The following is a 243073-nucleotide window of genomic DNA, read 5'->3' on the forward strand; positions in this document are numbered from 1 at the left end:
GTGAGGCGGTGAGGCGGTGAGGGTTAGGGTGAGGCGGTGAGGCGGTGGAACTCCTTCAGGGCTCGTGTTCATCGCGCGGCTCGCTCTGGAAGCTCCCTTTCCTCAGAATAATTGTCTCGGCTCAGCAGTTGCTACTGAACCGATTCCAGCAGCTCAGCACTGAGAGAGAATCTAGTGAACTTGACAGAGATCTTGGGAGCGACTTGGGAATCCACCGTGCGGACCTGGGCACCGAGCGGGCTGGGCCCGTTCGGGGGTCGTGGGCCGAAATCTCAGGGGAGACCCTCAGCTTCCGCCCCAGCCCTGCACTGGGAGGGTCCGAGCCGGTCGCTTATCCTACAGGTTACCCAGCCACTGTGCGTTCCTTTCCGGATTCTCCCCACGCCGTGTAATCTTGTCAGCTAGTCTGGGTAAATCCCGAGTCTTTCCCAGAACCCCCTCTTTTACCTCAGGGATAATCAATGGTAGGAAAAAATCTATTCGCTCAACACATCTTGTGAAGTTCCTGGCTACTAGTGATTTGAGTTTCCGTTATCAAACTGAGAGTACTGCATCTTTCTTTCCTTCCTTCAGATGCTCCAGGAAGGCAGGGAATTCTGTCTGTGGTTCATCACTTATTTGTGGAATAAATTAATGCCCACTTTGTCCGAGTTGCTGTCTTTGTGCTAAGAATGCAGCAGTGAACAGAACTGGCACATCCCTGGCCTCAGGGACTTCACAGTCCTTCAGGAGAGCAAGAGAACTAAGAAATAAAACAAACCCAAACTGTGGTAAGAGGTAAGAGGGAGGGAAACTGTGGGGCGGAAACAGCCTCAATAATAATGGGGTGGTCAGGGTCAGGGGACCTTCTCTGAGGAAATGCTCGTTAAGCTGAGACAGGAAGAGGAACTGGCCTGAAAGCATTTTCAAGGGACCACACACATATACACATGCACACATGTGCATCTGCACCCACACACATGCACGCATAAATACACGTGCATACGTGCAGTCACACACACACACGTGTGAATGCACACACCACATACATACACACAGATACGCATGCAACATGCAGATATGCGTGCGCACCACACACATGCATGCACACATAAATATGCGTGCACATACATGTGCACAATACACAGGCCCGCCATATGTATATGCATGCACACATGCAGAAACACGTACTACATGTGTACACGTGTGCACACACCACGCAGGAACGCCACATACATAAACACATAAATACACATGCACACACAGATGTGCACACATGGGCGCGTGCGCGCGCACACACACACACACACACCCTTCGCCTCAAGGGAACATTTCAGGGCTGAGGGAAAAGACTATAGTACAAAGACCCTGAGGCTTAGTTCTCTGTATTACTTAGTAAAAAGGATAGAAGACACTCTGTTTTCCATAACAATTACCACAACATTGGATGAGATATATAGATATCTCATCAGATAGATGCATACAGACAGATGCAACAGGAAGCCAATCCCAGCATATATATATATATGCTGAAGACATATGAAGACCTTGACTTAGTGGTGCTGAGGGTGATAGGAAAAGAGAAGCCTTTATTCCTAGGCCTAACCCTGGACTTACTCCAAGATATATAGATTTTATTTTTAAAAGATTTTACTTACTTATTTAGAGAGCGTGAGCAGGGGGAGAGGAAGAGAGAATCTCAAGCAGACTACATGCTGAGTGTGGAGCCCAACCCAGGGCTCAATCTCATGACCCTGAGATCGTGACCTGAGCCAAAGTCAAAAGTTGGACACTTAGCCAACTGAGCCACTCAGACCCCCAAATTATATAGATTTTAGGACTATGGGCTTAAGATTTTACTTATGAGGGAGGGAGGGGGAGAGAGAAGCAGACTCCCTGCTGAGCAGGGAGCCCGCAACTTGGGGCTCGATCCCAGGACCCAGAGATTACAACCTGAGCCGAAGGCAGATGCTTAACTGACTGAGCCACCCAGGCGCCCCAGACTATGGGTTTAGAAGTAGTTTTTATTTAGGAAGAAAAAACTTTCATTAAAACACCAGTCAGAAAAGTAACTCTATTATTGTTTATCATTCTATATGTGAAACTATCCACCCCAACTCCCCCTTTCCCAATAAAACAATCTTCTTTTTGAAAGATTTTATTTATTTAGTTTGGGGGTGGACAGAGGGAAAGGGAGAAAGTCTTAAGCAAGGGCTCGATCTCACGACCCTGAGACTACCACCTGAGCCGAAACCAAGAGTCAGATGCTTAACTGCACCATGCAGGCGCCCCAACAATTACTTTTATAATGTGAAACTTTGTATTTATATATCACATTATAAATACATTATAAGCACAATCAGGTGTGTGTTAAACTCAAGGTTTCTTATACAAGGTACTGTCTATAGCAGTACTGATGGGCATAATAAATCACATCTGTGTTCTTACCTGTATTTAGTGCTGTCTTTAGTATTTAAAAATAATTTTCTGTATGTAAATCAAGCCCTACTTCACCGGCCAATTAACACCAGCTCATTTATTGCTGCTTGCTGAGGACCCACCGGGTGCCAGGCACTGAGGTGGAGACAGACAGATGCAACAGGAAGCCAATCCCAGCAGATCTGCCCTCGGGGAGATTATAGTCCCGTCCTGGAGCCGGGCAATCAGTAGGTTTTTACAGGGAAGTACTGTCACACAGTGTAAAATCACTAGACGGCGTGAAACCCAGTCTGAGAGGTCAGGACATGACATGCTCAGTACATGGGGTGTACCGAGCATGTCATGTCCTGAGAGGGGTGGAGTGGGGGAGGGCATCCCAGGCGGAGAGGGCTGCACAGGGGATGTCCCTCCTGATGCGGGGACAGGTGGCACATTCGAGGAGCCACAGGAGGCAGCAGGGGAGGAAGGTAGCTCCCAACGGGCTGGAGAGATGGGCAGAGGCGGATCTGGTAGGGTCCTGTAAGCCTTGCTGAGGAGTCTGGGCTTCGTTCTGCGGGAATCGGAAGCCCCTGCCCAGCCTTAAGGGGAGGCTTTGATGCCACAAGGAGGCATTGTGGCCAACAGGTGGGAAATGGGTAGCTGAGGGCTGGTAAGGGCACAGTGGATAGCAAAGCTGATGAAGAGCAGAGATGAAGTGGTCAGTGCCCTTCTGAAGCCTCAAGATCACAACCCTCTGTGCCTTGAGCAATGGGGGGCTGTGAGCACGGAGCCCTCGGGAAACCTCCCAGGAACCAGTCACTGTCAGCAGCAGGCCTGCCTCCCCCATCTCTCGCTTTAAACCGCGGCCTTCTTACACTGTTCTCCTTTTCCGAGACTTCTCACCACCTTCAGTTCTTGGCTGAACTGAGCCTTGAACATCTCCTACCTGTCCCTTAGATCGACCAGTACAGAGCCCTCCGGGGTCACAGGGATCATGTGATGCATTTTATATATTCACAGACACCTGTGGTCTGATGAGGATGTGGTCTTTCCAGCGGCTTTGTGAAGACGGTCACATGGACCTAGGAAATGCCATCGAATCTGCAGGCTGTCCCTTTGCCAGGGACAATCACCGGGGTGGGTCAATACACTAATCATGGTAATGGTTAATCCATAACCCTCCGTGCTTCCCAAGGGACATTTTATTCACTTTAAACCCAATACAAAGGCATGAAAAGTGAGGGCAGGACAAACCCTGAAAATACTGTAATTATAATCTTCTGTTCTCTCCATTATTTTTATTTTTTAAATTTATTCTGCTTATTTCCATCTCCATCTTTCATACAAAAGGCCCTTCTCAACTCTATGGTTATCCTCAGCTACCTGCTCATATTTAGGGGCTGGTATTTAAGTACCGAGTGAAGGGGCGCCTGGGTGACTCAGTCAGTTAAGCGTCTGCCTTCGGCTTAGGTCATGATCCCAGCCAGGGTTCTGGGATCAAGTCCCGCATCAGGCTCCCTGCTCAGCGGGGAGTCTGCTTCTCCCTCTCCCTCTGCCTGCCGCTCCCCCTGCTTGTGCTCTGTCACATAAAAAAAATCTTAAAAAATAAAAAGTGCCAAGTGGAAGTTCTGTGACGGCAGTTTGTCAGCTGATGGGACCCTCACTCCAGGAAGAGAACCTACCATCCTCGCTCTGGTGGAATTATACACTTCATGAGATAGAGTCCTAGCTTTCCTGTTAGCCACAAGATTCCCTGCATCTAGAACATAGTGGGTGCTCGATAAATATTTGATGTTATTACAAAACCTCTTGGAGCCTCGGTTTTCTCATCTGAAAATTGGGGATAAAAAATATCTATCTGAGGAGCACCTGGGTGGCTCAGTCAGTTGAGCGTCCAACTCTTCATTTCAGCTCAGGGCATGATCTCAGAGTCCTGGGATCGAAGCCCTGTGTCGGGCTCCACACTCAGTGGCGAGTCTGTTTCTCTCTCTGTCCCTCTGCCCCTCCCCGCTGGTCATTCTCTCTCTCAAATAAATAAATCTTGAAAAAATGTATTTCTGGCAGGTGTTCTGAGAAGAGATGGTAGATGGAAAGCACCTGGCACAGTGCTTAGTATTCAGCAGACTGGTTACAAATAATAACAGGTAGCAATCATTGTTCTCGTTATTTCTAAGGCAACAGGGCAGCGGCTTCATGACCATCTGTGGTCACCAGTAGCCAGGCTAAATATAGAGGCAAAGTATAGTACTTGTTGAGAGGCTAGTTATTATAGTACAAATCAACAAAGCAAGGAGAAGGCTCAAGATAACAGCCTCTGACAGTCAATGCGTAGAAAGTCCAAGGACGTTCAGTCTTCAGCTGTAACTGAGAAAGGTGGGTAGTGGCGCTACCTCACTGGAGAGCTCTGGAATCGCCATCTCGTGGAACGCTCTTCTCCTGCTCTGCTCAGGCTGTTAGGAGCAACTGAACAGTAAAGGCACTGGAGGAAGGTGAAGAGTATGCCAAGCCTCCCCCCAAACCCCGGCACTCCATCCATATAGCAGGCAGGCTGATGGATTGTCTCTTTTGGAATAGGTTTAAAATATAGGTCTATAGTTTAAAAAAGAAAAAACAGACAGCACAAGAGGGTACTTGCAGAAAGATGGAAAGGTCAGGATTCCTATCACCCCCAACCCTTCAGGCAGATTCCCCAGAGATAATCACTGTTATGTCTCAGCGATCTTTTTATGCATACACAATATATGCATTTTTTCACAGATGGGCTCATAAAAAACTTCTGAAACGTGCCTCCCCCCACTTCATTTATCCTGAATATCTTTGCGTATCAGTATACATAGACTTACCTCCTTATTTTTATCAAATGCTCTATTCACTAAGATAATGCAATAGATACACTCCCAGATCTGGATGGCTTAACAAAAGTGAGGTTTATTTCTCATTTATCTAAATCCAACTGGTGGTAGGGAATGTGTGTGTAGGGAGGCGGGGAAGCACTTATTCAGGGATCCAGGATGACCAAGACCCTGCCAACTTCAACATGTGACTTCTACACGGTGGCTTCTAAGGTCACCCTTGGTGTTGATATCCAGCAAGCAGATAGGGAAAAAGAGTGTGCAGGAAGGCAAGGTTTTATATGAGCCAGGCCTAGAAGAGACATGTATCACTTCTGCCCACATTCCACTGCCCAGAATTAGACTCTCTGCCCGAGCCCAGTACGAGGCCCTGTCCTGGCTGGACAGCTGCTTCCTACAGCGGGACACTGTGGAGGAAAAGCACAAATCTTAGGTTGGCAATTAACTGTTCTCTGCCACAGACGCATCCTCATTTATTTAAGCTTCAGGAGGCCGGCTTTCCTCTTCTCTCTCTTCTGCTTTTCTACTTGTCTTTTGTCAAAGGCAAATTGTAAACTATGGAAAACTATTACCTGGGAAGTGTAGGTACACTGGTTCAGATGTGGTGGGGGTAGGGAGGAACACTCTCAAGGAAAAGCCTTTAAAAGATGCGTATCTTTGACCCAAGAACACATCTAAAGGACCTGTCCTAAGGAAATTAGTGGATGACTGCTCACACTGCATGTATGAGGATGACTGTAAGCCAGCTAGGTGCCCGACATTAGAGACCTGTATGCACTTACGATGCCTCCGTATAATGGAATACAGTTGGTTAAAATAATTGTGTAGATACCTACAAACACAAAAATATGTCCGCACGTTATGACAAAAGACTCCTAAACAGTGTTAAGTAAATTTTTAAAAACACATTGGTTACTTGTGGCAAAAAGGCTAGAGGACATACATTAAAATGTTTACAGTCTTTATCCCTGGTAAGAGGGCTATTTTCTTGTTACACATTTATATAATGTCTGAATGTTTTATCATTGGAAAAAACAGTGAAGCTATTTTCAGCTTGAAACAAACAAACAAAAAATGTAGATAAAGGCAACGGGAGCTTAGGTGACTGAAAGCAAGTCTGCGAATCAGACCTGGCCTCCCAGACCCTGTCACCCGACACTCAAGTGGCTATCGTGAGCACTTTTCTCTGTTGAAGTGACTGGCTTTTGTCAGGCCGATGGCAGGTTATGACGGGAGAGAATGGGCCTCCGGGCAGTCGGCAGCAGCCCCCGCCCCCGGGGCGCCCCGTCGGCGACTCAGCGGGCCGGGGCTCACTGTGCCTCCGGCCTCGGCATGGGGAACGCCATCAGGGCCCTGGTGGCCTTCGTCCCCGCTGACTGCTGCCAGAGCTACGTGGTCAAAGACCTCTGGGAGATGCCGACGGACAAGATGGTGGACCTGAGTGGGAAGCAGCTCCGCCGCTTCCCTGCGCACGTGTGCTCCTTCCAGGAGCTGGTCAAGCTCTACCTGAGTGACAACCACCTCAACAGCCTGCCTCCTGAGCTGGGGCAGCTCCAGAATCTGCAGATCTTGGCCCTGGATTTCAACAACTTCAAGGCTCTGCCTCAGGTGGTGTGTACTTTGAAACAGCTCTGCATCCTCTACCTGGGTAACAACAAACTTTGCGACCTCCCCAGTGAGCTGAGCCTGCTCCAGAATCTCCGGACCCTGTGGCTGGAGGCCAACTGCCTCACCCGGCTGCCAGACGTGGTCTGTGAGCTGAGGCTCCTTAAGACGCTGCACGCCGGCTCCAACGCCCTGCGTCTGCTACCAGGCCAGCTCCAGCGCCTCCGGGGGCTGCGGACCATCTGGCTCTCAGGCAACCTGCTGGCTGACTTCCCTGCTGTGCTGCTGCACATGCCCTTCCTGGAGGTGATTGATGTGGACAGGAACAGCATCCGCGACTTCCCCAGCCTGGCCCACCTGTCAGGTCTGAAGCTGGTCACCTATGACCATAATCCTTGCAGGAATGCACCCAAGGTGGCCAAAGGTGTGCGCCGCGTGGGAAGGTGGGCCGAGGAGACGCCAGAGCCCGACCCCAGGAAAGCCAGACGCTATGCCTTGACCCAGGAGGAAAGCCAGGACGGAGAGGCACCTGCCCTGCCTCCTCTACTTCTTCCTCCCAACTCCTGAAAAGCTTCAGCTGTCAGTCAAGGCCAAGGACACAACCCCAGTGTCTTCTGCACACCCATCCTTTAGAGTGCAAAGGATTGCTCTGGGATATGTGCGGTGCCTCTGCCAGCGGGGGCTGATCCAGTGAGAAGAAATGCCTCAATCACACCAAGAAGAAAAACTTTCTGGCCAACATCTCTCCCAAAGCGGAGCTGTGTGCTCTGCGTAGCACGAGGATTCTTTGCAAGAAAACCCGCTTCTCCAGCTATTCTGGAATACTGAAGAGTCAGAAGGGCCAGGACATTTTGTCCTTCTCCACTCTCCAGAAGTGGCTGTTCACGATGCTCATGAACTCCTCAAATAAGGTATTTATTAAAGAATTCGCCTGGCTCCAGCGCTTTACAGGATATATTGTGTTACTATGAATGACCAGAAGTGGTATGAAAATACCACTAATTCAGGCCGCTTATAAAAGACATTTTTACCTACTCAGTCAGACTCACAGACTGTGCTGTCGCAAAGGCTCAGATGAAGCTTCTTCCCTGCAGCTCAGTGCAGGCTGGGAGAAGACCCGGTGGAAAACGCCTCCTGGTGGAGTCCGGCTGCCATTTTACACTTGGCGGAGGTTCATGCTGACTTAGCTCGTTTTCCCTAAAGGGTATGACCCAAGATCTGCTCTCCACTGCTTCCTGTTACCACAATGCTAGAAGTCATCTAGAAAGTACCACCTCTTGTTGGCCATGTGGTCTTATTAAAATCAAGTAGTTGTAATCCTGCCTGCCTCTGTAGGGCAGAGTCCCTGTTTATTCACATTAATGAAGCAGAGCTGAACTGAATCCCCTTCTGTCGAGGGCAACATTTCCAGAGCCGTATTAGGATACAGGCAGTAGGTGAAAAATGTTTACTTGAAACAAGCATCTGGAAATCTGAGTTGCAGGTTGTGGTATACATAGGACGCTTCTGCCTCTAGCCGCAGCTTCTCAGCCTTTGCTCTGATTTGTTGATTTTCGTAGATACAGTCTTTTGATGGTCAGTGTAGAGCTTAGATATTTTGGCCGTTTTTTAAAATGTAAATTGTGACCTTTTCTTCTTCCCACAAGTACATCAACCTTAAAGATACTGCTGTCAGTGGGTGATTTAATATAATATAGTCCTTTATGTTTTTGAACCCTTCCAGCACAGACACAGAAAGTGTCCCCTTTACTAAAACTTTCATGTGTTTAGCTTTTGAAGAGTTACTTTTGCCATAAAAGCAACTTTACCCAGCAATGTTTGATTCTAAAATGACACTGCACAGATTATTTTCAAGTGTTTTCCTACTATAAATATTTCTTGCTAAACCAGAGGAAGAAAACGTTTCATATCACAATCTCTTCCTATTGCTACCTCCCAATCTGTAGAATATTTGCAACCCACTGATTAGACTGCCAACAGATCCCTTTAATCATTCAATATAATAGGCTGTCAAATATTTAACTGCTTTAGTAACCAGTCCAGATTTCCATTAGGCAACTAGGATTTACAGTTTATTTTCTCATGTCTGACTGACTGAAACGCAACTATACTCAGTTGATGCTAGAAACGTTATGCCAACAGAACTGCCTTCTGAGCTGTATCTACAGCCAGCCTTATAGACGGCTCTCATTTCTTTTGACCCTGGCTTCCTCCTCCTAAGATGAATGGGCCCACCTTTTCCACAGCTGTAGGCTACAGCCATAAAACAGAGTGATGCCAACTGACCTGTACAGAGTTCTTGTGTAAAGAGCTAACTGGTCTGAATCAAATGTCAAATTATAAACATTTGGCACGTAGTCCAGTGGTTTTCTTCTAAAATAACATACAACAAACATTTCTCAAACAATATGGTTAAGGGTTCACCACTGCTTTTGCTACCCAAAAATGTTTTCACTACAGGATTTCAATCAATTTTATAAAGTAACCATGTAAATGCATAGTAACATTTCTGTAACCCTCTGATGTTTTTTTGAAATTCTGACATAATTAAAAAGTTAAAAAGGGGAAAATGAAGCACCAAATGTAACTTTTTACTCATAATTTTAAAAGCCCTGAAACCCAAAATGTTATGCATCAGAGAAAAATCTTTTTTTAAAAAAGATTTATTTGAGAGAGAGCATGCGAGTGCACACATGGGGTGGGAGGGGCAGAAGGAGAGCAAATCCTAAGGACCTATTACTAGGCAAGATTCGGGGTGTGGGGGATCAATATAGTACTGAGACAACCAGATAGGAGTGTTAGAAGTCACCACCCATGAGGCTAGATGAACAGTGAACAGCAGTGTTACCCTAATCAAGTAAGAGCTAAAAGGCATGAAGAAAGGGGCTACCAGCGAAACTGTAGTTGATAGGTCTCACAGGGATGCAGCCATTTCCAGAGACAAAGAGCAAGAGCCGGAAGAAAGTATCAATTCCCTATCCCCATATCTTGCCAGTACCTCCTGAGTTAAACCACAGAAGTGGTGAGGCAGTCAGCAAGGAAAAGTGGGTGGGCCCGTGGCCTCCAAGCAGGCAAAGAATGGATCGTGGCTTGAAGACAGTAAAAGGAGAATAAAGAGTATACATATTACCCTTCAAAGAAAAACTGAAAGCTACTTAGAATAGATTTAAAAATCCTAAGCACTTAAGACAATTTTTCATGTGCTTACTATTAACATACATTCCAAATCTCTATTTCCATGTCACAAAAGTTTTGTGAAAAACTGCTTCCGTATTTACTGTTTCTGAGTTACAAGAAACTCCATCCTAAAACTGTTATAGGAATAGTGGGGCCTAGGTTGGTATTTAAGTTCTGACTGGAAAGACATTAAAATTTGTGAACCTGAGATAGTCTAGGTCTATGACAACAATGTAAGGTCTTCAAAGGATATGAATTCAAAGAGGAAAAAAGGCATGGGTGTATTTTTGGATGTAACAATGAAGCTCCCATGTTTCTACCTCTTTTTAGATTAATACTTAACAGGTGTATTCTTTTTAAGACCTCTGGAGAAAACATGCCCAAGTATCCTTTTAAGATCTTACTCCAGGCTATCTAGTACTCTCAGACAGATGTTTAAACCCACTTCTACTGAAACCTCTGTAGGTTTTCTTGGTCATGATATGCTCACCTGTTGCACCCGAGGTATGGAGGTGAAAACAGATGTTATGATGTGATAAAGTACTTAAAAAAAAAAAAATCAGTGCAATTCTCTTTGATAATCTCAGGAAAAGCTTCTCCTTCATGTTAATGTTGGAGGATACACACTAGGACCACAAAGGAAAACACCAGTTTTCCCAGTTTTAATTGCTTCTACAAAAGTAATACTAAAATGTTGAGACAAACTTTTTAGACAAAACCAAAACAGACTGGGGGCACTTGGCCAGTTCAGTCAGTAGAGCATGTGACTCTTGATCTCAGGGTCATGGGCTCAAGCTCCACGTGGAGCCTACTTTAGAAAAACAAACACAATAAAACAGGTTGTTTTATCAGCATTTCTTTGAAAACCCTTTTGCTCCTCTATGGGAATAAAATGTCTCTCCATTAGGGTAGCAGAGATACCCTGTAAAAACTCAACCTACTGCTAGGCTTTCTCTCCTTTCTGCTATACATCGAGGCATTAATAACCTCCAAATCTAAATTCACTTTAAACCAGTAACTCAGTACATACCTATCCCTATTCCCACTCTTTCTCAAATCCATTTGCCAAAAACAAAAAATCCTAACTGGTCAACAATGCCTAAATCTAACCACATCCATCTTTTTTAAGATATTACCCATTAAAGCATCAAAGGTGCTTGAGAAACAGCTTGTAACAAATGACTTTTAAAACAGGACTCTTTCAAACTTGAAGTAACAGAAACCACGATCATTTTGCCCTGTGTAAGAGACAGTACTTAGACAACACAAAATTAAACTGAGTACTAAACTTTAAGATACTTTCACTAAATAAAATTAAACAGCTAATAAAGGTTACATATGATTACAAACCAAGAGATTAACCTATGTTTATCACATCTGACTTTGACTTGACAAGATCATTATTTCATAAACGTGTACGGTCCATCATCAGTTAAGCCAAACAACTCCATACTGAGAGTATAATCATTTGCTCCCATTAAATTAAAAAAAAAAAGTACAAGCCACCACTAAGACAGATAAGAAAATTTAATTGTTCAAATTTTTATTTTGATGCACAGTATGAGAAATGAACTTTTAAATCAACTAAATTTTATGGATAATGAAACAGCAAATAAATTAGACCCATGTTAAAATAGAAGGTCAGTTAAATGTCCAAACTTAAGGATATAAGAGCCACAGATAAACTTCGATTCCACAGTCTTCCTCAAAAGGTCGAAGTCTTTCAAACACAACTTTGCTATGAACTAACTGGTCCAGAGCTCAACAGCACATGGGAATGTTTAACAGGGGTGGTGATCAGGGACACGTTTCCTGCAAATATTACAAAACAAACACTTAAGAAAACGCAATGGTAAAATTGAAAAACATGACTGTAACCAAGGGTTTATATTAAATACAAACACAGCTGAAATCCTAATTTTATCAAAACCATTATAACCAATTCCTTATAACAAGGATGTTTCTACCTCATTACTAACATCCCTCAATTATTACTGTATTAGTAAGAAGACAGTACAAAATCGGTGGAATGTGAAGACCCATAGGTATTTGGCAATTCCCAACTTCTCATCCAAACAACCTATTTAACAAATACATTCTCCAAAAAAAAAAGGTTAATTCATGTTTTCAACTAATGTGTGAGGGCATTTTACCAAATCAAAGACAAAGAGTTTACTCTTAACCAGAAGTTGTTAAATGACAAGGCTTGGGGCGCCTGGGTGGCTCAGTCGTTAAGCGTCTGCCTTCGGCTCAGGTCATGATCCCAGGGTCCTGGGATCGAGTCCTGCATCAGGCTCTCTGCTCAGCGGGGAGTCTGCTTCTCCCTCTCCCACTCCCCCTGCTTGTGTTCCTGCTCTCACTATGTCTCTCTCTCTCAAATAAATAAATAAAATCTTTAAAAAAAAAAAAAAAAAGACAAGGCTTTGGGGCCTCTAGATGAAAATCTCTGGATCATTATTCTAAATAATGAAAATGAATGCCAGTAGATACGCTATTGACAGGGTCAGGTAACTCACCAAAGTATGTAAACAGTGCCTTTCAATACATCTTAGGTGTTAAACTTTTACTCTCTGGTGAGAAAATAGTGAATCTCTCAAGGAGGAGGCATGGCAGGGTATTAGAGAATTTTTTTACTTAAGCACTGCTTTTTTTACTTTACTTTTTTACTTTACTTAAGCACTGCTTCTAGAGTCAAGTATAGCAATCATTCTAGAGAAGCAGAGAAAGTATAAAAACAGATCCAAAGAGTACAGCATACTGGGGCAATATAAAGAAAGATCTTCCAACCCTGGAAGCTTATGGGAATATGATTAAGGATGCTGAAAGATATCAATACAGAAAAATTTCTCCAGCAGCTGTCACGGGGCAACTAATCTGGAAAACGAGTCCCCTGGAGGTTAAGTATAAAAAAGTTCCAAGGTTGAGGTAAACACAATTACTCATGCTTCTTTACTACAAATTACTGAGTATGTCTACTAAATTTAATAGACACTTAAACCACTAAAACAGTGGTATCAGATCAAATGAGGTATTTTAGTGTATTTCAAATGTGGTTGAGGGTGCCAAGTCATTGCAAAGATTTCTGAGGGTGACCTTATGTGACCTTGCCGTCAAGCCAGAAAACTTTATAGACCTGTTTCCTTTTGCTATCATTCTGCTTAAAAAGACAGGAGAAAACAGAACCACACTCAACCATCTTTGCTGACACAGCTTCCAAGAAACTTTCTCTCAACTCCTTCCCTCACCAATGCTCCATTCCAAAATAGGACCATTCCTCATTACCCTAACCAGTACCAGAGAAAGAATCTTCAGATTTTTCAGCCCAGTCCTCCTTCCACTACACCACAGATTTAAATACCACTCCCCTTTTCTCTCCACATCCAAATCACTATTTTCTCCTCTTTCCTTCTTCCAATAATAAGAGGATGACAGCTGCCATTTACAGAAGCAAGCCACTGAAGGGGTGCTACTGGGTTCCACACAGAGATTCCTCATAACAGAGTCCACTTGAGGTGCAATCTCCTGATAGTGCTCCCCCTTCCCTCCTGTTCCCAGGGACGAACTCGCCTGTGGTCCCCGTGCTCCATCTAAAACCAAGCCCTTCTCTCGTTCTCTCATTCCTCTTCACAGCTACTCAGTGGGCTGCTTCCTCTACCGCATCCATCACCCCGCTAGCAGATCACTTCCACGTACAGCACTGACTGTTCACAGTAGAGACCCACGTCCTCTAGCTCCCATCCCACTTCCCTGCTTCCATTCACAAGAGACTCCCCGAAAGCAGTCTATATACACTTCCGCCGATTCTTCCTTTCCTGACTCTGTCAAACCTACTTCAGATTTTTGACCCCTCTACTCCACAAAACTGCTTGTCAAGAATACCAATGACCTCTGTTGCTAAATCTAATCTTTAAGGTCAATTTTCAGTTTTTATCTTACTGGACCAATATATTTTATCACTGCGGCAATTGATCATTCCCCAACCCTAAATACTTCCTTTGTTTAGCTTCTGAGGAAAACCCCATCCCTGGTTTTCCTCCTACCTCAGTGGCACCCAGGCCCCCAACCTTTAAAATTTTGTATTATGGAAAATTTCAAATGTACAGAAAAGCAGAGATTAATATAAAGAAGCCCCACGTATCCATCACCCAGTTAATAATTATCCTTTACCTATACTTCACGTTCCTTTTTAGTGTCCTCTGCCAGTTGCTCTGCATCTTTCCAAACTTATTACTGGAATTCTCAAGTGTCCAGTGCCTAAAACCCCTTCCTTCCTTTAGCTACATTCCCTCTCTTGGGGACACAACCGGTCTCATGGCTTTAAATACCACATGTAGGCTAACAACTCCTAAACTTACAATTACAGCTCAAGCTTCTCTACTTCAGCTTCAATTACCCAACTGCTTCCTCAGTGGAAAGCTCAAATGTCCAAGTCTGACAACCCCACCCTCCTTTCCCAAAGTCTTCTGCTTCTGAGATAAGAAAAACTCATTTATCCCAACAAAAACCTTGGCTTATCCTTCATTCCCTTTCCTCTCACAGCTTATATCCAAACCATAATCAAATTCTGCTGGCTCTACCTTCAAAACCTTTTATCAACCCCTTCTCACCACCCTTACCTCTATTTCCTGGTGCAAGCAATCATTGTCTCCCATCTACCTGAACCACCACCGTAACAGGCAAAATTACATTTTAGTAACTACTAATAAGAACAATTAAAATTGTTAAACTGAATCTTCAAAAGTTAAGATTTTCTGGCTACTTAACTATTTTTTGTGTGAATGAGTTTCTGTAAGAATTTGACATCTTAGAAAAACTGATGAGGGGCTGCAGGGTGGCAAAGCTGGATAAGCGTCTGACTCCCGATTTCAGCTCAGGTCATGATCTCAGGGTTGTGAGATCGAGCCCCGCACAGGACTCCGAGCTCAGCAAGGAGTCTGCTAGTTTCTCTTTCCCTCTCCCTCTGCCTCTCCCTGTGCTCGTGCGCTCTCTAAAATATATAAATCTTTAAAACAAAACAAAACTGCTGAAATAGGAACATGTAAGGAACTCTGCACATTACGAGCTTAAGATAATCTATATGAAAAACTGTACAGGACAGAAAATGACTGGAGCAAACTCAGCCTAGTGAAAAGACATTCGTTCTTAACACTACAGCCCTCGCTCCCATGTAATCTGGTTCTTGATCTTTCTGAGCCTGGCTCTTCATGGACCTTTCAATCCTGAGAGCTCCGCTGTGTCACCCATACCTCTCTCCCTCTAAGCTTTTCTGACTTAAAGAGTTGTGACTACATATTTTAAATAATGTGCATAATACCTTTAGCTAGGCAGAAATGCCTTTTTCTTTCAACTACAATTACCAGATACACACATTTACCTATTTGGTGCTTTCTAAAAAATGTTCAAGGGCTACGATACCTTGGTGCTGCTTTGATAATGTTGTCCACACGAAGAATCACCTCTGCTGCTTCAGCTGCACTCAAAAGAACTTGTCGCTTTACTTGGAAACTTTCTGTTATACCCAGTACTGCCATATCTCCAATGGTACCTTCCTTCATATCTAAAAAGAGAGAGTATTTACTAAATAAACAACATTAGTTTTAACAACTAAATTATCAAAATCTCTCTAATGACTTACAACAAATGAAGTTAATCCTGTTATAAAAAATGAGATTACAAGACTCAACTACTCAATTTATTTAGAGCATTCTCATCAGCCTAAAACTCAAGGGAAGACTTTTAGAAAATGAAAAGGTCAACTACTGATCATCTGTACTAACGGACAACTAGCTTAGGTAACGGAAAATTTACACAGAACACTCAATCGCCTATCTTTATTACATAAATGTGTATGTATATACGTGTACATATATATATGTAAAATTACTGCAGAAAATGTGCTCATCACTAATTACCATGGATTCTTAAGAACTGAAAGAATTCAAAACTCATCTACTTTTCCTCTTGTGAGAATCATACTTCACCTCCTGACAGATCATTATTCATTAGCTCTCTCTTCTCCAGCGATGGGATTATCTACCCTCTATGACTATTCCTGTAATGTCTTGGGACAGTTCATTGGGAAATTTTTCAATTTGAATTAAATTTGCCCTTTTGGCCACTTTTATCTATGTAAAGACCTGCACTCAAGAATGCCTCATAATAAGTTTCCTATGAGAGTAGGATTTAATACTATAAGAAATTTAATAAGGTTTATACTTATTTCAGAATATTAGTACTATTTATGTATTTAAATCCTACAGTCAACACATAATAAACTAATTACAAGTCTTCTAACTAATTTTATACCCCTTATGGAAGAACAGTTCTGACAGTGTTGAGAATACGAAGTTAAACATTCTCCTAGGACATATAATGGTTACGGAGGCAAGCACCATAGAAATCTTCTCTATGCTTATCCTAAGAATTCATCTTAAAGAGAGAGAGAGAATTTGGTAAGGAGTTATTTCTTAATTACTATAGTCGTTTTCTTACCCAGTCCAGCAGTTGTATTGCCTTCACTATGGGCAGCTCGGAGCTGTGCCACCAGATCCGCACTGTCATAGCCTGCATTATCAGCTATGATAGTTGGCAGCTATAAAGTGAAAAAAACAAATGGTAACTATTCTACAATAAGAGAGGTGACTTAGTCCTAACTAGGACAGCTTTTTAAAATTACGCATTTAGAAACAATGTAGTATTGTTCCTTTTAATTACTGCTCATAAAAAAGATAAGCTCCCGAATCAAATTTAAGTGGTGTGAACCAGTTCTTTTTCTTAAAGCCAAAAATTAGCAAACATGTCCAAGAGAGAAAAATGTATTCATTTAAAAAACCATCAATACTCACAAAATGTGTAAGTTCAGATGTCTTTATCAACTTACCATTCTTAGGGCTTTAGCATAAGACTCCATTGCAACAGCTTCTTTGCCTGGTGTTCTACTGGCAAGCTGTGTCACAGCATGAGCCATCAGCATCTCAGAACAACCTGCAGATGAAAATGAAATTCCAATAAATTATGATGTTTATTTATCTCCAACACACTGACTTACTGATTTCCCTTAAGACACATCAAGCATTTTAAAATTAAGTGCAAACGCATTATATACAAACTTTCTAAAAATCATTAAAGCCAAAACCATTACTGTACTTTCATAGAACATGTTTAATATTTTTAAAACGCTTACCTCCTCCATAAACTGTTCTAGAATCCTTCACAGTTTGGGCAAGAACACAAAGAGCATCATGCAAAGATCTTTCTGCTTCATCTATAATTTGTTGAGTGGCACCACGAAGAACAATGGTACAAGCTTCACCTAAAGTTAAAAAATAATATTTTTAGGTCACAGTGAATACAAAAAATAAGAGTTTGCCTTCTATTATTTATGCAGATACTGGTTATGATTATTATTTGGTTTTTAAAAGCTAACATGTCCTCTGCTGTTATACACTCTTTTTGATAATTATCCATGTTCACAATAGTTCTAAGTTATCTAAGAAACAATCATGTTGAATATACACTGTTCACATAGGCAAGGTTAACATGAGTTTGACCTCAAGAGACTGAAATAAACATGCATCCTATGCTTCTCACTAATTAAGACACATCATACTCTAGTAAACACAGTACTTCTTTTAACTGCAACAGAGCCTATCAAATATTTAGGAACCTAAATCAGGATCTACATAATCACTCACCAAGGGCCACCCCAGAAAAGTGGATGAGTTTATCTTCTCCAATCATGACTTCCTCAATAAGCTTGCAACTTCCGAGCTTCACTAGTTCTGGGTGGTCAAAGGTAGAGGCAATTTCACCACCTATGAACATAAACATATGTTAATTAAATGCACAACACGTTTAAAATTGGTTTCCTAACAAGAACTAATGAACAGACATTTTTTAAGTTCACTTTTAAGTTCATTTTAAGAAGCACTTCACTTGGGCGCCTGGGTGGCTCAGTTGGTTAAGCGACTGCCTTCGGCTCAGGTCATGATCCTGGAGTCCCGGGATCGAGTCCCACATCGGGCTCCCTGCTCAGCGGGGAGTCTGCTTCTCCCTCTGACCCTCCCCCTCTCATGCTTTCTCTCTCTCTCAAATAAATAAATAAAATCTTAAAAAAAAAAAAAAAAGAAGCACTTTACATTTAAACTAATCTTTACAATCACCCTCATGAGAGATGCTCTATTATCTGACATAAAACTAGTAAAACTGAGGTAAAGAGATACTTAAGAGTTTCTTCCAAGGTTACATAGCTCAAACAAATAATACAGTGAAGCTGGGATTCAAATCCACATAATCTGTCTTTAGACTTGTATGTACACACTGTATAATACTATTTCCTAAAGCTTATTTTTTCCCCCCAAAGGTTAAATTGGGACTTTAACATTACTTTTAAGTCTGAATTTAAACTCCGATTCTCTTTTGAATCTAGTCTACAAGACCAGTAGCCTTATGATCCAACTTCCCAAAACATGAAAGTATTTGACTAGTTCTATTATGTCTACAAGATGACACTAGAAACTGCTTACAGGGCACCTGATATCTGCTAATCATCATGATAACTGAAATCTCAGAATGCCCCTATAAGGCCCAGAAAAAGGGGAAATGTATACTGAGAATTTCCCAGAGCAAACCAAATGAGGTACCAAAGTAAATTATTCTGGGGCGCCTGGGTGGCTCAGTCGGTTAAGCATCCAACTCTTGGTTTTCACTCAGGTCATGAGATCCAGTGGTGCAGCCTCGCACTCAGCGTGGAGTCGGCTTGTCCCTCTCCCTCCCCCTCTGCTGCTCCCCTCCCATGCACTCTCTCAAATAAAATAGTTTAAAACAAAAAGCAAATTTATTTTTATATCTTATTTCTATTCCTATTTTCCCTACATCTCCCATGGTGTAAGCTGAAAGATTCAGCCATTTCCTTCCCTGGTTCTTAATTGCAAAACTTCGGTTTCCATTTTAAAATCCTTTTCTCTCGTTCTTCACTCTTTTAATAAAGTAGATTCCCTCTACCATCATCAACCAACCCTCTTTTCCTACTCCTTACTGTTAAGTCTGAATAATTAATACTTTGTATCTATTTTACAAAAAATTTATTAGAAAGAACTCTGGTCTTTCCAACTCTACTGATTTATGATGATCTATTTAGCTGACTTTTTGACTTCCGATTGGCCTGAGCCTGAGACTGCTGTATGTTCTAGGTGTGAGACACAACAGATACTTGGGACACCCCATATCCCCAAAATGAGACTAATTTGGCTTACGAGAATTTTCATGTATCCTCAATTCACTCACTTACCTACATTTGCTAACAAAATATTTCTATAGACATTTACAAGTACCAATTTCATGCATCCTGACACCACATAAGCTAAGGATGGGAGGCACCACAGGGCCAACTTTGCAGTGGGTTGTGCTTGGTGCAGTCAATATTCTTCTGAGTATATGTGGCAATTTCATGTATCAAGTCCTTAAGATATCAACTTATCCCATGAATGTTCTATCATCCACATTTATTTCTTATGTTATTATCTTTAATTTTGTTGCCTTAAAGGAGGAATTACACCATAAATTTTATCACCTTAAGCATCAAATACGTATGGCTCTTAAGGAACTTTAATTAAAGCAAGTAAACCCACTTCAAACTAATTAATGAAAGAAAAATCTCTCTTTTTAGGTCAGAAGACCACGCTTCTCAAAATATTAAAAATGGGTTAAGAAGTTATTCTGAGATGAAACCAATTCTACCCTTTACAATAATTACTATACTTTATTTTTAATACTCATGGCACTTGAAAACTAAATTCAACATTCCTAGTGGCTTTATATCTCAAATCCCTCTCCGTAATTCTCATTTCAAGATCTCAAACCAACTTTCCAACCCATTCATTCATTTTCAAGGGCCTGAAAATTAGAGAGTAAGGGCTGCAAAACTTAGTTTTTCAAGGGCTACTTAACAGTTACTTTAAAAACTATTGCTACAACAAAGTCAACAAGTTGCAACGCTATGTCATTTTGACAGACACATTATCTTACTTATAAACATTTCTATTCCACACAATTGGGAGTATGAAACTCATACCTCTGTTGACTGGTATTACAGTATACCAACTTTTCATTATTCATCGCTGGATTGTTTCACACATATTTCAACATTACTTCCACAATTTTTTTAAAAAGATATATTTATTTGACAGTGGCGGGGGCGGGAGTGCAAGCACACAAGGAGGAGCGGCAGGCAGAGGGGGCAGGCAGAGGGAGAAGCAGGCCTCCCGCTGAGCAGGGAGCCCGATGCGGGGCTTGATCCCAGGACCCTGGGATCCTGATCTGAGCCGAAGGCAGACACTTAACCGACTGAGCCACCCAGGTGACCCATTACTTCCACAAATTTAAAAAAATTAACAAACACAATGTTTAAAAACACTTGACCCACTCTCTGACATATAATTAAATGTTCACTAAAGGTTACTCTTATAACTTACTATCACAAAGGACGCAAAGCATTGGACTACTCAGCACTAGAAATAAACAAAGGAATAAACTAGATAAAACTTAGTCTTTTTTTAAACTTTAGTTTCTTTAGAGGAGGGGTAGATCACTGGTCCTGTGGGTTTGTGAGAAAAGATCTAGTACCTTTAAAACAATGTAACAAAGATGGGGCTCCTGGGTGGCTCAGTACTTGAGCATCTGCCTTGGGCTCAGGTCATGATCCCAGGGTCCTGGGATCAAGCCCTGCATTGGGCTCCCTGCTTGGTGGGAAGCCTGCTTCTCCCTCTCCCACTCACCCTGCTTGTGTTCCTGCTCTCGCTCTGTCAAATAAATAAAATCTTTAAAAAAACAAAACAATGTAACAAAGGTATCTATAACCTATGGCAAACATGGCAGAAAATTCAGTCTCTAAGGATGTCAAAAAACTGTAAATCAGATTTCAGAATATTTATACTCTAAGCCCTTTAGAGTATTTCTTTGTACCCTCAAAAGTTACATTTACTAACATTCAATAAATCCAAGAGTGATTAGTGTTAGAAATTAATGCCTTTTTTCTCATACCTGTGACAAGAGCTAGGCGTTCCACACCTGCAAAATCTGCATGTTCAATTGCCATAACACCAGCAGCACCAAAGAGCTGTTCAGGGTAATTATAAATTAACTGCCTATAAATAAAATAAAAATGTTAAAAATTGCTATTTCGCAAGACTAAAATACATTAGACTAAAAAACATGGAACCATTTTTACCTTACCAATAAAGAAATACAAATTAGAAATACCATATACAAGAATTCATAAGCCACACAACTTAGTGCATCCATGCTAGCACTGCAAACAAGTTGTTTTTTATGTTGCTATTGACAGGATAAAGTGGACCATAACTCTGAAAAGCAACGTAGCAGAAATGCATCAAAAACCGTATCAATGTTCAAATGCTTTAATTCCACTCCTGAGGCTCTACATCAAGAAAATGAATTCAGATATTAAAAATCTTTAATGGAGGTATGTATAAAAATTTTTACAGAGAACAGCAAAACCTGCCAATATCCTCAGTGTCCACTACGAGTGTTTGTGTACATCACAATTTACCAATTATAAAAACTGTAATGTTAAGTAAAAATTTACATTGTTAGGTTAAAAAAAAGGCAAGTTACAAAAGTTTATAGCATGTGTTCACAGCTAACTGAAAAACTGAAACTTGAACACCATACACATACATACACAAGTTGGCTTAATAATAAAAGAATGAATTTCAGGAAGGTTAGACCTCAGATTCTGTTCCTTCTTTATACTTTTCTGTTTTCCAAAATGAGGAGATGTTATTTTTTAATAGGAGTACAAAAGGACAGGTTTAAGTCTGGAACTTAAAAAAAGGCCAAAAAATTTTTTTAATTAGGTGTAAGGGACCCCTGCGTGGGCTCAGTCAGTTTAGTTTCCAACTCTTGATTTCAGCTCAGGTCATGATCTCAGGGTCGTGGGACTGAGTCCCACGTCAGGCTCTGCGCTGGGCATGCAGCCTGCTTAGGATTCTCTCTTTGCCCCTTCCCGCAAATATTTGATTTTTCATCAACTATTAACTGTCTGTCAAAGTTAACCACTGCCATTTCATTGCTAGAAATGTGCTGTTCCTCTTCATATTTTCACCATTTAAAAAAATCCAAGAGATCTAAGCAGAGGTAAAATTAGACACAAAGGCCCTGAGGTGGGAATGAGCAAACAGTTCAAAGCAGTGGGTTCAAGGCCCCTGATCCTGGAGGGGAAGAGAGGACTTCTTGCCAGAACTCTAGCCTGGGCTTCTGGGGCAAAGGCGGACATGGTGAGTGTCAGACTCCTCCACTGCCCACTCAAGACACTGCAATGAGGTGGCACACACTACCACTGGATCCTAGATACTTGACCCTATAATATCAGCGTAGAAGCTGGCCAGAGAGCCATGGAAGAAAGCTGTGAGCCCAGAGTGCCTGCCACCTGACACGGATTCCATGTTACGCTGCCTCAGACCACTGGAGTGGATGTAGTCATGACTTTTTATAGCCTTTTCTAGTTTTACTGAAAAAAATTTTCCATTGCCTTTGGAAAAAAATCCGTAAACACCTTAGATACTAAAAATTAAGAAAGAAAACATGGGAAAAGTTTACATATACTTCATACAGATTAAAGCCCTAAAACTCTGTTACTTTTCATTTATTTTATTCCTTTGCTATTAGCTTTCTGCTACTTCAAAGTCCCATCATTTAATATGAAACTGAAGCTCTCCACCAAATATATGTATATGATAGCCCAAAATTAAGATGCAACTGCCAGATCAGAAAACTATTACTGTTAATATGAAAAGGTTTATTAGTCAAGTATATTAACATAAAACATCACCAAAATGGTGACACAAATGCTTTGCTGTAAAATTCTATTTGGAAAAAACACCAGTTCCTAAATAACAAGTCACTAATTCAGTATGAAGTATTTTCATACATCTTTGTACACATAAATCATTAGATTATTACAACTATTGTTAGCAAAAGCACATACAGACCTGTTAATAAAGCAATTTATCCCATGCTTAAGAATACGTTCAACTTTCTCCTTCATTTTTTCCTTTTCAGCATGTTCTATTTCAGCAACCTTTGCTGTAGAATCAACTCTTACCCTGGAACCAAATATCTAAGACAAAGGAAAGCATAAAAATAGTATCACTTTCATTACTCCTGAGTCGCACAGCTTAATTTTTATGTAAATACACTAAAATTACATATTTGAATACATTCATATGTATTCTAGGTTTTTTTAGTGCAAGTGACTCCCAGCCTGAATTTATAAAGCAGCTAACAATTAGAATTCTAAGAAATGTAGTTAACATACCTTTATTTTGTCTGTATCCATACCAGTATTTGCAATGAGAATTTTAGCATTTTCAATTCTCTTCGGTTGATTTACTCCAATTTTTTTATCCAACAGAAAGCCTACAACACATTGAATATTTTAGTAAGTACTTCAAAGCTATATTGATAAATCTTTATGTCTGCTTTATCAAATTACTTTTTCAAACAACACGCATTTAAGTCCAACTCACCAAGCTCCTAGAACCTGTAAAGCATTCCACTAAAGCAAGTGATCATAAAATCAATTTAGCAGGTGGAAATCTAAAGACACAGCACAAACCTTAAGAATAAACAGTATTTTGAAACTTCTGTTTCACATATATACAAAATATGCAGGTGTGGATTGTAATATAAAGCTAGTAAGTCCACTTTCATTAGCTTAAAACCAATGCAACAGAAAAACTAGGTATTGCTAGAGATTACTGAACTTTTTAAAGAACTGAGGCTGGTGATAAATGAAAAACAAAAAAACAAAAAACCATGTACAATGGAGTCAAAAAAACCTAACCCCAACCATGCTCATGCTGCTTACAGGCTATGTGTACAACCTTGGACAAATTAACCTTAGCTATTCTTCTGTAAAACAAGAGTTTACCACAGTGCTAGTTTCTAGCCTATGGGCCTGTAATTTGGAACTCTCTCTCCAGGCTTCTTTTAGATACATGCATAACTTTTCCTTTTTAAGACATTATCATCTTGGGTTTTCTGCTCCATTCAGATGAACCTAATTCTCAATCACTAGTTCAACATCATGAGGAATAAATGAGATTTTAAGTAAAATTCCTATTAGGATGCTTGCACAGAACATTCAAGAATGGTAGCTATCCTTGTTTTCATTATCTTTCCCTACCACTAGGCCCTATTAGAAATGCTACACAGCCCTTGCATACAAAATCAACAAAGAATATTTTTAGAATTGTTACTCCTTTGAAATAGAGACAAATGGGGCGCCTGTGTGGCTCAGTCGGTTAAGCGTCTGCCTCTGGCTCAGGTCATGATCCCAGGGTCCTGGGATGGAGCCCTGCATTGGGCTCCCTGCTCAGCAGGGAGTCTGCTTCTCCTTCTCCCTCTGCCCCTCCCTCCTGCTTGTGCTCTCTCTTCTCTCTCTTTTCTCTCAAATAAATAAAATCCTTAAAAAAGAAATAAATAGAAATGACATACAGCAAAACCTGGAGTACGAATCAATGGTAAAACACAACTTGTTCCTGTTTCTCCTCTGTAAGAGAACGTTTACACATTCCACTCCATAAGCCATTTTGTAAATACAATATAAAGATGTTCTGAAAAATTCTTACTCTAAGAACAAAATACATTATTACTAAGGAAAGAGCAGTTGCTAAGATTTATTTACTACTTTTTAAGAACACCAAGAACTATAACCTTAATACCCACCAATTAAATGATACACGAACTCTTCCTGGAAAAAATGCCATTTGAGAATAGCTGACTTTTACTAAAACTACAATTTCTCTTTATTAGAGACTGCAAGAACTTCAAGGTATAGAGTAAAACCTAGAGATTATCAAAGAAATTCTGGGACGGTGTGAAATGAAGCACACAGGAAGTATAATAAATGGATCAAAAAACCAAAAATGGTTGCAATGATTTCTATTCTTAAATACAAATTTTCTGGCTTTGTAAAGTGTTACCAGTCCTGACTAGATAAAATGAGGATTCACTATGTAGCCCTCAACGTCTGATCAAAGCTTGTTTTCCCACATTCAACATACTCATACCTTCGTCTAAATAGGAATCTGCCAGACTTCCTCCTAGCTTCTTGATGACGTGAATTGCCTCCAGATTACCAGAGCCTTTCAGTCTGAGAACAGCTTCTACAGCTAACTGAGTAAAATGGTCTTTGTGATGAGTAAGAAGTTTTGAGGATAATGTTGTTCCCGCAATGTTCATTAAATCTTCACGGAATTTAACTTCGTCAGAACTAAAAAAAAAAAAAAAAAAAAGACTCACGCCTGTTTTTAAAATGCTTCTTCAAAGCTATCAATCCTATTTTTCTTTTCAAAATTTATCCAAATACTTGTCAATAGATAATTTCACCCCAGTCAGGGCTCTAAGCCATAGCAGAAGTAAGTTCACAGTAACCAAGAAATGCAAAATTAAAGGATACTATTTTCCCCACCATCTGGCAAAATACCAAAAGAAACACAAGCAAACTAAATACCAAATGCTTCAAGAACATGGATAAATAGGTATTGCTATACAGATATTAAGAGTGAAAATTAATAAACGTTTTCTAGAGGATTACGTGTAAATAAAAATGCCTTAAAATACACATACATCTGGACCCAGCAATTATCCCTCTTCAAGCATTTTTTTGGGTTTGTCACAACTACTATTAGAAATCTCAAACTTACCAAAACAGATCTCCAGCTATAGATAGATAAATTACACTACTAATAAATTATTGCAGAAAATTGATTGCAGAAAATTACAGTAACAATATTACACTATTGCAGAAAATATAGACACCCAAAAATATGCTTTTTAATCACCTAAGTTAGAATGATTACGCAATGATTCTATTTGTTTTGTTTTTCTTGATTTTTACATGCAAAAAACTGGAAACCCAAACTATATCTCGAGTGTAATGTGGGGGTCTGTTTTGTTATCGGGGCAGGATGAGGCAATAGGGTCATGTTTGTGTATACTTTTCACTGTTTTCCAGACTTCCTGCATTGAGCCTATTTTGAAAAGAATGTTAAATGTTTCCAACAGTATTATTTTGGTATACCAACCCATGATCAACTGCAGAATTCAACAGAGCCTGTCTTGCCGCCTTTGTGGCTTCTCTCCAACCCGCAATGATGGTCTGCGGGTGAATCTTTCTTGCAATCAAAGATTCTGCTTCCTATTAATAAATAATGGAAAACACTCTTCAGTAGAAAACACACAGAAAGGACCTGACTACTTCTGATACAAGAGCAAAAAAAAACCCAATAAAATGAGGTTAAAGTTGCTCAGATACTCTCACCCTTAGTAATTCTGCTGCTAAGACAGTAACAGAGGTAGTGCCATCACCAACTTCATCATCTTGAACCCGTGACATATCTAGAAATAAGAAGCTAGTTAGTAACTCATTTGTATTCGATATAAATGCATCCTAAATTACTTCTCCGTAGCTTACGTAACTCTCCAAACATACCCACAACCAACCTGAATCTCACTTATCTAGGTCTCCCCACCTGACAAACTCTTTGGAACTTCTCAGTCTGAAACGTTTTATTATTAATAACTACATGGCACTCCAGAAGCTTATATTTTAATAATGATAATAATTAAAAAGGGGACATCAATTAATTGAAAGTAGTCAACAAAGCCTATTTAAAAATGTGTTTCAAACTATTAATGAAACCTTATCATTTTCAGACTCACCAACTAAAACTTTAGCTGCTGGATTGTCCACACCGATGTTTTTTAGAATAGTTGCACCATCATTGGTTACCATAAGAGAGGCATCTCGTCCACTGCTTAACAGAATTTTATCCTAAAAGGAACATACTTGATTCAAGTTAAGATATAAATACATCTGAAGAATGCATGGGTCAATCTGTACTCTCATTTACTGCTAATGTGTAAATACTCTGGATGGCAATTTGGTAGTATCCATTCAGATTTTTTTTTTTTTTAAATGCATACACTCCATAAGCAAACCTTGGTGTCTGCCCCTAAAAACACTAGAACAGGGAGACATTAACAAGGTTGTTACAGCACTGTAATAGCGAAAACAATGAATAAATATAAAATATAAAGATCTACACCAAAAGGGATTTTAAAAAGCAACCTACAGAAAAAGTACACAAATACCTATGATAAAAATATATATATATAACACATAATACATAATATGCACATAAATCTACATAAAAACAAGTATCAGGAAAACTTACATCCAAAGAGAACTATGGTTGTCACAGAGGACTTCAGCTGTGGGAGTACTGTTTTGATTTTTAGGAAGGAGAACATATCCATGTCTTACATATACAAGAGTTAACTTTCAAAGTTTAAAAAGCATCCCTAAGAAAGTGAGCTATTAACTAGATTTCCAAATATGGCTCTAAAGCAGAATCAAAACATAACGATTCCTTGTTTTTCTTACCATGCCCTTAGGTCCTAATGTGCTCTTTACCAAGTCTCCAATAGCGATGGCACCAATAAAAGAAGACTGCAGCAAAAAATCAAAGATTGAAAGTAAAAATCAATTTTACAGTCTTAAAATTCCTCAAGTACAACTGTATCTTTAAAAGTATGGGAGAACAAGGCTCACCAGCCGAGCAGTCTCTGCTCTCTCTTCATCAGCTCCAGCCCTGAAGATGTTAACAGGTGCGAGGGAAAGGGACGCCTAAAAGGGAAAATCAACAATCAGTTTGAATACCAATATTAACACGTATACATAGATGCGTTCCGCCAGAAATACATGTATATATTTAAGAGAAAATTAATTTACAGCATAGCGTACTTTTTCAAACAAACGACGATCTCCGTCATTGGGGCGGTCACTTACTTAGGGGGAGTGAGGGACTTGTACAACCTGTATAAGCAAGGAGTTTGCCTTTGGGGTCTACAAGTGCTCTACGAGTAAAAATTATACACCAAAAATGACTGCTAAATATGGCAAGACTTAAGATGACTTTAAGGATAAAGCAGGCAGGGGTTGCAGGCCACTCGCGGAGGCCACTCGCGCAACAACCGCCAGGCGGACGAGGCAACGCGGCATTCGCCTCCATCTTCACCCTCCAGCCCTTCCAGCCCGGCCGCTCCAGGCTCCGCCCCGAGAGGGAGGGCGGGGCCTGTAGCGCCAACCCGCTGGGGCACTAGAAATTTCTTCGCTCGGGTTGATCCCCGGGCCTCGGGTTCCGCGACTATGGAGAGGCCGAGTCAGCAAAAAACGCTGGCATGGAGGCCCACACCTCCCCGTTAGGTATGGAGGGCTTCGCCGGCGGGCCCGGCGCAAGCCACACGCCGAGGCCCGCGCCACGTGCGGCGGTCTCCGGGGACAGACATGAGGAGCCCCCGGCCACGGAAGGGCAGAAGAGGCAGCGGGCGGGGGGCGCGGCGGGGCGCGGCGGGACGCGGCAGGGTTTGGGCAGGGCCAGTGGGGCCAAGCTCACCATGGTTCCGAGGAGTTCGGCACACACGCTAATCCCTCAGCTCACGCCCGGTACCAGAGGGAAGAGAAGCCGGAAATGACGGCACACGCTCTCCTGCAGGGGCGGAGCCCCGGCGGGCTCGCAGCTCCGGCCTGGCACCGCCCTCTGGGGAAGGGAGGGTGTGCCGGTTTTGAGTGAAGGACCGCGGTCAGAAAAGCGGCGAGTCACGCTGGGGGGCGGGGCTTTGATTCGCGCTCCGCCCCCTGCGGCACCACCCGCTCGGGGCCGGGGAGGGGAGGATCTGACGTATTGGGTGGAGCCGGGCAGACTGGGAGGAGAACCCCCGAAGAACAAAAGGGACGCCGCCACGCGGGGTTGCCATAGCAACGGAGTTCCTGCGTGCGTGTTTAATTTTCCTTAAATTTCCTTAAGTTTAATCTTTAAAAAAATTTGCCCTAAAGTATACTAATAACGAAACGATTCACCAACCTCACCACTTCTTTCCCCAGAAGCAAGCACATTCAGCTTTTTCAGTTTGTGGAGCTTTTGGGGATATCATTATCTTACTAAATATTTTTATTGCTATTTTAATTTTAAACGTTATTTATTGAGTTACGAGGAACACTTACATTCCTTTCATTGAATTTTTTTTTTTTTTAAGATTTTATTTATTCATTTGACAGAGACACAACGAGGGAGGGAACACAAGCAGGGAGAGTGGGAGAGAAAAAAGCAGGCTCCCCGCCCGAGCAGGGAGCCCAACGCGGGGCTCGATCCCAGGACCCCGGGATCATGATCTCAGCGGAAGGCAGGCGCCCAACCGACTGAGCCACCCAGGCGTCCCCTTTCATTGAATTTTTAAAAAGCTGTTTTTAATTGGACGTTGACTGTCTAGGACAAAGTCTTGTGAACTCTGATGGAGACATTTACTTTATCTTTGCCCTGCTTGCTCATTTTCATGTCTCACATTTCACTCGTTCTTTTCCCCTCCACTAGTAGAGATGACTAATATACTTCTACATAATGTGTTGGTAGAGACCAAAATTGATTACAAATATTTGTTTATAAAAACAAAATTTTCTACTTAACTCTGAGTTGACCGCCTAGGACGGTTACAGTAAAATGTGCTTTTAAAAAGTCTATTAGTTTTCTATCATCTACTGATACCCTTTTCTTCCTCTGAGTAACTGATCACTTAGCAAGTGCTTGGACTTACTGGCAATCGTTATTAACATTGGTAGATGTTCTCAATTTTTAACTGTTTTTACCCTTCAGATATACTTTAAGAGGGTTAGTTTACGTCAGGGGTTGACAAACTATGGGGAGGGAACCAAATCCAACCTCCCACCTATTTTTTTATGGCTAGAGAGTTAAGAATGTGTTTTACATTTTTAAATGATTGAGGCAAGAAAAAAGACGACTATTTCGTGATACATTAAAATTATATGAAACTTGTATTTTGGTGTCCATAAAGCTTAGTTGGAACACAAGCATACCCATTTTGTTTAATATGTATATATATATATATATTTTTTTTTAAGGGGTTTTTTTTGTTGTTTTGTTTTGTTTTTAGTACTTTCTACACCCAGTGTGGGGCTCGAACTCATGATCCTGAGATCAGGAGTCACATGCTCTTCCAACTGAGCCAGCCAGCTGCCCCTACCCATTCATTTTTATACTGTGCAGTGATACAGAATTATACAGTAGCAGTGGTTGTGACAAACTGTCTAGCCCATAAAGCTTAAAATAGTTATTATCTGATCCTTTACAGAAAAAAAATTGCTGACCCTGGTTTACACTATTCTCAAGGTCCATCATGAAAAGGGGTGTTCAGATTAGACAAATTGTTATTTTAAATCTACCAAGATTTTGAAAACTTGGCTCTTCTTGCAGGAAATGCACTTTAATGGGCAGATTCCCCAATCACACACTGAGAAAAGTCACAATGAGAAGCTGAGATGCCTGCACGATATTAAAAAGGGCTGTTTCCATTGTGGGCCAAATCACTTACCTGGAAACATTATCTCCTCTGGCAGGCCTGAGGCTTACCTAAGCCTGAGACTGTGCGTGATGGAAAAACCGCTTAGAGAAGTTGGGGGGATAGCCAGGGGCATTTGGATGGGGACTGGGAGGCAGGCCTTGCCACCTGTGGAGCTAGGCCAGAAACAACCAGGAGATCCCCTATTTGGGGACTCCCAGGCAATTTGTCCTTTCCCCTTTACATGTGTTTTTGACTCCTCCTCCTTCCTTTGGAGTCACCCTTGTACCCGAGGGGTTGAACACTCAACTTCTGGAACCAGGCTGCATGGGTTTGGATTTCAGCTCTTCTATTTACTAGCTTTATAACTTTGGATGGGTTCCATAGGTCTGCCCACCCTGATCTACAGCAATGGGAGAAATAATAGGATTTGGTGCTTTAAGCCACTACATTTTAGGGTGGTTTGTTGCACAGCGGTAACTAACCTAAATACTCTTTCAACAATGCCTTTGAAGTGGCATTTATCCAGTTTAACTTCCATTTTTATAAGAGCCTAAATCAGTCTCCCTGCTTCATTAAAATGTCACATCCTCCAGTGTTCCTCCATGTTGATGTCAGAGTATCTATTGTTTTTCCAGTGTTTAAAATCCTCCAAATTCTCACCTCATTTAGATTAAAACAGAAATTCCTTCATGTTCTACACCTATGTGCTCTCATTTCTTCCTCCTTCTCTATCCCCTACCCTGCCTTTGCAATCTATGCTCCAGTCATACGGAACCCCTGGCCATTCAACAATCATGATCTATGTATAGTTATATACAACTGTGCCTTTGTACCTTATTCCTTCTCCCTAAGATAATCTTTCCTCCCCTCCTCTAAATCTATGAAGACTCTCATCAAACACCTTAGGGATTACCTCCTCTAGGTTTTTCTCCAAAATCTCCATTCTTAGACGGAGTTTGATGCCCTTCCTTTATGTGTGTATCATACCACTTATATTAAGAATTGGAGTAACAATTTTTTCAATTCTCCTAAGGTATACAGCTAGTACCATTCTAGAGGTATCAGAAGAATTTATTACATACAATTTGTCTCAGGGCTTAGTTCTCTGGGGGGGGGGGGGCAGGGCGGGGCAGAAGGGCATTGCCCCCATTAGAAAACTACAAATCCTTTTGAGCACAAGGACTGCTATCTTTATTAGTAGCACAGGACCAGTTCATGTTCATCCATTAAATAAGAATAACATGTGAATAGCTACTGTCTTCAAAGGACCTCAAAAGAAAAATACAGAAATAATCCAAAAAAGTTTTTAATTTCTGAGAACAAATGCCCAAATTTCCCAAGATGCGGTCTCTGCCACATCGTAACCAACTATGGGTTCCATGGTGTCTGGCACATAGTAAGCAGCCAATCATGTGTGGACTTGTCTACCCCTTCATTGTTTAAATGATCTCCATCTTGAGCTGTACCCAAATAGGCTTTGCAGTGTCACACTGTGACTTAAAAACAGGTTTGGAGTCCCAAAGCTGAGAACTACTAGTTTGAATGACCACATAGATAAAACTGTGAGAGAGTCTATCAAATATTTATAACTTCATTTCGCTTTGATGAAACATGATCTTTAACCCATTCATTATATGATCACTTTGAAAATGGAGGCAATGATATGAGACTAAGAAATAAAACCTCTTATCATAAAGTTTTAAGAAATGTATGAAATATAAATACAGGAAAACTTTATATAGGTATCCAACCAAACTTTTATTGGGGTTTTATTGCAATCTACTTTCGGTAATAAGGGGAAAGTAACCATAAGAACTCCGATCAGATTTTATTCAACAAAGCAGTTTTTCATGAATGCTTAAGGTCAGTGTATAGTCAGCTCAGCTTCCAGTATCAACTTGAGTACCTCATTATGGAAATTTATGCCAGAATGACAACAGTAAGGCATTGCAAGATCCTAAATCATCTAAGATTAAACCATATTTTACATATAATTTTTAGGACAGTATACTAATACTCTACAATAAATAAGGATTTTAAAAATGTGTTGCTTAGCCCTTGTTGAACTAAATTCAATTATTAGCTTATTCTTTAAGTACTCCAGTTAATAAAGGTTTGATTGTACTCCAAGAACTCTGACTTTTCCAAAGATAAAAAAATTAGTTCTTATTTGCTATGACAGAAATTAAGCTTAAAAGCACATTCACACTTGTCCTTAAAAGCATGTTTACATCATATATGAGATAACTTCTCATGCCTGGTGATACGGTTTATATGGCAAAAAGTCATAAGCAAAGAACGACTAGAGGGCAATCCTCCCAGCTCCACGTCCTCCAAAAAGCCACACTTGGCCTCAGTGTAAAAGTTATATTTTATTGCCATGCTACAAAATGTATGAAGTTGGCACTGATAGGGAGAAACAGAGAACAAAGGGTGGGAAGGGATAGAGGGCAAAAGATGTTGTTACATATACAACAAGGTTTTAATCAACAGTGGTAAATTTTGCCAATATTAAAAATGCAAACCAAAATTTAAAATGCTGATATGAAACAGCATTAATATACAATTTATGCATAGTACAGTATCACTTATGTCTTTTATTAGAGAAATGTGGAATGTTTATAAAAGAAATTAACCATAGGGGATAAAATTCCTATTTCATATACAATTTGGCAATGGTAGTCCCACTGTTAGACAATTTTTTATAAAAGAAAAAATTAAAAATCTTAACACGCTACCTTTATACAAAGTTGCTATATTTATGCCTTTATGTAGGAAAAAAACATTTATAATGCAAATTAGGACATACAATAATATTACAGTATTATACAATGTAATGAAAATAAAAACGTAACACGAAGTTTTTCCTTTATAAAATGTATATTTTGCATTTACTAATGCAAATGTGGCACACCGGTGACTACTGTACTATTAATACCAGTCCGTTTCCATGCTATTATTGTCCAATTGTCATAGAATTGCAATTGTATTGATGCTACAGAAGAATCGTGTTATACCCCCCAAAAAATGAGGAAGTAGGAATGGGGAATAGGGATGTAAAGAACAGGATAGACAGGGTGCTGGTTTGGGCAGAATATATTGTGGTATGTCCTAAAATATCTGTTAGTTTTTCAAGCCAAAAACATTTTCTATACATTCTATAATTTCGTACCAATGCCTTTATTCAAATTTGGCAAACATCAGGGAAAAGGTAATTAGTACCATATACCTCACATATCAGAAATATGAATGTGATGCCAATACATCAGTTACTTCTGAATGTTGTCTCTGATGGTATGTCTATTTCAAGGAGATATTTATATATATATATATGTATATACACATATACATATATATATATTTACACACACACTACACATTGCACAAAACACTTGGGCATTATGGGTTAGGAACAGCACAGGGGGAAGTGGGAAGTACTTTTTAGCTTGTTAAAACCTTTACCTTGAGGCAAAAATATGGTGGCACATTACTGGGAAATTATGAAAACATAAGGCCCCTGTCCCATTTTTAATAGAACATTACTGAGGTACATTTTTATATGTTGTGCCACAGATCTTTTTGAGGGGGGGGAATAAACAAACACTAGCTTGACTTGTAACATTGAACCGTGGGGTCAACATTAATATCTATAAAAACAAAGATTGCTTGGCAAATTTTCATAAGTCCCAAATGTGATCTATTCTGGATATACTGGGAAGTGAAAAGCTTTTTGCTGAGTCTTCAAGAGTAAAGTGCATATCTCATCACTCCACAGCAGCAGTAAATAAAAGGAACGATTTGCCAATCTTCCTGGAGGGAGGGAAGGCACCATATTTTCATTTTTAAAGGAAGATGAAACTGGGAAAGAAAACACATGAAGAAAAAACACAGGTAATACCCATATCAGTTTCCAACCCCTGGTCTGGGATTAAAAGCTGTTATCACCTGTATGGATAAAAGAGGACTCTATTGGGGGGAAAGCATATGAACGATGATTATATTTCCAAAACCAAAAAGTGGGATCCCATGGTCTATCAACGGAACAGAGTATCTAAAATTAGGTCCGTCCCAGAAAATCTGAAACATATGGCCACAATTATATCCCAATAAAATATCTCATTCTAAGATGCACCTAGTAACAGGTACATTCTTCCAGGACAGAGCTTAATGCCCACGACTAGACTACTGCAAAGGACAAGTAGTGTTCTACATTACTTTTTATTAAATAGGAACACAGGTGCTTTCCAGAGACATCTAGAAATAAACACCAGTTGTATACATCTTCCTAATACTCAGAGTACCTAAAATCAAATTCATAGCAGACAAATTGGTCCCATTTTCATTTTTAAAGCACACAGTATTTAAAGCATACACTGCAATGATTATATTGGAGCTACCTAAAATATATAAAAACTAAGTAGAACCTGGAAGGAGAATGAAAATGATGAGGAAAAGAAAGAAAATAAAGTATCCAACCTCCAAAATGAATCAATAGGTCAGCCCTTTCATTTGGAGGTTCTGTCTTGACTGCTTGTTTTGGAGAAAACCACGTGTACTGCTTCCATTATAATTCTTATTCCACGTTACAAAAACCATCACATAAATTTGGCACGATTAGCAATCTACTCAGAAGAAAGCATAAATGGGACAATATATTAAAAATGGAAACTGCACACCTATACCACTGTTCTCTTTTTAGAGAACAGTGAACACTTTAGTAAGCACCAAGTTCACAGAAAAAAAAAAAGAAGAAGAAAGAAAATTCTGCTATGCACATAAACCAATGGCACTGAAAATAATAAAGACACCTTTAATAATTTATTTTCTTTATAATGGTCCCACTCTATTATTCTGCTAATCCATCCACTGTCCTATAATTAGGTTATTTACTGATCAGGTTGGGTGCTACATTACTGAAACCTTTTCATGCTAAATTAACCTTCATTACATCTGGTGGATAGATCCAAATCATGATCTCAAACTTCCTCATATTTAGAGAAAACAGCAACCTAACCTTTCCACTCTACCGTCTCTTGTCTTCCTAGTGTTTGAGAAACCGGAACATTCTTGATTTTCCAAGAGTTAGACATATGGAATCTCTTCAGTTTACATAAACTTCAATTCATTTTAAATCTTAAATTATGACACAATCTCATTGCTCTAAGACTTCCTCTGTACCTGCTATGCTGGCAACAATCCTAACGTTCTAATGAAATCAAGGGTTCATCAAAGCTCCAGCTATGAGTGAAAGGACAGCAGAGCTGAGGAGCACTACTGTGGGCAAAGTACAATTGCAGCCGTGGGACGAGGGAATCACTGCTAAAGTGCTGGGGAGAGTGCCCACAGAGAAAACACAGTACCTTTAGGGAACTTTGCATGTTAAAAGTAGCTTCCTTTTTTCTCGGCTGTTAAAGAGATCACCTATGGACACAAGTGAAGTTTCAAATTGAGCGAACATTTTTATCAGCTTGAACAGTAAACAGCATATAAATAAATACTGGACAAGGGCAACCCTGTTATAGAATAACAGTAAGTTCCAAATGAACCTTCAAAACCACAATTTGACAAAAATGCAAACTAAACAACAACGAACACATAATCCAATTTCAAAACTATGTACAGACTCAAACATTTTAAATGGAAAAAAGACATGAAGCAACAAAATAAGCCATCCCAAACGCCAAAGGAAAAAACTGAAGGTAAACGGCAACCCAATGGCACAAATGCCTCCAGAAAACAATGTCACTGTTACTAATCTACAGGAGAGAAACTTCCAAGAGACCGTGGTTCAGATTTCCAAATGTTTTTGGGTAAAGTGACCTGAGACTGATTTCTTGCGTCTAGTGTAATTCTGATGAAGATATGTGGGCATGCCCTTCAAATGACATGAGATGAGTAAACAGAAAATCTTGTCTCCTTCCTGCCTTTCAACACACCAAGAGCGAACCACATTCACGGGCACAGGACTCTTTCTAGTAACGCAGAAGGCAAAGGAACTGACTGGTATATAAGGAGGTGTGGTACTTCTATTTCCTTTACATATGTTTTGGCTCAAGTCAAAAAGCCTACAATTAATGAAATAAAGGATTCCTCATGTTACATGCTGGAGGCCATATACCATGAATAGTGAATCTACAAAGAGTACTTTCAAAGCCTAGAGTTATCTGTTAGCAATGCACATTATCAAGAGGCTTTATAAAATGTTTTAAATGCCAACCATGACTTAGACATGAATGATATGCGTCAGTCCAGAATATTGATAAAAATCAACCAGCATGTCACTCACTTCAACTCTCATTTTAAATAGGCACTGTGAAAATGGGAATGCTGCTGTACAGTAATGAGTAGTATATACTGAAATTAGTGTTCTTTAATGAGTACCTGCTCTACTTTAATTCCCTTTAGTTAAAGAAGCACAGGAAATATTCAGAAAAAAATCTTATCAGTCTATAAAAGGAGTTAGTGTTTAGAAATGAAAATGAAGCACTTGCATCTTCATTTTTGAAAACTTCACAAAGGTGCAAACGATGTACCGCTTTCCAGGCTCACATGGGCAGGTCAGTACTATTATGTCTGGTCTTCCTAGAGGTGCCGTCATCTCGGGGCAGTGCTTTCTGCAAATTGGACATAGCAGCAGTTCTCTCGATGTCTATCACAGCATACAGCTCCGTGCGCCTCGTAGGCGTTTGCGGAAGGGGAGTGGTAGGCGTTTTCGGAGTCTGAGGGTTGTCAGAGTCACTGCCGCCTTCCAAGTCAACCTGTATGTAATTGAGCTGCCTGTGTTCTAAACTTGGGCGTCTGATATCAAAGTTGAAGACTGTCGGAGTGCAGTCCCGACGCCTCGAATAGTCTATCTTGTGAGCACTTGCTGGCACTGTTACATTCTCTGTATTCACATAGTTATGCATTGGATCTAGATTATTATGGTAGCCATTTAGAGATGGGGTCTTTGGTCCTAAATTGTCATCTTCATCCCTACTTAGCTTGCGGGCTTCCCAAACAGGAGGCAAAGCTGGTAAATTTTCATAGTTTAATAATGCAGTTCTTCTCTGAGCTGAGTTGTTGATATTCTGGGTATCTGAGGTACTGCTAGATGTCAGACGACCTCTCCTGACCCCTGAGGCACTAGGGATAGATAACCCATTTATATTTTCATACACCAGTTTGTTAACAGAGGGTGCATCTCTTCGCTCATCACTGTCATATCCAGTGTCCCATTCTGTGCTATTGGCACCACTTCCGCTGACTTGGTCTCTTCCAAGTTGCTCCAGTTTCTCCTTTTCCATTAACTGCTTTTGAACAGGGGTTGGTCCTAAGACAAATTTCACTCCTTCGGGTTCAAGAAGAATCTGAGGGTCCCTGTCCTCAACACTACTTGGTTCTTCTTTTGGTGTGTTGCTTTCAGCATTCGAAATCCTCGCCTCCAATGGGACATGCACACTTGTGCGGTTCTTCCGCTCTTCTTGCACTCCTGTAGTGTTGACATAGGTATGTACCTAAAACAGAACAGAAGAGTGGATCAAGAACTTGCTTAAAACAAAAACAAAGAAAGGCTGACCGTATCAGTTAAATTTTTTTTTTTTTAAGATTTTATTTATTTATTTTGCAGAGAGAGAGGGAACACAAGCGGGGGGAGTGGGAGAGGGAGAAGCAGGCTTCCCGCCGAGCAGGGAGGCCAATGCGGGGCTCGATCCCAGGACCCTGGGATCATGACCTGAGCCGAAGGCAGACGCTTAACGACTGAGCCACCCAGGCGCCCCCGTATCAGTTAAATTCTAATCGATTAGCTTTCTCCCTACCCTATACTCTTCCTTCAAAGCTTCTGTCCTTGTTCTTCACTAATAAAAAGGTGGACAGAGGAGAGGATTGTGGAAATACATTCTTTACTTGATAGAAGAATAACTACTCTAGGGGCGCCTGGGTGGTTCAGTCAGTTAACGGCCTGCCTTCGGCTCAGGTCAGGATCTCAGGGTCCTGGGACTGAGCCCCATGTCAGGCTCGCTGCTCAGCGGGGAGTCTGCTTCTCCCTCTCGGTTTCAAATAAATAAATAAAAATCTTTAAAAAAAAAACAAAAACCAGAATAACTACTCTAAAATAGCACATAACATTGTACTTGGTAATGAAAAGCATTCTGTTAAAAAAAATTCAGGAACTAATTGGGATTACCATTTTGATGTTGTTTTAGAAAAGCTCATCAATGCATTAAAACATGATTCAGAAATAAGGAATAACAAGTATTAAAAAAAAAAAGACAAATTTATCATGATTTGCAGATAATGTGACCAAATAAAGAGATAAACCCTACTAGATTTAATAAGAGTTCTACAAAATGCATTGATATAAAATAAATACCACCTACTAAGAAATCATCACTATTTAAAGAAAAGGTCAATAGTATTTTGGGGGAACACTATAAAAATGTTTGGAAGAGTAGGGGCACCTGGGTGGCTCAGTCAATTAAGTATCAACTCTTGATTTTGGCTCAGGTCATGATCTCAGGGTGATGGGACTGAGCCCTGCATCAGGCTTCGCGCTGGGGGAGGGGAGGTGCGGGGGGCGGCGTCTGCTTAGGATTCCCTCCCTCTCCCTCTGCCCCTCCCCCCCCACAAGCGAGCGAGGTCTCTCTCTCTCTCTCTCTCTCTCTAAAATAAATAAATCTTTAAAAAAAAGTTTGGAAGACTATACAAAAAATTTGAAAAAATTCAAAAATAAAATGTAAAAACTGAGGGAAGTGTAATTATAGTAAATAAGAACTCATTTACTATGTAAAGAACACAGAGAAACAGATTTTAAAACAGTAAAAATTTCTTAATGATATGTGACCATTTGGTTTACAAAAGATAAGAATAACTAATTAATATATAGACAATGTTCAACCAAATACTTCATTCCTCAAATGAAAAACAGAATAGTTAGAAACGTTAAATAGCTTCATAAAGACACTGACAACAAAATCTACCTTCCTGCTAGTAATCCACTGATATAAAGAGCAGTATAAATTCCAAATCCATCAGCGGTTATTACAGCAAGAACTGACCATTAGTTATATCTGTTTTTACCTATAGATGCACCTCTGCTGTGAGCCCACAGGCTACTGTAATGCTATGTTTCCCTCCACACCTTTACGTATTTGGCATATGTTAGAAAATATAAGCTGTTTCCTCTGATTCTTCACTACGAAAGTCATAAACAAACAGTGAAAGCTAAAATTCAGACTAAAATTTCCACGTATCAGCGCAGTAATGCTTTCACTCCACACTTTAATCCATTATCCCGTCAGACAATAGTACATGCTTACTTGCTCCTCAGCCACAAGCAAAGGATGTGTAGATTCTTCACCTACTGAAGGCAGGCGTGCACTTCCCACAGAAGGATGTCTGCTTGAGGGGTGGGATGAGGCATCTCCAAATGAGGGATATCGGGGATATCCATTAGGTAAATTCTGAGCAGCAAACCCTGGAGCTGAGTTTTTTAGTGGTTTAAGAAGAAAAGCAGGATATCGGGGCAGGACAGAGAGATAAAAGTGAATGAGAATGGAATCTGCACTGAGAAAATTAAGCAAGGTGTTTCTGGCAAGACACAACAGAAACCAGAGCACAAACAACACCCTCCTTCCACTCCAACTTCCCATTCACATTTTAGGTAACATAGAACTTTTAACGTTTTCTTACTTAAAATATTAAAAATGTTTATAATTATAGCTCTAACAGTTTAAAAAAAAAAACTGACAACCATTACACTTACGTTATTAGCCAATGGTGATTTCTAAGGCGTTACAGATTAAATATCCATAATCCAAAGTTTATAAATGTCTATTATTCAAAATACAAGAGGGAGCTTTGCGCAGTGGCAGTATCGGGTAAACCAATGAGGTTTATCCGAGGCGCGATTCTTGCTAATTGAAAACTTCCCAAAATACAAGAGGGAAAATTGGTACTTACTTGTAGGTGTTCGAGGTGTTCTGGGGACTTCCAATTCTGTCTGATGATTATTCCTTTCTACAACTGGCTCTTCCACCACATTTATACTATTATTTTGCATAATCTCTTGCAACATGTTAAATAATTCTTCTGCACGGGCACACTTAAAGGCAAAGATTCCTACAAATATAAAAGAGAAGGGGAAAATGGTAGCTATAGCTTTAAAAAAGATACAGGAACACCTGTCAAAGAACAAAACTGTGAAGTAAGCATTCTATGCACTGACAGGAAGAAAGGCCCTTTAAGTAGATGTCTGATAAATAATGATATTCTCTGTTTCAAAACATAAACCCAAAAGGAAATTTACAGACTAATTTTCCTATGTCTAAGTGAGAGAGCCCAAAACAAGGCAGACAAAAACAAGATTTGAACACTTGCTTTGGTCTGCTTTTTAACAGCAGGGGGCACCCAAGTCACCATTACCAAGGTGATCCTTTACCATTTGACAGTCCCTTGCTGGACAGTTTACTTACAATCCTTACCTTGTTTAATTATTACAACAGTTCTATAAAGTAGGGATTAGCATTCCTCTCCGAGAGAGAAGAAACCTGATGTTCTACAGAGATCATGTAACTTGCCCAAGACCTTTCAAGCAGTAGGTAGCAAAAAAATCAAACCGTGTTCTCTTTGACTCTAAAGTTTAGGTTCTTTTCCCAAAAAGTTGTAACAGTAAAGATACACAGTCAATTTACTGGAACTAATCATCTACTGAAAATCTTAAATAATATGAGTCAAAATTCTGTACAAAGAGAATGTGCTTAATAAATTCCTGATAAATGAAGACACAGTTTACTCTATCTCTTTTCTTAACAATCCACTTAGTTGGGGAATTTTTTTTCTATCAGGAAAAAAGTATTCATTTAAACAGTGTAAATAGAATAACTGAAAACAATTTTCAAATGTGTTACTGTTTGGGGAACAAAAAAATTAAAGGATCTACCTACCTTGTCCAGTTTGACACCTTCGGCCACTTTCAAAAGAAAAGAGATTTGAATCATAGCCATAGCGCCGCAGGCAGAGGTAGTGCCATTTTACCGAGTCACGTTTGCGAGTGTATAAAATCAGTTCTGTGTCTGTAAGTTCCATTATGCCAGAACCTAACTCATTCCCATCATCATCCACATTAATGACCTAAAAAAGAACGTTTAATTAGTGCCAACCTAATGTGGTCATTTGACGGTCACACACGTATTTCACCAGTCTATCAGTAAAACGCACTGTTGCTGATTGGTTCACTTATTCACTCATTTGTTAGTTCATTCATCAACCAATGTGTGTGCAGGGCATGGACTATGTAGCAGTGAAATATCTGGTTCTATCCACAAGAAGCTCACATGCCCAGTGAGCATAGAAGATACACAAACATGAAGTCAACACAAAGCTGTATATGAGCAATGGACAAATGGGTGCAACAGAGGCTGCAAAAGGCAGTAACTGTGGCCTAGGGTGGCTGGGGAAGCCTTCACGTGAGAAGAGGAGGGACTTCGGCTGGGCCTCAGGAGAGAACCAGTGGGTCAGCGTTTGTGGGGCATATCCTGAAGATGCAGTGCTATAGCAGAGACAAAGAAGGTATGTTTCAGAGAGACCAAGACAAGACTGGCACAGAGTTCACGGAACGGGAGGCCTTACACTGCTGAGTTTCTGAAAATGGCCAGAGACTATGAGGAGTAGGTAACACTTGGAGAAAACTGTCTATATTCCTGGGACTGGCAGAGCGCTTTCCACATATTTTTTCCATTTAATCCTTATAACAATCCTAAACTGCAGGTAATGCTATTTTTTTCCACTGTACTGTACAAAACTGGAACAAACACACAGTGATAATGTAACCTGCCCAAGGTCACAAAGCTACAAATCAACACGGTTTCGACTTACACCTGGGTCTGTGTGATCCAGAGGCCATGATGTATGACAACCTGAGGTCAGGCTATGGGAGACACTAAATGGCTGTGGAGAGGTAAGAAATGGAGCATCTGTGCTCTAGGTAACAGAACACCAGAAGTTTTAGAATGATGAAAGAGGAAGATGAGTATGATGTCAACTGCAGGACGGATCACAAAGGTGACTGACTCAAGGCAGAGTTCTGCTAAGAAATTATCCAGACATGAAGCAATGACTGGGAGGTGGTGACCAGACTGAAGAGGCACCTATAAAATGGCATTAAAAAATTTTTTTTACTAGAACTGTATGGCTCTAATTGGATATAGAGGACCAAATGGAAAGTAAAAGAGGATTCCACACTGTCAGTAAGAACATATTGTCATCATTTGTTAAAACAAGAAAAGGCAGAAGAGACACAAAGAGAAATAGAAGAGTCTAGAGATAAAAATGAGGAAGTATGATATATAATGTGAAGAAAAAGAAGAACATCCGAGTAGGCAGAGAGATATAACTCAACCAGTTTTACTAACCTTAAACTTGTTCCGATGGTTATCTGGGACAGTGTCTTTATCTGGACAGCTACAACAGCTACCCATGGCTTCTTCAGAAGACCATGTGAGCACTACATGAAAGATAATTTGGAAAAAATTATTAAATGTAGGATACAAAACACATAAAACAGAAAAAGACTTTAGAAATCATCTATCACAAGTCCTGCATTATTTTGATGAGGAAATTTAAGCCCAAGAAGGTACAGGGCTGAGCTAGATTTCAAACATTCAGCTGGTAAATTTTGCTCAGTGACAAGGAAAATAATTTTGTGAGGTAGACTTCATAGAAATCTCAAATTTCCAGTTTAATTTGCAAAGGTCTGCCTATTTTAAAATTATCTTTAAAAAAACAAACAAACCAATTAAGGTCTCATCTCATATGTAACACTATTTAAATAAAGTCATTCATGGAATTAACCCTCAATGGTTTATCAGAAATTTCATGTCCCTCTTTTAATAAAATGCCAAAGGGATGTTGGACTTTAAGGTTGGAAAGTATTTTGATTCTTATTACTCACTGTAGTATATCCTTTATGTACCTCACCAGGCAAAAGTTGACTGGTAAATAAGACACAAAAACAAATTTGGAATATTCATTAAGAGAGAAAACCCAACAATCAAGGAGTAACTCAACATAGAGAATTTTGGCAAAACTGACAGAGCATGTCTGTCTAATCCTTCTTTCCCACACAAGGTTAGAGATAACAGGTTATAGGTGACACTAAGTGTTCAAGAAAACTCCAAATGAACAAAGGAAAAATCCAAAACATCACTTAAAAAAAGGGGAAGAATCAGAATGAACGTGACAATATTTGGAAAAGGGGGAGGGAAGAAAGCACAAGAAGCTATTTAATATTTAAAAACATAAATTTGATAAAACTGGCTTAAAATTATTCAGGGGCTCTTCACACTACATTTAGAAAAACATTCGGAGCTTGTCAGCATGACACGAGGTTCTTCACCATCTCGTCCTTGGCTACAGATCTAGTCTAAACTCCCTTTGTCTCTGCTTCAAGCCCTCCCAAGTCATACTCAGCAGTCCCCCCAGAGCAATTTGTCCTGCCACATCCTTCCACGCTGCTCCCTTCCCTTCAAGATCCTACTGTGCAGTTCCTTCAGGGAGCCTTCTCTGATTCCAAGCAACTGGGAGAGTTACACCCCCAAGGCACCCTGGGCTTCCCAGTATCATATAGCATTCTTCACATTGCTTACTTAGCAGAAATTGTGATAGATCATCTGTTTACTTAACTATCGCTCCCCCTCCACTGTAAGCTCCTTCCCAAGAACTAATTTGCATTCCCCACGCCTAACACATTACCTAGCCCACAGTAGTGCTCTGTCTCTTGTGAGCTGAATGAACTGAACTGTATGTACTTAACAAAGGTAAAGAATGCTGGCAGGTATAAGTATTAAGCAGATGAAAAAGTGTACCAGTGCACAAACCAAAAGAAGTGATAAGTAAAATAGTAAAGTTAATTAAGACTCATATTCGGTAGTTTGCTCTAAGTAATATGCCAGCTAAATAGCATGGCATAAAGATGATTAAGTCACAGTACGTACTTCTGAAGAGTCATGAGTCTAGAGGGAGAGAGAGAGATGTAAACAGATAATGCATTATGATTAAATGTTATATGAAAATATGAGAAGAGTTCTGTGGGCACAAAAAAGGGAGCAAATAACTTTCTGGGTTAGCAGGGCAGGAAGCACCATTTGAGCTGGTACTCAAAAGGGTGAACAGAAACAATGCGCTGGGCAAAAAACAGAAATAGGTACTTGAGACAGTTAAGAGTACAAAGAATACAAAGACAAAGGTCATGAAAGATCATGAAAGGTGGTACTGCATTCAGAAAAAAAGTGAGGTGTCCAAGACGACTGGCGTACAGGGTCGGCTGTAACACAAGCAGGGCCCAAACCGCATAAAGGTCCTGAACAACGAGGTAGGGATCTGGGACTCCAAGTAACTTGAAGCTAGATGGCATCCAGTGTCTTCCTAGTCAAATGGATATGACTCTATCATGGCATTTATCACATTCTACTGTAATGTTTATCTGTCTCAACATTCACTTCACTGTGATTTCCCTGAAGATGGGAACCTTTTCTTCTTAATTTTCTAGGGCACTAAGCATATCAAACTCACAACCCCGAGATCAAGAGCCACATGCTTCACTGACTGAGCCGGTCCGGGGCCCCTAGAAAATCATTCTTCTACCTGCCACCTTCACGGGCTACCTGTTAAAGGCAGCACCTCCTGTGTTGTCAAGGATATGTGGGTGGTGGTACAATCTAGTTGAAAACTCTATCCACAGGAACTGTGTCAATTCAGTACGACAACAATTAATGAAAAGCCTAACATGTGACCCAAAAGCCTTGTATGCCATACTACGGAGAACGGATTCTATCCTACACATGATGGAAAGCCAGCGAAGAGTTTGAAGCAGGAAAGTGAGGTGCTCAGGACTTCATTTTAAATATATCCACCTGCAGAATAAATTTAAGTGGCAGTTCAGTTCAGAGAAGAAAAACCAGTTGGAGAATATTGAAAAATGAAATATGCTACAGACCTAACACCAGAACAGCAATACTAGGAATAAAGACAAAAAAAGAGGAATTTTTAAACTATTCAGGGAGACCCGTCAGCAGCAGGGAGCAGTTGGCTAGGCAGACAGGAAGGAAGAGGCGGTTTCCAGTGTGGCAGATGGTGGGTGCTGGTTCTATTACCTGAGACAGAAAACACCACGGTGGTCTTCAAGTGGAAGTGATGGTGGTTAGTTCAGTTTTAAACATGTTAAGTGGAGATTCTAGAGAACAACCAAATGGAGATATGCAACAGAGAGTTAAACACATGAGTACGGATTTGAGGAAGGAGGTAAAATACTGATACACACATAGTATTTGAAGTCATAAAACAGAAAACACTGCCCAAGGACAGTATAAAGAGGGGTCTACAGTTGGAATTCTGGGGAATTTCAATTCTAATTCTGGGAAATGTGGAAGTATTGAAGGAGAGGGAAGAAGTGAAGGAGAAAAAAAAAAATCAAAATAGTACCAACTGAAAAAAGAAAGTGTCAAGAAGGAGGGTTCCACTCATGGTAGACTGGTAGAGGCAGAAATGAAACTGAAGCGAACAAATGGAAGATAAGGAAGTAGCCCCCCAGGAATGGAAACTGCTCTTTCAAGAACAGGTTCAGAGAGGAAAGGGCAAAGTGCTTCAGTGCAGACAGACATGGTTTCAAAAGAAAATATGTTGCCTGAGCTATTTGTTTTCAGATGACATAGACTGGTGCAGGTTTGTGATCAGTAGGTCAAGAAAGGTTAAAATTTTTAGGACAAAAAGCAAAGGAAAAAACTGTGCTACACGATGGATCAAGACAAAAGGGGAGACTGAAGAAGAGGGGTTGCAGGACCCAGAGAAGTCTGCCACTCGAAGTAGGAATGCCTTGTCCTCCGAGGAGAGAGGGAAGACAATAAGGATGGCTGGAGCATAGTAGAGGAGCTGAAGTAGGTAACACCTATCATCCTGCATGTCCTTTGTGAAACAGAAGGCAAGTCTGCAGGATGAGGGACTTGCAGAGAAGGCAGGATTATTCACAGTGGGGCTGCCCCGGAAAGGTGGCAGGATGATTAAGCAGGCTGCCCTGAGCGCTCAGCGAAGGCTGGAGAGGAGGCTTATGCGGTGCTTGCAGCAGCACTCAGCAGTTCAGAGGGCAGACTGTTCAGGTGACCCAGGGTCAGAGGGTTAAGAGGACAAGGAAATTAAAGGATATTGGCAATAACGGGGGTTTGAAAGGATGGATCACCAGGTCTGGTCAGGACAGAAGTATAGGAAGAAGAGGCCTGATGAAATGGGGACAAAATGGAGGCAAACAGGAACAGGAGGCCTCAGTAAATTTGAAGAACAGGCTCAGGAGGAGCGGGAGACTGAAATAACTGAAATAACTGAAACAACGGGAAGTTGTGGTCAATCTTCCAACACAGAAGGAGACTTTTTAAGGTGGAGTCTCATCCACATCTCTGAGTCCTCCTCCTGAACCACAAACTCCAAGGCAAGGGAAAAGGCAAAATCCTAGATATTCTGCATTTATGACCACCAGATTAATATTTGGAGACCACATCTGAGTTGTGTAAGACCTAATAATGTGCATTAATACTGTAAACACTTGATAAAAAACCACATGATTTCACCATCTTACCCAACCAAATTTGTAACTCAGCAAAAACATAACTATGCTCTGAATTATATGTTAAAAAAAAAAAAGAAGCTAGCAGGAAGGGAAAAATGAAGGGGGGGAAATTGGAGGGGGAGACGAACCATGAGAGACTATGGACTCTGAGAAACAAACTGAGGGTTCTAGAGGGGAGGGGGGTGGGGGGATGAATTAGCCTGGTGATGGGTATTAAAGAGGGCATGTTCTGCATGGAGCACTGGGTGTTATACGCAAACAATGAATCACAGAACACTACATCAAAAACTAATGATGTAATGTATGGTGGTTAACATAACATAATAAAATAAAATAACACTAAAAAAAATAAAAACTGTCCTCAAGGGGAAAAAAAAACATAACTATGCTCTCTCAAGAAAGCAACATGGGAAAGTAACCAAGGGTACATTCAAGAACAAAAGGTAGCTACCGTTTGGGAAGATCAATACTGCAGCAAGTTGGCTGAATATTTTAAATTCATAAACACTGCCTTAGTTTAATTAAAGCCATTTGTCCTTATTTGTTGGAGGTGAGAGCAAGTCAGGAGGCAACATGATTGCATTCAAGAAAACATAACTAAAATCTCTTGTTTAAAAGAATGTAATGTGAACTTAAAAGTTTTTTCTTTTTTTTCCTACGGTAAACCTCAACTTACCTAGATCTGGCCATTAATATTCTTAGCCTCTTCTGCAGCATCAGGGGTTTAATCATACTTCAAAATACCATGTTTTCTTTGTTTGCTGACTTAATCTAGAAACAGAAAAAAGTCAGGAATTTCTTACTTCTTTTAAAACAATGATTTTCCTTATGAGACTTCTGGTAGCACTGTTCAATTAATCTATTTCAATAAACTCAAGTATAAAAATATAAGATTTATTTTTAAAGTGCAAATGACACGTATAGGTTATCATTCACACAGTCAAGTAAAAACACTATCGTCTAAGTTCTAGAATGTTTGGGTATCAGAAGCTTTAGAAGCTGCTGACTCTGATTCTCCACTACAGCTATGACACTGGACAAATTACTTCTCTACAGTCTCCTTGGCCATAAAACGAGAGGTCAGAATAAACCACCTCCGAAGTTCCTTTCCAGTTCTAATTTCACTGAGTGGCAGGCTAATTCTCTACTTCCAGTCACTTTTCTTAAACCTCACCGTCACTCCTCCTAAGAACAGACTCTTTAGAGTCCACCCACTGTACTTTTTTCATCTACAAGAGCCCTCCAGAACCAATCAGAGGACTCAGTCATCAGGGGACAGTCTAATACGAACAAGCATGCCACACAGTCACAGGATCATGATACACCTTATAGTAATAAATTACAATCTAGAGTTTCAAGAGATTGCAATGTGCTTTTGGGAAATTCCTGGTCAATCTAGTCCCTTTTTATAACACAGAAAAAAATCAAACTCAAACATGGGGGCTAACATTTACTGAATAACTACACTGTATCAGGCATTAGGGGTTTTGCAAGTAGTCTCATTTTAATCTATATATTAACTAGAGTTAACAAACGATTGATATCCAAAATGAACATTTCCAAATCATGAACCCACATGCCCACAAAATTTTCAATTCTGGACTTCAAACCAATATACAAAATAAGCAGTTTGGCCAGGTGTTTGCTTGTGCCCCTCATAAGCTACAGCAACACACCTGTTAGAGTGGGCAGCAACCCCGTGCTTCTGCCTTAACACACCCTTCTTTTCTCCAGAAGCTTAATATATATTATGCTTTGTCTTAGGCTTGTAAAATTATCTAGCTAATTCCAACAGAAATCATTTCTCTTAAATGAATACATATTGTCGGTTCATCTCTCTCTTCTGGGAGATGTTAGCCAGCCAATTAACTCAGAAAAATCTCTCTTCCTCTTTTTATTCATTCCATTTATAAGCATCTCACAACTCCCATCCTAAAATAAGTTTAATCATAGTAAATATTATTAAAAGAAGTGAGCGTGATCCTCCCATAATCCTAAATCAAGGAAAAGTCTTAAGTTTTGAAATGAAACATATTAAAGAATCAGTGTACCAAACCTACATGTTGGTTCTTGAAAATATTAAAAAGCATCCAACAAAATGTCTGAACACTGATTCTGTCCCACATTTAGACTTTTTTCTTTCCCTAATTTTGAGTAAAATACACATAAAATTTACCATCCTATCTATTTTTAAGTGCACAGTTTAGTCATGTTAAATATATTCAATACTGTTGTGCAACCACTATCCAGAACTTCTTCCTCTTACAAAATTGAAACTCTGTACCCATTAAACAGCTCATTTCCCCTCCCAACTAATCCTGGCAACTACCATTCTGCTTTCTGTTTTTATGAGTTTGACTACTCTAGGTACCTCATATAAATGAGATCATACAGTATTCATCTTTTTGTGCCTGCCTTATTTCACTAAGCAAAATGACCTTTTTTTTAAAAAAAAAAGATTTTATTTATTTATTTGAGACAGAGAGAATGAGAGAGAGCACACAAGACGAGGGAGGGTCAGAGGGAGAAGCAGACTCCCTGCCGAGCAAGGAGCCCGATGCGGGACTCGAACCAGGGACTCCAGGATCACGACCTGAGCCAAAGGCAGTCGCTTAACCAACTGAGCCACCCAGGCGCCCTAGGCAAAATGTCCTTAAAGTTCATCCATGTGGTAACAGGTGTCAGAATGTCCTCTTAAAGGTTAAACAATATTCCATTTACACACACACACACACACACCAAATTTTGCTTATCCATTCATCTACTGATAAGACATTCATCCACCTTTTGGCTACTGTGAATAATGATGCAGCTGCGAACATGAATGTACAAATATCTCTTTGAAACCATGCTTTCAATTCTCTTAATTTAGACCCGGAAGTGATATTGCTGACTACATGGTTATTTTATTTCTTATTTTTTGAGCAACTGCCATACTGTTTTCCATAGCAGCTGCATCATTTACTTTCCCAATGGCAGTGGGCACATGAGTTCCAATTTCTCCACATTCTCACGAACATGTTTTCTGTTTTTGCTTGTTGGTATCAGCCATCATAATGGGTGTGAGGTGGTATCTCAATATAGTTTTGATTTGTCTTTCCTTAATAATTAATGATCTTGGGCATCTTTTCATGTGCTTATTAATCCTTCATGTATCCTCTTTGGAGAAATGTCTATTCAAGTTCTTGGCCTATTTTTGAGTTGGAATGTTCTTTTGTTTTGGACTTTAAGAAGTTCTCTATATATTCTGGGTATTAATCCCTTATCGAGTATATGGTTCGCAAATATTTTCTCCCATTCTATGGGTTGCCATTTTAGTCTGTTGAATAACTGTGAAGTCCAATTTGTCTATTTTTGCTTTTGTTGCCTCTGCTTCTGGTGTCATAACCCAAGAAAGCATTGCCAAATCCAATGTCATGAAGCTTTTGTTTAATGTTTTCTTCTAAGAACTGTATTGTTTTATGTGTTATATTTAGGTCTTTGATCCATTTTGAGTTAATTTTTATATGTGGTGTTAGGTGAAGGTCCAAATTCATTGTTTCACATATGGAAATCCAGTTTTCCCAGAACGATTTGTGGAAAAGATTGTCCTTTCACCATTGAATGGTAGTGGCACTTTTGTGAAACTTTAGTTGACCATATACGTGAGGTTTTGTTTCTGGGTTCTCTATTCTATTCCATTGGTCTTGTAAGTCTATCTTCATGCGAGTACCATACTGTTTTGATTACTGTAGCTCTGTAGTAAGTGAAATCTGAAGTGTGAGTCATCCAGTTTTGCTATTCCTTTTCAAAAAATGGTTTGGCTATTTGGGGTCCCATGAGATTCTATATAAATTTTAGGATGGGTTTTTCTATTTTTGGGAAAAAAAATCACTGGAATTTTGATAGGGGTTGCACTGAATCTGCAGATCTCTGAATAGCACTGACATTTTAACAATATTACATCTTCTAATCCATGAACATGGGGTGTGTTTAGTTATGTATTCTTTAATTTCTTTCAGCAATGTTTTGTAGATTTTATTGTACGAGTCTTTTACCCCTTTGGTTAACTTAATTCCTAAGTATTTTTTTTAATGGCACTGTTCCAGTAAATGGAACTGTTTTTGTAATTTTCTTTCAGGTTGTTCATTGTTAGTGTAGAGAAGCATAACAAATTTTTGCATATGGACTTCGTATGCTACTACTTTGTCGAATTTGTTTATTAGTCCTAAAATTTTTTTGCATGGAATCTTTCAATATTTTGTATGTCTGTTAGCTCTAGTTGGTTATGCCCTCTATTTCCTTACTTATAGTCTATCTATTATTATGAGTAGGGTACTGAAGTCTCCAACTACTATTGTAAAACTATTTCTGCCTTCAATTCTGTCAGTTTTTACCTTGTGTATTTTGATGGTCTATTAGGTACATAAGTGTTTATAATTGTTATACCTTCTTGCTCTGTTGAATATTTTATTAATATATAATACCCTTCTTTGTCTCTTACAACTTTTTAATTTTATTATTTTTTAAAGATTTTATTATTTGACACAGAGAAAGCACATGTAGGGGGAGCGGCAGGCAGAGGGAGAGGGAGAAGCAGACTCCCCTCTGAGCAGGAAGCCCGATGCGGGGCTCAATCCCAGGACCCTGGGATCATGACCTGAGGAGAAGGCAGATGCTTAACCAGACTGAGCCACCCAGGCGTCCCTCTTATTACCTTTTTAAATTTAAAGTCTATTTTATCTGATATTAGTATAGCCACTCCTGCCTTCTTTTGGTTACTATTTGCATGTAATATATTCTTCCACCTTTTTCCTTCCAATCTATTTGTCTTTGGATCTCAAGGGAGTCTCTTGTAGATAGGATATCATTGGATCATGTGTTTTTATCCATTCTGCCAATATGTCTTTTGACTGGAGAGCTTAGTGCATTTACAATTAATTACAGATAAGGAGGGACTTCTGTCATTTTGCTGTTTGTTTACTATATGCCTTAAGCTTTTTTTGTCCCTCATTTCCTATATTGCTGTCTTCTTTGGTGTTTAGCAGATTTGTTTTATAGTGAAATGTTTAAATTCCTTTCTAATTTTTTCTGTGTATATTCTATAGCTATTTTCTTTGTAGTTACCATGGGGATTAGATTTCACATCCTAAAGTTATAACGGTCCAATGTGAATTTATCCTAGCTTAACATCAATAACATACAAAACCTCTGCTCCTTTACAGCTCCATCCCCACTCCTTTCAGTTACTGATGTCCCAAACCTATCTTTATATATACACTGTGTGCCCAAATACATAAACTAATCATTCTTTTAAAGGTATTCGTCTCTTTTTAAAAAATTTTTATTTATTTATTTGAGAGAAGAGAGAAAGAGAGCACGAGCTGGGGAGGGGGATGGGTAGAGGGAGAGAGAGAAGCAGACTCCTAGCTGACCAGGGAGCCTGATGTGGGACTCGATCCCAGGATCCTGGGATCATGACCTGAGCTGAAGGTAGACACTGTATTAGTCTCTTATATAGAAAACAAAAGAATTACAAGCCAAAATTACAATACTAGCTTTTTCTCCCCTTTAAAATGTATTAGTTTCTTAATCATGTAGAAAACAAAAAGTACAGTTATAAATCTTTGTTACAATAGTACTAGCTTTTCTAACTCCCCTGTATTTATCTTTAGTGCGATCTTCATTTCTCCGTATGGCTTCAAGTTACTGTCTAGTGTCCTTTTGTTTCACCCTGCAGGACTCCCTTGCACATTTCTTACAGGGCAGGTCTAGTGGTAATGAACTTCCTCAGCTTTTGTTTATCTGGGAATGTTTTAATTTCCCCCATCACTTTTGAAGGACAGTTTTGCCAGATACAGAATTCTTGGCTGACAGTTTTTTTCTTTTAGCACTTTGAATATATAAGCCCACTGCAACCTGGCCTCCAAAGTTTCCAATGAGCAATTTGCTAATTGCTATTGATTTTATTGACAATCCCTTGTATGTGATGATTTGCTTCTCTCTTGCTGTTTCCAAGATTCCTTGTCTTTGGGGTGTGCCAGGGTGGCTCAGTTGGTTAAGCATCTGCCTTCAGCTCGGGTCATGATCTCAGGGTCTTGGGATCGAGCCCCAGGTTGAGCTCCCTGCTCAGCGGGGAGCCTGCTTCTCCCTCTCTCTCTGCCCCTCCCCCCCACTCGTGCTCTCTCTGTCTGTCTCTCTCTCTCTCAAATAAATGAAATCTTAAAAAAGAAAAGATCCCTTGTCTTTGGCTTTAGGAAGTTTAATTATAATGCATCTTGGTGTGTGTCTCTTTGATCTAATGTTCTTTAGAGTGCAAAGAGCTCCCTGGATGTTTATATTCATGTCTTTCATCAAATTTGGGAAGTTTTCAGCCCTATTTCTTCAAATATTCTCTCCCCCCCTTTCCCTCATCTCCTCTAGCACTCCCATAATATGTATGTTGCTCCACTTGACTGTGTCCCACAGCTCTCTCAGACTCCGTTCATTTTTCTTCAATCCATTTTCTTTCCATTCCTCAGACTTGATAATTTCCATTGTCCCATCTTCATGTTTGCTGACTTTTTGTTCTGCCTACTCACAGCTGCCTTTGAATCTACTGAATTTTTCATTTTAGTTATTGTAATTTTCAGCTCTAGAATTTCTATTTGATTTTTGTTTTCTCTTTATTTAAAGGTATTTTTTTGTTTTCTACATTTTCCTTTAGTTCTCCAAGCATCTTTAAGACTGTTGTTTTCATCTTTCTGTAATATGTCTGTCATCAGGACTTTTTCAGGGACAATTTCTGTTGATTTATTTTTTTCCTTTAGATGGACCATACTTTCTTATTTCTTTGTATGCCTTGTGATTTTTGCTGAAAACTGGACATTTTAATCTAAAAATACGGTAATTCTTGAAATGAGATTCTCCCCTTTGCTGTTTTTTGTGATTGTTTTTATTTTATTGATTGTTGTCAGCTGGCTCTGTGCCAACAGTCAGCCTGACATGTGAACTTAAGGTCTTGTCTTCTCAGATCTTTTCTGGGCCTTTTTCTGGACATGTGAGGTCACCTTCAAATTTTCCCTGTATATGCAGTTGTTTTTGAATGTTGTAGTCTTTAATGTCTGTTTCCCAAAAGGGAAAAAAGAGAAAAATGAATGGGGCAAAAGAAGGTGCTAGTCCTTTAAAATCCTAGAAGTCACTTTAGCTGGAGGGGAGGGGCTTGCAACAATGGGGTAAGGTGCAACAACAATGGTTGGTTGCTCACTTCTTTGTGTGAACCTCTGTGATCAGAAGCAGCAATCAGTGACCCAAGCACAGATCTCTGACATTTGGAAAAGAGGATCTTTTCTGCCTATCTTGGCTCTCACAAGCTGGGTATAAGCTGCACAGGGCTGGGAGGAAAAGATGGGTAGCTGTGCTAAGAGCTGAAACTGACTGAAATTAATCGCAATTTATGTCCAAGCCTTCTGGCACATGCAAGTCTTCAATAACTTCAATAATTTGGAAGTACCAAAGCAGCTATAAAGGATTCTACCAGTGCAACTGCTGCCTAGGTGGGGAGATAGATTACTGATGCTTCCTGTTCCACCATACTTTTTGAGTATCAATATATATTTAGTTTTATCATTTTATTTCCTTGATTAGTAGCACTGCCAAAGTATTGTCAAGTTTTTACTTGCTTTTACTGCTTTTCCAATGCAAATATTCAGCATGTCAGTTGTATCAGGGATTAAAAGACTTTATGGGTTTCATTCAAAAGGATACTTTCTATACCAAAACACATTCTGAGTTCCAAATAACTGATATACCACAGCACTCCTGGAATGAACATAACCCAAATGGATCACAGGTGTCCTGCATTTGACTCTGAAACATGAATGCTTTAGAGACTATCCAAGACTTGTTAACTGTCTTTGGTTTCCTCCCACTAGCAAAAGGCTTAGAACCAAAAGGTGATTTGGAGGTAGTGAGAGGAAAGAGGTAGCTATAGACATTATATGGAGCTATAATCTTGCTGTAACATGGATGTTACTTTGTAAAATAGGTATATCAGATCAACTATGACTCCATACTCAAGAAGAATACAATGATTTTACACAAAAATTATCAAGAAGCTAAAAATTATACTAAATATTATCTATTAACACCTTATTTTTCTATAGCAAACTGATTTTAAAGCCTTCACTGTACACTAGACATAGATTCATTTGGATTATCTCAATCTATACAACCACCCTATGAGGTAGGTACTATCATTATATTTGTGTTCCAAATGAGGAAACCAAGGCTTGAATAAGTTAGGTAGCTTTCCCAAGGTATCAACAGCTGATAAGAGAAAGAGCCAAATTAAATCCAAATCTGACTCCAAAGCCCAAGCTCTTATTAATTAATACGTATAAAAAGCTTAAACCAGTGCACGGTATATAGCAAGCAATTAGTAAATGCTAGCCACTGAAATAATAACAATAATTTATTTTAAAACAATGTTTTAGATGGCAGTCAGTCAACCTTTCTGTGCCTAAATTTCCTCATTTATAAGATTAGGATACCTATTTCACAGAGTTATTGTGAAAACCAAATAAATTCTAGCTATCAAAACATTAAGAAAATATATAGTGTTTAAAAAGACAAGGAATTATTATATCACCACTACAGGTAAAATCCTGTCTCTTGTATTACAAAGGAGCCTTTTGCACTATAAGCACAGAAGCCTACAAGTTAAGCACTATCCTCATAACAAGAGTTACATTAATAAATTTAGTAAAGCTGTCTTAAATTATTCCAATATGATTCTTGCAGAATGACAAGCAAAGAGAACACTGAACTCTATTCATGAGTGTGATTATAAATTTGGTGCTTAGGAAGGTATATTTGCTCTTTCAGTTCACTAGCACTGAGGGTGAATTTGGCTTATTCTACAGTAGTTCTGTTCAAATGTAGCCACGACAGAATATCTATAGTTAGAAGCATAGCAATATAACTCTAAATTTGGGGCACAGCTAACTGCCACATTTAATTACATTAAAACAATCAAGAGAATGACATTCAAAAACCGTGTTCTTTATGTCAGTGGTCTGACTGGTTATCGGTTATGTATTCATTTCCTGCTTATTCTTAACACTGCTAAGGATTTTTTATTCTTTATATTATTCTGAAGAAGAGTTAAGAAACAAACAAACAAACAAACAAAAAACAAGCTAAGGGGAGAGATTTCTCAGTATATTCTGCTAGTCACCAAAACCAGAGCCATTCTGAGAAAGGTAAGGACACCTGCAACATAGTTTCCTTGTTAGCTGAAAACTGAAGTACACACAAACACACAAAACCAAAAAAGTACCCAACTATTTTTTAAGCATCTATCCATGAATATAGTTGTATCTGCATATTGCTAAGTCCATACAAGGAGATTTTTCTTCCTTTAGGTTTTTTATTTTACTAGGGACTATGTTGGTGAACTACTTTGCAATTCATAAACATCTAACCACACCACCCTCCTTTTTAAATTCTTCAAAAAATCAATTACATTACTTACACACTTCAATATCTGGTACTTTATTTTCTGGAAACTCTTTATGTCTAATCTAAATTCCTGGTACTGCAATTTAAACCAGATTCCTCTCATTTCTGTTTTCTCTGTAAGAGATAAGTAAAACCAGCATGATCAAGAAAACTTAAGCACATACTTATATATATTTAAACTGTTAGCAATTCATTTTCCTGTGGATAAATCTAAAATATTAACAAAGTAACATTTCCTTATTTCATATATAGTTGTTTGTCTAAAGCTAGCAAAAAATTACTTAGTAGGTAATAATAATTTGTAAATAATTATCAATATTAAGGAGAGAATAAAAGAATAAAAAATTGAGCACATTAATTTTTCCATCCTCACATTGAAGCATTCAACAAGTATTTCCTAAGCACCAATTCTCTTTGCCAGGCACTGAGTTAAATGCTAGAAATAAGATACAGACATATTCCCTGATTTCAAGGAGTTTACTGTTTAGTGAGGGAGACAGACAAGAAAATGAAAACAATAAGTTACAAGCCCATAGGCCAGTGCCATCAGAACATCTCACAGCAGAAGGAAAGACAAGTGACAAGAGGCCTCCTGAGAAAGGTAACCTCTAAGTCAAGTCCTGAAAGATTGAGGGGAGTTTGCTAGGGGAAGGGGAATCCAGACCAAGAAGAGTGCAGGCAAAAGCACAGAAGCATAAAAGGATATGGCCTGCTCCAGACACAGCAAATAATTCCTTACAGCTGGAATGCAGGGTATGCATGGGAAAATATTAAGAGATAGGTAGGAAGACAGGCTCGTGTCATTTCATGAAGGACCAGTTTGCTCTTCCATAGTTCACATTCTCCCTTATAATCTTAAAGATGCCACTAATGTCTTACCAAAATACTGTCCTATAGAAGCTGAAAATCTAGAGTCTGTAACAAGGAGAACTTCTAATTCCTAAGAATTAATTCCTAAGAATACAATTAATAGTGTTTTACTGTTGTCTGTGATGCCCAAAGTCTAACCTATCAATCACAGCATCCATCTATAAACATAAGCATTCTCCCAACAACATCTAGACCTGCCTACAGTGAATGTCACTATACGATGACCTAAACCTCAGCTACTCCTTCAAGACCCTAAAAAAGTTACCCACTTTAACCTCGTATTTCACACTGAATTGAAAAAGTCATTTTCAATCATACATTCTGACTTTTTTTTTTTTAAAGATTTTATTTATTTATTTGACAGAGAGAGAGATAGCGAGAGCAGGAACACAAGCAGGGGGAGAGGGAGAGGGAGAAGCAGGCTTCCCGCCGAGCAGGGAGCCCGATGTGGGACTCGATCCCAGGACCCTGGAATCATGACCTGAGCCGAAGGCAGACGCTTAACGACTGAGCCACCCAGGCGCCCCATACATTCTGACTTTTAAGAATGAAATGAAAGAATCTATAGCTGTATCTTTACCATTTTTATCTACCTATCAAAAATTGTATGTGTGCACTTAGCAAATAGTCACAAAATGGTACTAAAATAGCTTGATAGAAATAAAACAAGAAATATTAAAATGGAAGATGATATAAAACACCACTTTGCCTTTAATTATACTGCTCATAATTCAATCCTGGAGTGATCTATAACCTTGGAATATACTTATACCTAGAAACCCTGGTGATGAAATTTATACAATTAAGTCTGAGTGTCCATAATACCTGACCTAAAATATAAAAACACAACTACAGATGTGCAAACCGAGCAGATGAGTCACTCTGCCTTAGCTAACTCAATAATGTAATCAGTACCAATGGCAACAATCCCAGCACCTTCAATCATAGGAAAAAGTATCATCAACCTTGGGAACTCTCAAAAAAATTCTTAGTTTAGTACTTTATGTTGTGACATAAAAATATGTACAAGGAAATCAAATACCATCCTCCAGTAACATCAAAGTGATGAACATTCTATATAACAGATTGCATAGCTCTCTCCACTAAAAATCCACAGACTGCACCACAGAAAGAAGACATATAATTGTAAGATAGCAGTAAGAAAGTCTAGGCATTCTCCAGAAAAGATTTATCACTAACTCTGAAAATTGGAATAAATATATTTGACCTTACAGAGCTAGTGCATTCAATTTTCTCTAAGTACTGTATATCAGAATTCCATGTTCATATTCTTCAACGCAGTCATTTCTATATATTAATTCATACAATTGTGTCAAATTAACAAACGACTGCTTAACCCTCATAATAAACCTCTAGTTTATAAATTTCCCAATAGAGAGTAGTTTACTAGCCCAGATTGAACTCTAGCATAATAAATATTTAACCTATAAGGTTTCACTAAACAGAGCAACAATAAGAGGTAAAACCTAAATATGAATTTTACAGTATTTTGCCTAGTAGGGTACACCAAACAGTTCTTAAAAAGCATCTGGCTTAATTCTGTAAAACAACAAAACACTAAATGCAAGCCACTCTACCTTCAAACCTCATGTTAAATATGAAACTTATTCAGTATCAATCAAGTTGTAAATATCTACAAAATAATACAAGACATGCAAGAAAATCTCTAGGTATCTTTGCTTTTTCTATTATATGCTTAACCTAGAACTAAATAAATATTAATGAAGGATATCAGAAAAGGAAATAAAGTGGTAATTTTCAAAACTGAATATTTAAGTGTATAGGGAGAATATACCCTAAATCTGTATTTCCAAACAGGTGGGTATCATGCTAGTACTAGACTCATATTAAAAGGCTAAATATCGGTTTGTGTATATAAAATGTACACATACAATCTGCCTAAAGTAAGGCTAGGCAAATGCCACGCAACTCTAAATAACCTTTAAAACAAATTGCTTCATGAATAATTCATCAATTTCTGCATTTAACTCAACCTAAAATGCTCTTAAACAAATATTCTCAAAGGAAAATAAGCTTGATTATTTTCTACTTTTAGAGCAATGTATTCAAAATTACTGTTATAATCTAGCATTAAAATTACCCGATTCAAGTACACCACTAAAAAAAATGGCTGATGTGTGTGTGTTTTCTAACACTCCTCAACCTCACAAAATGCCACCCAACACACAAGGCTAACCAGAAATATTTACATCAGAGCACATCTATCCATTTGATGAGCTCTTATAGGGCCACTAACAAGCATTGTTTAAAGAACACTTAATGACAAAAAAAAAAAGTTCATGGTATAAAGTTAAGCAGAAAATAAGAAAAAAACTGTTCTTTTAAAATACAATATGGTAGCCAGTGTTAATTTCTTAGTTTTGAAGTATGTACCATAATTTGGTAAGGTTAACATTAGGGAAGGCCAGGTAAAGGGCATATGAGAATTTCTGTACTATCTTTCCAACTTTTCTGTGATTCTAAAATTGTTCTGTAAAAATAAAGTTTATGTTAAAAATTACTCTTTGTGCCCAGTAGCAAATGTAAGAGGCTTCTTGTTTTAAAAAATAACATTCACTTATTTTTTTCTCTCCCACCCCTACACACAACACATAAACCCAGAAAAAAAGACTAGACTAAAACACACTAAAATATTAACATTTGTTCACTGGTAGTAGGATGAAAAGCAAATTTTTCTCTTTATATTTTCTACAGTGAATTGCTTTTATAATCAACAATAAATTATTAACTAAAAAATATACAAATCAATACTTTATTAAAAACTTCTTTTGAAAGAAAAGTTATAAATGTCTAAGCAGAGCCCAAAGGCAGACTGCATACAAAACAGGTTAGGGCAGAGTGTGAAAGATGCAGTGGCCAAGGGAAATTGCCAGGAGTATTTAAGTAGGCATAACCTAATTAGTAAATGCTGGAAACCTGCCAATACACAGAACTTAACATCCACTCTGAGGCTAAAGGTGCTCACAGCCAGCAAAGTTGTGCTCAGAATTCACATGTTTTAGAGGAATGTCCTGAAAGGCCCCCGTAATACTAAGGATTTGTGGAGATATATAGCTTGCGTTTATTTCAAACAAAAATAATGCAGTTGGGGATGCCTGGCTAGCTCAGTTGGTGAAGCATGTGACTCTTGATCTCAGGGTTGTGAGTTCCAGCCCCACATTGGGTGCACAGATTATTTAAACAAATAAAATCTTAAAAAAATAAATAATAACAGGGCTCCTGGGTGGCTCAGTTGGTTAAGCGACTGCCTTCGGCTCAGGTCATGATCCTGGAGTCCCAGGATCGAGTCCCACATCGGGCTCCCTGCTCAGCAGGGAGTCTGCTTCTCCCTCTGACCCTCCCCCCCTCATGCTCTCTCTCATTCTCTCTCTCAAATAAATAAAATCTCAAAAAAATAAATAATAACAATGCATTTGGACATCTGGTGCACAACTGCCCACTGAGAGCTTCTAGAAACATTCTTCAGTACCATGATGTGCTCTTTAGGTATTTCTCCTCTACTTTTTTCCTTCTCTAGCACCTTCCTACAACCTATGCCCAACCCTTAGCCCTAAGGCCTACAAATGTAACTCCAGAATGATCAGGATCTAGAGACCAGTGGGATTACACAATCTAATCCTATTTCAGATGTCTGAAAGGTATCATAAAAGTTATTATTCTGATACTTCAGGGCAAAATATGTTCTAGAACTCCATTAGGCAATAAGAGGGGAAACTAAGTCAATAACAAATGTTTCCCACTCAAAAATGAAAAAATAAAATACATTTTGTCCCTTAGAGGAGGTGCCAGTAGAATCAAACAGACTGCATTTTGATAGAGTTTCTTCCAAGCTGTAATCAGGCTGATTTACCTGTAGCAGGCTGGCTGTCCCTACTAAACTAGCACAATGCGGCCAGTTCCGGGTTTTGTGTCATTTTTTAAAAAGTTTTTTAATTCTTTGTTTATGGTCACCCTCATTCTCAGCTGATAGTACAGCAGGTCCTAGAACTGTCACTTAATCATGCATGTGCATTTTTTTTACTCTTGAATCCTTGTGGACTCTATAATCGGATAACTAAGCCTATTAAGAACAGGTGCAAAATACAGCCCTGTACTCAGAGCAAAGGAATATTTTATGTTAAAATACATGGTATTTACTTCATGAGCTTTATTACAACAATTTTAAGCATTAGAAGCCTTTTTTGCTTACTTTCTAGTCGTAGTTAGGTTTAAGAAAATAGAGGCGACCAAAAAAAGATCCTCAGGTATGGAGGCCACAATAACAATGTTATTACTGCTGTTGTTATTATTTTGAATACCAATGGAGATACATACTGTTTTTCATCAAAGCTAAGACACAACTAAGTTTAAGGCTGATATTTTATACACCACTAAGAAAAAAAGTTGCCAACTGAACTATGACATGCCACTGATTGTAAGAGACACCTAAATTTCTATTAATAAAATTGGAAAAAGTCTCTTAGAATCAATGAAGTAGGGGCGCCTGGGTGGCTCAGTCGTTAAGCGTGTGCCTTCTGCTCAGGTCATGATCCCAGAGTCCTGGGATCGAGCCCCACGTTGGGCTCCCTGCTCCATGGGAAGCCTGCTTCTTCCTCTCCCACTGCCCCTGCTTGTGTTCCCTCTCTCGCTGTGTCTCTCTCTGTCAAATAAATAAATAAAATCTTAAAAAAAAAAAAGAATCAATGAAGTATAGGATACAGTCAATGAAAACTATCAACTCATTACAAATGACACTAGGGAAGTATGTTAAAAATCTTTTCTTTGCTCCCTCCCAGATGCTAGAAGATCATTAGAATCAAGTGACAGGATTTCAGAGTGTCCAAAACCCAATGTTCTTTTAAGCCTAGATAAATATTTGTCTAGATTACAATCTTTCAGTGCAGACTGCTGGGTACTCTTTTCTTCATTCTTCAAATGGGGAAATGAAGTGAAAAAATGAATCAAAATTTTACTAAAAGCCAAATTTAGAATTTTTAGCTTCCCTGTCTACCACTTTAATTAACAAAGACAATATGCACTCTTTCCCTAAAGGTTTCATTGGTTTGTTCTCCTTCAGTTTTACCTTGATCTTAAACTCAGGATATCAATCATCCAAGGTCAAGGTAATTCTGAAGAGCTATCTTCAAAAGTACAGTTAAGATCACTGGGGATATTCCTTTTGAGCACAACTTATGATAAAATATAATTTTAAAGTAATGGTGAGAATATTTCTTTCTTTTTTAAAGGCAAATGTGGAGGAAACAAATGTCTACAGAAAACAGTGAGAATTTCTAAGATGTTTTACTCTGTCTCACTTTCCCAATATTTTTTCACCAGTTCTGGCTGAAAATCTATCACTTTAACTCCTTTTTTAAAAAGAAATCTGTGAACTTAATTAATTCAACGGTTAGCTACAAAGAATATTAGTCTCATATAATTAGGTACATGTAACATTCTTGTCAAAGCCTTGAAAGTTTTCTACATGCAAACTGCAAATGTGAATTCTCTGAAACTATGAGCCCTGCTAAATAAGGCAGAATGCAGCTAAGGCAAGATTTTAATTCTCATATAATTGATAAATGGCCTAAGACAGCTCTGCTATCTTAATATATTTTAATATACCACATCAGAATCTAAAATAAAAGGCTTTGGGGGCGCCTGGGTGGCTCAGTTGGTTAAGCGACTGCCTTCGGCTCGGGTCATGATCCTGAAGTCCCTGGATCGAGTCCCGCATCGGGCTCCCTGCTCGGCGGGGAGTCTGCTTCTCCCTCTGACCCTCCCCCCTCTCATGTGCTTGCTCTCTCTCATTCTCTCTCTCTCAAATAAATAAATAAAATCTTTAATAAATAAATAAATTAATTAAATTAAATTAAATTAAAGGCTTTGTTTCTAGCATTCTCAATTCCTCCAGCAGAAGGCAGTATCAATCTCTGATAAGGCCAGCAAGGCAGCATGACAGAATGAAAATATCCTGGGCTTTAGGGCAACAGGAATCTGAATACTTATCTAACCTCTCTGAATCTATGTTTCCTCATAGGTAAGTTAAAAACACCACCACCACCTACCTCATAAGGTTGTTACAGGTTTGGAGGCTGTGGCAGTAATAACAATTGGGGACAGGATCTGAATTAGGGTAGTGAACAATGAAAATGGAAAAAGATGGATTAGAGCAAAATATAAAAGTTAGCATCAATAACACCTGATGACTGATTAAACTGGGAAGGAAAGCAAGACTCAAGGAATGTACATTCACTGACCTGGGCTGGGGAACACAGGAAAGACACAAGGTTTGGAGAAGCAGGTAAGCTCAGTTTTGAACACACTGCGATGCCCATGAGACATCTAAGTGGGAACAGGCAATAGGCAAACAGAAATACAACCACGGAGGTGGGAAAAAAGATCTGAGATGGAGATATAAATCTAGGTCGTCAACTTATGGATGCAAGGCATGGGACAAGATGAGACTGCCTAGTGAGAAGAAAAGACCCACAGAAACTCAGAAACACCAATATTTAAGGGAACTGCAGAGGAAGGGAAGTCCACAAAACAGATTGGACACGCACTGTCCAAGAACACAAAAGAAAATCTCGAAGAGGGTGCTATCATAAAAGCCTAAGGAACAGAATGATTTGAGGCGAGATGGGATAAGAAGCAGTGTCTCATCAGTAAGATTGCAGAAACCATGGAAAGTTCATTTGAACAAAAGAATATTTAGCAGTAAAGAAAAGCAGAGCAGAAACAGTCAGCTGTCATCAAATTTCTTTCTGCTTCATGGAATAACAGACTTCACTTGCTCCTGAAACAGAAATTGGACCAAAACACAGAAGTCTGTGAGAATAAAACAGACTTCATCTTCTAAAAAGAACGGAGTTCCCAGTCACTAGCAAGGTTCAGTAGATTCCACTACTGGTCAAGAAGTTGATGAGATGACTTTGACCTTTTTTTCAACTGAAGTAATTTTCAAGGACTAAAGTACATCTGAAACACCTGCATTAAAAGGACAAAGGTAAAGATACAACAAAAAAGCTCTTAAATATTTAGAAATATAAAGTAATGGCTCTATGAAGTTTTAAAAATCATTTTCAATTAATTCTAAGAAAAACATAAAAAAGAGAAAGGCTTTTTTTTATTTATTTAATTTAGAGAGAGAGAGAGAGTGTGTGTGTGTGTGTGTGTGTGCACATGAGCAGGCAGGAGGGATAGAGGGAGAGGGAGAAAGAGAAGCTCAAGCACTCTACTGAGTACAGAGCCTGACATGGCGTTCAATCTCACAACCCAGAGATCATGACCTAAGCCAAAATCAAAAGTCAGACGCTTACCCAACTAAGCTACCCAGGCACCCCAAGAAAGGCATTTTTAACCTTCTGAGTCCAAAATAAAACATTTAATATGATATAAAAACTTGTAGAAAGTCATCCAAGATGGTGGCATAGGAAGAGCCTGAACTTACTTCCTCCTGTGGACACACCAAATCTACAGCTACATATGAAAAAATTCCCATTAAAAAAGAACTGAAAACTAGCCCTCTGAACAGCTCCCTCCAAAAGGGATAAAAGGGCCACATCAAGTTAGGTAAGTGCGGCAGAGACATGGTCTCACCAACTATCCTACCTCCTCACCCCCCACCACAACCACCCACAGTAAGAAGTAATCTCACAGTCTGGAGCCTCTCCCCAAGGAGTGAAAAGTCTGTACACCACTTCAGGCACCCCAACCCTTGGGACTCATACCAGAGAGACAAGTCCCCAAAAACATCTGGCTCTGGAAACCAATAGGGTTTATGTCCAGGGGCCCTGGGGAGCTGTGGGGATCCTGAGATACTCCTTTTGAGGGGCCTGTGTGTGGACTCACTTAACCCTGGATCCCGTGCAAAAGCAGCAGTTTGACAGGTAACTGAATTATGTGTGAAGGAGACGTATTTACTAGTCTTAAAGTATCTGCTAGAGGAGCAAGAACCACTTGGGAGTTTCTCTGGGGAGAAGAGGTATGAGCAAGTGCCATTTTTGTACTCTCCCTCTACCTTACCATTGCAGGCAGGCACATGCGGACACTGCCTTGCCAAAGCCACGGGCATGCCCCACCCCAAAGTTCTTTCCTTGCCTTGCTAAAACTGCAGGCTTGTTCTATCCTTGGCACTCTCTAGCAGTCTCATAAAGGCCACGGGTGAACACAGTCCACACAGGGGATGCCCCTTGACCACCTGGCCCTGGAAGCCAAAGGGCTTGCATTTCTGGACTCCACAGGACTATAAACATCAGAAAGACAGTTCTAGGCAGGTTAATACACCCAAGGCACTGCACAAACAGCAAACAGAAACACACCCTCAGTACCAGGAGGTACAGGCTTCAGGTGTGCCACACACCTAGAGGTTACAGAGGTGCTCTCAGGGAACGTAAGCAGGGAGGCACCATCCGTGTGCCCTCCCTGGCCTGCACCACAGATCACTCGTACTTCCCAGAAACGAGCTTACCGACTCCTCTGAAGCCCGGATTTTTGCAACTGTGGCCCAGGGGACACCTCCAGATCTGCTGATCTGGAAGTCAGCAGGGTTTATGAACTGCAGTCCCTCGGTACTGTATACATTTGCATACTTTAATAAAAGCCTGAGGATCTGGCTTCCAATTGGCCTGAAACCAGGTACTGATGGAGATCACTCCCTCTGGAACACTGGCAGGTCTGGGCACATCCTCATCAACTAGGACCTGCTGAGAGTAAATCAGGCTACCCAGACAATCACAAAGGTTTGAGAAACAACCAAGAGCTAGAGCAAGGTTGAACAATAGGTTCACCTAGGTTCATCATCTACACAAGGCCACTCCTTCAAGACTAGGAGAGATAGGTGATTTATTACCTACTACATAGAAACAAATACAGAAAGACAAGCAAAATGAGGAAACAAAGGAATATGTTCCAAATGAAAGAACAAGATAAAACCCCAGGAAAGACCTTAATGAAACAGAGATAAGTAAGATAATTTACCTGATAAAGAGTTCAAAGTAATGGTCATAAAGAAGCTCACCAATCAGGAGAAGAATGAATGAACACAGAGAGAACTTCAACAAAGGGATGGAAAATATAAGAAAGTACCACAAAGAAGTCACCAACCTGAAGAATATACTACGAACTGAAAAACACACTAGATGAGTTCACCAGCAGATGAGATGAAGTAGAAGAAAGGATCAGTAACCTGGAAGACAGAGCAGTGGAACTCACCCAAAGAGAGCAGCAATCAATCAATCAATTAAAAGTGAGGATAGCTTAAGAGACCAGTAAGACAAAACCAAGCAAACCAACATTCATATTATAAAGGTCCCAGAAGGAGAGGAGAGAAAGAGAAAGGGGCAGAAAACTTACTTGAGGAAATAATGGCTGAAAGCTTCTCTAGCCTGGAGAAGGAAACAGACATCCAGGTATAGGAGGCACAGAGAGTTCCAAATAAGATGAACCCAAAGGGATCCACACAAAGACACATTATAATTAAAATGTCAAAAGTTAAAGATATGGAATCCTAAAAGCAGTAAGAGAAAAACAACTTGTTACAAACAAGGGGAACCCTAATAAGATTGAATTTTCAGCAGAAACTCTACAGGCCAGAAGAAAGTGGCATAATATATTCAAAGTGCTGAAAGGAAAAAAGTTCCAACAAAGAATATTCTACCCAGGCAAGGATATCATTCAGAATTGAAGGAGAGATAACAAGTTTCCCAGACAGGCGAAAGCTAAACTGACCTTACAAGAAATGTTAATGGGACTTATTTTAGCTGAAAAGAATAACTAATAAGAAAACACAAAGTAAAAATCTCACTGGTAAAGGTGAAAATACACAAAAGTAGTAAAATTAATTATAACTATGATAATTTGTTAAGGGATACACAAAATAAAAAGATGAAATATGACATCAAAAAACTATAATATTAGAAAAATTAGAAAAGCCACAAAAGATAATGAAAAAAAAATTTAAACACAACACTAAAGAAAGGCATCAAAACACAGGGAAGAGAAGAAGAAAGGATGAGAGAAGAACTATAAAAACAGCCAGAAAACAATTAATAAAATGGCAATAAATACATATCTACCAATAACTATTTTAAATGTAAGTTAACTAAATTCTCCAATCATAAGACAACAGAATGGCTGAACAGATTTTTTTTTTTTTAAAAAACTCATCTATATGTTGCCTACAAGAGACTCACTTCAGATCTAAAGACATACACAGACTAAAAGTGAAGGGACGGAAAAAGACATTCCATGCACTTGGAAAGAAGGCTGGTGTAGCCATACTCCTATCAGACAAAACAGACTTTAAAAAGTGTAATAAAAGACAAGGTTATTACATAATAATAAAGGGATCAATCCAACAAGAGATATAACATTTATAGATATTTATGCACTAGCATAGAGCACCTAAATAGAGACAGAAAATATTAACAGGCCTAAAGACAGAAATTGACAGCAATACAATAGCAGGGGATTTTAATATCCCACTTGTATCAATGGATAGATCTGCCAGGCAGAAAATAAAGGAAACATTTATTTAAATGACACATTAGACCAGATGGACTTAACAGATACATACAGAACATTCTACCCAAAAGCAGCAGAATACACATTCTTCTCAAGTGCACAGGGAACATTCTCCAGGATAAATCATATCTTGAGCCACAAAACAAATCTTAACAAATTTAAGAGGACTGAGGGGAGCCTGGGTAGCTCAGTGGGCTAAGTGTCTGCCTTCACTCAGGTCATGATCTCTGGGTCCTGTTGAGCCTCCCTGCTCAGCAGGGAGTCTGCTTCTCCCTCTCCCTCTGCCCCTCCCCTCAGCTTATGTTTTTTTTTTCTCTCTCTCTCTCTATCAAATAAATAAATAAAATCTTTAAAAAAAATTTAAGAGGACTGAAATAATAAGCTTTTTCAACCACAATGGTATGAAACTAGAAATCAGTTAAGAAGAAAATTAGAAAAGTCGCAAATGTGTGAAAATTAAACAATATGCTACTGAGCAACCAAGGGTCAATGAAGATACCAAAGAGAAAATCTAAAAAATATCTTGAGACAAATGAAAATGGAAATTCAACTATCTAAAATCTCAGATGCAGCAAAAGCAGTTCTAAGAGGCAAGTTCACAATGATACAGGCCTGCCTGAAGAAACAAGAGAAATTTCTATCTAATTTTATACCTAAAGGAACTAGGAAAAAAAAAAAAAAAAAAAAGAACAAAGCTCAAAGTTAATAGAAGGAAGGAAATAACAAACATCAGAGTGGAAATAAATGAAAGAGAGACTAAAAAGAAACAATAGATAAGATCAATGAAACTAAAAGCTAGTTCTTTGAAAATATAAATAAACCTTTACCTAAACTCACCAAGAAAAAGACTCAATAACATCAAAAATGAAAGAGAAGTCACAACTGATACCACAGAAATACAAAGGATCATAAGAGACAATTATAATCCAACAAATTGGACAAAGAAGAAATGGGTAAGTTTAGAAACACAACTTCCAAGACTAAATCAAAAAGAAATAGGAAATCTGAATAGACCAATTACTACTAAGAAGATTGAGTCAGTAATGGAAAACCTCCCAACAAACAAAAGTACAGGACCAGACTTCATTGGTAAACTCTACCAAACATTCAAAGAAGACATTAATTATGTCTCATTTTCAAACTCTTCCAAAAAGCTGAAGAGGAGGGAATGCTTTCAACTCATTTACAAGGCCAGCATTAGGATGTACTAAAACCAAAACCACCACAAAAAAAGGAAGTGAAGGGCCAATATCCATAATGAACATAGATGCGAAAATCCTCAACAAAATATCAGCAAACCAAATTCAACAATACATTAAAAGGATCATGCATCATGATCAAGTGGGATTCATTCTAAGGATGCAACGATGGTTAAAATCTGCAAATCAATCAATACGATATACCACAATAACACGGTGACAGATGGAAACTAGACTCATGTGGTAACTTTGTGGTGTATACAAATACCAAATTATGCTGTATACCTGAAACTAACATATCCTATACCAATTTTACCGCAATTAAAAACAAAAAAACAAAAAACTTTGGGGGCACACCTGGCTGGCTCAGTCGGTGGATCATGCAACTCTTGATCTTGAAATTGTGAGTTCAAGCCCCATGCTGAGTGTAGAGATTATTTTTAAAAATAAAATCTTAAAAAAACAAACAACTTTTTAAGTCTTAACCAAATTTTATGGTTGATTTTTAGTTGTAATAATCCTGTTTAGTTTAATGTCATTAAGACCTACCCCACTGAGTTTTTCCAACTTCTACTACTAAAAAAGTAATTCTTTCTTTTCTTTTTAAAGCCCATCAGTTTGTTTGCTTACTTGTTTTTATGACAGAATTTAAAAGTTATCTGCAATTCTATTTTCCATTTGACCCTCCAGAGCCACTCTGCTCTGTTCTCTATAAGACTGACCTGCATGGAATGCCAACAGATCAGGTTGGCTGCGGCTCCATTCCCCACTAAAGCTTTTCTGATGGCTCCTATAAGGCAACCCCCCTCCTGTAAGTATGGCTCTTGCTGGTTCGGGTGCTCATTCGTTCCCCTGTCCCTTTTAGATCTAGAAGTAGTTAAGAGCTTCTTGCTATTGCTAACTAGCCTGTCATCATTCCTTGCTGGTTTCCTTTAACCTGTCTAACTTTGCAAATAATCCCATCATTGAATTCTTCTCTATTACCCTTGTCAGTGTCCTGTTTCCTGCCAGAACCCTGATTGATACAAGTTGCTACTGATGGTTTCAATACAGTAATTATATAGTGCCCTCTAACCACTGGAGAAAACTACCTTATGAGAAAAAAGCCATGGTCACCAGCTTTTACATTTCTTATTCAAAACAACAAAATATCTAAGAAAGTAAAATAAAAATTACCAACCTAAAAATAAAAGGGAAAAGGATTTTTTACTAATTTTTAGGGAAAAAAATCTCTTTAACTTCACTAAATTTTATTATGATTAATACCCCCAAATCTTGTAGTCATCCTTGACACCTCACTCTCTCACGTTCCAATCTATTAATCCTTTCAGATCTATCTTCAAAATATATCCCAATTTCAACCACTGCCTACCATCCCTACCACTAATTCTCTGGCTCGTTACCATCATTTGTCTGAATTTTTGCAAAAGGCTTCTAATTAATCTCTGCCTCTGCTCTTGTCCTGCTCCAGTCTTTTCTCAACAGAGCAACCAGATTAATCCTATCAAAAAGTGTTACTGAATTTTTTTAATGATAAAAAATCATGACTCATACACAAAGTAAAATAAATACATGTCCAAGATATTATTTAAGTCATTCACTAATAAGGGAGTCATTAAAATGTCACAACTGGTTCAAAGAAAAATTCCAAGACCCACACACACACAAAGAATAGGGAATTCCGGTGTGAATTTACAAACAGATGTAAAATGGGTATATTCACAGGGCAATAATCAACTGTATTCCGCTGGACACAATTGACTTGCACTCCTATGAATGAGAATTGTTTACGTTTTTAGCAGTTTTCTACAGATTACAGAATTGTAAAGTAACTCAAAGGAAATGAGACAGAGATAAAACCCGATGGATAAGCAAGATAAAAACATGCTCATCATTTTTTGCCCATCTCAAAGTTGTTCACAACTTTTCCCGACAAAACCTTGCATGTCTCCTTCTATTCCCCTATAAGTAAAAAATTAAAGACTTTTTAATGGCCTGGACTACAAGATCCCACATATTTTAGTATTATTTCCTGCCCTTCCTTCCCGCTCCACTACTGATCTCATGTACTCATTCTCCCCCCGACCCCAATCTGTTCAACCACACTGGCCTCCTGGCTGTTTCTGAAAGACACTAAGCATGTTCCTACTTCAGGCCTTTACAACTGCTGTCCTATCTGAAACTGTCTTCCTACAGTTACCCTTGCTCCCTCACTTGCTTCTGGTCTTTACTCACAGATCAATTTATGAGAGGACTTTCCTGAGCACCTTATATGAAGTAGGTAAACCCCTGTGTCACAATGGTACTCCCTTTTTTCCCTTATACTGCTATATTATTCTCAAATGACTTCTTATTACCAACTAGCATGCTACATATTGACTCGTTTTTGGATTCCCTGTTGCTATCCTTCATAGACACCACAAAATATAAACTCCATAGGAGGGCAAAGACTTTGTTTTCTTCACTGCTATATCCCCAGTGTCCAAACAGTGCCAGACTGACATACTAAATGCTCATTAAGTTTCAGTTGAATGAATAAATAGGTACTAGGTAATGTTTCACAATCACAACATACTTACCGATAAATTTTGCCCCTGAATTTCTTCAATATAAAAACATATCAATAAAACTACAACCAAATAATCATATATTTTTACTAATTAACATGTTACTTAATCGTTATTTATTAAGATTACATTTTAAAATGGAGCTCAAAATTTATTACTTAGAGTGGTCTGAACCCTGACAGTTATTTCATGGAAAATGCTTTAAAATTTAGCATACGGTGTCACAAAATTTCTCAGAAGCCGTGTTATCCCTGGGCTGTCAAAGTGAGCAAGTATACTCACAAGACTTAGGTGGCACCAGATGTCCTCCTTCTCATACTACATAGATTCAAAGACTCATTTGGATTGCAGCTGTAGCAGATGTGATGATACCTGAAGAGTCTAACTGGGCAACTCAATTGCCTCAAAAATCATTATCCAAGCTGTACTATTTCCACCAAGCTATGTCACTCTTTGAAGTTCTACAGTCTTGGCACAGACCTAGGTGAAGATGAACAGACTTCTGAGGACTGAGACTACTATTGATGTTGGATTTCTGATCCTAAACCTTTCCCTAAGCTCTACAAGATGCTTTTAACCTTAAAAGATGCCTAGTAAATTAGTATTTTCTTTGAATAACACCTGAATTACCTGCCATATGCAATTTCAATACCAGTATCTTTGGTCTAATTATTTGGTATTTCTATGGTCTTGTTATTTGGTAGATATTTCTGCTAAAAGAGGAATATGATTATGTAAGTGGAAAGCGTTAAGTTTGGAATATCACAGGCTACTGAAATGATTTAGCTATTAATATTAGCTTCTTCAAATATTTTCTTTATACTAGCTGACTCAAAAATCTGCTTAAAAATTCAAAGGACAAAAGAGCTCCTCTTTTTCTTCCATCTACAAATAAGCAAAAGTAAAGTTAACAAAATAAGGCTTTGTTCCTCTTGTTGACAGGGTTGCAACTGCTTAAGATTAGGTTTGTTAGCATGCACACTTTCAGTTTTTAATTAAAACTCTACAAATTAATATGTCTATTTTGTCAAAACTAAGTATGCTACTAGGGGAAAATATCCAGTACATCGTCCCCATCCCCAGCCCCCCCAACAAGAAAATAGGTGGGTTGGAGGCAATAAACGCTGTTTTCCTAATATATGGCCTAGTGACACTTGTTTTAGTAATAAAAAGATAACCAGATCACCATTCAAGGGCCTAAGGCAAATTTATTCTGAAAAATAGGGAAATAAATTACTTACTGTTTGAAACCAGTACTCTCTTTAAATTATTAAAAATGTGTTAAGATCAAACTAATGTAACATTGTGTGTTAACTACACTCAAATAAAAAAATTAATTAAAAATGTGGTAAGATTGAGACGCCTGGGCAGATCAGTTGGTTAGGTGACAGACTCTTGATTTCGGTTCAAGTCATGATCTCAGGGTTGAGGGATGGAGCCCTGCATAGGGCTCTGCGCTCAGCAGAAAATCTGCTTGAGATTCTTTCCCTCTCCCTCCACCTCTGCCCCCCCACCCCCAGCTTCTGCACGCCCGTGGGCACACTCTCAAATAAATAAATCTTTACCTAAAAACTACGGTTAAGATTATATCAAAGAATAAGAAAGGGCTTTTAAGTAACAAATTATACATTCAAAGGTATGGTCAATATTTTTTAATAAAAATTTTATTGAAGATAAAAAATTTAAAATGATACTAAAAAGGACATAAGATCAATAAATACAACTTTCTACCATTTGTGAGTAGGCCAAAAGCTGGCATCAAATACAACATAATAAATGTTGGGCCTGTTTATAAGAACCAATTATGCAACACCCTCAAGCAAATTGCTCTTTTACTAGACTTTTAAAAACTTGGGTTGCTCCAGGAGTAATATGTATTTAAGAGTGGAATATGAGCAAAAATCTGGTATAAGTGTTAAGTACATGATTTCTGGGTTTAAAAACATACTTAAGGAACTCAGTGGTTTTTTTTAATAAACTTTATTTTTAAAACAGTTTCAGATTTAGAGAAAAATTGAGACTACAGTACAGAATTCCCATAGACTGACTCCACAGCTGGTGTTACAATGTTAATAACATCTTACATTAGTATGGTACATTTGCTACAATTAATAAACTAATATAGATATATAATTGTTAACTAAAATCCATACTTTATTCAAATTCCCTTAGTTTTCCCATAATATATTTTTGTTGCAGGATCCTATTCAGGATACCATATTATTTAGTTACATCCCTTTAGGCTCCTTTTGGCTACAGTTTCTCAGATTTTCCTTGCTTCTGACGACCTTGACAGTTTTGGGGAATACTGGTCAAGTATTTTGCAGAATGTCCCTCTACTGTGATTTCTCTGGTGTTTTACTCATGATTAGATTGGGGTCATGGGTTTTGGGGAGGAAGACCACGGAGGTAAAGTGCCATTTTCATCACAGCATATCCTTTGGAACAAACTATCAATAGGACTTAGCACTATTGACCTGGCTAAGGTAGTGTTTATCAGATTTCTCCACTGTAAAGTTACTCCTCCCCATCTCCTTTCATTAGTGTACTCTTTAACAGGAAGTCACTATGCACAGCCCACACTCAAGGAGTTATGCTCTACCTTGTTGAAGATGGAGTATCAACATATATTACTTGGAGTTCTTTTGCATAGATTTGTCTCTTCACCATTCATTTATTTATTCAACAACTTATTTAAACCATATGGAGCCATGGGTATTTATTTTATAATTTGGGTTATAATCCAATAGTACCTTACACTTATTTTCTTGCTCAAATTTGTCCACCTTTCACCACTAGGAGTTCTTTCAGTTGGCTCCTATATCCCTCTAACATAGTCCCATCATTATGAGTTTAAGCACTTTCTTAATTTTTGACCCTACAAGATGCTCTACGCTGATCTTACATATTGCTTGCCCCAGTTCTTGAATCAGCCATTTCTCCAAGGAGCCCTCATTTCTTTTCATAGAGAGCTGTATTAGAAACCAAGATCTGGGAACCAGGTGTGCTCTTGTTACTGGGATGTCACTGCTCCCAGGAGGGCCTGTTTTTAACTGAATTTTATATTATTTTGGGATAACTTGCATAACAAAATATAGAAATACTTTCATGCATAGACTGTACTAGACCTATGGAGTTTTAAAATCAGTTAATGCAATTATAGATGCATTTAACATCATTTTAGAGATTTATTTTGAAAATAAGCTGAAAACCATAAAGGAGACTAAATCTTTTAAAATATAAAATTGGGACATGTCTTTTTTTTTTTTTTTTTTGAAAAAGGAAAGAGGGACAAATGCATAATGTCAGAAATACAAATGAAATGTCATTATGATTTCTGTAGGTCAGCAAGCAGTTCAGGAACTTTTCGGTCTCAGGTGCCCTTTACACTTTTAAAAATTATTTGAGAGAGCTTTTACCTGAGTTATTATCTATTGATATTTACCAAATTAGAAGTTAAATGTGAGAAATGTTTAAAATATTTATTAATTTATTTAAAAGGATAAGCTTATGATGTGTTAATATAAATTACATCTATATGGAAAAAAACTGTTTAAAAAAAACTTATTTTCCAAAAAACTTGATTAAGACAAGCGACACTATATTTCTGTAAATATCTGTAATTTCTGGCTTTCTAGAGGACAGCTAGATTCTTAAGACTGATTCTGCAATATGCTGTTTTGGTTAAAGTATATAAGCGTATGAAGAAAATCTAGCCTCACAACAGATATACAGTTGGGAAAGAGAACATTTTAATAATTATTTCAAATAACTGCTGATATTCTTGAAACTACACCTGAACTCAACAAATGGTAGTTTCCTGAAGGCTACACTATGGATTCTAAAACTGTACCAATGAACTTTTCATGTTCTATTACATTAAAATCCATTGATTTATCTTGCACTTAGAATGGATCTTTTACCCATATGTGATTTAGTATCATTACACATTGGTCATCTGGAAAATACTAATTCACTGAGTTATGCAGGTGTTCCAAACTGACACAATTCAGAATATAATATGAAGAAAAAGAAAATCACATTCTTTAATATCATTACCCGCTTCACAAGAAAAGCCTTTAAGTATCTGGGAAGCTGTCAAGCTCACAGTATTAGGTACAAGTTTTTCAAAATTCTAAATCTTACTTGAAATTTTTTTTTTTTAAGATCGGCTACAAATACAACTGTTTTTCTTGAAGTGTTAGTCCCACTTAGTTCATTTTTGAGAAAAACAAATGTCAAATACATAAGTTCAAATAATTGAAGTTTGCCTATCCTGTTTATTCAAGGGGGAAAAAAAGGAGGTGTTACAGAAAAAAGCAGCTAGTTCAGCTCACATCTCGGTTGAGCAAGCACTTTTTCTGAAGATGATGATCATGTTTCAGTACACAGGACGAGTACTCAAAGTCAAGATCTAATGAAATTAATATTTTTGGGCGCCTGGGTGGCTCAGTCCACTAAGCGTCTGCCTTCGGCTCATGTCATGATCCCGGGGTCCTGGGATCGAGTCCCGCATCGGGCTCCCTGCTCCACAGGGACTCTGCTTATCCCTTTACCCCTCCCTCATGCTTGTGATTTCTCTCTCTCGCTCACCTTCCCTCTCTCTCAAATAAATAAAATCTTAAAAAAAAGAAATTAATAAAAAAAAAAAAAAGATCAAGGACATTCTTTTTTTTTTAAAGCGGGGGAGGGGCAGTAGGAAAGGCTGAGCAGGGAGCCCGATGAAGGACTCGATCCTAGGGCTCTGGGATCATGACCTGAGCCAAAGGCAGACACTTAACTGACTGAGCCACCCAGGCACCCCACATCAGGTCATTCTTAAATAAAACTGGATTTAAAAAACAAAACAAAACTATGAATGTATGGCAATGAAAAATATAATACATCAGTTTGGTGCCACTGCCTTAATTTGTGTTAAGGTGGTAGCAGTTTTATTCACCATTGCTTTTAGAGCATCACTGCAAATGTCAACACAGTAGAAAAGAAAAAAAAAATCTTTATTATGAAAATAGTTTTGACCTCCCACACCACCTGATCTCGGGGACCCACATACGTCCACAGAACAGTTTGAAAACTGCTCAAAATTACATATTCCAAGAATAAGATAATATTACAATAATATCATACCAAAAAATTAGAGATTTTAAATGAAATAGATAAATTCCTAGAAAAAAATAACTTGCCTAATCTAATTTAAGAGGAAGCAAAAAATATGAATAGCCTTAAAATCTTAAAATATTCAATCAGGAGTCAAAAATCCCCCCATAAAGAAATTCTAGGCCTAGATGGCTTCACAGATGAATTCTGTCAAACACACAATTAAGAAATAATTTTACACAACATATTCCAGAAAATAAAGATACCCTCTCTAACTCATTTTGAGACTTGTATAACCTTGATTCCAAGCACAGCACAACAAAAGAAAATTAGAGGCTGACGTCCTTCATGAACACTGGTACAAAAATACTAGCAAACAACGTCAAAGGTTGGTTTAACATTTGAAAAAACAAAATAATTCTCCATGTAAATAAACAAAAGAAGAAAAAAAATGTATCAATATTAATAGTTTCAGAGAAGATAAATCTTTTCAGAGGTTTCTCTCAACAGAAAAGTACGCTTTCAGGCTGTTTTGGGAGATCCAAGTAGCCGAAAAGGGACTAGCTTCCTGGCCTCAAGGAAAAATGAAGCTGCAGTAGCCCAGAAAGAGGAAGCCTCTGCAAGAATAAGGTGCTACCAGGATCACTTTTTCTAAAAGAAAAAAATGAGGGTCAAAATCCTAACCAAGATTTTCTTTTATGTTTCATATTAAATGTGGTCATGCTTGGTGTGCCCTCACACATCTGTTCCAACAGTCTAACAAACTTCTTGTAACAATCAATTTGTAAGACAAAGGTGGCCTATAATGCTGCCCCCAACTTACTACAAGTCATCTGCACTGAAGGGGAGATGAATGGTACAACTGTTCTTTCACTAGTTCAGAATACCTGGGTATACTCCCCTTTTCCCCTATCTTACTGCTGCTCACACAAGGGCTCCCTACCTAAAGGAAGCAGTACTCTTTCCACTGCCACAGATATTAAGCAAGTTCAGGAAAACCCATCTTGTCCAATTTAAAACAGACCTTAAGTTGGTTAAATCAGAAAATTAAGTGTGTGTGGGGGGGGAGGGGTGTACCTTAAACATTTTATTTTAGCTTACACACAAAAAAAGAAATGAATTATCCAAACTTATAGAGTTAGGAACTTTATTTAATGGATGCCCGCTGGTGGGAATTCTGTGCCATATTTATTACATAAATCTTACCTACATGTACGTTTATTTGAAATGGATCAAGGATTTCCATTTCTGGCAACATGGTAGGTTAGATACCCAGACTGGATCTATTGCCTAAATCTAGAATGCTGTATAAATATTTCTTTAGTATTTTTAAATTTCCTAATTTGGCACAAATGTACACAGAAGCTCTGGAAGGTGGCTCTTGACTTTCAGGTCACCTCACAACACTACTTTGAAAACTACAGTGCTGGTGCTGGAGACAGACTGTATACCCTGAGACTCTCCAATATGGGGAATGTAATCAAAGAACTTTGTGTGTAGCTGAAAATCCAAAAGGCTACACCTGCAAAGTAGAGCTGAATGAACGGTAAACCTACTTAGCAGAAGCTGAGAACAAGCACACTTGCCTCCTTGACCTTGGTGCTGGCAGAAGGAAGAAAAATATCTTCTGTAAGAATTTGTAACTACAAGCAAGCTCTTAAATGAATTTGTAGAGAAGGAAAAAGATGAACATGGGTAAGAAACATGGAAAGTAGATTAAGAAGGCCTAAGATATGTCATCAGAATTATAGAGCCCTTGTTTCCAAGATGACCATGAAAAGAAGGTACAATGGTTGTGTCAAAAGGGCTGCAGCCATATACAGCCTACTTGCTACATTAACTGCACCCAGTGCTTGCAAAGGACAAGGTCATTAAGAAGTTCATCACTGGGGACACCTGGGTGATTCAGTAGGTTAAGCGTCTGCCTTAAGCTCAGGTCATGATCCCGAAATCCTGGGATCAAGTCCCCATCAGGCTCCTTGCTCAGGAGGGACCCTGCTTCTCCCTCCACCTGCCGCTCCCCCTGCTTGTGCTCTCTCTCTCTCTGACAAACAAGTGAATAAAATCTTAAAAAAAAAAAAAAAAAAAAGTTCATCATTGGAAACAGTAGAGGCATCAGACATTTCCAAAGTGAGTGTTTTCAGTGCCGATATAGTTCCCAAACTGTACGTAGAACTATATTACTGTGTGAACTGTACCATTCACAATAAGAAAATTAAGAATTATTCTCATGATGCATGGAAGGACCAAACATCCCCACCCTAATTTAGACTTAGAGATGCTGCCCCATGGACTTTTGCCAAAGTCCACATAAGAAGCTGAGTACTTAAGTTCTGAAGGAAAACTGTCCTCTGAAGGGGAAAAAAGTGTTACAGAAGGAGAAAATAAAGAAAATAATGGGCATTACTCAGAGAAATAATGGTCAAGAATTTAACATAATTATTCAAAGACATCCTCAGATTCACAAAGCCCAAAGAATCCCAAGCAGAGTCACAAATAATAAAAAATAAAGTTAAAAAAAAAAAAACCTTCAATACATTCTATAAAACTAGGAACACCAAAGGAGGGGAAAAGGTTTAAAAAACAGTCAAATAAAAGATTATTTACAAAGGGAGGGCAATTTTATTTCTCAACAGCAACAGTGGCAGTCAAAACACTAAAATAATGTCTTCAAATGTGATGAGAAAACTTAGAATTCAATACACAGTGAAATTATCTTTCAAGAATGCAGATGAAATAAAGACATCTTCAAATTAAAAAAAAAAAAACACTGTCGTCCACCTTCACCAAAAGACTTTCATTAAAACAAATTCTAAAGGATGCACTTCAGGTAGAAAAAAATTATTTCATATGGAAGCTCTCAGATAATGAGCCAAGAAAACAGTAAACAAATGTAAACAAAGATCAACTACCTAAAACAATAATCTGTCTAAAATTTTTTATGTATGCAAGAGATAAATATGTTAAAACTAAAATAATAGACAATGGTGTTACAGATTTCTGGAAGAAGGACAATCAGAGCATTTTAAGTTATTACATTATTCAACAATAGATTAAAGATACTGATTTAAACTCTTCCTTTTAGAAAGGACTTCTTAAAAAAGCTAGAGCAACCACTGAAAGAATAAATAACATATTAATTTACAAACAAGAGTGCATGTGTGCAAGGTAGGGGGATTGAAATGAGAAAACATGCCTACATAAAGGCTTCAAACATAACTCTAAACAAAAGATTGGAAGAATAGGAAGAAAAGGGGAGTAGGACAAATAGACCACATCAGAAATAAATCTAAATCTACCAGTATCACAACTGACTAAAATTCCAGTAAAATATATTGTCATTCAGAACAAAAACACAATTTAACCATACCCTCTTTACAAGACACAAACTAAAATATAGGATCAATGAAAAGCTAAAGGATGAAAAATACTATTAACCAAAAGAAAGCTAGAACAGATACATTAATCCAAGAAAACAGCCAACCACAATAATAACAAAACCATAAGGCAAAAAAGTTTAGGATACAGCCTTTCATACCGACAAAAAGTTTGACTTAACAGAAAAACAATTCAAAATGTAAGTACTTAATAGCACAGACTCAAAATACATAAAACAAAAATTACCACATCTAGAGGAGAAATTGCCAAACCTACCATCAGGTGAGAGGCATTAGTATGCCTTTCTCAGCAGACAAACTGATAGGGAAGTCCCAAAATAAAACCAAACCCAAATCCAAACAAAACCTAGGCAAACCATGAAAGATGTGAGTAGAACAGTTAACAAGCTCATGAACATGTATGTAGCACTATACTAAACTGATTTCACATTCTTTCCAAATGTATATGGAACATTCAGGAAAACTAGCCATATGCTAGGTCTTAAAGTTAGTCTCTACAAATTACAATATTATGGTCTCTGACCGTAATGAAATCAACTTGGAACACTATCACAAAAATTGTATTTACAAGTTAAATATTTTCAAATTAAGTATACACTTTTAAATAATTCATGAGGCAAATAAGAGTTATTTTTTTAATGAAAACAAACAAAAATACTGTATATCAAAACTTGTAGGAAGGAGGCTCAAATGACACTTAAAGGCAAATTTAAACACTAAAAATCCAAATTCAAGTCCTTGTAAAAGGACAGAAAAAAACAAAAACCTAAAAGTTCTGAGAAAGTAGAAAGAAATAATAAATAGCAGGACCTAAAAGGACATAAAATATTTACAACAAGATGATAAACTAGAAGTTCATTCTCTGAAAGAGTAATTAAAATTATAAACCTCTGGAAAAACTAATTGGAAAAAAGAAAAACTAAAAAAAAAAAGGAAGGAAACATGATTACAGATGTTATAGAGATTAAGCTGGTAAGAGGATACTGTGGACAATTTTATGGCAACAAATTTGAAAGTTTGGAAAGACTTTTTTTAAAGTTTTTAGAAAATACAATCTATTAAAAATGAATCAAAAAGATTTAGAACTCACACTTTCCAATTTCAAAACTCACCATAAAGCTACTGTCATCAAGCATCAAATCACCAAGAGTGGTACTGGCTAGAAGAGAAATACAGATCAAATGAAACAGAATTGAGAAACCAAAAATAAATCCATGTATTTATAGTCAAAAAGGGAGCCTAGATAATTTGATGTGAGAATGGTCTCTTCAACACATGGTGCTGGGACAACTGGATTTCCAATTGCAAAATAATAAATTGGGACCTCTACCTTATACTATATACAAAAATTAACTCAAAATGGATCAAAGACCTAAATGTAAGAGCTAAAACCATAAAACTCCTAGCACACAAATCTTCATGACCTTTAGGCAAAAGTTTCTTTGATATGATACCAAAATCACAAACAACAAAAGAAAAAACAGATAAACTGGACTTCCTCAAAATAAAAAACTTTTGTGCTTCAAAGGACACAGTGAAATAAAATGAAAAGACAATCCAAAGAGCTGGAGAAAGCATCTGGAATCCAGAATGTATACAGAACTCTTACAACTCAACAATAAAAAGACAACTCAATTTTAAAATGGACAAAAGCTTTAAGTATATATTTTTCCAAAGAAGTTATACAAATGGCCAATAAGCACAGGAAAAGATACTCAACATCACTAGTCATTAGGAAAATGCACATCAAAACCACAGATTCCACTTCACACCCACTAGGACGGCTATAATCAAAAGGACAGACAATAACAAGTGTTGGCCAGGATATGGAGATACTAGAACCCTCACACACTGTTTGTGGGACTGTAAAATGGTGCAACTGCTTTGGAAAACAGTTTGGCAGATCCTAAAAAGGTTAAATATAGCGTTACCATATGAGCCCAGCAATTCTATTCCTAGATAGATACATAACCAAAATAACTGAAAAATCTGTGCACACAAAAACTTGTATTTGGAGATTCATAGCAGTATTCATAATAACCAAAAAATAGAAACAGTCCAAATGTGTGTCAACTGATTAATGCATAAACAAAATGTGGTATATCCACACAATGTAATAATATTCTGACAAAAACGGAAAGATGTACTGATACTGACTACAATGTGAATAAACTTTGAAAGCATTACACTAAGTGAAAGATCCTAGACAAAAAAGGCCACATATTATATATTTCTATTTATAGGAAATGCCCAGAATAGGCAAATCTATAGAGAAAGTAGATAACTGGTTGTCAGGGATGGGGTAAGGGAGAATAGAGAGGGATTGCTAATGGGTACAGGGCTTCTTTTGAGGATGATGAAATGTTCTAGAATTAGATATTGGAGATGGTTATACAATTTGGGGAATATTAAAAAAAACTGAATTTTACATTTTAAAGGGGTGAATTTTATATGTGAATTATATATCAGTTTTTAAAGGGCAAATAAATCAACTGAGCATTTAAAAATAAGAAATAGAGAATCTAAAGAGAAAAATAATTATTAAAAAAATCGAACAGTGGGGCGCCTGGGTGGCTCAGTAGGTTAAATGTCTGCCTTTGGCTCAGATCATGATCCCTGCATGGAGAACCGCTTTCTCCCTCTCTTCCCCGCTCATGCTCTCTCTCTCTCGCTCGCTCTCTCTCAAATAAATAGATCTTAAAAAAAAAAAAAAACCAAACAGTTACAGTTTAAAATCTTTCCACTAAAAAAAAATCGTCAAACCCAGATAGTTTTACAGGTAAGTCCTACCAAATGGTGGAGGAACAACAAATTTTTAAAAATTTAAAAATTACAATTTTAAACAAATTCTCCTAGAGAATAGTAAAAAAGAAAAACACTTTCTAATTCACATCAAAATCCAACCAGGATAAAGGATGCCAACACCATTCAATGGAGGAAAGGACTGTGGTTTCAACAAATGGTGCTGAGATAACGAGATATCCACATGCAAAAGAATGAACTTGGACCCTTACCTTACAGTTTATTCAAAAATTAACTCAAAATAAAGTCCTAAATATAAGACCTAAAAGTATAATACTCTCAGAAAAAAGCTAGAGGTAAAGATTCATGATATTGGATTTGACAATAATTTCTTGGCTATGATACCAAAACCACAGGCAACAAAAGTAAAAACAGATAAATTGAACTACATCAAAATTAAAAACTTCTATGCATCAAAGGAAATAATTAACAGCCTGAAAAGGCAACCTATGACATAGGAGAAAATATTTACAAATCATATATCTGATAAGGGTGTTGATATCCAGAATACATAAAGAATTCCTACAACTTAGCAACAACAGTAACAACTACACAAGTAACCTGATCAATGGGCAAAGGACTTGAACAGACATTTCTCCAGAGAAAATACACAAATGGCCAACCATTATATGGAAAGATCCTCAACAACACTAGTTACTAAGGAAATGCAAATCAAAACTACAATGAGATATTACTTCACAACCATTAGGATGGTTACTATCAAAAAAAAAACCAGAAAACAGGGGTGCCTGGGCAGCTTCAGTCGGTTCAGCATCTGACTCATGATTTCGGCTCAGGTCCTGATCTCAGGGTCCTGAGATGGAGCCCCAAGCCCCACAGCGGGCTCTGCTCTCAGCAGGGGGTCTGTTTCTCTCCCTATCCCTCTGCCCTCCCCCGCTTGTGTGCACACACACGCACACTCTCTTTTTCTCAAATAAATAAACCTTAAAAAAAAAAACGGATATAAGTGTTGGCAAGTATATGGAGAAACTGGAACCCTTCTGTACTGCTGGTGGGAACATAAATGGTGTAGCTGCTATGAAAAACAGGATTGCAGTTCCTTAAAAAATTAAAAATAGAATTACCACATTATCAGCAATACCAATTCTGGGTCTATATACAAAAGAATTTAAAGAAGCATGTAGAAGAGATATTTGTACATATATGTTTATAGCAGCATTATTCACAATAGCCAGAAGGTGGAAGCAACATACTTGTCAGATAACTAACAGATGAGCGGATAACAAAATGTTTATACATACAATGGTATATTATTCAGCCTTAAAAAGGAAATTTCGGTACATGCTACAACATCATGCTAAGTGAAAAGCCAGACACAAAGAGATAAATACAGTATGATTTCACTTCTAGGAGGTATCTACAGTAGTCAAACTCATAAAAATAGAAAGAATGGTGGTTGCCAGGGTGATGGGGAGGAGGAGATGAAGAGTGTCTAATGGGTATAGAGTTTCAGTTTCGCAAGGTGAAAAAGTTCTGGAGATTAGCTTCACAACCAATGTGAATATACTTAACACTACACTAAACCATACACTTAAAAATGGGTAAGATGGTAAACTTTATAATAGGTATATTTTAACACAACTAACATTTAAAAAGATATGTTAAAAACCTGATCAGGATAATATGAGAATGGAAAATTAAAAGCCAATCTGACTCATGAACTCTAATATAAAAATCCTAAACAAAATGTAAGCAAACCAGATCCAATAATTTTTAAAAAAGATAATCCATACATGACTAAATTGGGCTTATCCCAGCAATGCTTAATTAACCTAATCTGAAAATCAATGTAACTGACTACATCAACAAATTAAGGGGAAAACATTTTAATCATTGCTGAAGTTATACAAAAGCCTTTCAATATAGTTCAACATCTATTCATGATTTAAAATGAAGAGATAAAAGTCCTAGCCAGGTAAGAATAGAATGAAACTTCTTTAATTTGGTAAAGACCATCACTTAAAAAAATGACAAGTATCATTTTAAATGGTGAAATTTGAAAGCATTTTTTTTGAGGTCATGAACAAGACAAGAAATAGAACTGAGTATCTGAGATATCTAAGATAGTACAGTAATGATTCAGAGGTAGACAAAAGATCAGTGGTACAGAAGAGAGAGTACAGAAATAAAACTACCTATATATGAAAACTTGATTTATGACATAGGAAATTTCACGTATCAGGGAAGAAATGAAGAACAATTTTAATAAACAGATGGAAAGAGTGAATTCATATCCCTGTATGAATTCCTGTAACAAAAATCAACTACTAGGAGATTTGAGAAAATGTGAAAGGCAAAACCATAAAGCATTTAGGTTGATAGACAATGCCATCAAAAGTTTATCAAGGTATACCATGAGAATAACCAACTGAATTCAATATTGAAATTACTTTAATCTTTTAATTTCCCTCCATATTTTATAATCAATTAAACAGCAATTTTGTCAAAGCAAGTAGACTATCTGATTAAGAATATGACGCTAATGTAATACAGAGCTGCCAATGTCCAATGACTTCACATCTTAAAGATAATGCACATTTATGCTCTCATTTAAGTTCAATGTGTTATTGTCAGAATTTGTTAGCAAGGATAAAAAAACAAAAAACCTCATGGTTCATTCAGTAAGTGTCTATATCAATGTATGTGGCTATATCTCATTTCAAATATTAGCAATGATGTCCATGGTAAAATCTAAATAGTGTTTCAGGAAAGTGGCCTTGTTAGTTGGACACTTCCCACTGTTCCTTGAACCAGAGATCCAAAGGCTGGTTTCTCCAATTTGGCATTTTTACTAAATGCCAAACCTATCTTTGGATGCGTCAGGGAAGAAACACAATGTATTAAGGTAAGATCTCCCTTGGGAAGAGTAAGAACTATACCAAAAAAAGGGGGTGGGGGGAGAAATGGACCAAATAGATAACATATTCTTAGGACTTTCAAATAATTTTGAAACTAAAAGTGCCCAGGATATAATTACAAGGAACACATCATTCACTTGGGGAACTAATAACACTGTATATATGACCGAAAGGGATAAGTTGGAAAGAACACTTATCCCAAGATAATTTTGGTTTTACAAATAGAAAGTATGTGTCCATCATACCAAATAAATTCATTCCCAGTATATCTACCATCAAACACCCTCCCCTTCATCCAAAACACACAAACACACATACATACAAGGTAGATGTTTTCAATCTAAACTGTAAGCCTCTGGCTCACATGAAAACAAAACGATTTTAACCACACACAAGCTCTAGCACTCAGATTTGTAGTTTCTACATGCTGCCCACACAGCACTTTGTGAGCATGTGATTAGGAGGAATGATGCACAATCACACCACATTCCTTCCCTCAGCTCACACATCAAGAACTTGCCCTCTCAGCTGCATTCTTCTCCAAACAGCCATGGTCACCTTAGCAACCCAATGCTCCTAATATGGACAGCTGGTCCATTTAAAGTCAGCCCTTCTTGGCAGGAAAAATGCTTGTTCTTCAAACTGGGGGAGAGAGGAGAGGTTTTCCTTTCAATACACATTACAGGGGTTGATTTAACTTGATCAGCACTTTTGTTCTGTGGCAGCAATTTGTGTCAAGTTTCAACCTATTCTGAGTTTTTGGTTTTTTGGTTTTGTTTTTCTTTTTTAAATCTGAAAGCAAGCGGCTAAAAAAAAAAAAAAAAAAGGCAGCTCATATGGAATTCTAAAGAAGACTGGAACGTGAAACAAAAAAGGTATCTGAAATAACTGTATTCTTTCATAAAAAGATAAAGTTATCCACATTTTTTTAAAGTTCAGATTTACTTAAATTACATTTGAAGTCTTAATATACAGTAAGAAATCAGAGTCAGAAGACCTGTCTTTTTAACACCATAGCCTATTTTTGAATAACAATAACATTGCTAAACTTCAAAGTCCTATAACTCCAATCTACTCAATAGACTATGAGTCAATCTGTGTTCCTTTATCCCACCACCTACATGTGAAATCTCTCACAATCTTTCCACAGGATCAAATGTCAACGAGGTATTGAAACCAAATGGTTAGTATATCCAAGGGCACTCCAGACCTAGAATGCCCCAGGATAAAACTGGATTCCTCAAAACCAAACTTGATCTGTACTTATACCACTAAAGCTGGGCCTGAACCAAATTAAGTCACTCAGGAGAAAAGATACAGGTTTATAACACACTTTTCCTGATTTTCATACTATAAACAAATGATCTGGGGGGAAGGGATTACCATATTCTGAAATATGTGAGATCAAATTGCTCGTTCCATTCCCACAAACTGGGGATTCTAATTTTCCCATCCATCAAAACTAGACACCTAATCCTTAAGTAAACAGGCATATTCTAAACTTTAAAAAATCTAAATTTATGGCATTTGTTATAAATTGGAAAATTTAAGATTTTATTTATTTGAGAGAAAGCGCTCAAGTGCATGAGTGGGGGGGGCGGGTAGCAGAGGGAGAGGGACAAGCAGATTCCCCGCTGAGTGGAGAGGCCCATGTGGGGCTGGATCCCAGGATCCTGAGATCATGACCTGAGCTGAAGGCAGACGCTTAACAGACTGAGCCACCCAGGTGCCCCAAATTGGAATTATTTTTGAAATAATGTTCTATATAACAGTAGCAGACAAAATTCAAGTTAGTTTATTAAAGCTATTTTAATGAACCTTAAGGTTAAGTGACTATCAATAATTATTTGTTGGCTAGATTTTTGTTTGTATATGTGTGTTTTTAAAACTTTTTAGGCTATGAGGCTCTTCCAGGTTAGAAACATTTTTTACTTTAAAACTAGTAATTAAATATTCTATATAGAGAAAATATCAGTTGACAGGGTGGCAGTGTAGATTAGTAAAAAGAACCTAAAGCTCACTCCACTCCTAGTTTCATCATTTGTAAAATGAGAATACTATCTGTTTTATTTATGCCATCTCTTAAGATAACAAAGTGAGAATAATGAAATTACTATGCCATATAAAATACTCAGAAACTAATGAAACTAGAAAAAGGGACTATGTTACCTGATGTCTAATTCTCTGAACTGTTATTTTTAAAAAGAGTGTGGGGAGTATTCAACAATGCATGGGATACTAACTCAATAACAACTTGCAGAGTTGCTGGTCTTCCCATCAAAGATCTTATAAATACTTAGGTGCTGACATATAAATAAATAAATAAACCTCAACAGTGGCTTCACTTTTAGCAAACATGAATTCTCTTACCCTTTTCCATTCCATTACTGAATCAGTAACACATTTTCTCTTAGCCCCCAGAACTAAGTACCCCTAAGATCCTCCTCCCACACAAACTGCTCCCCACAAGGTACCTTTAGATTCTTCTATCTGTTGGAAGCCCTTCCCTGATCCAATCACAGCTATCATTATCCTTCTTCTAAAGTCAGGGATCCCCCTATCCTCTCATAGGAGTGTTCCTCTCTTTGTTTTCATTGCTGCAAGGCATACCATCCATCACCATGGACCTGGAGCTTCTAAAGTTCCCACTCTCTGGTAGTTTCTAGTTAGGGGATCCAAGAGAAGTTGCTTTTGCTGATAATGTGCTACTACAGATGAAATGGTACTTCTGCATTCCAAATTTAGAAACCTGCATTTGTACTCTTCTTACTCTGTATTAGATTCAGTGATGGGAATTCACAGAACATGGTTATGCCTCAAAGAAATAAAAGAAAAAATAAGATGAATGTTCAAATATAATACAATGTAGAAATTAAAAAGTAATAGCTAATGTAGAAGTTCCAAAATATTACTGCTATCTTTCAACTATTAAGCTTTTATAGCTAACACTGGAGATTCGAGCATTTTTTTTTTTAAAGATTTTATTTATTTATTTGAGAGAGAGAATGAGAGAGAGAGAGAGAGAGAGCATGAGAGGGGCGAGGGTCAGAGGGAGAAGCAGACTCCCTGCCGAGCAGGGAGCCTGATGTGGGACTCGATCCTGGGACTCCAGGATCATGACCTGAGCCGAAGGCAGTCGCTTAACCAACTGAGCCACCCAGGTGCCCAGATTCGAGCATTTTAACACAGTTTCTAGAAGAAAAATACATGTTTTTGTTAGGCTCCACAATTCTTTCCTTTGACTGTTCTAACAGACTCTTAGCCTTTGAGACAGATGTTTATATTTCCTCTTATCTTCCATAGCATCTAATTCCATTCTTCAGATTCAATTCTAATATAAAAAAATGACCACAAATTGGGACTTTTCTTAAACGCTCATTTAATGTTCCTTATACACTTAAGGAATTTTACATTAACAGTTTCATTTTAATAAATAACCTAAAATACAATGTACCAGTTAGACAAAACAAATTAGATGAACACTCAGCAACATGGCCTAATCTTAGAAATAAAGAGGGAGGTGGGTGAAGGGGACTACAAGAATTTGACTAAGATCTAATATATAATTTAAAATACATGAAATAATAAAACCTTTTATAAGACATAAAGGGATACATATCAAATATATTAAAAGGTCACTTATATGGGGACTAGTTATAAAGGAAAACAGAAAAACAGTCCTTTAATGAACCAATGATGATGGGTATGACAAACTGAGGAATATCATTAACTCAATACTCCTGTACTTGAGGTTAAAAACTGATACTTCAAACATAACCATCCTCTTTCATAGTAAACAGAGTTGCTCAAAAATTTAAACAATTTTTTAAATTGTGGTAAAGTATATGTAACATAAAATTTATCATTTCAACCATTTGCTAGTGTACAGTGAACAGTAATTTTTATTAAAGTTGTCATTGTCCTCTTAATACCTCTGACTGTGTAGGAGGATGATACTATATAGATATGAATAATCTTGTTTGGATTATCTTCTACTCTAAAAAAGCTATGGGGACACCTGGGTGGCTCAGTCAGTTGGGCTTCTGCCTTTGGCTCGGGTCATGGTCCCAGGGTCCTGGGATCGAGTCCCACATCGGGCTCCTTGCTCAGCGGGAAGCCTGCTTCTCCCTCTGCCTGCTGCTCCCCCTGCTTGTGCTCTCTTTCTCTCTGACAAATAAATAAATAAAATCTTAAAGAAAAAAAAAGAAAGCTATGAAAGAATCGGCTTTTATAAAAATAAATATTTACCCAACACTTACAGGAGAGCCCTAAGGGTACCAGACAGTAGTATGATCCATCATCATTGTATCACAGATTGTATTAATGTTTAAGAATTCAAACTTCATTTGCCCAAAGAACAGGGACAAAATGTAACAGATCAAGTTCACTAAGATTAAATCTTCTGAAATTTCTGTTTTCACTTTAAGCACAATGGTCCAGGAAAAGAACGATCTGGATTTCTCCTGAAGTACTGCCTTTGAGTAGTGCCCTGGAGGATCAGATAGTGCTACACACAGGTTCCACGACTCCTCCCTTTACCCTCTAGAGACAGAAGAAAAATATAGGGGAAAAGCTTCACAAGAACTTGGAAGTAAAAACTATTGATGCTTTGCTCCCCCACTCTCTCCTCAGCAGCCAACAGGTCTCTTTATTTTAACCCTTTGTTTTCAGTTATCAGGATAAAAACTGACCTGATTAAACCTGTGGCAATTCCAAAAATAGGTGGGAAAGATGTGTCTGGGAGTGCATGTTCCCCTCAGCACAAAGGACAATAAATGAGAAAGAGTTACTGATCTGAATAATTCACTTGATAAACATTTTCCAGTTGACAGATTAAATTCATCTGCAGTGATCACTAGTACCTATACCAAAGAGTTCCTGTGAAAATTTAAACAATGTAACTTCTTAAGGCCAAGCAATTGATTTTAAGCACACCAATAGGTGATTTTACTATCTACTCATTTGAACATTTCATGCTTCAGAAGTCTAAAAAGTATAACAATCTAAATCAATGTTGATTTAAAATTCATTGTAAAGATGATCATTTAGATTTTTTAATACTAAATGTTACTAAATATTTTATTACCTACCTAGTAGAAAGCATTCCACTTTTTAAACTAAATGTAGGAGTTCTATAATTTTCATTGGTGGAAACATAGGTAAGTAATCTCCCTTAACTTAAAGCCCCTAAAAGAGCTTCCACAACTCCTCTACCACCCCAAGTCATTCAGGTAATGTCCACTGAGGTAAAAGTTGAATGGGCCCCAAGGGAAGAAGAAAACTTTTTTCCTAAAATGGAAAAACCCAATCCTAAGGATGCTAAGAATAAGTTCCTTAATAATGCTAAGAATAAGGGTGCCATGAAAAGCAGTACTTGAGTTCCAAAGGTGACTACTTTTATCACACCCTTTTAATCTTAACTCCAAATAAGATGAGGTGCACCTTGTTTGCAAATTCTGAGGTAGTAAAGGAGGATCTAATAGTGATAATCTTGTAATAATCAAGAAAAGATATGAAATAAATATAGGGGAAAGGATTAAAAAAATCAAGAGCAATTAAGCCTATATTCAACTATATTTGTTTTATTACTATATTAACAATTTCTTACCTTGTGGAATTCTCTTCTGAGAAAAACAGATACAATTCTGTTCCTAAAAAAATTTCAGGTAGAAAAGTTGAAATGTTAGTTTCCAAACAGGAAGCCTCTTAAAAATAAAAAGTTAGCAAAATGCTGATAGAGTACATTCAGAATATCATGACATTTGGTATTACCAAAACTTAAGAGACAATAAGTCTCTAATAATAAAAGTATTTTAATATTTTTATTAAAATATTTATAAAAGTTATTATTTTTATTATTAAAAAAACACTATTCTACTATCAGATCATTTCTTCTAGGTACATCGTAATGTCTTGGCACATTCTCATATTCTAAAACATCAGTACTCAACTGGGTTTTAGTCTTACCAAGATTTAGTATCCTGAAGGGTAGTTTTTACGTATAATCTGTATGTCGTAAAATTCACCCCTTTAAAGTGTAAAATTTAGTGGTTTTTTACCATATTCACAAAGTTGTATAATCATCACCACCATATTATTCCAGAACATTTTAATTACCCCAATAAGAAACCCTGTACTGAAGAGTACATTTTTATTTGCAGGGAGAAACATCTGAAACAAATTTATTTTTAAAAGATATAAAAGAAGCATAATCTTCATGACACTATGATCAAAATGATGGGTTTTTTTTTTTTTTTTTTAATGTATAGAACAGAGGCTGGGAAGGAAAACAAATATCCAAACATATTAAAAGTAGCTGTGTTCGGATAGTGGTATTATGGTGACTCTTTTTCATATATTTCCTCTAAAGCTATGATTTTATAATATTACCTTTATGGCTCCTAAAAAGGTACATAAGATGAGGTGCACCTTGTTTGCAAATTCTGAGGTAGTAAAGGAGGAGTTAATATATTTGTGATAATCTTGTAATAATCAAGAAAAGATATGAAATAAATATAGGGAAAAGGATTAAAAAAATCAAGAGCAATTAAGCCTATATTCAACTATATTTGTTTTATTACAACACAGACATACATTTTCTAGAGCTACATGCTCTAATTTGTACTACAAACCAAAGTAAAAACAGAAATACAATCCAAAGTAAAAACAGAAATACAAGTTGACACTTAAAGTCCACTATACTTTTTATTCAATGCTTTTCAAAGTAGATGAAATAAGTATAAAGTTTAAAAAAATTTTCGCCACACTTACTAATCTGGTTGAAAAGCCACAGCTGCATCTTACTTTATGACAAATTGACTGTTTCATCACTTTTGCATCTGGGCATCTACTTCTTAATGGTCATTTCTGAAATAAAGATGTAGTCATTAAGAATATAACAAAAACATCAAATCTTTAAGACAATTTTCTAAATTTTCGTGTCTATAAAAGGAACTATCAAAAAATTTCTTGAGCAACCTTCTAATAAAAAACATTAACAGGGCTGAGGATGAGGTGTGAGAAATGGAATATATGCTATCATCCCACAGGACCAGAATTATACAGTTAGGTTACACACACTGAGTATAAAGATCTATAAATTCTTCAGTCCTCAATGCCTTCCACCCACCAGGGTCTTGCAATTCCTAAGAATGTCATTTACAGACTAGAAAAAGAAAAAAGGAAGATGTAGGAGGGGAGCCCTAAAACTCCACATTTGAAAACAATAAATTAGCTGATGATGCGTGTTTGTCTCTTTCCCCCTCACACCTATAGAAAGGAAGCTCCAGAGGAGATTTTTATTGGCTTTATTTACTGATACCTTTTGAGCACTTAAGACAATGACTGCCACGCAGTAAGTGCTCAGTAAATATTTATTGAAAGAATAAACTGATGAGTGATGTAATTTTAATTGATGAGATATTTAACCTGGTATTATTTCAAAATGGCAAATTCTCAAAATGCCATTTTTCCACGCATACACCATTGATATCAATGCCAACTACATCATCATTATTGTTTTTTCCTCAGTAAACAAAGCCATAATTAAAAGACAAGACAAGGTACAAGCCTTCAAGGACCAGAACAAAGGCACATATCATTTTGTAATTTTGTTATTGCAATCTTTGGGGAAAACTTCTAAAAGGGGAATTGCTACATATATAATTTTGCTAAATATTGCTAAATGTTGCAAGTAGGCTTTTTTTTTTTAACATGTATGTTCTTTAGCTGATTGTTGTGGAGACTGCTAGGAATATGAGAAACTCTTTTACATGGAATAAAAAGTTGACAAGTCTCAAGAATAACCCTCAAGGAGACCAGTAGTTCCCTACTTCCCATGCTATACCTGAATTAGTATTACACACAATGCTATTCTTTTTGTAAAAAAAAAAGAAAAAAAGAAAAAAATGGGAAGACTACAAATATTAATACAGACTTGGGGTTTTTTTCTTTCAAAAGGAAAAAAGCACTGGAAGGATAAACCCAAATCATTTTTAAATTATTATCTACAGAAAAAAGAGAAAGCAGGCTGGAAAGGACAGGGATGGAAGTCAGACTTCTCAGACCTTGTTTTACAGTTTTTACATTGGAGACGTATTTTAAGATCAAATGAACATCAAATGATAATGACATTTTGAACATCAAAATGGTAATGACTACCATTGAAACATTAAATATATTTTTCTCTTTTAAAGATTTATTTATTTATTTGAGAAAGAGAGTGCACGCAAGCGGAGGAAGGGGCAGAGGGAGAGAATATCCAAGCAGACTTCCACTGAGCGCGGAGCCCAGCGTGGGCTCCATCCCATGACTCATGATATCAGGACCTGAGCGGAACACCAAGAGTCAGACGCTAGACTGACTGAGCCACCCAGGTGCCCCCGAAACATTAAATAAATTTTTTAAAAATCATGGTCATCTTTAGAGGCTGCTACAGCACTAACTTATTATTCTGAAAGTTGATAAAGGGAAAGAATCAAGCACTTATCCTGGCTTTCTTATATGAAAAATACCTTAGAGTAACGAAGCAGCCAATAAGTGAAAGCTCTTTTTTATAGGATTCCAAATTATAAATGTAGAAGGAATGATAAAATTAGAAAATCATTTTTTAATACCTAATGAAAAAACTGATCTAAAAAATGATCAATGGTTGCTAAAACCATTAGGTAAAAGACTAATGGGAAACTTTATAATGGATAAAATCAAGTAGACAAAATTTGAACCCAGCAATAACATCATTTAAAAATGGGTCAAACACTATGTGCAGAAATACTCATCACTACGCATTAAGTGTTCATCCTGGGAGCTCCAGTTTCAAAAGACATCCATAATGTTACCACTTTAACACTTCCCTTTTGACCACCATGATCCACGCCAACCTTAGTTCTACCTGCATTACTCTAATAGTTCCCTATCTGATCTCCCAGCCTCTCCCTTTGCTCACCTCAATAAGTCAGTCAGACTCGTCCTTTTCAAAAGAAAGTCAGATCATGTCATTCTTCTGCTCAAACCCTCTAATTGAGTCCATCTCACTACTCTAAAAGCCAAAATCACTAACAAAGGCCTTAAGGACCATGATCTGATATTTCCCTTCCACATCTCTCGGACATCATCTCCTACCACTTTCCCCCGTATTCACTCCATTCCAGCCACACTGGCCTCTTGCCTCTCCTTAAACACTTCAAGCACGTTCTCACTTCAGGGCCTCAGGACTTGTCTTTCCCTCTGCCTGGAACACCAGGTATCTGTCTGTCTTATTCCTCCTCCACTTCCTCTAGGACTTGGTTTTTACAAGTGATCTCATCAAGAGATAGGTCCTGGTACCCTAGGCAAGATATCTGCCTCAGATTTTCTTATCTGGCAGAGAATATGTAAGGAGAAATATTCTGGAGATGATAATCATCCAAAATATGAAAGTCACCAATTACCATATCTTTGTGTCTAAATATCTGGAGAACTATACTGTCCCTTTTAAAAGATTCTCATGGTCCCAACTTCAAAGAATTAATGAAGATATAGCACGATAAAGAAGCACAATAGTGTGGGGGTTTTTTTTGGTTGTTGTTTTATTTTTAAATCATCTGTATTATAACTCTAGGAAGGAATGGTATATGATGTGAATTAAATGCGTCCCATTAAAGGGGCACCTGGGTGACTCAGTCGGTTAAGCATCTGCCTTCAGCTCAGGTCATGATCCCAGGGTCCTGGGATCAAGCCCCGCATTGGGCTCCCTGCTCAGCGGGGAGTCTGCTTCTCCCCCCTGCTCATGTTCTCGCTCTCTCAAATAAATAAATAAAATCTTTAAAAATAAATAAATAAATAAATGAGTCCTATTAAAAAACAACAACTAGCAAAATAAATGGCCCTTTCCTTGCACTCGTTTAGGGACTTCTCTTTGGGATTACATTATAAAGTTCCAAGTAATCTCAGGAAAAGTTTAAACTTTCAAATTTGTTACCTTTAGGCACCATGACCACCAGAAAGAATCAAAAGAACTCACTAACTCTAACATGACTAGACTAGCTATGACATGGTAGGGATGTTTGAACTTATTTTTCTTTAAATAAACAAACTCCCCTGGGCTAAAGCCTACTCTGCCTTTTAAACATCCTGTGGCTGGCAAGCTTCAAAATCTTAAGAGAGATAGCCAGGGGACAGAGAAAACAGCAAGTATGACTCAGTGATCACATTTAATAGTCTCTGAAGACCAAAACAAAGATACCAGTTCTGGCAAGAGATCTCTAGAACAGCCCCAAAACTGACTTATCCACATACCTTTCATCTGAACAATCTATTTTCACTTAGTTTAAGGTTCACAAAGCACTTGTTATGTGCCTATCAGACCTTAGGTACAAAAATAAACCAAGAGCACAAGAAAACAATCAGCAGTTTAATGTTAAAATCTGCTTTGTTTGGGGAGGGGGGTGAAGAGAAGTCTTGAGTATTTTTGTGCAGAAATAACCCCACTCATTTAGAAATCAGACTTCAGCAAGATCAACCATGTCAAAGAAGGCTTGTGATATTAAAGTAACCCTTCTTGAGCAACTCTTTTTTGAGACAGAGAGAGGGCATGTGCACATAGAAGGGGGGGGGCAGGGACAGGGACAAGGAGAGAGAATCTCAAGCAGGCTCCACGCCCAGCGCAGAGCCCCAAGCAGGGCTTGATCTCATGTCCCTGAGATCATGACCTGAGCAGAAATCAAGAGTCAGTCGCTCAACCGACTGAGACACCCAGGTGCCCCCTTCTTGAGCAACTTCTGTGTGCCAATTATTTACATTAGCTCACTTAATTCTCAGAACTTCTCTATGGAAAAGGTATTAACAAAGCACACAGAGTGGTTAAATAACTTGTCCAAACCAGAAAGAAACAGCTCCAGGATGCAAAATCTGTTTTCTTTTCACTATTATAATCTGCAGTAAACTGGAATGAAATTATTAGTCACAAATACAACATATGCCCTATAGGAGTAACATGTAAATCCCGGTGGCTCATATAAGAAATGTTCCATTCTTCCAAAGCTGCTTTAGATAAGAGGACAAGGGGGGTGCTGCCTGGGTGGCTCAGTCGTTAAGCGTCTGCCTTCGCCTCAGGTCATGATCCCAGGGTCCTGGGATTGAGTCCCACATCAGACTCTGTGCTCAGCGGGAAGCCTGCTTCTCCCTCTCCCACTCCCCCTGCTTGTGTTCCCTCTCTCGCTGTCTCTCTGTCAAATAAATAAATAATAAATAAATAAATAAAAATTTTAAAAAAGGACAAAGGGGAAGTTTCACTGTTATATATTAATAAGAAACTTACGGCATTAAGAGATGAATCAGAAAAATATGCAACATTGAGGTCTAAGGGAGTCACACCATAGCTCACTAACTAGTATTCTTTCACAATGATTAACTTGTATCACCTCTAAGTCACTGACGGCTATTCCATACACTCAGAGAAGTCTGGGAAGAAACGTTAAGATTTAATGGACGGGGTACACAGGTGTTTATCAAAACAGTTTCTGTACTTTTCCAGATGTTCGAAATATTTCTTTCACTCTTGATATATAGATATGTAGATATATACAAATACATACATTAAAGTATCCCATTAATTTCTTAAAATTTACAACAAAATTAGTAGAGTTAAGATTCCTAATTTTCCTTTTCTAGAAAATTCTCCCACGTGGAACACCTTAGTTCCTGACTCCATGGGATGACACTTATTGGCCTCAGTTCTTCATACTCAACAGAACCTAATGAGTCATCAGTCAGAAAATATTTTGTAGAAATATTTTTTCAGAAATGTAAATTTGATTATTATTAGATGCACCCACTGCCTAAGACACAATAAAATAAATAAAAGTAACATGCATATTGTAAAATAAAAAGGTAATTACAATCAAGGACACATCACTGAGGAAAGGTAGTCTTGCTTCACTAATGTCCTTAGTTATGTGAAGAAAGTGAAAATTCCTTGGAACGAATTATCCCCATTGACTAAAAAACACGCCATTTAAACAATGGACTCCTTTACAGAGAAGAGACTCAAAAGACTGATGATTTAAAGTTTCCAAAGGCCTAAATACATATGCTGTTCTTCTAAATACTTGATTGTGTCCTGGGAATTGTCAGCATAAATTAACACTTAAAAAAAAATCTCTCAATTTTAATTCATTGCACTGATGGTTAGGAATGATGAAGGGGAGGACACACTCTCCCCCAGAACACCAATTATGAATAATACAACCTATTTAAAAACAAAAACAAAAAACAAAAAATAGGATTTTAGTGTTTCTTTCTCAATGACAAAATACTTTGTGTGCAGACCTATCATTAAGACTAAATAAACATAGTAGGATAGCCTGCATGGTTTTGAAGTCAATGTTGGGGGCATCACCTACAGCATTTGCTATTTTGGTTTATATTTTAACAAAATGGAAGTGCATAGCATACAGAGTATTGTTTCTTAGAACTTTATCACACATACAATCTCTCCTACAGTTAATGTTTTTCTTTCTCTCTCTCCTTCCTTTCCTTCCCCTGGCACTCACACACACAGCATGAGTAACTATTATTTTTAAAAACTTTTGTTTTGAATACAAACATGCTAGGCACATGCTGGCCATGATATAAAATGTATTTCTTAGTAAGAAACAATAGGCCATCTTAACATGTGATTCTATGTAGAACATCAAGGTAAATATTTCCAGAGTTAATTTTCTTCCATATCTTCAACATTATACATAACAAGGAGATTTATACAAATCTAAGTATCAGAGTTTGTGGCTTTATTGTTTTTCATGAATTTTAATACTATATACAATAAAATAGTCACTATGGAGAGTGGCTTGATATTAAAGTAGGTTTACCTTTCTTTCAGGAAGCTGAGTTACTTAAATACCAAAAGACCTCAGTATTTGATACCCTCCTCTTGAAGATGCTGTCATCATAAGTATGTGTCCCAGGAACTGTCACCTAACTCCATGAATGTCCTCAAAAGTGGAAACAATTTTTATAATACTCACTTCAGCCCTTTTCTTTTCTAGGTGGTAACCCATAACTTCAAAAATAGCAATCAACCAAGAAGGAGTTATGATTTTTTTCTACATTCCTCCTTTATCTGTTAGGAGGAAAATACCATCTTCATTCTTTAGTGTTCTGGTGGGCTCTAAATATTTTTCAGCAATATATTAGAGACATTTTTTTTCTACAACCGAACTCTTCTAAGATAATTTCTCAAGAATGGGCACTGTACAAGGGACAAAAGAAAGAAGAAATGACCAATGTCTTCAACTAGTTTCCAGCGAATTAAAAAGCAGAATTCATGTCACATGAAAAGACCTTCAATAAATCCATGTCCTGAAACACTCAATACAAGCTATACCTGGTTTTCTTTGAACTACAGCTATACCGTTTCTCCTAAAAATCCACAGAACTTTTCGGTACAGCCATCAGATAATTCAAAGGAATTCAGTGGCCCTACATAACTTGTCCCTCCTTCATGATATTCTATTTTTAAATGGCATGTAGGGGGGAAAAATGCTAGGAAGGAGGGTGAGAAAGACAAGCCTTATGAATTGGCCATATTAGAAATAACAAAACAGATTTTGAGAGTAGCAGAGAAAAAAAGACTGTGAAATCATTTTATATTTCACAGGTGAAGAAACTGAAACAGCTTATGGGCAAAGAAAGAACTGAAGTTCACATTATAAATGGTATTTTCCCCCAGAGCTACCCATTCCAACAAATTTATAGTAAGTATTTTAGCTTAATGCATACATAACATAAACAGAATGGAGTGCCATGCTGAAGAGTTTAAAAGAATGCATGAATTCTGAGTACAATACATAGGTTAAGGGAAATTAGAAATGGCCTATGTGTCCTTTAGGAATGACAGAATTCCAATAAGTAACCTGTTTCCTTACTGGAGCTCTTTAGGACAGTCTGGGTTGGATGGATCACTGTTCTGGCCCAGCAGGACATCTCTTAAAAGATGACTAATTAAATTCACCATTAGCTAATGTCCATAAAGAGAAGAAACTTGTCTATATGCCAATATCATATTTACAACCTGGTAGCTTAATAAAAGGACTATGCCCATGTGAGGATTGCTGGCCTGCTAAAATGTTAATAAAAGAGGCATAAATCTCAAAGTAAAGTAGTAGAATAGCCGAGTAAATAATATGAATTTCATTTATACAAAATTCCTTTGTATATAGCCAGCATTGGACAAAACAAGAAATTCATAGAAAAATAAGAGTTCTCAAATTAAAATGTACATCCTAAGAAAGATCAGACGAAGGTAAGGACAAAAAACATAGTATATTCAATATTAAAAATGTAATATGTAAAGAAAACAAAAATAACTTTTAATTTCACGGACATTTACCTTACATCAAGTATTTCTCTAGCACCGAACTCACATTTAGACTGCCTACAAGAGTATGTGTGTGGAAGGGCACTTGACCTACTCACTTTCACAAAAATTACAGCTGCCCATTTAGTCCCAAAGGCACAAGTGAATAAAATAACAGTATTATAAAGCTCTATTTTGGTAGCATAGAAAAATCTGCAGGACAGACAGACTTGTGCTAAAGCAATAATTAACAAGAGTTGTGGTTTATGAAGAAATACTCTAACTTGGCCGACATCACAGTAACTATGGGAGTTTCTCTTTATGATTCCTCCCCACAAAACCAAGTTGGATACATCCCAAGTTAAATAACAGCTCCTGTTTATTACTCCTAGATATCACATATTTTTTTACTTTAAAATAGAAGTACATAAGTCAATTTAAAATGCAAACTGTTACAGAGGCTTAAAACTTACTGTTTACTCTAGAGAAAGCATTGATTCCAACTTAAAAAAAAAAAAAAAAAGGCCTCAATGACTTTCCCAAAGTAGAGGAGGGGGAGTTCCACTGTATTTCAAGCTGCCATTACAAATAACAAAGGACACAAAGAAGGATGCCGCTTGTAGGATAACATGTGTGTCGCGTGCCCCCCCCCCATTCCTTCCATATGTATTTGTCTGTGTCTCCCTGGGGTGTGTGTGTATGTGTGTGTGTGATGTTTCTCCCTTCCTGCCTCAGTCTTGGTCATGTCTATGTCCCCTCTCCTTCTTGTCCATCTGTCTCCCCTTACACTGGCTTCCAAGCCCTGATATTCCGAAAGAAAGCACTGTGTCAGGCTGTAGCCTGTGGCAAAGTCACAAAATGTGAAATTACAATTCACAAAATGAGAAAAAGAATCAGAAATTATTTAGTCAGTTGAAAATAGAGAAAATTAAAGCCACAAATTTTCAACTTCCTTTAAAATGCCTAAATACATATATATGCCATACATAAGATTTTAATAAATTGAGTGGTCAAGCGAACAGATTTATTTATAATATTTTGAGATAAATGTATCGGGGGGGATTTTTTAAAGAATCAGTTTAATACAGAGGTTATAAGCACAGGCTTTGGAATCATAGCTCTGAGTTTGTGTCTCAGCTCTAGACTGTATGAACTCTCTTGGCCAATTATTTCATGTCTAATGCTGTGAGGATGGTCTGCGATAGGGCTTGTAAGACACTGTTAGCATGGTGACTATCACATAGTGAGGACTCAACACATATTACATATAAAACATCAGATGCAGTCAATGTTTATCTTTTTTTTTTTTTTTTTTTTTTTTTTTGGTCTGCTTAGTATCTGAACGTTCCCTTAAGTTTGGGAATTTCCCCACCTTATGATTTCAGAAGGTCAAATAGTTTTCCCACATCTTAAATTTGAGAATCCAACCCCCCCAATTTTATGGTTTCAAAAGATTAAAGACTTTCTCACGTGTCCTATACATGTAGGACATGGGCTCTGCCAAATACACATGCCTAGCCTAGACTACGAATGGGCAACTAGTGAGCAGGCAAAATAGAGACCAAAAGGAACTCTTTCCCACATTAACGGTGGAGTAATTGCAGCAAGGTCAAGTTCAGGGCAGAGGTGGCAGCATTTAGAGTCATCCAGAGCTAGCCGTGTCACTGGGGCAGGCTGTGGCGTCTGTCAGTCTGTCTCTAGATGCTACCAGCATCCTCATGGGAATCATTGTGCAATGTGATTTTGGGCATTGTTTCTGGCTGCTTAGCCCTGAATACTGGTTCTCTAACCCTGGAGCAACAATTTGATGAGCCCCTGAGCTCTACTCAGTATCCCTTTAAAATACGTGATATGCTTGAATTGGTTTTTACTGCCACCAGGAATTCTTACTGACAAATCAGGTAAGGGTAACAACCATTTTCACTTGCCCCACCCCCACATGGGAAAAGAGACTCTACTTTAAATCTCTCCAGAGACACAAAAGTATTGTTCACTTTCAACCAACTGCTTTATCCTGTAAGGTCTTAGAAATCTTATTCTTATACATTTTAGATAATCATTTTCCTAAGAAAAATGATTGAATGAGAATGAGAAATAACATCAATTTTAGATTTATTTCAAAGGAATACAGTCAATAATAAGCAATGACACACGAAAATAACTAAATGGAAGGAGTGACCATCATTGAGGTAACAGAAATTACCTTAACACGCCTAAAACCACCTTGTATCTATTCGCAACAGCTTTCTTCCCGGCAGGAGCTATTTACTTGAGGTTCTACAACCAAGGGGCTCCTCTGCCTCTTAAGGGTCATTTGAAGGTCAAAATTTTTAAAAATTATTATCAAAAAGCCTTAAATAGTCCTCTTGTTTTAACAAACAACTCGGTAAAATATATGTATTTAACAAAACTATTCAATTCTCTGTTAAAACGGTGCAGAGCAAATAAGTACCTGATTGCCACAGGTTGATTTTTTCAATATATAAAACACACTCCTCTTCCTCTGCCAGATTTCTCTGCAGGGCTATTTTACAGTTCAGTAATGCTTTTTCCACTGTTTAGAATGTTACAGCTCAAATATGTTGGGTTTTTTTTAAATATTTTATTTATTTATTTATTTGACAGAGAGAGAGAGAGCGAGAGCAGGAACACAAGCAGGGGGAGTGGGAGAGGGAGAAGCAGGCTTCCTGCCGAGCAGGGAGCCCGATGTGGGACTCGATCCCAGGACCCTGAGATCATGACCTGAGCCGAAGGCAGACGCTTAACGACTGAGCCACCCAGGCACCCACAGCTCAAATATGTTAATTTTATTACTTGTCAATATGAATGTAATACAAGGTTTGTGGGGAGGGTGAAACTGGGGGACTAAATGTGTTTTGTTTTGTTTTGGATCTCAGGAGCCAGTTACCATACAGAGTTAAAACTATGCTTTAATGACTAGAAGAACAATCTGAACAAAATCAAATACAGCCTTAAAAAAAACCTGATACTCTTTTCAGATTAAAATTTAGAAAAATAATCAAGCATTTGACATCTAATATATACCTAATGTATTAAAAATTCGGTAGAATTAAAAAACTGAATTTTGGCAGAGATTTGTGGGGGAAGACAAAAGGCCACAGATTTTTAGGGTTCATGACAATCATGCATTAGATGTCCTAAATTATGTTATAGGACAGAAGTAGCTGAGGCCATAAGCGTTAAACACATCTTACCCAAGGAACCTATCTTATGATTTCTAGCTCAGTAATATCATTAAAACATCTTCAGCCTGTCCTTTAAATTGAGTCAAAATAAAGTTAATTTAACATCATATGGTTTTAATTCCTGGATTCTAAAATAACAAAAAAATATTAAAACCAAGGCAAGGGATTTCAAAATCCAACTGTTAATATTCTTTTTAATATAAATAAAGGTCTGATTTATGATACTTTACACATACCCTGGACTTATCAATGTAGAAAAAGTCATCGAGAAAAATAAAGACTTTTAGAGTGTCCATGACTTCATTTCTATATAACTTCCAAGATGTGTTATAAAGCGAAATCATGGGGTGCCTGGGTGGCTCAGTCATTAAGCGTCTGCCTTCAGCTCAGGTCGTGGTCCCAGGGTCCTGGGATGGAGTCCAGCCTCGGGCTCCCTGCTCTGCAGGAAGCCTGCTTCTCCCTCTCCCACTCCCCCTGCTTCTGTTCCCTCTCTCACTGTGTCTCTCTCTGTCAAATAAATAAACAAAATATTTTAAAAAATAAAGTGAAATCATTTTTGCCTATGTGCTAAGGGATATTTCACTAATCACCAGTTTTAAGTTATTGGTTGTAGTTTACTGCATGAATTATACCTAAACAACATAAATCAAACTTATGGTATTTAACAATGACGACAACAAAACTTTTCTGGTTATAATCACCTGCCCTAAAAGAAGACTATAATCCCTTACAGAAAAGTTCCTTTGCATTCGGTTAAAGCTAAACGTAGCTTTCTACTTAGGGAGTAAAAAGAAAAAGTTCACACAGAACCTAACTCTTCTTTAAATGAGACATGTTAAAAAAAAATAAAATAAATGAGGCGTGTTCAAGTCAGGCTTACAAGCTAACTATATTTGTGTTTCATGAGAGGCCTAGAAGACACAAGACTAAAGAGGACTTAAGGTTATTTCTGGACTACTACTCTATAATGAGGAGTAACTGATGCTGTCAAACAACAGTAACAATCAAAACACTTTAAAAAGGAGGCAGATGAGAGCTAACAAAGTCCTATCAAAATAAGGTACAAGAACAAAAAATACCTGAAAACCCAAAGAGAAATGGGAGTAACTATGTGTATAAAGAGACAAAGTTTAAAGCAAGGATCGCAAACCCAAGGTGACATACAGTACTGCTACTTCCCCTCCTTCAAAAAACTGGCTGAAACAGGTAACAGGGACAGCTCTATGGAGCTTGGCAGAAGCCTTGGAAACCTCTAGATGGTTATTACAAAGCAATGGGAGTTGTCAGACCAAACCAAACACTGCCATTCCTGGTTTAGATTGAGTGGAGGAAGATTTTTTTTTTTTTAAAGATTTTTTATTTATTTGAGAGAGAAAGAATGAGAGACAAAGAGCATGAGAGGGAGGAGGGTCAGAGGGAGAAGCAGACTCCCCGCCAAGCAGGGAGCCCGATGCGAGACTCGATCCCGGGACTCCAGGATCATGACCTGAGCCGAAGGCAGTCGCTTAACCAACTGAGCCACCCAGGCGCCCCAGTGGAGGAAGATTTTAAAAGAAAACCATTAAGGAGGATGAATGAGGGTAAGGAAAAACAGTAACACGAAGAGCCCCAAATATCTACTGAGGTTTTGTTTTTTCTTTTTTAGGTTACATACAGTGTTTCATTTAATCCTCACAACAAACTTTAACACAGATCATGGAATTCAACAACTGACCTAACCCTCTATTCATCCTCACACATAATTTGACCAGAACAGAATTTTTTAATACAATTTTAATTATTTAATAATGTTTTTAATTGAAAGCCTGGAAAATATAATGGATGTACCAAAATTCTTATCTTTTTTCTGCTTTTATAATTAATATTTTAATGAACACCTTGTACATAAATTTCTGTGCACATTTTTATTCCATTTATAAAGTATTATAAATGGAATTCTGGGTCAAAGAGTGTGAGTACATTCTGCCAGAACATCTGATTTTAATATTACTGAAATGATGAAGGGATGATGGCTCCTTGAGGAAAACAATTACGCCTCCTTCTCGCTTTGCATCTACAACACTCAGATGCATAAGCAAGTTTTCTATAACTGTTGACCGAATGAAGGCGGGTTCTTCCCTCAGCACACAGTCTCAGAAGGGAGATGTTAGAAGACAGCAAGCATGCCAAATATCAAAATCATCAATGAGCTGCCTAAAACTCTTCTTAGGAAGAAAAGAGTGTGAATACTGACACTGCTATCTAGTATATTTCTGTTGAAAAGAATCTGGGGGCTCAGTCGTTAAGCGTCTGCCTTCGGCTCAGGTCATGATCCCAGAGTCCTGGGATCGAGCCCTGCGTCAGGCTCCCTGCTCGGCGGGAAGCCTGCTTCTCCCTCTCCCACTCCCCCCACTTGTGTTCCCTCTCTCTCTGCAAAATAAATAAATAAAATCTTAAAAAAAAAAAAAAAAGAATTTGGGGATCTTAGATTGTATTTAAAAAATACAGAACTTTAACCAGTACACAACACATGGAGGACACTATTTCTCCCAGTTAAAATTATCTAGATGCCATAATCTGTTATTGTCCATGGAGACCATTTCAGAACATGTTCATATTCAAAATGCAAAGAACTAAATATTTTAATAGTAGCTAGATTTGTCATTTTACTTTGATTTTCTATCAAAAATCATCATCTATTATCATCAGATTCTAATGATATTATAGGAGGCAATCTCCCCATAAAGATGAAAAAGAGCTTCACTATAAAACAATGTGCCAGGCATTGATCTAGCACTGCAGAAGTTATTAATTTAATCCTCACAACATTACATGGTAGATATTATCTCTATTTCACAGGTTAAAAAAACCTAAAGCACAGAGAGGTTAAGAAACTTGCTTATTTATCTGAACCCAGGCATTCTCACACCTCTATTCTCTACACAGAACTGACCTCTAGTAACAAGCAAAAAGCACTTAACAGTTTCTGGCACAGCGTTCAGTGGACACTGGTGATAAAGGGCATGATGACAATATACTTGCCAGAAAACAGGAAATTCAATCAATCCAGGTGGATTATTTTTTCATTTAGTAAATAATTATTCATTACTCATTATGGACCAAAAGCTGTATTAGAATGTGGGGGTACTCTCCACACCTTGTGAAACACTAGGTCCAAGAAAGAGACAGATCATACAATGTAGTTATCTAGTGTAGACAGATCTAATGTAGTTAGAATAAAATAAAACTGACAGGTGTCATGGCCCAAAAGGAGAAATTAATTCTGCCAAGGGCACTCAGAGAAGTGGCACAGGGGAGGAAATACCTCAACTACACTCTGAATAACAGACTTGTACAGAAATTTCTAGGTAACAGTCTATCTCCCAAAATCACTCCCCACAGGAGGGCCAGGCTCTCACTGCTGCAGCAGCAGAGAATATGTCTTAGCACAGTGGCACCATCTTGGGTGAGAAGAGGAGGTTGTAAATAGGTCTGAGGAATCAAAACCAGCCAACACAACAGGAACCAGGGATAAAGAATGAGCACATCTATGAATCCTAATTTGATAGCCAACATAACTATAAAACTGCCTTTATTTGTCTGGCACACCTGTATCTAAATCCCTAATTTAAAAAAACTGGGGTGCCTAGGTGGCTCAGGTGGTTAAGCATCTGACTCTTGATCTCAGCTCAGGTCTTGAACTCAGGGTCATGCGTTTAAGCCCCATGTTGGGCTTTAGAAAAAAAATAACTAACTAACTAACTAACTAACTAACTAACTGGGCGCCTGGCTGGCTCAGTAGGTTAAGCATCTGCCTTCGGCTCAGGTCATGATCTCAGGGTCCTGGGATCAAGCCCCACATCAGACTCCCTAGCTCAGCAGGGAGTCTGCTTCTCCTTCTCCCCTGCCCCTGCTCATGCTCTCTCTCACTCTCTCTCTCAAATAAATATTTTTTTAAAAAACTGAATTTTAAAAATGATAAATGAGGGCGCCTGGGTGGCTCAGTTGGTTAAGCGACTGTCTTCGGCTCAGGTCATGATCCTGGAGTCCCGGGATTGAGTCCCGCATCGGGCTCCCTGCTCGGCAGGGAGTCTGCTTCTCCCTCTGACCCTCCCCCCTCTCATGCTCTCTGTCTCTCATTCTCTCTCTCTCAAATAAATAAATAAAATCTTTAAAAAAAAATGATAAATGAATAATATAGGGGGGAGAGCAGACCTTCAGTTAAGCAAGACTGACTTTGACTCCTTCCTGAAACCTCACCTTAAAAGGTTAGAATTTTTAGAAGTATAAAACTCAGAAGAATAAAGAAAATGAAGAAAGATACATCAGCAAATGAAAGAAGTTAACAATATTCTGGAAGCTAGAAAGGGAGAAAAGTGGTAACTAGATTAACAAGAGCAAGAAAGCTGAAACCTAAACCCAAGAAGAAGCCATCGAGAAGCAAGCTGGTGAAGACACAAGGAGTTAGAGTTTGGTAGGTACAGTTTCAGTTTGGGCTGATGTAAAAATTCTGAAGATTGATGGACAGTGGTGATTGTTACACAACAATGTGAATGTACTTAATACCACTGAACTGTACACTTTAAAATGGTTACAATGAAGAATTTTAGGTTATGTATATTTTATCATATTACCACAGTAAAAAAGAGAAGTAAGTGATTCATGCTGGAGAAATTCAGATATTGGAAGCATGATGAAGACAAAAACGCAGCAGGGGGCTAGAAACGAGATGACAGATTGAAACTTCATTTAAGTGGCCTCCTCCCAAAAACCAATCTTCTCCTCATCCCTGATGAAAGAAAGTCTAGAGATGCATCTCTGGGGAGGATGGAGCAGAGACCCTGATCTCAGGAACACAAGCCACAACTGAAAGCAAGACGAAATTCCTTACTGAAAACCAGGAAGAATTATGTGAAGGTCTGCATTCTACATAGGATACAAAAGGCAGTCTCCAAGAAGAAAATGAGGCTGAGAGATTGCCTGATATATCCAGCCATATTGAAAGCATCTTAGAGTTGTCAGAGAATTGCAAATGGATTAATAATAGGCACAAAGTACATAAAATTTCAAACTCAGATAATTATTTGAGAAAACAATTAAGTTGGACAATAAAGGAAATGCAATCCCAGTGAATCTGTGACTCAGCTGAGAAAAATATTTGCATAGTCATAATAATTTAAATACTAAATAAAGAATTTACCCCCAAAAATCCGATATCCTATAAAAGGAACATGACAGAAAAGGAAGTTTATGTAAATGTTTGCAGGCAGTGGATTAATTACGATGACTAATCCTCATTTTTCTTAGAAGGAAGTCAAAATGAACTACTACTAAAATGAACTACTGTCTAAAATGAAAAGCCAACACAAAGCAGAACTGACTTAGAAAAATAAAGGCAAGTATCAGCACAAATAGCTAAAAGAACTGAAACTAATTGCCTCTAAAGATTGGGAATTAGAGGTAAAAAGAGGAAAGAGGACAACTGCTGTTTTATAAGCTTTGAAATATTACTCGACTTTTAAAACTACATATATACAAATATCACTTTAATTCTTAAATAAAAATTTAAAGAAGTAAAGCAGATTCTGTCATGTTAAAAAGATCTAAAATTGTCTCAAGTGAGTATACATCATTTTTTTAAACTATCATGTTGATTTCTGTTAATTCTACTGAATTTTCAGTAGTATTGAGGGCCAGTGTACTAAATACCTTTCTTATAACACAATTCATGAACTGATACAGTATGCAATTCACTGGAGAAATACTTTGGGCATGTAGCAATTCTAAAGCCTAACTGTTTAAAACTACTCCATAAACACAGTGTTTTATTTATTCCTTTCCCCCTAAGAATATATATTCGGATATATTTATACAAAAGCTTATATTATTTGTAACTCTTGGGTCAAATCCAAATTTTGACATTTTCAATGGCTAGCATTTGTGAGCACCAGGGATGGCAGTGTTTAATTTACCTTTAAGTCTGAATGTCAAACAATACAAGTGGACAAACTGAAAGGCTACCTCATGGAAAAATATACAAAGTACTAAATATGCAAAAGAAAACAGGAAACAATCTTATCTGCAAGAACTGTAGCAACCTGCAACTTTTTAAAAGTCACATTCTTGTGGGTACAAATTCACCAACTAAATATAATCTAATTAACATATTTCTTCTACACAGTCAAAACCAACAACCTCATTCCAGAAAAAGAAAACGCTTCAAAGCACAAGATTAAAACCATGAACAACTACATCAGAATCTATTAATTTTTTTAAATTAATGAAGTTCTTTTCATATAAAGATAAAAACCATGAGACTTGGTTTCCCTTCCCAATTGTACTAATGGACTATGCTGATTTACAACATATAACTGCTCAACTTCACGTACTAACTACATATTTCCAAATATAAACAACTTCTACAAAGGCTTAAGAGCCTTAAAATCACATACAGTAATCCCCCTCCTCCTGTCCATGTGTTTCAGTTACCCATAGCCAATTGCAGCCTAGAAGCAGATGATCCTCCTTCTGACAGAGTGTCAGAAGATCAGTAGTAGCCTAATGCTACGTCACAATGTCGACGTCATTCACTTTGCTTCATCTCACCACGTAGTCATTTTATCATCTCACATCATCACAAGAAGGGTGAGTACAGCGCGCCTGGGTGGCTCAGTCGTTAAGCGTCTGCCTTCGGCTCAGGTCATGATCCCAGGGTCCTGGGATCGAGTCCCACATCGGGCTCCCTCCTCGGCGGGAAGCCTGCTCTCCCTCTCCCACTCCCGCTGCTTATGTTCCTGCTCTATCTCTGTCTCTGTCAAATAAATAAATAAAATCTTTAAAAAAAAAAAAAAAAAAAAGAAGGGTGAGTACAGTACAATAAGATATTTTAAAAGAAACTACATTCATATAACTTTTATTACAATATATTATTGTAGTTGTTCTATTTTATTAGTTATTGTTGTTAATCTCTTATTGTGTCTATTTTATAAGTTAAACTTTATCATAGGTATGTATGTATAGGAAAAAACATAGTGCATAATAGGGTTTGGTACTATCTGCAGCGTCAGGCATCCTTGGATGTATCCCCTGCAGATGAGGGAGAACTATTATATGTTATATTATTTACACTCAACACCCACATACAGAAACAAGAAAGAGTGAGAGATACAGCAACCAAAGAAAACCTTAAGTATTTATCAATGAGTGCCCACATGTTAGGAAACATGAAAGGGAAAGATGCGTATGAGACAAGACTCCTGCACTCAAGGAGTTTGAAATTTAGCAATGCAGAAGAGGTGTGAAGTGTGTGTGGTGAGGCTTGCCAAGACTAAGACATGAAAACAATTCGTGAACAATATAAAAGAGTGAAACTGCTGAGTATTAAACTATGAAATATAAATGATAGTTATAAATTTAGAGAAGAGGGCACGTACTGAATGGAGCACTAGGTGTTATACGCAAACAATGAATCATGGAACACTACATCAAAAACTAATGATGTAATGTATGGTGATTAACGTAACATAATAAAAAAAAAAAAAAAAAGAAAGGGGCCTATATAAGTACCACAGTGAAACAGAAAAAAATAAATAAATAAAATAAATAAGAGTTGCCCTGAAAATGGAAATGGGCCTTGAACTGGGTCCCAAGTAGAAAAGCATTTGAAGAAACTTGGAGAGAAAGATCAATGCCTCTTTCTAGATTTTGCTGTATACTTAAATTTTTTCATAATGAAATACTGAAGGCAAACGTATGTAAAATTTTTAAAAAGTAATCTGAAAGACAATGACCCAGAAAAAGGAAAATAAATGAAGCAGTAAACAGAAGGAAAATTACCCACGAAGAAAAAATAAAAATCAACCACATATATTGTGTTCACATTATTTTGATTAGTCTCATTCCATTATTTGAGGATGAATAAGAGTGTTATTTTTTTTTAAAGATTTTATTTATTTATTTGACAGAGAGAGAGCGAGAGCAGGAACACAAGCAGGGGGAGTGGGAGAGGGAGAAGCAGGCTTCCCGCTGAACAGGGAGCCGGATGTGGGACTCGATCCCAGGACCCTGGGATCATGACCTGAGCCGAAGGCAGACGCCCAACGACTGAGCCACCCAGGCGCCCGAATAAGAGTGTTATAATCACACTTCCATAAAGAGACTAACAAAGTTTTGTTTAGCAACAAAACTGTTTAAGGACAGCTGAGATTTCCTGATTCCCAGTCCTATAATCTATCCATTATAATGCATAGACCTTTACATGTTAAGTTTTTTACACTGGATTGACTTCATTATCAACCTCAATCTCCTACAACATCCAAAAGTATTGGAATGCTACAGCCACTGTAAAAAAGAAACAACACCCATTTTTGAGTAAGTATGATATAATACACACTAGCCAAATGGGTCTTACCATCAAACTTTTATGATCAGAACCATGGTCTTTCCAATAAATTGAAATATGCTACCATTCCAGTGTGTCCTCTAGACAACAGGCCATTCTAATGGTCAGAGGAAGGGAGGATGATGCTCAGGTAGCAAATTTCAGAGCTAAAGTCACTGTTTCAAGAATTCATATACAGAATTTTTTCAATGTTTTATCTAAATTATTTTGGTTGTAAGCTGACAGCAACATAAATAGGGATTAAAAATCAAAGAAGGGGCATGTGGCTGGCTCAGTCATAGAGCATGCAACTCAATTTTGGGGTCATGAGTTCCAGCCCCACACTGGGTATAGAGATTACTAAAAAATAAATAAATAAATAAACTTTAAAAAAGAAAAAGAAAAATGTTTAATATACCTAAATGAAACACTGTAAAATAATCACATTCATGAAATGCACAAGTTATTATGCCATATGGTTATCAGTCACAAACTTATTACAAGCTTTCTCAGAAATTATATTACTTGTTATACCTAAATTTTTCCCTTCTTTAAGTTAATAAGGTATACATCTACAAATGGTATCCATTTTTACTAGTGTAAGTAGCTTAATGTTCATCAAAGGGGCGCCTGGGTGGCTCAGTCAGCTGATCATCCCGACTCTTGGTTTTGGCTCAGGTCATGATCTCAGCGTTGTGAGATCAAGCCTCACGTCAGGCTCTGCATGGAGCTGAGAGTCTGCTTGTCCCTCTCTTTCCTTCTCTGTTCCTCCCCCTGCTTGTGCTGGTGCACATTCTCTTGCTCTCTCAGTGTCTTCTCAATCACATTCACAAACTCAATAAGGAATAGTAAAAATCACTGAAGTACTACATTAGTCTTTCAGGAATTTATTATTTTTAATTTTTTGAAAATATATCAGTTCATGTGCCATGCACACAAACACACAGAATATGGACTATTATGTATTAAATTATTAGTCTGTTTCAATGATCGTGTATTAGACTAATTAAATATTTGACCAACAAAATATAGCCTAATGGACACAGACACCATTTCACTTTAGTTACACTTCACTGATAACTATATATAAAAAACTCTATATAAACTTCCATATCTTACTAAAAATTACATCATATAATTTTTAATTGTTGCCACCACAAAGTTTTATCTAATACCTGAGTATAGTATTAACATTTATTAAAGTCTCACTAAATATATTTGTTATTAATAGTAATATATCTTATTCAAATAATTTCCCCGAAAGAATACATATCGGCACTTCCCAAATTTATCAGCACAATTATATTTGTAGTACCATTCTAAAATACTGGATAAACTAGAAAGAGGACTAAAAGTTAATTTTAATTTTATGAAGGATCTAGGATCAAACCAAATATTATACAACCCAATTAAAACAACAAAATCAAATATATTCTTTGGAATATAGGACCAAAAACCAGACTTCTGGAAGTCTTATTAACATTAAGACAATAAACTAAATTTTGAAACAATTCCCAGAAGTGTTAATGTTAGATGGGACTCTTCTCCATGAGGAGAAATTTATGCAAAATAAGCATGTCTTAAAAGCCAACTCAAACAGTATTAGGGTGAAAATAAAAGACATCTGAAGATAACTTTACTGAATACTAGGAGAAAATTTTAGGTTAAAGTAGTATAAAAACATTAATTGAAGAATATGTGAAGAGAAAAAATAAAGACACAGAAGGGGGGGTTCTAATTAACCAAAGATGAAAATAACAGAAAACAAACAAACAAACAAGGAATTCATATGCAGGAACATTTTTTAGAATTCGCATTAAAAATTAATGGTACAGAGTAATCATCAGAAAATATGAGGTCCCATCTAAAACATAAAGAGCATATATCACATTTTTCCATGCATACTCAATGAAGACTTTCCCTCCCGTACAAATACACAAAAGGGTTTTGTTGGTACAATTTACTATGCCTATTCTCAGCCCTAGGATATTTTTGTACCTAATCGCAAATTGGAAATAGGATGCTATCTGTCCTCAAAATGTTGAGTTACTGGCAGAACATAGCTCCATGTCTAATAAAACTTTTATGCTCCACTACAAGTCTTTTAAGTGGTATTCTTATTTATTTGTAACTAAGACCACCTGTGTATTTTAAAATATAAATCAAAACTTATGGGACATACTGTTCACTGACTCAATAGATCTGAATTTTTCCCTAATATGAGAATACAATCTTAGTTATTAGCACTTATCATTAAACCCTACTGTTAAACAGATTAATTCATAGTATGTGTATCCTTCATTTTATGAAATTAGTTTTCCAAGGTTAGTACACAGTGAATCCTACTTTCCCACCACTAAAAAGCAGAGACATGTTCCCACAGAAATATACACCCAACACATAAGCCAGAAACCGTCTATTACAAAGGAAGGTTGACATTTCCTTTGCTTCCATTTTCTCAGTGGTAGTATCAGGTACCATATGACATGCAGTACTCCTTAGGAATGGAAAGTGGAAACGTGTTAAGAATTAGAAGATTTCTACAACCAGATGCACAATTGTGACCAACTTAAGAAGCATGGAATTAGAACTGGTTGTCCATTTACTCACGTCAGACTCTGACTACTTTGATGATGAAGGAAAAGTTTTGTGTGTGTTTTTAAAGTTATATTAATGTGCATTAAACAGAAAAGACATTATTACATTGTAAGAATTTTTCTACCTGAAAATATATATTTTGTAATGGGATGCAATTGCTAATATAGTAGACAAGTTATTTTCCTCTATAAACTATACTTTGTTTCATCAGTTTTCCTAAATAAACTCTCATTTCAGTCTCCCAGATCTATGCTTCAAATTGCTTTAAAAGCTCTGTCTAGTAAAAAATCTGTAAAGGGGCGCCTGGGTGGCTCAGTAGTTTAAGTGTCTGACTCCTGATTTCAGCTCAGGTCATGATCTCAGGGTCATGAGATTGGGCCCTGCGCCAGGCTCAGTGCTCAGCACAGAATCTGCTTGCGATTCTCTCTTTCCCTCTTCCTCTGTCCCACTCCCCCCACCTACCCTGCTCGCATTCTCTCTCTCAAATAAATAAATAAAATCTTAAAAAATCTGTAAAAATATTTAACTAATACCAATTTTCTTTGGGGGGGGGGCAAAAAACCCTTGGTGATCTCATTTCTATGAAACAGCTAAACTCTGAGCCCCAGGGGTGAAGTAGGCCTTGAGAACCTACCCTTCTACTCTGCTTTCTCTCCTGAGCCACCATTCCGCATCTCATTCCCAGCACTGAAGAGGAAAATGGAGAAACACTGCTCCACCACTCTGGCTACCTACTACGAACAACTTCTGATGAAACTCCTCTTAGGAGCCCAAGGGAAATCTATTACTATCACTGTAGAAGCTTGTGATATCTAATAAATGTACTGAGGAGATCTGTTGATGGTCCTCTTCACACACAGCAGTGGCAAGTGTAATACTTATGGGCAGCCATGCAACGGAGACCATCTGTGGTATGCAGAATTGTAAGATCCAAGATCTCTGCTTCCCAGTTACATACCCTGCACAGTCCATGGGACTGTGAATATGATAGATTTCACTCCCATGATCATGCTGACTTTTAAAAAGTTGGCTTTAAGAAAAAGTGATTATCCAGGTGGGCCTGAGCTAACCACATAAACCCTTTAAATCTAGGTCTAGAAATAAGACAGAGAAGCAGGGAGATTGGAGGGTGAGACAGATTAGACATGAGGGATATTCTCCATAGCGGGCTTTGAAGCTGGAAAGGGCCATGTGGCAGCCAACACAGGCAGTATCTATGAGCTAAGCATGGCTCCTACTTAACAACCAGCAAGGAAATGGGATCTCAGTCACACACTGCAAAGAAGTGAGCCCTGCTAACAATCTGAGCTTTGGAAGTAAGCTTCGGAAGATCCTCTAGACAAGAACTCAGCCCATATGACAATTTGATTTCAGCTTTGTGATACTCTGAGTAGAAAACCCAGCCACACTGCACCCAGACTTCTGACACACAGAACCATGAGCTAATAAATGTGTGTTGTTTTAAGCCACTGAGTTTGTGGCAATTTGTTACACAGCAACAGAAAATGAATACAAGGACTCCTAGGAGGGAAAGGGTATAGGCTGATACTGCAGCAGGTTTCCTTTTACCAATAGCAACACCACAACAGGAAGGCCTGACACAGAGCATAAATTTGCCTGAAAACTAAAGAAGGGTCAACATAATGAAGAACATGCTTGGAAACTGGAAATTGCCCTGCTTTCATTTCCTTCGTATTTATCATTACCAAGCCATACATATTCATTTGTTTGCTGCTGCTTTGATTCACTGGAATGAGAGCTCCACAGAACAGGGACACGTCTCTTATTCTCTGCTGTATACCCAGCACCTTAAAAAATGCCTGGCGCATAGGCAGGCAATAAGTATTTCCTGAATGAGTAGTCCACAACCAAATTCACAGTAAATTGTATTATATATGAGGTTTCTTAGAATAAGAAACTGAAATAACTACATTATCAATTAGACATGCTGCACCCAGCAAAGTCCATCTTAATAAATAACTTCCCTTTAATACAAAACAGATACGTGTTTCTCCATACATAGTTGTTTCACAGATGCTCTTATAGATGCCTAAACTGATGCAATCCATTAAAGAATGTTTGCAGCCTGGTAAATATATCAATAATAATAGAATGGCATTTTAGTAAACAATATGATAATGAAATCCCAACATAAAACTACTGAGGAATTTACTTTCAGTTGATGGGGCCAGTTCAAGTCCTTGCCTCTTTCCACACTCTGCAGAGCCAGAATTGAAGAATCCTAATATGCCTGAAGAAACTCAGAACCAGAAAAATCTCCAGAAGAGCAGCAGAGCATATTTCTACATAGTGGATCACATTTCCATCTGGCTTCTTTGTTGTAACAAACAGAATGTTGCTCAAAATAAGCTTAAAGGCCCTAATACAATATAAAAGAAATACCATAATAATCATACTCCCACTAGATACAGACTTCAGACTCGGGCACTTTCCAAAGCATATAATGGCAAAAGAGATACCCAATTCTCTTTTAACACATTTCTTTTCTGCCAGAATCAATTACTTCTACAGCACTTCCCAACTTAAACACAGTACATTCCAAAAAATGATTTCTTGGTTGGTTGCTTGGGAGTCATGAACGTCTTTTTCCCCACAGAATCGCTGTTATAAGTGGTGGTTAGGTGATGCAGTACTACACTTCAGGATGGTTATAGGCTTTAGGGGCCTGGCAACTGCCGCTATGTATTTTGTCTACTTATATTTCATCTCATTCTTTAAGAGGGGGCAAGGGACTAAGGCTGAAATCATCATATGTATCAATTTAATGAATTTTCTCAAGTACTGCAATTCCTATATAAGTCTTTTTTTTTTTTTTTTACATCTAAAAAGGTTAATCTTAAATCAGAACCACCTAAATTCAGCTTAAAAAAAGGTGTGGAAAGCACATATTCTACTTAGATATTCTTGAAAATAAATTTTATAATGTAGAGAACAACAAAGTACTATTATGGGTAATTCACAGAATGATTTTAGCATTATAAACTCAAAGAACTTCCAAAATTTATTCAGAGTTCAAGGACAAATTTTCATTTTAAGGACAACAAAAATAAAAGTAAAGTGTTAATACACTAATTTCACCAACCCACCAAAAGTAAAAAGAACTTCACATCTGTCTGTGACCAGTGTTGGTTCATGCCCTGGAGTATGACTCAGAGACAAAAACTCTGCATAATAACTATTCCTCAAAATTTTTCACTATTCCTATGAAGATATACAATCAAATTTCCTCAAAATAGGATCCAAAAAGGGGGGAAGAATTTTTCTTCTTTAGGGAAACCGTAACTGTGTGCATGCACATGTGTGTGCATAGGTGTGTGTGTTATGTATTTGTCCATATATATGGCAACCTAATTCATGTTTACGCCTGGATCTACAAACTTCATTTACTGAATCATTACTATTGAAGTAACTAGTCCTACTAAGATCTCTGTCGTAAGCGTAACATAACCAAAATAATGTTCTAACAGTTACTTATTTGAAAGCCATGAATGTATTTTCCTCGTAATTGTCTTGTTCCTTCTCCACATTTTTCTTCACTATTTATATATACCCCAGATAAAACTTGCTAACACACCAAGAAAGTATTTTATCAATCTCTGCATGTTTGCCGATGGGAATTGGCTGAATCCAAATATATGAGAATAACCAGAATGCAGAAACTTCTTGGTGTGCATTAAATAGACAACACCACATCTTGATACGCAAGTTATCAAAAACCTTTCTTTGATTTTTCAACAGCATCACACATACCTTTTTGAAACTCCCTAAGACTTCTAGGACATCATCGCTCTCTCCTGGTTCTCATTTGTCTGACCACTAGCTGCCTCTGTTTCCACAGCAGATTCCTTGCCCTCCCATGCATTTCCCAAAGCATGGGATATACACCACAGTAGGCGGCACATACGTAATAATAAATCATTTCATGAGAAAATTATTAGCTTGTCAAGCCCTTGGGCCCTCTAATTACAAAGTCTTACTGTTTTTTCATTTCATTTGTCTTTTTATTGAGTAGACTTAAACTCAGAGGATTTAACAGGTAATGGTATCTAGCTAATATTTAATACCATTATATTTGGTGTCACCACTTTCATTTTTCCATTGCCAACTGTTTAAAGCAAGTTACATCTGTTTGCCATTTTTAATACCAATATAATGTTTCTCTTCAAAATAAATGTATTTAAGTAAAAGAGTCACTTAAAGAACAATAGTAAGGAAACAACTGCATTTTGGAGTGGTCCTCAAAACACTGGTGCGTCAGAAACACTGTTCTGACCAGAACTGTGGCTATTTCTAAACTCAATTCTTCCTCCACATTTTCTCACTGTGATCACCTCAAACACTCAGCTAAGCGCCAGATTTCAATTTCAGATATTGTGCCAGCACATCTGATTCAATAATTTCAAATAAAACCCATTCTCTTCTGGATCACTCTATCACTACCAACACCTTCAACTTCACCATCAAAAGCTAGCCAAATTCCCCTTTACCACTACTCACACACTCTCTTTTTTTTTTTTTTTTTAAGATTTTATTTATTTGAGAGAGAATGAGAGGGAGCGAGCACATGAGAGGGGGGAGGGTCAGAGGGAGAAGCAGGCTCCCCGCCGAGCAGGGAGCCCGATGCGGGACTCGATCCAGGGACTCCAGGATCATGACCTGAGCCGAAGGCAGTCGCTTAACCAACTGAGCCACCCAGGCACCCTCATCATTTCTTATTAGTCACTTTCGCTCAAAAATATGTGTTCTAGGATGGGAGACAAAAGATGCAAAAAGCTCCTCTCATACTATTCTTCAGCTCCCAAGGAACATCTAAATGCTTAGGGGTTTTTTAGTTCTCATATCATTACCAGATAATATTGAATCAAAATCTAGAAGCCAAAGGGCTAGTGTGGGAGAACTTTCTCAGATGTGAGAATTAAATGCCAGGTAAGCACTTTGAAAATCCTTAAATTTTGTGCCTTAAGGGCCTAGGGGCCTCCTTCTTCACCCTAGTCCTGGCCCCGGGCAGAGCCAGGGGTACTGCTAAACATCCTTCAATGCACAGGACAATCTCTCACAACAAAGAATTACTGCCCAAATGTCCATAGCGTTAGAGTTAAGAAATCCTGGTATAAATGAAAAACATTGTTAGATTCCCAACTCTACAACTTATTAGCTAAGTGACCTTCAGCAAATTATATAACCTCTCTAAAACAGTTTCCTCATGTTTAAAATGGATATCATCCTTATGCCAAAGGATTTAGGAGGATAAACTGACACAGAACCCTTTAGACACCTAAAAATGTTAGCTTCCATTCTTCAGAGAGTACAAAAACTTTTCTCAGAGGTAGAGCTCTGGCCCTCTCAAATATAACTTCAAAATATGAATGACATATGGAACTATAATTGATTTATTTTCTGAATTTCTTATCAAAGTCTATGCAACTTGAAGGCAGAGTCCTTACCTTTGTATCCTGAGCCTCTAGAACAAAGTAAGCTTTGGGTAAATATCTATTAAATGGCCAAACAGGCAAATAAGTTCTAAGCATCTACCCACAACAAGGCATTTATTGCACTGCATTGTGGGAACTACCAAAGAATATATGAAAACATAATTCTTATACTGGAGAAATTTAAAAATAGTAAGAGATACCTAACAAAATAAAATATACAGATAGATTTAACACAGAATAAGCACTCAAAAAAAGCTCATGGATTGGTGGGCAAAATTTACATAAGTACTGAGGCCACAAATTAATACTAATGGCGTGCACATAAAAGTTAGAATTAGGGCGCCTGGGTGGCTCAGTTGGTTAAGCGACTGCCTTCGGCTCAGGTCATGATCCTGGAGTCCCTGGATCGAGTCCCGGGATCGAGTCCCGCATCGGGCTCCCTGCTCGGCGGGGAACCTGCTTCTGCCTCTGACCCTCCCCCCTCTCATGTGCTCTCTCTTTCTCATTCTGTCTCAAATAAATAAAAATAAAAAATCTTTAAAAAAAAAAAAAAGTTAGAATTAAAGAGATTTAATCAGGGAAAGGCCTATTTTTAATTAGTATAATCCTTCAGGGTACCTGCAGCTAACCTCTTCCAAAGGCAATGAAACAGTACACTTAAAGAACAAACAAGTGCTAGCATTTGTCATTTTAGCAATACTCAGCTAAATTTCATAATTCATATGATGGCAGCATATTTTAACATATTCAAAGGCCACTTTAAGCAATTTTTTAAACCACATTAGATTTTAATGGAAGCTTATCAAATTCCTAAGATCCACAATCCATCTTAATTATCTTAAATGGTCTGAGACAGAGTAAGACCAAAAGGGCTGATGCCCAAATGTCTGAGTACTTTGCTGAAAAGGCTGAGCTCCAGCATACCCAAAGTGTGTTAAAAGCAACTTTTAAAATGCACAAATGTAACAATTATTTTTAAACCAACAATTTTAGAAAAATAGCAGTTCCTATCTAAAGCTTATATAAATATAAGACATTGGGTTTGCAAATGTCAGCAGAGTTTTAAGATCCCTTTCTAAAGTAATAGTCTCCTGTTTTGCGTGGTATCTTAATTTGCCTTTAGTTTCAAAACTAAGCTTGCCAACACTATTCCTCTCAAAACCTCAGGAATTCCATTACTAGTTTTAAGCTAAATTAAAGGAAAATAGACGCATTCAAGCCACGGCAGAAGTATGCACAAAGTGTTTGTTGATGCTCATAAATAGGCTGAGAAATTTAGACATGTCTGAAGGACAGCGGCTGAAGTCAACTCTGTTTTGCTCCACCATGGAACCAAATAGAAAGAATTATTGCTACCACTTCAAGTGAGACCAGCCCAGATACCTTTAAACCAACTGGGATATAATAGAACACTCTCTTTAAGTCAGAGCCTTTGTGTATGTCTCTTCTTCAAGGAAGAAAGGTTAGAGTACCCTTTAAAAAAAACCACATGAAGCCAAGATATCACTGTCCTCTCCCCCACCCCCCCCAAACAATACTTAAAATGCCCTCAGCACTACTCACCCACTTGCCTCCAAAAAAATATAAAAGATTAAAAAAGAGAGAGAGCTTTAAATGCTTTACAGATGGTTCTTTGTCTTATCACTAGAAATCTTTTCTATTCTACTTCCCTATCCTCAGCCTCTATAAACCTTCTGACATTTACAGACATTTCCACTCTTCATCCCTCTCCATCACCTCTGTAAAGTCTTAATTCATCTCAACTCACCTGAATCCCAGATATCAGGATCTCCTGAATGGGACTAATAAAAGGGGAAAGTTACTAAGAAGGAAAAGGAAGGAAAATCCTATCTTTCCCACTTCCCTGCTGCTCCCTTACCCTGTCTCAGCACAGCCAGGTAGCAACAAAAGGAAGGAATAAACCACCTTAAGTTCACTCTTTTACCTCCAACTCATTCACTGCCCCCTCCAGGCATTCTGCTTCTCAGGCATCACCCTATCTAACCCCTAGTCTCCAGCCCCAGGTAATGGAAATCACAACCCAGCTCCCTAAGGTAGGGATGCAGCAGGATGAATGAATTACCACCAGTGTTATAAAGGGTATTTTGAATATTGTGATATAATGGGTTACATCATTTTTTATGGCCTGACCTAGTAAGCTAAACACCATTTTTATATGACTAATTAGAAAAATAGGCTCCTAATTCCAAATTCCTTTTTCTCAACTCCCCATTTCCCCTACATCCAGCCCCTAGCCAAAATCGTTTTTAAACAATTCGTTTACAAGATAGAGGCTACCTATGTAAAAGAGTAAAATTATGACTGCTAGTAATTAAAACAATACATTTTGACAAAGTAAACAAGTGAATGTCAGTAGCTTGTGCAATGTGAACAATCCATTTGCAACTACCTTATTAATAAAAATAAGGAAAATAAATCTAGCTATAAACACATAACCAACTAGTGATCATACTTTTGCAAACACTGCCTTAAAAAACTAATATTCTAACTTTAGAAATGAATACACCAAGAACAATTTGTCAGTATCTATCGAAAATTTTAATGCATATGTATAGTATTGGCAAAGAAATTACACTGCTAAAATTTAAAGTACTGATATATTTGCACAGTAGTGAAATGCATACAAATACTCACTACCACATTATTTATAAGAGATAGGAAACAAGCTTAATGTCCACCAAAAAGGGAATTTATAGTATATTCAACACAACGGATGCAACACAGCTAATAGTGGATATGGTTTAAATGTAGAAAACTTGCTACAAACAGCAACTGTCTCAAGGGAGGGGACCTACAAGACAGGGAAGTACGAGACTTGCTTTTCACAATAAACCCTTTTTGTACCTTTAAATTTTGGACCCATGTACACATACTGCCCTTTTTGTTAAAAATGAATAAGTTAACAGGCATCTGGGTGGCTCAGATGGTTAAGTGTTTGACTTTTTTTTTTTTTTTTAAGATTTTATTTATTTATTTATTTGACAGAGAGAGACACAGCGAGAGAGGGAACACAAGCAGGGGGAGTGGAAGAGGGAGAAGCAGGCTTCCCCGCTGAGCAGGGAGCCCGATGTAAGGCCCAATCCCAGGACCCTGGGATCATGACCTGAGCCGAAGGCAGATGCTTAACGACTGAGCCACCCAGGTGCCCCTGTCCGACTCTTGATTTCAGCTCAGGTCATGAATTCAGGGTCATGAGATGGAGCCTTGTGATGGGCTCCACACTCTGTGGGAAGAGTACTTGAGATTCTCTCTCTCCCTCTTCCTCTGACTCTTTCCTGCTCTCTCTCTCTCTCTCTCGCTTTCTCTCTCTCTCTGCTCTCTCTCTCTCCACTCTCTGTCTCTAAAATAAATGTCTTTTTAAATAACGAATAAGTTAAAATTTTGTTAAGGAATTTAGACAATTCTCCCTGATCTTCTGATGCATAATAGTTCTACTTCCTCATCTGCAGGCAATGTTAACTAGGACTGATAATCCATGCTACTTGAGGTTACCCAACAACCAATGTACCAGAGTAGAGGGCTCATCTCCTCCTTAGAGAGAAGATGTAGAACTATGGCAACTCTGCATCACTCAAAACAAAGTATAACAGATGAAGAAATAGGTGAAGAATTTATCTCACTCAAAGCAACCTTGATTACAGAAATAAAACTGGATGCAATATAATCCTGTCAGCACTCTTAAAAACTGTGCTTTACCAAAAGGAGGAAAAAAATATATATCTTGCTGGAATTCCCAGTTAGGATCTAAATCTCAAATGGCTACATGCACCAGAAATATTTAGTAAAGAATCTAAGTGCCAAAATCATTGAATCCAAAAGGCAGTTAAAAAACGGGGGGAAGGGGAAGGACAAAGTCATGGACAATAAGTTTCAAGTGGCAAAATAACAAACTTTTGAGATACTATTTTTCTAACGGAATTTTTCTCTTTATCTCTTAAATTCCAAGTAACATTGAACACAGTACTCCCTCAACTAAAACTCAAGAAATTAAAAGAAGCAGTTCAAACTCTAAAGCTAATTTTTAAATGTTGCTATTTAATATGATTTTTGGTTTTGCTACTAGATGAAAAGAACAGATAATAGAGCTGCTAATACTAATCTAATGCCCTCCTTCCTCCTATGCTTCAAAAGTTTATTACAATCTGACTGTTCAATTATAAAACCAGAAAACTAGGGAAAAAATCTAGAAGGGGGGTGGAGTATATAACATGGTAATATTTAGGGAGAGGATCACATTTATTTTTTGTAAAATAAGAAATCCTTTTATTGGGTCTCTTGTTAACAACACTGACTTGCATCTAAGCACACAGCTATATTGCTATGAACCATTCTAAATTTACAGACTTAATGATCTGTTTAAAACAAAACAAAACAAAACAAAACAGAAAATCAAACTAAATAGCACAAAGGTTTGTTGTCATAACCAATTAGTCTAATAAGGTCTAGAATATGTCTAGTAAATGAAAGGTGCTAGCTGGCATATAAAAAAATCTACACATTCCTTGGCCAGATTCAAATATTCAGACTAATGCAAACAACAAACAAACTCATGAAATAAAGATATACTTAAGAAAACAGGAGGTAAAAAGTGCCTCAGCATTATTATGTGGCGTTTACGTATCTTGACATTTACAAAGAAAAAGGACAAGAATGTTATCAATTGACAAATTCATTTTTATTCTATATTTATTACTAAACTATTCATTATGTTCAAGAGTGTCTGAGATACTTGATACACTCAAAGAGTACTGCTTAAAAAAAAGTACTGCTAATCATAATATTAATTATAATCAAATCAAAGTCAGGGATTAACAACTACACAAATGAATATTTAAATTCATATCAGTGGTTCCAATCCTGAGTCAAGGACCACCTAACGTAAAACTGAGAGTTCCTTAAGCTATTTTCAAGATTTAAAAATAGCCTAATAGTCTCATATACTATCTGAAATACAGCTTCCTATGCTAACTAAAACAATTAAATTTCTTTTTGGAGGGCTGGAATTAAAACTCAATGTGGTAACACCAATTATCTCATAGTGATCAGAAGCCCTGGTTGTAGTGATAAAAACAGAAAACCCAATGAATTATTGTGTAATACATGTATTTTATTTTGTGGCAAATGTTTTTGGATTCTAACATCTGGAAATTAATGGACATAGAGTATTTTAGGTTTTTCTTTTTCTTTTCTTTTTTTTTTTTTTATTGTTCTAAAAAAGCAAAATGCAGGGCGCCTGGGTGGCTCAGTTGGTTAAGCGACTGCCTTCGGCTCAGGTCATGATCCTGGAGTCCCGGGATCGAGTCCCGCATCGGGCTCCCTGCTTGGCGGGGAGCCTGCTTCTCCCTCTGACCCTCCCCCCCCTCATGTGCTCTCTGTCTCTCTCATTCTCTCTGTCTCAAATAAATAAATAAAATCTTTAAAAAAAATTAAAAAGCAAAATGCAAACTAAAAGTACATACCAGACTCTAAAAGGTGACAAAACATTTATCAGGAAAAGGTTTATGTGTTCTGGGTAAGCACAGAAAGACACCTATGAATTATAAGAAAATATCCTTTTCTTTAAATCCTAATGGCTCAACTGATGCTTCAGGAAATAACAAGTAATGACATGGATAAATATGACTGGTCTGATCCCAAACTATGAAGGAAATTTAATAGGAGGAAAAGCAAAGTTTATGTCTGTGTTCTCCACTCCATTTTTCCCCTTTAAGTTTTTTATTTCACAATTTCCTCAGCAGTTACAACACTGCAAGATTTTAGCCATACTTCTCACATACACACATCCAATATAAAATAAAACAAATGATTATAAGCCTAATTTTCACCTGGGTATGCGCTCTCATTTTTTTTTTACAGAGTTAGTACAAAACAAATACTAAAGTGCAAAATAAAACTAGGACCCGCGATGTGGAGTAACTACAAAAACACTATGCCCAAGCATGACCTGAAGGCCACTCAAGTGTACTCGCTGAACTGGCTAAATCAGATGACCTGAAAGGCATTGGGCACCTGCACAGCAGGTATGAGGACGTGCTATGTTTGAACCCATACATGGGTCAGGTACAAATCCTGGACTCTATCACTTATTATCTGTCTGACCTCGGGAATGTTACTCAACTCTCTGAGGCCTCAGCTTTCTCATCTATAAAATGGAAGTAAGGGGCACCTGGGTGGCGCAGTTGGTTAAGCGTCTGCCTTCGGCTCAGGTCATGATCCCAGGGTCCTGGGATCGAGCCCCGCATCAGGCTCCCTGCTCCGCGGGAAGCCTGCTTCTCCCTCTGCCTCTGCCCCTCCGCTCATGTTCTCTCTACCCCCCCCAAATAACTAAATAAACAAAATATTTAAAAAATAAAAAAAAATAAAATAAAATGGAAGTAAGAATAATAATTCACTAGAAACTCTTCTAACAGGCCTCTATTTCATCGTAACTTACAGAAATAAAGTTCTCCAATCCCTCCAAAAATCACTCCCTGATGCCCACCACGGGCTGACCACTTGCACCTGTAGAATCTTCTAAGCAGACCACTTTCTTAGTATGTCCCCACCCTTCCACTCTCACCCAATGAGCTGGACACTTAACAAGAGCCAGCTGCTTCTGACAGGTTATGGGTGTGAAAGGGGTTGTTTTCTCTGAAAATTATGTTGAGAAGTTTAAAAAGATTCAAAGGCTAATTATTTTTTAAAAAGTTATTATGGAATTAGGTGTATGTAAAACAGCTTTAGAAGAATAAGGAAAAAGGCATAAAACCATAGAAAGATTTTATAGAACACACTGAAAAATACCTTAAATTCTCTCTTCTGTAGGAAAGGGTTACTGTTAGGATATCCAATAGATAATGCCTCCTGGGTGCAGATTATGCTAAAAAGACAATCCAGATATTTTTTTAAAGATTTATTTATGTATTTTAGAGAAAGAGAGAGAGCAAGTGGGGGTAAGGGGGAGAGGGGGAGAGGGAGAGAGGGAAACTTAAGCAGACTCCACACTGAGTGCAGAGCACAACATGGGGCTTGATCTCAGGACCCCGAGATCATGACCTGAGTCAAATCCAAGAGTCAGACGCTCAACCAACTACGCCACCCAGGTACTCCTAGACAATCCAGATTTCTAATCAAAGGACCCATCCACAAAGAAAAACACTGACGCTGTAGAGGAAAAAAAAAAAACGGTGAAGGAATGTAGTGTATATTCAAGGTAATATTACAAATAATGTACCATTTTTTTATGATTCCCTGCTAACCAATTTTCTCAATTATCTACTCCACATCACATATGAGATCTTCATATCTAGCTACCCCCAAAAAAATTTATGGGAAAATTGTGAAGACTAAATAAAGTACTTGCACAGTCCATGGCACTTAGTAACATTCAACTAAAAACTTCTGCTTTACTTTAAGGGTTTTATTATTACCCTGATTGTCTACTGCTCTAAGAATATAATATTGCGGGCGCCTGGGTGGCTCAGTTGGTTAAGCGACTGCCTTCGGCTCAGGTCATGATCCTGGAGTCCCTGGATCGAGTCCCGCATCGGGCTCCCTGCTCAGCTGGGGGTCTGCTTCTCCCTCTGACCCTCCCCCCTCTCATGTGCTCTCTCTCTAATAAATAAATAAAATCTTAAAAAAAAAAAAGAATATAATATTGCTGTCTTCTAAAACATCCAGAAAAGTAAAAGGTGTACAACTTCCTTGTATCATTATTTTTTTATATTCATGCACATTATATATACCCCATACATTATTGGTCATATTAATTTCTGTGGTGGCCATTAAAAAAGTGAAGATATTTAATACTAATGAATGCCCCAGGAGACTGTACAGAGTCCCCAGGATTATACTTAACCACAAGGATAACATCACAATAATGCATTAATATGTCTGCATGACCGTGCACTTAAAGCTGACAAGAACATAGGAAAAATGATTGAGGTGCCAGTGTGGTACCATTGGAGGGGGTAGCCATTCTCTGATGAGGGAACAGATGGGGGAAAGGTCAAGGATACAGACCGAGGACAGTAACTAAGAGATAATGGCAGAGACCAAAGAGAAGCATGCAGAAACTGGCAATCATTTGGCAGGTAACAAACCTGCCAACTAAGGAGGCTACAGTTAAGGTAAAGAGAAAGATCTGGTGATTCAACCTCTTGCTCAGAACTGTTGAACACTAACAGAGATATTAAAATGCTTTTCTAAATTACTTAAAAGCAAAATCACATTTTTAAAAGTTCATGTCATTCTGACATTACAATCAATTTTCCTCTTCAAGGAAAAAAAATGTTACATAAAGAACAGCACTCTAAAATTAGAACAATGAAGTACCTTTTTTACTTTATTCAGTTGCGGGGGGAGGGTCAGGGAAGTAACACTAATATTCGATCTAAGAAGGATACAGTGAAACAGTACTAGTAATACTATCCTCTTGAGAAGCAATTTGACCAAATGTTTCAAGACTAATAAACCTTCATATCCTTTGGCCCAATATCACACATCCGGGAATCTGCCCTAAGGAAATAACTAAAAATATGAAGAAATCTATAGGCTCAAAGGTGTTTTCTGCAACATTTCTTATAATAGTGAAAAGTACGATGATAACAGAAAATATTTAATATAACATTGTTAAAAAAAGCAAACAAATGGGGCGCCTGGGTGGCTCAGTTGGTTGGGCAACTGCCTTCGGCTCAGGTCATGATCCTGGAGTCCCGGGATCGAGTCCCGCGTCGGGCTCCCTGCTCGGCGGGGAGTCTGCGTCTCCCTCTGGCCCTCCCCCCTCTCATGTGCTCTCTCTATCATTCTCTCTCTCTCAATAATAAATAAAAATCTTAAAAAAAAAAAAAAGCAAACAAAATTGAGCATATACTAAAAATATGACATAAAACATCATATGAAAAAGGCTGAAAAAAACTCCAAACTGGTGACTATTAGAATGGTGGTTTCAAAAGAGGTTTTCTTCCATTGTCTAACATTTCTGAAATGTTATTTTACTTTTAGAATTAAAACAAATTATATTTTTAAAATATGTACCTCAAAAGATTACATACTGTATTATTTCGTTCACACATTATTCTCATAATGGCAAAACTAGTGTTGGGTAGGGTTGTGAATACACAGAGGTAGCACTAGGGAATTCTGTGGTAATGGCACAGTTCTGAATCTTGATTATGGTAGTTACACAAAAGTATACACGGGCTAAAACTGTACAGAACTATACACATACACAGAAATGCAGATTTTTTAAAAAAAAGGTGAGATCTGTACATGGTCTGTAGTCTAGTCTGTAGTCTAGGTAACAGTAATGTACCAATTTCAACTTCCTGGTTTTCATACTGTATGACAGCTACATAAGATGTCACCATTGGGGAAACTGAGTGAGGCATATATAGGACACTACTGTTTTTGCAACTTCCTATGAGTCTCTACCTCAAAATAAAAGTTTTTTTAAAAAAATACATATGCTTGCAAATATATTATGCTTTTTTTGAGGGGGTGGGAGATGAAGGAATGTAAAATGAGCCATGATATACAGAACTTCCAAGACACTACTACATATTAACTATGCACAAAACCACATATGAGGCAAATAGCAGTCTTTAGATTGAACCATAACTTACTTAGGTCAGGCTTTAATAAAAGGCTTCAATTTAAATGGAAGTATCAGTCAATTTTCAGAATATGCTTAACTGAATAGTTCTGAATCTCAAACTTTATACTTACATATTCCATTAAGCAATAGCCCTCAGAATCCTCTCTCTTGCCAGAAAAGTCTAAACAGATATAAATATGATTTTCTTACATATATTCAATTTAAATATATAAATGACTAATACAAAGGATATGATAGTTCATGACCTCTAGTTTGTGCTACATGACAGCAACCACATCCATCTTAATCCTCCATTTTAACCTCAATGCCTAGCATGGTTCTTGATACCTACTGGGTTCCCAAGAACTATTTACTGACTCAGTGAATGAATTCATGTTCTAGCCAAGATTCAATGTGCAAGTCCCTCCAGCTTTAACCAAGAACGGGAGATAAAAATTAAGAGGAAAGGAGTGCCTGGGTGGCTCGGTCGTTAAGCATCTGCCTTTGGCTCAGGTCATGATCCCAGGGTCCTGGGATTGAGCCCTGCATCGGGCTCCCTGCTCCGCGGGAAGCCTGCTTCTCCCTCTTCCACTCCCCCTGCTTGTGTTCCCTCTCTCGCTGTGTCTCTCTCTGTCAAATAAATAAATAAAATCTTTAAAAAAAAAAAAAAAAAGTAGGAGGAAAGAGGAAAATAGGCATGAATTTGGCTACGGCCCAGCTTCTACCCATTCACCAGGTCAAAAGATTACATTAACCAACACTTCATCCTACTTTATCAATACAAAAAGTGACCTTAGGAAAACCTTGAATCATTTCCTCTGTTCACCTAAGTTTAAAAGAATTGTTTAATAATTAGAAAAAGAATTGAACTAATATCAGAAAATCCACCTCACTAATCTTTATCACCTAATGTTTTCAAGGAAACCAAATTTTCTTTGTTATAGGCAAATACATCAATTTTTTATCTGAAAAATCTTAGCTAGAGTTATGCAAAGCATCAAAAACCCCTTCCACACAAGCTCTAAGCTCTCAATAATCATATGTACATAATTATACATTATATATATATATCTATATATATAAACATAAAATACATAAATAACACAATTACAATAGAACTACTACCTTATAAGACACCTGTCAGACAGCAAGTCATGTCTATGTTGCTGGGTTTTTTTAAAGGTTTTATTTATTTATTTGACAGAGAGAGAGAGCACAAGCAGGGGGGAGTGGCAGACAGAGAAAGAGGGAGAAGCAGGCTCCCCACTGAGCAGGGAGCCTGACATGGGGCTTGATCCCAGGACCCTGGAGTCATGACCTGAGCCGAAGGCAGACGCTTAACCAACTGAGCCACCCAGGCACCCTTATGTTACATTTATTCATTCAAAAGTCCAAGGTACTGACAGTGTACAGACCATGCCCTTAGATTACACTCTATCTAGTAACCTAAAAGGCAAGCATAGCTAGTAAAAAGAATCAAGAAAACCAGGGTTTGAATTCCAATGCCACCTCTTATTAGCTATGTCTCTTGAGTCTTTATTTCCAGAACTTTAAAATAAAATCATAAAATATAAAAATGCTTGGCAAACTAGAAGGCCCCATACAAGTGTAAGGTATAGTACTGTACTTAGTTTTCATCAAGAAAAAATAAAACACTAGGATACCTCCCTACAGGTTATTTATTAGTTATAAGGGGAAAAAAAAGTAACTATACAGTAAATAAACCAGATTAACACCTTGAGCAAAATTTAAGAAAACAGGATACTAACCTCCAGGGGTTTATTTATAAGCTCCAACCTATACAATTTTAAAGTACTATTAAAAATCACTCTGCACAGGCGCCTGGGTGGCTCAGTTGGTTAAGCGACTGCCTTCAGCTCAGGTCATGATCCCAGGGTCCTGGGATCGAGTCCCACATCGGGCTCCCTGCTCTGTGGGAAGCCTGCTTCTCCCTCTCCCACTCCCCCTGCTTGTGTTCCCTCCCTCGCTGTGTCTCTCTCTGTCAAATAAATAAATAAAATCTTTAAATTAAAAAAAAAATCACTGCAAAATTAATACAGCAAAACAAACAGCAGAATCATATCTGCAAAGACTTCTATTGGAATTATCAGAGACAAAGTATAAAATAAGTACATTTAATAGGTTATTAAGAAATAAAAGATAGCTTGAGAACACGACCAAGAAAAAAGTGTAAGACTACCAAAAAATAATAAAAATAAAGCAGTCTTAAAAAGGAACTACATGAAACTTCTAAAAATGAAAATAGTAAATAAAATTTTTAAAAACTCAATGAACATGCTACAACATGGATGAACCCTGAAGACATTATGCTAAGTGAAATAAGCCAGACACAGAAGGACAAATAGTATATAATCCACTTACATGAGGTACCTAGAATAGTCAAATTCATAGAAAAAGAATGTAACATAGTTCTTGCCAGGGGCTGGGTGGAGGGGACAATGGGAAATTATTGTTTAATGGGCACAGATTTCAGTTCGTGATGATAAAAAAAAGTCGTGGGGATGGAGAGCGGTGATAGTGAATGTACTTAACGTCACTGAACACTTTCAAGTGGTTTAAAGTGGTAAATTCTACTTATGTATATTTTACTATAAAAATGAATATAATAGTTACAACAAAGTGGGAAAATTTTTTTAAATTCAATAAACTAATTGAACACAGCTCAAGCAAGAATTAGTTAACCGAGGGGCACCTGGGTGGCTCAGTCGGTTGTGTCTGCCTTCGGCTCAGGTCATGATCCCGGGGTCCTGGGATGGAGCCCCGCGTCAGGCTCCCTGCTCAGCGGGAAGCGTGCTTCTCCCTCTCCCACTCCCCCTGCTTGTATTCCCTCTCTAGCTGTGTCTCTCTCTGTCAAATAAATAAATAAAACCTTAAAAAAAAAAAAAAGAATTAGCTAACTGGAGGAAAGGATCTAATTATCCAGAACACAACACAGAAAGGTAAAAAAAAAATGGAAAATATGAAGACAGGTTAAGAGGCATGGAGGGTAGAGTAAGAAGACCTACTTCAAATACAAGTTCAGATAAAAAATATAGAAGGTAAAATTTGAGGAGAAAATGGCCAAAAGTTCTCCAAAACTGTTGAAAGACACCAATCATCAGATTCCATGGCCTAGTGAATTCCAAGCATGATAAATAAAAAGAAATCAACTTCTAGACATATCAAAATGAAAGTGTGGAAAACAGATTCTTCTTTTTTTTTTTTTATTTGACAGAGAGATAGCACAAGTAGGCAGAGCAACAGGCAGTGGGAGAGGGAGAAGCAGGCTCTCTGCTGAGCAGGGAGCCCGATGCAGGGCTCGATCCCAGGAGCCTGGGATCATGACCTGAGCCGAAGGCAGACGCTTAACCGACTGAGCCACCCAGGCGCCCCTGGAAAACAGATTCTAAATATTCTAAATATTTATATAATAAAAGAATGACAATTAGATGGATCACAGAGTTTTCAACAGCAATAAAAGCCAGAAGAGAATGGAATAAGATCTATAAGGAAGGAAAAAACTAACTGCTAACATAGAATGCATACTCAGAAAAACCTATCTTCAGGAATGAGACTTAGATAAAGATATTTTCAAACAAATGAAAAGTTTTCCAACAAAAGACCCTCACTAAAGAAAATTCTAAAGGATATATTTCAGGCAGAGAGAAAATGATCTTAGATCCCAAACAAGAGGTCTGAGATGCAAATGAAAATGATGAGCAAAGACACTTGTAAATGCAGAGGCAAATTAAAGCAACAGTGTTTAAAACAGTAATAATATCTAATTTGTTGGGATTGAGGGAAAACAAAAATAAAGGAAAAATACATAAAGTTTAACTTCCAAACTGGAAGAGAGAAGGAAATGAAATTTTCTTTAATTCGTGAAAATTAAAAGGAAAAGGGAATGATTAACAACAAAATTTAGATGGTGGTTTCTTAGAAGGAAGCATGTCAGAGAACGAACACAAGCGGTAAGGAACATAAACTGACTTCAAAGATACTGGCAATGTTCTAGATTTCAAGCTAGTTGGTGGTAATTCATTTTACAATTGTTTAAATTGTACATTCAGTATACTGTATGCTTTTGTTATAATAAAAGTAAAATTTTAAAATCAACACAAGAAAAAAATCAAATAGTGATCACTCTCTAAAAATCTAGAATACTTCACAAACTTTGGTCTTAAAAATTGAAACAATAGGGGCGCCTAGGTGGAGCGGTCGGTTAAACCTCTGACTCTTGGTTTTGGCTCAGGGTGGTGAGATCAAGGCTCGCGTGGGGCTGCACAAGCATGGAGTCTGTTTAGAGTTTCTCTCTCCCTCTCCCTTTGTCCCCCTCCCCCCAACATGTGCATACCAGCACACACATGCTCTCTCTCTCAAATAAGTAAATATTTTTTAAAAATTGAAACAATAAAAATATTATTTCATTTAAGAAATACTTATCGAGGGCCTAATTTTGCCTATAACTGAGCTGAGGGGTGGCATGAAGATTTCTAATCTCCCTTCTCTGCGTCTTCCTAACCCTTGAGAGCAGTATCGTCTAGTACAGTACAGTACTCACTGGCCATAAGTGGGACTATTCACATTTAAATTAACTAAAACCAAGTAAAATTTCAAATTTAGTTCCTCTGTAGCACCAGACACATTTTAAGTGCTCAGTAGCCATATGAGGGCCACTAGATTGAATAGCACAAATATAGAACATTTCCATTATTAGAGAAAGTTCAATTAGACACTGCTGCTGTGTTTTTTATAACACTAGAAATATATTGATAATTGAATAATCTTAAATACAAAAGAACACCTTAAAATTGATTAGATCTCCTTTTAAAGGCATTTTATTTCTATGAAACTGCAGCTCCTTGGTAGTATTCAAAACAGTTTGCTGTTTGTTAAAAACATATAAAAGTGTCAGTAATTGTCCACCATCCTGTGTCCCACCAAAAACCATCAGAACACAGCATTTTTTTTAATGAGCCAAAATTAAACAGTTAAGCACAGTGCCCCTGAACTGTAATACAAGCCATGTCATAGAGATACGAAAATCCACAGGATGAATGTATTGCCCCTTCTTGGGGGCACCAATTTTAGTTGACTTTAAAACACTGTTTTACATCTACATAAAATAGCAAAACATGAAATTCATGTGATTTTTAAAAATAAAACCCTATAGGAATCATGAAATTTTCTACTTATAGCAGGACACTTTGGGCTACCTCTCCAGACTTACGAGCATACCATTCATTTCTGCCAATAGGAGTATTTTGGAGGAAAAATGTAAGCATTGTTAAAATAAATGAATTCTATATGATTCTTTTATTTACCAGAAACAATGATATACAACAAAACTCTGTAAAACAATAACATCCTTAATATCTAAAGCAGCAAACCTCCAGTCGCCTTTAAAATTAAAAGACAGAGGGCCTAAACTACTTCAGCCTAATCTGAAATTTTGCTTTAGGCATTCTAACACATATTCAGTATTTCTATAGCACTCCCAATTTTTAAAATTACCTAACCAAAAACACTAAAAGGAAACAAATGTTAAGCCTTACTTTAACAGTCATTTAGGCTAGGTCTGCACCTTAAATTTTCTGCACCACCCCCCCAACGCTGCTAAGTGAATGAGGGAGTCAAAATGCTTCTCCATCTAGACAACTGAATGCAATTTCAATAGCGCTTATGCTAATAATTGGTTTATGTCCCCAGGAGGACTTCTGTGGCTCCACTTACATAACCCATTATGCAAAGTGCTGAACTATTCTTTCTCTAGAAAGCATTTTGAATACTGATATTTGTACAAGGTTTACTTGCTTTATTAAATAAAAAAGCTTTTCTTGCTCTAGCTTCAAAGATCTTCCCTGCAGAAGAGGTGAAAAGGAAAGCCAGTTTCTACTACTTCACTATGTCAAAGGCCAGTTATTTATCTTGTTGGCTAATCAACAGAGTAATGACTTACAGCAGCACCCCCAGGCAGTCTCCCCCCCCCCGCCCCCCAGTTCACCAGTTTCCTCTTGGGACTCTGGTTGAGAAATACAGCCTTAAATAATTTGAAGCAACTTGTTTGTACTGAAAATAATCTGAACTGCTCCTTGAAAGTCTTAATGTAAAACATGACAACATTAATTCAGCAGTGATGAGAATCAAAATACAGTTCCTATAGGGTAACAGAAGGGTAGAACGTACCCTCAAACCTAACTTGACTATGTATAACAAATTAGATGAGTAATCTCCCCCAATTCCCTGGTTCTGTTTAAGCCAAGATTTTCAGAATTCACAGAACCATAATCTTAAAAACAAAACTGGGGGACCAGCCAGAGTTGCCAACTTTTATTTTGCCAAGAACATTTAAAAAGAAAATAACTACCAATTACCACCACCATTATTTCATAAAATAACTAATATGCTTACATCAAAAATGGTAAAAGACAGTTTTAGAAAAAAATACTATCTTTTAAATTCAACAGAGTTAGCTTTATGAAAAGCTAACTCATTCTCATTTCAGACAAGTGAAAACTCTGTCATGGACTGACACCTCTCCATAGTCCAGCATTGGGGAACCAAAGGTCTAAGCAGCTAACTCCCACTTGGAAAAAGAAAACAACAGTAGGACATGCCCAAACCAAATATTAACCTATTCAATAATGAGGAAGTAGAGGCTTGAAGAGGTTTAGGGACTCTCCCAACATCTCGGACAAAGAATTTTGACACAGGTCTGTCTAATCCCAGAGTCAGAATTACTAACCATTATGCTAAGTTTCCTCTAATATTCTTTCAGTGGTATAAAGATCCATCCTAATCCAGTCACCTTTGTGACCAATGACAACTGAGGAATTTCCAAGACAGCTGGCTAGAGGTGTACTTCCCTGGCCATCACTCAGACCGAAGCTAAATGGAACTCCTGACCTTTGCCTCATTAATACCAGGCTCACTGCAACTAAGCCAACCAGCCCAGACAAAGCACACACAAAACCCCCTGCCTCCGACAAGACTGACGCAGGACTCTCAGGACATTCCCAAGAGCCTGTGATATAGTAAAAAACATATTTCTCAGAAACAAAAGGAATGTATTAATTCTCAAGAAGGAAATAAACACTTCCCTGGTAACTCAGTCTAAAAATAATAAACCTGCCCTCAAAAAGTTACAACTCTCAGCCTCATTCTGCAAACTATTACACATTAATACACAGGTTCCCCATATTTAAATATCAAACAGAAAACTACATGAAATTCCATAAGTCTACAGTCCTTAGTTTCCAAATAAAAATACGTAGTTTTTATATATGTATCATTACATGACGGAAAAAAGTAGCTTATCATTCCATCCCTCTAGGATAATCAGAACATTAAAGACAAAACTACCTGTGTTAATCAAAAGTACTTATAAAAGAGAGTTGAAAGAAAATAATGTAATTAAATACCATTTTCCATGAAAGGCACTATTAGCAGCCAGTAGGAATAGGAAACAAAAATTATATTTGGATATTCAAAGGCTTTTGATATTAAAACCAAAATTGAAAGTCATAAATATGAATAAATAGAATACCTATCAGAGATCTGCTTCCAAATCCTCACGTATCACTTGCCAACAAATGCCCAAAAGAAACGACTAAACAGCTCTTAAGTAACTAAAGCCTAACACTCTGGAACCAGTGAGTCTGAAATAGTTCATCCTCCATGAAATGGGGTAATGACAGCATAATATCCTTGCCTGCAAAGGCAAGAAAATTTTATTTCCCAACTGGATTTTCAATGATCAGATTCTTTGTACTCCATCTGAATCTGCGATGGGAGGGAGCAGAATACAGTACAGACTATCTCTTCCTTCTGTTTTAAACAGATGCCATCTAAAATAAAGGTTCATTTTTCTCTTTCCTTGTAAACTCCCTCTCAGCTCTTTCATCTCTTTATACAGATTCAACCAGTACATCCATTTGTATCACTCTCTACACCCATGTTTAATATATGCCTAGTACTGACCTCTCTCATGGACTACAAACCCATATTTCCAAAAGCCTCTGGGCAATTCCAGTGTTTTGCAAATATATAAAAAACTCAACATATTCAAAACTGATATTATGCACCTCCTTGCCTATATTTCTAGTAATAGTACTACCATCACCATCACCTACACTTAAAATGAATGTAATTTTCAACTTCCAGTTTCTCCAAACCTTTCCCAACAATCCCTCCTCCACCCACTCTATCTCAATGCCACTGCCCTTGCCCTGTGTGGATACTATACTGAAAGCTGGCTTTCTACAACAAATCATTTCACATACTACACTATTAGACCTAGTAGTTTCTCAATACCTCCTAAATGTTGAACTCCTAAATACAGCATTTAAACATGCTCCTCAATCCAGACCCACTTAAAATTTCAAACCTCATCTCTTATTTCCAAAAATGAACCCTATATTCTAAGAAACCTGTCCACTAACTTTTCTGTGTATGCAGTGAACTTTCCCACCTCCACCCTTGTGCTTACATCACTCCCTTTATTTGAAAAGCTTTCATCCACCTACTCCCGACCCCTAAATTCTTGTTTTAGAAAAGTCTTACCCTCTGCAATGTGAAACTCAGGCTACCAGTTTATTGAGAGGTAGCATGATATTGTGGAAATGCACAGGCTTTGGCACCAGGTGGACGTGGATTCAGACTGAGGCTCAGCTACTTAATATACTTGAGCATTGCCCTCCTTATTTATTAAGAAAGATGCTTATATGTTGTTGTGAAGCTTAGAAAATGTATGGAAAGCAACTAGCACAGAGCATGATGCTAAGTGCTCAATAGCTTCAGAGTATTTTTTACCTCCACCACCTTCCACTTTTTAGCTGATTACTCCAGTTAAAAATGAACTCATTTTCCTTTCATATAACTCCAAACTTTAGGTCAAACCACTCACACAGTAAGTATTTACATATTTTTATGTAAATATCTTACATCCCCTTCTAGATTTCAAATTCCTAAAGACCAAATACTTAATCTTTGTACCGTATAATGCCTAACAGTGCTTTTCATGAAACACACAACACCCACCTACAATGAAAAAACTTTGTAATATGCCTAAGCAATACAATTTACCTCTTCATGATTTCTGATACACCTTAGAAAATTATTGCCAAAACATGAATTTTAACGTTATGGCTGTATATTTGTTCCTACACGGTTGCCCAACATAGCTTGATGCCTAACACAGCAAAAATTCAGTACCCATTGACTTGAATAATACAATAAAATTTACAATGCAAATATTCAGTATCTATTGAATGGACTTGAACATAATAAAATTTACAGTGCCTAAGGGTACCTGAAATTCCCCGGTTACCTTTTTCTGCTCTTACAATTCTTGAAATATTTCCCTTCAAAACACATTAGCTATCATACTCTATGTATGGATCCATAATCATATCTGACTCCTTTTGCAGACTGTCTCGATTCAAAATTCCAATCATAAGCTCTAAACAATTAAGTACTTCCAACAGCTAAGAATCTACAGTTTCCATCTAAATCTAAAAGGTGGGCAACTAATCTTCCCTCCACAATTTTTTCCAAAGACTTTAAAAATCAACCACCCTTTGATCACAGTCAGTAAAGGAATAAAAGAAACAATTTTTAAGAAGTCATCCACCCTTTGCCTGCTGAAAATCAACAACACTGAAATAAATTTTCTTTTGCAAAGGAGAGCTCACTTACCACTGAACTTACCACTTCAGTCTATTTTCCCTAATGCATGACATTACCTCCCCTTCCAGTAGTGGGAGGAGATAGAATGAGGTAAGTACCCAAAAAACTACAGTATAAGTCCTAATATAAGCACAAGATGAGAAATGCAGTTACATGCCACTGGTTTCACAAAGGTGGTTTGTATATACGACAGTCACAACCTGCAGTAACCGCACTCTCTTGTGACCATAATTTAAAAATCACTATTAAATGTGGAAAGCCCTTATCGCCTACAAACCTTCCAGCAATGTACTACCTGAAATCTGTTCACTAAAAAAACTACCTACATCACTTTCTCCTCTAGGAAATTCTCAATTTATCCGAGGTAAACACTTCAAAATACAGGTTCTCACACACACACACACACACACACATACATACACACACACACACACCACCTCTGTCCACCTGTGTGAACCTCTGCATTGCAGCACAACTCTTAACAGTAGAGGGAATCTCTAAGGAGTTACTGTGAAAATTTTTTCTTTAAAAGTTAAGGAAAATGACAGGTCCAAATATGAAGGTATACAAACTTCGGAGAAGAGGGGGTACAAATAATTCTCCAACCCTCCGTAATCAATTCGTGCAATAACCGCAGAATGAACTCGCCATTCAACTGTGACTTCAGATGGCCACCAAAATTAGGAGTGCATATTACAGAATGGCATCCTTTTTTTAGGTCTGCAAGAAAATAAGGGAACTTAACTACTGATTTTCCTCAAGCAAGCTGTTTTTCTAAATGACTTCAGCAACAGCTTGAGCAAGCTTTCCAGTGAGTAAAGATCATGGGAGGCACGCCGGTGCCACACTGATGTACGTATCCAGAACCGGTCCTGAGCGCAGTCCAAATCGATCCCCGGGCAACCCCTAGGCGGGTCTGGATGAAAAGCTTTGCAAAAGATCCCCGGCATCTACACACGCATCGCCCAGCCCTGGGACTGAGAAGACGACACCCCTGGGACCCGGGCTAATTACTGACCCGAGGACAGACCCGGAGGACGCGAAAGTCGGGAACTGGAGCCCAAGATTGAGTCTGGTGTCCAGGTTCCCAACCCCAGGTCGACAGAGAAAACCAAATCCGGGAGGCAACGCGAAGATTTAGGGGAGCAGAAAAGAGGAGGTCGGACGGACCGAGGCCCAGCCCATCCCCACTCTCAAGTCCCAACGGCTACAACCGCTCCAGGAACCCCCTCCCCGGCTCCGCCCCGCCCACCCCAAGGCCCCGCCGCCCGCTCCTTCCCGCCCGGCGGACTCGGCGAGGAGGTCGGCGGTGGACAAGCCCCTTCCCCGCACCCCGACAGCCGAGCCCGCAGCGTAGAGCGGGCAGCGGGGGCCCGAGAGCACAAGCCCTGACGCGGCCCGCGGCCGTCCGGGTGTGCTCCTCCGGCCACTCACCGTCGGCCTGGGCGCTGGGAGGAGGCAGGCGCGGGTCGGCGGCCGCGGACCCCCGGGCTCCAACCCGGGCAGTAGCCCCTACTCGGAGCCGATCGAGGCTCAGCAGCTGTGCCTACAAGGCCTCTCTCCGGCCCGAACCTTGGAAAAGCACTTCCGGGGAAGCGGGGGAGGGAAGCGTTTTGGCACCGGAACTGCTCGCGGGCGGGAGCTGCCAGGGCCTCCCAGGCGGGGCGGGGCGGGGCGGGGCGGGGCGGGGCCTCTCCCGCTGAGCGCCGTAAAGCCGCCCCCAGACTCGTCACTAACCCTTTCTGCCCCGAGGCCTCTCGGATCTCCAGGCAACGGCTGCGTCCCTTACTGCTCTTCCAGTTAGTCCACTCCAGCCACCTAATTTTACGGACCAGGAAACCGAGGATCGGAGAATTTGGGTGCAAGGGTCCGGCGTATACAGCCGGCCTCCCGACTCTCCAGTATGCTCTCCACTCCAGTCCGCCTCCTTTAAAAATAGAGATAGTTGACATTTACTGAACGCTTACTGCGCGACAGGCACTGTATTACGCGCTTCGGATGCTTAACTCGGTCAATCATCCCCATACCCCTTGAGGTTGTTATTCTTATCTGTATCTTGCAGAGAAGGAGGCCGGTCAAAGATACTAAACCCAATACCACAAACAGTGGCTCTCGATTTTAACTTGTGTTGTGTGTATAAATCTCATCTAGCCCTAACAAGATTTTTAAGCTCTTTAAGAGCAGGAGGCAAATTATATTCCTATACTTGGAATTTGAACAGAAGCCAAGAGCCAGGAGATTCTGGAATCTTATTGCCTGCATCCTGTTATGTACTTTTACTTTTTCACCTTGAGCAAGTTGCTTGACTTCTTTAAGCCTCGGTTTCCTCATTTGCGTGTGTGCGTATACATATACGGACAATCATCTCTGGATTGTGTAGGAATTCAAAATGAACATGCATGATAAACCCTTCAGTGTACTTAGTACCAAGTAGGACTGGATAAAAGTCAACAATTCTCCTCCATCACCATCAAGAGGAACAATTTCTCCTCCTGTGGATCACTCTAGTAGGGGGCAGTTTGGAAAACTGTGGGTTAGCAATAGGCGATGGAAAAGGTTAAGGAAATAAAGAGTAGAGGGTTTTGCAATAGGAAAAATGAAGGTAGGTAAGCCAAAGAATGTCCTGGGGCCAGCCTGGATACTTGTGACACTGGGAGCTCGGACAGTCTGAGGACCCACAGGGTCAGATGCCAAGCAGGAAAAGAAGGGGCGGGGGGGATGAGGAAGGAATTCCTCAGCCACAAAATCAGGAAAGCACCGAACATCTGAGGCAGATTCTGTATCTGAGGCCAGATATGGGAGGGAGGATGGGGGGGGATCCTCTTAACATGCATACTGTCTGCAAAACAAATTTACAAGCAGCTCTTAAAACTGTGGGGGAGGAAGGTTTTTAAAAATTTTCTAGCAAGAAAGGCAGGAAAATGGAAATGGTTCAAAACCCATTATTATGAATTTAAGATGTAAACAATGCCTTTGCCATTGGCTTTATTTACAGGGCTGTCTTGTTTATTTTATTTTTGTGTTTGCAGAAGTGTTTGTAATTACTTCCCTAATACCCAAATTTAAGCAGCCTTTCGTGCCTCACAGTGTGAAGAAGTGAAAAACAGAGCCTGGATTGGCAGGACTCACTAACTTCTCTTTCCACAGAGGAGCTTAGAAGGATAGTGAGAAGGAATCCTGACCTTGTCAGCCTCCCGCAGGACTCAAATATGCTAGAGGTCTATCACCGAACTAGTTATCTAACTAGTAAATGGCACAGTCAGGATTTGAACGTGTGTCTGTCTCCTTGGATGCTTTTCATCACTATGCCAGTGGTTTTCAAACTGGTAAGTGCATCAGAATTACCCAGAGGTCTTGTTAAAACACAGATTGCTGGGCCCCACCCCCCGAATTTCACTTAACCATGCTAGTGCTTCTCTGAGCTGTCCTCCCTGGACTAGCAACATCAACATCGTCTGTAAACTTGTTAAAAATGCAAATGATTAGGCCCCACTCCAGACCTCATGAATCAGAAACTCCAGGGTGGGGCCTAGCAATCTGTGTTTAAACAGGTCTTGCAGGTGACTCTGATAGATTCTCAAGTTTTAGAAACACTGCACTCTACTATCTTGTCTTCCACATAACTCTTTTTTCTAATTATCCCCAACAGGAATAACTCCACTGAAGCAAAAGTTCTCCCGTTGAATTAAATGATGTGTGGAAGCATTTCTATTCATGTTTTGCTCTCAGTGGGAGATGAGGCTAGAAAAAAAAAATGAGTATTCATGGAGGATTCTTTTTTGATTACTTTAAATCTGTACTGAAATTTAACCAGATAATACTGGGTTAGGGGTGGAACTAATCTTATTTGGGAACTGCTCTGTGGCAGGGCTTTACATGCATTTTCTAAATTAATCTTCACTACACTAGTATGAGGTTTATGGTCTTAATTTTACAGAAGAGAAAAACTGAGACCTAGGTGAAATAAGTGACTTAAGGCCACATTCTTATTGAAAGGGCAGAACTCTGGGTTGTTCAAACAAAGATTTCTCTAATTCCAAAACTCATGATCTCTCCACTTCGTGGCAGGAGCTTGGAGAACCAAATTCCAGTGTGGGCTCCACCACCCAAACTATGCAACATTGAGTAAGCGACTTAATCTCTATTTCAATTTCTCCATCTATAAATAATGTTATCATAAATCTTTCCCTCCCACACTGGAATGTTAGAACAAATGAGGAAATAAAAGTATAAGCACTTTGAGCTTTTTGAAGAAAAACAGTAAAAAGGCAAGTTATTACAGTATTGTGTATTTAACCAAGTGTTGCTATGTGAGCCTGAGCATCAAATCTTTCCTGGTTATCTGCTGATTCATACATAAAAGGTTCAAAGGCTATACTTGAAGCCAAAGAAAAAGTTGTTTGACTTCATTTGTCAGTGTCTCCTAGAAGTTAAAGAAGATGACAGAGAATTTTATGCAACTCTTTTAAAAATTACAGGGACTCTCTCACCAGGTTCATAGCTCCAGGTTGTTGCCAAATTGCTGGCCCACCCTCATCCTAGAGATCTTTCCTCCAAACCTTTTTCTTCTCCCCATTACAGGCACCCCTCCACCCTCCTGCCTCCACCCACTAGGCAAAGATTTAAAATTCCTCTTTATTATGTAGAAGGATTTAGCTCAATCCTCCTCTCAGGCCAGACTCCAGGCCTATCTTTGTTGACAGAATCGCCAGGTTGCACAAATCCAGGGGGTACCATTCATAAAGAATACAACCTGAATGGTGCTCAAGAGGGTGCCAATTGTACAAGCCACAATAGGAATGGTCCCCCTGGAACCGTGCAAGGTTTGGCCCTGTCCATGCATAGCTTCCACCCCAAAAATCCATTAAGGTGTTTTGTGAAACAAAAGAGCCATCTACTTGGGTGTCCACCGCTTGCCAGACTTTCAAATAATAGGGCTTCTTTGTTTTTTGTCTGTTTTAACCTAGGCCAGATCAAATGCTTAACTCACCAGGCTTAAGTCCTGGGTTCCACACTCTGCTATAGCATTTTTCACTCTCTTCTGTGACATTATTGCCTATTTCCCCATTAGACTTGTGAGTTTTGTAAAGATTTTGTCATATTTTGTCTTCCCCACCTTTTATTCATGCCTTAGCACAAGTGCTTGGAAAGCATTTGCTGATTTGACTAATAGCACAGTGTACTTGTATGTATGTGCTAATATAACTGGCCGATATTGGACATTAAATGGCCCTCAAATGTGTTGTTTGACCCACAGACTTTTGTACTAAGAAACAAACTGAGAGGTCAAAATTAAAAAAAGAGAAGAAATAAACAGTCAAAAATTTTTAAGTGAGAAATATCATGTAAAGTAAAAATCCCAATTTCTGGCATCTCTTGAAAATTTAGACACTCCGGCAGACTGGATGTGCATCCCCCACGGCATCAGTGTCTTTAGCTCAGATGCAGCTCCTTATTCGGGTAGTGCAAGAAGTCAGCCTCACTCACATGTGAAATCTTCATGGTGGGCACCGAGTTTGGAGCCTCTGACTGGTGTGTGGGATCCTATGGACGTTTTGAAGAAACAAGTATAGAAGAGTGTAGATTTCACAGGTGCTCATATCTGATTATTGCAGTGTATTTTAGGGTAATTTTAAATTGTTTTTCCGGGGTGTCTGGGTGGCTCAGTTGGTTAAGCGACTGTCTTCGGCTCAGGTCATGATCCTGGAGTCCCGGGATCGAGTCCCGCATCGGGCTCCCTGCTCGGCAGGGAGTCTGCTTCTCCCCCTGACCCTCCCCCCTCTCAAGTGCTCTCTCTCTCTCTCATTCTCTCTGTCTCAAATAAATAAATAAAATCTTTAAAAAAAAAATTGTTTTTCCGGGGTAGACAATTGTGGGATACCATGTTGTACCATTTCTAAACAAGCCAGGCAAATGGAGACATCAAATGATAAATATTACCACCAACATTTTAAAGGCGTTGTAGCTAATGTTATTTGTCAACAGCCTTGAAAATCGAAAAGACAAATAATAGCAAATACTTGAATAAATGTCATGATAACTAATGTAATGGAGTATGAGCCTTTTCTCCGCCCGACCCCCTCATGCCAGCTGGAGAGACACAAACACCACTAGTTCTAGTAAGTAATGGAGCCAGGACTGGAACCCAGGCGATCTGTCTCCACAGATGTGAAATTAACTACGAAACTAATATTTATTGAGCCTTTCCCATGTGCTAGAGCCATGACTGCCTCTCAACTGAGACTACCAGATTTATGGAAGAGTGCATGCTATCTCTTCCAGGTTTTTAATAGGTGCTGTAATAAACCTACACAGAACCTTCTCATCTCTCTCTCTCCCTCCCACCCCAGGTCATGTTGATATGTTTATAATCTTCAGTTTTGAAGTGTGTAAATCTAAAACTGAATGCCAGAAATCTATGACTTCCTTTAATTCCAATATAATTCTTGCACAAAGTTTGTTTTTTTTGCAAGTTATCATGAACAGCCCTATGCATGTGACAAACAAAAGATATCTTTTTAAAACAATGGAAGCAATTTGAAGCAATATAATATTGACACTGGAAACCAATATCCGTAGTTAAATTGTGCTTGTGTGGAGAAATGGGAGATAACAAGTTTGAATTCAAGCAAAAATGTCACATTGACATAAATGCAGTAAAAGTTCAAAAATGAAAAAAAAAAAGTTAAAAAATGGAGGATCTGGGATGCCTGGATGGCTCAGTCAGATCAGCATCTGCCTTTGGCTCAGGTTCTGATCCCGGGGTCCTGGGATCAAGTCCTGCATCGGGCTCCTTGCTCAGCTGGGAGCCTGCTTCTCCCTTTGCCTGCCTTTCCCCCCTCCTCATGCCCTCCCTCTGACAAATAAATAAAAAATAAAATCTTCAAAAATGGAGGATGTAAAAGGGAATGGTCATCAATTTTTAGCATATTTTACATTTAAGTAAACATGAGAAAAAAAAATATTAGAACTGACACCTCCCTTTAAAAGGTTTCAAGAATTAAACTTCTGTTGTTGTCCAGATTGGGCTGTTCAGTGAGTCTCCAGACCTTAAGAGGTTGCATTCCACCCTCGTTGTTTCTCATGCAACTGTGGCCCAGTTCACTCTGCCTCAATTTCTCTTTCTGCAAAATATGCACAATAAGTGCATCTTGTACCATAGAGATGTTGTGAGACATAGCTAATAAATGATTATAAAGCATAGTTCTTTGAAGTATAAAGTACTGCATAATTACTAAATACTATAATAATCATCCTCATAATAATAGTAATTTTCAACCAACACATCAACCAGACCCAGATGCTTATTCACCTCCCATTTAGGCAACAGTGTATCTGCCACCTATGAAGTAAAGTAAAAATCTTAAACTACAGGCGAGCTCCACCTCTTCCTCTTCCCTATGCAGAACGTGAAGTCGGTCTGCCAGAGATCTATCTCAGTCGCCTCACCTGCTAGCTGTATGATCCAGCTTGCATGAGACAGTGAAACCTCTCCAGCCTCTACTCCTTCCACTGTCAAATGACAGTGAGAGTAACGCCCACCTCACAGGATTGTTGTGAGAGGTCAACCAGTGAGTACATGCAGAGCCATGCACAGTGCCTGGCAGACCGTAAGAGCTCACTGACTGCCAACGGCGCTAAGGACGAATGTTGAGTAGCCGTCTAACCATGGTACTGAATGAAAAAAAGAAAAATCAGTACATTCAGTTTGGAGGATGATCTGAGCTGCCCTCCAGATGATGTGAACATTTATCAAATATAAGCAGTTAATATTAAAATTTGATAGCAAAGTAAAGATTGAGAGGAATTTGTGGTGGAACAGATACATATATATTTATTTTTATATAGTGGAATATTACACAGCTATAAAAAAGAATGAGATTGTGTCATTTATAACAACATGGATGGAACTAGAGGGTATTAAGCTAAGTGACATAAGTCAGACTGAATAGCATTGTATGGTGACAGATGGGCGCTACATTTGTGGTGAGCATAGCATAATGTATAGACCTATCAAATCACTATGTTGTACGCCTGAAACTACTGTGTGTCAACTACACTCAAATTAAAAAAAAAAAGAAAGAAAGAAAAGGTGAGACATTTTACTTACCCAATGTGTTTGTTTGTTTTAATAATTGTACATGAAATAAATGACTACATTTTGGGTATAGATGATGAGGGGAAAAAATAGAGTAAAATGGAAAAGTACAATGCTCCCCATTCCCCAGCCCACTCCTCTCTGCAGTTGGAACCACTGTTAATAATTTGGTGTTCTCATTCCAGACCTTTTCCTGTGCATTTACATTCATGTAAACAAAACAGAATTACCCAATAAATAGGTAGATAAAGTATGTACTTAAGGCACCAACAAATCAAGACCCCCCAATTTTTTTTTGTAAAGAACTTGACATTTTTATAAATGCATAGATCTTTAAAAATCAGAATTTGTTGGGACTTCCTTATGCTTATTGAATTTTAGCATTGTTTTAATCTTAAAGTAAATAACAGGGATATTATTTCATATGTACCATAAGCTCTTTAGTGCTTAGGACCTTTCTTAAGATCTTAATCCAAGCTTGCTTTATAAAGGCTAGAAACACCTATATTTTACAAAACATAAATATAATCATATTGTTTTGCAGCTTGCTTTATTTGTGTGAGTGATTTTAAACATTGTGCTATTTACTTACTGGCAACCCAAATAAGAAGGAACTTTCCCCATATCTGTCATTATACTCCACCAAGAACTATCCCTGTGTAAGGGCCTTATTAGGACAATTTGAGTTTCAAAAGCTTTCTTTCTTGGTAAAGCAAATTTCATTTTCCATCACATTTTCAAGCCAACGTAATACAATCCTTTTTTAATCTCCTCAGAGTGTATGATGGAGAGAAATCCTGCAGACCAGGAGCTTTCTAAATGGTGACTATGGAGAGACGCCAAGGAAATCAAATGGTGCCAAGTGCAAAATCCTCAAGTTGCTCTCTAAACTAACAAATTTGTTTAGAAGCTGGATTTTACTGAGGCAGGAAGCATTTCACCCACAAAGGTAGAGCACATGGGGAGACTGTATTTGGGACTGGGGAAGAAAGAAGAAAAGTAAAGCTACATTGTACTTCAGAAGACAGTAAGAAGAGAATACTCCCCAAAGAGAAGATTAATGACCTTTTGTGAAGGAAGAAAGAATGCTTAAGCAGTAGTTTATAACTACATGTATTTAAAATATTTCCCTTATAGTAAATTAACTGCTGAAATGTTATTATTCCTTCAATAAGTTCAACGTACTTAGAAGATACAAACATAGGGGCGCCTGGGTGGCTCAGTTGGTTAAGCGACTGCCTTCGGCTCAGGTCATGATCCTGGAGTCCCGGGATTGAGTCCCGCATCGGGCTCCCTGCTCAGCAGGGAGTCTGCTTCTCCCTCTGACCCTCCTCCCTCTCATGCTCTCTATCTCTCATTCTCTGTCTCAAATAAATAAATAAAATCTTTAAAAAAAAAAAAAAGAAGATACAAACATATATGTAAAGAGATAGATCAAATATATAGAGATATAGATCTATAGATCTAGATATACTTGAAATAACCCCGACTCGAAACTACTACAAATGTTTATTACACACATACTGTGAGTAAGACACAGGGGGTATGACTAAGAATTCTAGTCACAAAATCTGCCCTCTAAGAATCAAAAGGCCAGTTGGAGAGAGAAGTTATAGACTCACAGAGGAGGAACCACAACAGTGCAAAACAGGCTGTATGGTAAATGCTAAATGAATAATAGAACCTCTTATCTTTGGAGACCTCTTCCTTCATGCACAGTCTTAGGACCAAGTAAGAGGTGGGACTTAAGTTGTGTTTAAAGGATTTGTAGAAATTATAGGGAGAAGAGGGAAATAAAAAGGATCCCAGCTTTCAAAAAGGCATAATAGTAGAAAAGCACAGAGCACATTCAGAAGACCTTGAGCAGATCTCTTTAACTGAAACAAAGAGTTTGGGTAAGCAGGTTGGGCCTGTAGCCTGAAGGGTGCTGACAACTAAATTAAGATATGTGGGCATTATCTTTTCAGGCAGTAAAGAATCAAAGCTGGTTTCCCTACTATGAAGCAACATAATTGATGTACACTTAAAAGAAAAACAACAACTTTTTTATTTTTTAATGAGAGACATTTGCAAAACACAGAAAAGCCTAAGAAATAAAAGTCACCTGGAAAACCACCACCCAGAAATATGTTACACTTTTGATGGGATCACATATACCATTTTTTTCTGGTCTTCTATTTGTGTGTGTACGTGTGCATGTTTATGTATAAATTGGGATTATTCTTTCTTAACATGATTTTGTGAGTACTTTCTTATTAAAAATCACAGCTGCACTGTATTTCATCATATAAATGTAATATATTGTACTTACTCAATTTTCCATTTTTTCATCTGGTCACAAAAAACTAAAATTCATCCAAGGTTAACCTAAGGAGTATGAAGAGAAGATTGGAGTAAAGGATAAGCTGAGAGTGGGAGGAACAGTTAAGAAGCTATTGGTAGAGGACAGCTTATATAAATTAAGGCATATTCACTCTCTAGAATAGTTTATTATATTACAGCATAACTATTGTTTCAAAGAATGATGTTGTTCCTCGTGTACTATTATGGAGTGGTCTCCCAGATATATTTTCTCTTCTCAGTCCCCTGAATTTGGAGTGTCCCAGAACTCAGTTCTCTCTTCTTCCCCATCTACATTTATTTCCTCCCTTGGCGATCTCACCCAGTCCCAGGGATTTAAATATTGCCTGCATGCTAACCACCTGATGGCCTGTGGAAAGAAAGGGTATTCTATATTCAGGGGTGGATACAAGTCTTCCGAAAAAGAATTTGAAATTGTAAATAAAATATGCCTGCTCCACTCCGACGCTATCCAATAAGAGACGTTACAAATACAAAATGCTGGTGTCCTGCTCTGAGAGGGGTCCTTGGAAGTGAGGGGCCTTGTATGCTAGAGCCTAGGCAAGGGCCTGGAGACAAGAGCAGAATGATATGATGAAGGCATCAGTAAGGGGATATCACTATTTCAAAGTCAGGGGATGGGGTGGGTGGAAAAAAATCACCCATCGATTTGGGCAATTTGTTCTTTGCTATCTATTCATTCAGATGTCTATAGAACAATAACCTGAAACTATCGTTTGATTTGGCTTCCTAAAAAATGGTATATTACTCATTGTGAAAGCGGGGGAGAAAAGAGAGTTTCTGTGGGCTAATTAAAAAAATAATGCTCCTGAGACAGCAAGCAAATGTACATGATTCTTTATTTCCAATATCATCTCCAGAAATCAAAGTTTCTCTCACTGCCTCTATTGTAAGCTCTGCTTTTCAGCCAATAACACGCTCAGCTAAAATTCGCAAAGAATTCTTTCTTTCCGCATTGAAAAGCCTGGCGACTTTGATATGACTGTAGTCTGCCCCTCATTATACGTGAGTACAAACATGTAAAAAATATTTATACATCTCTCCAATCTATAGAAAACCATTTTGGGGTCTTGAAAACAGTCTCTTTACAGATGGGGAGAATGTGAGAGAAATGCCCTCAGTGTGCTGGCTAAAAACTGCAATGTCTGCCCAGCACTGTGCTTCCTCTCATAACAGGGGATGCTCTGCTGAATGAGCCCTTGTATGTCAAAATTCAAAAAGTTCTTGTTTGCTCCAGTTGAACAAAGCTCTCACAGACAGTGGGATCTGCAGGGTAGCCACCAAGTGTGTTGAACCAATGTTCCCTCCACCACACTGCCGAATAGTTTATCGTAATGGCAGTTCTCACCTTCATGTATAGAGCCCGGTGTTCGCGGTGCCGTCCTGCACAGAGCTCCCACTGACTTCAAAGGAAATGACATAGAACAGAACCCCATGGTGTAAGGAGAAACAAGCAGCATCTGATCAGAATCAGGCCATATTTTTTTTCATTCTCTCTGTATAAATGGCTAAATTTATATACAGAATATTTAAAGGCCACCTTTCACTGCAGCAGTTTATGAATTGTCAGATGTACATACACTTATTAGGGAGCTCAACACTGAACTGCTTATGTAGGAGGGAAAGGGAGAGGGTTGTGTTGTAGAGAAATCCATCCCAGTTCCACGTTTTTCTTGGTCTACAAGACCCCCTCCCAAGAGACCAAAGTGATCGGGGCTGGCTTAGTGGCTCGTTTAACTTAAAGCTGGCCTTAAGGCAAACCTTAATGAAAAAGAAGGAAGAGACAGAGGAGAAAAAGAGGAGAGGGAGAGGGAGGAGGAAGGAGAAGGGTGGGGGCAGGTATGTTTGTTTAAATCCTTGGATAGGGGAGGTCTCTTTCTAAACTTAAAACTAAGGGGAGGAGGAGTCACTAAAGAACAGTAAATTTAACTACAAAAAAAGAAAAATTCCACATGTCAAAAATCAAAATAAGATATATTTAAATGACAAATAAAAAACTGGGGGAAAATATCGGTGACAACTTAGATAGGTAAAGGATTAATATTCTCCTGAATTTACAAAGAACTCAGGAAAGCTGATTTAAAAAAAGAAAAACACTCCCACAGCTAATATCACACTCCATGGGGAAAACCTGAAAGCTTTTCCTCTAAGATCAAGACCAAGACAAGGATGTCCACTCTTACCACTTTTATTCAACATAGTACTGGAAGTCCTAGCCAGAGCGATCAGACAAGAAAAAGAAATGAAAGGCTTCCAAATTGGTAGGGAAGAAGTAAAATTGTCATTATTTGCATATGACATGATACTATATAGAAAACCCCAAAGACTCCACCAAAAAACTATCAGAACTAATTAAATGAATTCAGTAAAGTTGCAGGATACAATTAATAAACAGAAATCTGTTGGGTTTCTATACACACATAATGAAGTAACAGAAAGAGAAATTAAGAAAACAATCCCATTTGCATTTGCATCAAGAAGAATAAAATACCTGGGAAAAATTAAACCAAAAAAAAAAAAAAGTGCTAAAATTCCCATAGAGTAAACAAAGGATCCATACAATTCACAGAAACATAAATTTATATGGCCAATAAACATTTGAAAAATGTTCAGTGCTACTAATAACCAATAAAAGCAATGAAATAAAAACAATGTTTTCATTTCAAACTGGCAAATAGGAAAAATGAAATCACATATTGTAGCCTTTTCAAATATAAGCAATAATATCAGAAAATGTAACTCTTTAAAAACGCCTTTTCAAAACACCAACAAAAACAAATAAAGTACCAAAGACTATATATAATAAGACATGCAGAACCTAAATTTTAAAAAAATGAACTTTCTTCCTGGGCAGAAGAGCCTCATGAGGGACAGGGCCTGCTCAGGGAGGGTATTCTAGCATGATGGCAGCCTATAGGTGTCAGGAGATTAGCTACACATGGGGAGGTCAAGCAAATCAGTAGAATCCTGAGGATAATGATAGGCAAGTTTCTCACTGTGAGAGAAGAGTGGTATAAATAATGATAGGAGAAATCTAGAATGAGCCCCGTAGTACTAGATTGAAATGGAACATGTCAGTGTGAACTCACGGTTTTCAATATAGGTAGATAGACACAGAAATAAATATGGATGTGAATGTGGTTTTTATCTATGTATACAAGTGTATGTATGTGAATACATATTTATGTGCATATGTATATGCATAGATTTATTTCCTAGCTCAGTCCAATGACAAGGCGGGGGAGAAGAGACACTCTGGTAACTGATCTAGTGTCTAAATAGTACCTTCTCTTCTCCACGTGGACTTTGTTCTTTGGGGAGCTCATCCATTTCCTAAGGCTTCATGCTGAAGCCTACGTCAAGATTAGACCTTTCACCTAAGCTCCAGATATTCAATGTATTCAACATTTTCAAACTGCTAATATGACTTCTATACTTGGTTGTCTCACAAACATTTCAAACTTAACATAGTCAAAATAGAAAGTTTAATTTCCCTGTGTTCTCCCCAGGCCTCCCAAGTTCCTTCCCATTGTTCCAACTCTATAAATAACAACACAGGTCATTCACTCAGTCACTGAAGTCAGAAGTCTGGGAGTTATCCTAGCCTCCTCCCTTTCTCTTACCCTTCATAGTCTCTCCGCCAGCAAGTTCAAATTGTTCTACTTACAAAATATACCTTGAATTAATTCACTTGTCTCCATCTCTACTTGTGACCATGCTAGTTTAAGCTACCACTCCCCCTCTCCTAGATAACCGCAATAGCTGTCTAACTAATCCCTCATATCCATGGGGATCTCCTTACGTTGCATTATCAAAACAGCCAGAGTGAACCCTTAAAATGTAATTGAAGCTTGCCTTTCTCCTCCTCAAACCCTTAAAACCCTTCTAGGATTTTCCGGCCTGTTAGAACAAATCCAAGTGTCTGGCTATCGTAAAAAGACCCTGCATGATCTGGCTACCTGCCTAAGGCTTCCGACTTCATACCATGCACTTTATCCCAGCAATTAAAACTCTGCAGTCAGAGTTCCTAGAACGCACCAAGCTGTTACCTGTTTCCAGGTTTTTGCACTTGCCTTTCCTTCTGCTTGCTATGCTCTACTTTCAGCTTTTCACATGATTGTCCCCTTCTCATTCTTTAGTTCTTAGCTTAAGTGCCAGTTCCTCAAAGCAGAATTTCTTGGCCATCCTATCTAAGTAGGACCCTCTATTAGTCCCTATCACAGCCAACTGTTTATATTCTTCCTAACACCAGTTGCAATTGATTTTTTTAAATTTTGTTTTGTTTTGTTTTATGGCCAGTCTCTCTCACTAGAATGTAAGCTGTATGTGGGGAGTGATCTTGTCATTCCTGTTTTCTCTTTCATTCCCATAGCTCAGCATGGTGTCTGCTATATACCATGTAGTTGATAAATTTATTTTATTTTATTTTATTTTACTTTATCTTATTTTATTTTATTTATTTGAGAGACAGAGATAGGGAGAGAGAGCATGAGCGGGGAGGAGAGGGAGAAGCAGGCCCCCCGCTGAGCAAGAAGCCCAATGTGGGGTCTCATCCCAGGACCCTGGGATCATGACCTGAGCCAAAGGCAGACACTTAACCGACTGAGCCACCCCGGCGCCCCTGTAGTTGATAAATTTTTATCAAATTCAAAAACAACTTGTAGAAATTTACTATGTATTAGATGCAAAGGATTCAGAAGTAGAACACAAAATTTCTCCAACTGGCTTACAGTCTAGACGGGAAGCAAATAAGCAATTGCAATTCTGCATGGGTAGTACTGTAATAGGGAAAGTCTCATATGGGAGAGGCCCCTAATCTGGGCTCTAGGCCAATCACAAAAGGCTTATTGGAGGTTGTGACATCGTAGTAAACCTGCTGAGTTAGTCAACAAAGATACAGTGGGGTAGGGCAGAGGCCAAGAATAGTATGTGCCTAGAAAGGAGGCAGACCATGGCATATTCAGGAGGCTAAATACCTTAGGGGTGGACAGTAGAGATGAGGGTGAAGAGAATGAATGGCAAGAGATGAAGCTACAGAAATAAGGTGACATAAGGGTAAACCCCAATAAATGGTTTTTACTACATCTTGAGGGAGTGAGATGGTCAGTGGAAGGTTTCATGCAGGGAGTAACATGATCAATTTTGTGTCACACAAAGGTTATTTCGACCGCAGCATGTTTAAGGAATGGAAGTCCAACAAGGGTTAGGGGGCTAGACAGCAATCTAGGTAAAAGTCGACAGGATGACAGTGACTGAAACTAGGGCAGTAACAATGGGAATACAAAGACTGAGACTAAGACAAAAAAAAAAAAGAAAAGAATAAGACAGACTTGGAGAGTATTTAAAAAATAGCAAGTGCAGAAACTGGCAATTCAATAAATAATTTGTTAAATGATATGAGGACAAATGGTTAGATATTTGGAGGAAGACTTAGAGCCCTACTTCAAAACTGTATCAAAATAGGGCATATCAAAATAGAAGCACGAGCAGGGGGAGTGGCAGAGGGAGAAGCAGACTCCCCACTGAGCAGGGAGCCCAATGTGGGGCTCGATACCGGGACTCCCGCATCATGACCTGAGCGAAGGCAGACACTTAACTGACTGAGCCACCCAGGCACCCCTGACAATTATTTTTAAATAAATGTTTTTAGGATGTTAAAAAATGTAAGTCAAGGAATAACTTCTATTAATATTAATAATAATTTGTAAAAAGTGAGTATATAGAAAATAAAAAACATCTGGATATAAAAAAGGAGCAACCAAAGATGATTAGAATTTACATATTTTTATAGCCATTACAAACTTAATAGATGAGTAAACTCTAGACTAGATACATTTGAAGAGTGACTTTACTGAATTGGAAGACGGTGCTGAGAGATTTACCTAGAACACAGCACAGACAGCCAAAGAGCTAGCTAGCTAGCTAAAGAAAAAGCAGTTAATTAGGAAACATGAAAAACAGATTGAGAGGCTCCAGCCTATATTCAATACAAGTTCCAAAAGAATGGAGGGATGCTGGAAAAACAATATTTGAAGAAATAATAATGAAGTAATTGTAGAATTAAAACACACACACACACAGTACTAAGCAGCATACATCTACAATTAATACATTACATTAAAATGAACATCATCTGGGATAAAGAGCTAATTTCAAGAGCTATTACAGAATTAATATGATGGTGGTAACACTGTAAGAAAGTGAACTTCATGAGGTTGTACTTCAGAAAATAGATTATATGGAAAAATTAAACTTGTTTTCTATCTCATACCATACATAAATATAAACTTAAGAGGAATTAAAAACTTAAATGTGAAAAGCAAATCTATAACACTTTTATTATTTATTTTTAAAGATTTTATTTATTTGACAGAGAGAGACACAGTGAGAGAGAGAACACAAGCAGGGGGAGTGAGAGAGGGAGAAGCAGGCCTCCCGCTGAGCAGGGAGCCCGATGCGGGGCTCGATCCCAGGATCCTGGGACCATGACCTGAGCAGAAGGCAGATGCTTAACAACTGAGCCACCCAGGCGCCCCTCTATAACACTTTTAAAAGAAAATTTTAGGTAATATATTTATGACCTTGGGATAGGGGAGGATTTCTTAATTAAGATTTAAAAATGAGAATCATTTAAAAAGTGAATACATTTTCCAAATTTAAGAAGGAAAACTTTATTCAACCAAAAACACCATAAATAAGTGATAAGACAATCCACAAACTTTTCTTTGCAATGAAAGAACGTATTTTCAAAGTCTATATTATACCACTGGACGTCGACAAAGGGGTAAGTGTCCTCCTTGATTGCTGATTAAACCTTTCTCCCTCCCTCCTTCCTTCCTAAAACCCTCTGTTTTGATTAACATGTTATGTGACTATACCACTCACTTTGCTCCTTGTTATACTCATCCTCCTATCCTGAGACCCCTGTCATTCCTTGAAGATTTTAGCTGGCAGTTCACTGTCATCCCAACACTATTCTTGTCATAATTCTTAGTGATTTCAATATCCATTTCCTGATATGGTCCTTTCAATAATCTAGCCCCTAAGTATTTGGCCTCCTCTTCTCCAGCACTGCTGTCTTCCAACTTAGCCACTCACTAACATGGTCAAATCTCTAGAACTGCACTGCTCAATCTGGTAGCTACTCGCTTCATGTTGCTTTTAATTTTAAACTTATTAAACTTAAATACAATTTAAATTTCATTTCCTTAGTTGGCCCATTTTCAGTGATCAGTAGCCATGAGTAGCAGCCATATTAGACGGTGGACATGGAAGAGTCCCATCATCAAGGAAGTTCTACTGATCTTCTCTAGATCTTCTTATTGCCCATAGCTACAACTCCTCCATAATGCCAATATCAAGCATCACACTCTCTGACCAAGGCCTTCTACTCTTTGAGCTTATCTCCGACTCCAACAATTTGTCAAATATATTTGGACCTATAATCTATTAAATCTTCCACCATTTTATTGTTCCTTACCCTGTGCCATGTTCTACTTCCATTATTATCCAATTTAAATTCCATGATCAACCATTATGTACCTCCCCTTGCGTCGTACATCTTAAACTACCTTGTCCCTCTTACTTTTTTTTAACATGATAAATTCTAGTTAAATCTAACTTTCTGCCTGTTTCTTATCTGGATAAATCTAATTCTCTACTTAACTCTGCACCCACACCTCTGCTGCTGACTGTGGGTGGAGAAAAAAAAAAACAAAACCCACATAGTTATCACTAACCTCAAGTAGGCCCTTAATGCTACCTACCAATCATTATTGTTCACTAGTGCATTCAGTCTCCCATTCTCTTAGACTACTCATACTTTCTTCTCATTTTCAAACCTCTGACAACTTCTCCCTATTCTCACTCTCAGCTGATGACTTGCATCTTATTTAGCTGAGAAACAGAAGCAATAAGAAAAGAATTACCATCTGTTCCCACCATCACATCTACTCACCTACCTGCACTTGTGTCCATTTGCTCTGCCTTGTCACCTGTTGCTATGAACAGACTGTGTCTATGGTTCTCATGAAGACCAGTCCTCTACTCTACACTAGACCTCACCCCCTCCAGCCTATTTAGGGATCTCGGTACACCGGTTGTCTACTTTCTCTCTGGCATTATCATTTTTTCCCTCTCTACAGGATCTTTCTTATCATCATGAAACTATGGTTTTATTTATCCCATCTTTAAAAAAACTCCCACTGACCTCAATTTTCCCACCAGTTACTCCTTCATTTCCTTCTTTCCCCTTTAAGCAAAAATCCTTGAAAGAGTAGTCCACCTGTACCCACTACTCTGACTTCTCTCCTCCCACTCTCTCTTGAATCCACACTGATCAGGTTTTTGCCCCCATACTGTATCATCAATTCTCATGTCAAGATCACCAAAGATTTCCATGTGGTTAAATTTACTGGTCAACGTCAGTCCTCATCTTGCTTGACTTATTAGCAATGTGTGACCAAGATGATTCCTCCTTCCTTTGTGAGACTCTTTCTTTACTTGACTTCCAACATGGTTTTCTCCCTACCTTACTATTTGCTCCTTCTCAGACTTTTTTGTTGGTTTTACCTTATCTCTATGACCTCTGAACATTGAAATAGCTCAGCCTTTGGATTTCTTCTCTTCAATGTCTATACTCACTTTGTGGTAGTTTGAACCATGGTTTACAACAATTTGCTCCCTCCCTTCTATAAAGATTGTACATCCACACTTTTGGATTTGTCTTGAAATGCCTCTTCAGTGCACAATATACATCTTTGTCTCATTGCAGGGCTGGGCTATGTGACTTTCTTTGGCCAATGAATGGAATAGAATGTAAGCGTGTGGTGTATGCCACATACAAAGAGAAGCTTTAAATTGGATTGCATTGTTTAGGTTGGCCTTTCTTGCTTCTGCCCTTTGCCACGAGTGTGGCATGTGCCAGATAGTGGCTGTTTCTTAGGGCTCAGATTAGAATATACTTGAATCAGACATAGCTGGCTCACAGCCTAGAGTAGAGTCATAATCAATTTGCCACCCATATGTAACAAAAGCAAGAAATAAATGTTACTCTAATCCACTGAGATTTGGGGGTGGTTTGTTACTCCAACAATGTTGACTAGTAAAACTCCCTTTAAATTCTCCTGAATGCCTGTTTCATATGTCCAGTTGCCAACTAGGCACCTCCACTTGAATGTCTATGAGGCAATTCAACCACAAGAGGTCCAAAAATGAGCTCCTAATCTTCTCTACCAAATGTGATCTTCTTGAAGTTTTTTCATTATTAACTAATAAAAACTCTAACCTTCTAGGATAAAAAAAATAAGAAAACAAAACAAACCTAAAGTCATCCCTGATTTCTCACTTTTGCTTTTATTCCATGCCCAATTTATCAACAAATCCTGTTAGTTCTACTTTCAGAATAAATCTAGATTCTGAAAACTTCTCACTACCTTTACTGGTACCACCTTAGCCCATGCTATTACCATTTTTGCCTGTTTACTGTTATTGTCATACCAATCCCCACCGAAGGGTTGGTTACCTTTGCTTTCTCCATCCACAGTCTCTGGTCCTAAGCATCACTAGAGAAAGTTCCTCTAGAATAGAAAAACAAAAATCATTCAATAACTACCCAACAAATGCTACCCAACCTCAGCTGGGTCACAGTTACTCATAAGTTATCTTTTAATTTTTTCTAATCACTTTTTACCGCCTCAGTAACACCTCAGTCCATGATCTTCCACCTGGATTATTTTGAAAGCCACTCACTTTTCTTCTGCTCTTGTGCCCCACAGCGGGCCTTTTAAACCAGTAAGTCAGGGCGCCTGGCTGGCTCAGTTGGTAGAGCATGCAATCTTGATCTCAGGGTTGTGAGTTTGAGCCCCACATTGGGTGTAGAGTACTTCAAAGAAATAAAATCTTTAACCAAACAAACAAACAGTAATCAGATTGGGTCATTTTTTTGCTCAAATCTTTCCTTTCCTCAAATGGTTTATCACCTCACTGAGAGTAAAAGTCAAGTCCTTGTAATGGTCCACAACATCTTTTACATGCTGCACATACATCTTCCCCACCTTACTGCTCCAATCTCATCTCTTTGTGACTCATTTTTGGCCCCACTGGCCTCCCTGCTGTTCCCTGCACCAATCATTTATGCTCCAACTCCAGGGCCCTTGCATTTGTTGTTCTAAGATGTTCTTCCACCAAATATCTCTGGGTCCTGTTTCCCCACCTTCCTCAGGTTTGACTCAAATGTTGGTCTTCCAGTGAAGCTTTCCTTGACCACCCTATTTTAAGTTGTAATCCTTCCCCAGAACTCCCTATCCCCCTTCCCTGCTTTATTTCTGCCTATAGCATTTATCCCAGGGTATGTAAAATCCAATATACATAAACTTCACTTATTTATTGTGTTTATTGTTTCTCTCCCTATACTAGAATATATGCCTCATGAACTAAGAGGGGTTTTTTTCTGTCTTGTTCACTTCTGTATCCTCTAAGTGCACTAAGTGCTCAATAAATACTTGTTGAGAGAATCAGTGTAACTAACAAAGGGTAATATGCATAATATATAAGTGCTCCTACATGTCCAAGGAAACATAAAAATAACCAACTGAGGGGTGCCTGGGTGGCTCAGTCAGTGAGGCATCCAGCTCTTGATTTCAGCTCAGGTCATGATCTCAGAGTCATGAGATCAAGCCCCACATGGGGCTCCATGCTGGGTGTGGAGCCTGCTTAGAATTCTCTCTCTCCCTCTCCCTCTGCCTCTCCCCCTGCTCTCATTCTCTCTCTCTCTATTTCTCAAAAAACAAAACAACAACCCACAAAAAACAACCAGCTGAAACATTAAATGAGGATATGAATAATGACCTCACAGAAGAAACACATAATCAGTAAACAAGAAACAGGACTCAACCTCAAGTGATCAGTGAATTAAGCAGGGTGAGGTATCTTTTCGTAACCATCAGATTGCCAAAAATTTTAGAAGTCTTACAATACCAAGCATTGGCAAGGATAGGGAGCATCAGTAACTCTCACACACCTGCTGGTACAACTTTGGAGATGTGAAATATCTAGTAAATACTGGCAATACACATACCCTTTACCCAGCAATTCCAGTCCTAGATATAAACCCAAGAAGTATGTGCTAGCAAGTCTTTTTATGGGCAACATGTAAGAGAGTCTTCATGTCAGCATTGTTAAAATAGCCCTAAACTAGAAATTCAAATGTCCATTAATAGAAGAATAAATGTATAAATTTGGTACATGCAAACAATGGAGCATTTTATAGCAACGAAAATGAATAAACTATAGCCAAACAAGAACACAAAGACTAGATTCCTGACCCACAGAAACTGTGAGATAATATTTGTTGTTTGTGAGATAATGTTTATTGTTATCCGCCATTAAGTTTTGGAGTAATGTTGTATACAGACATGAGTAAGTAATACAAAAATGGTGGTATTGGTAGGGCTTAATAGAATTACTTAGGGGAATTTTTTAAAATTATTAATACCTGCACTCTGCTATGCTGGTATATCCCACAAATCCTGCACACAAGGACATGGGAGGATATCCTATCACTCCCACATGTCTGTGGAACAGTTTGACAATCATCTAGTAGATCTGAAAAGGTTGCTATTTCTTTTTCTCCCAAAACTCTAATAAAAATGAGAACTTAAAAATTACAACCATCAAGTACAACAGAATGTAAAATGAGGCAAGAGTAGATGAGAGACATCAACATAATCTTCAGAAATGAAAAGCATATGGAGAAGTAGTAACTGTTGGGTTTTACCTTCTCCATTCTGCAATGTGCCTGCAGAGCAGGAAGCCTAGGAGAAAGATCCTTATTCCTGCCACAGAATCTTAGAAGTCTCAGGTATATTCCCTTTTAATGCCCTTGCCCTACTGTGGTATGGATTATCTTGATCAGCAACTACTCTAATGCTTATGGTGTACAGAGGCTGGTTGGAAAGTTAAAAAAAAAATGCAGACTGTTTTATATCTTAGTTTTCAGGATATGAATGAGGTTCCAAAAATGAAATGTACTTGTATTAGATCTGGAAGGTAGAAATTAGGGGCAGGCCATCTTCTTGTTCCTTTGACCGTTGCTTCTGGGCAGCATGGATATGGAGACAATGAGTTTTTCTGCTAAATTCTAGGTCCTAGATTTGAGAATGTGGAGATACAGCTGCAGCATGGCAATGGTGGCTTCATGAGCCTTGGGACACAGGTACTAAATTTAGTCTGTTTCACCCCCTGGAGGCCTAGCCTCGCCTCCTTTCCAAGCTCTTCCAGTGAATTTGGAAGCTCCTTATTAGTTGAATTAGATCTCTCTCTGATGGAAAAAAAAATCTAGATTGGCTTCTGTTTCCTCTAATGAACCATGACTGATATACTCATTCTTACAGAATAAAGGAGGTTTACAATCTGGAGAGGTGCCAAAATGGTACTAAAATATCACTCCATGGATTATTTGCTGATTGCAAGTGAAAAAAAATGTAATTTAACTGTGGGGAGCTCTGGCTATTGCCTCCCTAACCCAGTAATAAATGTTAGCATCACTAAAAGTGGACAATCAGAAGTAATGTGCCTAAAATGTGATGTAATATAAAGTACATAACACCAGCTATGCATTTTCCTGACAAAAATGTTTAACTTGAATTGAAATCAGCCTTTATATTTCATCTCCAGTTTACAGGAAATTTAGGGGTAAATGAACATGTTAAATGACACCAAAAAAGAAACAATCAGACCAATCCAGAAGATGGGACAAAGCTAGGGACAATGGGCCCAATTCAACAATTCAATGACATAAAAAAGAGGGAGGGGAGCACCGTTGACATCAAAAGAAAATTAAACCACACAAACCTGAGCAACACATGGTTTTTATTTGAATCCTGGCTTGAAAAAAAAAAACCGTAGAACACATTTTTTGAAACCATTGAGAAAATATGAATATGGTCTGTTACATAATATGAAGATATTATTATTAGTTTTAATTATGATAATGATATTGTTTTTAAGAGAAGCGTTTTAAAGTATTTAGGAGTGAAATGTCATGATGTCTATAATTTAATTTAAAATACTTCATGAAAAGAAAGATGAAGAAGAAATGACCAATTGTTCAATCAAGGAGCAAGTATATTGGTAGCTATTATGGTATTCTACTTTTCTTTTTCTTTTCTTTTTTTTTTGAGATTTTATATTTAAGTAATCTCTACACCCAACATGGGGCTTGAACTTAACAACCTCGAGATCAAGAGTTGCATGCTGTACTGACTGAGCCAGCCAAGCACCCCTTTACTTTCCTTTATATTTGAATATTATAATAAAACTAAAAATAATTAGTGGTAGAAATAAAGTGATGAACTCATAGCTTGAGGCAGTAACTGAGTCAAGGTTGCTTTTACTGTGGACATATTTGTAAGCTGAAGGGAAGAAAGCAATACAGAGAGAGAGGGAGGAACTGGAGTGAAGTCAAGAGGTGGGACAGAACGGATTGTAAGGACATGTGAAGAGTTTGAAGCCAGAAAGGAAGACCAGCACCTATTCCTCTGAGACAAGGACAAAAAATAATGAGTGAAGAGATGACAGCATTCTAAAGTGGAGACAGCGAAATGGGAACATCCTTCTGCTGGAGGAAGACTAAGGATAGACCAAGGATAGACCAAGGATAGAGAAGGTAGCTGTGGGGACTTGAGGAGGATGAGAAAGTTCTGGAAATGATATTGGATAAATTCTTTAGAGATACATTCCTGAAGAGAGGTGTTACCTCTCTTATGAAGTTAGACAGCATCCATTTATAAGTGAAGCAAATCAGGATGATTTTATGATTTCCTTCAGGCATGTTCATCAACCGGGGAATGGAAGAAAGAGCAGAGAATACTAAATTTGCCCTAAAGTGGAGGAAGGGAAAGTGGGACAATCCCACAAATCAAATAGATGAGTGTGGGTGTTTCTAGGTTTTTAGTAAGGCCATACCCAACTAGCTGCTCATAAGAAGCCCCCTGTATGGAGCTTTGAGTAAGACTGGATGAATATTAACACACTAGGACAAGAAAGGCTGAAAGGGATAGGAAGTCATGTTTGCTCTCAAGGATGGTATAATAGGAGTGAAGATGTGGGACAAGCAGAGGGAACGAAAAGTTGTAGTCAAGACAGGAAACACAGAGGGTGAGAGTTTGGAGATTATAAAATTCCAAGTGGTGTTGAGGTCCCATGTGTGACCACCCAGATGTGTAACTGAAGTAGAAACTAGTCGGCCAAGTTATTAGATGAAAATGAACATGGATGTAGTAGGCAGCCTCTGAGACAGCCCCTGAAGATCCCCCCTCCCGTTACTCACACCCTGGTCTAATTCTCTCCCTTTGATTATAGACTGGACCTACTGACTTACTTTTTTTTTTTTTTTAAGATTTTATTTATTTATTTGAGAGAGAGAGAGTTCACAGAGCAAGAGGGAGAGAGAGCACCAGCGGGGCCGAGGGGTACAGGGAGAAGTAGAAGCCGACTCCCCACCAAGCAGGGAGTCTGACGCTGAGCTCAATCCCAGGACCCTGAGATCATGACCCGAGCTGAAGGCAGACGCTTAACCGACCAAGGCACCCAGGAGCCCCTTTACTGACTTACTTTTAACTAATAAAATAAGGCAAAGAATAATGAGCTATCACTTCTGAGATTAGGTTACAAAAAGACTGGCTTCCATCTCACCTGCCCTCTCTTGCTTTTTCATCTGTTTGTTCTATATGAAGCCAGCTGCCATGTTGTGAGCCGCCCAGTGGAGAGACCAACCAGGCAAGGAACTCAGGAAGCCTTCTATCCAACGGCCCATGAAGACATGAGTCCTACCAACAACCACATGAGTGAGCTTGGAGTGACTCCTCCCCAGCCAAGCCTTAGATGACTAAAGTCCAGTTGACACCTCATTGCACCCTGTGAGAGTCCCTGAGCAGAGGATCCAGATAAGTCTTACCCAGGGGCACCTGGGTGGCTCAGCTGATTAAGCATCCCACTCTAGATTTCCACTTGGGTCATGACCTCAGGGTTGTAAGATCAAGCCCCACATCGGGCCCTGTGCTGGACATGAAGCCTGCTTGGGATTCTCTCTCTCCCTCTGCCTCTGCTCCCCCATCCCCTGATCTCTCTCTAGCTCTCTCTTTAAAAAAAAAAAAAAAAAAGTCTTGCCCAGATTCCTGATGCACAGAAACCGTAAGATAATAAGTATTGTTTAAAGGTGATAAGTTGAGGTGATTTTATATGCAACCACAGATAACTAATACAATGGATGTTGATGTCTGAAGAAGGACAGAGGACAAGCTAGAAAGGAAAACCATGCAGCCAGGAGCAGTAGGCCTCCTAAAGACTTAAAGCAGAGCTTCTCCAATGTTCATGATGCCTACAAATCACTTACGGGTCATGTTAAAATTCAGATTCTGATTCAGCATTTCTGGGGCTTGAGGTAGGTAAACAGGAGTTAGGAGAATCCGAAACAATATGCTTGTGGAAGCGGACAAACTGTTCACTAAAATAAAGAGGCAGATTAAGGCATATATAAGCTAGGGCCTACAGGGAGGCCAGGGAATAATAATAGAAGGATCAGATAAGCAGATCAGTCTGGGTGAAAACATAATGCACTGAGTATTGCCTAAGACTATCTTTTATGGGTTCTCCACGGTATGGTGTTTGGACAGGTCTCTCATGGTTAGGGAATAGGATTCTCTCTGTCTCTCTCTCTCTCTCTCTCAGTACCTACCTACCTCTATTTAATAAAAACTGATTTAGAAAGGCCATTAGGGTAGATGGAGAAATAACTCATTCATTTAACAACCCTAAACTGAGCACTTATGTGCTAGGCATTGAGCAACAAAGTAGATGAGAGAGGCCCTGTCCCCATGATGGAAACAGCAGAGGAGACAGATGTATCAAGAATACAAGTTGATTGGCCTTATAATAGAGGTATGAAAGTTATGGTAGCCTGACCAAGGAAGTGATTAATTCCTCCCAAGAACCCAGAGGTAAAGGAAGGTTCAAAGACCAGGTGAGGTGTGCCCTGGGCCTTTAGCGGAGTACACATTGAAAGGTAGTCAGGGAATTCTAGGTAGATTGGTTTGTAAATAAAACTTCCTCAGAACCCTTCCTTGTACCAGTAGCTGATGCTCACACAGCAACAGACTTCTCATCTTTGTTCGGTTTCCTTTGTGGGAAGAGAACTTGCAAACTGTCCAACATAAATATTGCCCCACTTGGCTGCTATATTTCTCATTGTCAATGATTAAATTGATTTTCTGATACAAATTAGACTCACATGAGTTTGGGATGCAAGAGCCAGTTCTTCTCAGGGCCTGAGCCAGCCAGGATCAAGCCAAGATGGAGTGACCCAGATTTACAAGGACAGAAAACGCAGACAACCTAGAAGGGCAACATCTTTTCTGACCAGCCCCCCCCTCCCCCTCTGTACACAGTGAATGACAAACCTAGAGGACACAAGGATGCTAACATTGTTTACCGAAAGGTACCAAAGGCAAATACTGTAAGACTTAGGGTTGGGGTAAGAACCTTGAAAGAAAGCTAGCCAGAGACCTAATGAACATATTTGAATAGACACAGAATTGGGGGTACTGCAGTCATTTGCGTGCATCAACAGCGAGCCCTTGGTACCATGCTTTTATGCTTTCGGCCACAGCAAAGACCAATAAAGAGAAGAGAGCTTGCTGAACTGTTCCTGAAGCCTCTTTGAAATTGTACAGAAGGTCAGTTTGACATCACACACTAATGCTCTGCTTGATCAAGTCTGACCAGTTTTTCTCTCAGTTAATAGGGCAGTGCTTTCCCTGCTCTGTGATTTCCCACTGGCCTTGAACTGCTGTGGTAGCAGCAGGGACAGATGGAACCCCAAGCCAAGGGTGCATGTGCCTACCTGGGCACCCTCAGTGAAGGCGCCCTGGGCGGCCACACCCTGCCCCGGCTCCAACTTGAATTGAGTCAAACACGGCCATCCCAACATAAAACTGTCACCGTGCCCTTGGCCCGCCCTCTTGTATTGAAGTCTTAAGGTTTTGAGTTCCACGACTCGTTTTTCTCTTCACGGTATAAAATTCTATGTGAGAGTCCTCAAAAGAAAATTCCAAAGGCATTATTTTTCCCCACTGAAATGTTTATGTCACACTTGAACAGCAGATCTGATTCACATACAGCGTCAAACATTTCATTACTCTTTGTTACTGCTCGGTCTTTGTCAGTATGCGCATGTGTGTTTTTAGAGAGTTGAAATCAGGGTGTTCATTATCCTGTTTATTAAATTGATTTCACATTTGCCACCTTTAGGCACAGACACAGAGACACACACTCGTGCCTCAGGGTAGGCCAGATTCTTATCATTTAAAGCAGGTACAGAGTATTCCAGTGTAGTGAGAGGGCAGGATTTGCTTAGCCCTGCCCTTTATTATTGCGTTTTGGTTTGTTCTCAGTTTTGAATATTGTGAATAAAGCTATTATGTACATCCTTGTACAAATTGCCCTTTTTTCTCTTAGGTTATTGACTTGGAACATATTTCCCCAAGGAAGGAGCCAATGGGTAAACAGTGAGGAATCACTGAAGGACTACAAGCAGAAAAAGGGCATGTCATATTTTCATCATTAAAACATCTGTCCAGGGAGGGTAATATGTATTCCAGGGTTCTTATGAACACTAAATGAGGTCAAGAAGTTGAAGGAAGAGTAAAGAAATTGTGCAGACACAGATCATTCTACTCAGAATGTTCTCAGGAAGTCTACCTATCAGAGTCTAATCATAGTTAGCTGCAGATCATCCATGGATTGCATCACACAATCACACACTCAAAGTGTTTTTCTTGGGTTCTTATTTTATCTCTGTATGCTGAGGACAATACAGCACCACAAGAAGCAGTGGATCCCAACAAATACCCATTAAAAAACAGACCTGTCCTTTGTCTCATGGGTAAGCACCTGTTTCAGGAACCCAAACCAACCTCAGAAGCAGGAAAGTGGCCTCCTCTGAAGCATGACAACTTCTGTGACCTGATAAAGAGAAAGGAGACATTATCTAGTCTAGACATTGGCTTAAGGGCAGCTCCTCACATTTCTCTTCTCTCTTTTCATTTTATTCATTGTAATCCTCTTATTCTATTTAAGTCCTGTTTTTTGCTTCTCTCTCTGCTCTTAAGCACTCAAAATGCTCTGGCTTCACCACCTCTGGGCTCTGTGTTCTATCTGAAGAGGTGATCTTGATGGTCTCTTCTGGCCGTTGGAGCTCTGAGATCGGGGGCTCTGTAGTTCTGCCCACTCTCTGGATGGCAAGGCCTGGTCTGGCTCCAACCTCGGTATTCTCACACCATGAACCCCTGGCTCTTCAGGTAACTCTGTCAAGGTGCGGCATCGGAATCGCCTAAAAACATGCTAAAATGCAGGGTCCTGGCTCCAGGCCTGTGGAATCAGAGTCTCAGGAGTGACGCCTAGGAAGCTGGGTTGTTATTGTTGTTTTAATAAAAGGCAAACATGTATTCAACAAACATGGCCACCGCCTTAAAGGAACACCTATCCCTGCAAATCCCTTCACTCCTTACCTTCCCAGTCATTAGCTCTTCTTCTTCAAGGTTCTGCTTTCTGAAACAGGTCAAAACAGTCACAGCAGAGTCACATCAAAGACAACAGGTTCAAATGATAGGACTGGCATCAGAGAGACGCACAAGGGAGAAGGCCTTTTCAATCCCACTTATTCCAGTCCTACCTGCTCTGCAGTTGCCTAATCTATACCATTAAGGCTGGCACTAAATGTGACATTGGACGACTGTCATAGGTAGAAGTGTGTCTCCCCCATATCCCACCCCAAATTCACATGCTGAAGCCCTAGCTGCCAGCATCTCAGAATGTGACCTTATTTGGAAATAGGGTCTTCACAGATATAATTAGTTAAGATGAGGTAATACTGGAGTAGGGCAAGCCTCTAATCCAAGACGACTGGTGTCTATAAAAAGGGAAAATTTAGACACAAAGAGATAAGCACACAGGGAGAACACCATGTGAACATAAAGGTTAAGATTAAAGTGATGCCGGGCGCCTGGGTGGCTCAGTCATTAAGTGTCTGCCTTCGGCTCAGGTCATGATCCCAGGGTCCTGGGATCGAGCCCCGCGTCGGGCTCCCCGCTCAGCAGGAAGCCTGCTTCTCCCTCTTCCACTCCCCCTGCTTGTGTTCCCTCTCTTGCTGTGTCTCTCTCTGTCAAATAAATAAATAAAATCTTTAAAAAAAAAAAAAGATTAAGGTGATGCATCTATGAGGTCAGAATGCCCCAGACTGCCAACAAATCACCAGATGCCAGAAGAGAAGCATGGGACAGATCCTCTCTCCCAGCCTTAGGAGGAATCCACACTGCCAACATCTTGATTTCTCTCTTCTAGCTTCCAGAACTGGAAGGCAATACATTTCTGTTGTTAAGCCATTCAGTTTGTGGTGCTTTATGGCAGCCCTTTGCAAACGAACACCAAGACCTTCGTTACATTCCTGGCTTGGTTATGGGGACCTTAGGCTATCACTCTAGCTCCTCTGGGCTGCCATCTCATCAGAAAGACAGAAAATATGTTGTGTTCAACAATGAGATCTGTGTGACAGCACCTGTGAAGCATTGACTGTTAGTGAAATTATCATTCACCAAGTGGCCAGTTGGGGAACTGCTTTGGGAAGACCATAAAAGAATTTCTTGATAACCAAGAATGATCTTTACTATATAAAGACAGCACCAGATATGTAGGTGCCTTCAGTTAGCCAAAATGTGTGGTTAGTACAGAAGAATTCCCTGTGCTCCGGTCCAGAGCCAACCCCTCCACTTGTATATCAGATTGTACCCCTTCTCGCCTGGTCAAGAACATCACTCCTGCATTCTCTCCTTTCCCGATTACTCCATCTTGATGTCCTTTGCTGAAACCTCTTTTTCTCCCAACTTATTAATGTTGGCATGCTCAAAGGCTCAGTCCCCAGACCTCTTCTCTATCCACACTCATTTCCTTAGTGATCTCATTCAGCCTTTGGCTTTAAATACCATCTGTATGCCAACAACTCCCACATTTATAACTCCAGCCCAGACTTTTTTCCCCTGAACTCCAGATTTGTATATCCAACAACTTGCAGCCTTCTCCATCTTGATGATCATAGGTATCTAACTCATCTGTTTTTTTTTTTTTCTTTCTTACACACCATGTCTAATCCATAGCAACTCCAATGGACTCTACCCACTAATGCTACCCAAAATCTGACTACTTCTCATCACTTCCACTATTACAACCTAGTCTATGTCAGCATTGTCTCTCTTTCAGATAAATGAAATTGTGTTCTATCTGGTTTCCCCCTTTCCACTCTTGCTTTCATACAATCAGCTCACAACACAGCAGTCAAAGTGATCTGGTTATAACATGAGAGAACATGTCACTCCTTTGCTCAAAACCCTCTAATAGAGACCCATGTCATTCAGAATAAAAATCCTACAGTGTAAAAGTAGAAGTCTCTACAGTGGCCTACAGGTCCTTGTTCCTTCTCCCATCTTCCACAATCCCCTCCCCACCCCACTGCTCCAGCCACCCTGGCTTCCTGATATTCTTCAAACCTACCAAACACACTCCTGTGTGGCTGTTTCCTTTGTCTGGTGTGCTCTTTCCCTAGACGTTCACTTGGCCAATCTTTTCTTTTTTTCTTTTTTTAAGATTTTATTTATTTATTTGAGAGAGAGAACACATGAGAGGGGATAGGGTCAGAGGGTGAAGCAGACTCCCTGCCGAGCAGGGAGCCCGATGCGGGACTTGATCCCGGGACTCCAGGATCATGACCTGAGCCGAAGGCAGTCGCTCAACCAACTGAGCCACCCAGGCGCCCCTGGCCAATCCTTTCAACTCCTTCAAGCTTTGCTCAAATGTTACCTTCTCAATAAGGCCTACTCGGACTATTCTATTTAAAATTGCAACCAGCTCCCAACAGTTTCAATTCCTCTTATTCTGCTCTTCTTTCTTTTTCTAGAACACCAATAGACTCCTAGCATACACTATGTACCGTACTTATTCATTATGTCTATTGCTAATTATCTATCTCTCCACACTAGAATACAAGTTCCATGAGGGCACGAATCTTTGTTTTGCTCACTGATCTATTTCAATCTCCAAGAACAGTGCCTATCACATAGCAGGCACTCAATAAATATTTGTTGAATAAATGAAAGATTAAGAAAATAGGAATTTCTATTTCTCTTTAAAAAGGATGTCTTATTTTTTTGGTGCAAATTCTCATCCTGAATTGAAAGCTAAAGGACTCATCTGTCAAGTTCCCAGTGAGTGGTTTGGCAATTATATCAACTACAGGCAGGTCCTCTTAGGTCGATAGACACCTGAGGCTATTTATTTTATTGGTGAAAGCTTGGTGTGAGAGCATTTTGGTCCAGTTCACGAAAACAGCAGTGTTCTAACCAGCAGCTCCAATAAACCTTACACATTCTTGAGCCCGTAAGTCCTGGCCTCTTGCCTCTCTACACATCCATTCATCCAACTAAGAAGAACTTCTTGTTGGAGCACATAGGAGCACTTGATTAGTAAGAGCAATGGGAAGGAACACAATCTTCTTCCTCTTCTGCCCCGGGGACAAACCTTTACAGTGACCAGATCTTTGCTCAGTACATACAGCATGTGATGAGAAAGATTTTGCATCTCTTTCCACAAATACTGGATGGCTTGCCCAATGTCCAGAGACAGATAAAGTAAACACATGGAGCCATACACTGATACAGTCTTATTCCAAGACAAGTTGTGTTTACCTCCGGGATTGTCAGTTGGTACAGGGCCATCAAGATCCAGAGAGACTAGTAGGCTGAGAGACGATTCATCCAAAAGAGTGTGTTGCCCATAATTTTCTGATTTCAATCTTCCTATCTATACCTCTTGCTTGTCCCTTGCTCCACTACACTAGCAGTCTCTTGTAACTGGGACTGGCTTATTAATTCATGAACTCTGAAGCCAAATTGTGTGGGTTGAGTCCCAGCATTAGCACTTACCAGCTGTATGAGCTTGGACAAGTTATTTAACCTTTCTGTGCCTTGATTTTCTAGACTGTTAAATGAGCATAATAACACTACCTGCCTCATGGGATTGTTGTAAGGATGAAGTGAATTAATACATATTTACATATAAAAATCACTTAGCACAACATCTGGCATGTAGGAAGTTATGAATATATATACTATAAATATGTATTCATATGTGTGTATATACGTATACATGTGTGTCCTCATTTATGTAATTAGAAGCATTTTGTACCTCGGTGAGGTGACAGAAATTATCTAAGATTGTCTTTCAATGTAACCCCTGCATTAGAATCATGAATGAGCCAGCTGTTTGCTGAAAAGATTCTAACAAGGTGTTAGGGAGAAGGGTTGAAGCTTAAACCCCAATGTGATTATATTTGGAGATAGGGTTTTTAGGAGTTAATAATATTAAATGAGGTCATAAGATTGGGGTCCTAATCTCATAGGATTGATAGCTTTATAAGAAGAGGAAGAGACAGAGAGATCTCTCTTCCTCTCTCTCTCTGTGCACCCACTGAGGAAAGACCATGTGAGGACACAGCAAGAAGGCAGCCATCTGCAAGCCAGGAAGAGAACTCTCATCAAGAATTGAATTGGCCAGCACCTTGACCTTAGATTTCCCAGCCTCCAGAAGTGTTAGAAATAATTTTTTGTTGTTTAAGTCACCCAGCCTGTAGTATTTTATTATGGTATCCTGAGCAGACTAAAACAAGTTGAAACAGGATGAGTGCCCAGATGATCCCAGATAATGGAGGTTTGTTGCTGGGATTCATGGGCCACCATGGGATGTCCTCTGCTTCGTGGCAGCTATTCTTAGTCACAGGGCTTCCCAGATAGGGATATCTATAGGCTCATGGAGAAATGAAACAAAAGCTCAGCATGGATTAGGATATTGCCTACTCTTGGTTTAATTAGTATTTGTATTTCCTGGTTGAGTTTGTCACCATCTAACACAGAGTGAGCCCTATCAAGCAGTTTGACACCAAACTCATCTTGGCCTCCTTCTGACTAATTCGTTCCCAGGAAACTTTGGTTCTAAGCACGTGTGGCTGGAGCAGTAGCAGCGGTTTCACATGGTAAGAAATATAACAACTTGGGCACCTGGGTGGCTCAGTTGGTTAAGCAACTGCCTTCGGCTCAGGTCGTGATCCTGGAGTCCCGGGATCGAGTCCCGCGTCGGGCTCCCTGCTCAGCAGGGGGTCTGCTTCTCCCTCTGGCCCTCTTCCCTCTTGTGCTGTCTCTCATTCTCTCTCTCAAATAAATAAATAAAATCTTTAAAAAAAAAAAAAAGAAATATAACAACTTTATGCAGAACAAACCTTTCTCAGAAAGGGCTGCCTAGAAGACACTCAGCTTCAGGGCTGTCTCCATAGTATAGAGTCCTTTCCACGACAACAAAGCTTGAAAACAGCCACGTTGAGGTAAACTGTTCTATAATGCTCCTTGTGTCAGTTTTCTAGGACTGCTGTAATGAAGTACCACAAACTGGGTGGCTTAAAACAACATAAATTTGGGACGCCTGGGTGGCTCAGATGGTTAAGCGTCTGGGATCAAGCCCCATGGTGGGCTCCCGGCTCATCAGGGAGTCTGCTTCTCCCTCGCCCTCTGCCTCTCCCCCTTCTCATGCTCTCTCTCTGTATCTCTCTGTCTCAAATGAATGAATAAAATCTTTTTTTTTTTTAAAGATTTATTTATTTATTTGAGAGAGCGAGAGTACATGAGAGGTGGGAGGGTTAGAGGGAGAAGCAGGCTCCCCGCCGAGCAGGGAGCCCGATGTGGGACTCGATCCCGGGACTCCAGGATCATGACCTGAGCCGAAGGCAGTCGCCCAACCAACTGAGCCACCCAGGCGCCCCTTAAAAATTTTTTAAAAAATAAAACAACATACATTTTATTCTCTCACTGTTCGGGAAGCCAGAAGCCCCAAATCAAGGTGTTATCAGAGCCATGCTCCCCTTGAAGGATCTAAGGAAGAATTATTCCTTGGCTCTTCAAACTTCTGGTGACCTCAAGCCTCCCTTTGCCTGTGTCAGGATAACTCCAATTTCTGCCTACATTCATCTTCGTAGGCCTTCTCTGTGTGCATTTCTTGTATCCCCCTTCTATTCTTCTAAGAACACCAGTCACTGGATTAAAGCCCATTTAAATCCAGTATAACTTCATCTTAACTACATTTGCAAAGATCCAATTTCCAAATAAGGTTACATTCTGAAGTTCTGGGTAGACATGAATTTTGGGTGGGGTGGAGGGACACTATTGAACCCACTATATTGCTTTAGTTAAGATTCTTTAGTTGAAAAGTACAGAAAAACACACGAGTCATATTACAGAAAAAAAAAAAAAAAAAGAAAGACAGGATTTGTCCTGTCTAGGACACAGGAGTGTTTTACAGAATCCCAGACAAGTAAAGCAGTCAGGCGAAGAGGAAGAACCCAGAACTGTGCAGTTATCCAAAGTATTAGTCCTCTCCATGCCCCCCCCCGCCCCCACACTTATCTCAGTTCCCCCCTGCCTATCAGCTTCATTCTCTCTCTAGACTGGCTTTCTCCACATCTCCCTGCCCTCAGCAGGCAGCAGATGACCAACCCATTTATCCACAGTTTACATTTCTGTTCAAATAATCAGTTCAGACTGGATAGACTTGGTCCCGATTCTAAATTCCCCAAAGAATCTGATTGGCCCATCTAGGATTAATTGTTCAATCCTGGTCCAATCCATTGTGGGTAGGTGGGTGGAGTGATGTGGTAAATCCAACTGGGGGATGGGAAAGCAACTCTCAGAGAAAGATGAATCACCGGGAGCAGGGTGGGTAACCCAAAAAAGGTCTACACATGTCTTGTGTTTTATAGCACTAAACAGAGAACAAAGTGTTTTTGTGTATAATCTCATTCGATTTGTGCAAATTCATTCAGAGTAGGCATAATTGGCCTTTTGCCTATTTTACAGATGTAGAAACAGACTCAGAGAGATGAGATAACTAGCCCATAAAGGTGGTCACTGTCAGAGGCCAGACACAACATCATGTCTTCTGACTCCTGGCCTGACTCTTTCACCTCAACACGCAACACAGAAATGTAATAGCTTCGTAGTTTGCATTGCAACCCAACGTCACTTACGCCTAGTTTTATTAACCAAGCTTACAAATACACTTGCAAAAATAAAATTTCCTGGTCTGAAGATTACAGCCATTCTATTCTTGTCCAACTCACCCAGTTTTTCCCACCTCTCATTTTCCTTCTTTTTTCCTGGGGCACAGTTTCTTCACCATTCTAATCCCCTTGACATTCTCCCAGAAAGTTTTCACCGGGATTTAGTATACTAAAATGAAAACAGAAATCATTTTCTTTTTCATGTTTGAACTCAAACCCTCCTCCTTTGCATTTTATTTTATTTCCTCCTTACTAATTCTGGCATCCACTCAATTCACAGTGTTTGGGGAAATGGGGCTGTTTTGGGCTACCCCTCTTTAGTTCTTTTATTCATTGCTTACATTTTCTCTGATTCAGGCTCCTTCTTCTCATTTTTTTACTCATTGGATTTCCCAATCTCATGGCCTCCTAGTAAATGATTTTGCCTTCTGTTTACTGAAACTCCATTAATTACCCAGGCCTTGTTTAATTCCCTTGAACTTTCTGTCTCTATTTTATATTCAGCTTCTTTCCATTATCTCAGGGAAAAATCATTCCTCTCCTCTTTAGAGATAAAAGTTTTCTCTCCTAAATCTGCCTAGAACCATCAGCCTCACATAATTCCTTCTTTCTAACAATTGTCTTTAGCTTTCATTTTTTAGGTTCTCATTTTTTTCCTGGGGAAAAACGACAATAATCCAAACCTTTGATAGGCCTTGCTGCCCCTTTCTGTCTTTGTAGCCATCCCTCTGGAATAAACGGTCTCTGCCCACTACCTTCATGTTGTGCTCCCCATTCCTTCCCTTTTTTCAGTCTGGTGTCTCTCTCCACCACTCTGTTGAAACTGTGCTTTTTGAAAATGTCTTCCATTTCTCTCTCACTTTGTTCATGTTTTCTTCTTTTTTTTTTTTTTGAAGATTTATTTATTTATTTATTTGAGAGAGCGCACACACAGAGGGAGAGAGAGAGAGGGAGAAGCAGACTCCTCACTGAGCAGGGAGCCTGACACAGGGCTGGATCCCAGGACCCTGAGATCATGACCTGAGCTGAAGGCAGACACTTAACCTACTGAGCCACCCAGGTGCCCCACTTTGTTCATGTTTTCCCTTAAATAGTCAAACGTCGTTATAAGAGCTGCTTTAACAATCTTATCTGCTAATTCTATCCATCTTTATCATTCCTGGGTCCTTTGGGGGTGATTTTTCTTCTGGTTATAGGTTACATGTTCCTGCTTCTTGGCACATTTAGTAAATTTTTATTGGATGCTGGACATCGTGAGTTTTACATTGTTGAGTGTCTGGGTTTTGCTGTCTTCCTTTTAAAAATTGTTGTGTTTTGTTATGGTAAGCAATAAAGGTACTTGATCCTTTGGGGACTTGTTTTTAAGCCTTTTTAGGGTGGATGTAAAGTCACCTTTATTCTAGGAGTAGTTTGGTAACATTACTAAAGCATGGTTTTTCAAGGGTTCCTGTAGAACACTCCTGGTGATCAATGAGGACTCTCCTCTCTGCCTAGTGAGAACTTGAGCAATCCCAGCCCTGTGTAAGCTCAGGAACTATTCAGTTCACAGCTCCCCAGCCTCTCTCTACCTAAACTGTGGAATTTCACTGTACTCAGCAAAGACTCCAAATAAAGCCATACAGACTTCTGGAACTCTTTTTCTAGGTAGTTTCCTCCTCTCTGCAACTCTTCCCTACAAACTTCCAGCAGCTTCAGCCCTCCTGAATTCTGATCTTTGTCACTTCAACTTAATAAAACTGTTGTGTTTTACACAGAATCTACCTTCCTACTCTGTGGCCAGGCAGGTGTCTCCAGGCAGAAAGCCATGGCCATCTTAGAGCTACCCTCTTCAAGGGAACACAGTCCCATGCTACCTGTTGTCCAAAGTCTGAAAACAGTTGTTACCTATATTTTGTCCAGTTTCCTAGTTGTTTAAGGTTAATCTCAGTCCCAATTATTCGATCATGGCCAGAAGATGGAGTGCCTGAAACTGCTCTTTTGAAGAATACCAGTGATTGCTTCTAAATAATTCCAAAGCTTTTCATTATTCTTCTTGTGCTGGTGGCCACATTTGGGTCACAAAATTCTCCTCCCTTAGACCATCCTACCTCCCTTACCATTCCTTCCCTAGCTGTTATTATCTTCTCTTCTCTAGAGGGCCTGGCGATTAAGCAAGCTCAATTATTAAGCAGGTCATAGTTGATGCTAGCAATTTCCAGTCTGATCAGGGAACACAGTTGCAAGTATCCAGGCAGTGGTCTCTAGACAAAATCACCACAGTTAGCATTTAACAAACATTTGGTGATTGGTTTTAGGTCCTCTATATCCTCATCCATTAGCAGACGGTTGAGAGTTGAGTGTGTTTAATATGTACATATTTTAGTATTGAAGCTATTATTTTCCAATCTCAATTGGGGGAGTTCTGAAGGCTTTTCTATTCTTAAGAATGTATGCTTGAATAATTTGAAATTCAAATTATCAAGAATGTAAATTTTGCCAGATTTATTGTATTCCATTTTTTTTCCTTGATATGTCCCTTTCAACTTGTATAATTCCTCTGTTTGTTCTTCCCAGAGCAGACCCAATATTTATTCTTTTTTCCTTTGCATATGTGTTTCTGTTCTGGGTAGCTTAGCAATATGCTAAAATATTCAGACTTTGTTATCTCAGATAAAATTATGTAGGTTAATATCTTTATTATAAATTATGTTTTTCATTTACTTTGGCTAATGATTCCAGACCCCTACAGTTAAGAGTCATCCATAAATTCAGGATGATTATGCTGCCACTGAGATGGAAGCCTCATTTTTCCCCTGAGGACATTCCCATTAATTATACATAACTCCTCCATGTATTCAGTGTAAAACAAATTTAACTGCATCAAAAAAAATGGCTGTGATAAACAGAATAATGATTAAAAAATAATCTAGTATTCCACATTTGTCAAAAGAAAATAACTTAGATACTCATCACTTGCTGTAGCTTTTATTGATATAAGATGATAATAAGATAACCAAACATTAAGCAAAAGTTAATTGTGTATCTTTCAATTATTCTTCCAACTCTTTTTTAAGAAACTTGTCAACACAAGCTTGATGCCTTGAGAAATAATGCCACTTTAAAGGAGTCATTATCAAGCTCAAACGGACAACTTAGTGTTTAAAATCAGGGACAATTAAATATTTGCTTATCATAGGCATTAATTTGATGCCCTTTAGACCTTGTTTCATCTCCTTTAACAATGTTTAAAAAATGGGGGTGTCTGGGTGGCTCAGGTGGTTAAGTTCTGCCTTCGGCTCAGATCATGATCCCAGGGTCCTGGGATCGAGCCCCACATCATGGCTCAGTGGGGAGTCTGCTTCTCCCTCTGCCTCTGCCCCTTCCCCTGCTCATGCTGTCTCTCTCTCTCTCAAATAAATAAATAAAATCTTTTGAAAAAAAGTATGTTTAAAAAATGGACAGACTGATTTTTAAGAAATGCCTCTCATGGATAATGGTTTACTTAAAAAGAGTTTTTAAAAATCCTGTGTTGTTTGGCATCCCTGGCTGCCTATGTATGAAAGAATATAAACTGAGGCGGCATCCACAAATATACAATATATTTTAAAGATGCCATAAGAAAACTGATACTGAATAATAGAATCTTTCTCTTCGCCTAAAAAACAACCGTTGAGGCAAGGGTATATGCTAATATAACTAGAAAGAAGGAGATAAAATACCAGAGCAGCAAGAGTGAGTAGAAAGGAAGTCGATCAGGGATGGAGAAATAGTAAATACAAAGTGGCACATTAGGGGACTGATGACGGCTTCATGAGAAACACGGTGAGTTGCTTGTTCACACCATATGGAATCATGGTGCCCAGAGTGGTCCCTCAAGGAGGAAGGGTAAAGAGTTAATATACTAGCTCCTCTTCAACCTGCTGTCTTTCTTTGGGCAAAGTAGACCTCACAGGGCGATAAGTCCCTTGCACTCCTGGGCTGTGTAACCCAAGACCTCTCTAGGCAGCCCCTGGGGAAGCTGCAGCCTGAGTGAGGCACAGTGCTGCCTCTGAGTCTGGAAGTGGTGGGAGGAGTCAGAGGCTCCAGGACTCAGGTTGAGCTGGCTTGACACTCATGGTTCCACTGCAGCTCTGACCGTGTGGGTGTGATGGAGGCCACGCCTGAGATGGTCCTCACACCAGGGGAGGTAAACACCATCAGTGCTCTCTATCAGCGAGCAGCTTGAAGGTCAGTGAGGCAAATCTGGGGAAGCATATAAGATAGGTCCAATATTCTCTTTATTGTTATTTAAACCCTCTGTATCAAAGTTCCATTTAAAACACATTTTTTTGAGCATCTACTCTTTGCCAGCCTTTGTGCCAGGGGCACACAGATAAAGAAAACAAGACCCCTGGCATCATAATTAACTATAGTTTAATATAATACCAAGACACTGGGACTTTATTTTTTTTATTTTTTATTTTTTTAAAGATTTTTATTTATTTATTTAACAGAGAGAGAGAGAGCACAAGCAGGCAGAGCGGCAGACAGAGGGAGAGGGAGAAGCAGGCTCTCTGCCAAGCAGGGAGCCCGATGCGGGGCTCGATCCCAGACCCTGGGATCATGACCTGAGCCGAAGGCAGCCACTTAACTGACTGAGCTACCCAGGCGCCCCTATTTTTTTTTAATTAATTTATTGATTTAAGTAATCTCCACACTCAACATGGGGCTCAAACTCATGACCCGAGATCAAGAGTCGCATGTTCTACCCACTGAGCCAGCCAGGTGTCTCAAGACACTAGGACTTTTTTTTTTTTTTTTTAAGATTTACTTACTTATTTTAGAGAGAGAGAGAGAGCACACAGGGCAGAGGGAAAGAGAAAGAGACTCTCAAGCAGACTCTGTGCCGAGCGCAGAGCCCGATGCAGGGATGGATCCCACAAACCTGAGATCAAGATCTGAGCTGAAACCAAGAGTCGGATGTTTAGGGGCGCTTGGGTGGCTCAGTCGTTAAGCATCTGCCTTCAGCTCAGGTCATGATCCCAGGGTCCTGGGATCAAGCCCCACATCAGGCTCCCTGCTCTGCAGGAAGCCTGCTTCTCCCTCTCCCACTCCCCCTGCTTGTGTTCCCTCTGTCGCTGTCTCTCTCTGTCAAATAAAAATTAAAAAAAAAAAAAAAAGTCAGATGTTTAACCAACTGCACCACCCAGGTGCCCCGATACCAGAACTTTATTTATTTAATTTAAATTCAATTAATTAACATATAGTGTATTATTAGTTTCAGAGGTAGAGTTCAAGTGATTCATCAGTTATATATAACACCCAGTGCTCATTACATCATGTGACACTGGGACTTTAAATGAAAGAAGTGAATTCTGTTTAGGAGAGAGCAAGTAGACTACAATGATGAGAACATGGATGAATAAGGTAGCTTTGTCTAATTCGGGTGTGACATGTGGAAGGGAAGGGTAAAGATGGGTGATAGATGTAGAAGATTAACCAACAGTATGCATCGTATCTCTTGAGCACAGGAATAGGACTATATATGAGTGATTACCTCTAGCAGTTTAGGATCTCTTGCTTCTTAAACTTTCTACTGTGATGGCCACATATAAGGCAATGTGGCAATTAAGAAAATATCCAACTAATCGTGATTTAAACCATGGGTGCATCAATTACTGACCTGTTAAGTTCAAGGCAGGTCATCCCAGAGTGGTTTTGGAAACAAAAGTGTCACCATAGTTGGTTTGCAACCTTGGGAGTTCCCTAAGTGAAATCTGAAACTGGCTCTATACATGGGGGCAAGGAGAGACCAAAGAAAGAGGAGGATCATTCCAGATTGGTAGGTGGCAGTTTTAATAGGCAAGGGGACTTACATACGAGGTTCATCTTGGGTAGCCACAAGACAAGTAGATCTGTATGTCCACTCACCAGAATCTTAAAGGTTTATATATAGAGGCCTTAATGGGGTTCAGTCACATACACAGTTCAGATAGTCTCAACAACACATCACTTTCTCAAGTTGTGCCCCTGAAATGGCTCTGGCTATAGAAATGGTGGGCAGAAAGGTATACTCCAAGGACAGGGAAGAAGATGAAGAACCTTTGATTGCTTGGGTCCAGTTTGTGGGTCAAACAGTGGTCACATCCTCTTGATGACCTCCTCCAACACCAAAAGCCCAGGGTCTGTCTTGTGTTCTGCCATCTTTAACTTGTTGCTTTCATCCTTAGACTCATTGCCTCATAATCTCAAAATAATTGCTGCAGCTCCAAACATTAGTCTTCACAGAACACGAGAAAGAGAGGAAGAACAGGGACAACAGAAGCTTTCCTCTCAAGTACTTCCTACTTATCAAAAAGCCTACTTTCCCAGAGGCTACTTGTGGACATCCTTTTATACCCTATTAACCTAAAGGGGGCTGCATGTCCCAACCCTAGATCAATCAGTGGATAAAGAGATTAAGATTGCCATTACTAACTTAAATCAATCAAGATATATCCTCTGTGGCTGAGTACGTAATTGCACATCAAAATTGGCCTCCTTCTTGATCTTCTCGATTCTAGCCAATGTGTTCTAACAAACTGATGATGTCACTGTTGTGCTTGAAATCTTTCTATGGGTTTTCCTTGTCTATAGGGCAAGTCCAAGTTCCATGACCATTCCTGTTTCTTTGTGTTTACTCTTCAATTTCATCCTTTCTGGCTCTGCCAAGGGCACTCCGTTTCAGACACGGAATTAGCTGAAATTCCCAGAATGCACCATGCCTGCTGTTACCTCTAATGCTTTGTATACGTTGTCTCTTCTGACTTTCACCATTGCCTTCATAGTGACTACAACTTCTTTTTCCTTTTGTTTTATTAAGTTTTCATTTTAATTCCAGTGTAGTTAACATACAGTATTATAGTAGTTTCAGGTGTCCAACACAGTGATTCAACACTTCCATACATCACCTAGTGCTCATCACAACAAGTGCCCTCCTTAGTCCCCATCACCTATTTCCCCCATCCCTACACCCACCTCCCTTCTGGTAACCATCAGTTTATTCTCTATTACAACTTATTTTTCAAACATAGACTTAAATCCTCTCTCCTCAGAAAGCCTTCCAGGATGTTTCTCCTCTTGTCCCAAAAGCACCCTGATTCAGTTTCCACCCCTCTGTGACATTTACAGCCTTGTGATAATTACTTATTTATTCATCTATCTCCTTGACTGGAAATCCCCTGGTGCCCAGAATGCAGAAGCCACTTAAAAAGTGCTGATTAAATGTAAAATCCCTATAGATGTATGCTATCAACCTCAACCACATCTTTATCTGTTTGATTTGTTACTTGTTGAACCCTAACCCTGGGGACTACTGCTACAGTCCCCACCCTCCCATGGCGCAAGTACAGTCCTCGACTCCCTCTTCCTCAGCAGGAAATCTCAACATCTACTTCTTAGAGTTCACTGATGAAATTAAGTTCAAAGTCCTTAATCTTCCCTAATTTTCCTCAAGTCTCATTCTCAATATTTAATACTTCTCTCTTACTCTCTTCATCCCTCTCATTTGAAAGGAAAAGGTATCTCTTCTTCCTATGGATCTCATGACTTCCACCTCCTCCCTCGGACCTCTCTTTCCAGAATCTTCCATCTTCTCTCTGTTACCTGCTAGCACTCCAGTCTCTAAAACACCCAGCAGACTGGTTATATCTTAGAAGATTCCTCTCCTCTCATCAATGCCTTCAAACCTAGCATAGGTTGTTAGTACTGATGACTCAAATACCAGATACAGTGTATAGGCGTGTTTCATTTGACTCACATATTTTTAAAATTGGAGAATTTCACTTAAAAATAAGAATTTCAGTCTTCCCTGTAAAGGTCAGATAGCTGGCTGTCCTGGGTCAACTTTTCCCTGTGGCAACAATGGTCTGGACAAGGCTCCTACCTTTGGGTGGGGCATGTGATCACCAGATCATCACAGTCTCCTTGCTCACTTCTGTTACCTCTCTGGTCCTTATAAGCATTTGAGTTTGCAATCTCCTGCTAGAATTTTGGTTTTCTTCCTATCTTTCAACTGGAGGTGCCCTCTTGAAAGTTGCCAGTGATCTTCCAGTTATGTTACACAGGTGTTTCCTCCATCCTCATTGCCCTTGAACTCTCTGCATCTATAGAAACCTCTCTAGAAACCACACCCAGCGTGGCTCCCTTAGCCCCCTATTCCCTGTTCTCTTAGATCCCTAATACTGGGGGATTTTGCTTGCTGTTTTCCTTCTGCCCCCTAAATGAAACCATTTCCTAAGATTTAGTCATGGAATTTTCTAAGGCCCCACTCACCTCCATGGACTCACTGAATCATGTGGCTTTTGCCACTCACCCCTTCATGTGAAGAGCTTCCAAATTTATCTGCCTCTAATGTCTCTTCCTCTCTTCCTCATGTTCTTTTCACATATCTCCAATGATATGCTAGAAATATCCTCCTGGATGTGCTTCCAGCACCTCAAGGCTTAATACATCTGAAATGTAATTCATCATCTTGCATCTTGCCCCCTCCCCCTGACCAAAACATGTCCCTCCTGACTAGTTAACTATTGATGGAGTTCACACAGTGACCCAGTCTGCAAATCACTTTATTCCTTTCCTTTGACCTCTCAGGCATTTCTTCAGGCCCTCAAAACTCTTGGCCTCCCAACTGGCCTCCCTAACTTCCTTCCCCTCATCCAGATCTCATTCTTTGTACCCTGGCAAAATCATCCTTCTAAAACACTGCTGTGGTAATGTCTTTCTACTACTCTACATTCAGTAGCTAAGAGAATAAGGCATATAATTAGTCAAGATCCCTGTCCACATTCTTCTCAGCAACACAGGCATATTTAAACCTCGAAGCAATGACAGTCCACCCTCCCACACCATTCTTGGTGCAACAGAGACTTTTAGTAGTCCTCTATCATTTGAAGAAAAAAATCCCAAACTTAATGATCTTCAGCCATCTGAAGGTTTCCAACCTATCCTCCCACCATTTCCTGGCACCTACCTAATGTCACCTGGACAACTTGAAATTCACCAGACAACTTAGATACCTCCTGCTTTCTCCCTTCGCTGACACAGGTCTATTGTTTGGAAGGTCCTCCCACCATCCTTTGAGTCCCATCTCAAATATTTCACTGATAATGCCACCTGTCACACACAATCTTATATTGTATTTATGGCCAGATCTTCTCTGGCCCACTATGTTGTATGTTCCTTGAGAAAAGGGACTGACTCCTTCTCCATCTTTTATCCCAGCAGAGTGCCCAGCACATGGCATCCTTTCAATCAATAAGTATTTAGACAAGCCTTCTATAACGGCAGACATGGAGCCAGGTGCTGGCATACAAAGATGGATGAGGCACAGCCCCTGCCCTGATGGGGTTCTCATTTGAACAGGTGAGAACGACATATAAACACATGACTATAAAGTATGGTGAGCAGTAGAGGAATATGCAAAGTACAGTAGGATTTCATTCATGGAGGAGTGACTGAGAATAGCAAAGCGAGGGCTCAGAGGATGTGACACTTGAATCAGGCACTAAAGGAAGAAAAGTCAGAGAGGTGAGCAGGAGAAAGGACTGAAGTGAAACTTAAGTCAACTATACTTAAAATTTACTGGCAAGGATGATGGTGGTCAAGTAGCCAGGTTGAAGGATTAGTTCCAAATGTATTTAGATTACGTAGGTTTTAGCTTAGTACGAAACAAATAAACAAGAGTTAACTACCACAGGAGGATGGATTCTACCAAGAGAAATAAGTGGGGGAAAACCAACTGAAGTCACTTTAATTCTTGGTTGTTGACTCTCTCCAAAACCTACATCGCTTTCTTGACAGGTCAATGTTTTAGACTAGCAGTTACTTATTATTGACATTTAACAAAGAGAGATAATTGGCAATCAAGATTTGGTACAGATCAGAAAACTAGTAAAAAGTGCCTTATACAAATTGCAAGCACAGTATGTTCAGTCCAAAACAGTCTCCAGTCTCTAAAACAGCTTAGATTTTGGAGCTCTTCCATCCTCTGAACATGACTTGAACAGATTACCACCTGCCAAGGCTCAAGTCACTGTGAAAATGGTTTCCCTAATACAAGACAATCACCAGAATCTGTCTTTGGCCTTTGACCTTTGGTTTCTTCACTAGAATACACAGTTTTATTTGACTGAGATAAACAAAAAAGCCAGAAACTTTAAATATGACTGATTTTATTTGATCACCTTAACCGAAATCTCGCCATGAGAAAAGATTCCCCATCAGCAGTTTTTTAAAGAGACATTTGGCTTCAAAAGCTTTTCCTGCTTTTTTTGCCTATTGTAAAAATATTAACTCAAGCACTTCTGGGGAGGCATGCCACAAAAATGCCCACATCAGACTAAGTCCTGCTGATTTCCACTGAGACTGTTTCCACAATAGCAAATGGCTGCTGTTTTGTTTTGTTTTTTTACAGAAACACCAATAAATAAACGGTCCTAGCAACACAGCACAAGGATAGTGATCAATAACATTAAATATTTCTTCATTTTAAAGCCAGTCCTAAAACATCACAGGATTACTACTGGAGAACACTGATAATTAGACTTGAAAAGTAAAGGGTTTACAGTCAGAGGAGTTTGAGCCTCCTGCCCATGCAGCCTTTATGCATTCGGAGGTGGTCATCATTTCTTCTTTTTTTTTTTTAAATTTAATTTAATTTTATTATGTTATGTTAGCCACCATACAGTACCTCAGTAGTTTTTGATGTAGTGTTCCATGATTCATTGTTTGCGTATAACACCCAGTGCTCCATTCAATACGTGCCCTCCTTAATACCCATCACTAGGCTAACCCATCCCCCACCCTCCTCCACTCTAGAACCCTCAGTTTGTTTCTCAGAGTCTATAGTTTCTCATGGTTCCTCTCCCTTTCCGATTTCCCCCCCTTCATTTTTCCCTTCCTTCTCCAATTGTCCTCCATGTTATTCCTTATGTTCCACAAATAAGTGAAACCATATGATGACTTTCTCTGCTTGACTTATTTCACTTACATAATCTCCTCCAGTCCCATCCATGTTGATGTAAAAGTTGGGTATTCATCCTTTCTGATGGCTGAGTAATATTCCATTGTATATATGGACCACATCTTCTTTTTATTTATTTATTTTTGTTTTATTATGTTATGTTAGTCACCATACAATACATCATTAGTTTTTGATGTGGTGATCCACGATCCATTGTTTTCATATAACACCCAGTGCTCCATGCAGTACATGCCCTCCTTAATACCCATCACCAGGCTAACCAATCCCCCCTGCCCCCACCCTTCTAAAACCCTGTTTGTTTCTCAGGTCCATAGTCTCTCATGGTTCATCTCTCCCTCCAATTCCCCCCGCCCATTTTTCCCTTCCTTCTCCTAATGTCCTCCATGTTATTCCTTATGTTCCACAAATAAGTGAAACCATATGACAGTTGACTTTCTCTGCTTAACTTATTTCATTTAGCATAATCTCCTCCAGTCCCATCCATGTTGATGTAAAAATTGGGTATTCATCTTTTCTGATGGCTGAGTAATATTCCATTGTATATATGGACCACATCTTCTTTATCCATTCATCTGTTGAAGGGCATCTCGGCTCTTTCCACAGTTTGGCTATTGCGGACATTGCTGCTATGAACATTGGGGTGCATGTGGCCCTTCTTTTCACTACATCTGTGTCTTTGGGGTAAATCCCAGGAGTGCAATTGCTGGGTCATAGGGTAGCTCTATTTTTAAATTTTTGAGGAACCTCCACACTGTTTTCCAAAGTGGCTGTACCAACTTGCATTCCCACCAACAGTGTAAGAGGGTTCCCCTTTCTCCACAAACTCTCCAACATTTGCTGTTTCTTTCCCTGTCCATTTTTGCCATTCTAACTGGTGTAAGGTGGTATCTCAGCGTGGTTTTGATTTGGATTTCCCTGATGGCTAATGATGATGAACATTTTTTCATGTGTCTGTTACCCATTTGTATGTCTTCTTCAGAGAAGTGTCTTTTCATATCTTCTGCCCATTTTTTGACTTGATTATTTGTTTTTTGGGTGTTGAGTTTGAGAAGTTCTTTATAGATCTTGGATACCAGCCCTTTATCTGTGGTGTCATTTGCAAATATCTTCTCCCGTTCTGTGGGTTGCCTCTTTGTTTTGTTGACTGTTTCCTTTGCTGTGCAGAAGCTTTTTATCTTGATGAAGTCCCAAAAGTTCATTTTTGCTTCTGTTTCACTAGGTTTTGGAGATGTATCTTGAATGGACCACATCTTCGTTATCCCTTCATCTGTTGAAGGGCATCTCAGCTCTTTCCACAGTTTGGCTATTGCGGACATTGCTGCTATGAACATTGGGGTGCATATGGCCCTTCTTTTCACTACATCTGTGTCTTTGGGGTAAATACCCAGTAGTACAATTGCTGGGTCATAGGGTAGCTCTATTTTTAAATTTTTGAGGAACCTCCACACTGTTTTCCAAAGTGGCTGTACCAATTGGCATTCGGTGGACATCCTTTCTCATCTGCTCAGAAGCTTCGAAGACATTCAGCCAAGATCTTGAAAATTTGGTCCTGACACAATTGGGTACTGACCATCCATCTCCCACCAACGGCATTCTTTTTTTTTTTTTTTTTTAAGATTTTATTTATTTATCTGAGAGAGAGAATGGGAGACAGAGAGCATGAGAGGGGAAGGGTCAGAGGGAGAAGCAGACCCCCCGCCGAGCAGGGAGCCCGATGCGGGACTCGATCCTGGGACTCCAGAATCATGACCTGAGCCGAAGGCAGTTGCCCAACCAACTGAGCCACCCAGGCGCCCCCACCAACGGCATTCTTAAATCAAAATTAAGCATTACACATCGACCTGAGAGGAAAGTGAACTGTCACAGATGCCTAGTAATTTTAAACCCAGACCCTGGTGAAGCCAGCCTAGGTCATCCAGAGGTGGTGGGAGGGTTGCAGGGAGCTAGGCAGGGAATGTGACCCACTGTGTGTCTTGGGCTGCCCTTTGAACCAAATCAATGGAAGTCTTTCCTTACTTGTGATAAGTGCCTTCACACACTGATAAGCGCCATTTGGAAATCTTCACTGTTCTGATAAACATCAGTAGGCCAACAAGAGTGTTACTGAATTCTGGGTCTTTCCCTGGAGCCAGACAATCACTTTGCAATATGCCTCCTGGGCAAACTCCAGTTCCCTAGCTAGAGGACTGTAAATATTATAAAACTCAGGAGAATTTCTTTTTATTGCTTGCTAGATAACAAATTAAACACATCAGAGGATTGAAAAGCCTCTAAGTTGTTTGTCGCTGTGTTGTTTCATGGGCATGAGAACAGCTGACTAACCAGGCTGAATTCTCTGTACCCATTTGTCCTTCGAAGCACAGCGTACCGCTAAGAGTTAGTGGGGGCAGCAAAGACAGAGACGGGTTGTGACGGTGTTTTCTGCTCTTCTGCCACTTGAGGTGGGACCATGGACCCGGGAGTTGCCAGGCCTGGAAGATCCAGCTGCCTCTGGCTTCCAAGGCTGGTGTGATGGCTCTGTTCTCACAGAAGTGCTGACAGAACATGACAAATAGAAAACAGATGTGAACTGACCTTCCACAAATGTATTTCAAGGCTTCTTAATCTTCACAGGAGTCCTTCAGAGTGAGAGATGCCACCTTCAGGCAGTGATGCACATGACATTTAAAGAAGGGTGGCTGTTTCCGCCTGGGACCGGGCAGACAGTCCTCTACTCTGTTCTTGTCCCACCCCCTCCCTTCCTGCATTGCCCTCACAGACACGATTTCCCCCAGAGTCCATTTCCCACGTGGTCATCTCCCTGCACACATGCTTTTGCCCCACCTCTCCCCCCACACAGATAGCCTTGGCTTTTATAGATGTACCCAGCATGAGGGACATTTCTCTCCCATTTTTGGACCCATACTTGCTTTGAATCTGTCACTGTCACGGGGTCCATTACCAACTCCAAATTCTTTTGTGAGACTAAATATTGATTTGGAACTACTGAGTACACTGGACTTTTGCCACCTAACTTAAGTTAGAAATACTAGAGGGGCCCGGGGTGGCGCAGTCGGTTGAGTGTCCAACCCATGGTTTTAGCTCAGGGTATGATCTCAGGGTCATGGGGTTGAGCCCTGCATCAGGCTCCGAGCTCAGTGAGGAGTCTGCTAAAGTTTCTCTCTCCGTCTCCCTCTGCTCCTCCCCCCCTCAAATGGATAAATAAATCTTAAAAAAAAAAAAAATGCTAATAGAGGGGTACAAAGGCCAACGGGAGAAACAAGTTTGAGGATCCTTGGCTTTGAGGACAAAATACTGCTCCATATGCACGCGGGTTCACACTATACATGATACTATGCTTTTGAATTGCTCATTTTATGTTCTTTGCAGACGTCTGTCTGCAGCCCACAAGAATTTGGGTGAATTTCCCAGAGTTTTGTCCTCCCAATGACTACAATATTTTGTGGAAGACTTTCTTCCTTGCCCAGCTGTTGATGTCTCACAGAACAATTTATGGCAACATTTCTCCTGAGAAAGAAAGCTGTGTAAGTGCAACGCAGTGCAAATTCATTCCCAATGCCACTGATGAAATCGACCACACTGCCCCAGTTAATCCCAAATTAGTCTGGTTTCAAAGCCTGGGCACTTCTCAGTGGGCCAGACCAGCTTTTACCTTCAAAGTCCAGGGGATTCTCTGCTTGACAAATCAGTGCATTTCTCTCCTTCCAGACACCATATGCCAAGAAATTCCCATCTTATTTTGAAATAAATAGAAAGTTCTGGACTGGGTGCCTGGGTGGCTCAGATGGTTAAGCGTCTGCCTTCGGCTCAGGTCATGATCCCAGGGTCCTGGGATGGAGTCCCGCATCGGGCTCCCTGCTCCTTGGGAGCCTGCTTCTCCCTCTGCCTCTCTGTCTCTCATGAATAAATAAATAAAATCTTTAAAAAAAAAAAAAAAAAAGAAAGAAAGTTCTGGACTAAAGCGGATGGAGTTTGTGGAACTTAAACATTTATTCCTGTATCACTTAAGACTGAACCACTTATCCGATTTGTGGGAGAATCAAAATGCACTCTTTATCTGAATGTGGAATTGTTATTTAGATATTTGAACTTTGCAAATGAATAGAAAGTGTCAAACATGCAATTTGTATGCATGAGCTCAGTTAGAGAGATGATAATCCTGAAATGGGTAATCTAATGTCAATTTTATAGAATAGATAAGTGACGCTTATCAATGTGAAATAATTCCTGTTACAACTGATAAACGGTAGAGCAGGATTCGGTTAGTCTTGTCTGCAATGAAGGCTCCAAAAGGGTTACATTGAAATGCAGGCAGAGGACTTTTCTTGAGGCTGTGTTTGCAAAGCGAGCTCCTTGCTTTACTTAGTATATTTATTTGGGTTGGATGGAGGGGGTGATGGAGATTTGGGGCCTTTAGCCTTCCCACTGCAAGCTGCAAGCTGCTTCTTGGGCTGCCATTGCTTCTCTGACTCCAAGATCCACTCCCTTCCAATTGATATATATGCAACATGAGATCCCAGGAGAAAATATTTATTTATTTATTTATTTGTATTAGCATATAATGTATTATTTGTTTCAGGGGTGCAGGTCTGTGATTCATCAGTCTTACACAATTCACAGCGCTCACCATAGCACAAACCCACCCCAGGGCCCATCACCCAGCCACCGCATCCCTCCCACCCCCCTCCCCTCCAGCAACCCTCAGTTTGTTTCCTGAGATTAAGAGTCTCTTATGGTTTGTCTCTCCCTCTGGTTTCGTCTGGTTTCATTTTTCCCTCCCTTCCCCTATGATCCTCTGTCTTGTTTTTCAAATTCCCAGGAAGAAAATATTAAAGACAAATACGCAGTTAGATTATTGACCCATAGACGTACTAACCCAAAGTTGCATTCCCTGTCTGTTTTTCTGGTTCATTCTGTATCACTACCCCTCACACATTTGGAGATTCAACAACATGGTGGGTTTTTTTTTTTTTTTTCAGTCTTTCTAAGGCCCTGCTTTCTAACTTCTAGGTCTGTCTTTGTACATGATCTTCCCTGTAGCTGGGGACACTCTTCTTCTCACCCCTGCTTTCTCCTCTCCCTACACCCACCCTTCCCCCAGCAAACTGTTAAACCTCAGCTTCAGGGCACCTGGGTGGCTCAGTCGTTAAGCGTCTGCCTTTGGCTCAAGTCACGATCCCGGGGTCCTGGGATGGAGCCCTGTGTGGGGCTCCCTGCTCAGCAGGGAGTCTGCTTCTCCCTCTCCCTCTGCAACCCCCCTTGCTTTTTTTTTTGTATTTTTGTATTTTTGGTTTTTTTTAAAGATTTTATTTATTTATTTGAGAGAGAGAATGAGATAGAGCATGAGAGGGGGGAGGGTCAGAGAGAGAGGCAGACTCCCTGCTGAGCAGGGAGCCCGACGTGGGACTCGATCCAGGGACTCCAGGATCATGACCTGAGCCGAAGGCAGTCGCTTAACCAACTGAGCCACCCAGGCGCCCTTGCACCCCCCCTTGTATTCTCTCTCACTCTGCGCTCTCTCAAATAAATAAAATCTTTAAAAAACAAAAAAAACTTCAGCTTCAAAGTCATCCCCTCCCTCCCATATCATCCTATTATAACCCTGCCATGGCCGCCATCTTTTTAGGATTTATTTATTTATTTACTTATTTACTTATTTGACAGAGAGAGACAGCAAGAGAAGGAACACAAGCAGGGGGAGCAGGAGAGGGAGAAGCAGGCTTCCCGCCGAGCAGGGAGCCCGATGCGGGACTCGATCCCGGGACCCCGGGATCATGACCTGAGCCGAAGGCAGATGCTTCACGACTGAGCCACCCAGGTGCCCCCATGGCTGCCATCTTTAAGGGAGGCATTCTGGAACACAACCCACTGCACTTGAGTTCTGCCTTTGCCTGTTGTGCCACTCACTAACCCTCTCAGGGTTTGACTTTCCTCCCCTTTAATGGGGACAAGAGTGACACCTGAGTTTTAGCAGTAGATCCAGGTTCACTGAGAAAACAACTTTGCACCTCTTAAAGCCAACCTGACTGGCAGCAAGCCCTCCATCCACGGTAACTATAAGCATCACCTACAGTAATATGGGAGGGACCGGCATTAGGCTGGTCACCACAGCCTCCCAGCACACATACAGTGCCTATGAATTCTTTGCTGGCTAAATGAATCTCCAGTTGCACAAATACAGCATGTCTACTGCTCCTGACCCTAACCACCATCATGTCTTATCTGGATTCTGAAATAGGCTCCTAACCTATACTCCTATGTCTATCTTTGCTCCTCTCCGGTCCATCCACAGGGATCTTTCCAAACTTAATTCCGATCACACTGCTCTTCTGGTTTCCCATCTCACTTGGAATAACAACTGAAGTCCTTGCAAAAAGCCCTCCCCTTCTGCTACTCTTCCCTTGATCACTCCGTTCCAGCTACGGTGGCCTCGTGGGTGCTCCTTGAACACGCCAGGAATTGCTTTTGCTTTAGAGTACACACTGGCTCTTCCTTCTGCCTGCACCACGTTTTCCAGAGAGATTGCTAACTAACTCCGCCCCCTCCTTTACATCTTGCTCTAAAGCCACCTTCTCAGTAAGGCCAACATAGATCACCCTATTTAAAATTGCAACCTCGTGACAAAAGAAAAGAAGAAAAAACAAAGAGGGTAGGAGGAAACTTTTGGAGGTGATGGATCTGTTTGAGGCATACAAAGTGGTGATGGTGTCACTGCTGTATATGTATCTTCAAACTCACCAAGTTGATACCTTAAATACGTACAGCTTTTTTTATGTCAACCACATCTTCCGTCTGGTTTTGTCTGGTTTCATTTTTCCCTCCCTTCCCCTATGATCCTCTGTCTTGTTTCTCAAACTCCCAGGAAGTGGCTTGGGGACAAAAAAAGGAAAGATTAAAGTCGCAACCTTGTCCGTGCTCAACCCTAGTGCTCCCAACCCCTTTCCCTCGCTTTAACTTTAACCTCACACCTTCCGACTTCACACTTGAGTCAACTTCTTTATTCCGACTGTGTTCAGTGTTCTTTGCCGGCTTTCCCCGCTTGAATGCTGGCTCCAGCAGCACAAGGATCTTTGTTGACTCCCGGATGGATTCCCAGCTTAGAGAGGTACCTGGCACACAGAAGGCGCCTGATAAATATTCTTGAATAAATGGTCACATGTGTACTTACCGGTCCCCGACCCGTAGTTTCAGTTTATAGTTATTCTGGGTTGGTAACGTGAACAGAGGGGCCAACTCTTCCAGGTGAGAAAAGCCAAGACTTCTCCATTTGTAGTTCTGACATGATGCCCTCGCTAGATTGCATCTAAATGGATCTTTTCTTTTCTTTTTTTTTTTTTTAAGATTCTATTTATTTATTTGAGAGAGAGAGAATGAGAGACAGAGAGCACGAGAAGGAAGAGGGCAGAGGGAGAGGCAGACCCCCCGCTGAGCAGGGAGCCCGATGCGGGACTCGATCCCGGGACTCTAGGATCATGACCTGAGCTGAAGGCAGTCGCTTAACCAACTGAGCCACCCAGGCGCCCTAAATGGATCTTTTCAACAAAAGGGATGTTGCACAAAGCCCCGTCTCCATGCAGCCTGGACACTGCAGTTGGCAGTTGGGGTGTTCTGCTGTCTGGGTGCAGCCCTGCATGTGTGGTCTTGATGGGATGTCCCAATTAGTTACCGGAAGGGCCTGAGCAGCTCTGGGGAGTAGCTTGTCAGTTCAGCTCTCGCCACGGAAAGCGGATCTCACCAGCGGTTCCACTGCAACCCTTCTTGGGCTCTCTATCCTCTTGAACCTCAGGAGAGCACTCTCCTTCAGAGTCTTTTTTTCCTGATTGACCGCTAAAAACAAGCAACAATTTCTGAATTTATGATCACGCTGGTCGTTTTGACTGAATATAGCAATCCCATTCCGACAATTCTGCAGTAGATAGAATATTTTTTGTCTTACTTATATTACAAATAAACTATAATAGGCATGTGACTGTGTAGAAGTTACAGGGCAATACATGTAAACTCAATATAAGACGTTGGAACAAATAGAGAATCAGGATACAGAAGGTGAGGGCTCTTGACATGTAAGATTTCCTAATCGTAGGAGATGATTTATATGACTAGAAAAGACAAATCATACAGACAGAAAATTAGCAGCGTCTGGGGCTGAAGGTGGGAATGGGGTGTGAATGCAAGTGGGGGCAAGGTTTCTTCTAGGAGTGAAGAAAATATTCTAGGATTAGATTGCAGAACTCTTAATTTACTAAAAATCACTGAATTATACACGCAAATGGGTGAATTTGATGGAATGTGCTTTAGTTTGCTAGGGGTGCTGTAACAAAGCACCACAGACTGGGTGGTTGAAACAACACAAATGTATTGTCTCCCAGTTGTGGAGGCTGGAAGTCTGAGTCAAGGTGTGGGCAGGGTGGGTTCCTCTCGAGGGCTGTGAGGGAGGGATGTGTTCTAGGCCTCTCTCCATGGCCTGTAGATGGTCATCTTCTCCCTTTATCTTCACATCATCTTCCCTCCATCCATGTGTGTGTCCAAATGTCCTATGCTGGTAAGGACACCAGTCATATTGGATTAGTGTCTACCCTAATGGCCTCTTTTTAATTTAATTAAAACTTGAAAGATCTTATCTCTAAATGCAGTTGTTTTATTTTTTTTTAAGATTTTTTATTTATTCATTTGACAGAGAGAGTGCACACAAGCAAGGGGAGTGGCAGGCAGAGGGAGAGGGAGAAGCAGGCTCCCCTCTCGATCCTAGGACCCTGAGATCATGACCTGAGCCAAAGGCAGATGCTTAACCTACTGAGCCACCCAGGCGCCCCAAGTAAATGCAGTTCTATTCTGAGAAACCAGGGGTTAGAACTTTGACATAGGAATTTAGGAGGGTACACAATTCAGCCCTTAACACTACAGGCACACCTTGGAGATAATGTGGGTTTGGTTGCAGACCACCGCAATGAAGCGAGTATCACAATAAAGCAACTCAAACGAATTTTTTGGTTTTTCAGTGCATATAAAAGTTGTGTTTACACTATACTGTAGACTCTTAAGTGTGCAATAGCATTATGTCTAAAAAAATCAACGTACATACCTTAATTTTAAAATATTGCTAAAGGGGCGCCTGGATGGCTCAGCCGTTAAGCGTCTGCCTTCGGCTCAGGTCATGATCTCAGGGTCCTGGGATCGAGCCCCGCACTGGGCTCCCCGCTCAGTGGGAAGCCTGCTTCTCCCTCTCCCGCTCCCCCTGCTTGTGTTCCCTCTCTTGCTGTGTCTCTCTCTGTCAAATAAATAAAATCTTAAAAAATAAAAATAAAAATAATTAAATTAAATTTAAAAAAATATATTGCTAAGAAATGCTAGCCATCATCTGAGCTTCCAGTGAGTTATATTTGCTTGTGCAGGGTCTTGCCTCCATGTCGATGGCTGCTGACTGATCAGAGTGGCGGTTGCTGAAGTTTGGGGTGGTTGCGGCAATTCCTTAAAATCGGATCACAATGAAGTCTGCCGCATCAATTGATTTTTCCTTTCACGAATGATTTCTCTGTAGCATGTGATACTCTTTGACAGCATTTTACCCACAAAAGTTCTTTCAAATTGGAGTCAGTCCTCTCAAAACTTGCTTCTGCTTTATCAACAAGTTTATGTAATCGTCTAAATCCTTTGTTGTCATTTCAACAATCTTCACAGCATCTTCACCAGGAGTAGATCCCACCTCAAGAGACCACTTTCTCTGCTCACCCATAAGAAGCAACTCCTCATTCGTTCAGTTCTATCATGAGCTTGCAGCAATTCAGTCTCATCTTCAGGCTCCAATTCTTTTTTTTTTAAAGATTTATTTATTTGGGGGGGAGGGGTAGAGGGAGAAGCAGAGCGAGAATCCCAAGCAGACTCCCTACTTTGTGTGGAGCCCGACACAGGGCTCCATCTCACGACCCTGAGATCATGACCTGAGCTGAAATTGAGAGGTGGACGCTTGACCCACTGAGCCACCCAGGCGCCCCTTCAAGCTCCACTTCTAATCCTAATTCCCTTGCTATTTCCACCACATCTGCGGTTACTTCCTCCCACGAAAGTCTTAAACTTTCAATTTATAAGAACGCAGTATCTGTGAAGTGCAATAACCTGAAGCACAATAAAAGTATGCCTATATGTAAATTGTACTTCAATAAAGCTGTTTTAAAATAACTTTTAGTAATTGAGCATTTACTAGGTTGTAGGTACTAATGCTAAGTACTTTACATATATCATCTCATTTGATCTTCTCAATAACGGTACGAGGTTAAGTATGTTTATGCCTACTTTAAATTGAGGAAAGAAGGCACAGAGAGGTTATGTAATTTGCCTGTGGTCACAAAGCCAATAAGCACGGAGCCATGATTGATTCCGGACTCCAGAGCCTACACGTTTAATTCCTATGCTAACACCTACATGTGCCAGGCACTCAGGCCCCTCAGGTCAAGTCCTCTGATATCAGTTTCATAATCTCAATTGTATACAAGAGAAAACCGAAGCTCAGAGAAATTAAGCACCCTGCCCAAATCCACACAAGTCTATGATTGGGCCTTCTCCAAAACCCAAGCATTTTCTAAATACATGGTATTTCTAATTATGGGTAACTGTGGCTTTCACCCTTTTTGATGGAAGACCTGCAGGGCAAGAAAAAGCCTCGCAGCACCATATGTGCTCAATAAATAGTTGTGGAATGAATGAGAACATATTGAAAAGCACAGGTCTGTAGTTTTAACTCCACCGTGATGGATAAAGGAAACTGCTCCCACTGGAGACCTGAGCAGCCTCAACATCCAATTCTGGAGACTGACTACTCAGGCTGCAGGTCAGGGGATCGATCACCTTGCACGTGCAGTTCATGATACAAACTCCAGAAGTTACTTCTTGGCTGAATACTTCTGTATGGAGAAATGAGCACACTCATAGTCTGCGGGTGAAAACACAAACTGGGATGAACTTTCCATTGGGCAGCCTGGCAGTGTGTATCAAAAGCCTTAAACACAACACACACACACACACACACACACACACACACCCTTATGTCCTGATAATTCCTTATCTAAGAATTTATAAGTGTTATGAAAAAAATTGGAAACAATAGTAATTGTTTCCCAAAATAAAAGAATAATTATGGTATAGTCAGAATGGAATAATATGCAGTCTTTATTAATGATGTTGCTTTTTATTATTGTTCTAGATAAAGTTCATGTTATATAACATTTAGTGAAAAAAAAAAGCAAAAAATAAACCAGGTACATGGCAGTTCACAGAAAAAGAAATGCAAATGGCTAGTAGATGTATGAAAAGATACTTATTCTCATTCAGAATGCAAAGAAATGCAAATCGAAACAATGGAATATTTTTCACCTATGAGATCAGCTAAGAGTTGGCCAGGGGGTAAACAGGCACTCTAATATACAACTGTTTATAGTATAAATTGGTACAAACTTTTGGCAGAAATTTGGGAATATCATTAAAATTAAAAAATATATATTTCCCTTTATGACCTAGCAATATTACTTCTGGCAATTTTACTTTATCCTATAGAAATACATATATATGCAAAGATGTCCATTATAGCACTAATTGTAGTAGCAAAAAACTTGGAAACAAGTTTTCATCAACAGCCAAATGATGAAATAAATGGTGGAAATTTGTACAGTGAAACATAAGCAGCTCTTAAAATAAATGATGTCAACTTCTGTGCTCATTTGCAAAGATATTTACATTAGTCAGGGTCCAGACAGGAACTCAAAATTCATGTTAGATAACTCAATAGAGAAAATTTAATATAGTAATTGATTACAAATGTTTAGAGGCAAGCTATGTTATATCAGAGGGTGGTGACTCGAGGACACAGGCAGCCCTGCAGGCAGCTGGGAAGTTGGGAGGCGGGGGCAGAGTCAAGATTACTCCATCCATTTCTTCAACTTTCCCTTCTTCCCTTTGTGTATCAACTTCAATCTCTCTGTGTGGACCAATTTTCTATTCTCCATGCACACAGCTGCACCAGCTCTAGTTCAAGCACCCCTAATGGCTGAGGATAATCCCAGGAGATAATCCGATGGATCCAGATTGGGTTAAGTATCCACCCCAAATCCAATCATCTTTGGCCAGGGGAAAGGGCCACATGATTCACCTCTGTGAACCGAGATTGTAGTTCTCTCTCAACTCTCTCTCAACTGAGGAGCATCAGTGGGGGAGGTCCTGTATACTGTTGACAATATGGCAAACTGGATGGTACTGCTGCCAAGATCGGGGATTCAGGATGGGGAAAGACTGGAACAGAAGACAGTAACTTCGGTTTTGGACGTGTTCAGTTGAGATGCCCGCAGAACATCTAAATATATTCTCTAGGACGTAAATGAATGTACAGTCCAGAGCTCAGCATGGGAATTGGGACTGGAAATCTAGGCCCGGGACAAGTAGCATAAAAACAGTATCTGCCGCCATGGGTAAGTAAGAAAAAAAAAATGCTGGTTCAAGATAGAACCTAGAAAATTATATATATATATATTTACAGGATAAACAGAGGGAAAGAAGGAACACTAAAGGAGACTGAAAAAAATTGGCCAAAAGGACTGGTGAGAAAACAACCAGAAAAAAAAAAAAGTCCTGGAGAGAGGAATGCAGAGAAGAAAGAGAGAAGAGGTTTCAAGGAAAAGAAAGTGATCAATTCAGTTAGATAAGATAAACCCTGAACATGCCTGGTTGGATATGACCCTAAGGTCTCAGATAATGTGGACATCAGAGTGAAGGAAGAAACTAAACTGCAATAGGTTTAGGTGGTTAGGAAAGGAATTCCTCATGATTTAATGCTTTCACAGCCGCTCATGAAAGAGGAAGATGACAAGCCTCTGTGTGATTAAACAGAAGAAATAAGTCAGTGTCCTTGTGCTTCACGGTTCTTCTGCAAAGCTCTTCTGTATGGGGTAACTTGGACGATCCTCGTCATCTCGGGGACATTTACAAAGGCCCAAACTGAGGTTTCTACTCTGAATTCACAGAGCAAATCCTAGAGCTCCCTCTTGGGGTTGACGATTCTTGCATATTCCTACCTAGTCTTGGAAACAGAAGAATCAGCCGTCTAGGGCTCTGGGGCTGCATCTGGCCCTCAGTCCGTTTCGCATGGCCTGTGGACTAAGGATGTTTCTTTACATTCTTAATACTTTAAAAAAAAATCAAATGAAGGAAAATATTGTGCAATGTGGAAATTATAGGACCTTCAAATCTCAGTTTTCATTCGAACACAGTGCTCACTTGTGTAGGCACGGCTGTTTTCACGCTACAATAGCAGAAGTGAAGAGAAGTGACAGAGAATGTCTAGCCTCACAAAGCCTAAAATACTCTCTGGCCGCTTTGGAAAATGTATGCAGACCCCTACCCTAAAAGACTGGACAGGGCAGTCCTAGCACTTTAGGTTGCTCTTCGAGATATAAAAATAGCTTAGTTCGGGTCACCAAACTCAACAAAAACATACTATAAATTTGTCACATTTCCTTAAGTCTTTTTTTTTCCCTCATTTATCATTATTATTATTATTATTATTATTTTTAAAGATTTATTTATTTATTTGAGAGCTGCATGAGCTGGGGATGGGGCAGAGGGAAAGAATCTCAAGCAGATTCCCCACTGAGTGTGGAGACTGACATGGGGCTCAATCTCACGACCCTGAGATCATGACCTGAGCTGAAATCAAGAGCCAGATACTCAACCGACTGAGCCACCCAGGTGCCCCTTTTATTATTTTTTTTATTTTTTTTAAGTTTATTTATTTTTTTGTAGTAATCTCTACACCCAATGTTGGGCTCAAACTCACAATCCCAAGATCAAGAGTTACATGCTCCACGGACTGAGCCGGCCAGGCGCCCCTAAATTTCCTAGAGTCTTAAGTATGAACAATGTTGTCATAATTAGACCCACATGAATCGCACATTTCAGGCCAATTTCACTTATTTGTGCTTGTGATATTGTGGGACACAGCTGGGCAAGACGGTGTGCCCAGTCCTGGAACAGGCTAGACTCCATGAAGGAAAAGCCTAGATCTGCACCTAGAATTGTGCCTCCGTGTGGAATAGACCAGATACTAAAAGCTAAGTGACAGAGAACACTAAAATGCCAGTGACTGTTTATTGACCACTTCCTATGTACTAGGCATGCCAAATGCTTTACATACAATTGTCAAGATAAACAAAACTAACTCCTCCTCTTTTGCCAAGAGTGAAGAAAATCTGAAGGATGGTAATAGAAGTGTATCATAGTTTTCTCACAGCAGGACGAACTACAACACGAAAGAGAGGAAGCAAGATACCATGGTAGTTCAGAGGAAATGAGTTTACTTGGGAGTAGGGAAAGGGAAATTTGGACCTGAAAGAAAGGAAATATTTTAACAAAAGAAGAAGATGGAAGGTGGATGAGCAGGAGAATGCAGGGTATATTTAAGAAATAGCATGAAGATTCTACTGGCTGAAATGGAGGGTGTGTGTAAACTAATTTTTTTTAACTTACAACTTTATTTTCAATTTGCCGTGAAAGCCTTTCTAATTCTGCCTACCAAGGAAGATCTTCTTAGCTTCAGTGACATCTCAACTCACAACTCTACTATAGACCACACTGGGACTCTCCAAAGCCCACAGCACAGGAACCACGGATTGCCATCAGGGCGTGGGCCAGCCCTCCCAGGAGTCCTTGCAGCAGTCCGCTGAGCGTGCAGCTTAGATCCAAGGAAGCAAGGTGCCCAGCAGGCCAGCACAGAAGCTGCCTTGGCTTACAGGCCTACTCCCCACAGGAGCCAGTATCTCTTGTAACCACAGGGATAGCTTCTAGGGTTTCTGTGAGAGACACAACGATTACTAGAGTCACAGCCCTCAGGAAGTCCAAAGATGTGACTTCCTGCCAGGGACCAATAGTTCTCTCACTCCAGAGGTCGTTTACCAAACAGGGATCATCTTTCCCATGTGCAGTGTTGCCTAGCAGCAGGGTGGACACTGTCTTTATCAAGTTGCCTGAGAAACCAAGGGTCAAATTCTCATGCACCAAGGGAAAAGGTTTTGTTAACCCTTTATTCATGCTCGCCCACACCCGCTCCAATTTCAGTGCTTTTTTCCAAAAGTAACTCCTATTAATTACTTTTAAGAATTTACATAAGGGCGCCTGGGTGGCTCAGATGGTTAAGCGTCTGCCTTCAGCTCAGGTCATGATCCCAGGGTCCTGGGATCGAGTCCCACATCGGGCTCTCTGCTCCTTGGGAGCCTGCTTCTCCCTCTGCCTCTCTCTCTCTCTCTGTCTCTCATGAATAAATAAATAAAATCTTAAAAAAAAAAAAAAAGAATTTACATAAAAAACGGGCGCCTGGGTGGCTCAGTCGGTTAAGCATCTGCCTTCGGCTCAGCTCATGATCCCGGAGTCCCGGGATCGAGTCCCGCATTGGGCTCCCTGCTCAGCAGGGGGTCTGCTTCTCCCTCTGCCCTCTTCCCTCTCGTGCTCTCTGTCTCTCATTCTCTCTCTCTCAAATAAATAAATAAAATCTTAAAAAAAAAAAAGAATTTACATAAAATTGTGTACATACTGGTAGGCATTTAATTTAGATCCAATTTTTCACTATTAAAACAAGCAATGAACATCCTCATGTTTCCTAGCAGTGAAATTATTTGATTAAATGAGAAATATAAAATTCTGATAGATAATATTATATCGTTGCTAATTTTAATGCACACCAGCAGGTATGAGTACCAATTCCCCTTCACTCTCTGTGGCGCTGTTTATTAGAAATCTTTAAATTTTGTCACTACAATGAATGAAACATGGTCTTCTATTAATTTGCATTTCCCCAATAACTAGTGAGTTTACAGATCTTTTCAAATGTTTATTGACCACCGTTTGTATTTTTTCTTTTGTGAATTACTTGGTCATATTCTTTGTCCATTTTTCTATTGAGTTGATGTTTTTATTGATTTGTGGGTAATATATATATCTATAAATACACCCATATCTTTTTTTTTTTTTTTTAAGAGAGGGTGGGGAAGGGCAAAGGGAGAAGGAGAGAGAATCAAGCAGGCTCCACACCCAGCGAGAAGCCCAACTCGGGGCTCGATCTCACAACTCTAAGATCATGCCCTGAGCCGAAATCAAGAGTCAGACATTTAACCGACTTAGCCACCCAGGCAACCCTTGTATCTATACTACTATATAGTATATGTATCATATACTATGTATATAATACTGTGTTAGGCATATATGCATACTACATATATATTACTACATATATATGGCACATATAAGTGTTGTTTATATGCACACACATAAATATTTGGGTATTGTCAGATATGTAATGGGAATATTAATGATTTTTGATCAGGACAACTTGGTGCTGGGAGTGATTAAGCACTGAGGCTTTGGAGTTAGACTTGAGTCTGCTCAGCTCAAGTGTTTCCTAGTATGTGTCCTTAGACAAAGCACTTGATCTCCTTGAACCTCAATTTTCTTATTCGTTAAATTGGGATAATAATGTATTCACTGGGTTGTCTTTAGCTAAGTTTGGGGCCATAAAGTATTCAGTAAATGGTAACACTTAGCATTATTTTTTTTTTAAAGATTTTATTTATTTATTTGACAGAGAGAGACACAGCGAGAGAGGGAACACAAGCAGGGGGAGTGGGAGAGGGAGAAGCAGGCTTCCCGCGGAGCAGGGAGGCCGATGCGGGACTCGATCCCGGGACTCCAGGATCATGACCTGAGCCAAAGGCAGTCGCTCAACCGACTGAGCCACCCAGGCGCCCTAGCATTATTGTTTTAATTGAAGTGTAATTCACATACCATAAAGTGTACGAGTGCCTTTTTAGTATATTCGCAAGGTTGTGCAACCATCAGCGTGATCCAGTCACGCTGGATCACCCCGAAAAGAAATCTTGTACCCAGTTACTCCCTGCCCCACCCCCACCCCCTGGCAAGCCCTAATCACTTTTTTTTTCATTTCATTAATTTTTTTTAAAAGTAAGCTCTAGGCCAAATGTGGGGCTTGAACTCACGACCCTGAAATGAAGTTACATGCCCTACTGACCGAGCCAGCCCAGGCACCCCTAAGCCCCTCACTTTCTATCTCTGTGGATTTGCCTATTCTGTACATTTCATATACGTGGAATGATACACTATATGAGCCTTTTGTGTCTGGAATCTTTCATTTAGCATGTTTATGAGGTCTATTCATATTGTAATATATTATAGCACGTCATTCACTTTTATTGCTGAATAATCCATTGTACTGATATACCACATCTGATTTATCCACTCATTAGCCGATGGACATTTGGAATGTTTATACTTTTGGCTATTATAAATAATGCTGCCACAAATATTCATGTACAAGTTTTTGTTTGGACATATATTTTCAATTCTCTTAGGTATATACCTAGAAGTAGAATTGCTGAGTCACGCAGTGACTCCATGTTTAACTTTTTTTTAAATTTATTTAAGCAATCTCTACACCCACTGTGGGGCTCAAACTCATGACCCTGAAATTAAAAGCTGCATGTTCCACCAACTGAGGTAGCCAGGCAGCCCTATGTTTAACTTTTTAAGAAACTCCCAAGCTGTTTTCATCAGCAGCCACGCTGATTTACATTCTCACCAGCAATGTATGAGAGTTTCAATTTCTCCACATCCTTGTAAACATTTGTTATTGCCTCTTTTATTATAGTCATCCTAGTGAGGTGGTATCTCATGGTGGTTCTGATTTGCATTTCCCTAATAACAAATGATGTTGAGCATCTTTTCATGTGCTTATTGTCCACTTATAATTCTTCTTTGGATAAATGGGAGAAATTAAAATATTTTGCCCAATTTTTAATTGGTTCTTTTTGAGTTGTAAGAGTTCTTCATATGTTCTGGATACTAGCCTCTTTTTAGATGTATGGTTTGCAAATATTTTCCCCCATTCTGTGAATCATCTTTTCACTTTCTTGATAATGATCTTTGAAGCATAAAAGTTTTTAATGATGAAGTTCAATTTACCTATTTTTCTTTAGTTACTTGAACTTTAGGTGTCATATTCCTAAGTATTTTATTCTTTTTGATGCTGTTATAAATAAAATTGTTTTCTTAACTTTCTTTTCAGTTCATTGCTAGTGTATAGAAATATAACTGACTTTTGTATATTGATCCTGTATCCTGCAACCCTACTAGACCCATTTATTAGCTCTAGTAGTTTGTGTGTGTGTGTGTATGTTTCTTAGGATTTTTCTAAGTACAAGATCAATGTTATCTGCAAATAGAGATAGTTTACTTCCTCCTTTCTAATCTAGATGCCTTTTCTTTCTTTTTCTTGCCTAGCTGCCCTGGCTAGAATCTCCAGCAGACGTTGAATAGATGTGGTCAAAGCAAACATCCTTGTCTTGTTCCTGATGTTAGGGGAAAAGCATCCATTATGTATAATGTTCATTTACATAAGTGCCCTTTATCAGGTTAAGGAAGTTCCCTTATAGTCCTAGTTTGTTGAGTATATCTCTATCATAAGAGGGTGTTGGATTTTGTCAAATGCTTTTTCTGCATCTGTTGAGATTATCATGTAGCTTTTGTCCTTTATTCTTTTTTTAAGATGTTTTTAAAAGATTTTTAATTTATTTTTTGACAGAGAGAGACACAGTGAGAGAGGAAACACAAGCAGGGGGAGTGGGAGAGGGAGAAGCAGACTCCCCGCAGAGCAGGGAGCCTGATGCGGGGCTCAATCCCAGAACTCTGGGATCATGACCTGAGCTGAAGGCAGACACTTAATGACTGAGCCCCCCAGGCGCCCCTGTCCTTTATTCTTTTAATATGGTGTATTTATTAGTTTGCTAGGGCTGCCATAACAAAGTGCCATAGGCTGGGTGGCTTAAACAACAGAAATTTTCCCACAATTCTAGAAGCTGGAAGTCTGACTGCAAAGTGTCAGCAGGGTTGGTTTCTTCTGAAGCCTCTCTCTGTGACTTGTAGATGGCTATCTTCTACCTGTGTCTTCATATGATCTTCCTAATATTTTTACAAGGACCCAGTCATACTGAATTAAGACCCACCCTAATGACTGATTTTAACTTCATTACCCCATTAAAGGCCCTATCTCCAAATACAGTCATATTCTGAAGTACTGGGGGTTAGGACTTCAACGTATGAATTTTGAGGAGACACCACTCAACCCATAACAGCCTATAACACAAAGTGGTTTTTACATGTTGAAACAACCTTGTATTCCTGGTATAAAGCCCACTTGATCATAAGATCACTTAATCCTTTCTGTATGTTGCTGGATTCAGTTTGTATTTTGTTGAAAATTTTTTACAAACAGTTAGCTGGAATTATTATTCTTTATTCCTACCATTCAAAGTGCTTTTATATATGCTATTTCATTTTCCCTTAAACAGAATTCTATGAGGGTAGTATATTCATATTCACTAAAACAAACTGAGGCTCAGGAGAGTGAAGCGATTTCCCCCCAATTATAAATTTGCAGTAGTAGATAGTATAGACTGGAATCAAAACTACAGATGGGAAGAACATTAGGGGGATGAAAGAAAGCAGGATTTGGCAAGAACAAAGAGAAACTTTGGCTGGCTGGAAGTGAACAGGGTCAATTTGAATGGCATCAGTGATCTCAGTGTAAGAACTGAGGTCATCTGCTGATGTGCACAATAAGAGTAAATAGACTTATGGTTTCAATTCATGCATGTAATTAAACCAAGTAGGGATGACAGTTCTCATTAATTTTGAGATCATGATTTGACCAGATTAGCTGAAAGGAGAATAAACCAAAGTTTTGATGACAGGGATTTGACTGTATCAGTAACAGTACATCCCTCCTTCATTCTTGGAAAGTTAGTTTCCAAGGTGACTGCCAATTCATACAATCTTGTCTAGCCTTGATGGAGCCCTACTCTGATGCTCTAGTACTATGACTGCTCAGTCAGAAAATGCTGAATTCAAATTCTACCTCTGGCCCCAAAAGGTTGTGTGACTTTGAAAGCCATTTAATTCCTGCGAGACTGTATTCCCTCATCAAATGGGGGAATTGAATTAGATGTTCTCTAAACTCCCTTCCAGTTTTATGACTCTTATTTAGTGAATAAGGGGAGTGGTGATTCAGTTCACTGGGAATTTTCAAACAGCAATGATGAATTCACTAAGGGTAGACTAAGGAATTACTGAAAAGCAATGAAGCCTAGTGTAGGATAGTGAGCAGTTAAGTCAGGCCAGTGGAAGTGGGAAAGTAGACTGGGGTGGGTCTGATCTGGCTCACAGGAGGCAATGTTCTGATAATCAAGACATCTATTTTTCCTTTTCATGTAATTTTAAACTATTTTGTTATTCTTTTTCACTCAAATGAAATGCACTCATTGCAAAAATTCAAACATACATGTACATAACATAGATAGCAACAGTCCTTATAATTCTTATTCCTATTGTTAAGATTGGTAAAAACTCCTCCAAGTAATTTTTCTCTCCATACTCTAACATATTATTTACAAAAATAAAATCATGAAGTTTTGCAAACTATTTTCCCCTCACTAACAAGTATAATCCAGATATTTTTTCATGTCAGAGCATAGAGCTTTATTCATTTTTTAAATTTTATTTTTATTTAAGTAATCTCTACCCCAACATGGGGCTCAAACTCATGACCCAAAGATCAAGAGTCACATGCTCTTCTGACTGGGCCAGCCAGGCGCCCCTGATCTGCTTTATTCATTTTGACAACCACAGAGGAATCCATTGTATCACTATAGCATAATTTATGCACATCCTTTTGATGCCATTTACCTTGTTTACAATTTTTTGATACTGCAAACAATGCTACAGTGAACATCTCCGTATATATCTTGTATATATGAATAAATGTTCCTAAACAATATATTTATTCTTAAAGGTTCAATCCCTTACTTCAATAAAAAATTAAAATGTACATTTTAGAAGTAAAATTGCTGACTCAGAGTAGTTTAGTAGATATTGCCAAGTTATCCTCCCAAAATGTTGAAGCAATTTACAATCCCACCAGTGTAGGAGACTAAACTGTTTCCCCACTCTCTTGCTAGCACTGGGCGGTCTTGTTTTTTTTGAAAATTGTTCCTATCTCAGGTACATGCAGAATTGTCAGATTTAGTAAGTAAAAATATAGGACGTCTAGTAAAATTCGAATTTCACAGTAAAAAAAATAAAGATTACCCAACTCCATCTGCCAATGGCCTGTTTCTGGTCTATCCTTTGGTATCATCAGTGATGTCTTCTCTGTCAATAGTTATCTGAAACATTTATTTTATCCTAAATGGATGAGAAATATTTAAATTTGTGTATTCTTAAGATTTGGTGAGATCAAGCATATATATTTGCCATTTTTATATCCTCTCTAGTGAACGACCTGTTCAATGGTTTGTCTTCCTTAATGATTTATAAGAATTTTTTTATATTAAGGAATTAGACCCTGTTACATAACCTAGTTTTCCTTTTGACAATTTTTTGTTATTCCCCCCACTTAGAAGTGTTGCACTTTTATGTAGTCCAACTTATTAAGCTGTGCCGTTAGGAGTTTCTCAAATCACCTGGATACCTTGTATAAATGCAAATTCCTAGCAAATCAAATTTCTGAGAGTGAAATCTGGAACTCTCTCTTTAAAATCTCTGTAGGGGATTTTCTTCCTTTCTTCTTTCCTATCCCTCTATTTTTTATCCTTCTCTTCCTCCCATCCATCCTACCAGACTTTTTTTTTTTTGAGGGTAGGAAAGGGAGAGAGAGAGAGAATCTCTCCCCCAGTGTAGAGCCCCTCTTGGGGCTTGATCTCAGAACCCTGAGATCACAACCCTGAGATCACAACCTGAAACAAAATCAAGGGTCGGACACAACTGACTGAGCCACCCAGGCACCCCCTTCCTTCCAGACTTTTATCATATCCAATCAAGATTGAAGAATTCACTAGAATTATTAAAATAAAAAATATAGAAGTAAACATGTAAACTATGCAGTTGGAAGCTCCTGTCATCTTCTGAGTGTGTATTGTGATTAAAATGACTTATTCTTTATCAGTTCTTGACTTCACGGAGAAGTAAAATAGAATTTTAATGGTTTCTTCTATCTGAGGTTAAAAAAATTTTTATTATGGAAAATTTCAAGCATATACAAAAGTAGAAATAAAAATTCCTATTGCTCAGCTTCAAAAGTTATCAATATATGGTCAATCAACATCTAGCTATAGTCCCTTAGTCTCCTATATATAAAATTTGGATAGCAACACTATCACACTATTTAGAAAACTGAAACTTACGCTTTCACCTTCTTTTAAAAAGTGAGCTGCCTCTTTAACTCAATGAATTAATCCTTGGTAAATAAATATTCTCTTCCATTGATGAATGAATAAATAAAATGTATATCCACACAGTGGAATATTATTCAGCCAGGAGGAAATAAGTACTGATTCTGCTGCATCATGAATGAACCTTAAAAACATAATGCTGGGGTGCCTGGGTGGCTCAGTCGTTAAACATCTGCCTTCGAAGGGGGAGAAGAAGGGGGAAATAGAAATCAAGGGCTTGTAGAATATTTTTAAAGTTTGTATAATTCTCGATAAAATTTGCCACTTAAATGTTTAAAATTTTTTCAGATCAAACTTATAGTGTTCATTTAGACCATTTTTAGAATGTACAATTCAGTGTTTTTATATATTCACAAGATTGTGCAATCATCACCACTAATTCCAGAACATTTTATCACCCCAAATAGAAATCCCCTTCTCCCCATCCCCTGGCAACAACTAATCAACTTTCTGTTTTTACAGATTTGCGTATTCTGGAAATTTCATACAAATGGAATCATACAGTATGTGGCTTTTGTCTGACTTCTATCACTTAGCATTAATTTATTATTATTTAAGATTTTATTTGACAGAGAGAGACACAGCGAGAGGGGAACACAAGCAGGGGGAGTGGCACAGGGAGAAGCAGGCTTCCTGCAGAGCAGGGAGCCAGATGCGGGTCTTGATCCCAGGATTCTGGGATCATGACCTGAGCCGAAGGCAGACGTTTAACGACTGAGCCACCCAGGCACCCCAGCATTATGTTTTTAAGGTTCATTCATGATGCAGCAGAATCAGTACTTATTTCCTCCTGGCTGAATAATATTCCATTGTGTGGATATACATTTTATTTATTCATTCATCAGTTGATGGATATTTGGGTTGTTTCCTTTTTTGGCCATTATGCACAATTCTGCCATGAACATTCATGTACAAGTTTCTACACAAACATGTTTACATTTCTTTTGGGTACACACCTAGCAGAATTACTGGATCATTAGCATAACCAAGCTTAACTTTTTTTTTTTAAAGATTTTATTTATTTGAAAGAGAGAGACAGCAAGAGAGGGAACACAAGCAGGGGGAGTGGAAAGGGAGAAGCAGGCTTCCCGCGGAGCAGGGAGCCCGATGCAGGGCTCGATCCCAGGACCCTGAAATCATGACCTGAGCTGAAGGCAGATGCTTAATGACTGAGCCACCCAGGCGCCCCCAAGCTTAACTTTTTGAGGAATTGCCAAACTATTTTCCTAAGTGGCTACACTTTTTTGCATTCCCACCAGCAATATATGAGAGTTCCAATTTCTCCACATCATCACCAACTTTTTTGTCTTGTTTTGCTTACAATTATAGATGCTTGGTTGGTATAAAAGTGGCATGTCATTGTGGTTCTGATTTGCGCATCTCCTCATGTGCTTGGTGGCTATTTGTATCTCCTTGGAGAAATGTCTATCCAATCCTTTGTCCATTTTAAAATTGGGTGGTCTTGAGTTATAAGAGCTGTCTGCATACTCTGAAGAGATCCTACTTAGATTAAAGCCAAAACAAAAATAGAGGGCAAAACTGAGCCATAATGACCTATTTTGGACTCTTGTACTCTTGCATGCCTAAAGTCAGACCTACCTCCACGAACCAACACATTCTTGGGGGCTAATCTGACTAGAATAATGGAGGGATAATCTCTCATGTCAGGGTCCCTCAAGGAGAATGGGACTTTTCCCCATTAGTTCTTCTGGTCAATGCCCAGTCCCCACCCTATACTGGGCATCGGATAGGAGGTAGGGGAAAGATGAATGATGCCTGGCACAATCAGAAGTGCTACTTCCAACCCCATAGGGCCTGGCAGAAATTTTAAGATTATGGAGACCTTTGCACAACCTCATAATGCTTTTAAGTGCCACAACTTAAAAAAATAAAGCAACAATTACTCAAAATAACTAACCTACAGGGCAGATAAAAAGAATCAAGTGCTAGATAGTTAAATACTCTACTACAGAGAATACAGAATCCTTACATTAGATATAGGCATGGTTGCCATTAACTAATATTGTTACATGTTTTCCAAAATACTTTCCTACCTATTGTTGTCCCTAGGTTGCCCAGACAGATAAGCCCATGTGGCCTTAAGTACTACTACATGTTCCAATTAGATGAGTCCAAAAGTATAGGGCTCACTATGTGGATCTGAACAGGAGGCTAAGGAGAAAGTGGAGAAAGTAGGGGTCATATGTGAAGCTGATACACAGCAGCTTCCTATGTATCTTTGGAAAATGTATGAGGGATTAAATATTTTTCTACGTGAAAATGAATGACACTGTGGTAGTAAGGCAGAACAACACTTAAAATATGATTTTTGCCACAATGAGTGCCAATAAGAGATGTGTGGTCACAATACAATGGAGATACATTAATTGTAATGAGAGAGCTAAGGTGCTTCATCAAAGAGAAAGAAACACATCAAGAGGCAGACTCAAGATCTGTAAACTACATTTATTGAGTACTTATTGGGCAGTGGGCACAACAGATACAAAAGAGGATGGGGACAGTAAGAACTTAAAAAATTAAATACACATGTTAATTTACCATCTAATTCTACCAGGAAAGTACAAAATTTGTACAACTTATACTTTATTATGAAATTGTGATGCCTGTCAAAAGGATAAGCTATACATACAATGCCAAAAATTTTTTTAAATTGTGCTTAACATCATTAGAATTACCCCAAAATGGGTTGATAAAATGCCTATACAGCATTCATTCTTATTACACACATATATTCACTTTAAAGATTGCTTGAAAAGTACGAATCCTTTGACCCCATTGCTGGAAATCTGTGGTCAACACCTACACGTGTCGTTTCTCTAAGAAACAGCATGGCATTTGCGGTCCATTTCTCCCTTAAAGTCACCTTATTTTCAGCTAGCTTAGTAACAAGCTCTCTTAGAACTGTTTATATGTCTTTTGTCTGATCATCTTCTTCAAGTTTCCTGATTTCATTTTTTAAACAATTTATAGTTTCACGACTTGCCTTTAATCTCTCCTTAAGCTCTGCAATTTCAAAGCTTGTTTTTTTTTTTCGCAGCTTCTAATTTTTCTCTGGTTTTCACTTCAAGTTCTGCAACTAAGGAAAACATATTTTTATTGAACTATTTCATTTTTCTCACATGTCTAAGGTATGTCAGAGAGGAATAAATATGGCATTTCCTTAGGTCAGTTTCCACGATGAAATGTAAACAACTTAAGATACATTAAACATATGGAGGTGGGTAGAAAGTCTAAACTCTCACAAGAGAATCTAAGATGCTTTCTGCAACTAAGAATGAAATTCTGGCCATTCACAATTAAGATGTTAAGACATAATGTCCTTGAGGCGCCTGGGTGGCTCAGTCATTAAGTGTCTGCTTTCGGCTCAGGTCATGGTCCCAGGGTCCTGGGATCGAGTCCCGCATAGGGCTTCCTGCCTTCTCCCTCTCCCACTCCCCCCTGCTTGTGTTCCCTCTCTCGCTTTGTCTCTCTCTGTCAAATAAATAAATAAAATCTTAAAATAAAAAAAAAAAGACGTAATGGCCTTGTTTTTCTCTCCACATACATATTAATTTGGAAATAAGGTGGAATACAATCCAAGAGACACCCAGATAATATGAAGAGCTAACTAAATACAGTGTTCTGAAACATAAGTACAAGTAAAATTTTACATAAACAAAATCACGCTGGTAAAACAAACCCCTATCTTTAAAAAAAAAAAGATAGCAATAACCACCTAGGTCTAAATTCCAGCTGTACCATTTACTAGCTGTGACACTCTAAGTTATTTATTATTTCTATGCTAATTTCTCATTATAATGATGTGTATTATAATGAGACTATAACGAACACCTCATATGTGAAAAAAAATTTTTATAACTTCTAGTTTTGTCTCATTTAGCATATTTTGTGACCTATTTCTTTCCCCCAAACTAGTCTTAATAGTTTTACAGAAGTTCTGGGAGATAATGTGCTCTTAGCTGAGCTTTTCTATTTTCTTGGTATTCGTGGAATGACTTCTACTGGTATTAATGACCAGCTACTAAAGAGGACCTAGCATCTTAGTAAGTAGATCTGTAAACTTTTATTTTTAGTTCGTATCTAAAACTTTACTCAAAAATTTTAAATGAATTAATGTACATAAAGTATCTAAGAATACTGTCAGGTACATAAAAAGCCATCCTAACTACCATTATGACAGAGAAACACTAAATATTTAAAACATTCTAGCCGGTTACATAACAAATTACTAAAGAAAGTATCATTACTGCAAAATAGAACACACCTTTTTAAATATCCCACTTGGATAGTGTAGTATTGTTTTACAAAGAAAAATGCCTACTTTTGTCCAGCAGTTCCATCTTGTGGACATTTCAGGTAATTGCTGCTGATGACTATAAAGCACAGTTGTACTTTACTGTTGATAAGATGATCACTAACTGTAAGCAGCATGGTTTGGTGTGGTGGTGGTGGGGGGAGGGAACCCTTTAAAATCAGAAAGACTTCAGTTCAAATACAACCTTGGCCCCTTATTAGCTAAATGCTGATTATCTCCTAAGTCTCCCCCAATCTGGTTTCTATTTGGTACAGTCAAAACTGTTATTTCTCAGAGAATATCTGAGGATTAAGTAATAAATGTAAAGCATCTAGCACATTAAAAACATGCAATAATATTTATTTTCTTTATGGCTGGTGACTTTCTTTTTATGATACATTTTATAATGCATGTAAAATTTTATATTGCCAAAACAATCCTTATTTTTCTTTGTAATTTCTTTCACTGCTTAATTTTAACTTTGAAAATCATTTTTGACAATATAAGTACCTACATATGATACAAAACTAAAAGCTGAAAAATGTAGATAATGTAAAAATGTCTCCTTCCACCTCTGTCCCCCCAACCAACCAGTGTTTCTTCCCAGAGATAATCAGTTTTAGGTTTCTTTGGTACCTTTCAGAAATATTTTGTTCATAGACAAGCACACATCTAAGTGTGATTTTTTCTCACCCCCAAAACAAGTGGTATCATACTATCTACACATTGCTCTGCATCTTGCTGCTTCACTTAATATTACGTCTGAAAGCCCATTCTGTATCCTACAGCTGTCTCATTCTTTTAATGGCTGCAGATGACTTCACCTAATGGACATATATAACTCATTAATCTGTCCCCTCTGATATAGAGTATTTCCATTTTTTCTTTTACACACAATGCCATAATGTGTATGCCGTGAGTAATTATTTCAGTATATTTGTAGGATAATCAGTACACTTGTAGGATAAATTCCTGTAAGTACAATTGTTGGGATATATGTACTTGTAACTTTGAAGGAATGCCAAGTAACTCTTAAAGGTTCTATTACTTTACAGTCCCACTAGCATTGTATGTCTGTTTTCCTACTGTATCAACTTCTCGATCTCAGTTACCCAGAAAGGTTAAAAATGGTATTTCAGGCTAAATTTAATTTGCCTTTCTCTTTTTACTACTAAGGCTGACCAATCTTTTTATGTTTAGGAGAGACATTTCTCCCCTCCTTTTTATGGATTGTCTGTCTTTCCTTTTTTTTTTTTTTTTTTAAGATTTATTTTATTTGAGAGAATGAGCGAGAGAGAGAGCACATGAGCAGGGGCAGAGGGAGAGGGAGAAGCACACCAACCACTGAGCAGGGAGCCCGATACAGGGCTCGATCCCAGGACCCTGAGATCATGACCTGAGCCGAAGGCAGACACTTAACAACTGAGCCACCCAGGTGCCCATCTTCGCTAATTTTTCTATCGCATTATTGGCCTTTTTAATAAATTGAGGTATAAGTGACATATTAGTTTCAGGTGTACAACATGATGATTCCACATTTGTATACACTGCAAAATGATCATCATAGTAAGTCTAACATCTGTCACCATAGTTACAAATTTTTTTTCCTGTGATGAGAACTTCTAAGATCTCTTAGCAACTTTCAAATATGCAATACAGTATTGCTAACTATAGTCTCCATCCTGTGCATTACATCCCCATGACTTATTTATTTTTAACTGGAAGTTTGTGCCTTTTGACCCCTTTCAGCCATTTCACCAACTGCCCACCCTCATTTCGACAACCACCAATCTGTTCTATGAGTTTGTTTTTTTTAAGATTTATTTATTTTAGAGAGCACATGTGTGTGTGAGCAGGAGGAGAGGGAGAAGGACAGAAGTAGACTCCCTGCTGAGTGCAAAGCTCGATGTAGCGCTCAATCTCAAGACTCTGAGATCATGACCTGAGCCAAAACCAAGTCAGACGCTTAACCAACTGAGCCACCCAGGCACCCCAGTTTTTTTTTGTTGTTGTTTGTTTTTTACGATTCCATATGTAAGTAAGATCATTTGGCATTTGTCTTTCTCTGACTTATTTCACTTAGCATAATACCCTCAAGGCCCATCCATGTTGTCATAAATGGCAAGATTTCCTTCTTTTTTTTTTTTATGGCTGAATAATATTCCATTGTGTATATATACCACATTTTCTTTATTCATTCATCAATAGACACTTAGGTTGTTTTCATATCTTGGCTATTGTAAATAATGCTGTAATGAACACAGAGGTGTATATCTCTTCTCAATTTTCAAGTTAGTGCTAGTGATTCTATTTTCTTCATATAAATATCCAGAAGTGGAAATGCTGGATCATATGGTAATTCTATTTTTAATTTTTGAGGAACCTCCAATTTACATGCCCACCAACAGTGCATCAGGGTTCCCTTTTCTTCACATCCTTGCCAACACTTGTATTTCTTGTCCTTTAGAAAACAGCCATTCTAACAGGTGTGAGGTCGTATCTCATTGTAATTTTTAAGTTGCATTTCCCTGAAGATTAGTGATACTGACCACATTTTTATGTACCTGTTGGCCATCTGTATGTCTTCTTTGGAAAAATACCCAAATCTTGCTCATTTTTAAACTGGATTGTTTGCTTTTTTTGCTATTGAGTTGTAGGAGTTCTTTTATACATTTTGAATATTAACCCTTTATCAGATATATAATTTGTAAATATCTTCTTCCATTCAGTATGTTGTCTTTTCATTTTGTTGGTACTTTCCTTAGTTGTGAAGAAGCTTTTTAGTTATTGGCCTTTCTTACTGATGTGCAGGAGCTCTTTATATTTTAAAGAAACTAGTCATTTGTGATAGGAGTACAATATTTTTTCATGGCTTGTCTGTCTTTAGACTTCGTTTAGAGTGCTTTTTTTTTTTTTTACTATGCAACAATTTTTATTCCCTTTCTCCCTCTCTCTCCACATCAATGAAAAAACATATACTGAGTGAAAGGCACTTTGTTAGATGCTGGGGTGAGGTAGATGATAGACAAGAAAGAAAAATGCAGTACAGTGTCATAGGGAGCTATGAGAGCAGACTGGATTCATACCAGTGTGAAAGGGTGTGTGTATTAAGGAAGGCTTCTTGGCAGCAATAAAATCTGAGCTGAGTTTTAAACAATGAGAAAGGAATTAGATGGATGAAGTGGACATCACAGGCCCTGGAAACAGCACATACAAATCTGGGAAACAACAAGGAGTCAGGTACAATGGTTAATAGGTAGTTTTAAATTGAGTCGGGAAGACCTGATCCAACTTATTTGTCAAAAGGACAACACACACTATAGATTCTTGTTGTTTGGTTTGGTCATTACACTTTATTTTCTGACCAATCGTAAGACTGCAAAGGGCATGATGTACTTGGAAGAAGAGCTAATTAGCAATGAAATCATAAGGGAAAACATTTAAAAATTTCTTTTAGCTTGTTTCAGTTTTCCGCTTCCTATATATTAAGTGCTTATATAAGGAAGAAAAATTTGTTTTAAATTTCTAAGTTAAGCCTCAATTTAGAGTAAATCAATCCAAAGAGAAATTATTATTTTTGCAAGCCAATATAACTTACTGGTTAGAAGCACAGACTGTAAGGCTTTTACAGAGATAGAACAGCTTATCAATAGAACAGATAGAACAGCGCAGATTCAGGTTAAATCCTGGCTCTACTGGGTGATTTGAGACAAGTCATCAAATCTCTCTATGCACTAGGGCCTTTATCCACAGAATGGGGCTATAGTAGCATCCTCCTCCTAGGGCTGTTATACCCATAATTCAGTAAGTTCAGAAATGTAAAGCACTCATCGAGTACACAGTAAGCTCTCATTAAGTGTGTACTATTGTTTTAATTATTCCTACATAAAATACTTTATTACACAGACTAATTTTATTAGTAGTATAATAAAATATACTAATAATACTAATACTAATTTTATTATTAGTATAGTTTTATGAACTTTTAAAGATTTTTTTTTTTTTTTTTTTTTTTGAGAGAGAGAATGAGATAGAGAGAGCATGAGAGGGGGAAGGGTCAGAGGGAGAAGCAGGCTCCCTGCTGAGCAGGGAGCCCGATGCAGGACTCGATCCCGGGACTCCAGGATCATGACCTGAGCCGAAGGCAGTCGCTTAACCAACTGAGCCACCCAGGCGCCCTAGTTTTATGAACTTTTAATATGCTTCACAAATGTACTCTCTGACGTGATATTTAAAACTCCAACCATCTCCTCCCACCAAAGGTGTTCCCTTCCCTGCTGTTTTTCTCCATATCACCTAATTACTAACTTACACTTTACTGTTCTATTTATTTAATATCTGCCTTTCTCTCAATAGAGTGTAAGCTTCATGAAGGAGGGATTTTTGTCTGGTTTGGACACGGCTCTACCTTCTGAACCTAGAATAATGCCTGGTATATAACTGGTGCTCAATATATACTATAAGAAAATGAATGGAAGATCAAAGAACAACTTAATGAATGCTGACATAAATGTTAACACAAGGATGGCAAATAGGTATCATCTTGAGTACCAACTGCAAATGACTGGCAGTAGCTGCACGGAGTGATGTGTATGGGATTCTGACGCCATGTTAGCTTAGAGGGAAAATATAACGTGACTGATTATCAGTGTGTCATTCTAGTATTCACCACCCCAGCATTAATCTGAAACTATGTAAAATGACACAGGTTAAACAAAAAGAGGTAAGCTAGTTCACAGTACAGTAGTCCCCCCTTATCCATAGGGGATACATTCCAAGACCCCCAGTAGATGCCTGAAACCATAGATAATACTGAACTCCATACAGACTATGCGTTTTCCTATGCATACAGGAAAGACTATGATAAAGTTTAATTTATAGATTAGGCACAGTAAGAAATTAACAATAACTAGTAAAATATAATAATTATAACAATATACTGTCATAAAAGTTATGTAAATGTGGTCTCTCTCTCTCAAAATATCTGATTGTATTGTACTCACCCTTCTTGTGATGATATGAGATGATAAAATGCCTAAGTGGTGAGATGAAGTGAGGTGAATGATGCAAGCCCTGTGACACAGCATTAGGCTACCACTGACCCTCTGACAATGTGCCAGGAAGAGGATCACCTGCTTCTGGACCACTGTTGACCCTAAGTAACTGAAACCTTGAAAAGTGAAATCATGGATAAGGGGGGACTACTATGTACAAAAGTATACAGTTGACCCTTGAACAACATGGGTTTGAACTGCATGGGTCCACTTATACATGGATTTTTTTTTTCCCCCAGTAAATACAGTGCAGTACTGTAAATGTATTTTCTCTTCCTTATAACTAACATTTTTTCTCTAGCTTACTTTATTACACAGACTAAAATATATATAATATACAAAATATGTGTTAATTGACTGTTTATGAATAAGGCTTCCAGTCAACAGTAGGCTATTAGTAATTCAGTGTTTGGGAAGTGAAGAGTTACACAGATTTCTGACTGCTGGTGGGTTGGGTAGAGGACAGTGGTCAGCGTTGTTCAAGGGTCAACTGTAATTATGTTCTGCAAGGTTCTTCCCAGATTTTATTAGCAAAGACTAGTAAACAGAAAATGGTTGAGTGACAGGTTAAGCAAGATTAGTGAAAAGCTATGCTTAAATGTAACTAGGGAATAAAAGACAGTATTTCAGAGAATGCGAGAGGCTACTTTGTGAACAATTTAAAACATCCTTCTTAGAGGTTCTATAGTAATACATATTTTTTTTTAACTCTTAAAAAATTTACCTTTATATATCCTTAGAAAAAAATTTAATAGTCACTAATCCCATAATCCTTTCACCATTATAGAATACATTATTTTTCAGAATTAATTATGAACTCATGGCACTTACATTCTGTTTCATGCTTATAGGCTCCTAATGTTAGCTGGCGAGATGTTGTTAATAATTGTTGCATCATTGCTGTTGGGTCTTGAAATATCTAATGGGATAGAATGAAAAAAAGCCCAATAACTTCAAAGTTCTACAACTTAAAATGCTTTTAAAATTCTCATTATAAAATCTCCTTACCATTTCATCATAGAACTCTGAAACCACTGTCTTTTTTCCCAGCATTGCATTGGTGTCTGACTGAAACAGCTTTAATAAATGATAGAGGGTTACCTGTGAAATAAAAATAGATGTCACATCTGTGCAAAGGTTTTCATCATCGTGAGACATCATGATTTCTGTAACTGAATTAGAAAGTAGAATTAGTTAACATGTCAAATTCAGGATCTTATCTCAACTACAAGTTACTGTGTGGCAGATCACTCATTCTGTACTTTTATTTTCCTATTAGGTATTATTATCTATCCACATCTACTAAACATGAATGTTTTAAAGAGGGTAGGTATGGATGTTAGAAAACATCTCTACAGAATGACAATGTAGAAAAATGACATAAAATACAGCTACAGAGATGCATGGGAGTAATTTTAGAAAAACAGAAAAGAATCATTGTGGTTTTCCTAGGGAAAGGGCCAGAGGTAGGGGAAAGAAGATGTTATGGGTTGAACTGCGTCCCCCTAAAAGATACGCCAAAGTCCTAACCCTCAGTACTAGTAAATGTGACCCTTATTTGGAAATAGAGTCTTTGCAGGCGTAATAAAGTTAAGATGGGAGTTATTAGGTAAGGCCCTAACCCAATATGACTGGTGTCCTCATAAGAGACACAGAGACAAGGAGGGAGAAGAGCCAGGGGACAATGGAGGCAAAGATTTTAGTTATGCCACCAAAGCCAAGAAACACCTGGGGCTACCAGGAACCAGAAGACACAAGAAAGGATCCTTCCCTAGAGGTTTTGGAGAAAGCATGGCCAATGCCTTGCCTCCAGAACCATGAGAATAAATATGTTGTTTTTAGCTACTCAGTTTGTGGTGCTTTGTTATGGCAGCCCTAAGAAACTGATACAGGAGACCTGTATTTTTTACTTTTAAAATCTTTTTTTAAACCATGTGCATACCTTACTTTTATAATTCAAGAACAATTTAAAACTACGTCATAAAACTGTCCTTCCTTGAATTTACTATTGAGACACTTAGAGGCATTCATGCAGATATAGACAATGAAAAACGTCAAGACAGATGTCCCTAATTTTGAGGGGTGTTTGAAGATTCTTAGAGCAATGAAAATGCCTAAACTAGCCACAAAGATATTTCTAGGAATAAAAACCCAATTTTAGCATTTTGCTTTTAGGAACAATCATTCCTTTTATAATGGTTTGATCTATAATCTATAATGGTTTGATCTATAGATTTTTAATCTATAACCGGGAAACAGAAATAAATCACATACTACCTGTGTCTTTCTTTTATATTTTAAATAAAACTTCATGACTTATTTTAAAGAGTCAACAATTAAAAAAGTATAATGGTTTCATTATACTAAAAGAATATGACAACAGTTTTTGGGTAATAAAATCCAGGCCTGTGTAGATCTATACAGAAACCTATTCAATAAATTAATCACTGCAGAAGTACAATAAGCACTCTTTCCAAGAGTGGACTTTGAGAGTTGTCTCACAGAAGGTTATATGATATAATTTCTTTCAGAGATTTATTTTCCAACTGGGAGTGGTGGATAGGACAGATGAAGAATAGATAGGTAAGGCAGCACATTCTCAAAGTAAAAATGAATTCCAAGCAATCTTACAAAGTTAAAAAGAGTTTCTGCCCTACTAGCATTACTGATTTCTCTTCCTTCTCTCTCAACATCTGCTGTATTTCTGTATTCTATTCTCCCTAATAGACTCTTTCCATTAAGGACAGGAGCAGTATCTCATCTTTGTATCCTACCCCTTGAACAGTATCTTGGCAAATAATGGATATTTAATAATTTCTTGCCAGATAGAATATAATGTCTGTTGAGAGTATTCTAGAAGGAAAAAAGAATAATAGGAGATCTGAAAACCTTATCACATGGAAAACATTTAAATGAGCTATAGATGTTATTCAGGAGAAAAGAAAACGAATGTATGAAAGGTTATCAGTAAAAAGTTCAAGGAAGCTTAACACAAACTAGAGCTTTCTTAGCACTAGAACAACCCCAGTTTCACTTAATGACAAAAGTCAATAGTCTTTCTACTGGAGACAGTAAGCACAAACAAGGCTCTCATTTAAAAGACTGCCTAAAGGAATTCCTACGAAGGAATAGTATGGCCTATACCTATGGGTCCTAAATCTTACTGCGCACCAAAATCACCTGGGTGATTTTGAGGGGTGCTGGCCCCTCTCCAAACCTACTAAATCAGACTCGCCGGGGGATGGGGCCTAGGAGTTTGAATTTTTAAAAAACAACTCAGATATCTCTGGTGCAGTCCACTAGGAACTAATTCTCTGAACTACAGGCCCAGGTCATAGTCAGCTCATTTAGAAGCACATACAATTTAAAAAATGTAATCTGATTATTAAAGTGTAAATGTTTGGTGCTAAAGAAATGCACTGAATCTATCAAGATGAAAATTAATGGTGATGACCTGAAACGAGTTAAACACCAACCACACATGTGGAATGAGAGCGCCATAACTGAGTTGTAACCCTATGGGTTTACAAACAAAACAAGCTGAGTAGTTTTAGTCAAAAGAAAGGATAATGGAAAGAATGTGAGGTCTGAATGCAAATAACCTGGGTTCAAAAACTAGCTCTGCCCCAGTTAACTGTGTTTTTGAGCATATGACTTGATCTCTGAACCTTAGTATCCTCATCTCTAAAATGACGGTATCATCAACCTCCCAAAACTGCTGAGGGATCAAAGTGAAAGTTTTGAGGGACTTTTTACATTATTAAGCAAAAATTTGATAAGAGAACAAAAGATGAAAAAATCCATGGTTATAAATAAAAATTCAGGAATAAAATAAAGCTGCTAGTACTGATAGCAACTTGAAAAAGCAAAAAGACTGTTGCTAACTATAAAAAAACGGATACTCTCATTCTAGACAGCAGATAGACTCATCTTGTTTATTACTAATAACCAAATAATATTAATGAATTTTAAATTTTTCCTGTAGTAATCACATGATTCCATGGTTTCTTTCTGAGAAATGTTCACATTATATCGCTTCTTTCTATACTTGAAAAATAAGTTTTGAAAGGCATTTCCCATAAAAATGAAAAACCTTAACTCATGGCAAGATACACCATGCCATAAGCTTACATAAAGTGTATCTGAATAAAAATGTCAACATATAACAAACTATTCATTAAGTAGATTACATTTTCACAATTACAAAAATCTATTTTATGTTTGCAAAGATTATCATTACTCACAGGTCTCTCATTAGGATCAATGAAAAATATTTTGATGATTATTTCAAATTCACCCCATCCTGTTTCAGTAATTTCATATGGAGGCTTAGTAACAACTGAAGAGAAAAAAATAAAACAACTATAAATTACAAAAAATACTGATAGTCTCCTACATCTTTTTAAATGTTAAATTTTATATTATGAATCAAAAAACTGTACTGTACCTCTTAACGGATTGCCATAGCTTTCATGTAATTTAAATTGGATTTTCTTCACGTACGCTGACATATCCTAAAATACAGAGGAATTAGTTCTGCCATCTACATTTAAAAACTGAGGAAAATACACTGAGCATTGTACCTAATTTTATAAAATACACTTTCCCTCAAATTTTATGGAATCTAATTCTATTTTCTTTTATTTTAATTCCAGTACAGTTAACACACAAGTTAACAGTTTCAGGTGTACAATACAGTTTCAGGTGTACAATATAGTGATTCAATAATTCCACACATCACACAGTGCTTATCATGACAAGTGTACTCCTTAATCCCCAGTGGAATCTATAACTTTCCAAAAAACATGAATTATGCCCAGGTTTGGTTTTTATTTTAAACAAAGGAGGCCTGAGTTGAATTCTTTCACAACTCGTAACATACAGGAATATACATTTCCCTAATTCACTTGTTTTGCGAATCCTATTTTTATATATCTCTATAGACAATGCTCTAAATCAATTTTGATTTTCTATAAAAACAACAGCACATTTCCCATATATTTTACAGAAATAAGCATATAAACTAAAGCACATCTAAGAACTAAGCAACTTTAAAGAACAAAATTATATTACATAAAGCTAAGTTCAACTAAACTAAGCAACCTAAAACCATCAGATACAAAACTCCTTTTCCTAATCTTATTTCGAAGCACAGGAGCATATTCGTTAGTTCTGGCACATAGAAGGGATTCTCCTAGGGAAAGTGGCTTTTTCAAAAAAGAATTCACTGTAGAAAAATGTAAAACTGAATCAGTCACACTCGACAGTAGTATTCATTAATCTTTTTATTTGCTTTTGGGAAATCTTTGTATGTGATTATCTACATTTTTAATTGGGGTCATAACAATATAGTAACATCTGCTTTCATCACTTAACATTATATTGTCAACATTTTTTGAGGCAGCTTTTCATAAGCATATTTGAAGACTCTTTGGGGATACTTTCATTCATTTTTTTCCACAAATGACCAATACTGGATACCAGATGCCACCATGGTAAATAATAAACTCTTGTCCTCATGGCAGGGAGAGACAAGAAAATCAGCATTTCAATGTAATCTGTGTTAGGAGGGCAACAGGTACAAATTTGAGGAATGGCACCTAATTTAATTTTTGGAGATTAAGAGAGTAGTTTGAAAGAAAATACATTTAAACTAATACCTACGGGAACAATAAGAATGGAGTAGGCAGGAAGCAAGGAATGAAGACATTTAAGAGTGTCCCTTTGGGAAACTGAGAGTACTCTAGTATTGATGGAATGGAGGGTAGAAGGAAATGAAGAGGCAAACACAGCAAGGGATAAGCTGCAGAGGCAGAATCGGGAAAGACCATGGCAGGCCTTCTAAAACCGTTTTTTGTGTGTGTATGGTTTTTTTTTTTTTAAGATTTTATTTTTAAGTAACCTCTATCCCCAACATGGGGCTCGAACTCACAACCCCAGATCGAGTCACAAGCTCTACCAACTGAGCCACCGAGGCGCCCCTAAAACATGGTAATTTTAACTTTATCCTGAGGGCAACAGGTCAGTCATTGAAGGTTTCTTGTTTTTTCTAAATAACAGCTTTATCAAGATATTCACATACCACACGATTCACCCATTTATAGTAACTATTCAATGGTTTTTAGTACACTCAGAGTTGTACAACCATTCCCACAATCAAATCTAAAATATTTTCATCACACACAAAAAAAACCCATGCCCATTAGCACTCAGCCCTAAATCCCTCTTCCACCCATCCACTGGCAACCACTAATCTATCTTCTGTGTCTATGGATTTGCCTATTCTGGACATGTTATAAAAATGGAATCATCCAATATATGGCTTTTGGTTTGGCTTCTTTCACTTACCATAATGTTTCTAAACATTCCATGTGGTAGTAGCATGTATCAGTACTTTATTTCTTTTTACTGCCTAATAATGTTCTATTGTATGGATATACCACATTTTATTTATCCATTCATCAGTTGAAAGATACTTAGGCTGTTTCCATTTCTTTGGCTATTATGAATAATGCTGTTACAAACATTCATATACAAGTTTTTTTGTGAACTTTAAAGGGTTTTAAATCAACAAATATTCATTCACTGAGTATCTGCTGAATACCTACTATGCACTGACTGTATTCCAGGCATCAGAAATTTAGCAACAAAACAAAATTACCAGCATCCAGACTATAGAGTAGTTTTTTGTCTTTCATCTTCTCTGATGGTCTTATTACCAAATTGTTCCTAAAAAGTATGAACTACTCTTCCTGAAACACCTGATTAAATACGAAGCTAACTTAAGACGTAATGATTGGAAGATGGGCTGTGTTTATAGCATGGTTCTTGTTATCATAACTTTAGTTGGAAAACATTATTGGAAAATCCATTATTGGAAAATCGGATTTCTACTAACTGTTATGAGATGACAATGCTCACTTTTTTCTTTCAACTTTTTGGGGGTGACATTTCTACAATGGGCCAATTTTATAATCAGAAAGTTACTATATTACAATTTATCTTCAATCAAAAACAAACTGTAGCTTCAAAAAGTTATAGGAGAAACAAGTGCCTACCTCATTTCTATATGGTTTTACATACACTGTCCACTGATGGGTGTGCCCATCCTCTTCTCTTTTCTTTCCAAAATATCGAGCAACATTACCATAAACTATTGGTTTGACGATAGTAACCCCCTAAAGGAAAAATAATTTCAACATCAATTAATATTGCATCATTTACCCAAATATACAGAATAAGAGCTCTGAAAACTTGGGTTTTTTATTTTATTTTATTTATTTATTTGAGAGCGAGCGAGCGTGAGAGTGGGGAGGGTCAGAGGGAGAAGCAGGCTCCTTGCTGAGCAGGGAGCCCGATGCGGGACTCGATCCAGGGACTCCAGGATCATGACCTGAGCCGAAGGCAGTCACTTAACCAACTGAGCCACCCAGGTGCCCTGAAAACTTGTTTTAAGGAATGGCAGGCAATCTAAATACCTAGAGTTTGCTTATAACATGGATTTCTCTCAATCAAATCAGTATCAGACAATTATCTTCATATTAACACAAGTAACTAAACACCAGATTAATTACAATGTTCCCACTCTGAAAATGTCTATTTAAATCATGTAAAATACTTTGAGAGATTTTTTTTTAAGAAAGGCAAAGGCTCTTTATTTACAAACCTTAAAGCGAGCCTCAGGAATTAACACTGCCATCACCTGAGGGTAATAATGTCTTGATTTATCAGTTTACAGCAGTGTTTTCCAAAGCACAGTATAAACACTAAAGACAGTCTGGGAGAGGATTTTCGGTAGAATTAAGGCAAACACTTTTCAATTCATTACTTATGTGTTAAGTTCTGAGATGGAAGTACATGTTTCTCATTACATCTGGTATGTGTAGAGGTGGTGACTGTTGCCGGATTATCATGAAAAGGAGAGACAAAAAATTTCAAGGCAGGAGAAAACGCTGAATGTTGCACATGAAATTTGAGACTAACTGTTCAACAGTAAGAATGTATCTGAAGGTCAAAAAGCAAGACATACCACATATTAAAAGTGCTCTGCCAATGTACTCAATTCGTAAGAAGCAAGGAAAAGCCGTGAACAAATGGAAAAACTTTTCATTTTGGCTGGAAAATGAACAAATCCAATCCCTATGAGCCTCAAGTTAGTTAAAAGAAGGCAAGCAGTTTGTATGAGAATTTAAATAATCACAGCCAAGTGCTATTTGACACTTGTGAGAAGAGAAGATGAGGCATCAGGCTCAAGGCCTGAATGAATGAGCAGAAGGAGCACTGGCGCCAGGTATGGGTAATACATCCTGCAGCTACTACTGTGTTGCTAGAACTTGCAGATTTCCTCGGTGATGCAAAGCGGGTTCATCTGTCAACAGACTTTCTAACTGAAGGAAATTTATCTAAATTGGAAAAAGATGCCTACAAAACGACATAACAATCATCAAGAATGAGAAATAAATCCTTAATTTTAAAGCTTTACATGACTAACTCACAGGCATGTTTGGTGGAAAAGCATTTGAGGACTACAAGCCTAATCTCCTCAAATCACTTTGACTTAAAACGTTTTGAACCTTACATGATTACAAGTAGAGAAAGTTCTGTAAGTTCTCCGAAAGCTAATGTTTTAACCCTTTGGTACTACTTTCCTATCAGTCCCAAACCTTGCCCAAAGCTTGGGCAAAATATGTATTTATGATGAAGTTTCTGGTACTATGAATTCTACCTGACATCTTTCCATTAAATTTTGGTAGTTTCTGAAATTTTCCAAGAACTCCTACTTCGCACGTGATATTAAAGCACTGTGCATAATAGTTGTATACACGTACAGTCAAAATTATGTAAAAATTATGTCTGACACGGATCAGGACTTGATGAAAAGCTAGAGTAGATTGGTGCTAACGTGGGTGATATTTCTTTTTTTAAAAAGATTTTATTTACTTATTTGACAAAGCGCGCGCAAGCACAAGCAGGGGGAGCAGCAGAGGGAGGGAGAAGCAGGCTTCCCGCTGAGCAGGGAGCCCGATGTGGGGCTCAATCCCAGGACCCTGAGACCATGACCTGAGCTGAAGGCAGTTGCTTAACAACTGAGCCACCCAGGCGCCCCGTGGGTGATTTCTTTTTAAAAATTTCCTTTCTGCAATAAATCTAAAATCAGAAGGGGTAAAATTAGGTGTTATATATCAAGAACCAGAGGGCCCTGCCTTAAAAACTAATGTGCCAGGGGATGTAGGAAAGTGGGAGGGAAATGGGTCAGTGTCAAACACTGTATTAGGCTCCACGCCAGCAACTTTAAAAACAAAAGAAAACTGGGCGCCTGGGTGGCTCAGATGGTTAAGCGTCTGCCTTCAGCTCAGGTCATGATCCCGGGGTCCTGGGATCGAGTCCCACATCGCGCTCCCTGCTAGGCGGGGAGCCTGCTTCTCTCTCTCTCTCTGACTCTCATGAATAAATAAATAAAACATTAAAAAAAAAGGGAAAAAAAAGAAAACTAACATTTACGGGATGTTCTCTATGTGCGGGCCAGTGTTATCTTCTCTGCATGCCTTGATTAATATCTTGGCCGAAGCTTTGGGGCTTTGTGGACATCATGAACTCGGGCAAGCTTTCTGAACTTTTCTATCCCCCCAAGTTCTTCAGTTCTCGCACCTGCACATGCTGTGTGCGTAAGCCTCTGAAAGGCTGCTGTAGGGACTGAATCAGAGAATCGGGTAAAGCGGTTAGCTACTCTGCTTGGCACGGTCAGCGCAGAACCCAGTATCTGCTGCTCTTACTATCCTCACAATCAGGTGGATGGCACCCCCAGTTTACCGGTGACCTGGGCTGGCAGATGAGCACCAAGCCCTCAAAGCAGCTATTTTCCTCGGCAACAACGTCCAGCTCGCCCTCAAGCCACCACTGGTTGTTTTTTTGGCGGGGACGGAAGGGGGTGGAGAGGCGGTCAAATCGTGGCCAAAAGAAAAGAAACACTGCTTTTCCCGCAGCGGCTTTGACTCGCTCTCGGTCTACAAACCACGGCCCAAGCCTGAGCTGAGAAGGCGCGAGAGGGACAACCGGGCCCTCCCCAACGTGGCGCAGGGAGGAGCCAGGACGTGAGAGCCACTCCCGGAGGGGAGGCGCGTGCTGGGCACTGACCTTCACTCTCCCGCCGGAGTCAGGCCCAAATTCGGCCATTCTCTTGAACATATTGCCCTACGGAAGAAGCCGCCGCCGCCGCCAGGGAAAGAGACCGGGGCCGGCGGGGTCGCCGCTCCCCTCAGAGGCCCCGCTCCTCCCGCGCGGGCCCAGGCGGATGGTTTCTGGCTGGGCGAGGGCGAGTCTCCGGAGCTCGCGGCGCTGACAACACCCAACTCCTCGCGGCGGGCGAGTCCCGGAAGCGCGTTCAGTCCCGCGCCGCGGAGAGCCCAATGGAAGGAGCGGTGGCGGCGCCGTGCGCAGGCGCGAGGCGCTGGGGCGCAAAGTGCGCAGGCGCTGGGCCGACCCCCTGCGGCGGGGCGGGCCTCGGTGGTGGGAAACCGCTGGAGGCCCGGTGGTCCGGTTTTCCTGACGCCCCCCACCCCCAGCACCTGGATGCGGAATAAACGAGAAGTTGGCGTTTGGAGCCAATACCTTGTCATCGCTAAAGAGTTACGATTTTTAACCAAGTGAATCAAATCTACTCGCTGGCCCACACAAGCTTTGGTTTGCCCAATATCTTCCATCCCTTCTGTTAAGAGAGAATCTTCCAGTTTAAAATCAGTTCTTAAGGTCTTTTTGCTTCTTCAAGGATTTTGCGCCGTCAATCATACCCACTCCATGGTGTATCTTCAGCTTTTCCTCTACTTTGGCTTTTTCCCATAAGAAGAGTTAAGTTTAAATATTTCTCATTAAAAACAGTATGGAGTGGGTGGTTGGGTGGCTCAGTCGTTAAGCATGCGGCTCTTGGTTTCCACGCAGGTCATGATCTCAGGGTCCTGAGATTCTCTCTCTCCCCCTCTCCTCCCCACTCTAAAATAAATAAATCTTTAAAAAAACAAAACTGTGGAGGTTCCTCTAAAAGTTAAAAATAGAACTACTCTAGATCTAGCAATTGCACTTTGGGTAATACTAGGTATTACCCAAAGGATACAAAAATTACGGAAAGAGCCCAAATGTCCATCAACTGATAGATGGATAAAGAAGATGTGGTGTAGGGGTGCCTGGGTGTCTCAGTCCTTTAAGCCTCCAACTCTTGATTTCAGCTCAGGTCATGATCTCAGGGTCCTGGGATCAAGCCCCTCATTGGGCTCCATGCTCTGCAGGGAGTCTGGCTTCAGGATTCTCCCTTTCCCTCTCCCTGTGCTCTTCCTTCCACTTGTGCACACACACTCACTCTCTGTCTCTCAAATAAATAAATCTTTTTAAAAATGTGGTATATGTACACACACACACACACACAATGGAATATTAGCCATAAAAAGAATGAAATCTTGCCGTTTGCCATGACTTCAATGGAGCTAGAGAGTATTATGCTAAGTGAAATAAGTCAGTCAGAGAAAGACAAATACCATATGATTTCACTCAGGTGAAATATAAGAAACAAAACAGATGAGCATGGGGGGAAAAGAGGCAAACCAGGAAACAGAGTCTTAACTAGAGAACAAACTGAAGGTTATTGGTGGGGAGGTGGGCAGGGGATGGGTTAAGTAGGTGATGGGTATTAAGGAGGGCACTTGTGATGAACACTGGTATTATATGTATGATATATGTATGTATGATGAATCACTAAATTTTACACCTGAAACTAATATTACACCTGAAACTAATATTACACTAATATTAACTAACAGGAATTTAAATAAAAACTTGAAAAAAAACTTTCTTATTAAAAACCATCCATTTTTGATCCTGCATATCTCTATTTTTGCATTATCCTTAAAAGTCGACCCTAAAAAGGCTCTCAATATTTCCTATTTGTTTCCATATGCTCCTCAGTCCATCACCTTCTGAATTTCATCCTCACTGAAACCTCTCTGACCAGAGTTACTGACTTTTCTATTAGTAAATATGTTAACCACTTTCCCTTAACTCATTTGACTTCCTGGCAGGATTTGACGATGCTAACCACTTCCTCCTTTTGTGATGCCCATTCTCTTGGTTTTCTTTCTTTCTTTTTTTTTTTTTTAATTTATTTGACAGAGAGATAGACAGAAGAGCACAAGCAGAGGGAGTGGCAGAGGGAGAGGGAGAAGCAGGCTCCGCACTGAGCAGGGAACCCGATGCGGGACTCGATCCCAGGACCCTGAGATCATGACCTGAGCCGAAGGCAGACGCTTAACCATCTGAGCCACCCAGGCGCCCTCTCTTGGTTTTTCTGTTAATTCTTGGGCAGCTGATTTCCAGGTGGTTAGTCACTCTCTTCTCTATATTCCCATAGTGCCTAAGTGATTGTAACACTTACCATGTTCTGTATTAATTATTTGTGAACTCCATGAGGGCAATAACTGTATCTTATTCACCTTAGTATTCTTAGGCCCACAACATTTCTTGTGCCCAATAATCAATGTTTGTTGAATAGTAAATAAATGAAAAATGGAGAAGTCAAGAAGACTTGAGGCTATTTTCCAAAGGTAGATGAAACCAGTGAGACCTGTTAAAGCACACTGTCCTACAAAATCCTTCACATCACAATATGGGATTTTTTTTGGCCCCTGTACCCTCGCCCAAATTTCACCTTTTTCAAATTACAGCTTTCAGAACGTGACCTCTGGAACCCAAATTTGCTCTTTATAATTATTTCTTCAGCTTTCCTCTTTCTGCTTTTCTCCTGTTTCTCAGAGGATTTTTTATTCTTTGTTTAAAATCTTACCCTAAGTATTTTTTAAGTAAAATAACATTTAATAAAATAAAATTAAGCAAATACATAAAACATATTGGGAACTTTTGTGGAAAGATAATGGATCGAATACACATCTTTTGTCTCCTCCCATAACTCCTTTAAAGCAAGTAAAGAGATTTTCAAAAAGGCATAAACCTATAAGGATAAGAAGAATGGTTGGGGGCGGGGAGAAAAAAATAAGAAGAATGGGAGGGAAGGCAAAACAGAATCTTGAAATCTGGAATAGGAATCGTGGTATAGGGCAGTCCTGAGAGCTGAGCAGTCAGAACTGATACACATCCCGCCTTTCCCCCCCATCCCCACACCCCACCCCACCCCACCCCCGCCAAGTCTCAAGAATTTGTATTTGTGGGGAATCTCTGGACGTAAGGGGAGGGAGATGGAAGAGAGAAGCTAACAAAACAGGTTGAGAGTCTGTTTCCTGGGTGGCGCAGTTGGTTAAGCCTCAGGCTTTGGTGGTGGCTCAGTCAAAAGAGTATGTGACTCTTGATCTTGGGGTCATGAGTTCAAGGCCACATTGGGTGTAGAGATTACTTAAATAAATAAACTTAAAAAAAGGGTGAAATTGACAAAATTCTAGCTGCGTCTGAAGCCTTGAGAGATTATTTAAATATTTAATATTTAATGTTTAAATATTAGACCTAGAGTTTGGGAGGTAAAACCAAAAGATACACAGAAAACTAAGCAAATTTAAGAGTCATGCAGTTATTAGCTCTAGGGAAAATACAATCTTCCATTAGAGAAGAAAATAATTGTATTTGTGGCTATGTAAATACTGAGTATTGGTCTAACAAAAATGTATAATTACATTGGAAGGATAGGCACTGGGGAAGGGTGCCATCTGCGATGGAGATTGAGGAGGAGGAAATAGAGCCTAATCCTTAACTTCCATAGTGGAAAGTCAATATCCTAATAGCCTAGGATGATGGAAAAATCAAGAAAATGCAATATAAGCCTAATATTTAAAAGCATGGAGGTAAATATAAAAAACATTAAACTAAAAGAGTAGAAAGCAGTTGCATGTAAAGGTGGAGAAATGAGGAGGTACATCTTTCATAAATTTTGTGGAACTATCTGACTCTGTAAACACTGAGAATTTATAACCTTATTAAAATTAAAAATGACTGGGGCGCCTGGGTGGCTCAGTCAGTTGGGCGTCTGCCTTCGGCTCAGGTCGTGATCCCAGGGTCCTTTGATTGAGCCCCGCATCGGGCTCCCTGCTCGGCAGGGAGCCTGCTTCTCCCTCTCCCTCTGCCTGCTGCTCTGCCTACTTGTGTTCTCTCTCTCTGTTAAATAAATAAATAAAATCTTTAAAAAATTAAATTAAATTAAATTAAAAATGATTTAAAAATATAATTGCATAATAGATATGCATTTAATTGGAAAACATTGTATCTATGAATGACATTAGTCACTCCTCATTATAATTTTTATTAATCTCCTTTCACAACTTCTAAGTAAATATTTTTTCAATGAGTCCACTATGGGTGCCTGGGTGGCACAGTCAGTTGGGCACCTGACCCTTGGTTTTGGCTGGTGTCGTGATCTCAGGGTTGTGAGATCGAGCCCCACATTGAGCTCCAAGTCAGGCTCTGCATTCAGCGGGGAGTCTGCTTGAGAATCTCTCTCCCTCTCCCTCTGCCCCTCCTGCTCTCTCTTTCTGAAATAAATAAATAAATCTTTAAAAAAAGGTAAATGAGTCCACTAAATAGAAGTGCAAAAGATGTGTTCAGGGCTTAGTTATAATTAGTGCCACATAAAGAGCTAAGTTATCATCTGGAATATTACTCTGCATTTCAAATAATACCCTGGGGTAAAAGTAAGCAACATACAGATTGAGTTTCTCTGAAAAATGATCAAACATTGATATTGATTTTTATTTCATTCCCAAATAAGAATAGAAATTCAATTTGGGAGCTTGACTGTATGATAATAAAAGCTATAAATAAGAAATGACAGTTACCAAAAACATTAAGCAAAATCTCCAGGAAACATCGCTTTCCCTCTTCAGCCAACTTTTGCTAATCTCTGGTTGTTTCTTCAGTCAGCCTGTGTTGTTGAGCTATCCTGGAGCTTTCTGGATATATCTCATTTCTGCAACGGAGCTGTCACTCTTCAAGTCTCTCTCCCCTACCTTGACTCATTCTTTATGCACCTCTGGGTGACCTGATATGAATAAACCCATATTTTGGGGGGTTTAATCGTATTAGAATGGCTCCAGAATCTTGAAGCCTGAGGCTGCACCCGTGTTGGGGACCTCTGCTGCCCTCCCATGGCTGGTCTATGCATTACAGTCACATAGTCAAGACTTGACCCTTGGGATCCCAGAAGCTGTTGTACTGGAATCATGTGGGCCTGAAGAGTAAGAAAAATCCTAGAATGGTCAACATGGAGGAATATACTAAATAATCAGGAAGAGATTCATTCGATCAGCTGTTTATTGAGTGCGTATCATGTTCCAGGTGTTTGGAATATGGGTGTAAAAAACTCTGCCCTCCTTCCTATCAGGACAGTGACCCAGCATGGTGTCAGAGATGTAACACAGTTAAGAGGGCGTGCAGATGTGGAGGAAGGGGTAGCCAATGAAGGATATTAGAGCCTGAGTGGAGAGGGTCTATTCCATGGTGAGGCAGTGTTGGGAGATTTGTTACATACAGACAAATTGATCAAATACATACATGCACTAAGGATACATTTCAAAGCTATTAAGGACAATGGAAGCCAAGTTTCTCACTATCAGAGAAGAGAGTTAACAATGTGGAAAAAGAAAAATAGAATGAACCCTGTGGTGTGGGATTGGAATTGGAGATACTGATATGAATTCAATATAAATAGATACAGTGATAAATACTGTGTAAATACATACAACCTTTAATTCTGTCCACTGGTGGGGCCTGGAATCAGTGACACTCTAGTGCCTAGATCTTGTTTTTCAAATACCATTGTCCAGGGGCGCCTGGGTGGCTCAGTTGGTTGAGCATCAGACTCTTGATTTCAGCTCAGGTCATGATCTCAGGGTCATGAGATTGAGCCCTGCATTGGGCTCCACACTCAGCGGGGAGTCTGCTGGAGATTCCTCTCCCTCTTCCTCTGCCCCTCTATGCACACTCGCTCTCTCCCTCTCTCTCTAAAATAAATAGATCTAAATAAATACATACATATATACGTACATATGTACCATTGTCCACTCTGCCGAATCAGTGCTCTTTGGAGAAATGGCTGATTCCAGGGCTGGGGCAGGGGAAGAACAAGGTGAGCCTTAGACCATCCTGTGCCAGAAAACAAAAAAGTGCTCAAGAAATATGAGGACATGTCAAAATGATGCAGAAGCTAGCTTACAGAGAAGCTCTACTAGCCAAATTACGGACAATGTGAACATAAAAATAAATGGTAGTAATGGATTGTAATTTGAATAAAATAGGAAGCCATGGGTCCATATTGATATAATAAATAAATGCATGAATTGAAAACTTGCTAAGGAACAGTCTTAAAGCACCTTACCCCTTCCCAAATACTTCACAGTAGAGGTCACTTGCTCAAATGACCAAAGTAAACATCATCAGTAACAGAACATTTCAAAACTGTGTGCCACCCGAGAGGGTACAATGGGAACAGCACAGCATCACTTCTGTGGTATTTTTGCCAAAAATGCACAACCTAATCTAATCAAGAGAACAGCAAAACAACTTTAAGACATTTTGCAACATAACTGGTCTGTGGTCTTCAAAATTGTTAAGTTGTGAAAATCAAAGGAAAAAACTGAAGAAATGATCCAGATTGAAGAAAACTAAAAAAAAAAAATGGCAACAAAATACAGCACATAATTCTGAATTAGATCTTTCTATTGTGAAGAACTTACAGGGACAATGGATGAAATTGAATGGGCTCTAAAGAGTAGGTGGTAATAATGTATCAGTGTTAGCTTCCAGATCTGGGTGATGTTTTGAGGTTATGTAGGAATCACACACTGAAGGATTCAGGGCCACATGGGCACCAATTTACTCTCAAACTGTTCAGAAAACTTAAGGCCTTTGTACTGTACATGTAAATTCTGGGGAAAATTGAGTTATTTCAATGTCTTTAAAAAGTGGGAAAAATCTATTAGTTTAGAAGTTATATTTCAGCAAGGAGAGACAAATAAATAAGTAAGTAAAATATGTAGTCTATCAAATGGCTATAGGCTTGAGTGCTGGAGCACTCCCTCAGTTAGAAACTAAGTAACAGAGGAAAGGCCAGTCAAGGACTGAGAAGGGGCAATCCATGAGGAGGGATGTGAACGAGGAGGAGGAGAAGCTGAGGGGGAAAAAGCTTTCCAGAAGTATGAAGTGGTTCACTTGATCAAGTGCTACTGAAAGATCCAGTGAGATAACAGAGATCACTAGAATTGCAAAGTCTTTGAATTGCAAGAATCTTTGCAAGGTTACCAGGACATTTTGTACAATGGCAGGGGATATCCAGCAAAGAGAGAGTAACTCGGGATGCAGGAAACACTCTGCTAACTTGGGAGTCATGAGACGGATGCAATCCGAGATTGCATGTGGAGACCCTGCCATTGGCAGGAGCGGAGGAAGAGAGGATGGGCCCAGGGGAAGGTGTGATCGTTGTTACAGTGGCAAGGAGGGGGGAATTTCGTATGAGCTTGCTTCTATTTTCTCAGTGTAATGTGAGGTCAGGTCATCTACTGAGAACAGAGAGGGTGAAAAGTGAATGGTTGGATGTGTGTGCTGGGGCTTTGAAGAGAGAGGAAGAGAACTAAAATAGTAATAGTCATTTTGGAGAGTGGGGCCCCCACACAGAAGGAGTGCAGAGAAGTGACTCGGATGGCCATGCAGACTGAGGGCCCATGCAAGATCTGTGGTTATCAAAATGAGATCTGTCAGAATGCTTGTGGATTTTTCCAGCAATATCCAGCTGTTTGGGTACAGGTAAAGATATAGAATATATTAAGAATACCAAATAATTATATTTTTTAAAGATTATTTATTTATTTATTTGACAGAGAGAGACACAGCAAGAGAGGGAACACAAGCAGGGGGAGTGGGAGAGGGAGAAGCAAGCTTCCTGCGGAGCAGGGAGCCCGATGCGGGGCTAATCCCTGGGATTAGGACCGAGCCGAAGGCAGATGCCTAACGACTGAGCCCCCAAATAATTCTTTTTTGAATACACATATTTTTTTCTTCTTAGACACTAGTTGGGTCTAAACAAAGAAAGACAAGTTATGAGTTGCAAAGCCTCTAATGATAATGTTTGTATTATTTTTATAACATGCATAATTTCACACCTTTGGTTAATCAGCAATTACTTCAATACTTGCAAAGTCATTTGCCTCAAGATTTAGTCATAATGCATGAATCTAAGTTAATAAAATCAAAGAACAACAACAGCTCATCCAATCCTTCTTTATATTCCTTCAGGATCAGAAAGATGCATAGAAGAGTTCTTTAAAGGGCCAAAATAGATTGACATATAAACTGTCAATTTATTTTTAAAGCAGTATGAAAGCAACATTTCTGAGAAAATATTTAAACCAAGGTCACAGTTTAGAAAAGCAAAATTCTTAATTCAGGCTGTCGTCATTTTTAGCCATTTGGCATTCTGCTCCTTTTTAAACTTTATATTGCCCAACAGAGAGTGTTTTTTTGTTTGTTTTGTGGTTTTTTTTAATTTTTTTTTTTACTGTTTTTGGAGAGTACTGAACAGATGCCTATTCAGCTAGGATTTTGCCTAAGATGTTTGTTTTTAAGATTGTTTGTTACATTTTTATAAAATATTGGGGAGTACTAAAGATTAAGTTGGGATTATTTCTTTAAGAACTGACTATATTGGAGATGTATTTGATAGGCAAGACTTTAGATAAGTTTTCACCAGCATTATTCTATTAGCAAACTGAAAAATGTTACAGGCTATCAAATAAACACATTTCGTAAACATGAAGACTTTTAGAAGAAAGACCATATTCTGTTCCTGCTTGTGTAAAAGTGTTATTTGAAAGAATGGTAATGTGACCTTTCACTCAACCAGTACTCCCTTAATATGAAAAAGAGATACAATGAGCTGCAGAAGGAAAACTCCACAGTTACACTCCACAATTCCGAACATACTGAGAGACGTCTTGGTTTTCACAGTGTGCTGTCCATGCCACCCTGTAGAGAAAAGCGAAACAAACACTGATAAGGTCAAAACATAGCTTCATTGTAATAGACACACTTCAAATCCTCTGGGAGAACAGAATGTTTTACTGGTAAATGGACGACAGGCTGCAGATAGATTGGGTATTTGCTATTTATTAAATGGAGATATGTACACCAAGTATGTCACTTCTCCCCAAAGCCCAGGATCCCCCCAAAGCCCAGGAACATGAACGTTGATCTATGCATTCTACAATAGTAATTGCAAAGTGCTTTCCACATTTACTTAACTCCAAAAGCAATTTCAAGATAAGACAAGGAACTGGTAGAATGTTGAGAATCTTAAAAACTCTAGAAATCCTCTAAAATAAATTGAAGGGGGAAAGAGTAAGATTCTAAATCAGATGAAACAGGCTGTTTCTATGTAACTCATTGTTTAGGGTAAGGCTAAAGCAGCAACATTCAGTTCTCAGTAGCATACTTTGGTCTTTGAAAATCTTCTTTCACTTCTCTCTTAACACGGGCAAAATAGCTGTCCCCTTTTATTTATTTATTTATTCTTTTTTAAATTAATTTTTTTATTATTATGTTCAATTTATTATTATTTTTTAAATCTTTTGAAGGAGAGAGGGGGGCTGGGGGGAAGGGCAGAGGGAGAGAGAGAATCTTCAGTAGGCTCCATGCCCAGTGCAGAGCCCAACGTGGGGCACCATCCCAGGACCCCGAGATCATGACCTGAGTGAAATCAAGAGTCGGACGCTCAAACTGAGCCACCCAGGCGCCCCCCACCCCACCTTAATGCTTAAACGTACCATGCGCGAATGCCATTTGGATCACTGACAACCCTCTTTGCACATGCTACAGCTTGAGTGATGTCATCTTTCAGCAAATCTGAAAAAGAGGTGGTGAGGAATGAAAACAGCTTCCACAGAAATTTCATTTTAAGTTTAGATTTAGTCAGCTTTATTCTCTTAGGAGGATGAAAGAACATAAAATTATTTTCTAAGAGTCCATTTATCTGTGAATGTTGGGGGAAAATTTTTCTTCATTCTATCCCATTTGGCATGAAATAAAGCATTCTGTTTCTCATTTACCAAAGTCATGGAAAGCTCTGGAATTGTTAACTAATATGACAGAAGGTTCTCTTTTTTCTAGGCACTGTAAAAAACAAACAAATAAACAAAAAAAAACCAAACACAGACTAGCAATTTTTTAATCAGCAGTTCTGCCACCAGAAATCTATCCTAAAGAAATAATAAAAATGTACCTAAGATGTATGCACAAGATATTTCATAGCATTTCACAAAGGGGGAAAAGCAGAATAACCTAAGTGCTTACCAATAAGAGCTGGACTAGTAAGTTATAGAACATTTATATGTGGAATTCTTTCCATCCTTTAAAAATAATACAGATCTGTATTTGTTGACATAGAAATAATTTTGTGTGATAAAGAGCAAGCTATAAAGCAGTAAAAATAGTACAACTTCATTTTTCTTAATGCACATTGCTTACATGTTTGTATGTAGGTACATTTGTGCATGATATAGCTTTACATTCATAACATGATTGATACATATTGTGGAAGAATATACACCAAAAGTTACCAGTGGTCATAAATCTCTGGGGAGTAAGGATTTTTATTCAATGGCCACATTTTATTATATAATAAAAGATTAAAAATAAATTAAAAATAAATTAGCTGGATGCAAAATGTATTCTAAGACTAATCTTGTCTATTAGTAAGTTTAACATTAAAAGATTTAACAATATCAATTTTACAATACTTCTCCAGTATTTTATACACTGAATATTCCACATGTTATTTCTATCTTTTATATGAGTTCAAAAGAATATTTGTTTCACCCCAATTAAACAAATCCATAAGATAACTTGTTAGGTATAACAATAATTATATAAGAACTGTATTTTCTGAAGAGGCAAACTAAAGAGTTGAGAAATGAAAAGTCATCATGTTTCTAATTCACTTTAAAATCACTCAGCAAAAAGAAAAAAATACACGTAAAAAAAGTAAAACTGACAAAGTGTTAACAACTATTAAAGTATGTGATGAGCATATGGCTGTTTATTATACTAAAATCTCGAAATTTCTATATATTGAGGACATTTCAAAATAAAAAGTAAAAACAATTTTTAGAAAAGGGCCCCACCACCAAATTATCCCTAAACCTCCCCAAAGAAAGTGGGAGAAATGGCATGGTTTTCGACAAAGCATCAATATGTTCATTTATGATAAATTAATCGATCATTTTAGATTACATTAGAAAACTTGAACTTTTTATGATGTCATCATCAGCTCTTTAATTTCTTAGGGAATTATGAGGATGATCATAAAGAGTTTCTAGGCACTGAAATAGAGTTTTTCTAGGTCCCTGATGAACCTTTCAAGACTCTTTCATTTGTACGGAACCCCTGCTCTCGTAAGTATGACTAGATGAGTCCTGTGCCGCCACTTAAACATCGTCTTTCTTACCGCTGCAGGGTATGCGACAGGCGTTCACGGCTCTGGGCGTTTTGCCATCATTACACCAGTAGCGGCTATTGATCTGAAATATCCCATAATCAGTGCTTCTGCTTCCGGGATTGTAGTTTGTAGCCTTTGTGTTATAATTACTTTCCCATCTGGCCAAACACATCCCTGAAAAAAACTTATTTTTAGTAAGAAACATCAACACCACATGATGTATTTCACATACCATAATCAGTTCTATTTTGCTATTCTATTTTATTAATGACTTACTTTATAAGTGTAAAAGTGTCTTTTCCTTATAAATATAAATATATGTATATATATTTAAGATTTTATTTTTTTAAGTAATCTCTACACCCAACATGGGGCTTGAACTTACAACCCTGAGATCAAGAGTTGCATTCTCCACTGGCTGAGCCAGCCAGGGGCCCCCAAATATATTTTAACACTTTAGTGAGAATCCTTTCGTTTGCAAATCATTTTGTAATACTAATACTAGTATTACAAAATGCATACTATTAGTATACATACTATTAGTATACTAATACTAATACTAAACTAAATAACATATTTTTAAAATATTAAAATAGCTGTTTCTTCCATTGTCATTACCCTTCCCCTGCTCCCATCCTCAGGCAAGATTTATCCTAGGATGGAAAAATCAACAGAGTTGTTGAGTGGATCTTATAATTAATAGCAGATACATACATACGCTGATGGAAAAAATGCTTTTTATTAGGAAAAATAAGAATTTTCTGGGAGAAATAAATTTTCTTAAGATACCTAAAGGTGAATTTGCTTATCAAATCAGAATCTGAAAAACAAGAGGTATAAACAGGAAAGACTATTTCATCCATCCATCCACTCGTTCATTCAAAAGCGGTTACCAAGAGGAAATGTTTGAATTCAACCTCAAAAATACAGTGATCACATTGATAAATGTGAACTAAAATATAAAGTAACTTTTACTCAGACATATCTTGAATTAAGTGGAAGAAACTGAAAAATAGTTAATAAACTATACTGAGTAAGAATAGGGACGCCTGAATGGCTCAGTAGGTTAAGCACCTGCCTGGGGCTCAGGTCGTGATCCCAGGGTCCTGGGATTGAGTCCTGTATGGGGTTCCCTGCCCAGCGAGGAGCCTGCCTCCCTCCCTGCATGTGCGCCCTCTCTCTCTTTCTCTCTCTGACAAATAAATAAAATCTTAAAAAAAAAAAAAAGAATAATAAAATACTATTACAAGCTGCATTTCAGGGATCCTTATATAAACAGTAATCAAGGGGAAATAGGTTCCTACTGCCCCTGCACTGAGAGTTCAACATAGGGTTTTAAAACTTTGCTGTTAAAAATCCCATGGCATGGCAGAGAAAAATCCTTATTGCTCTAGGCTCATTACCGTTGGAACCAAGTTCCAAACAGAAAATGCCTGGCGTCAAAGACCCAGGACTTGACAGATAGTCCCGGTGCTCAGATAGACCTTTCAGTCAGCCTACACGTGCCACCGAGTCTGAGGCAACAGACAAATTTAGCAGCTCCAGAGGAGCACAATGGGTCCTGGTATCCCTAGAATGGCAGAGAATTTTGCCCTCCCATGCCCTCATTCCTTCATCTGGCATATCTGATTCTAAAGAAACAAGCTGATATTTTGAACCATTGACCCTCAAAAGAAATAAAAGAAGTCCATTCATTCAAAGCCTCTTTATTACTATTCATCCTCTATCTGTCCCACACCAGGCTAACTATTTGGAAGGATGAAGAAGAGTTAACTTACAGTTTGCCAGGCTGACACCTTTAAAGCCAGCCAGCCCAAGTCTTTTCAGAGTTCTGGCCAGTTCACACCTTTCAAAGACCTTGCCCTGGACGGTGACGGAAAGCAGGAGAAGCCCCAGAAGAAGGGGAGCCTTCATGTTGACCGGGAAGCCAGACCTCTAGGCTGACCGGGGAACGCTGTGCTCAGTACTTAACATCTTTTCACTTCCTTCTTCTCCTAGTGGCTGCGGGTTCCACCCTTTGAGAGATGTGAAAAACAGGAACTCTTTATTGGTTTACTAACTTTGAAAGCTCTTTTTTTTAATATTTGAAAAGAGCTATTTTGATGTCCTAAGAATTACCCTACAGGAAAATGATGAAATGGCATTGTTTAAAGACCTGGCTCATGAAGAACTGGGAAGTAGGACTGTTTCCAAACCAGGAACTGTCTCCTATTTTATTATGAATTTGAGCAACTGTAAAGAAAAAAAAAAAAAAACACCCTGAATGAACATTTTACACAACAGAAAAAGAGCTCCAATTTTTGATTTTGCATTCACTATGTTGTCTTCATCTTTTTCACTTAAAATTATTTTCTATACTCTTTCCCCAAAAGCACATAACATGTTACTTATCATTTTAATGGGTATATAGCATGATACCATATTGCTCAGCCATATTCCCACTCTAAATTTTTTGTTGCTATTATAATTTTTTGCTTATAAATCAGTGTTTTACTATTATAAATAAGCCTCACGTGAACAATGTTTGTAACTTTTTGACAATGCCTTATCTCACATTTTGATCTTAGAATATAAGGGGTCATTTTAAAACAAGGGAATTTTACCATCAAACCTAAAGAAGAATAGCAGTATATGCCACCTGAAAATCTTCCGTTTTGGCATAAGGATTCTTTTGAACTGAAGGCAACTGAGAAGAAGCAGATCCAAGAAAACACTCTGCCCTCCCTCTATATACCTGAAAACAGAACCACCTAGGTTTGTACAGGACTTAATCACTGACAACTCTACATGCTCATCAGCCACAAGACCTCACAGGACCTCAAATAACAAATTTTACTGACTAGCTATTATCTTCCAGTGGCCACTAAATATTTATCTTCCCACAGTTTGCTGCCCTTAGAAGCCTAAAACTCTTTTCCTCTGTCTTGTTGTTCTTCTAAAAATGTACTGTTCTTTGGTTAAGATGGTATGTAAGCCCAAATTCTGGCCACCTCTTTGAGTTACTCATCCCTGCATTTCTCTCAAATATATATGAGATACCCATGTTAATAAACTTATTTTTGTCTTGCTCATCTTTCTCTTGTTACAGAGCCCCAGCTGAAACCCTAAAAGAGTAGAAGGAAATCGAATTTTCTCCTCCTGTAGTTTCTGGTGATGAGGATGGGAGAGTAGAAGTCTGGAAAACTCTTCTCTCCCTAGAGACTGCAGCTGATGTATGTGGTAACTGACAACAGACCAGCAGAGGTAAGAGTTCTTACCATGTCAGTCTCCCAGATCTCTGACTATAGCGCCCAGTCAAGAGAGGAGTATAAAACTTTTCTTTTCCTTTCCCTTCCTTTCCAAATTCATAATGGTAGGAGAATAACATCTGAAAAAAACAGATCTCAAATCATGACTCTTGTGAATTTAGTTTTGGGTACCTACAGATTATTGATTCTTCCCTTCCCAGAAATAGTCATGTTTTCCTTTGTCTGACTTCTGTATTGTTTGTCATAGGATGAAAATCATAAGATGAGACTCTTCATTTGTCTTGTTTCAGGTACTGAGAACCTGGCTTTGTAACTAGTGAGAATATTCTCTCTGGTCTCTGCCTCTTGCGTAGGGCCATGGTGGGGAGAGTGCACCTTGTCAGGCTTGCATGGGGCAGCGGGCCAGCAGGCTAGGGGGCTGTTGCTGTCTCTATTTTCCTTTCCTCGTTTGTGCTGGGAAAATTCCTATTCCAGTATTACTTTCTGGTAACACAGGTTAGTGGATCTGTGAACTAAAGTATCTCCTTTGTGGGAGATAGAACTTTCTTTACCACCTGTGACAGTGAAGGTCTTTGCTTTCTTAAGCTATCTTTGGAGGGGCTCTGCATCTCAAGAGGGCTATACCGTTTGCACTCTCTCTGTGTCCAGGGTTAAGCCATGAAAGGCTTACCGATTTTAAACCATGAAAAGGCTTATTGGTTTGGAGTCACAATTGAGGTAGATATACCTTTGAAGATTTGGACTTTATATCTAAAAGGATTTTTAAGAGAGCTCTCATCCTAAACAAACAAAAGGTCCTATTGGTAACTATAGGAAGATGAGATGAAAGAAAGAAAGAAAGAAAGAAAGAAAGAAAGAAAGAAAGAAAGAAAGAA

At 38.8% G+C, this 243073-nt stretch overlaps 5 protein-coding genes, 1 long non-coding RNA gene and 1 pseudogene across 8 annotated transcripts; 2 read left to right on the plus strand and 5 right to left on the minus strand.

Moving 5' to 3' along the window:
* The first annotated feature begins 6581 nt into the window (after nucleotides 1–6581).
* On the plus strand, nucleotides 6582–7840 carry LRRC10 (leucine rich repeat containing 10). Its single transcript, XM_035002163.1, has one exon. It carries the CDS (start codon nucleotides 6582–6584, stop codon nucleotides 7419–7421), a length of 840 nt encoding a protein of 279 aa, XP_034858054.1. The 3' UTR covers nucleotides 7422–7840.
* Nucleotides 7841–11549: 3709 nt separating this feature from the next.
* CCT2 (chaperonin containing TCP1 subunit 2) lies at nucleotides 11550–28617 on the minus strand. Its single transcript, XM_035002162.1, has 16 exons — nucleotides 28514–28617; nucleotides 27670–27744; nucleotides 27502–27567; nucleotides 26778–26889; nucleotides 26377–26453; nucleotides 26141–26253; nucleotides 25124–25326; nucleotides 23368–23468; nucleotides 23042–23169; nucleotides 21072–21175; nucleotides 17726–17845; nucleotides 17215–17343; nucleotides 16912–17015; nucleotides 16524–16623; nucleotides 15447–15588; nucleotides 11550–11843 (listed from the first exon to the last, which is right to left on the minus strand). Exons 1-16 carry the CDS (start codon nucleotides 28514–28516, stop codon nucleotides 11813–11815), a joined length of 1608 nt encoding a protein of 535 aa, XP_034858053.1. The 5' UTR covers nucleotides 28517–28617; the 3' UTR covers nucleotides 11550–11812.
* A 4208-nt stretch (nucleotides 28618–32825) lies between these two features.
* On the minus strand, nucleotides 32826–149568 carry FRS2 (fibroblast growth factor receptor substrate 2). Of its 3 annotated transcripts, none has more exons than XM_035002164.1 (9): nucleotides 149547–149568; nucleotides 140875–141064; nucleotides 92676–92771; nucleotides 91513–91555; nucleotides 42866–42957; nucleotides 41399–41585; nucleotides 40416–40574; nucleotides 39773–39936; nucleotides 32826–37969 (listed from the first exon to the last, which is right to left on the minus strand). In XM_035002164.1, exons 3-9 carry the CDS (start codon nucleotides 92730–92732, stop codon nucleotides 37019–37021), a joined length of 1653 nt encoding a protein of 550 aa, XP_034858055.1. In that variant the 5' UTR covers nucleotides 92733–92771; nucleotides 140875–141064; nucleotides 149547–149568; the 3' UTR covers nucleotides 32826–37018. The 3 variants fall into 3 exon arrangements, with proteins under 3 accessions (XP_034858055.1, XP_034858056.1, XP_034858057.1); XM_035002165.1 differs by lacking the exons at nucleotides 140875–141064; nucleotides 149547–149568 and adding exons at nucleotides 47744–47838; nucleotides 56561–56661 and having other exon boundaries at nucleotides 92676–92697; XM_035002166.1 differs by lacking the exons at nucleotides 92676–92771; nucleotides 140875–141064; nucleotides 149547–149568 and adding an exon at nucleotides 47744–47838 and having other exon boundaries at nucleotides 91513–91711.
* On the plus strand, nucleotides 40310–40421 carry LOC118009053 (annotated as a pseudogene).
* Nucleotides 149569–149579: 11 nt separating the features above from the next.
* On the minus strand, nucleotides 149580–159457 carry LOC118008583. Its single transcript, XR_004678718.1, has 3 exons — nucleotides 159347–159457; nucleotides 159120–159174; nucleotides 149580–149602 (listed from the first exon to the last, which is right to left on the minus strand). It is a non-coding gene; the product is annotated as an uncharacterized LOC118008583 (long non-coding RNA).
* A 51104-nt stretch (nucleotides 159458–210561) lies between these two features.
* On the minus strand, nucleotides 210562–227895 carry YEATS4 (YEATS domain containing 4). Its single transcript, XM_035002167.1, is given in 8 exon segments — nucleotides 210562–211167; nucleotides 211169–211212; nucleotides 218316–218403; nucleotides 218493–218585; nucleotides 221729–221823; nucleotides 221932–221998; nucleotides 224543–224662; nucleotides 227619–227895. Coding segments are annotated over 8 exon segments (684 nt in total). The 5' UTR covers nucleotides 227670–227895; the 3' UTR covers nucleotides 210562–211041.
* A 7631-nt stretch (nucleotides 227896–235526) lies between these two features.
* LYZ (lysozyme) lies at nucleotides 235527–240975 on the minus strand. The gene is made up of 4 exons (XM_035002168.1): nucleotides 240729–240975; nucleotides 238960–239124; nucleotides 237281–237359; nucleotides 235527–236483 (listed from the first exon to the last, which is right to left on the minus strand). Exons 1-4 carry the CDS (start codon nucleotides 240862–240864, stop codon nucleotides 236417–236419), a joined length of 447 nt encoding a protein of 148 aa, XP_034858059.1. The 5' UTR covers nucleotides 240865–240975; the 3' UTR covers nucleotides 235527–236416.
* Nucleotides 240976–243073: the final 2098 nt, after the last annotated feature.

The sequence above is a fragment of the Mirounga leonina genome, unplaced genomic scaffold (genome assembly GCF_011800145.1).
Source record: "Mirounga leonina isolate KUSES-001 unplaced genomic scaffold, KU_Mleo_1.0 Mir_126, whole genome shotgun sequence".
NCBI classification, from domain to species: Eukaryota; Metazoa; Chordata; class Mammalia; order Carnivora; family Phocidae; genus Mirounga; species Mirounga leonina.

Coding starts and splice junctions, on each gene's coding strand:
- CCT2 (XM_035002162.1), bottom strand. Junction 27,568..27,669: donor GAGCAGAGACTGCTCGGCTG/GTGAGCCTTGTT, acceptor TTTTTGCTGCAG/TCTTCTTTTATTGGTGCCAT. Junction 23,469..25,123: donor AGATTCCTATTTAGACGAAG/GTATGAGTATGT, acceptor AATGTGTTGTAG/GCTTTCTGTTGGATAAAAAA.
- FRS2 (XM_035002164.1), bottom strand. CDS start 92,732: ATGAAACAGTCAATTTGTCATAAAGTAAGATGCAGCTGTGGCTTTTCA. Junction 91,556..92,675: donor GTGGCTTTTCAACCAGATTA/GTAAGTGTGGCG, acceptor AAATTTTTTTAG/GAACAGAATTGTATCTGTTT. Junction 42,958..91,512: donor TCAGAAGAGAATTCCACAAG/GTAAGAAATTGT, acceptor TCTTTCATGTAG/TGCTCACATGGTCTTCTGAA.
- LYZ (XM_035002168.1), bottom strand. CDS start 240,864: ATGAAGGCTCCCCTTCTTCTGGGGCTTCTCCTGCTTTCCGTCACCGTC. Junction 237,360..238,959: donor CTGTCGCATACCCTGCAGCG/GTAAGAAAGACG, acceptor CCTCTTTTTCAG/ATTTGCTGAAAGATGACATC. Junction 236,484..237,280: donor CCAAATGGCATTCGCGCATG/GTACGTTTAAGC, acceptor TTTTCTCTACAG/GGTGGCATGGACAGCACACT.
- LRRC10 (XM_035002163.1), top strand. CDS start 6,582: ATGGGGAACGCCATCAGGGCCCTGGTGGCCTTCGTCCCCGCTGACTGC.